The following is a 218,090-nucleotide window of genomic DNA, read 5'->3' on the forward strand; positions in this document are numbered from 1 at the left end:
GAAAGAACTAGTATGACCTACTGAATTAATTAGAAATACAATTCTTAAACACATGTAGATTACAACCTAAAAATTACACCTTTGCTACCAGGTTTCACAATATCTAGGGCACCTGCAAGTTACACATGCTGAAGCTGTGAGAATCTTGAAGTTGAAACTCTGGTCTGAAAGGTAACACTGAAGAGCCTGAACTTCAGGTCTAAAAGCTAAAACAAAATCAAAACAGAAAAAACTAAAGACCAAAACAAGCTTATCAGTTGCAGAACTATTATTTGTGGGCCTATATCATGACTTTTAGCACACTTATAGTACAATCCGGGGGGGGGGGGCAGAAAGTCTTTTGGGAGCAGACGAGCCACTATGTGGGCGCAGGAAGGGTTTGCACTGACGTACGACCAGCACCACCACAGTGGAAGGCAGTTACATGGGCAGGGGGGCTGCCCGAGTGCCGCTCCGCCCGAGGGCAGCGGTCCCTGAGGGCTGCACCTGAGCATGGGCAGAAGTGAGGCAGAGCGCAGCGTTCAGGCGGAGGAGGGGGTGGAGTTGGGGCGCAGCCAGGCTTAGGCAGCTTCCTGAGCAGTTTGGCCCATGACACGGCCCCCCCCCCCCCAAGAGGCGCAACGTTACGCCGGCAAAAATAGCAACGTGTCCCATGGGCACTCGTTGAAACCAAAAAGAAAGGTCACCTCCGCCGCTGCGGAAGCTCGCAAACCCCTTAGGGAGCGGCGTGATTGCCCCCTCCCCAGTGCCCAATCACAGCCTCCCCCTCCAAGAAATACTTCCGCTCTGCCTTGCACAACTCATTTGTTAGGGACAGGTTCGCGTGGCAGGAAGTTCTGCCGGCGAGCTCCCAGCCATACAGACTTAGAGAGATAGGCAGGCACATTGGTGATGGGTTTTGCACTGCGTGGTTGCTTTGACAGTATTTTTTACTTGCGAGGGGGAGAGGGAGGTCTCTCCCCTGGGGCTAACTGCTCTTGTTTCCAGGTCTCCACAGGTTCCGGGCTCCAGGAGGCTCTGCATGTGAGGACTGTCTCCCATGGCTGGGTAAGTTCCACTGTCCCCCCCCTCGCCGTCCTCCTCCTCTTGCTCTCAACTGCTCGGTGTGTGAGCGTTTCTGGCACTTGAACCTGGCAGTGGGATCCAGCAAGGGGCATTTGCTGAGCCTACTCCCCTGTACTGCTGCCTGCTCCCTTCCCTTGGTCTGCCCTCTGCCGCATTCCCAACCCTGGAAGGGCATGGGAGGGGGGGGTGTTGTGTGGCAGCTGCCCCGATGCAGGGAGGTGGGTCAGAGATGTCCCTTTAAGAGAGCGCCTGGCTGAAACACAGCTTGCTCTTCCAGCTGCCGCCCCTGCAGGTGCTCTTGATCTCGCCCTACAACTTGTAATCTGGACCCCTGCCCCTCCTGGCTTATTAAAGCTTGCCAGAGGGAGCTCAGATATCCTGTACGGGATATCATAAATAGATCCCTGATGGAAGGGCATTTTCCAGCACCTCTGAAAGAGGCTGTGGTCCGCCCTCTATTGAAGAAACCAACCTTAGACCCGGCCGAATTGACACACTATCGGCCTATTTCGAATTTACCCTTTTTGGGTAAACTCATTGAGAGGGCAGTGGCGTTGCAGTTGCAGAGTTTTCTGGAGGATGCTTCTGTTCTCGACCCCCATCAGTCCGGTTTCCGTCCGGGTCATGGGACGGAGACGGTGCTGGTTGCTCTGATGGATAACCTCCAACGGCATCTGGATCGAGGCAGCTCGGTGGTGCTGGTGCTGTTGGACCTATCGGCAGCGTTCGATACGGTCGACCACCGGCTGACTTGCCGTCTCGCCGACGTGGGGATTCAGGGGGTGGCCTTAAAGTGGCTCTCCTCGTTCTTTGATGGTCGGGGACAAAGGGTGGCAATTGGGGGTGAGCTGTCCCAGAGGCACGCACTGGATTGTGGGGTGCCTCAGGGGGCAGTTCTTTCCCCAATGTTATTTAATATTTACGTGCGCCCCCTTGCCCAGATTGCCCGGAGGCATGGGCTGGGTTGCCACCAGTACGCTGATGACACCCAGCTCTATCTACTCATGGACAGACGGCCCGACTGTGTCCCAGAAAACCTGGACCGGGCATTACAAGCCGCGGCTAGATGGCTCAGGCTGAGTAGGCTGAAACTAAATCCAGCAAAGACAGAGGTCCTTTGCTTGGGTCGCCATGGTCTGGGGGGGGGGGAATTCCCCTTTCAGCCCTTGACGGTGCGCCACTGACAATGGCGCACAGGGTCAAGAGCTTGGGGGTACTACTCGAACCTGCCTTAACTATGGAGGCCCAGGTAGCAGCCACTGCTAAGTCCGCATTTTTTCATCTTAGGCGGGCGAGGCAGTTGGCTCCCTTCCTGGAGCGGGACAATCTAGCAACAGCAATCCATGCAACGGTCACCTCAAGGTTGGATTATTGTAATACCCTCTACATGGGGCTGCCCCTGTGCCGAACCCAGAAGTTGCAGCTAGTGCAGAACGCCACCGCTCGGCTGCTATTAGGGCTCCCTAGACGGGAGCGCATTCAGCCGGGCCTTCGGGGACTGCACTGGCTGCCAATAATATACCGAGTCCGGTACAAGGTGCTGGTTATTACCTTTAAAGCCGTATATGGTCTAGGACCTGCCTACCTTAGGACCATCTCTTCCCATATGTTCCCCAGAGAGTACTGCAATCTGGCTCCCAAAATCTGCTCGTAATCCCTGGGCCAAAGGAGGCCCGGTTGAAGTCAACCAGGGACAGGGCCTTCTCAATAACAGCCCCTTGCTGGTGGAACCAGTTATTGGAAGAGGTCAGGGCCCTGCGGGATATTGGACAATTCTGCAGGGCCTGTAAGACAGTCCTCTTCCGGTTGGCCTTTAACTGACCGGCACCAAAACTACCAAAATACTGAGGGAAGTTTATACATTACACATTGTTGGATTGATGTACTGACTTAATGTTTTTTAATGTTTTTAATTTCTTAATTATGTAAATTGTTATTGTATTAAAATTTGAATTTTATTGTTAGAATCTCTGTGTTGTAAGCCGCCCTGAGCCCGCTTCGGTGGGGTAGGGCAGGATATAAATCAAATCAAATAAAAAATAAATAAATCTCCGTTTTGCAGGTGGGACTCCAACACAGAGGCTTCCGCGTGTGTTGCTCCACTGCCCTCCCCTCAGCTGTTTCTGCCTGCTGCTCGGAATGGCACCCCACCCACGGCGAGACTGCCCAGCGCGCTCCAGAGAGACTGTTGCACTCTGTTCCAGAAAAATTAAGTCTGAGCTGTGCCCTCTGTTGTCTCTCCTGTTTGGCATCTGCTGCACGTTCCCAGGGCAACCCCCCCCATCAGTGGCCTCTCCAAGGAAATGCTTGGGAGGGTGGCCTGACTTGGTTCTTGGGGGGGGGGTGAATGGGCTATGAGCCACCACGCTGCCCCCACGTGGCTGACAGGGGAGGAGGGGTGCTGCCCCTCAGCCAGCCTGGGCTGACGGCCTACCTGACTGCACAGGGCTGCTGTGCCCTGGGCACTCGGGGGGGGGGGCTGCTGAAGTGCATGCATGCCCAGCGGCTCACACTCTTGATTTCTGTGGTCCCCAGGGGAGGTGTTCCTTGTACATAGCAGGGGGCGGCAGCAGGGCAACACCGGGGGGGGGCGGATTTCAGGGGGTGTCTTTCGGACTTGGTCTGGCTGCTCTTAGACACACATGGTCCCATGTGAGCCTGGGCCTCCCCCACCCCCACCTCAGCAACGGGCCAATGGCGTGCGCCTGGGCGGAATCACCATGGCGATGGGTTCTCTCTTGCTCGTCGGGCCGCTCTTCCCTCTCCAAGCATGGCATAACATCTCCCTTTTGGAAGCCAACGAGTGGCGCCATAGATCCGCCGCCATGGATGTCTGGATTGGGCTGCCCGTTGATCAAACGTGCTATAAAAATATATTATGCAAATACAGTCAGCCAAGCAACGATAGCAAGTGGTACAGACAGATTTTGCCTAGTCATCTTAGCTTGTTCTAGTAGATCCTGATTGTTCTCTCAAAAGCCAGGAACAGAGGGCCTATTTGAAACTTCAAGGAATAGCTGCTAGTTGAAAGCAAGATGTATGTGAGAGTCCAGTCAGAAATAAAGCAACAAATGCAGTTACCACTAGGAGGAGGTAAGTACCCCAAAGTGACACCAAGTGAGTGAAGCTGTGGCTGCCCCCTGAGAATCGCTGGTGGATGAGGGACATGAGACAAAAAATACATAAGACAAAAGCTTGACAAAAATCCCCCCCCCCTCCCCACTCAGGACAAAACTTGTGGCACCTTTCCTCCATGCAAGCTGTTCCTGGGTGACACATCCTCCAGACAAACAATAATTATCTCTCCAAAATCATTTCTCCCAATCTGTTAACACTCAGGCAGGACTGACCTTGTGTGAATCTGATTTTACAGGACTGAGTTCAGACATACTTTAAAAAATAGATATTCTTGTTCAGATACTTTGCCTGAAATGAGGAGGAGACATTGTTCATTTTCTCAACCAATCCAACTGGTCAGAGTTAAGTTCTGGATCAAAGGACCAAAAGGGTATGTCACTAACAGTCTTTGACAAACATCACTCCACCCAGTGTGCTGGCCATGGTGGATTGATGAGCACTCTCCTTTGCCAAAGTCAGGCACAGCAAAAGTGGTTGATAATGAAATTTATTTTCACAGCCACTGAATAACTAATGTATCTCAAACAGCAGTTATTAAAGGATCAGTACAGGCACAAAAACTGCACAGTACCCTTAAAGAGGAGCAAGCCCAGAAAAACAAGACAGAAATCTTATCACCTTGCATAGCTGCGGTGAATAAACTCAGAAATTAAGGCATTTAGTTGCCTTTAGGTGTCTGCAGATACCTTAGCCAAAGCAAAGCTGATTCAGAAATGCTATAGTCCTTCCTTGAACAGTACTCAGTTGATCCACCAACCAAGAAGCATGACATTTCATTACAGCCCCTTAAATTATATTCTAAAAGGAAGCAAGATATCCCTTCTTCCATCACCTAGACCAAACAGAGTGCTCATATGTTTCATGGATAAGCAGACTGCAATGCCAATCATTTACTGGGAAGATCAAAGCTCTGCTGTTGGGAGGGTTTTACTCATAAAATTAATCTGAAGGATTTACAGAATGAGTTTATACAGAATTTATATGTGACTCTCAATATACATAGTGCCTTGCAGAACAAAAGAGTAGAAAAGATCCTGGCCCCAAGGAGTTTACAATCTACATTTCAACAGTATTGTGGGGAGGGAAAGGCAAAGGTAACAAACCAAACAGAAGGGACAGAACATCCAAATAATACTTTCAGTAGAAGATATTTTCCTTTTTATGACTGCATTAGGAGGAACATGGGTAGACCATTAGCAAAATCCAAGGTTAGCCTCACAAGAATTTCCTAAGAATCTGTGGATTCTGTCTTCCTGACAGGCAAAGACTTCCATAAAGGAATACTTTCCCATAACTATTCCCTCTTCTGTGTTCTCTTCCATGTGAATCACAATTTAGGCCATGTGCTTCACAACATACTTATATGCTATGTTTTCTGAAGATGCTAAATAGCCAAACTACAATGCTGTGCAATTGATACGGTGCTGTTAAAAAGGTAAATGCAGGATTGTATGGTATATTAATAACTCCATTACAATGAAAAAACATGCACTCATTCTTTCTGCAATCACAAGTCTTCAAATATGCAATGCATGTTTAATCAATGTCTGCTGAACATACAAGTAATGTGAAACAATTGTTCTAAGTGAGTTAAAATAGACCCCTTCTTTCAACCGAAGCTAATTCCTGGAGTCTGACACCAAATCTATTCATACTAATTAGCTCCATAACAAACCTCTAAGTTACATTCATTTCTTGATTGACATACAATGGAGTAAGCAGCAATCAGTTATGTGACCAAAGGATACTAGCTGAAGCTCAGAAAGTCAGCCTTTCATACACAGCAAAGCAACCTGCCAGCTGCAAATTATACTTCTGTCTGTTCCTACTGTTGACTCTTCTACAACTTTCTACTACCCCTGTCTTGGCCCTCTTTGCCATCACCATACACACCTTTCCTACCACCCTAGATTAACTTTGACACATCTCAGTTTCTAACTGAAACGAAATATAGCAGCACAGCAGCTGTGATTTAGCTCTTTCTATCACACTCAGACTCAGGCCCGTAGCTATGGGGGGCCCTGTGGGGGCACAGCCCCCCCCCGACTTCTGGACAAGGCCCCCTGACTCTGGGGCCCCAAAGGGCACCTGGGGCCTCAGCCATGTCAGTGGGAGCTGCCACCAGCTCCACGAACGATTTGCATTGTGGAGAGGTCACTCTCAGGGCCGGCACCGGAAGCAGCCTGGGCCCCCTGCCTGAGCTAAAGGCCTCACCAATCAGCTCATCAGTGGGCCCTTTAACTCACGTGGGGTGCTGGGAGCTCTTCTGCCCCCCACTGGCACAGTATTTTAGTGGTGGGGGAGGAAGGCTGGCGGCAAGAGCAATTCTCCCTGCTGCTCTCATCGCCGCCCTCCCTTCCCGCCGCTAAAATAGCACGTGGGGCCAGAGGCAGAAGCAGCCCCCAGCCCCAGTTAACGGGCTGCAGATCAGCTGGGGGGCAGGGGGCTGCTTCTGCCCCCGGCCCATGCTCTATTTTAGTGGCAGGAAGGGAGGGTGACGCCTGGAGAGAGTGGCTCTCGCTGCCACCCTCTATTCCCGCCACTAAAATAGAGAGCAGGGCCAGGGGCAAAAGCAGCCCCCAGCACCCGGTTTGAGTTAAAGGGTCCACTTCTGCCCCCAGCCCTGCGCACTATTTTAGCGGTGGGGAAGGAAGGCCAGTGGAGAGAGCCCTCCCTGCCATCACTGCCCTCCCTTCCTCGCCACTAAAAGAGTGAGTGGGGCCAAGGGCAGAAGTCCACGGCTTCTGAGATTACTACCACGCTAAAGCAATGGGATAAGTTGCAACTATCCTGGATGGAAAGAATCCATGTAATTAAATCCTTCATTTTTCCCAAGTTTTTATATCTTTTTCGGGCTCTTCCTATTGACATCTCTCAGCCTATCTTAAAATCCTGGCAACAAATACTGACCCCCTTTATCTGGAAATATAAAAAGCCTAGAATCAAAGTTTCAACTTTATGTAGATCAAGACAAAAAGGTGGCCTAGCAGTTCCCGACATTGCAAAGTATTATAAAGCTACTATTTTATCCCAGATGACCAAAATACTGTACCAACATCCCCCGCCGCCGTGGACACCTATAGAGGAAGCTCACTTTACCCCACTGAAATACTACGAACTACTATGGCTCAAGAAAAATGAACGTCCACTGTGGCAATTCATGAACCCATTCCTCAGGGCGCTCTTGTCAGTATGGGATTCGGAGCGTCATTTTCTGGCTCCAGGACTCTCTACTATCTCATCTTTTATAGGACAAAAATATTTCCTCCCTGCCCAACTACCCTTTTCTTTCAAGGTCTGGAGAGACTCCTCAAAAGTTTTTTTCTTTAATCTTCTTTCATCTTCTAAACAACTTCTACCTAAAAATGACCTAGACCAAGTTTTGACTAAGCCAGCACCTTGGTTTGAATACTTTCAAATCAGGCACTTTCTTCAGGACCCTAAAGTGATCTCTTCATTTTCTCGCCCTTCATCTGACTACGAACATCTGGTTCTTCATTTTCACGAAGAGAGAACGCCTAAAAGTCTCATTTCACGGCTGTATCGAATCCTATTGTCTAAACTCGAAGCAACCTTACCCTCTTACACCACTCAATGGCATAAAGACTGTGGCATCATCTTTTCCCCCGACCAATGGGACTCTATATGGGCTAGTGATGCCCTACAATCTACTATTATAAATATATCTCAACAAAACTTTAAATTGATTGCACGTTGGTACCTTACTCCTAACCAGTTCTCCCATATGACCCAGTTAGGCTCTTCAGACTGCTGGAGAAACTGTGGGCTCAAAGCCTCTTATTTTCACTGCTGGTGGGACTGCCCCAAAATCAGACCATTCTGGACCTGCCAGCTGCAAATTATACTTCTGTCTGTTCCTACTTAAAGTCTGGGAACACATTGTAATGGATAAAATTCAGGCAGCCATAGACCACAAAGACCCATACCAAGCCTACGCTAAATATCTGGCAACTTGGCTTCCCATTCTAGAAAAGCTTGACACCGATCCATTTTATGCTCTTATTCTAAAAATAAAATGTATAAGGATTTCCTTTTGCTCTAAAATTTTTTTTAACAAGTTAATTTCAAGTTATTTAAAGTGTATTATATCTCCCTTTTTCCTTTCCCTGATCTTATCTTAAAATACTGTGTTATAATAACTATAATTATTATTACCTTCAGTTTGTATTTTGTTTATTTTGTTTTTAAATGTTGTTTTTGCTCTGTATTATGTTTATTAAGCTTACGATGTTATCTCTGTTAATCTTCACGGTAAACTTCTTGCGTTATGGATTGTAAGCTACTTTTATGCCTCAATAAAATGTTTAAATGTAAAAAAAAAAAAAAGTAGCCTCCAGCTTCTGGTGCGTTAAAGGGCCCTTTAACTCATGCCAGAGGCTGGGGGCTGCTTCTTTCCCCGGCCCCGCTCACTAGAGGAAAGGTTGTGTGGGGTGCCAGGCGGCATGAGTGCCTCCTAAAAAAATTAAATGCCCCCCGACCTTCCAAATCCTGGCTACAGCCCTTCTCAGACTTGAAAGATTCACTGGCCGTTTAAACTGGAAAACATTGTGATGTGGAGAGGGAGAAACACAAGCAGCTGCTGTTGTACTATACTTCATTTCTTTACTAGAAATATGCTTCATTTCATTACTAGAAATAGCAGCTGAAGCAATATAGAAAAACAAGTGGGTGTCATAGTAGCTAAAAAGGAAGTGTAGGGGTAGCAACATGAGGTGACAACTGAGGAGAAAGTGTAGCGGTAAAGAGGATGGGGGAAAGGGTGAGTGCCACCTAAGTTTTTTTCATAGCTGCATCTTATAGATTTAGAGCAACACAAAATTGTTATTTAAATGTATTTGTGAGGAAGAAACTTGACTCTTGTTATGATATGCCTGAATCTCTAAGGCTCTTTCCTTTATATAGTATGTCATAGAAGTGAGTACACCCTCTCACGTTTTGTAAATATTTAAGTGTGTATATATATATATATATATATATATATATATATATATATATATATATATATATATTTAAGTACATCATCTTTAGAAAAGGCTTCCTTCTCAGATGACAGCCCTGCAGACAATTTGATGCAGCGTGCGGCGTATGGTCTGAGCACTGACAGGCTGACCCCCCACCCTTTCAACCTCTGTAGCAATGCTGGCAGCACTCATACGTCTATTTCCCAAAGCCAACCTCTGGGTATGCTGAGCATGGGCACTCAACTTCTTTGGTTGACCATGGTGAGGCCTGTTCTGAGTGGAACCTGGCCTGTTAAACCGCTGTATGGTCTTGGCCACCGTGCTGCAGCTCAGTTTCAGGGTCTTGGCAATCTTCTTATAGCCTAGGCCATCTTTATGTAGAGCAACAATTCGTTTTTTCAGATCCTCAGAGAGTTCATTGCCATGAGGTGCCGTGTGGAACTTCCAGTGACCAGTATGAGGGAGTGAGAGCGATAACCTGCTCCCCCTTCACATCTGATACCTTGTACCACTAACGAGTCACATGACACCAGGGAGGGAAAACGGCTGCTTGGGCCCCATTTGGACATTATCACTTAGGGGTGTACTCACTTTTGTTGCCAGCAGTTTAGACATTAATGGCTGTGTGTTGCATAATTCTGAGGGGACAGCACATTTACACTGTTATACAAGCTGTAGACTCACTACTTTACATTGTAGCCAAGTGTCATTTCTTCAGTGTTGTCACATGAAAAGATATACTTAAATATTTACAAAATAAGAGAGGGTGTACTCACTTCTGTGACACACAGTATGTGAGGTACGCAGAATGTGGCAATGTCACAAATCTAATATAGAAGCAAAGCTTTTGCAAAAGCATAAGAACATAAGAGAAGCCACATTGGATCAGACCAATGGCCCATCCAGTCCAACATTCTGTGTCACACAGTGGCCAAAAAACCCCCAAGTGCCATCAGGAGGTTCACAAGTGGGGCTAGAAGCCCTTCCATTTTGCCCCCCCCCCCAAGCACCAAGAATACAGAGCATCACTGCCCCAGACAGTTCCAATAATATACTGTGGCTAATAGGCACTGATGGACCTCTGCTCCATATTTTTATCCAATCCCTTCTTGAAGCTGGCTATGCTTGTAGCCGCCACCACCTCCTGTAGCAGTGAATTCCACATGTTAATCACCCTTTGGGTGAAGAAGTAGCTCCTTCTATCCGTTCTAACTCGACTGCTCAGCAATTTCATTGAATGCCCACGAGTTCGTGTATTGTGAGAAAGGGAGAAAAGTACTTCTTTCTCTACTTTCTCCATCCCATGCATAATCTTGTAAACCTCTATCCAGACACACACAAATACAGAAAATATCCCCCCCCCCCAAAGAAATGAGACCAGCTTGTTCGGCATCATGTGTGTGGGAATCTGAGGGCGTTGTCTCCACAAGAGAGACCTGCAGAGACACACATTTCCATGGAAGACCATGTGCAGAGTGGGAGAGGACAAAGGGAGAAGGGGTTAGAGGGCAGCTCCCAGGTTAAGACAAAGAGAGGTGTTACTGTTCAAGAAGATGACACTTATACACTGGCCTCCCCCCCCCCACTGTGTCCAGGCATGTAGAGTCGCTCACTCCAACCAGATGTGTGCAGATGCCTGGGCGCCCCGCCCCCATCATTTTTTTGGGGGGGGACTGCCTCCGCATTCTGTCCCACCCGCAGCACAGAGATGGCTTCTTTGACCAGTAGCCAGTCACCCTGTCGGGGGGAGGGGCAGCTGCTCTTGGCTTAGCCCCTCACCTCTCTTGTACAGCCCTTCTCTTCAGTTCTGCTCAGGTACCGATGGGGGTTGCAATCTTGCTGTGCTTGGCAGGACAGTGCCAAGAACCCAGGCAACCCCTGGCAAGGTGTGCAGTCTGACAAGTGAAAGTTTCTGGGGTAGGAGGGCCGGTGGAAAATTCCCCAGGAAGAAGTAGGTATTTGTGGGGTAGGAATTTGTGGGTTTCCTGCACTGTGCAGGGGGCTGGACTAGATGACCCTGGAGGTCTCCTCCAACTCTGGGATTCTAGGATTTTAAGCTCTACACTGAGAGGGAAACTGCTTCTCTGCAACTGCTAAATGGCTCTTAGTCAGGGATTTGCAGTTTGTGCCCTTGAGTGAGCCAGCCCAGCTGGAGCAGAACTGCCTTTGCTTGTTATCCTTGCTCGTGTGTGTGTTAGGGCTGCCAAGTCCCCGGGCTGGGTGGGGCATCTCCCACCCTGGAGGTTCCCAACTCACTGGCCCACATTGGGCCATAATCCTAGCACAATGAGGTTACACACACAGAGTTTAAGCCTAACATACCTGAAAACCAGGGCTGGTGGTAGGAGCAGGCCAGGTAGGCGACCTCCTTGGGCCGCCTCCTCTCCCTGCCCTACTGCTCTTGCCTTCCCAGGACTGTGCAGACTCAGGAAGGCGAGAGCGGCAGGGCGGCACATGCTCTCCACAGAGCCTTCCTTCCTTTGCACTCTCACCTTCCCAAGCAAAAGAGAAGGGGTGCCACATTGGCATGTGCTCTCCTTGAAGCCCATCTTCCCTTGCAAGGAGAGCATGCGCTGCCCCACCACTCTTGCCTTCCTGGGCGAGAGCGGCGGGGCGGCACGTTGGTGTGTGCTCTCCTTGGAGCCCACCTTCCCTTCCAAGGGAAGGCAGGCTCTGAGAAGATAATGCATCGCCCTGCCACTCTTGACTTGCCAGGTCTGCACAAACATGGGAAGGCAAGAGCAACAGGGCAGCTCCAGCAGAGTGGCTTATTTGCTCCTCGGAGCCCACTTTGGCGGACTTCAAGGAGCGCACAGGCCTCCACCCCACACTTGCCTTCCCAGATCTGCCTGGGGCGGGGCTTAGGGAACCAGAAACTCTGGCGCCAGCTCTGCTTTAAAACACTATCACCCAATTTCCAAATTCAGTACAATTCAGAGTTGCTGTTTTTCACACCACACACACACACACACACACACACACACACACCTTAAACACTCTCCATGTCAACATATTTGTAGGAAGTAACGAAATTAAATGAAAAGAATTCTGGTAGTTTAATCAACTTTATAGGCTATAGCTAGCTAGAGGTTTGAATATATTAACATATATTCTGAAAGTATACCAAGATAGACCATTAGTTCATATAGTTCTATACAGGGGTCATTTTGTAGAAAAATAGGTGATGGAGCTTATTAGCATAACTCATTATGTACCGAACCCGGAAACTGCAGCTGGTGCAGAACGCAGCGGCCAGGCTACTGTTGGGGCTCCCTAAATGGGAGCACATACAGCCTGGACTGCGCGAGCTGCACTGGCTGCCAGTTATATACCGGGTTCGTTACAAAGTGCTGGTCATTACCTTTAAAGCCCTATATGGTCGAGGACCTGGCTACCTTAGGGACCGTCTCTCCCCATATGAACCCCAGAGAGCACTGAGGTCAGCCGGGAAAAACTTGTTGACTACTCCCGGACCGAGAGAGGTGAAGCTGCAATGTACCCGTAACCGGGCCTTCTCCTCTGTAGCCCCGAGCCTATGGAACCAACTTCCAGAGGAAATGCGGGCCCTGCGGGATCTTGAACAATTCCGCAGGGCCTGCAAGACCTTCCTCTTCCGACTGGCTTTCTCGCTGATGAAGAAAGTAATTGCTAATGAGACCGCCATCATAATAAAGAACAAATAGCAATAGCATTAACATTTTTATTAAATTAATTAATTTTAAACCTATTAGAATTTTTAATGTTGAATGTAACCTGTCTCTGTATAATGGAATGTTACTGTTAGCCGCCCTGAGCCTGCCCCGGCGGGGAGGGCGGGATATAAATAAAATTATCTAATCTATCTAATTATCTAATCATTAGCATATGCTGCCCTCCCAGCAGCCAAAAGCAACCCAGTGCAAAAAAGGAGAGCCCTGGGTGAGCGAGGCCTGCTTGGGCTGGCTAGAGATCCATCCAGCCCAAGCAGGCCTCACTCATCTAGGGCTCTCCTTGGCTGCCCAGACCCGTCCAAGGTGAGTGGCAGGCAGTGAGTGCTCAGGGGGAGGGCAAAAGGACATATCCCCCATAGGCCATTGCCCAAGGGTGTTGGTGGTCCTTTGGTTGTCACCAGGGGTCATTTTGTAGAAAAATAGGTGGTGGAGTTTATTAGCATAACTCATTAGCATATGCTCCCCCCTCAGCAGCCAAAGCAACCTGATGCAAGAAAGGAGAGCCCTGGGCAAGCAAGGCCTGCTTGGGCTGGCCTCCAGCCCAAGCAGGCCTCACTCACCTGGTGCTCTCCTTGGCCACCTTTCCCTCACATTCAAAAGGCCAGCAAGCCACCCACCACCCAAAATCACATAAGAAGTGGAGAAAGGGCGGTGTAGGCTTCTCCAGGGGTTAATGAGGGCTGCTGGGGCTATGGCAAAGCTCCTGGTGGCTGGCTGGCTGGCTGCTCTCCTAATCCAGGAATTGATATGTAGTTGCACCTACTATTCAATGGACAGGGTAGGTGGGGGGGAGGAGGGGGAACCCTCAGAAAGGTTCAGGAGCTGTGCTCCTGTGAGCTCCTGCTGAATCTGAGGCTTGGTTCTATATTATCTACTCTGACTGACAGCTGTTCTCCAGGGTCTCAGGCAGAAAAAAATGGTATTTTCTTGGTCTGACAGTGCAATCCTAATAATACTTTCCTGGGAGTAAGTCCCAATGAATAAAATGAGATTTACTTCTGAGTAGACTAGCTTAGGATTGTTCTCTGAGTGTCTAGAGCCACTCTTCAGCCTTAAGTCCCCCAAAACTATTTAAGCACTGTTTCACATAAGTAATGGTTCTAAACAAGTGAAACACTATATTGCGAGCATATTATATAGATATATGTAGTTAATTGGCTACTTGAATAAATGGGTTTAGTTAAAATAATGTTCTAATTTATTTATATGAAACATTTTATATCATTTTTCCAGTACTCAAAGTAGTTAATCCTATACTATATGAATTAAAGAAGTCTCCTCTTACTGCACCTATACTATAGACTAAAATCAACAACACTTCAGCCCATCTTTCATGTTCACTGAATTCAACTTCCATTTCCATGATTCCCATTAACTAGTATATTTTTAACCTTCAGTATACACAGCAAGCCCTTTGGCATTTTTGGCACTAACTATTCTATGCCACCGTCAACAGCCTACTAGATACTTTCCAATGGAAAGTGTCAGTAGCTCAACACTGAACAACTTGCCATTGTTTAGCCATGCATCATAATGCATGTATCATAATGCCCCTGTATAAATCGATGGTGCGGTCTCATTTGGAGTACTGTGTGCAGTTCTGGTCGCCACACCTCAAAAAGGATATTATAGCATTGGAGAAAGTCCAGAAAAGGGCAACTAGAATGATTAAAGGGCTGGAACACTTTCCCTATGAAGAAAGGTTGAAACGCTTGGGACTCTTTAGCTTGGAGAAACGTCGACTGCGGGGTGACATGATAGAGGTTTACAACCTAATGCATGGGATGGAGAAAGTAGAGAAAGAAGTACTTTTCTCCCTTTCTCACAATACAAGAACTCGTGGGCATTCGATGAAATTGCTGAGCAGACAGGTTAAAACGGATAAAAGGAAGTACTTCTTCACCCAAAGGGTGATTAACATGTGGAATTCACTGCCACAGGAGGTGGTGGCAGCCACAAGAATAGCCACCTTCAAGAGGGGTTTAGATAAAAATATGGAGCAGAGGTCCATCAGTGGCTATTAGCCACAGTGTGTGTGTGTGTATATAAAATTTTGCCACTGTGTGACACAGAGCGTTGGACTGGATGGGCCATTGGCCTGATCTAACATGGCTTCTCTTATGTTCTTAACGATGACATATGTTCAATTCCTGACTTAACATTTATTTGGTTATTGTTAAAATGAGTGCAATACAAGGAACTTGAATAGAAAACACTTTCCACGTGTTATAATTAACTCTGACATGTCAAAGCATAAACTTATGGTAAGCTCAGACCAGTTCCAAAGTTGCACTAAGATTACTACAGTAATGGCAGCTATTTTCCAATTATCCAAACCTTGTCACTTGGTCCTAACCATGCTTACTCAGAAAAGCCCCATTATTTTCTACTGGTTTTTCTTTCAAGAAGACAAGTTAAGGATTCACTGTCCTAACATATCCCCTGACTAGTTATGTCACAAAGCCACCGGTAAATTGCCCAAGGGAAATCTCTCATCAACTGGACCTGCCAGTATTAATAATATTCACCTAAAGAGGAAGTTGTGTACAAAGGAGACCTGAAGACAAGCCATAGCCATAGTTCCTGTGGCTAGGTCAGGCTAAAACGATTGCTTGTTTCTTTTACATCAATAACTTTATGTACTGTATGTAGGAGCTATATTAGGATAAGGGCTGGTTGGCACAATCCAGTTAAACTCCCAGGGCAAGCAGGTAACAAGCAGCACATGCCTTCTTTCATCCACACTCTTTCCCTGTCCAGCCGGATCTACTACCTGAGTTGAAAGACCTCTGAGCACCTGTGCCCCCAGCCCAGCTTTTGCAAAGACAGCCAGCCTCCCTCCCTCCCTCCCTCCCTGTGGTCATTGCCATGCATGTCGTGTTCAGGTACCCATCACTTCAGGGGCAACTCTGGCCCGCTTGTCATTTGAAAGCCCTTCCCTGGACACGTCTGCTGCCTGCCCCGACCTCCTCCGTGCGCCCCAGGAGAAGCCTCCCTGAAGCCTGCCCCCCCCCCCCCCCCGAGCAAGGGAGGCCGGACCCGCCACCCGAGACGTGGCCTACCTCCCTCCTCATCTCCTTCCCTCTCCCGCCGCCTGTCACCGGCCTCCCTCCAGGCCCCGCCTCCGCCCCTCCGGCCAGGTCTCTCCGGGGCACTCACCGTCCTGGGGCGTCACTCGCCGCCCCCCGCCCCCCGGCTGGGCAGGGCAAGGCTGCGTCTCCCCGCCCGGCTCCGGTCTCTCCAGCAGCCGCCGAGGCCACTGCGCCGGGCGCGCGGCTCCTTTAAATGCCCCCCGCCCCCCCACCCCGCTATAGCGCGTCGCAATCGCAGAGCGTCTCTAGCAACGCGACGGCCGCGGCGCCATGTTGGGAGAGGCGAAGGCGGACCTCCCCCGCTAGCTTGCCGGCGGCGAGCGTCACGAGCCCTCGGGCACCAGGTCGGCCTCGGGAGAAGCGGCCGAGTCGCTGCTGACGCAACTCTTGCTCTGCAAAGGATGGCAATTTGCCGCCTCCTCATGACCGGCTAGGAAAGGAAGCTGCGGACGGAGCAATATTGTCCGTATAGCCATGAGGGACGGGGGAGATGCATTGACCCCTGGAGCAAGGGAGACTTGCAGCCGGAGGTGACTTCATTTCTGGCCTTGACGTCTAGGAAAACTAGCCTTACGACGTCTAGTGCTCAGTTCTTCGTGCTCCAGGGCATGCTGGAAACAGAGAGCACCCCTTATGGGAGAGTTTTGCTGCCACCCTAAAAGTCCCCCAATCGCATATACCTGGTAGGGGTTTTGTAAGAGGTCACAAAGTTTCTCAGAACGCTTTCCCTTTTCTCTAGTGCCATTAAGGTGGGTAGAAAAACTAACCTTAGTAATCTACCACCTTGAGAGGGTACCAACTGCACATGCTCATGTCAATGGGTGATGGGGCGTGAATGACTCCCAAGTGCATTCGTCCAGTATGGCCGTTTGGTGCCAAAATGGTGACAGGCAGGACATCGCTCATTCTGCAAATACCAGCCAACAACTGATGTTGAAATATATTTTCTTTTAAGTGGAAAGGAGCATAGTTTTTCTCTCAACCCGCTTCTTAGAAAGGCTCCGAGGCATTAAAAATATTTTGTGATGTAATGCATGCTTATTTGGAAGTAAATTCCACAGACTGTGATGAGATTCACTCACAAGTAATGGCATAAAATTGCCGCCATAATAATGAAAATCAGTTGGCTAGACTGAACTCATGAAGCGGCCTTATACTGAAAGTGGTCATTAGTCTACGCTACAATCAGTATTGTCCGCTCTGACTGGCAGAAACTACCCAGGAACTTAGGTGGAGAGCCTCCCTATCACCTGCTACCTGCTCTTTTTAACTACAGATGTCAGAGACTGAACCTGGGATTCTCTGTGTTAAGTAGGCCTTCCACCTCTGAGCCACAACTCCCTCCAAAACAGTTCTAATAGCCAAGAGGCAGAGTTTTGTAAAAATAACAGGCCAGTGGGCAGATTGGTCAAGTTCCCCAACATCTTTACAGCATCCAGCATTTTCAAAAACCTTGGCTTATGGCAGGGCCAGATCTCGGGCGGGGGGGGGGGGCAGAGGGGGTTGCTTGTCCCAGGCGCTGATGGAGGGGACGCGCCAAATTGGGTATGGAATCTATTGTATTCTATGGGACCATAAGATAGAATGGCCCATAAGGGGGCGTCATTTTTTAATTTTGTCCTCCCTCAGAAAACATGGCTTATGGTTCGGGTCTCACGTTCTGACCCTGTACAATCTACGGAGTACTGAATATTCTTAAAATTATGATTCCTTGAAGAGTAGGACTCTGATGGACTTACCTGATTCACTCACTTAATGTAAACTTCCCAGGCAGCGCAAAAGACCTCTGGCTCTGAGATCTTGGAAAACTACCAATCAGGGTAGACAACATTAAGCAAGTGGATGACCTGATTCAGTAAAAGGCAGCTTCATATATTTATCCATATAAAAATATAATATGTATTTGTGTGTGTGTGTATCTTCCACTTCCACATGCCACCCATCTTGCTTCTGTCATGGCAAGAAGTAGCCAATTTTCTTTTGCCCACAGTGAAGACATTTTTAGTATGGAAGGCCGATAGGCCACCCTGCAAAGCCTCCACAGCGGAATTAACAGCAATTAATTTGTAGTATTCTGAACAATTATAAAAGTGTGGCCTTAACTCTGGGAATTTGTTCCCGCTGTGGAAATCGATTATAGCCTTGATTATGTGTGATTTTGTACTTTCCGTATACATCTAGATTTACATGTAAACAATTGTTTTTCTTTGGTTTGTTGAAGACTGTGCTATAGTATTACTTCCAGAGATGAGTGATCTGTACTTAGTTAAATCCTAAATAATTGAACTACAAAGTTGTGTAGATATGTAAATAGTTAAATTCTGTTAACTGGCCAACCAATAAACTCATGAACAAAGCACACAGTTTCCAATAGTGGACTTAGAAATAATATTTCTTAATGTAGTTTTTTTCTTTACTTCCAGAATTCAACCTCAGAAAGCAAGAAAACTGAATAACAACCTTAATTAAACAGATGCATTGTCATTTAGTAATTTCTACATTCCACATCCACTTGTAATTTTCATTCCTTGAAGAGAAACTTGCTATTAGCAAAAGCACATTTGGAACTGGACAGATATCACATACTCGGCAAGAAAGTCAGGCTGTAAATGTAGTTAATAAATCATGTTATATGTATATTAATATCTCAAGCATGAACAAACCTTTCCAATGACCTATGCCACAATTTTTCTCAGAAAAAATGGGGTGTAAATGAAAACTCTTGCTGCCTGGATGTATTGCTCAGACTCTGGAACCTTCTCAAAATTAATGTCTGTCAGTAACTATCAGATAAGTATGGTTCCATATACCTCATTAAACATCAGTCCGGTGGCCAAGTGGATCAAATTAGCCTCTTGCAGGACAGCTCTTGCATGCACTAATCACATCCTTTAAACTTGCATAGTTCAAGTAGTGTGCCCCATGGTTGCAGTGAGACTTATAAAGCAGTTCTGCAAGCAGAAGAGGTTTTCCTCTCTGTTGGTCACATAAAGTTTAAAAAGCTTGTGAAAGGTGTTTACTGGAAACTGTTGCAGAAGAAACAAATACTGCAGGTAGTCATTCTAGCAATAACTAGTATTACCATGAAAGTACTATAGATAAGTTAGAAGGCATTTAGGGTTGCTAACCACCAGATGGGGCTTGGAGATCTCCCAGAATTACGATGGATCTCCAGTCAACAGAAATCAATTCCCTTGGAGAAAATGACTGCTTCAAAGGGTAGTCTCAGTTTTCCTGGGGTCAGGATGTCAAGTGATTCTGCTGTATCGGGGGTATTCACTCATTCAGTCAATTTCATTCCTTTGTATTATCTTGCACTGCATACCAATATTTACTAAGTATTCATTTTCCATTTTGCTCAAACATGTATCTAATTCTGCATACTTTGGCATTTCACTTGCGGTAACTTTTTCAAGATGAGAAGGAAAATGTTGGCAGTAGAACTGGTATCTGGTAGCCGTGGCAGCTTCTTACTTTGGTTAGATGACCTTGAGCGTTCAGTGAAGACTGTCTATGCTGACTAACCCTGGGAACCTAACTGACAGGGGCTGGCTTTAACTTGCAGACCTTTTTGCTTTCTTTCAAATATATTTTATTGCATTTAAATCATCAGATACAAAGGTCATACTTATTATGTAGTATGATCATGCATCAAACATAACATAGTAAGCTATAGTTTACTCATTAAAATTGATTATACAGTTTTAACCTTCATATGTACATATATTTACATGTACATATGTACATATATTTAATGTACATATATTTAAACTTATTAACTATGAACAAAAGGAAATCATAAGTGCTAACAGCAGAGATGAGATAAAATTCTACCTTAAAGAAAGATCATTAATTATATTAAGAATAAATTCTTGTCAAGTGCGATATTCTTATTTTAACAATTTATTAATAACATATGGTTACAATATTTAATTGTCTCTTTTCTATACTAACCCATATGATATTTCAACCCCCCCTTCCTCCAGTATTTGACTTCCCCGAAGTTATAAATTTAAATTCAATTATAAAGGTACCGCTAACCAATCAAAGTTCAATATTTTTCTTCTCTCATTAATACTAAAAAATTGTCCAATGTCTTTACACTCCACTCTTTCTCCATATATCCTTTAAATTTCTTCCACTCCTTTTTGAATATGTCTGAATCATAGTCTCTTAAAGTTTTAGTTAATTTGTCCATCTCACTCCACGATAAAACTTTCACAATCCAATCCCATTTCTCTGGTATTTTTCCCTGTTTCCACAGCTGTGCATACAATGTCCTAGCAGCTGAGAGCAAATACCAAATTAAAGTCCTGTCTTCCTTTGGAAATTTTTCTAATTGTAATCCAAGCAAAAAAGTCTCTGCAGTTTTCTTAAAGTCATAACCCAAAATTTTGGAGATTTCTTGTTGTATCATATTCCAAAATACTTTCGCTTTTTCACAAGTCCACCACATGTGAAAAAAGGAACCTTCGTGTTTTCTACATTTCCAACATCTATCCGACATCTTCTTACTCATCCTAGCCAGCTTTTTCAGAGTCGTATACCACCTATACATCATCTTAAAACAGTTCTCTTTAATACTCTGACAAGTTGAGATCTTCATCGAGTTCTTCCAAAGTGAAGTGCTATATTCTAAAATAGGAAACCAGATAGCAGAGAAAGTAGAAGATAAGAGAGGACATTCAAGTTGATTGATGTTATCAGAGATCTTAGCCATTATGTAAGAACTCCATAACTTTTTATGTCAGAGATTTAAATCAGGTGATTTATCTGATTTCCAGCGTGTAGTGACTGCTGTTCTAGCTTCTGAGAGAAGAGCAACAGTTTTTTATGAGGTGGACAATCTGGATCAATGCCTCTAAACTGGAGAGCCAGTTTGGTGTAGTGGTTAAGTGTGCGGACTCTTATCTGGGAGAACCGGGTTTGATTCCCCACTCCTCCACTTGCACCTGCTGGAATGGCCTTGGGTCAGCCACAGCTTTGGCAGAAGTTGTCCTTGAAAGGGCAGCTGCTGGGAGAGCCCTCTCCAGCCCCACCCACCTCACAGGGTGTCTGTTGTGGGGGAGGAAGGTAAAGGAGATTGTGAGCCGCTCTGAGACTCTTCAGAGTGGAGGGCGGGATATAAATCCAATATCTTCATCTACCTCACAGGGTGTCTGTTGTGGGGGAGGAAGGGAGAGGAGATTGTGAGCCGCTCTGAGACTCTTCAGAGTGGAGGGCGGGATATAAATCCAGTATCTTCATCTACCTCACAGGGTGTCTGTTGTGGGGGAGGAAGGTAAAGGAGATTGTGAGCCGCTCTGAGACTCTTCGGAGTGGAGGGCAGGATATAAATTCAATATCTTCATCTTCCATTCAAAAATAGGTGGGCGGGAGTAAATGCAATATGTAGATCAGTGATTTGTTGAATGCGCTCTAAGATTTTTTCCCAGGAGTCACGTACCTTGGGGCAAAAAGCCCAGCAATGTAAGTAATCACCTTGTTGACCACATTTCTTCCAACAGAGAGGTTTCACTGATGGTATTAGATGTGTTAGCTTATTTGGAGTCAGGTACCATAATAAAAATATTTTGAAGGACTGTATTTTTATTTCCACCACATTAGATTTGAATGGAGAAAACCAAATCTCCTCCCATTGTTCTATACTGATTTCATGACTACAGAGTTTAGCCCAGGAAGACTGATAAGTGAGTAAGTTTGATCTGTGCCTTGCATTAAGAGCCGAGTAGATTGAAGAGATCAGATGTTTTCTAGATGAATGGGTCTGTTTGATAATATATTCAAAATCTATCAAAGGCTGTTGAACTATGGTTGCAAGCTTAAGTTGTGCACACCTATTACTAATTTGAAGGTATTGCCACCATGGGATTGATATATTTAATTTCTTTTCAAGATCAGATTTGGTTAGCATTGAGTTAGTAGATATAAGATCTTGAAGAATGATTATTCCTGATTTTTTCCATGAGTCAAATTCGTTTATATGAAAGGCTGGAGGGAACCAAGACTGGTTTATATATGTTTGAAATCTGGAGAATGGTGGAAGTAGATGTGCTCTGATTCGGTCCCATATTGACAGAATAGAAGCTAAAAACGAATTGGAATAGATTGATTTAGGACGTTCTGAGATTTTCTGCTAAAGTACTTCTATAAGGTCAAGTTTTCTGCATCTCAGTCCAGTCAGTGTATTGAGATATGGTCAAGACTTTAACCACGTTGGGTAGATGTATTGCTGAGTAGAATGCAGATAGATCTGAGAAACTGAGACCACCCCATTGAGTATGACCTATATTGTCAGACCGTGGAGGTTCAAAGTAAATGGACTTCCATTTGTTGCAATGCTAAGACATTTATTTGATATCTCAAGGTTCTGAACAAGGGATAAATTGGAACTGATGCCAATTGGCGGGAAGTGCATTACTTTAAACAGTATACATCAAAGAACTTCTGAACAATCCTACATTCTCACACTTCTAGGATACAAGTAACACCTTCTCTCCTCCTTATCTCTTGTGGTTCCCTGTCAGAACTTGTAACTTTTCCTCTATCTGCCTTGGCCAAACCGACTCCATGCTGTAACTTAACACTAACACAGAGTCCATGGCCCGAGCAATTAACCCTGCCCTCAGAGCTATTCCAAATATTTAGGGCCGCAAGACGGGCGACAGATAGTCTCTGTTCAACATCCACAGGTGCCCTTTTGAAGACAGGCCGTTTGGCCTTCACCACAGGGAAGCATCCTCCCTTCTGATAACGAAGCCTGGGAATAGAGACACTTGTCTGTAACCCGTGTGAATGATAGCTTTATTGTACTTTACTGATGGCATAAAATGTAACCAACTGCCAGAACTCGGCATTACTGTTATCTCGTTGCTCTAGCACTGTAGTTCTTCAATAAAGATCCTAACTTTGTAACAAGTATTGGAATCGTCTGAAGTTTGTTCCAGTTCTGACACTATAACAGTAATCTCTATTTTGGGACTTATCTGGACTGGCAACCTGGCCCAATGGCGGCAAAGGCTCCAGACAACGGAGAGCCCAGCATCCCGCCGGAGGAGGAACCTTTAGACCCGAAGGTAACGGGGGCGAGACGCAAACTCAAAGTCCCCGCACCCTTCTCCGTCGACGCCTTCCCCCCGCGGACCTGGAGCCCGAGGAAATCCACGGCCGCTATGGACACCGCGGAGCAGTGATACCGGGTCCTAGCCACAGGCGGAGGGGAAGGAGAGGAGGACGAGGCCAGAGACGAGGGACTCGGCACCTACGGCGGTGGGGACCCGATCCAAACGCTGCGCAACGAGCTGTTCGATTGGGTGAAAGAGATCCACGACGAGGTCCACGCGTCCCGAGTGCTGATGGCCGAGGAGATGCAACAGAACATAGGCGCGATTCGCAACCAGATACACGCGCTCCAGGGCGCCGCGCCCGCAGCGCCGATTCCGCCGCCCCCGGGCCCTGCAGGCGGAGGAGGGGGTGGTCCCGCGGGGCCACCGCCGGCCGCCCCTCCAGCCCCGCTACCTGGCGGACCAGCACCCCCCGCGCCGCCCGCGGCTCCAGCAGCCCCGGCCGCCCCGGCAGCGCCGGTGCCACTCGCCCCCGCCGCCCTGGCAACCCCAGCCGCACCGGCGGCACCGGCTCCCGCCGCCCCGGCCGGGGTGGATGGCGGAGGGGCCAGAGAACTAAAGATTACGTTCTACGGGGACGAAGTCGAATACTTCACCATCCAGTGCAACACGTTTTTTACGCACTGGGGAGCGGGTTACCCCACTGAGGCGAGCCGGGTCGACCACATCGCCTCCAAGTTGAGGGGGCCGGCGCGGAAATGGTATGTGCGGCTATACACGGGGAGGAAGCCCGAGCTGGCCACGGTAGCCGACTTCCTGCAAGCGATGCTCCGTCAGTACGGGGATCCCTTGAGGGAGGAGAAAGCCATCGAGGCGCTGCAGAGGATCGAGCAAGGGAACCGTACAACGCGCAAGTACGCCACCGAGTTCATGGGCCACTGCGCGGCGGCCCGGGGCTGGAACAAGGTGATGAAGTACACCGCGTTCAAGAACGGACTGAACGCGAACATCCTTGACTGATGCTACCACCAAGGGAGGCCTGACACCCTAGTAGGATGGATCCAGCTGGCGGGGGAGGTGGAAACCGACCTCCAACACGTCGGGATGCGGCGTCAGCAGCAAGGCAAAAAAGGGGGGTAGCCGAGTCCTACGTCCAGCAAACCCGAAGGGAAGCGAGCTCCCGCAACCTCGACCCCTACCACCGCGGCTCGCAAGTGCTTTAGGTGCGAGGATCCGAACCATCTAGCCGCCAACTGTCCGGTGAGACAGACACCGACCCCTACTCAACCCAAGCCGGCAACCACCGCGCAGAAGAAGAAAGGCAGTCTTTCCAAGGAGCCCAGTCGGGGCGCTGTCGCCACCTCCTTGGCGATTGACGAGGATGTTACCACCATAGAGGAGTCCAGCGAGGAGTCCTGGGACCAGGAGTCGGCGGGAAACGACAGCGACCTGCTTTAATCAGTGCCGCAAAGCAGGTCCAGGAAACGCCGGCACTACTGATGGTGAGAGTTACCGGGGGGCTATTGTTCATGGCGGTCACCCTCCTGAACCCCAACCTTAAGCGGTTTATGCACGCCCGCGCCCTGATTGATTCAGGGTGCACTCGAGACATTATCACCCCGCGCCTAGTAGAGGCGTTAGGACTGGCCACGTCCCCCCTACCACACCCCATCCAATTCGAACAGATGGATGGGTCCACCATGAGGGGGGAGCCTTGCACCTTGGAGACCCAGGCGACCCCTGTAGGGATGGAGGATCACTGGGGGATAGAGACTTTCGTGATAGCCCCGTCATCGTCTTTGACGTGGTGGTGGGGGCAGGGTGGCTCGCCCGACACCAACCGGACATTCGATGGGCTGAACAGATTGTACGATTCCCTGATTGGCGGTGTGAGCACCACCACTGGAGGACTGAGTGGGGTCCTAAAGCCCCTCCCCAGAACGAAAGACTCTGCCTCACCCTTGAGGAAATAGGGGCGATCCCCAAGGAGTACAGAGACTTGAAAAAAGCTTTTAGTGAGCGGGAGGCGGACGAACTTCCTCCGCACCGCCCTACCGATTGTGCCATCGAACTAATCCCAGGGCAGGAGCTGCCCAAGGCAAAACTTTACTCGATGGGTTGGGCGGAGAAAGCAGAACTGAGAAAATTCATTGACAAAAACTTGAAACGGGGGTTCATCCGACCGGCCACGGCCCCCCACTCAGCCCCGGTCCTATTCCGCAAGAAAAAGGACGGGAGTTTGAGGCTTTGCACAGATTTTCGCGGGATAAACGGGATTTCTATGTCAAACGCCTACCCGATCCCGCTGATAAAAGATCTGTTGAGCACAGTGGCCGAGGGTAAAATCTTCACCAAACTCGACCTCCGCGACGCGTACTTTCGCGTGCGGATTAAAGAGGGGAATGAGTGGAAAACGGCATTCAACACGCCTATGGGTCAATTCGAATACTTAGTGATGCCCTTTGGGCTTCAGGGGGCGCCGGGGGTGTTCATGCATTTTATCAATGAGGTGTTGAGAGAATTTCTGTACAAGGGGGTGGTGGTGTACCTGGATGACATCATTATTTACTCAAAAGACCTTGAATCGCATGTACCATTGGTGAGAAAAGTGTTAGCAACCCTATGCCGAAACAAATTGTATGCTAAATTGTCTAAATGTGAGTTCCACAAGACGGAACTAGACTACCTGGGGTTCCGGGTGTCCGGGGAGGGACTAGCGATGGACCCCGCAAAAATTCAAGCGGTTCTAGACTGGGAACCCCCTCGAACCCGACGGCAGCTCCAATCATTTCTCGGGTTCGCAAATTTTTACCGCGGGCTCATTAAGGGGTTCGCCCGGGTGATGCTCCCCCTCACTGAGCTCCTCAAAACAAAGGGAAAAGGTGACGAGGCAAAAAAGCCCGGCGCGCGCCTAACGTGGACGCCGGAGTGCCACCAAGCTTTCAAGGAGCTCAAGCAACTTTTCACCTCCGAACCGATACTAGCTCACCCTAATGAATTGAAGCCCTTTGTGGTGCAATGTGACGCCTCCGACGTCGCCGTAGGAGCCATATTAATGCAGAGAAATGACGGGGGGAACTTCGTCCTTGCGCCTACATCTCCCACAAATTCTCCAATGAACAAAGGAACTGGTCGGTGTGGGACAAGGAGGCTTTTGCGGTCATGTTTGCTCTCAAAACATGGAGATCCTGGCTAGAGGGGGCTCGAGTCCCTTTCGAAATTTGGACCGATCACAAGAACCTGGAGGCCCTCACCGGCCGCCGCAAACTGACCGCAAAACAGATCAGGTGGGCGGGATTCTTCGCCAAATTCGACTTTGTGCTAAAGCACATCCCCGGCACCAAAAACTTTTTGGCCGACACGCTATCGCGCATGCCCCAGCACGAGAGCCAGAGGGAGGAAGTAATCGACTCTCTCATTCCCCCCTCTGCCATCGCGGGGGGGTGACCACCCATTCAGGGAAGCAAACCGGGGGCCCCGACCTGCAGCAGAAGGAATGCTTCGCGACAGAAGCAGAGCTAGAGGGACCGGAGCGACCCGATGGGCTCGAAAAGGGGAAAGGGGGGCTCTGGCTTCACAAAGGGAAAATTTATGTGCCCAAGTCTCTGAGAAAAGAAGTCCTTGAGCGGAGCCACTCCAGCCGCCTTGCTGGTCACTTCGGGTATGTAAAGACTCTCAGTTTAATTACCTGACAGTTTTGGTGGCCCAAACTAAAGAGGGATGTCTCTGAATTCGTGCTTGCCTGCCCCACATGCATCATGTCCAAGCGCAGAGGAGGGAAGCCACTGGGCCACTTGGTCCCCCTCCCCATGGCGAGCCGCCCCTGGGCAGTAGTTTCAATGGACTTCATTGTAGAACTCCCTCCTTCCCAAGGGAAAACAGTGATATTGGTGGTGGTAGATACATTCTCCAAACAAGCTCACTTCATCCCATGCAAAAAACTCCCCACTGCCAAAAAGTTAGCCCAGCTGTTCTTTAATCACGTGGTCCGCCTTCACTCGTTCCCCGACAAGGTCATTAGTGACCGCGGGCCACAGTTCGTTGCCAACTTCTGGCGGGAGTTTTGCAAAATAGCAGGAATTGAGCAGGGGCTTAGCTCCGCTTACCATCCACAAACGGACGGACAGACGGAGAGGGTGAACGGGCTTCTCGAGCAATACTTGAGATGCTACATTAATTACCAACAAACAAACTGGGTGGAATTGCTCCCGTTCGCAGAATATGGGTACAACAATAGCCTCCACAGCTCAACTAAAACCTCTCCCTTCCAAATAGTAAACGGCTACGAAGGGAAACCCTTCCCCAACCTCCCTTTACCGTCCGGGTCCCCGGAACCCACTTCATGCCAGCAATGGTGGGAAGGAGTACGGGAGGGGTGGAAAGTGATCCAGGAAAACCTAGAGGAGGCGAAAGAGGAGTATAAACGCCATTTTGACAAAAAGCACGCCCCCCAATGGGAACTGAAGGAGGGAGAGACGGTCTTTCTATCCACAAAGAACTTGCCCCTCCCGCAGGGGTGTCGCAAGCTCGCTCTGAAGTATCTGGGACCCTTTAAAATAAAGAAGGTTATCAATAAAGTAACCGTAGAGCTCGAGCTACCCAAATCGTTAAGTCAGATCCACCCTGTTTTTCATTGCAGCCTGCTTCGCAAAGACCCTGGAGCTACGTCCTTTCACCCTCGCCCTCTGGAACCGCCTCCGACGCTAGTGAGGGGTCAGAGTCACATGAGGTGCAGGAGATTCTGGATTCCAAAATCCAACGGGGTGTGTTGTACTACCTCATCAGGTGGAAATACTTCCCCCCGAGCTGTGATGAATGGGTAAAGGCTAGCGATGTATCCGCTCCGCAACTGCTTAAAAGGTTTCACCTACTGTACCCACACAAGCCCAAGGCGAAGAGCTAAGGGGGGGCAGTATGTCAGAACTTGTAACTTTTCCTCTATCTGCCTTGGCCAAACCGACTCCATGCTGTAACTTAACACTAACACAGAGTCCATGGCCCGAGCAATTAACCCTGCCCTCAGAGCTATTCCAAATATTTAGGGCCGCAAGACGGGCGACAGATAGTCTCTGTTCAACATCCACAGGTGCCCTTTTGAAGACAGGCCGTTTGGCCTTCACCACAGGGAAGCATCCTCCCCTCTGATAACGAAGCCTGGGAATAGAGACACTTGTCTGTAACCCGTGTGAATGATAGCTTTATTGTACTTTACTGATGGCATAAAAGGTAACCAACTGCCAGAACTCGGCATTACTGTTATCTCGTTGCTCTAGCACTGTAGTTCTTCAATAAAGATCCTAACTTTGTAACAAGTATTGGAATCGTCTGAAGTTCGTTCCAGTTCTGACACTCCCTTTCTCACGGAGGAGCCCTGCTGGCTCTCCTTGAGGCATGCTATCTTCAAAGGACTGTTGCTTTTTGTTAATACTATGCAGAGGAATTCACAGCATGGGTTAGTAACATCTCTGCCTCTTTGATATGTGAGGCCTCTATTCCCAGGGTTAGTAGCAAAGGTTTAAAATGGAGTTAGTTATGTCAAGTTATCTACGGCATTTCAGCAATATTCATCATAACACATTATCAAAACTCTCCAGTGTCTGACATATATAAGGTACTACTATGGATTCTGTGCCTTTTGTAAGACCAGAAAAAAAATCAAGAAATAAATTGTGCCACAAATATATACGTTTAGAAGGAATTGTTATTGGTATTGCTCTGAACAGAAAAATAAATTTTGAAAGAATGAAAGATTTGATGAGATTGAATCTGTCAATCCAGGTTATATTTAGTTTGTGCCAGTCTTGAAGTTGAATTTGAGTATCTTTAATAATTTTGTCATGATTAGACTTTTTAAAATTCTTTATATCTAAGGGTATGTTGATTTCCAAGTACAACATGTACTGTTTGACCCATTTATATGGAAAGTTAGACTGAGTATTGCGAATGGCATTTTGATCCAAATTAAGCGGAACCAAATATGACTTGGTAAGGTTGATATTTAGATATTTAGACCAGATATTAAACCAAATTCAGTACGTATTTTCTGTAGTTCTTGCAATGAAGAAGAAGGTTGAGTTAGGGTCAGAAGCATATCATCTGCAAAAAGAGAGTTTGTATGAATTTATTCTCCAATCTTAATATCTTTGATGTCTTCCTTTTGTCTAATTAAATTGGCTAGAGGCTCTAGAGTTATTGCAAATAACAAGGGTGATAGAGGACACCCCTGCCCTGTTCCACGTCTGATATTTATAGGTTGTGAGATGGTGTTATTGACCTTGATATTTGCTGAAGGTTTTTTTTATAAGGCTTTAATAGTTGTTTGCAATTTATGGCCAAAGCCCATGTTATTTAGTAAGTTTTTGAGATATAATATATCAGTGGAGTCAAAGACCTTTTTAACATCCAATGATAGTAGTATAACCTTCTGTTGGTACAGAGAATAGTATTGTAAAACGTTTAGTATTTTATAACTATTGTCAGTCAAGTCACGATTCAGCATAAAACTGACTTGATCAGGAGAGATGTATTGAGTTATGAATGAGTTGATGCATGATGCTAATATTGATGTAAATATTTTAAAATCTGCATTTAGCAACGAAATTGGGTCTATATGATGAGGCTAATGGTGCAAGAGGAAGGCAAATAATGAATAATTATTGAAATCAATTTAACATGAACCATTATTGCTTGGGGAACAAATTGATTTAGACTAGTTGGTAAGGGGATACTAAATCTCTGTATTGGTGTCTTCATTCTATATTAGTATAAGATAATTTGGAATTCTCCTGCTTAACTTAAAGATAGAGGGAATCATGTTGCCGCAGGATGCTCTCAAAATATTTCAGTCATCTTTTGAAGACTTTTTTATGGGGGCATTAAATCAGATGCAGAACAATTTAATGGAACAAATAGGGGGATTAAAATTTAAACTTGATGGATTAGAAAATGGATTGAAGGACATAAAAACGGATATGACAAAGTTGACGCAACCCAAAAATTTTATTGATGCAAAACAAATACTAAAGGAGCAAGGTATAGGAGACTTTGAAATTAAACAGGAAGAAACAGAGAATAGGATTACTAGATCAGACATGGATATGGTAAAATATACTTCAAGATTTTTAAGCATATCAGAAGAAATAAATGAAGATTTATCTTGTTCAGTAGCGGAAACATTGGCCCCTATGCTGGAGAAAGAACAACAAAAAGCCGAGAGGGAAATTGAATATATATATATAGGCTAAATTCTCTGAAGGTAACGGAGAACAATTTCATTGCACCACAACAAATTGGATTTAGGCAGGGCCATTCTACTCTCGATCACTGCCTTCTGTTACAACACCTTATAAATAAATATACAAGTAGACCTTCAAAAAAACTATTTGTGGCATTTATTGATCTTAAAGCTGCATTTGGCTCTATTTCAAGACACCACCTATGGAAATAATTGTGCAGCATGAATATTGATTGTAGGCTGCTTTAATGAATACAAGGTCTTTATACCGATACAAGTCTGAAGATCCGATTTGGTATCCATGGCCAATTGTCCAATCCAGTTAAGACCACAAAAAGTGTCCGACAGGGTTGTATTCTAGCCCCACTCCTTTTTAATCTATATTTGAATGATATTGTTGATCATCTCTCGGGTCTTCATTTTTTTTCAGTTAAAGTAGGCAAGAAATTTATCTCTACCCTACTTTATGCGGATGATACTCTGTTAATCTCCCACACTCAACTTGGCCTTCGGAGACTATTGAGACAGCTTAGTTCTTAATTGTAAAAGTAATCTATTACACATAAATTACGATAAATCGAAGGTCATGGTCTTTGCTAGAAGGGCTCGTCATTATAGATGGAAAATGGATGAGAGACCGTTAGAACAAGTATCTATCTTCAAATATCTTGGAGTGTCATTCCACCAATCTGGCTCTTTTCATATAGACAATGCTAAGAATAACCTTGAGAAGGCTATTGTCAGCCTATTGCGTTTTTATAGGAGGTGAGCTGTCTGTCTGATTCTTCCAACTAGAGAAATATATAAAATGAAATTATTACCTCAACTTTTGTATGGCGCACCGGTTTGGGCCTCAGGAAATTTCCATTCTGAGGTTTCTCAGAATAAATTCACACGCAAGTTACTCACTGTTCCATCATCAATGACATCTGTGATGACTAGATTAGAACTATCACCCCCAATAACAACTTTAGTTTATAAACTAACCATCAGTTATCGGCTGAAGATTATTTTCTGTATGTCTTCTGAACGATTCATAGAATTTACAAAATATATTGTTAATTTCTGTGGATTTAAAATGCAAGTTGGCTTGTGAGTCTTTTAATAATGTGACCAATTTGGAGTCTCTTTGTTGTTTAACTCTTCTCGCAAGAAATTTCAATGCTTTGGGAGAAGCTGACCATTTTTTTGCTTTAGGAGCAGTATATAATTTTGGATAGTATCTCTAGTTTTCTTTGTTCAGCCATGAGATTTTTGTATACCTTGTTGCTACCTGTTCTTTTGTGTGTGATTTCGAGATCATGTATTGTTTGTAGTAATTCTGATCTTTTTAATTGATTTTGTTTCTTTAGATATGCTGCCTTGGATATGAGGTGTCCTCTTATAACTGGGTTAAAGGCATCCCATATAATAGCTGGTGAAGCTGACCCTGGAGAGTTGATTGCAAAATAATCTCTTATGGACTGTGAAAGTTCTTCCATAATTAAATTATTGTTCAATAAAAAATTATTTGTTGCTCAGGTCCTATATTGGCAATACACTCAACCCAATTGTGATCAGACCAAATTTGGGTCTCGATTTGTGTGGATTGAACGCTGGGTATCAATGAAGGAGATACAAGCACATAGTCTATTCTGGTATAGACAGAATGACAAGAGGAGTAATAAGTGAAGTCTTTTTCAGAAGGATGAGTGTGCCTCCAAATGTTGATTAAGTTATATATCGTGAAAAGTTCTGCCAGTTCAGAAGTTTTTTGTTTTTTCATGTTTTTCTTAAAGATGGTTGTTGTTTTGTCTTTTGTATGGTCCACAATAAAGTTCAGATCCCCTCCTAATATTGTGTCCCCAGTTTGGAATGAGTCCAGTTTGATTAACATCTGCTTCAATGAAATTCATTTGGTCTGAATTAGGAGCATACATTGAAGCTAGTGTGACTGGGCGTTCATTTAGATGACTTTTAATGAGTAGGAACCTACCCTAAGGATCAGTGTCAGACAATGGAACTTCAGATCAACCAGACTTTGGTTTGATACAAAGTATAGGTTTTATTAGAGAACTCATGACATCTGAACGAAGAGAGATTGGAACTGATACATTTTTGCACATGAGCACATAACTTAAAGAATTCTACATCAAAGCTTTGCTATACAGAAACCCACACATCTAAACATTGCTAGGAGGGGGTGGTAACTTTCATACAGGTACTTCCTTTTATCTCTTTGTTTAGCTGCTTCACAAGGATGGCTGAATTGCCAGCCCTGAGGCCCTTATCTTCAAAGGAAAGTATCTTTTGTAAGTTTGCAGTGACAGGAATGTTCACAGCAATTGTTAGTAACATTCTGCGGCCTCTACTTTGATATGCAGCAAGCTCATGGTTAGTATCAACTCTAAGAAAAATGGAGTCAGTCATGCTAAGCAATACTGTAGTTACATTCCAGTGTCTGACATACTGCCCCCCCTAAGCTCTTGCTCGGGGTTTGTCTGGGTGCAGTAGGTAAAATTTTTTAAGAAGCAGGGGAGCCCGGAGGTCAGAGGATTTGACCCGCTCATCGCAGCTTTGCGGAAAATACTTCCAGCGCACCAAGTAGTGCAATACCCCTCTCTTTATTTTGGCGTCTAATAGCTCTTGCCCCTCATGGTGACTCTGGCCCTTCACTGGAATAGGTGGAGGCTCTGGAGGGCGGGGGTGCCAAGACGACCCGCCAGGGTCTCAACGAAGAAACACAGGGTGAACTTTACTAAACATTTTAGGGAGTTCCAATTCAACCGTTACTTTATTGATCATCCGTTTGATCTTGAAGGGCCCCAGATATTTGTAAGCCAGCTTCCGACAGCGCTGCGGCAAAGGCAGGTTCTTAGTTGATAGGAACACTGTCTCCCCTACTTTAAAGTCCCACTCGGGAGAGTGCTTCTTGTCAAAATGGCTGTCTCTAGATTTTCTTGGATGACTGCCCACCCTTTTTTTATTTCTTCCCACCATTGCTGACAAGAGGTAGGTGGCGCTGTTGGGTTTTGACTAGGCAGCAGTGGGAACGGTTTCCCTTCGTAGCCGTGAACTATCTGGAACGGTGTTGCTTTGGTTGAGCTATGCAAGCTATTGTATCCGTATTCGGCAAACGGCAGTAGCTCAACCCAGTTAGTTTGTTGATAGTTTACATAGCACCTTAGGTATTGTTCAAGAAGGGCGTTCATTCGTTCCGTCTGTCCGTCCGTCTGTGGGTGGTATGTGGAACGCAACCCTTGCTCTATGCCCACCAGCTTGCAAAACTCCCACCAAAAGTTGGCAACGAACTGCGGCCCGCGGTCGCTAATGACCTTGTCCGGGAATGAGTGTAGTCTAACAACGTGTTGGAAAAAACAGGTAGGCCAGTTTTTTGGAAGTGGGGAGTTGTTTGCAGGGGATGAAGTGCGCCTGCTTAGAGAAAGTGTCCACCACTACCAAGATTACAGTCTTGCCCTGGGATGGGCGGAGCTCTACTATAAAGTCCATGGAAACTATCGACCACGGCCTTGTTGCCGTGGGGGGTCGGCTGGAGGAGGCCAGATGGTTTGCCCCCTCTCCTTTTGGCCATGATACATGCCAGGCAGGAGTTCACAAACACAGAGATGTTCCTTTTCATTTTTGGCCACCAGAATTGCCGATTTACCAAGTTTTAATGTATTTTATTGTATTTTATGTATTTTATGTATTTTAGGAGGGGTTTTACATGATGTGTTATAATTTTTATATTGGTCTATGACCGTAATAAAAGTGCAGCATTTTCACATACCCAAAATGCCCTGCTATTTTGTTTCAGTGGCAGTGTTGCAAGACCTCAGAGCGGAGGGCTTTGGGCACGTACAGTCTTTCTTCGTGGTACCAAAAACCCCCTTCCCCCTTTACTAAACCCTCTGGTCTTTGATCGCCCTCTTTCTCAGTCTCTTCGATTAGTCTATTGTCCCCCCATGGCTCTGGGGATTTCGAGTTCTTCCCGGAGCGAGTGGTTACTGCCCCGACCACTGCCGAAGGAGGAATTAGGGAGTCTACGACTTCCTCCTTCCGACTTTCATGCTGGGGAAGCCAAGATAGGGCGTCGGTTAGAAAGTTTTTCACCCTTGGGATGTGTCTTAGGGTAAAGTCAAATTTGGCAAAGGAGGCGGCCCAGCGGATCAGCTTAGCGGTCAATTTCTGTCGGCCAGTCAGGGCTTCTAGGTTTTTATGGTCAGTCCATATTTCAAACGGCACTCTCGCCCCCTCCAACCACGACCTCCAAGTCTTTAAGGCAAAAGTTACAGCGAATGCCTCTTTGTCCCAGACCGACCAATTCCTTTGCTCTGGGGAGAATTTCAGGGAGATGTAGGTGCATGGGCTTAACCGCCCCTCCTCGTCTTTCTGCATTAATATTGCTCCGACGGCTACATCAGAAGCGTCGCACTGGACCACGAAGGGCGTAAGTTCGTTCGGGTGGGCCAGGATGGGTTCACTTGTGAATAGTCTCTTAAACTGCTCAAACGCCCCCTGGCACTCTGGCGACCATCGGAGTTTTACCCCGGGTTTCTTCGCTTCCGGCCCCCTCCCTTTAGTCTTAAGCAGGTCAGTCAGGGGCAACATTACTTGAGCGAACCCCTGGATGAACCCCCTATAGAAATTCATGAATCCGAGGAAAGATTGTAGCTGTCCACGAGGCCTCGGGGGCTCCCAGTCCAATACGGCTTGTATTTTGGCTGGGTCCATTGCCAATCCCTTCCCCGACACCCGGAACCCTAGATAGTCCAGTTCCGCTTGGTGAAATTCACATTTTGACAACTTTGCATACAGTTTGTGCTCATACAGTGTGGAAAGCACTTTTCTCACCAGCTGTACGTGGGAGGGTAGATCTTTGGAATAGATAATGACGTCATCCAGGTACACCACCACCCCCTTGTACAGGTATTCCCTGAGTACTTCGTTAATAAAGTTCATGAACACCCTGGGGGGCCCCTGAAAGCCAAACGGCATTACTAAGTACTCGAATAGCCCCATCGGTGTGTTGAATGCCGTTTTCTACTCTTCTCCCTCCTTAATCCTTACTCTGAAGTAGGCATCCCTTAGGTCCAGTTTAGTGAAAATGGACCCTTCTGATACTGTACTTAGTAAGTCTTTAATTAACGGGATGGGGTAGGCATTTGACATCGAGATCCCATTTATCCCGCGAAAGTCCGTGCAAAGTCTAAGGTTCCCGTCCTTCTTCTTCAGGAAGAGGACTGGGGCCACGTGAGGGGTCTCATGCTTCATCGCTTAGCTCCTCAGCAATTGTACTATCCTCGTCAATCGGCATCGACATGGCGGCGCTGCCCCGACTGGGCTCCTTGGGTTTTCCCGGGGTCTTCTTTGGTCCGGCTGCCGTTGGCTTCGGGTTCAGGGGGAGCGCACGAGGCTTTTCTGGGCAGTTTACAGCCAGGTGCCCCGGATCTCCACAATGGTAACATTTACGGCCCCCCGTTGGTTTGGGGGTCCCTCCCGGGGTTTGGGCTTTCTTTACCTCTGGTTGTGATCCCAGCTGAGCTTCTCTTCCCCCCCTTCGCCCCTTGCTGCTGTTTGCGTTGAAGGACTATGTGCTTCATGTTTGTCTCCACCTCCCCGGCCAGCTGCATCCACCCCACCAGCGTGGTGGAAGGCTCAATCCAGCAGGCTCGCGTTGAGGCCTCTCTGGTAGGCTTCGATCTTCATCAGTTCACTCCAGCCTCTGACACTCGCACAATGGGCTCTGAAGTCGGCTGTATATTCTCTCACTGTTTTCGACCCCTGTTGCATCTTGCGCAGCGCAGTCAGTGTGCGGGTTTCCTGGATGGGGTCTTCGTATTGGCGCAGCATCGCTTGCAGGAGCCCTCCTACACTTGTCAGCTCGGGGGCCCAACTTTCGTATAGGCTCACGTACCTTCTCCAGGCTGCTCCTTTCAGCTTCAAGGTGAGGTAGTCCACACGGCTGGGCTCGTCAGGAAAGGTGTTTCCCCAATAGTGCATTTAGCTGTTGCCCTGGATCGTGAAGAATTCCACTTCTTCGAGGTCTCCATCAAAAGTGATATCCAGCCCTCAACCTCTCCCCCCCTGTCCCAAGGCCCAGGCCCCACGGGTAGTGGGGTGGCTGGCACCACCGGCTGCCCCACTGGTGGCGTGGGCGGAGCTGGCGGTGCGGGGGTTGCTGCCGGTTCCCCAGGCGGCGTGTCCGGCACTCCGGGGCCTGGCGGTGGGTGAACGCGTAGCTGGTCAAGCTGCCGTTGCACCTCTCTAACGATGTGCACTGTGTTGGCCTGGATCTTGTTCCGGAGGTCTTTGGCCCACCTTTTCATCTTGTCTCGCATCCGTTCGAGGATTTCTTCTTCCTTCGAGGGGTTCCCATCTTCTCCATCCAGGTCGGCTCCCCGTTTCAGGTTGCCATCACCCCCCAGCTTCTCACCCTGGTCTGGTCTCGCGAGCAGCTTCTCATGTCGACCCGGTGCCTCGTCCATTAAGGTGGTTGAGGTGCGGGGTTTCCACTGCGTTGGAGTGAGGAAGATCATTTGAAATTGCAGCGGGGATCCCCCGTGCCCCTTGTCCCCGTAACATGTGGGGGAGTCTTCGGCTCTTCTGCTGGTTCGGTAGGTTCTCTGTTCTCCGGAAATTTTGCAGCCATCTGGCTTAAAAGTAGCCGGCACGGATAAACTCTTAAAAAGGGATCAGTTCCAAAATATCAGACAATGGAACTTCAGATCAACCAGACTTTGGTTTGATATAAAGTATAGGTTTTATTAGAGAACTCATGACATCTGAACAAAGAGAGATTGGAACTGATACATTTTTGCACATGAGCACATAACTTAAAGAATTCTACATCAAAGCTTTGCTATGCAGAAACCCACACATCTAAACATTGCTAAGTCTGGGTGCTTACTTTCACACGGGTACCTCCTCTTATCTCTTTGTTTAGCTGCTTCACAAGGATGGCCGAATTGCCAGCCCTGAGGCCCTTATTTTCAAAGGAAAGTATCTTTTGTTAGTTTGTAGTGACAGGAATGTTCACAGCAATTGTTAGTAACATTCTGCGGCCTCTACTTTGATATGCAGCAAGCTTTCTCATGGTTAGTATCAACTCTAAGAAAAATGGAGTCAGTCATGCTAAGCAATACTGTAGTTACATTCCAGTGTCTGACAATCAGTATACATGTCAGATTTTACAAAGTTCAATTTATTTGACAATAAGATAGCAGTACCTTGTGATTTGGATTTTCCTGTTGCCTGATATTGTAATGAAAATTGTCGAGTTTTGAAAATTGAAAACTTGGAATATTTTAAGTGAGTTTCTTGAAAAAAATAGTATGTCAGGCTTAAGCTTACATACCTGGTTTTGAATTCTCCAGGATTTGACTATGTTATTCAATCCTCTGACATTGTAAGTTATGATTTTAAGAACAGACTTCATGGTGGTTGTTTAAAAGCTAATAATATAATACATCCTGAAGTGTAACGGCTTGGAAAAAAAGACTCATTGCACTACAAGTTTAGACATAGAGAAATGTAATAGAGTTTAGGAATCAGTTTTAGATCGAATAGATAAAAAGAGAAATTTTTGGAGATAATAAGTTAATTTATACTGTATATAGTTAATAATTAAATGAATAATTTGCTACTGTAATATTTATGACCCAAGAACAATTAATTCCAATAATAATTTGCTACTGTAATAATTATGACACAAGTATAATTAATTCCAGTAATTAATTTAAATTGATCAAGAATGGATATCTATAATTCTATAATACAAGAATAGTTTTCTCTGTTGCATGCTGCACATTACAAATAAAAAAATGATATTGTGAACTGTGACTATATATTAATCTTTTTTTTCTTGTTAAAACAATTTTTATTTAGTAACATATGTTAATAATAGCCAATACTAATAACATAAAAAGAAAAACACTCTATACCTATCCCATACATTACTCAATTTTATCCTCCTCTCCCCCATATCCCGCCGGTGTCAGTTACTTAAAATACTAATTTAAAAGGTAACCTTATCACTTAAAGAATTTCCTTCAAAAATAAAACTACGTATCATCCTACAAGAGAGTAAACAAAACCTATATAAACCAACTCAGTTATTTTAGTCCATTTTCATTATTCAATTATTATCAAAAATCACCCAATGTCCTTTTATTTTCCATTCTTTTTCCACATATCTTCTGAACTTCTCCCACTCCATTTTAAAACTCTCCAACTCATAGTCTTATAAAATTTTTGTAACTTTATCCATTTCACTCCAGGGCATAACTTTTAAAATCCAGTCCCATTTTGCTGTTAATTTATCTTGCTTCCACAACTGTGCATATAATGTCCTAGCAGCTGCAAGTAAGTACCAAATTATTGTTCTGTCTTGTTTTGGAAAATTTTCAATTTGTAATCCCAATAAAAAAGTTTCTGGAATTTTCTTGAATGCATATCCCAAAATTTTTGAAATCTCTTGTTGAATCATTTGCCAAAACTGTTTTGCTTTTTCACAGGTCCACCACATATGGTAGAAAGAACCCTCATGTTTTTTACATTTCCAACATCTATCTGACACCTTATTGTTCATTTTTGCCAGTTTTTTGGGTGTCATATACCATCTGTACATCATTTTAAAACAATTTTCTTTAATATTATAGCACGTCGATATCTTCATAGAGTTCTTCCATAAGTTTTCCTATGATTCCATTTGTATTTCTTTATTTATATGAATTGCCCACTTATCATTTGTGATTTTACTACTTCATCTTCTGTAGACCATTTCAATAGTAATTTATATATTCTTGAAATTAACTTATCATTATCTCCAAGCAGAACTTTTTCCAGCTCAGTTTGCTCTTTTCTTATTCCTTCATTTTTAATATCTTTTTCCACCAAGCTCTTAATTTCTTGCATTTGAAACCAATCATATTTGTTATATAGTTCTTCAGCCATTTTTAATTCTATCTTACCACCTTTTATTTTTAACAGTTGACTATACGGTAACCACTTTTCTTCAACCATCGCAGGAGATAGTTTTATTACTTCTGTTGGCACGATCCACAACTGCTTCCTTTCATCTCCATATTTTTTATATTTTATCCACATATTTAACAAATGTCTTCATATATAGTGATGAGAGAACAAAACGTCCATCTTATTTTTTTCATAATACATATATGCGTGCCAACCAAATATATTTCCATGTCATTCCAATAATAAAAGTTTTTTATTTAATAATGTCACCCATTCTTTTATCCATACCAAACATACTGCTTCGTGGTATAACTTTTAATCTGGTAATTGAAATCCTGCTCTTTCTTTTGTATCTATTTAAATTTTCCTTTTGATTTTTGGTTTCTTCTTGGCCCATACAAATTCTGAAATTTTCCTTTGCCATTTATTAAATTGTTTACTGTCCTTCACTATCGGAATTGTTTGAAACAAATACATAATTCTTGGTAGAATGTTCATTTTGATTGCGGCTATTCTGCCTAACAATGATAGATTGAGCTTGTTCCACTTTAACATATCTTCATCAATTTTACACCAAAGTTTTTCATAGTTGTTTTTATATAAATCAATATTTTTCATTGTAATTTCCACACCTAGATATTTTACTTTAGAAGTAACTTCACATTCTGTTAGACTTTGTAATTCTTTTTGTTTAGCAATTTTTCATATTTTTACATAAGATTTTTGATTTGCCTTTATTTTTATAAAATCCCGCCAGTTCTCCATATTCTTGTATTTTACAAAGCAACAATGATGTTACTTGTATCGCATTTTCATTAATAAACATTGTATCATCTGCAAATGCTCTATATTTATAAGAAAAACCTCTCAATTTCAAACCTTCTATTTCTTTGTCTTCTTGAATTTGCATCAGCAAGATTTCTAAAGTCATTATGAATAACAATGGAGAAAGAGGGCAGGCTTGTCTTGTTCCTTTGCTAATTATCATATTTTCCGTTAAGTCTGCATTTATACAAAGTCCTGCACGTTGTTCAGTATATATCGCCTTCACCATTCTTATAAAATTTTCTCCCAATCTCAATTTTTCCATCACTGCAAACATAAAGTCCCAGTTCACATTATCAAAAGCTTTCTCTGCATCTGCAAAGAATAATGCAACCTATTTTTCTGGATGTCTTTCGTAGTACTCTACAATATCTACAACAGTTCTCATATTATCTCTTATTTGCCTCCTAGGAAGAAATCCTGCTTGCTCCTCTTTAATAAAATTAATCAAATATTGTTTAAGTCACTCTGCTAGTATTCGTGTATATATTTTATAGTCATTATTTAACAATGAAATTGGTCTATAATTTTTTACATTTGTGGCATCTCTGTCTTCTTTTGGAATCAATGAAATTACTACTTCCTTCCATGTATTTGGTATTTTCCCCTCCATTCTTATAATGTTTATCAATTTTTGAAGTTTGGGTACTAACTCCTCCTTGAGGACTTTAAAAAACTTTACTGTATATCCATCTGGACCGGGTGCCTTTCCCATTTTCATTGAATTTATTGCTGCTTCAATCTCACTTTTTTCTATTGGTTCATTCAGGACCTTCACCATATTTTCTGTAAGGGGATTTACATTAACTTTTTGTAAATATACTTCCACCTTTTCTTTATTTTTAAACCTTTAAACAATTTGGCGTAGTATTTAAAAATTCTCTTTTAATTCCTTCTTGATCCACAATCTCTTTTCCTCCAACTATTATTTTATTAATTTTGTTCTCCCTTTTTTTTCATTTGCCAAGCCAAATATTTTCCAGGTTTATTTGCTCCTTCAAAGGATTTCTGTTGCAATCTTTTCAAATTCCATTCCAATTCTTTATTTAACAAATGTCTCATTTGTGTTTGTAATATTGTAATCTCCCTCATGATTTTCTTCTTCCCAGGTCTCTTTTTAAATTCTGTTTCCTTTTTCTTTATTTCATTTTGAATGTCCAACATTTGTTTTTCTTTTGTTCGTTTATCTTTATTATTCAATGTAATCAAGATAACTCTCACCACTGCTTTATATGCATCCCATACCGTTTGAAATTCAATGTCCTCATTACCATTTACATTCCAAGATATTAATTTGTAATCCATCATGATTCTTTACTTTATTCTGTATCCCCAAATTCTTTATGCTCTTCAAAAAACCTTCATAGTTCTTGCGTGCTTGTAATTATAATTTTCTGTGCGTGCTTGTAATTGTAATTTTCCTTGACGTTCAAAACTTAGACCTTCTGGTGGTATCTATCTGTACCTTATTTCATTATCTCGTAGCTTGTCTGTTAATTTTTTGTATAGTCTTCTGTCAGTTATTACCTTCCTTGGCAGCTCTTTCATTATTCTTACTCTGCTGTCTTCAACCATTAGTGTTTTTTCAAAGTTTTTACTCACGATCTTTCTAACCATATCTCGTGTCACAAACCTTATCACCACATCTCTTGGTAATTTATTCTTCTTAGCATAGAATGAGTTAACCCTGTATACATAGTCATACAAGTGTTTAGAATCTTCTGGGTCTTCACCTAAAAATTCAGCAATGATTTTTATTATATATTCCTTCAGGTCATTTTGTTCATTTTCAGGTACCCCTCTCAAGCGTATCTGATTTTCCATCAGCTTGCAGTCGTGCATTACTACCTTCTCTTGCACTTTTTAAAATGTGGAATCATGTTCTTTCATGTTTTCCACCTCTTGTACTTTCTTAGATGTTACTAAAGTGTCATTTCTGAGATCCTCAATTTCTTTTTTTAGAGCTTCTTTACTGTATTCAGTGTCCTTCTTTATTTCTTTTTTACAGGCAGTTATTAGCTCTTTCATCCCTTTCATCATTCTTGCCTCCTTAGCATCAATTGCTCCTGCATCTTTTCAACTGAGCCAGCCCTTGTACATATTGGCTTATGGTCTGACATGTAAATAAGCTCCAAAAGTTGATCTCTCCAAATTAAATTTCAAGTACAAGATTTTAAAGACAGAGGCTTGCCTTTTTCAATGTGCCAAAAATTGCTGTTCCTGGAGCTTCCCAGGTCATGATATTAATTTTTAAAGTTTTAATTCTGTCCAAGATGGCGCCCGCTGTTTTTCTGCACTTCTTTTTAAAAATGTTCCTTTTTCTTCTAAAGGCTACCCAAATTAATTTTGTTGATATTGTCCAATATTTTTCACCTTATAATGTTCAAATATTCCAGCTCCACTAATTTTCCAAGTCCCAAATAGCTTTAAATAATTTTAATTTTTTTTTTACCTTATCTTAATGGCCGCCGATGTTTTTCTATGATTTCTTAGTCCTAGAGTAGGCTGGTTCACTTGCAATTTTACCTTCTTTCAATGGCCACTTCCTGCCTTGCTACCAAATCTTGTTCTCAGTGATCCAAAGATCTCTCGATACTTTAATGACGCACTTCCTGTGACGTTCAGTAGATCAGCAACTCTGTGACAATGGGGGTTTTCAGCAGAAACTGCAGGTATTCAAAACATTGTTTTTCTCATCTTTTAACACTGTTCTTTAATATCAAATAGTCTCAATTTCACCTCCTCCTCTTCTTCTTTATATTGACATAATATGTTTAACTTGCCACCTTTTAGTCTTCCTTTTAAAGCTCTTATTTTAGTCCCGGAATGATAGATAAAGATCAGTACCTTCCATTTTAGTTATCCAAGTAGACACCGTTCTGTTGTTAATTCAGCTGTTAAGTAGAACAAAGAAGCATTGGATCCTGCTGAGTTTAAGTCAATTGAATGACCCTGGGGGTTCTCTGTACATGTTGGGATGCAATTCATCGCTGGAGACTCTTCAAAGCTTCAAGGAGCCTCTCCGGAACTCCTTTTCAGCCAAAGTAAATCTCCTCAGAATATTTCAAGCATGTCTTGGACTAATCTCTGACTGAGAAAAGTAGGCAGTAGGCGTTGGGATTGCCTTTTCTACCCGGAACAGAGACCCCAGTCTGCTCCCCTTGTGAGAAGCAGTTAAGCTCTCAATTTTCCAACCCCGGAAGTCTCGTGACTATATTTTAATCTTAAAAATTGATTTAAGTAACAGATCTGAGCTAAAACTACCTTACACAGTTACTGTAAGTTATCCCTTATGTACTAAAAGGTAAATATGTAAAGATCTAGAACTTCAATTTATGATCTATAAATAGTAAGTTACTATAACTATTTAATGGAGTTATTAAACCAAAATGAAGGAATGAATTTTGCTTCACTAAAATAGTATTTGTTATAATCTCTACTTAATAGTTAATTAAAAAAAACGTTTAAAAGCCTATACCTTAGAATGCTCCCCTCCCCCCCCACCAAATACAATATGCCTTGTATATAAGAGGAATAATAGTATTTCAGCTTATTGTGTCTTTTAACTGAGTAGAAATGTATCCATAAAAACCAATGCTATAAAAGCTACTATAGTGGATGCAATCGCTCTTGTTCAGACAGACAAAGGAACTAGAGAGCAGGAACTGTGTGTTGTTTAAAGAGCCCTCACTACCATAAACTTGGGTCTTACACCAGAAGGACTAAGGTTAAAATCATTAACCCCCCCCCCCAAAAAAAATTCTAAATATTAATACTCAGACAAATTGTGCTATAGTTTATACAACCACAACTGAACTGTGGACATAACATGGAACATTTTGCTTTTACAACAATTTCTGAAACTTAAAGCTGTTAACGCAGGCATTACATTGAGAGTCTAGCTGCTGTGGTGCTTCCCGATGGTGGCGGTGCTACAAGATGAAATTTTCTTTTGGCATCCTTTTTATCTGGATCTGTGGGTGGAGGCAGACCTAAGAACTGGAGCAGTTGAAGTCCAGAGATCATATCTGAAGCCCACAAAGATGAACCATTGTTCCAAACTTGGATTCTGGCTAGGGCTACCCAATTGTAGCGTACATTGGCATCACAAAGTTGCTTCATTATTGGTTTCAGCTTGTTGCGGCAGGAAATGGCCTCCAAGGGGAGATCTGGGAATATTTCTGTCTTCAGATCTCTAAATGTAAAATGCTCTCTGGAATGTACTTCTGTCAAAATCTTCTGTTTAGTGCACTGATCTTGAAGAATTATGATGTCGCGTGGGTTTTTCCTGTTTGGATTGTTAATAGTCCCTACTTTGAATGCCTTAAGAATAATGGGAGCAACATTGTCAGTCTGTCAGAACTTGTAACTATTGCTGAGGCTTTACTGTAATGTAACCAGTGCCTGCTTTGTGCTTTCAGTATTGCTCATGCTCAGATTGTACTGAACCAAACTGACTCCATGTTGTAACCTCTTAACAACCCCAAGTGCCTATGTAGCAATTAACCTTGCCCTACTGGTATCCAAAATATTTAGGGCTGTAGATTGAATTATGGTGTGTCTCTGCACATTCTCACACTAGGGCCCTTTGAAGCCAAGCCGTGTGGCCTTCAGAACGAGGAGGTAACCTCCTGACTGATAGTGGATGGTGGGAAGACAGATGTGCCTGCACTGGTGTGAATTGTGGCTTTGTGATGTGTTTTCTTTAGTGCATAAAACTGTGCTAGTGCTGGCCCTGGCCATCACTGTTATCTCGTCTCTTCCAGTACTTAGTTCTCTCTAATAAAATCCTAGCTTTGAAACCAAGTATGGGATCCGTTTGAAGTTCTTAAGTTCTGACATTATAACAGTGATCCCATTGTTTCGTGGCTTATCTGAACTGGAAACCTGGTCCGATGGCGGCAAAAGTTCCAGACAGCGGAGAGCCCACCACCCCTACGGACGATCCACCGCTCGACCCGAAGGTGACGGGGGTCCGGCGCAAAATTAAGGTCCCGGCGCCTTTCTCGGTCGACGCGTTCCCTGCCCCGCGACCCTGGAGCCCGCGGAAGTCCACGGCCGCGATCGACGCCGCGGAGCAGCGCTACCGGAGTATGTTGGGCGAAGGAGGAACCGGAGACGACGACGAGGACCTGGGAGAAGGTCCCGGGCCGCGAGGTGGGGACGACCCGATCCGAACCCTCCGCAACGACTTATTCGACTGGGTGCGAGAAATTCACGACGACGTGCACAGGTCCCGCGTATCGATGGCGGAGGACATGCAGCAGAACCTGGGCGCGATCTACGACCAGCTTCGAACCCTGCAAACTGCGGTCCTGGGGGTCCCGCCGTTAGGAGGAGGTCTGCCGCTGGGGCTACCGCCCGCGGCTCCACCGGCCCCGCCGGCCCCAGCACCACCAGTGGCACCCGCCCCAGCTCCACCGGCGCCGCCACCACCCGCACCGCCGGCCCCGGCGCCACCGGCACCACCCGTTCCGGTGCAACCGGCGCCACCCGCCCCGGTGCTGCCGGCCCCGCCAGGCCCGGTGCCACCGCCGGCGGTACCCCAGGCCCCGCTCCCAGGAGGACCCCCGGCGATCCCAGGCCCTGCGGCTCCGGGGGGGGTGACGGCAGGGGCAGGGAGTTGAAGATTACATTCGACGGGAATCCGGAGGACGTGGAGTATTTTACGATACAATGCGACACGTTCTTCACCCATTGGGGTGCCGACTACCCGACAGAGGCCAGCCGAGTAAACCATATTTCGTCCCGCCTGAGGGGCCCGGCCCGCAAGTGGTACGTGGGGCTCTACACGGGGAGGAAGCCAGAGCTGGCAACGGTCGCAGGTTTCCTGCACGCGATGCTCCGCCAGTACGGCGACTCCCTTCGAGAGGAGAAAGCCATCGCCGCCCTCCAACGTATCGAGCAAGGCAACCGCACTACTCGCGAGTATGCTACTGAGTTCCTGGGATATTGTGCGGCGGCCCGGGGGTGGAACGAAGTCATGAAGTACACCGCGTTCCGCAACGGTTTGAACCCGAACATCCTCGACCGCTGCTACAGCCAAGGGAGACCCGACACCCTGGTCGGATGGATCCAGCTGGCCGGGGAGGTGGAAACCAACCTCCAGCATGTAGGGATGCGCCGGCAGCAGTTAGGGAAGAAGGGGGCCAAACCCACTCCGACTAAGGCAGAAGGGAGGAAGATCCCAGCGACCTCAACCCCCGCCGCCGCGCGCAAATGCTTTAGATGTGGAGACCCGGATCATCTCGCCGCCAACTGCCCCGTTAAAGCAGGAGCAACACCACCCTCGGCGAAACCGTCCGCCTCGGGGCCGAAGAAGAAAAAGAGTAGCCGCTCGAAGGAGCCCAGTCGGGGCTCCGTCGCCACTTCCTTGGCGACTGACGAGGATTTTACCACCGACCTGACGGCCGTGGAGGAGTCAACCGAAGAGTCGGACGACACCGAGTCGGCGGGAAACGACAGCGACCTGCTTTAATGGGTGCCGCAAAGCAGGTCCAACAACAGCCGGCACTCCTCACGGTGAGAGCCACTGGGGGTTTATTGTTTATGGCAGTCACCCTCCTTAATCCAAACTTAAAGCGGTTCATGCACGCCCGAGCGTTAATCGACTCAGGGTGTAACCGAGACCTAATCCCCCCCGCTTAGTAGAGGCACTGGGATTAGCCACCTCGCCTCTACCGCAACCGATGCAATTTCAACAGATGGACGGGGGACCCATGAGAGGGGAACCGTGTACTCTTGAGACCCAAGCGGTCCCGGTAGGAACCGAAGAGCACTGGGGGATTGAAACTTTCGTAATCGCCCCCTCTTGCTCGTTCGATGTGGTGGTGGGCTCGGCTTGGCTCGCCCGCCACCAACCCGACATAAGATGGGCGGAACAGATCGTCCGATTCCCCGATTGGAGGTGCGAACACCACCACTGGCGCCCCGAATGGGGGCCGCACGCTCCCCCCCAAAACGAACGGGCTTGCCTCACACTCGAGGAAGTCGCTTCGATCCCCAAGGAGTATCGGGACTTAAGGCTAGCTTTTAGCGAGAAAGAAGCAGATGAGCTACCACCCCATCGCCCCACAGATTGCGCCATTGAATTGATCCCGGGGCAACAGCTCCCCAAAGCGAAACTATACTCCATGGGTTGGGCGGAGAAAGAGGAACTCCGAAAGTTTTTGGACAAAAACCTTAAGCGTGGGTTCATACGACCGGCCACAGCCCCCCACGCCGCCCCCGTCCTCTTCCGAAAGAAGAAGGACGGGACGCTTAGGCTTTGCACAGATTTTCGTGCGATAAACGGGATTTCAATGTCCAACGCCTACCCGATCCCGTTGATAAAAGACTTGTTGAACACTGTAGCTAAAGGAAAGATATTCACCAAGCTTGACCTTCGGGACACGTACTTCCGCGTCCGCATCAAGGAGGGGGATGAGTGGAAAACGGCTTTCAACACCCCTCTGGGACAATTCGAGTACCTAGTCATGCCCTTCGGACTACAGGGGGCCCCCGGGGTATTCATGAACTTTATCAATGAAGTGCTACGGGACTTCCTCTTTAAGGGGGTGGTGGTGTACCTTGATGACATCATTATCTATTCGCAAGATCTCAAATCTCATGTGCCGCTAGTCAGGAAAGTGTTAAGCACCCTCTGTAAACACAAATTGTACGCCAAATTGGCAAAGTGTGAATTTCACAAAACTGAGCTTGACTATTTGGGTTTCCGAGTGTTGGGGGAGGGACTGTCAGTGGACCCAGCAAAGGTCCAAGCGGTGCTGGATTGGGAACCCCCCAAAACCCGCAAACAGCTCCAAAGTTTTATCGGGTTCGCAAATTTCTACCACGAGTTCATCAAAGGGTTTGCCACAGTCATGCTTCCCCTAACCGAACTCCTAAAAACCAAAGGCAAAAGTGAAGAGGCGAAAAAGCCAGGCGCACGCTTAACGTGGACGCCAGACTGCCAAAAGGCTTTCACCGAATTAAAGCGCCTCTTCACCTCAGAACCCGTGTTAGCACATCCTGACGAGTTGAAACCCTTCGTGGTTCAATGCGACGCCTCCGACGCCGCAATCGGGGCCATATTAATGCAAAAGGGGGAGAACGGGGTACTTCGTCCATGTGCCTACATTTCTAGAAACTTTTCTAACGAACAAAGAAATTGGTCTGTCTGGGACAAGGAAGCGTTTGCCGTCATGTTTGCCCTAAAAACCTGGCGCTCCTGGCTTGAAGGAGCGAGGGTACCTTTTGAAATTTGGACCGATCACAAAAACCTCGAGGCCCTCACCGGGCGCCGCAAAATGACTGCAAAACAAATCCGGTGGGCGGGCTTCTTCGCAAAATTTGACTTTGTGTTGAAACACATCCCAGGCTCAAAAAATTTTTTGGCAGACGCCCTCTCACGCATGCCCCAGCACGACAGTCTCCGAGAGGAAATTGTAGATTCACTCATTCCCCCGTCAGCCATTTCGGGCGGAGTCACCACCCGCTCAGGGAAACAAACCTCCCCTCTGGACGGAGACCTTCTACCCCGGTTTATTACTGAATCAAACCTAGAAACTGACCGTCCACCTCACCTAACTAAGAGTGAAAACGGTCTCTGGTTGCACAACGACAAAATCTATGTGCCCAGCCCCCTCCGGAAAGAAGTTCTCGAGCGCTGCCATTCTAGTCGCCTGGCAGGCCATTTTGGCTATGTAAAAACGCTCAACTTACTCACCCGACAGTTTTGGTGGCCAAAAATCAAAAAAGACGTCTCCGAATTCGTTCTCGCCTGCCCCACTTGCCTCATGGCGAAACGAAGGGGGGGTAAACCCCCGGGCCATCTGGTCCCCCTCCCCACGGCCAACCGGCCTTGGTCAGTAATCTCCATGGATTTCATTGTGGAGCTCCCTCCCTCACAGGGAAAAACAGTCATTCTCGTTGTGGTCGACACTTTTTCTAAACAAGCTCACTTCATCCCCTGTAAGCAACTCCCCACAGCAAAAAAGCTCGCTCAACTCTTTTTCACCCACATTGTACGCCTACACTCATTCCCAGACAAGGTCATTAGTGACCGCGGAACACAGTTCGTTGCCAACTTCTGGCGGGAGTTCTGCAAACTTGCTGGCATTGAACAGGGCCTCAGCTCCGCCTACCATCCCCAGTCGGACGGACAGACTGAAAGGGTCATTGGCCTTCTAGAACAATATCTCCGATGTTTTATTAATTTCCAACAGTCTAACTGGGTGGACCTCCTCCCTTTCGCTGAATATGGCTATAACAACAGCCTTCACAGCTCGACCAAAACTTCTCCCTTCCAGATCATTAACGGCTACGAAGGCAAGCCGTTTCCCACGCTCGCCCTCCCCGCCAGCCCATCCGAACCCACTTCTTGCCAGCAATGGTGGGAGGGCCTTCGTGAAGGCTGGAAGGGTATTCAGGAAAACCTGGAGGCAGCGAAAAACGCATACAAAAAGCAGTTCGACAAAAAACATTCCCCTGAGTGGGAATTGAGGGTGGGGGATACGGTCTTCCTGTCTACAAAGAACCTCCCCCTCCCACAAACGTGCCGCAAGCTTGCTCTAAAGTTCCTGGGGCCCTTTAAAATCAAAAGGGTCATAAACAAGGTAACTGTAGAACTCGACCTGCCCAAGTCCCTAAGTAAGATCCATCCTGTTTTTCATTGCAGCCTTCGTCGGAAAGACCCTGGTGCTACGTCATTCCATCCCAGGGCCCCGCCGCCCCCTCCGACGACAGTGAGGGGTCAGAGTCACCATGAGGTCCAGGAAATTCTGGATTCCAGAATAAAGAGGGGCCAGTTGTATTACTTGGTCAGATGGAAACACTTCCCTCCGAGCTGTGACGAGTGGGTCAAGTCACAGGATGTATCCGCTCCGCAACTGCTGAAAAAGTTTCACCTACTGTACCCACACAAGCCCAAGTTGGTCCCCCGTGGGGGGGGCGCTTAGGGGGGGCAGTCTGTCAGAACTTGTAACTATTGCTGAGGCTTTACTGTAATGTAACCAGTGCCTGCTTTGTGCTTTCAGTATTGCTCATGCTCAGATTGTACTGAACCAAACTGACTCCATGTTGTAACCTCTTAACAACCCCAAGTGCCTATGTAGCAATTAACCTTGCCCTACTGGTATCCAAAATATTTAGGGCTGTAGATTGAATTATGGTGTGTCTCTGCACATTCTCACACTGGTGCCCCTTTGAAGCCAAGCCGTGTGGCCTTCAGAACGAGGAGGTAACCTCCTGACTGATAGTGGATGGTGGGAAGACAGATGTGCCTGCACTGGTGTGAATTGTGGCTTTGTGATGTGTTTTCTTTAGTGTATAAAACTGTGCTAGTGCTGGCCCTGGCCATCACTGTTATCTCGTCTCTTCCAGTACTTAGTTCTCTCTAATAAAATCCTAGCTTTGAAACCAAGTATGGGATCCGTTTGAAGTTCTTAAGTTCTGACACAGTCAGATGAAGTTCTGTAGAAAGCCAGCGGGTAAGGAATGTTGTGAGTTCTATGTTTTCTTCAGTGTTATGTGGGAAACCCCTTAGTTTAATATTGAATTGTTTAGAGTCCATTTCAAGTCTCAACAGTCTATTTTTTATATCAGATTCTTCTGATTGGATCTGCTGTATATTGTCTTTAAGTTTGTGAAACACTATGCATTGGACCTGAACTGGCGTAGGCGTTCATCAGTGGGCCGTGCTGTGCTTCAAGAGGCTTCTCGCTGATGGACCGTTGCACCCTCCTCCAGGTAGGACTCTGGCTTGCTAGTCTCCCATCACTGTGATGCACAGAGACCACGAAGAAGATAAACAGGTTTCCTACCTGTAACTGATGATCTTCGAGTGGTCATCTGTGCAGTCACACTACCCGCCCTCCTTCCCCTCCGCTGCCGGTCCATCTCTAAGGGCTTACGCAGCGGTCAGAAGGAACTGGCGGGATGTCCGCTCCGGTCCCTGTGAGCATGCATGGTGGGGCTTTTGCGCATGTGCACTGGGTCCTGGGCGCGGAAATCCGCAGCTTTCAAGAATACCGATCGAGATCGGCGCGGGCGCCTATATCCCATCAGTGTGACTGCACAGATGACCACTCGAAGATCATCAGTTACAGGTAGGAAACCTGTTTTTGTATACATTAGAGCAGAACAGCTTCTAAAATGAAAGGGAAAATAACAGCTAAACAGTGACATCTTGTGGCTGAAAAGCAGAAAGCACAAATATTAAGTTATACGTTAGCAATGCAAAGTCAATACACAGCTTTTAGCCAAGAATTCAGACACGATACAGTAAGCAAAGATCATACTTGTGGAAGCAATTGAGAGCCAGTTTGGTGTAGTGGTTAAGTGTGCAGACTCTTATCTGGGAGAACCGGGTTTGATTCCCCACTCCTCCACTTGCACCTGCTAGAATGGCCTTGGGTCAGCCATAGCTCTGGCAGAGGTTGTCCTTGAAAGGGCAGCTGCTGTGAGAGTCCTCTCCAGCCCCACCCACCTCACAGGGTGTCTGTTGTGGGGGAGGAAGGTAAAGGAGATTGTGAGCCGCTCTGAGACTCTTCGGAGTGGAGGGCGGGATATAAATCCAATATCTTCTTCTTCTTCTTCTTCTTCTTCTAAAAGCTAATTAAGGCAAGAATAAAGTGAAATGTGAGTTATGTAACAGCAAAGAAAAACCAAAAGGTAGTCTCACGTAGCCCCAGAGGTATACAGAAGCGATTCCTCCAGTGACTACAGGAAACAAAAATCCTTGAGAAGAGACTACTTGTGTCACATAGGCAACTTTAGAAGAGCCCCCCACCCCAAACCCCGATAATAAAAGCCCTGTTAACTATTCAACAAGAAGTAATGAGACTCAATGCAAAGATTAAGGCAAACAATAGAACAACTTAATGGGCTAAATGACATAGCAAGCTTTAACTCATGAGAAGCAAACAGTCCCCTGACTCATTCTTCGATGGAGGAGGAAGTAGATGGGCGCCGTCTTTTCTGAGATTTGGAGGCTTCAGGTGGGGTCTTTATATGAAGAGACTTAAGCAATGCAAAACCCTCAGATGGATTATCGATTAGGTACAGTTTGTCTTTGAAAGAAATTTGAATCTTGGGTAAGTTTTTCCACTTTTAACGAATGTGTGCCTGTTGCAGGGCTTCGGTGACTGGTTTAAGATTCTGGCAGCAGCTGAGGGCTTCAGGGGGGAGGTCAGGGTAAACTGATATCGGATCGCTCTTGTGTTTTATGTGACCATTAGAGTGGGCTGCATCAAAAATTATTTTATACACTCTGGCATCTGGGATGACTGCAATTATGTCGCGTGGCCCCCTACACGACGGGTTGATGAGTTGCCCTAAACGATAGACATTGGAGATAATCGGAGTTGAAACAACAGATAAATCTAATTTGCCTTCCAGCCACTTAGAGATGAATTGCACAGTATTTACATTCACAGTCAACTGCTCATTAAAGCCTCAAATTTGATATGATTTTGATGCGCGTTAGATTCCAGCAACAAAACTCTGTCCCTGAGGGCACCATTTTCTGCCTGTAGAGAGTTAACGTCTTCCTTTAATGTGAGCCCCAGCTTTCTCACCCCCTCAGCCACTTGATTTACTGTGTTTAGAGCCTGCTTGAAGTCATTAAACTGATTAGAGGTTGAATTAAAGCAGTCATAGTGCCTTTTAGATGCAATTCCATAGCAGCCAACAGAGAAGTTAAAACAGGATCAGGAGAGGGAAGAGGGGGCCCATTGTTCCTTCCTCAACCGCCATGTCAGGCTCGTCGAAACTGGCTGGCTTCGGATTTTTGTCAGAGGATTGCTTTGGGAAAAGATGGAAATCACCTTACCACCAGCCAGTTTAGATGATACCCTATCGAAAGTGCTTTTACTCATAATTTTGGAGTCTCAGATCTTCAATTAAACCGATATAAAAGAGGTTTAAGGAGGGTCAGGGAGGAGAGCGCCTCTATTAAGCAGCCATCAACCCTGGCACCGACGCCATGCCTCCCAGTATGCATACATGTTGATGCTGTTCAGGTTGACCTACACTCCTGCTGTCTTCTGGAGGCTGATGAACAACATCTTTCAAGACCTGCTCGGCCACTTTATTTTTACTTTTCATTTACTTGGATAACATTTTTATTATCCAACGCATCGAGCACGTTCTCCAGGTTTTGCAGCACTTATAAGCCCATGATCTCTACACCAAGCTTGAGAAGTGTGACTTTTATCTGCACTCCATCAAGTTCCTCAGTCACATTATGTCACCTCAAGGTATCCTCATGGATCAAAAGAAAGTGGAAGTTGTCCAGACAAGGCATACCGCTCAAAACTGCAAAGACCATTTCCTTGACTTTTCCAATTACTACAGACAATTGATCCCACGTACATGGCTCTGACCACTCCGCTGACCCAGCTTCTCCGGCCCAAGGAGCCCTTCCACTGGACCCAGAGGCTGACCAGGCCTTCACACTCCTGAAAACCTACTTTGCCATGGGCCCACTACTGTACTATCTGGATCCACTACTGCCCTTCACCATCAAGGCAGATGCTTCTAGCATCAGCCTTGTAGTAGTGTTGTTCCAATGGGATGACCCATCCCAGCCTCTACAGCCCTGTGCCTACTACTCGCGTCAGCTGACAGCAGCTGAGAGAAACTACATCATCTGGAAAAGGGAGCTACTTGTCATAAGGACTGCCTTCAAGGTTTGGAGGCACTGCCTTGGAGTGGCTTGCCACCCATTCCTGGTGCTCACAGACCATCGTAACCTTGAGCACCTCCAGACAGCTCATCGTCTCAACCAATGGCAGATCTGGTGGTCCCTCTTCTTGTCATGCTTCGACTTCTCGATCACCTATATTCCACTGGAAAGCCAATGTGCTCTTGTGGGAGCCTGAATACACATCTGCTGCAACTGAGGAGGCCCCAGCCATCTCCATCCTTCCACCCTCCATCTTTGCAGGCACCTCAACCCAACCAACTCTAATGGAAGACATCTGTGCTAGCCAGGCCTGTGACCGCTGGGTCCAACTGCACCTCCAGGAACTCCAAAATGGCCCAACAGGAGAGATCTTTACCCAAGATGGCCTCCTACTGCATTGAGAGAGCCTCTACGTGCTGCCTGGACCTCAATGGACAGGCATGCTACACTTGTCCCATAATTCCCCACCAAACGGGCACATTGGCTAGCACAAGAAGATACGTTTACTTACACAAGAGTTCTGGTAGCCCTGCGTCCATACCAATGTTACTCAGTACTTTGGCTCCTGCATACTTTGCCAATGAGCCAAGGATTTCCTGGCCAAGCCCTTGGGACTCTTGCACCCCTTGCCCATGCCTTCAGGACCCTGGGACACTCTCTCTTGACTTCATTACAGAGCTTGCCCGGTCCAAAGGCCACACTTGCATCTTGATAGTCATGGACCTCTTCACCAAGATGGCTCACTTTGTCCCTTGCTCTAAGCTCCCCATAGCCCAAGAAATGGCCCAGTTCTTCCTGCAGCACATCTGATCGCACAGACTCCTTGCCCACCTGATATCTGACGGGGCCCACAGTTCTTCTCTCAGTTCTGACAGGCTGTCCACTTGTGTCTGGGTTTCTGAGTCCACCTATCCTCAGTTTACCATCTGCAGATGGATGGCCAGATGGAGTGCATGAATGCCACACTAGAACAGTACCTCTGCTGCTATACCTGCTACCCATAGGACAACTGGGCTACCCTGCTGCCTCTGGCCAAGTTCACCTACAACAATGCTGTGCACTTGTCCATGCAACTGACTCCATTTGCCGCGACCTATGGGTACCACTCCTGATTCTTTCCATCAGTCATCCCGTTCACGAACGTCCCAGCTGCCATTGCCCATCTGCAGGAAATTTGTGCTCTCCAAGACTTGCTCAGAGAGCAGTTGCAGTGGGCCAAGGAGGTGTACAAGACTGTGGCTGACTGAAAATGACAGGAAGGCCTGCTACTCAAACCACATTTGGCTCTCTACCCGATACTTATGCTGTCCCAGCCATTTTTGCTAACTGGATGCTCGCTTCGTCAGACCTTTCCCGATAGCAGAATAAATCAACCCTGTTGCCTTCCGTCTCCAGTTGCCGCCAATCCTCCATAGTCACCTTCCATCCGTCCCTTCTGACTCCAGCTGCGCATCCCAACACACTTGACCACCACCTCCATCAACGACAAGGAAGAATATGAGGTCCACCAGATCCTGGACTCCCGGTACCAACGTGGCAACCTCCAGTACCTTGTCAACTGGTAGGGCTTTGGCCCCTAGAACTGGTCCTGGGAAACTGCTGACTGTCAGGAACCCTGACGAGGGGGACTGAAAGAGTTAACAGACCTGGAAGAGTTGCCTACCAGCTCCTCAGCCAAACAACCAGCAGCTGACCCATCAATCACTCTCCCCACATTCCAGGCACCAGTGTCGGCTGTGGACAATCAATCTCCTCCATGCTCTTCCTCTCCCATCTCAAAATTTTGGAGCTAGCTCCAGAAGGAACTTTCAGAGCAGAGACATGAGGCACGCCGATGCTTCAGATCTCTCAGCCTTGAGTTCTAGCAGAGTCACGGTCACCCAGGGAGCAGGCTGACTAAGGCTTCCATATAACTCACACCCAGGACCGGGCAACCTTGTGGAAGCAACACGTTGATTCTCTGGCTTGCATCCGCGCTCCTTCCTGATTCCAGATCCTGACCTGCTTGAATTCCTTGGCACTCTGACCCTTTGACTTTCGGACACTGACTTCAGATTCCGGTTTGTGATTTTGCTTTGGTGACTTGACTCCTACTTGACCTCCTGGACTTTGACCTTGGACTGGCTTTGGACTCCCACCTGCCTGCGCCCTAGGAATGTTGACAGATTGCTTCCACCTACACGCTCACTCCACAAGATTGATGAGGAGGTAAGCGGAGGCTCTGGGCAGCTAGCAGCCTTGCTCACCCAGGTAAAGCACCTCACCCAAATGGTGGCTTACCTGCAACAGCAGCAGCAGCAGCAACCCCCCCCCCCCGCAAGTGCTCAGTGCTTGTTCAAGAGAAGTTTGCCAGGAAGGCGGAGGAGTTTCCAGCATTTCTGGCACAATGCAAACTGTACATCCAGCTACGTGCCAGAGACTTCCCCAATGACAAGACCAAGGTATGCTTTATTGTCAGCCTCTTAAAGAGGCAGGCAGCTAAATGGTCTACCCCCCTGCTCCTAGCCACATCGCCCCTGCTGAGAGATTACCAGGGCTTCCTGGATCACATGTCGGTAGCTTTTGCTAACCCCCAGCAAGCCGCTACAGCCAATCAGAAGATCCGGACCCTGAAACAGGGTAGAGACTCGGTTTCCCAGTACTCCACTGAGTTCAAGGTCCTGGCCCAAGACCTGGCCTGGAATGAGCTTGCCCTCATGGACCAGTATATGGAGGGGCTGACTGACGAAGTCCTTGATGAGCTGACACAAGTAGACTGACCGGCCACGCTGCAAGGCCTAGTCACGCTGTGTCTCCGCATCAATGGCCGCCTGGAAAGCTGTCGCCAAGTGCCAAGCTGCACCCATCCCTCTGAGCTGCTCCGCCACTCAGTGACGATGACACCCCTGGTGCCCACCAGCCCTGGGACTGATGACCCCGAGCCGATGTAACTAGCGGCTGCACGGCTGCACCTCAGCCCCGAGGAAAAAGTACGGTGCCACTCACAGAATCTCTGCCTGTATTGAGGAAGGACGGGGCACTTCTCCTCTGGCTGCCCCACCAAGCGCACCTAGGCCAGTACCGCACCACTGCTGCCAGCAAAAGACCAGCCCCAAGTCTGATTGGAGCCTCCCAACTTGGGGCACCTAGCCAGGTTCCCCGAACCCTATGCCAGGGTCTGTTCCTCATACCGCTCACACTTGGCTTGCCGGATGCTGCACACTCGGCTTGCTCACCCTCGACTTGTACTTGGCAACAGCTTTCCAGGCGGCCATCGATGCAGAGACACAGCATGATTAAGCCTTGCAGCGTGGCCGGTCAGTCTACTCATGCCAGCTCATCAAGGACTTTGTCAGCAAGCCCCTCCATATACTGGTCCATGAGGGCAGCCTGATTCCAGGCCAGGTCTTGGGCCAGGAGCTTGAACTCAGTGGAGTACTGGGAAACTGAGTCTCTACCCTGTTTCAGGGTCCGAATCTTCCGATTGGATGTAGCAGCTTGCTGGGGGTTAGCAAAAGCTACCAACATGTGGTAAGCCAGGGTTTTCCAGGACTGTTTGTCTACGCCATGGTTGACTCCAGGATCGCCTGCTGTTTTGTCAATGGGGCCTTTGTGAAACAACACCAGATCCCGGTGCAGGACAAAGAAACCCCAACCCTGGTCGAAGCCATTGACTGATGAACGACATCTTCTGCAACTTGCTCGATTACTTTGTGATTATTTACTTAGATGACATTTTAATCTACTCCCAAAGCCCTGCCCAGCATGCAGGGCACGTCCGCCAGGTCCTGCAACACCTGCGAGACCATGGTCTCTACGCAAAGCTGGAGAAGTGTGCCTTCGACCTGAAGGCAGTCAAGTTTCTTGGCCACATTGTCTCACCCCAGGGGACTCGGATGGATCCAAATAAGGTTGGGGTTGCGGTTTCATGGCAGATGCCATGAAACCACAAGGACGTACAGCGGTTCCTCAGCTTTTCCAATTACCGCGAATTCATTCCTGCCTATGCTGATTTGACCACACCTCTGACCTGGCTCCTCCGGACCCAAAGAGCCATTTCCTGAGGCAGACCATGCCTTCACCACCCCGAAAACCTGCTTCACCATCAAGCCGCCCCTGTGTTACCCAGACTCGCAGCTGCCGTTCACAGTAGAGACTGATGCCGCCAGCATGGCCCTAGGCACAGTGCTGTCCCAGTGTGAGGACCCCTCCCAGCTGCTGCAACCCTGTGCTTACTATTCACTTCAGCTGACACCCGCGGAATGCAACTATACCAGTGGGAACTCCTGGCAATCAAGACCGCCTTCAAGGTTTGGAGACATCACCTCAAAAAGGGCGCACCACCCTGTCCAAGTCCTGACTGATCACTGAAACCTGGAACATCTGCAAACTGCCCGATGCCTCACCAAGTGTCAGATCCGGTGGTTCCTCTTCTTTTCCTGGTTTGACTTCCGGATCACCTACAGCCCGCAGAACCAAAACTGGAAAGCGGATGCCCTCTCCCGAAAACCAGAGTACGCCGCACCTCTGACTGAAGAGACCCCAGCTGCGCTCATCCTTGCACCCTCAGTCTTCGCTGCCACCTCAGCCTGCCCGACCTTGGCTACAGACATCCAGGCCAGCCAGGCCCAAGACCCCTGGGCCCAGCAACACCTCCAGGAGGTGCAAGATTGCCCAGCCCGGGACCTCTCTACCCGCCAAGGTCTCCCACTGCAGTGTGGGTGCCTATACGTGCCTCCGGGACCCCCTCGGGCCGATGAGCTTTGCTTGACCCATGACTCCCCCCCCCCCCCGTGGGGCACTTCGGCCAACACAAGACCCTGCATCTGCTCACATGGGAGTTTTGGTGGCCCTGCATCGCGCCGACATGTCCCACTATGTCAATTCCTGTGAAGTCTGTTATTAGGCCAAGGACATACCGGCCAAGCTCCCGTGGCTTCTGCATCCCCTACCCATGCCTACAGGACCCTGGAACACCATCTCCCTGGACTTTATTACTGAGCTCCCCCAGTCCAATGGGCATACTTGCATCCTTGTATTGGTGGACCTCTTCACCAAAATGGCTCACTTTGTTCCGTATCCCAGGCTTCCTACGGCTCCAGAAACAGCCGAGCTCTACCTCCATTACATCTTTAGCCTGCTCAGGCTCCCGGTACAATTGATCTCGGACCGCGGTCCCCAGTTCACCTCCCGATTCTGGCAAGCCCTGCACTCCAGTTTAGGCACCCAGGTGCATTTGTCTTCAGCATACCATCCCCAAACAGATGGGCAGACCGAACACATCAACGCCATGCTGGAACAATACCTGCGTTGCTACACCTGCTACCAGCAGGATGACTGGCCCACCCTGCTACACCTGGCCAAGTTTTCATACAACAATGCTGTGCACTCGTCCATGTAACAGATCCCATTTGCAGCCACCTATGTGTACGACCCTCAATTCTTCCCAGTGGTCCTGCCCCCACAGCAGTCCCTGCCGCTGATGCTCACTTGCAGGAACTCAGGGTCCTTCAAGACTTGCTCTGAGAGCAACTCCAACAGGCCAAAGAAGCCTACAACATAGCCGCTGACCAAAAGCGACAGGTAGGGCCACCACTGAAGCCCTGGGACCACGTCTGACTCTCCATCTGCTACCTGCATTGGTCTGGCTGGTCTCACAAGCTGGACCCTCACTTCGTAGGGCCTTACCTAATCACAGACGAAATCAACTTCATTGCTTTCCAGCTACAGCTCCCGGCCACCCTCCACATCCACCTGGTCTTCCACCGGTCCCTCCTTGTTCCTGCTACACCACCAGATTCCATCCAACCACCACCTCCAGCACCACCTCCATCTGTCCTAGTCGATGGTGAAGAGGAATACAAGGTCCACCAGCTCCTGGACTCCTGAATCCATTGCGGGGACCTCCAGTACCTCGTGGACTGGGAAGGCTATGGCCCTGAGGTCCATTCATGGGAACCCATGGACAACCTTCATGCCCCCGACCTCATGCAGCAGATTCACACAGCCTACCCTGACCGGCCTGGCCCATCTGTGAGGGGTGTGTCTTGCAGGGGCGGACGGTGTCAGGAGCACTGATGAGGGGGAGCTGGAAGGGTTAACAGAACTGGAAGAGTTGCCTATCAGCTCCTCATCCAAGCAACCAGCAGCTGGCCCATCAATCACTCTCCCCACATTCCAGGCACCAGCGTCACTGTGAATAATCAATCTCCTCCAAGTTCTCCCCCTCCCATTTCAAGAGTTTGAAGCCAGCTCTGGAAGGAACTTTCAGAGCAGAGACATGAGGCACGCCGATGCTTCAGATCTCTGAGCCCTGAGTTCTAGCAGAGTCATGGGCACCCAGGGAGCAGGCTGATTAAGGCTCTCATATAACACACCCAGGACCGGGCAACCTCGTGGAAGCAACAAGTCAATTCTCTGATTTGCATCCATGCTCCTTCCTGATTCCAGATCCTGACCTGCTTGAATTCCTTGGCACCCTGACCCTTTGACTTTCGGACACAGACTTCGGATTCCAGTTTGTGATTTTGCTTTGGTGACTTGGCTCATGCTTGACCTCCTGGACTTTGACTTTGGACTCCCACCTGCCTGGACCATGGGAATGTGACACTGACATTCTCCATGCCCTGGATCTGGTATGACAGTTCCATGACATCTACCTGGACAAGCCCAGCCCTTCTGACGGGGAGCACTGAGGGGTGATAGTGACAATAATTGTGCTGGGCCCCCACTCATACTGACAGCACCAACAGAGCCTGCAGCTGAACCCTCTGATGTTCTGGCAGCTGACAGCTCATTGCTGCTGCCCGAGTCCGCATTCGCGATACATGACCCGGCAGCAGTTGATGAGGTGCAGCTACAAGCTGAAAGCCTGCCTGACTCACCTCTGTGGGTAACTTGGCCGAGTGACTCCATCAGGACTTAGCAACCTGCACGCCTGGTGCTAGGGGTTCTTCTGCCCCAGACAGAAACCCGCCCCCCACCTCCCCATATAAACCAAATCGGAACGTAGGAAGAAGCACATGGGCGGCCATTGCCCAGACAGCTCCTTCTGAAGGGGGGAGAGGGCTTGGCAATGGGTGGGCCTGAATAAGGAAAGAGCATGCGGGTGGCCGCTGCCCAATCAGCTCCCTCTGAAGAGGCAGAGGGTGGGTGGCCCGCACATCACCAATCCCTCTTCCCCCCTTCAGAAGGAACTGGTTGGGCAGCAGCCGCCCATGCGCTTTTTCCTGTGTTCTGATTTGGAACACAGGAAGAAGCGCACGGGTGACCGCTGCCTAGCTGCCCCTCGCTCACCAAGCCCTCTGTCTCTTCAGAGGGAGTTGCCTGGGCAGTGGTTGCCCGCATGCTTTTTCCTGCATTCCAATTTGAAACTGAAGTGAGCTCCCTTGGTGCAAGTGGGGATAGGGAGGGGATGCCTGCCCCTGCTCTCACCCTTGCAGTGAGGTGGCACCCCACGTGGCTGCCTACCTCGCTGACTCCCAGGTGCCGGCTTTGGCGACTCATCACAACTGCAAGGAAGATGGTTGCTGAGACCTGAGTACTAACAGGAGCTTCCCCACTTGTTAATTGATGTATAACTGGAGGCCCATTTAGCCCCCTGCTTGGGGCTGGGCTCTTCATGGAAGCAACAAGTCGCATCTGTGATGACTTCACTTCCACCTCGGCTCTTGATCAGATTTCTCAGCTTCCTGACTCCCTGCTCCGAACAACCTCGCTCTAAGACCCTTGACTTGACTTTCTGACTCAGCTTTTGTTCAGACTCTCCTGGCTTGACCTCAGAGCGTACCTGGACTTTGCTTCCCAATCATGCCCAGCCCATGACACACTCATCCCATCCGTGGGCTTTGGTCACGTTAGCCCAAGACTTGGCAACATACTATTATACCAACCTGGCCACTTGCCATAGGTTCTGTAGGATGGTGCATGCCCACATCTCCTTCAGTGGATCTTCAAATTGCACCATTAGCACATGCAGAATGAAGTTGAGGGGCTTGTGCTTCATGGAGGGTTACATATCAATTGGCAGTGGCCCCCTCCAATTTTGACCCCCCAAAATTCACTTGGCTGGCTTCAGATGGGAATAGGTGACCCCATTCCAGCAGCTAGCTATGGGCTTGAATGACAAAATACCCCAACTTCTTGTGGTCTCCATCAAATTTGTCTTCTTGCCCCCCGCTCCCTGGTGGGTCCCTAGGGCCATGCAGTAGGGGCCCAGCACCCGGAGCAAGTGGCAGCTGTGCCCATCTGGAAGAGCACCAGATTGCTGTCTTCCATCTGGCTGTCGAACCACAGGGACAACCGGACACCGTTGCATCTCATGGAGCAGGAACTCTCCCATAGCCCTCATCTCATCATGCAGTTGCAGAAACAGGTCATGTGCCTCCATTCACATCAGTCCCAGAGTGACAGTGTTGTCCCCCATTACTCCAGCAGTTCTTCGGCTGGCTCTTCTTCCTTTTTGTCAGGGTGGGGTTCCCCGCTATCTTCATCTAGGACAGGTCCTCCACTGGCAGCACCTTGCACAGAGCTTGCATCTTTTTTGCGAAGCAGTAGCAGCTGTCGCACTTTCGGGCCTTGGCAAGGTCCGACCATCTGGGATGCCATGCTTTCAGGGTAACAAATAGCCTCTAATCCCACAGTGTGGTCCCTCTGCCTTTTCTGTGGCATTGCTCCAGTATACCTTTCATGGTTGGTGGGAAATTGCTGGAGATTCTGCGGTGGAGTTTGAGGAGGGCATATGAGTTAGAGCTTCAGAGTGGGGTCTACCAAACCCAGGTTCTTGCTGTGGGTGATTTTGGACTAGTCACAGACTTCCAGCCTAACCTGCCTCACAGGGTTGTTGTTCAGATCACATGGGGGGTGGGGCGGAGAGGAGAATGATGTAAGCTGCTTTGGTTCCCCCTGTACTGTGGGAAAAGACTGTCTTTTTCCTATGTGTAGGCTGCAGGGATGGGGAAGGTGATGGAAAGCTGAAGTCAAAGTGGCAGATAAAGGGAAGGAGATAGGGTTGCCAACTCCAAGTTAAGAAATTCCTGGAGATTTTAGGGGTGGGGTCTGGAGAGGATGGGGTTTGAAAAAGGATGGGACCTCAGACAGCTACAATGCCATTTTCTCCTGGGGAACCACTGTTGCCAATCTCTAGATGAGGGCTGGAGATTACTCAGAATTACAACTGCTCTCCAAGTGGCACAGATCAGCTCCCCGAGGTCTGGGGGACGGGGGAGTGAATGCCTTCACTAGGATGGGTGAGAAAACAACATGGGTTGGGGGGCACTTGCCCAGTGTCAAGCATGAGATTTCAAAATAACCAGTCCTTGGATTTTTGAAACAAAGTTTGGTTTATTGATAATCCATGTGGCTCAGCCGAGCTGGGTATTGGAACTGATATAGTATAACACTGAGATGCATACTTAAAGATGGCACATCAAAGGCTTCTATAAAGAATTCTACATTCTCTAAACCATTCTACATTCACGTGTGAAACTTCACACTGCAACTTTCTTATCTCTATTATGGCTGGCGCTTCCTGGGTCCAAGCCTGGCTGGCCTGGGAATTGGTCCCAGGAGGTTTTATCTTCAAAGAGTACATTCCTGCATTTGTTAGTAAAAGCGAAAGAGTTCTCTACTTTGATGCGCCTGAGTCTTATTCATGATTAGTAACATTTCTATATTTTGATAGCCACCATCAGAAAGAAATAAACAATGCTCGACATACTGCCCCCCCTAAGCTCTTACTCGGGGTTTGTCTGAGTGCAGTAAGTTAAATCTTTTCAGAAGGAGGGGGGCTCGGAGGTCAGAAGACTTTACCCATTCATCACAACTGGGGGGAAAATACTTCCAACGCACTAGGTAATACAGCACCTCCCTTTTTTCTTTAACGTCCAGTATCTCCTGCACCTCATGGTGACTCTGACTCTTCACCTGAATAGGTGTGGGCTCTGGTGGGTGGGGGTGCCAACTCGTAGCCTCCGGATCTCTCCGAAGAAGGCTGCAATGGAAAACAGGGTGGATTTTACTAAACAGTTTTGATAGTTCCAGCTCCACTGTCACTTTGTTTATTACCCTCTTTATTTTGAATGGCCCCAAGTATTTGTAAGCGAGCTTTCTGGAAGTCTGGGGTAATGGTATGTTCTTTGTAGATAGGAACACAGTCTCTCCTACTTTGAAATCCCATTCTGGGGTGTGCTTTTTGTCATACTGAGCCTTATAGTCCCGTTTGGCCATTTCCAGGTTTTCTTGGATTATGGCCCACCCTTTTCCCAAAGTTTTCCACCACTGTTGACAAGAAGTGGGTGTGGTGTGGTTCCATTATTACTAGGTAACAGGGGGAAGGGTTTTCCTTCATAGCCATTTACAATCTTAAAAGGGGTTGCTTTGGTTGAGCTATAAAGGCTGTTGTACCCATATTCTGCAAATGGCAGTAGCTCCACCCAGTTGGTCTGTTGGTAGTTTACATAGCACCGTAAATATTGCTCTAGAAGCGCGTTCACGTGTTCCGCCTGTCTGTCCGTCTGCGGGTGGTAGGCAGAGCTTAAGCCTTGCTCCTGTCAGAACTTGTAACTTTCCTATATGCTAAGCAATATATTGTTAGCCTAACCGACTCCATATTGGAAATGTACTAACCCTGTAACTTTGCATTTCAAACAAATACTAACCACTGAAGGGTGACTGATAGCCCCTGGGAATCATCCGCAGGTGGCCTTTGAAGCTGGCATGCCGGAGAAGAACAGCGGGGTTCCTTCCTCCGCGTTCGGAGATAAGGGGCCTGGGAACAGACAACTGTCTCTCTGGGTGTGAGAAAGAGTTTTATTGTTTCTGTTACCACTGCATAAGAATGTGCAGATAGCCTTGAAAACTATCAGAGTCAACCTGCTTCTTCCCTGGTCACAAAGTTCTCAATAAACGTCTTAACTTTTGAAACAAAGTAATGCGTCTTTCTTGAAGTTCCCAGTTCTGACAGCTCCATGCCTGTTAATTTACAAAATTCCCTCCATAAGTTGGCAACGAACTGTGGCCTGCGGTTGCTAATGACCTTATCTGGGAATGAGTGGACTTTAACAACATGCTGGAAAAACAGATAGGCTAGCTTTTTTGCGGTGGGCAATTTCTTACAAGGGATAAAATGTGCTTGCTTTGAAAAAGTATCTACTACCACCAATATTACAGTTCGCCCCTCGGTGTCAGCTTGTATACATTGAAGCTTTGGTGTATGGCTTGAATTGTTTATTTACTGTGAACTAACCCTTAGCCTTTTTGCTACACTAACCATAGAACTGTAGAATGCCTGTTAGAAGGGGGGAGGCTAGAACACCCGTCGGCTTTTGAAATGTAAAACATCTTGCCATTCCCAGGCGCCTGGAACAGACAGGCAAGGCCATCCGGGTGTAGGAGAGGCGGCCCTGCAAAGGGAGATAACAGATTACTGCCCTGGTTCTTCTCACCCTAAAAGTCCCAGGTCTGTGGTGGGAAATGATTTAAACCCCCTAGCCTTTGATGTGTATCCTTATATACCCATGCTTGCACCCCTTTCGTTATTAGTATCAACAAACCTGCGTTCTGGTATGCATTGTTGTATTCAATAAACAGAAACTTTGTTTTCAACAAAGCTAGCCTGTCTTCTATTGAAATCTTCAATGTCCCTACGCTGACACTGGGAGGTTGGCAGTTTTACTATAAAATCCATTGAAACCACAGACCATGGGCGTTCTGCCGTGGGGGTGGGTTGGAGAAGACCAGGGGGTTTCCCACCTAGTTTCTTGGCCATTATGCACACTGGGCAAATAGTCAGAAATTTGGAGATGTCTTTTTTCATTTGAGGCCACCAAAATTGTCTAGTGACCAAATGCAGTGTCTTCACATATCCGAAGTGCCCAGACAGTTTGTTACAATGGCAGTGTTGCAGGACTTCCTGCCTTAGCGCCTTTGGCACATATAGTTTCCCATCATGATACCAAAACCCCCTGTCCCCTTAACCAACCCCTCTGGTCTCTCTTCTTCGCGTTCTGCTTCCTCGATCAGTCTATTCTCCCCCCCATGGTTCCTCCGTTCCTTTCTTTTTCCCCGAATGGGTGGTCACTGCTCCTGCTACCGTACTGGGAGGGATGATAGAGTCTACTATCTCCTCTTTTTGGCTCTCGTGTCGGGGCATTCTGGAGAGGGCGTCAGCTAAGAAATGTCTTGACCCGGGAATGTGTTTCAGGGTGAAATCGAATTTCAAAAGAACCCTGCCCACCGAATTTGTTTCTCGGTCAATTTCCTGCACCCCGTCAGGGCTTCTACATTTCTGTGGTCTGTCCAGATCTCAAATGGCACTCTTGCTCCCTCTAGCCGCCATGTCTTTAGTGTAAAAGTCACTGCAAACGCCTCTTTATCCCACACCGACCAGTTGCGCTGCTCTTGTGAAATTTTTTTGGAAATATATGCGCAGGGACATAACCTCCCCTCTGAATCTCTATGCATTAATATGGCTCTGACGGCCACGTCGGAGGCGTTGCACTGGACCACTAAGGGTTTAAGCTCGTCGGGGTGGGTTCGTACTGGCTTGCTTGTGAACAACCGCTTGAGCTTCTTTAACGCCTTTTGGCAGGCGGGAGTCCAGGCGAGCTTCGCTCCCGGCTTTTTCGCCTTGGGACCCTTCCCTTTAGTTTTAAGTAAGTCCATTAGGGGTAACATCACCTGGGCAAACCCCTGAATGAAATTTCGATAAAAATTTGCGAATCCGAGGAAAGATTGTAAGTGTCCACGTGTCCTCTGGGTTGCCCAGTCTAATACTGCTTGGATTTTGGCAGGGTCCATAGCTTGCCCTTTCCCGGACACTCTGAACACCAAATAGTCTAATTCAGTTTGATGGAACTCGCATTTGGACAGTTTGGCGTACAACTTGTGCTCATATAAGTTAGTGAGCACCTTCCTCATTAACTGGACATGGGACGCCATGTTTTTCGAATAAATAATGATGTCATCCAGGTACACCACCACCCCCTTATACAAGTACTCTCTCAGCACTTCATTTATAAAGCTCATAAACACTCCCGGAGCTCCTTGTAATCCAAAAGGCATCACCAGGTATTCAAATTGTCCCATTGGGGTGTTGAAAATTGTTTTCCACTTGTCCCCCTCTCTGATCCGCACTCTAAAGTAGGCGTCCCTCAGATCCAGCTTGGTGAAAATGGACACTTCGGACACTGTGCTTACTAGATCTTTGATCAGGGGGATGTGATAGGCGTTGGACATACAAATCCCATTTATCCTGCGAAAGTCAGTGCAAAGACGGAGGCTCCCATCCTTCTTGTTCTGGAATAACACCAGTGCCGCATGTGGGGCGGTGGCTGGTCTAATAAAACCTCTTTTGAGGTGTTTGTCTTTGAATTTTCTCAGTTCAGGTTTCTCCGCCCACCCCATGGAGTATAATTTGGCTTTAGGTAGTTCCTGCCTGGGAATTAGCTCAATGGCGCAGTTGGTGTTCCGATGCGGGGGAAGTTCATTCGCATCCTCCTCACTGAACACCCTCCGCAGGATCGACTGAATTTCCTCTACCGACACACACATTTTTTCCTTTCTGGGGGGAGGATCAGGACCCATTCCCCTAGCCAGTGGTGGTGTTTGTCCTTTTGGTAAATTCTATGGTTTGATCCCCCCATTGTATGTCTGGTTGGTGTTTGGCTAACCATCTGACTCCTAATACTATGTCGAAAGACGAGGAGGGGGCGATCATGAACATCTCTATGTTCCAATGGTTTTCTACCCCCACCGGTACTCCCTGAGTTTCCTCTACACATGGCTCCCCCCTCATTATTGTCCCATCCATTTGTTCAAATTGGATTGGGTGGGGGAGGGGTTTCCGCACCAACCCCAGTGCGTCCACCAGCTTTGGGGTGATAATCTCCCGCATGCACCCTGAGTCTATTAGGGCCCATGGATAAAGCGTTTCTAGGTCGAAAATAAAAGTTGTAATCCCAAATTCTGTTCGGTCCCAGAGTTATTTGGCAAAGCAGATCTTGAAGATTTCAGTAAGCTGGAACAAGACCATTATGAGATTGAAGAAGATTCTATGCACATTGACCAGATTTATTAAATTCTACATTTGTGACCACAAAGAAACTTCCACATGGCATTTTGGCGAAATTCACACACACACAAACTAGGGATCTCATCTTAAACCGAAACAGAACAGATATTTCAAGACCTGCCTTCCACCCTTTTAAAAAACAGAAGAAATTTTGACTCTTTAAGACAGAAATTTTGACTTTCTACAGTAGAAAGAAATGAAGTATAATTGGAAGGTGCTGTTTGCATTGGAGGTATACCTACCAAATCAGACTTTTCCCTGCAGCCACTGTGGCCGGACCTGCCTGTCCCGCATTGGTCTTGTCAGCCACCAGCGAGCCTGCAGCAGACGTGGACTACTGCACCTTTCTTAAATCTTCGTTCGCGAAGTCAAGCCAAGAGAGAGAGATACCTAACAAAAAGAATGAAGAACCATTATTACAATAGAACAAGCAAAACAACTCACAGAAGAACTAAGGTGAGGAAGAAGGGAAATTACACCAAGCAGCCAACTCCTGACTCTTGACAGAGTGCCCCTATCACTGGTATTAATTGTGAGGAGCCTCTGCATAATCATGGATGCCACCTTGTGTATGGAGGTACAGGTTGCAAAGGTTTGTAAACTGACATTTCTCCATGCCAGGATAAGCAACTGGTCCCCTACCTTTCTCTCCTTAACCTAGCCATGGTAATCCATGGAACAGTTACTTCCAGGACAGACTACTGTAACTTGCTTCATGCCCTTGATGCTGACCCAGAAGTTTCAACTGATCTAGAATGTGTTCATGTGAGTCCTTAAGGGATTTGCTACTTTTCCTCAGGGCATACAAGGTAGAGATGTTCCTCCTGACCTTTGGTTGAGGACAGTGACGAAACAACATGTAGTCTGTCACTCTCATCCCCTTCACACTCCGGAACCCTCTTGGAGGCTTGTGGAAGCTGACATTTTCTTTCCATCTTGGAATGGATTATTTTATTGCTGATATATCTATTATAAGAACATAAGAGAAGCCATGTTAGATCAGGCCAATGGCTCATCCAGTCCAACACTCTGTGTCACACAGTGGCCAAAAAATTTATACACACACACACATACACTGTGGCTAATAGCCACTGATGGACATCTGCTCCATGTTTTTATCTAGCCCCCTCTTGAAGGTGGCTATGCTTGTGACTGCCACCACCACCTGTGGCAGTGAATTCCACATGTTAATCACCCTTTGGGTGAAGAAGTACTTCCTTTTATCCGTTTTAACCTGTCTGCTCAGCAATTTCATCGAATGCCCACGAGTTCTTGTATTGTGAGAAAGGGAGAAAAGTACTTCTTTCTCTACTTTCTCCATCCCATGCATTATCTTGTAAACCTCTATCATGTCACCCCGCAGTCAACATTTCTCCAAGCTAAAGAGCACCAAGCATTTCAACTTTTCTTCATAGGGAAAGTGCTCCAGCCCTTTAATCATCCTAGTTGCCCTTTTCTGGACTTTCTTCAATGCTATAATATCCTTTTTGAGGTGCGGCGACCAGAACTACACACAGTACTCCAAATGAGACCGCACCATCGATTTATACAGGGGCATTATGATACTGGCTGATTTGTTTTCAATTCCCTTCCTAATAATTCCCAGCATGGCGTTGGCCTTTTTTATTGCAAATGCACACTGTCTTGACATTTTCAGTGAGTTATCCACCACGACCCAAGATCACTCTCTTGGTCAGTCTCTGCCAGTTCACACCCCATCAACTTGTAGTTGTAGCTGGGATTCTTGGCCCCAATGTGCATTACTTTGCACTTGGCCACGATGAACCGCATCTGCCACGTTGACGCCCACTCATCCAGCCTCAACAGATCCCTTTGGAGTTCCTCACAATCCTCTCTAGTTCTTACCACCCTTAACAATTTAGTCCTTTATCAAAAAGCTTTCTGGAAGTCAAGGTATGCAACATTTATTGGGTCCCCTTTGTCCACGTGTTTGTTCACCCCCTGAAAGAACTGTAACAGGTTAGTGAGGCAATCCAGAATCCACGCTGAGTATTCCTCAATAACTTGTGATCATCAATGTGCCTAGTCATTCTGTCCTTGAGAATGCTTTCTACCAACTTTCCTGGTATTGAAGACTGACTGGCCTGTGATTTCCCGGATCTCCTCTGGAACCCTTTTTAAAGATGGGGGTGACATTTGCTACCTTCTAGTCCTCAGGAACGGAGGCAGATGCCAATGAAAGATTACATATTTTTGTCAGGAGATCCACAAGTTCAACTTTGAGTTCTTTCAGAACTCTTGGATGTATGCCATCCGGACCTGGTGACTTATTAGTTTTTAATTCATCAATCAGTTGTAGGACCTCCTCTCTTGTCACCTCAATTTGACTCAGGTCTCCCAACAACCCTTCCAAAATTAGTGGTTCTGGAGCTGGCAAACACTTCTCGTCTTCCACAGTGAAGACTGAGGCAAAAATGCATTCAGCTTCTCAGCCATTTCCCTATCCTCCTTCAGTAATCCTTTTACCCCATGGTCATCCAAGGGCCCCACTGCCTCCCTGGCTGGTTTCCTGCTTCTAATATATTTGAAGAAATTTTTATTGTCGGTCTTTATGTTTTTTGCAATATGCTCCTCATAGTCCCTTTTTGCCTGCCTGATCACAATCTTGCAGTTGATTTGCCACAGCCTATGTTCTCTTTTATTAATCTCACGTGGACTAGCATTCCATCGCTTAAAGGAGTCCTTCTTACCTTTTACAGCTTCCATTACTTTGTTTGTTAACCATGCAGGCCTTTTCTTATACTGTTTGTACCTTTCCTAACTTGTGGTATATATTTTATCTGAGCTGGATATCTCTTCTGGGTATCTCTTCTCCCCTTTGCTGAGTATGCTTACAACAACAGCATGCAAGCTCAACGAATGCCAACCTCTTCCTCATTGCGAATGGCTATGGTAGAAAACCATTATACAAACTACCATGGTGCTCTAGTGCCATGGACTCCCCCAAATTCAGGGAATGGTGGGAAACCCTGTCCCGTGGATGGAAAACCATCCAAACTGAACTAAAGAAAGCCAAAGAGGAGGCAATATGATAAAAATCTCTCCAAACTCTAGGATCTTAAAGCTGAGGACACAGTATACATCTCCACCAAGAACTTACTGAACGCCCAACCATCCATAATGTATGGCTCTGTTCACTGTGCCAGATTCCTAGTCTGATAAAGTATGCTTAGAAAGCATATGAAAGCTTACATTCTGAATAAAACTAAGTTGGTCTTAAAGGTGCAATCAACTCCTATTTTGTTCTACTACTTCAGACCAACACGGCTGCCTCCTTGGATCTTTCTTCATAGGGAAAGTATTCCAACCCTTTAATCATTCTCATTGGCCTTTTCTGGATTTTTCCCAGTGTTATAATATCTTTTTTGAGGTGTGGAGATCAGAATTGTAAACAGTACTTTAAATGAGGCCGCACCATCGATTTATACAGGAGCGTTATGATACTGACTGATTTATTTTCAATTCCCTTCCTAATAATTCCCAGCATAGCATTGGCCTTTTCTATTGCACACCGTCTCAACATTTTCAGTGAGTTATCTACCACAACCCAAGATCCCTCTATTGGTCAGTCTCCGCCAGTTCACGCTCCATCAATGTGTATTTATAGTTAGAATTTTTGGCTCCAATGTGCATTACTTTGCACTTGGCCACATTGAACCTCATTTGCCTTGTTGATACCCACTCACCCAGCCTTGACAGATCCGTTTGGAGTTCCACACAATCCTCTCTGGTTCTCACCACCCTGAACAATTTAGTGTCATCTGCAAACTTAGCCACTTCACTGCTTACTCCCAACTCCAAATAATTCATGAACAAGTTAAAACACATCAGACTCAGTACTGAGCCCTGCGGCACTCCACTGCTTATCACCCTCCACTGTGAAAATTGTCCATTTATACTCACTCTCTGTTTCCTATTAATTAGCCAGTTTTTGATCCACAAGAGAACTTGTCCTTTTACCCCATGAGTCTTGAGCTTACTTAGGAGTCTTTAATGAGGACGTTTGTCACGTTCTCAGGGCGCAGGCAGGCCAAAAGCCAAAGAGCCAGGGTTCCAAGGAATTCAAGCAGGTCAGGATCAGGAATCAGGAAGGAGCGTGGATGCAAGCCAGACTTGTTGCTTCCACAGGGGAATCTGCGCAGAGCTAAGGAGCTAAATGGCTGACTGCTGTTGTTTCCAATTAGCCAGCAGTGGCCCAGCTTAGCGTCTTCTAATACTCAGGGCTCATAGATCTCCTTGCTTTCAGTCTTGTCTGTTTTCACCTCATCTCTAAGCCTTGTCTAAGTTTCTGTCTGATGAAGTCCAGACACGGAGGTGAACTTGGATATGTCTCAGCCTCATTGGCTGCATTGCTGCTGGCGGCAATAAATCAATTATGCAGTGCTCTCGGCTCTTCTGGGTCTGCGTCTGTTAACCCTGTCAGCTCTTCCTGGACAGGCTCCTCGGCAGAGCCCCTGTCAAAGTTTATCAAAAAGCTTTCTGGAAGTCAAGGTAAACAACATCTGTTGGGTCCCCTTTGTCCACATTTGTTCACCCCCTCAAAGAACTCTAATGGGTTAGTGAGACAAGATCGTCCCTTACAGCACCCATGCTGAGTCTTCCTCAATAAATTTTGTTCATTAATGTGCCTACTAATTCTCTCTTTAATAACGATTTCCATCAACTTTTCTGGTATTGAAGTCAGACTGACTGGCCTGTAATTTCCCAGATCTTCTCTGGAACCCTTTTTAAAGATGGGGATGACATTAGCTACCTTCCAGTCCTCAGGAATGGAGGCTGATTTTAATGAAAGATTACATATTTTTATCAAGAGATCAACAAGTTCACCTTTGAGTTCTTTCAGAACTCTTGGATGCATGCCATCTGGGTCTGGTGACATCAGTTTTTAAATAGTCTATCAGTCTTAAGACCTCCTCTCTTGTCACCTCAATCTGACTCAGGTCTTTCAACACCTCTCCTGAAATCAGCAGTTCTGGAGGAGGCAAACACTTCTCATCTTCCACAGTGAAGATGGAGGCAAAAAATGCATTCAGCTTCTCAACCATTTCCCTATCCTCCTTCAGCAGTCCTTTTACCCCTTGGTCATCCAAGGGCCCCACTGCCTCCCTGGCTGGTTTTCTGCTTCTAATGTATTTGACATTTCTTGTATGAGAGACTGAGTAGAAGAAGGGCATCAAAACTGCCTTAAGTTCCGGAAGAGGTGAATTCTCTTTCTCTCTTTTTGTGGGCTTCCATTGAATTTCCTCCAAGTGCAAACAGCTCTGGAACGACATTAACTGAAACGCATTTGTGGACATTTTTATTGAAGCTGAAAAAGCAGTGGCATAGCACAAGGACTTAAGGAGACGTTGCCTATACAGATTGTAGAAATGTGGCTATTGTAATTTATATTATTTGTTATAAATTTTGTGCAATATATTTACTGTATGAAGAATTGAGAAACAGACATTACATATAGGATACATTGCTGTATTTAGAAAGTAAACAAGCTATAAATTTTGTATTTGTTGCCTATACAGATTGTAGAAATGTGGCTATTGTAATTTATATTATTTGTTATAAATTTTGTGCAATATATTTACTGTATGAAGAATTGAGAAACAGACATTACATATAGGATATATTGCTGTATTTAGAAAGTAAACAAGCTATAAATTTTGTATTTGTTTGGTGCATAGTTTGTTCCTGCATTTTCTCCAGGGCAGCTGATCTCTGCCAGCTGAAGATCAGTTGTAAAAGTGGGAGATCTCCAGGGCCCACATGGAAGCTGGCAACCCTAGGACCAATAGGGCAAGGCTGCTGCAATAACAACATGCAGATGCTCCACCACAGTATCCAACATTTAAACAAACAAACGAACAAACAAACAAACACACATGTACATTTCCTTATAATAATATGGAAGTGTGGCTTATTGTTCAAAGCAAAACAAATGAAAATACCAGCCAGAGTTATGTAAATTAGGTAATTTAGTAACAGGGAAGAGATAGTGACCAAAACGGAGGAAATGTCGCAGTTTTTCTATAGTGGGGTTGCTGATTTTTGTCAACTTCAATTAGGGAAGTTTCTGCAGAACAGAGGGCTCAGCTATAGTTCCAGTTAACATGAAAGATGCGTGTTTGGAATGGATGGTGATGATCGGCTGAAATCTTTCAGAGGACTCAGTATTAACCTAATAGTGCCTCTGTCAGTAATTAGGTGGACTACAACTAGGAAATACACGTCCTTTTGTGATTCACCTAGATTTACAGAAACATCAATTGGCAGAGGACTTTTATTACCTTTTATGGCTATCTAGAGCAAATGGCCAAGCCACACTGGTTTACCAGGTGATCAGTCTGCATACTTAATCAACAAACGGCTTGTATTTCAGCCCACAATCCCTGATCCCCTCCTCTGATGACGTGTGCTTAGAGAGTACACAAAAGCCTACGTTCTGAATAAAACTTGGTTGGTCTTAAAGGTGCAACTTGACTCCTGCTCTGTCAGTAATGTTATTCTTTACACCTTAAAAATCAAGATACACTATTTTAAATATTGCTTTCTTTTTAATTCTTAGTTATACTTTGGAATACTTGTAATTTCAACATTAATCGAGGGGGGGGGTAGCATGTGAGGTTACTTTGAGCAATTACTTTAAATTGCCTAGATTTCAACCTGAGACTGTTCTTTAATCTGCCCTTGTCTGTTGTATCACGTGACTTCTTGCCTTTGAAACATTCAAATTTGATAACAGCCTATTCTAACCTTTGAAACAGTCTCCACAGTGATTGTAGGCAGCAGTCCGTCAATTTCACTGCCTTATGCTCCAGTACCGATTGTTCTGCCTGCCCCACCCCCAAGTGACTCTTCTGTATTTACAAACACACTCTGCCTAGGTCACTGCCCAGACACTGAGGAGGATGATGTCATCTAGAAAGCACATGTCTTGATGCAGCGCGGAGGTCTGTGAATTCTTCTCGCAAAGGGGGCTTTCAGAGGTGCAGATTTAACTGGAAACAATGGAGGTGGTGCTCCAACTACTGAAGATGCTTCACCTTATATTATTGCAAGCATCAAGACGACATAATTTAGTTAATCAGAGATTATTCCTCCGCACGTTGCAAACTCCATAATCAGCTTGATGCCCAAAGCATTATGGGTAGCATGGTTTGTAAACCAAATGCAGACATTTGTGTTGGACGCAATTCCAGGAAAGGAGTTTTTTAGACTACTGAACTGGAATTAGTACAATCGCTGGAATATGGAAGAATCTTTCTGTTTCTCTTTAGACACATAACACTATATACAATCCATTTGACTTGAAATATAATAAAAATATCAATACATTTTGAGTGTTAATCTAAAATTTCCCAATTTATTGTAACATAAATGTATGCAACGTTGACAGGAACTTTGTGTTATGTTCCACTGTATTTTGAATCCAATTTTAAATACAAGGACTTTGTTAATAAATATTCCTATTTAATGGCATATTTGGTCTCTCAGATAGTTTTGCATTCAAATGCAGTAACTCCACGCAAGGAATCCATATGGCATAAACACTGGAGTGTCAAATCTTTTAAGTGACAATATAGCAAAATATAAGGAAATATTCAATACAACTTCTAATACCTTCTGCTTAATTAATAACAAATTGGCATCCTATACAGAAGCAGAATGAGGACAAGCTGCAAAATTACAACAGATATACAGAAACACATGAGTGCACATTTCTATAAGTGACCTGTGAATTAATCCATTAATATAATACAGACTTATGTCTTTTCGCTTATATTTTAGTCATGCTCCAGCAGCTTTTCAGAAGGCTTATGAAGAGATGCAAAACAATGTAATTTCTGGATTCTTCCAATGATTGATTGTAGTTTGCAAATGATAAGTATGATAATGGTGTGCACTTGTCATATCCTAACAGTTCATTGTAAACACTGGCATCCCTCTGAGGTTGTGCAAAGGTAACTGTTAAGAGAAGAGGCATTCTGGATTTCATATTCAAAACCATGGTTCCCTCCAGACTGAATGAAGCACTGGATATAAAGTATATGCTTTTCCTTGTCAGACTCTGACCATATTGGTGTTTGGCATTTTTCTGTCAAATTTAATTGATCACCAATTGCTGTTTGAGGCTTTGGCATATCCAGAAGCTGCTCGGAAGAGGTGCCACCTTAGATCATCAAATTCTGCCCACTGCTCTGCCTCAAGCAGCTAACACCTAGGTTTGCCAAGTCCAATTCAAGAAATATCTGGGGACTTTGGAGGTGGAGCCAGGAGACATTGGGGGTGAACAAGATTGTGACAAGCATAACTGAACTCCAAAGAGAGTTCTGGCCATCACATTTAAAGAAGAAGAAGAAGAAGAAGAAGAAGAAGAAGAAGAAGAAGAAGAAGAAGAAGAAGAAGAAGAAGAAGAAGAAGAAGAAGAAGAAGAAGATGATATTGGATTTATATCCCGCCCTTCACTCTGAAGAGTCTCAGAGCGGCTCACAATCTCCTTTACCTTCCTCCCCCACAACAGACACCCTGTGAGGTGGGTGGGGCTGGAGAGCGCTCTCACAGCAGCTGCCCTTTCAAGGACAACCTCTGCCAGAGCTATGGCTGACCCAAGGCCATGCTAGCAGGTGCAGGTGGAGGAGTGGGGAATCAAACCCGGTTCTCCCAGATAAGAGTCCACACACTTAACCACTACACCAAACTGGCTCTCCACACACCTTTTAAATGCCTTCCTTCCATTGGAAATAATAGATAGGGGTACCTTCTTCTGGGGCTCATAGAATTGGACCCCCTGGTCCAATCTTTTTGAAACATGGAGGGTATTTTGGGGAGAGGCACTGGATGCTATGCTACAAGTTTGGTGCCTCTACCTCAAAAAAGTAGCCTCCCCAGAGCCCCAGATACCCGCAGATCAATTCTCCATTATACCCTATGGGAATCGATCTTAATAGGGAATGGCGTGCCCAGCAGACATTCCCCTCCCCCCCAGCTTTCTGATGAACCTGAAGCGGGGGGAGGGCCTCCAATCTGGGGGACCCCCTGTCCCCACCTGGGGATTGGCAACCCTACTAACACCCCTTCCTTCCATATTTTCCAGGCATCTTTAAATGAAGCATGGCAAGCTGCACATTCCAACAGGGCTTTGTGAATTCTAGCAAAGCACTATTGGGCATATGCAGAGTTTAAATTTACCAGTGAAAATAAGGAGGGAAGAAATGTTAGGTGCTTTGACTCTAGGGTAAGACAAAGAGCAGAAGGAAGTGGTAAGGGGGGGGGAGGAGACAGGGGCAGTGGTGGAGGTGGCCTTTATCCGTTAAAATCCACCACCCAAGGCCACTGCTTCCCCTTTCCTCATCAAGATGTCACTGGGCATGCAGCCTTGCCCCTACTTGCCCCTTTTATTTTCAAGCAGTGCTTGTTTTTTTGTTTGTAAATGGAACAGTCTAGGTCAGGAGGACACCTTCAGATGGCAAAAGGTCAGTAGTCCACTGCAATGATATTATCTGGTTTTTGCTACATTGACTTGTACTTTACAATCCTACATTCTGCACTGCTCACATGATTAGGCAATCTGACATCATTGTCATGGAATTTTGAAGTCTTATTGCATTGTTCACCGGCTGTCTTCTGTTGTATTATTACATTTCCCCCCTCTCTTTCGTTTTGCTGTAATCAACCTTGAATAGTGATGAGACAGGTGGGCTATAAGAAAGCTAAATAACTAAATTTAAAAAGTTTTTAAAATTCCACTTTCAATATAGTTTTAGCCAAATAATTCAAATAGTAGATCTCTGAATCATAGCTTTTTTTTTTTAAGTAGCTCATTAATTTTTAACGCTTTGCAACTGTGGTTTTAAATGGGTACTAATGTTTCTGCCTCAATAGCTGTGCAGCAAGGCTCCACATATGTCAAGGGACACTTCTGTAAGTATGAGCCCGTGTGGTAACTCTGCTCAGCACTCGTCCCCACACACCAAGGGTGAATTTTGTTGCAGCCTGTTTATGTGGTTACTCCAGCACTTTGAAATTGTCTTTTGGAGAACTCTTGAGAGCTTCTGCCCTGATACCATGTTATAAAAGTGAAGAAGGTTGTTTGAAGAAGGCTGTTGGGACCCCTTTTTATTTATTTACTTTAAATTTCTATCCTGCCCTCTCCGCAAGCGGACTCAGGGTGGCTAACGATAATTTAAAACAACAATTTTAAGTTACAGAACTAAAACGATAAAACTTAAACAATTAAAATTACATTTATGGTGCTCCTCAGAGTTTTGATATAGGTGAGATTACAGCTTTCGGCAGTCTAATTAATAATGGTGTCATAATTTCTTCTTTTCCTGAGAGTGGTCCATATGATGGTTCCTGTATGATGGTCCTCAGCAGTATTACAGTGGCAGTCCTCTCCCATTTAGATATTACAGGCCTTGGCACTAGGTATCCTTTGCACATCTGTCATATGGATTTATTGAGCAGTGGGCATTAAAATGTGTAGTTTTTGCTGGCTGTTTGTTTGTTTTAATGCTTTTAATAGTTATTTATTCTTTGAATATTTTTACGTTTGGGTTCCCTGCCTTGGGTTGCAGCGGCAACTGAATGGAGAGAGTTGTTTTGAACTAAATAAGAGATCTGGAGAATTGGACTCTGATCCCAAGCAAGCTCTTTGTACGGGCATCTCTTTGTGCAAGGATACAGAACTGGCCAAGTAGGCTGGGAACCGGCCGTGTTGGTGAACGGTCTTGTCCACGGAGGACAAGATTTGCAGGATGAAAGACATAACTTCTGATTCTTTCTCCTAGTTCCCACTTATTCCAGAATGAAGGTGACCCTCGGCAGCGGCCTCTGCACATGAAGAGTCGTCTGCTTGCCTATGCCCCTGTCAGACCCTTTAGTCTGATGCACCCGAAACTGCCCCTCCAGGAGCGTCCCCCCCCCATCTGCACAGGGCTGTCTTCGGAACCGCCAGCAGCCGCTCATTCCCCTCGCTGCGGAATCCCAGCCCGCGTTTTGCCGCCGCCAGGCCGCCCGCCTCGCTGTTGTGCGGCACGCTCGATCTCGTTCCGCTCGTGGTTGGCGGGCGCGGAAGAGGTCCCGGGCGTGCCGCGCGCCTATTGGGCGAGGGCGCCGCCCGTCCAGTGCGTCGGCGCGCGTGGTGCGGCTGCGGCGTGTGGGCCGGGCCGGCGGCGGCGGCGGAGGGCTGAGGAGCCGTGCGCTGTCTCGGCCAAGATGGCGGCGGGCACGGCAGCGGCGGCGGCGGCGGTGGCTCGGCTGGAGGGCCGCGAGTTCGAGTACCTCATGAAGAAGCGCTCGGTGACCATCGGGCGCAACTCGTCGCAGGGCTCGGTGGACGTGAGCATGGGCCACTCCAGCTTCATCTCGCGCCGCCACCTCGAGATCTTCACCGCCCCGCCCGCCGCCGCCGCCGCCGCCGAGGCCCAGCCGCAGCCCGACGGCGACTTCTACCTGCGCTGCCTCGGCAAGAACGGCGTCTTCGTGGACGGCGTCTTCCAGCGCCGGGGGGCGCCGCCGCTGCAGCTGCCGCGAGTGTGAGTGGGCGCGACCTGCCTTTGTGCCGAGGGGGCAGCGGGCTTGCACTCCGCCGCTTTGCATTGCTCTGGCGGCTGCAGGAGGCCTTCAAGGGGGGCTTCCAGGGAAGGGGAGGTAGCCGGAGGGTTGCAACAGAGCCTCTCACGACCAAAGTGTTATGCTGTCTTCAATTTCCACAAGCGTGGCATGGTTGAGAACTGTACTGATGTAAAGGTGTGCTGCTGATGCGAAAATCCTAATAACCAAGCAGGTTTTCAAAGATCTTTTCTTTAGTTACAATCCGCTTTTACTCACGTTTTAAAGGTCTGCATTAAGCCAGTGCTCCATGCACATTATGCACACTATAGGCTGGCTTCATAGCATCTATTTATAGCACAGTATTGATACTATAGATGAGTGATCTCTTAACAACTTTAACTTCATTTGTAGTGTTGTCAGTCACAGTTTTTTACAAAAGAAGGGGAACTAAAGTTTTTAACCTTTATTTATTTATTAGACATCAAAAGTCATTTCAGAGGAGTAAACGTTTTCTAACAATAGATCCAGCTGGGCAGCCCTGTTTGTCTAAAGCAGTAGGGCAGATTTTGAGTCCCAACTGCATATGCTGTCAGAAGTGTGCCTGCACACAAAAAAAGATCATATCTTTAATCAATGTTTGTTGGTCTTAAAAGTGCTACTGGGCTCAGAATTTGTTTTCTAACAATGTGTTTTATATCATGCTTTATGTATTCTAATATAAAAGAAGATGAAAATAATCCTGATAGTAGGATGGCATCTTTATTTTAAGACTTGGTTGATTTGTGACAGTGAATGTGAATAGTTGTGAGGGAAACGCATTATTTTGATACTTTGCTAGGAGGAATCTATAGAGATAATATAGAGAAAAACTTATTTTAATTTTGGCAGATTATTTATACAGTGGCACCAGTGTACAAAACTCTTTACCTACATGTGTATTCCTTGGCCCAAAGAGTTTATAGTCTGACTTATTTGTTGTTGTTCAGTCGCACAGTTGAGTCTGGCTCGTTGCAACCCATGGACAAAATCACGCCAGGCCCTCCTGTCTTCCACCATCCTCCAAAGTCTGCTCAAATTCGTGTTTGTCACATCCGTAACACTGTCCAGCCATCTCATCTTTTGCTGTCTCCTTCTTCTTTTGCCTTCTGTCTTTCCTAACATCAGGATCTTCTCCAGGAGTGCTCCCTTCTCATTTGGTGGCCAAAGTATTTGAGCTTCAGCTTCAGCATCTGACCTTCCAGTGAACAGTCTGGGTTGATTTCCCTTAGGACTGACTGATTTGATCTTCTTGCAGTCCAAAGGACTCTCAAGATTCTTCTCCAGCACCACATCTCAAAATCATCTATTCTTCTGCGCTCGGCCTTCCTTATAGTTCAGCTCTCACAGCCATACATTACTACTGGGAATACCATCACCTTGACTATATGGACTTTTGGCAGGGTGGTGTCTCTACTTGTTATTATACTGCTCAGGTTCACCACAGCTGTCCTCCCAAAGAGCAAACGTCTTTTAATTTAATGGCTACAGTCACCATCTGCAGTGATCTTGGATCACAGAAATGTGAAGTCTGTCACTACTTCCATGTCTTCCCCTTCTATTTGCCAAGGTGTGATGGAGCCGGATGCCATGATCTTAGTTGTTTTGATGTTGCGTTTCAAGCCTACTTTTGTGCTCTCCTCTTTCACCCTCAACAAGAGGTTCTTTAGGCCCTCCTCACTTTCTGCCATTAGAGTTGTATCATCTGCATATCTGAGGTTGTTGATGTTTTTCCTGGCAATCTTAATTGAGGCCAGCATTCTGCATAGGGCTGCCAACCCTTCGATCTGGATGGGGAATCTCGCGCCCGGGAGGTTCTCAAGCCGCCACCCCAACCTCCCTCCGCGTCTCTGGCACAGTGACGTCACCCAGAAGTGACGTCATCAAAATGGCGGCGCCCCATGCGGGGCTGCTCTAGGCATTTCCAGGAAACCTCTGTGGTTTCCCCGGATGCTCTAGCCATCTAGGAGGTAAAACTCTATGGTGCAATAGGTGCCATAGAGTTTTAACCTCCCAAATGGCTAGAGCGTCTGGGAAAACCATAAGAGTTTTCCCAGAAACACCTAGAACAGCCCCGCATGGGCACCGCCATTTTGATGATGTCACTTCCAGGTGACATCATTTCAGCGCACGGCACGTGTATGACTGTCCCCTGCTGTGGGATGAAGAGGACTTGGCAACCCTAATTCCGCATGATGTACTTTGTATATAAATTAAATAAGCAGGGTGACAATATACATCCTTGTTGAACTCCTTTTCCTATTCTAACCCAATCAGTTGTTCCAAATCCCGTTCTGACAGTTGCTTCTTGACCCTTATACAGGTTTCTCAGGAGACATGTGAGGTGGTCTGGTACTCCCATCTCTTTAAGGACTTGCCACAGTTAGTTGTGATCCACACAATCAAAGGCTTTAGCGTAGTCAATGAAGCAGAAATAGACGTTTTTCTGATACTCCTGTACTTTCTCCATAATCCATCGAATGTTGGCAATTTGATCTCTAGTTCCTCTACCTCTCCAAAACCCAGCTTGAACTTCTGGTAGTTCCCGATCGACATACTGCTGAAGCCTAGCTTGTAGAATCTTTAATATGGCCTTGCTGGCATGTGAAATGAGTGTAATGGTGCGATAGTTTGAACATTCTTTGGCATTACCCTTCTTTGGGATTGGAATATAAACCGATCTTTTCCAATCATGTGGCCATTGTTGTGTTTTCCAAATTTGTTGACATAATGTGTGCATCACTTTAGTAGCATTATCTTTTAGGACTTTGAATAGCTGAACTGGGATACCATCATCTCTGCTCGCTTTGTTGTTAGTAATGCTTTCTAAAGCCCATTTGACTTCACTCTCCAGGATATCTGGCTCAGGGTCATCGATTTCACTGTCATGGTTGTCAGGGACATTGAGATCCTTCTTGTATAATTCTTCTGTGTATTCTTGCCAGCTCTTCCCGATCTCTTCTGCTTCTGTTAGGTCCCTACCTTTATTATGGCCATCTTTGCACGAAACGTTCCTGCCACGTTCTCAGGGTGCAGGCAGGCAAGAGTCCAAAGCCAGTCCAAGGTCAGAGTCCAGGAAGTCAAGCAGGAGCCAAGTCACCAATGCAGAATCACAGACCGGAATCAGAAGTCAATGTCCAAAAGCCAAAAGGTCAGGGTGCCAAGGAAATCAAGCAAGTCAGAATTGGGAATCAGGAAGGAGCGTGGATGCAAGCTAGAGAATAGACTTGTTGCTTCCACAAGGTTAACAGGTCCTGGGTGAGAGCTATATGGGAGTCTCAGTCAGCCTGCTCCCTGGGTGGCAATGGCTCTGCTAGAACTCAGGGCTGAGAGATCTGAAGCATCATGTCTTCACTCTGAAAGTTCTTTCCGGAGCCTGCTTCGAACTCTTGAGATGGGAGGAGGAGAGCTTGGAGGAGATTGATCGTCAACAACTGACACTGGTGCCTGGAGAGTGATTGATGGGCCAGCTACTGTTTGTTCAGCTGAGGAACTGGTTGGCAGCTCTTCCAGGTCTGTTAACCCTTCCAGCTCCTCCTCGTCGGGGCTCATGACACTATCCCCCCCTGCAGGACCCCCCCCCCCCACAGACGGGTCAGGGTAGGCCATGTGGAACTGCTGCACGAGGTCAGGGGCGTGTAGGTTGTCCACGAGTTCCCAGGAATGGTCATCGGGGTCATAGCCTTCCCAGTCCATGAGATAGTGGAGGTCCCCGCGATGGATTCAGGAGTCCAGGAGCTGGTGGACCTCGTATTCCTCCTCGTCATCGACCAGGATAGGAGGAGGCAGTGCTGGAGGTGGCGGTTGGATGGGATTCGGTGGTGTAGCTGGAACAAGGAGGGACCTATGGAAGCCTGGGTGGATGCGGAGGGTGGACGGCAGCTGTAGCCAGAAAGCAACGGGGTTGATTTCGTCCGTGATCAGGCAAGGCCCCACGAAGCGAGGGTCCAGCTTGCGAGACTGGCCAGGCCGACGCAGCTAACGGGGTCTTGGGCCTGGCTGGCTTGGATGTCTGCAGCCAAGGTCGGGCGAGTCGTGGTGACAGCGAAGACCGAGGATGCAAGGATGAGCCCAGTTGGGGTCTCCTCCATTAGAGACACAGTGTACTTCGTTTTTTGGGAGAGGGCGTCTGTGTTCTGGTTCTGCGGGATGTCAGTGATCCGGAAATCAAACTGGGAAAAGAAGAGGGACCACTAGCTTTGACGCTGGGTGAGGCGTCGAGCAGTGTGTAGACACTCCAGGTTCTGGTGGTCAGTCAGGACCTGGATGGGGTGGTGGGCCCCTTCAAGGTGATGCCTCCAAACCTTGAAGGCGGTCTTGATGGCCAGGAGTTCCCACTCCCAGATGGTGTAGTTGCGCTCTGCGGGTGTCAGCTGTCACAAGTAGTATGCGCAGGGTTGTAGTGGTTGGGAGGGGTCCTCCCACTGGGATAGCACTGCACCAAGGGCCACGCTGGAGGCGTCGGTCTCTACTGTGAACGGCAGCTGTGGGTCTGGGTAATGCAGGAGTGGCTCGGTGGTGAAGCAGGTTTTCAGGGTGGTGAAGCCATGGTCTGCCTCTGGAGTCCAGTGAAATGGCTCTTTGGGCCAGAGGAGTTGGGTCAGAGGCGTGGTTACGTTGGCATAGGCAGGGATGAACTGGCGGTAATAATTGGAGAAGCCAAGGAACTGCTGTATGTCCTTGCGGTTTCGCAGCGCCTGCCAGGTCAGGACTGCCTTGACTTTGTTCTGGTCCATCTGAGGCGCATGGGGTGAGACGATGTGGCCAAGGAACTCGACCGCTGTCAAGTCGGAGGCACACTTCTCTTGCTTGGCGTAGAGACCATGCTCGCGCAGGTGTTGCAGGACCTGGCAGACGTGCCAAGGCAGGTCTTGGGCCAGAAGCTTCAACTCGGTGGAGTACTGGGAAACCGAGTCCCTACCCTGCTTCAGGGTCCGGATCTTCTGATTGGCAGTGGCTGCTTGCTGGGGGTTAGCAAAGGCTACCGCCATATGATCCAGAAAGCCTTGGTAGTCATTCAGCAGGGGTGATGGGGCTAGAAGCAAGGGTAGCCCATTTCGCTGCCTGCTCCTTTAAGAAGCTGACAATGAAGCATACCTTGGTCTTGTCATTGGGGAAGTCTCTGGCATGTAATTCAATATACAGTTTGCACTGTGCCAGGAATGCAGGAAACTCCTCCACCTTCCCAGTGAACTTCTCTGGGGGAAGCACCAGGCACTTGGGTGGGGCAGCGACAGTGGCTTGCTGCTGCTGCTGCAGATGAGCCACCATTTGAGTGAGGTGCTGTACCCGAGTGAGCTAGGCTGCTAGCTGCCCAGAGCCTCCGCTTGCCTCCTTATCCATCTTGTGGAGTGAGTGTGTGGGTGGAAGCAATCTGTCACGTTCTCAGGGAGCAGGCAGGCAGGAGTCCAAAGCCAGTCCAAGGCAAAAGTCCAGGCAGTCAAGCAGGAGCCAAGTCACCAATGCAGAATCACAAACCGGAATCAGAAGTCAATGTTCAAAAGCCAAAAGGTCAGGGTGCCAAGGTAATCAAGCAGGTCAGGATCAGGAAGGAGCGTGGATGCAAGCCAGAGAATAGACTTGTTGCTTCCACAAGGTTAACAGGTCCTGGGTGGGAGCTATATAGGAGTCTCAATCAGCCTGATCCCTGGGTGGCAGTGACTCTGCTAGAACTCAGGGCTGAGAGATCTGAAGCATCGGCGTGCCTCGTGTCTTCACTCTGAAAGTTCTTTCCGGAGCCTGCTTTGAACTCTTGAGATAGGAGGAGGAGATTGATCGTCAACAGCTGACACTGGTGCCTGGAGCGTGATTGATGGGCCAGCTACTGTTTGTTCAGCTGAGGAACTGGTTGGCAACTCTTCCAGGACTGTTAACCCTTCCAGCTCCTCCTCGTCAGGGCTCATGACAGTTTCCATGATTTCTCAAATTTTCTTGAATAGATCTCTTGTCCTTTCCATTCTATTATTTTCCTCTATTGCTTTGCATTGTTCCTTCAGGAAGGTCTCCTTATCCTTGCTGTTCTCTGGAAATCTGCATTCAGTTGGGTGAATCTTTCCTTTTCACCTTTGCCTTTCACGTTCCTTTTTTCCTCAGCTATTTGTAAAGCCTCATCAGACAACCACTTTGCTTTCTTGCATTTCTTTTTTCTTTGGGATGGTGCTGATTGCTGCCCTCTGTGCTATGTCAGGAACCTCCGTCCATAGTTCTTCAGGCACTCTATCAACTCTAGTTCCTTAAACCTATTCTTCACCACTGTATGTTCATAAGGGATGTGATCAAGGTCAAACCTGAATGGCCTAATGGCTTCCCCAGTTTTCTTCAGTTTAAGCCTTAATTTTGCAATGAGTAGCTCATGATCTGAGCTGCAGTCAGCTCCAGGTCTTGTTTTTGCTGACTGGAAGGAGCTTCTCCATCTTTGACTGCAGAATATATAATTAATCTGATTTCTGTGTTGCCCATCAGGTGATGTCCACGTATAGAGTCGCCTCTTAGGTTGTTGGAAGAGGGTGTTTGCTATGACCAGCTTGACAAAACTCTATTAGCCTTTGCCGGTTTTTTTCAGTTTGGTGTAGTGGTTTGGTGAGCCAGTTTGGTGTAGTGGTTAAATGTGCGGACTCTTATCTGGGAGAACTGGGTTTGATTCCCCACTCCTCCACTTGCACCTGCTAGCATGGCCTTGGGTCAGCCATAGCTCTGGCAGAGGTTGTCCTTGAAAGGGTAGCCGCTGTGAGAGCCCTCTCCAGCCCCACCCACCTCACAGGGTGTCTGTTGTGGGGGAGGAAGGTAAAGGAGATTGTGAGCCGCTCTGAGACTCTTCGGAGTGGAGGGCGGGATATAAATCCAATATCTTCTTCTTCTAAAGAATTACAGTGAATTTGCTTTCAGTTGTATGTGCAGTCCAAGAGCATTTTAAAAATGTGAGTTGTGTCACCTGTTAAAATACTAACAGAGTTCTGCAGCTCTGGTTGTGAGCAATTGAGTAGTGTATCTTCAGTCTCTCTGAGTAGTGTCAAAAATATAAATAGCTTCTTATATTAATTTTAAAATGACTAAATCCCTCCTTCCTTCTGTCACTGTAGGAGGCTTAGTGGAGCAAATTTTACACCCCCACAAGAGTGAGTGGAGCAGTCTTGCTTAGTTCCTCCTGATTGCAACCCCTTTGTTGTATGGCGTTATGCCCACAAGGTTCATTTGATCCCCAGTCTCAACTTTTGTGGGGGTGGCGATTCATGGTGCTATTAGAAGAAAGGGAAAGCAGGAAGATCTGCTTCCATAAGCATATTTCAGTCACAGTTTCCAGCTGTTTATGGACAGGTTAGGAAAGGCTTCATTTATTGATGGATTTGTAGCTGTAGAGTGACTTTTATGCAGTTGGATTGGAAACTGGTTTTTAATGCTGGGTGTTAGTGGTTAATTTTATATTGTTACCTTTTATCTTGTATTGGTTTACTGTTATAAGTTGCCTGAAGAGTTCTCAATTGAGAATGTTGGATGTAAATATTTTATATATTTATTTATTTACAGTTGGATAGAAGTAGGGTTAGAAAGAGCTCCACTGGCCTGACTAAAGCCCTGGATGGGTTGGTTCTGGCCCATGGGCCAGACATTTGATACCCCTGCATATTAGAGGCTAGAGAGAGAGGCTGATTAGGAGCTAGAGAGCCAAAACTGAGGAATAGTATTTGTGAGAGACAGAAGCTGTCAGAAAGTTGAGTTAAGAAGAGAGAGGATTTGAGAGTGAGAAGTGAAAGAGTGATACCTCAGTCAGAAATTGTTGTTATTCACTGAAGAAGTAAGTTATAAACATCTTGAAACCAGTATGCTTATTATACTAATAAAGTTTTATGTTGTTTTATATTAATTCGGAGTTCTGTGATTTTAAAATATAAGAGTCTCATCCTTATCTCATCAGTGCTTAGTTCTTGTGGCCCTTTCTTAAATGCCCAGGGAAATCCTGATTGCCACTTAGGGTTTGGTCAGCAGTTTTTCTCCAGGCCAGTTTGGCAAGGTGTCCTGGAGGTTTTTGCCATCTTTCGGACATTGAGTAGAGGTCACTGGGGATGTGTGCTTGTGGGGGGGGGGGTATTTGTGAAGTTCCTGCACTGTTCAGGGGGTTGGACTAGATGACCCTGGAGGTTCCTTCCAGCTGAATGAAAACTAAAACTCAGTATGAGCTGAGGCTAGCAAGAGATGCTAAAACAACAAAACTGGTTCTTTTCTTATATACAAAGTAAGAAAAAGAGCATGGACATAGTAGGCTCTTGTGGGGACAGGAAAGTGAAATTTTAATAGGTGATAAAGAGAGAGGGCAGAACTGCTCAATACCTACTATTCCTCAGTTTCTCTTCTGAGGGAAAAGGTGCCCAACATGGCAAATACAGACTACATGAAGAGGGAAGGGAGTTGCAGCCTAGGATCAGCATAGGAGTAGCACATAAACACCTCAGTTCTTTAAATGAAACTAAGTTTTCAGGACCAAATGAATTGCATCCAACAGAACTAAAAGAACTTGTGGACTTAATTTCTGAGCCTGTGTCCATTATTTTTGAGAATTCTTGGAGAACAGATGGGGTGCCAGAAGATTGGAGGTGGACAAATATTGTCCCCATCTTCAAGAAGGAGAAAAAGGATCTAAGTAACTACCAACCTGTCAGGTTGGCATCTATTCCAGGAAAAGTTTTAGACCAAATAATCAACAGTCAGTCTTTGAGTTTAGGAAGGGTGGCTGTGATTACTAAGAGCAGCATGGGTTTCTCAAGAACAAGTCATGTCAGACTAATTGGATCTCTTTTTGAAATGGGTTGCTACCTTGCTGGATCGGGGAGTGCTGTAGACATAGTTTATCTCTATTTCAGTAAGTTTCCACATAGTATTCTTGTTTACAGACTGGTAAAATGTGGCTTGGATCCTGTTACTGTGAAGTGGATCTGTAATGGTTGACAGATTGCATCCAAAGAGTGCTTGTGAATGGTTCCTCATCCTCTTGGAGAGGAGTGACAAGTGGAGTCCCCTCGTGGATCTGTCCTGGGACCTGTTTTGTTCAACATCTTTATAAGTGATTTGGATGAAGGAAAAGAGGGGATGCTTATTAAATGATACTAATTTGGGAGATGGTACTAATTTGGGAGGGGTAGCAAATATGGAAGACAGAATCAGGATTAGGGATGGATACAAACCAGGAAAATGGTGGTTCATTTCATTGTTCATTGGAGCGCCTGAATAAATGACTTGGTTCATGTTTTTTCTGGAGAGCCAGTTTGGTGTGGAGAGCCAGTTTGGTGTAGTGGTTAAGTGAGCGGACTCTTATCTGGGTGAACCGGGTTTGATTCCCCACTCCTCCACTTGCACCTGCTAACGTGGCCTTGGGTCAGCCATAGCCATGGCAGAGGTTGTCCTTGAAAGGGCAGCTGCTGTGAGAGCCCTCTCCAGCCCCACCCACCTCACAGGGAGGAAGGTTGTTGTGGGGGAGGAAGGTAAAGGAGATTGTGAGTCGCTCTGAGACTCTTCAGAGTGGAGGGCGGGATATAAATCCAATATCTTCTTCTTCATCTTATATCTTTCTGATTTTCTGAACAATTTGTCGTTCATTGGTTTGTTTGTTTTGGAAAGGCATAGAACAGCTCTCAAGTGGTCTAGAGATGCTAAACTTGTGGCAGAGTCTTCAGTGAACTCTCCTCTATGTGCTTTCCAAGTTTCATGTGAATTGGATTTTGGGAAGCTGAGCCACAGCTCCCCAAAAAGGTGTCCCTGGTAAATTGCTGTCCTAGGAGCTGGGGAAAGAAAGAGAAGCTACCCTGCAGCTTCCCATTGTTTTCACTCCCAAGAAGCTTGGAAACTGACTAGATTGCGGCAACTCCACTCTCCTGGCTCCTGTGCTTCTGTTCAGTTTCCTGTGAAACTGACTAGAAGCCACCATGGGTAGGGGAGAGCGGAGCTGTTGCATTTTGTCGGTTTCACTGGAAACTGACTACAAGTGCAGGGGGCAGTGGAGAGTGGAGCTGCTGCATCTAGTCAGTTCCAGTGGAAACTGACCCAAAGCACATGCCTCTGGGGAAAGCAGAGCTGCTCCTTTTAGTCAGTTTCACTGGAAACTGACCAGAAGTACACATGCTACGCCAGGCTGTCTGGAAAAACGAACCAAACAACACACATGGTTCGTTTGTGTTCTGTTTCAGTGGAATCAGCAAAACCAGTTTGGAACGAACCACAAATAGGACATTTTTAATACAAATCATGATTCATGGTTTGGCTCTTGCCCATCTGTAGTCAGGATACAGGATGATCTTGACAGGCTGGAAAACTGGGCTGAAACAAATAAAATGAATGTTAGCAGGCATAAATATAAAGTTCTGCAGGAAAAATCCAGTGTATCATTGTAGGATGGGGGAGACTTGTCTTGGCAGTAGTATGTATGAAAAGGACTTTGTATGATGTGATAGCTAATGAGGCAAATGAGAGTTTGGGCTGTATCAGCAGAAGTATAGTGTCCATATCCCATGAAGTAATAGTTTTGCTTTGCTCTGCTCTAGTTAGATCTCACCTATTTTGTTCAGTTTTGGGCACCACAATTTAAGAAGGATATGGACAAGCTGGAACATGACCATATGAGGGAAACAGAGATTATGAGGGGTCTGGAGACCATCCTATGAGAAAAGGCTGAATGAGCTGGATATGTTTAGTTTGGAGAGGAGATAACAGAGAGGTGATATGATCACAATCTTCAAGTTCTTGAAGGGCTGTCATATAGAGGATGGTGGGGAGTTGTTTTCTGTGGCCCTAGGTGGTCAGACCAGAACCAATGGGTTGAAATTAAATCAAAAGAATTTTCAATTTAACATTAGGAAGGGCTTCCTGAGAGTTAGAGTGGTTCCCCCAGTGGAATAGTCTCCCTCAGGAGGTAGTGAGCTCTCCTTCTTTGGAGTTTCTGAGCAAAGGCTAAATGGCCATCTGACAGCAATGCTGATGCTGTGAACTTAGGTAGATCATGAGTAGGAAGGAAGGATTTCATTAGTGCATAATTCTCATGGCCCCCTCCTACATGCCCAGAGGAATGCTGTTTGCCAGTTTGGGGTCAGTCAGCAATTTTTCTCTAGGCCACTTTGGCAAGGTATCCTGGAGGTTTTTTTCCATTTTTCTGGGCTTTGAACATGGGTCACTGGGGATGTATGACAGCACCCGCCTCATGGTCCCACTGGACCGCTTCTATGTGCTGTGGGGTATATGGCTACCCCAGCCCCTCAGTTCACCCTCAGTTCTTGCTTTTCAAAACTTTCACCTCAGGACTATAGAACTCAAAGGGGGGTGGGTATGATATGGATTTCACTCTTCTAGTCTCTTCAGGGTTTTTACTTTCAGATGGATATATAATACAATTTGTAGGGGACCACAGCAGCTTGGATAGTTATCCCAAAATATAGGCTCCAGAGAACTTTAACGTAAACCACAGATATTTATTCAAATACAAAGTCTTCAACTGGGGATATGGGTGATATATACACGGGCTATAAAGTATCTCATGCAGTTAACAAGTTGCTCAGTTGTTTCAGGCTTTCTAATATATCTTTCTTCTTTGGTCTCTCAGGTTCACAGTTCCTAAATAAACACTCTCCAACTCTAGCATAGGCTGGCCTCTTGGGTATGATGTGCCAAGTCTCTCCAGTCAACTGGAGCCTCTACTCCCAGCCCTTCAGACTCTTAGACCCACATCTGTTCCCTCAACCATCTCTCTAGCTCTTAAGAGATGTAAATATGTGTCTGTGACCGCTCAGGTCTTCACAGTGACTCTCCTTTTAGTCACACACAGCCCCTTGCTGTTTTTATAGAGCTAGCAGTCAGCTTTTCTTCTCACGAAGACTCTTCTTAGCTACTGCCCCAGCTCCCTCAAAGACCAACTCTCTCAGACTCTGTCAGGCACCAACTCTCTCCGGCTCTGTCAATCTCACTGAGAGTTCTGAGCACTCTGGCCCCCACCCTCAGGTCACCTGACGCAGGCTCTGTGCGTCTTTGGTTTTCCTTGGTTTTTCTGTTAACCCATACCTTACTGTCACAGTGGGGGAAGTATTTGTGAAGTTCCTGCCTTGTGCAGGGGGTTGGACTAGATGACCCTGGAGGACCTTCCAGTTATGTGATTCTGTGATTCTATTGCCTGTAGTTGACAAGTGGATATTCTTACTAACAGTGACTTTTGTATGCTTGTATCTGTGTTCTTACTATGCTAACTATAGAGAGGCCTTAAAGCAAGGGTGTCAAACTCATTTGTTATGAGGGCCAGATCTGATATAAATGAGACCTTGTCGGGCCAGGCCATGTGTGTCATAAAATGTAATGCCAGGCAGCAGAGATATACACAAACACAAAGATTTTTAAAATAGCTTTAAATAAAACATGCTTAAAGCATTAGCACTCATTGGTCTTAAAGGTGCTTTCTTTGTATCTCTCTCCTGTGATCCAGGGAATTGGGCAAAGGAAACTCTGGCTCTCTCCTCCCTTCTCCAGGGGACCAGAAGGGGGAGGAGCCTGCGAAAGCAAGCTATTCCTGCTCCCTCCCGAATGGTGGCGCTTCAGCCAATGGAGAAAACAGTCTTTGCTCTGTAGCTCCTGTATGATTGAGCAAGCCTGGCAAAGCAAGCTGTGATGCAGAAAGAAGCAAGAGAGAGGGAGAAGGAAGCAGATGACAGTCAGTTGATTGGAGGCCTGATTTGGCCCCTGGGCGGCATGTTTAACACCCCTGCTTTAAAGTGTGCAGGTATGTGTGTATTAGGGCCCAACATGTCCTAACGGAGTTCAGGCTTATACATAGGAATGATACTAAGAAGAATTTGAAAGATTTCCCCTGAGGAAGCAACATGAGAAATTAAATATTTCTTTTCCCTTTGCACCATTTTTTCTTCTTCTTTAACTTGGTGTGGCCCCCTTTCTTTGGAATGAATTTGTTAAGAGTTTTGAATGCCCAATGAAAAGCGTCTGCCCAAATTTAATGTTTTGCACCTTCAAGGTCTCAACTTTGTTTTTTGTAGATGCGCCTCTTTTCGGTCCTTTTCCCTCAGTCTGCCTGAAGGATAAACTATAAAATATCACCGTAACAAAGTTTTGAGGATGGAAAGATCTTCTCTCTCTCTCCCTGACAGGTTTTTGGAAAGTCTTTTCAGTTCTAATGTTTGCTTCTGCTGTGTGCTTTGGGGCTGTAGCTGTTGTCTTTAGCTGGAGCTAATAGGACTTTCTGCTTCTATTGTTTTATTGTTTTCATTTTATGATGCCTGAAAAATGATTTCTCATGCTTAATTTTGTTTAGTGAAAGGGGAAAAATAGAATAATGTTTTTAAAAATGAAATTCTGAAATACTGATTTTTTGTTGTTATTGTTGTTCAGTCACACAGTCGAGTCTGACTCTTTGCGACCTCATGGACAAAGTCATGCCAGCCCCTCCTGTCTTCCACCATCCTCCGAAATCTGTTCAAATTCATGTTAGTTACATCAGTAACGCTGTCCAGCCATCTCATCTTTTGCCATCTTTCTTTTTTTGCCTTCTGTCTTTCTCAGCATCGGGGTCTTCTCCAGGGAGTGCTCCCTTCTCGTTTGGTGGACAAAGTATTTCAGCTTCAGCTTCAGCATTTGACCTTCCAGGGAACAGTCAGGGTTGATCTTCCTTAGGACTGACTGATTTGATCTTCTTGCAGTCCAAGGGACTCTCAAGAGTCTTCTCCAGCACCACAACTCGAAAGCATCCATTCTTCTGCATTCAACCTTCCTATGGTCCAACTCTCACAGCCATACATTACTACTAGGAATAGCATAGCTTTGATATATGGACTTTTGTTGGCAGGGTGATGTCTCTACTTTTTATTATACTGCCTAGATTCGCCATAACTGTCCTCCCAAGGATCAAACGCCTTTTAATTTAATGGCTACAGCCACCATCTGCAGTGATATTGGATCCCAGAAATGTGAAGTCTGTCACTAATTCCATGTCTTCCCCTTCTGTTTGCCAAGGTGTGATGGGGCCGGAGGCCATAATCTTAGTTTTTTTTGATGTTGCGTTTCAAGCCTACTTTTGTGCTCTCCTCTTTCACCCTCAACAAGAGGTTCTTTAGGTCCTCCTCACTTTCTGCCATTAGAGTGGCGTCATTTGCATATCTGAGGTTGTTGATGTTTTTTCTGGCAGTCTTAATTCCAGGCTGGCATTCGGCATGATGTACTCTGCATCGAAATTAAATAATCAGGATGACAATATACATCCTTGTCCAAACTCCTTTTCCTATTCTAAATCAATCAGTTGTTCCATATCCTGTTCTGACAGTTGCTTCTTGACCCTTATATAGGTTTCTCAGGAGACATGTGAGGTGGTCTGGTACTCCTATCTCTTTAAGGACTTGCCACAGTTTGTTGTGATCCACACAATTAGCGTAGTCAACGAAGCAGAAATAGACGTTTTTCTGATACTCCTGTGCTTTCTCCATAATCCAGCAAATGTTGGCAATTTGATGCCTAGCTTGTAGGATCTTTAACATGATCTTGCTGGCATGTGAAATGAGTGCAGTGGTGCGATAGTTTGAACATTACTTGGCATTACCCTTCTTTGGGATTAAATATAAACTGACCTCTTCCAATCCTGTGGCCACTGTTGTGTTTTCCAAATTTGCTGACATAATATGTGCATTACTTTGTCTTTTTTGGACTTTGAATAGCTGAACTGGGATACCATCATCTCTGCTCGCTTTGTTGTTAGTAATGCTTTCTAAGGCCCATTTGACTTCACACTCCAACATGTCTGGCTCAAGGTCAGCGATTTCACTGTCATGGTTGTCAAGGACATTGAGCTCTTTCTTGTATAATTCTTCTGTGTATTCTTGCCACCTCTTCCTAATCTCTTCTGTTTCTGCTAGGTCACTACTGTTTTTGTCCTTTATCATGGCCATCTTTGCACGAAACGTTCCCTTGATTTCTCCAATTTTCTTGAAGAGATCTTTTGTCCTTCCCATTCTATTATTTTCGTCTATTGCTTTGCATTGTTTTTTCAGGAAGGCCTTTTTACCTCTCCTTGCTGTTCTCTGGAAATATGTATTCAGTTGGGTGAATCTTTCCTTTTCACCTTTGCCTTTTGCTTTCCTTCTTTCTTCAGGTATTTGTAAAACCTCATCAGACAGCCACTTTGCTTTCTTGCATTTCTTTTTCTTTGGGATGGTGCTGATTGCTGCCTTCTGTTCAATGTCAAGAACCTCTATCCATAGTTCTTTAGGCACTCTTTCAACTCTAGTTCCTTAAACCTATTCTTCACCTCTATTGTATATTCATGAGGGATGTGATCAAGGTCAAGCCTGAATGGCCTAATGTCTTCTCTGGTTTTCTTCAGTTTAAGTTTGAGTTTTCGATGAGTAGCTCATGATCTGAGCCGCAGTCAGCTCCAGGTCTTGTTTTTGCTGACTGGAAGGAGCTTCTCCCTCTTTGACTGCAGATTATATAATCAATCTGATTTCTGTGTTGCCCATCAGGTGATGTCCACGTGTAGAGTCACCTTTTAGGTTGGAAGAGGATGTTCGCTATGACCAGCTTGACAAAACTCTATTAGTTTTTGCCTGGCTTCATTTTGTTCTCCAAGGCCAGACTTGTCAGTTGTTCCAGTTACTGTTTGACTTCCTACTTTGGCATTCCAGTCCAGGACATCTTTTTTTTGGTGTTAATTCTAGAAGGTGTTGTAGATCTTCATAGAACTGGTCCACTTCAGCCTGTGTCAGTGTTTGGGGCATAGACTTGGGTTACTGTGATATTGAATGGTTTGCCTTGGATCCGGACTGAGATTATTCTGCCATTTTTGAGATTGTATCCTATTACTGCCTTCCTCACTTTCTTGTTAACTATAAAGGCCACACCATTTCTTCTACGGGACTCTTGCCCACAGTAATAGATGTAGTGATCCTCTGAGTTAAATTCACCCATTCCTGTCCATTTTAGTTCACTGATTCCAAAGATGTTAATGTTCAGTCTTGCCATCTCTTGTTCGACCACATCTAGCTTACCTTGATTCATTGATCTTACATTCCACGTTCCAATGCAGTATTGTTCTTTGCAGCATCGGACTTTTCTTTCACCATCTTTTCACTGTCACTTTTTGATTTTTTACGAAACCAGAAATAAAATTCTACCTTTGAGGCAGAGAACATATTGATGGGTGACTTCCATTCTCTGTTCAGGGAGGCAGGAACTAATTATTTTCTACTTCCTGTCTCCTGGTGGGAGGCATCCTTATTTTCAGTTGTTTTCCTGCCTCGAAACGGAGAGTAGCACAGGATAGACCAGGGGTGTCAAATACGTGGCCCACAGGCCTAATTCCATCCCCAGAGAGTTCCAATCGGGCCTGCTGGCAAATAGCCATCATCTCTTCCCTTCTCCCTCTCCAGCTTCCTTTGGTTTCCATTTTTATGTTTCTCCCTGCGATGCAGCCAATCCAAGCAGCCTCTTGCTCTTTTCCTCTTCCCTTTTCCTTAAGGGAGAAGGATGGAGGAGGAACCTCAGCCAATGGACGGGTTTGGCTCTGTAGCTCTGCTTTGCGATTGATACAGCCTGGCTCAAACAGCAGAGCTACAGAGCCAAGCCCCTCCATTGGCTGAGGCTTCTTCTTCCTCCCTTGGAGAAGTGGGAGGGGTAGGAGGGAAAGAGCAGAGGCTGCTTTGCTGGGCTGCCTCAGTCCCACTGGAGAAATGCAAAAAACACCTCTAAGTCCTTTAACATAGTTTTATTCAAGGTATGAGCATTTTGCTTTGCTCTTCTCTCTCAGCTCATTTTGTGAGAGCTCTCCTGGGTGCAACTGGGTTCCCTCCTTCATTTCAATGTATTCATGCTCTGATCCAGTCTTTTTCAATAAGAAAGTAATGGGGACAGTTTAGATGAGGAATAACCACAATCCACAATTAGGTGGATTAGGCTGAGTGTGTGTCCAGCTCATTGCCTGTGTTGATTTTGAACCCAGGTTTCCCAGATAAAAGGCAGATAGTGACCACTATATTGGCTGTCTCTCTATTCTTGCACTGCCACATAGGAGTTGCAGTTATTTTTCTGGATAAGAATATAGTTTCATAGATAGTTTAAACAAAAAAAAATATAATTTCATAGATAAACACATAGTCCTCAGTCTATGATGTCTTTACATGTTCTTGACCAGCATACAAAGCACTTACGTACAAAAGCTCACATTGCCCAACCAGTTCATGTTTTCCCGTGAGTCCTACTAGGGCACAGTGCATTGACCGTGAGATTTCTATTGTGAACATCAATACATCAAAAGTAGGCTTGCAATTTACAGAAACACACCTTAACAGCATAGTCAAGATAACTACGGCACAGACATTGTTTCCAGATATTAATGCAATAATTCAGAGCAAGAGATGTCAGTTATCAGAGACAATTAAACAAAATATTGCAAACATGGTGATGTTTTAAGCATGTTTTATTTTAAGTTAAAAAAATCTTTAGTTATGTTTGTGTCCTATAACGTCCTATAACCCAAGATTGCTCTGTATGGCGAACTTTCCACCAGCCATCGAAATAGAGGGGCACCAAAGAAGAGGTACAAGGACTCCTTGAAGAAATCCCTTGGCACCTGTCGCATCAACCATCACCAGTGGTCTGACCTAGCCTCAGATCGCAATGCATGGAGGCACACCATCCACCAGGCTGTCTCTTCCTTTGAGAACGCACGCATAGCTGGTCTTGAGGACAAAAGGAGATTGAGGAAGAATCGCACTGCTACAGCACCAACCCCAAATCAGACTTTTCCCTGCAGCCACTGTGGCTGGATCTGCCTGTCCCGCATTGGTCTTGTCAGCCACCAGCGAGCCTGCAGCAGACGTGGACTACTGCACCCTTCTTAAATCTTCGTTCGCGAAGTCAAGCCGAGAGAGATAACGTTTATATCTCTGCTACCTGGCATTACATTTTATGATACACATGGCCCAGCCCAGCAAGGTCTCATTTATATCAGATCTGGCCCTCATAACAAATGAGTTTGACACCCCTAGAATAGACTGTGTCTTACCTATTTGTCTATTTCCCCTCTTATATGCCTTTTTCTTTCCCCCCCTCATTTTACTGTATCTCCTGGGGTTTCTTAGCTCCTTCTGGCTTTTTAAACTTTCCCTCTCCCTCTTCTTGTTTCTCCACAAAGAGAGCTGAGGACTCTAATCATACAGAAGAGAGAAAACAGCAACAGCTGCAGTAGCCACTTTCCTAACTCTGCAGAGTCTCTAAACTGTGACAAATGGATCCTCTTAAGGACAATGATGGCCTTGTCTCAGAAGGAGAGCTAGAAGCTCCTCTACCCTTTGGTCCTAGTCTGAATACTGATGAGACCGCTGAGGAACGATCAGGAACTGCTTTAACAGGTGCTCCTGAGAAGAAGAGAAGTGAAAGAGAAAAATGTCCCAAAAAAGAGACGTCATTCATCCCCATCTCGGGAGCAAGCATTGACTATATCTGAGCCTGCCACTCATTACAGACTTGCCAGCCAACTGGGAGATGGATGTGGGGTGGACCCTCCCTTACCCATAAGCCAGGCAAAGGGCACAGGATTGAGGAACTCAGAGTCAGGCAGCAGTGGTGACAGGGTCCTGTTGTGACAGCAGGTCTACTCATGAGTAACATGCAGGGGTCAGTTTCAACAGCACTTTCACTAGATAAACCATGCAGGAGGAGATTGCTAACTTCTGCCAGGGTGGAGATGATAGACATAGATCTCATTCTAGTTGTTCCTCCAGCCTCCCCTGCTCCCAGCCAAAAGGAGGTGGACAGAAACAATATCCTATACGACAGGGAGACCTAGCAGGCCCACTAAGGCAGCTAGGAAGGGTAATTATGGCAGATACAGTAAGGGAGGCAACATTCAGTGGGATCCAGACATAGATTCACATAGTGAAGTTAGAAGCAAGAGAAGAAGGTGTGTTTCTTTTAGATGAGGAGGAGGATGAGATAGAAATCCCAGAAGAGTCCTCAAGGTTTTTAAAATCAGAGGACTAACACTTTTTACTGTCCAAGACCATGGCAACCTTAAAACTACATGAGAATCCTTCAGTAGAGGAACCAGGTCCTCCCAGAATAGACGGTAAGGGCAGACTTAAGGGGAACAAAGAGTTCTTCTCTAAATCCAGTGAGGTAGAGAAGATATTTCCTTTTATATGACTTTTCGAAAAGCAGCTTAAAGGCAGAAAGTCCTAAGCAAAGCCCATAAAGCCATCAGAATGCCTATAAAGGCTTCTGTGGTAGTTTTGAGAACAGGTATTGTATGGACTAGGAAATCTCTACATCTCATCCCAGCCAGCAGCTGGCCTTTAATGGAAGGAACTAACAGAGTTCTCAAAGTCACAAACTTTACAGCAGATGCAATGTTAGATTCCTTAATTTTTTTCTTCCAGTACTCTGACATTTGTAACAGCTGCCAGAAGAATCCTGTGGTTCTTATTTATTTATCACATTTATTATTTATTTATTGCATTTATTTACTTATTGCATCCTAGGTAAATCATATGCCACCCATTTGTTAGAGAAATTACAAAGTTGGCTAACAGAAGAAATTTTTTTAAGAGTTGAACAGGCAGGCTTTAGGGAAGAATGCTCCACTTTGGGACACAATTTAATTTTAGCCCACTTGATAAATATGCTTCCAATAAGACTGCTGCTCTTTATGCAGCATTTATCGGCTTTAAATCAGCTTTTGATTCTATTTCTAGGGAAATTCTCTGGGAAAAGTTAAGTGAGGCCTCCATTGACAAGAGACTTGAGGTGACAAGAGAGGAGGTCCTACAACTGATTGACGAATTAAAAACTAATAAGTCACCAGGTCCAGATGGCATACATCCAAGAGTTCTGAAAGAACTCAAAGTTGAACTTGTGGATCTCCTGACAAAAATCTGTAATCTTTCATTGACATCTGCCTCTGTTCCTGAGGACTGGAAGGTAGCAAATGTCACCCCCCTCTTTAAAAAGGGTTCCAGAGGAGATCCGGGAAATCACAGGCCAGTCAGTCTTCATTACCGGGAAAGTTGGTAGAAACCATTATGAAGGACAGAATGAGTAGGCACATTGATGAACACGGGTTATTGAGGAAGACTCAGCATGGGTTCTGTAAGGGAAGATCTTGCCTCACTAAACTATTACAGTTCTTTGAGGGGGTGAACAAACATGTGGACAAAGGGGACCCAATAGATGTTGCTTACCTTGACTTCCAGAAAGCTTTTGATAAAGTTCCTCATCAAAGGCTCCTTAGTAAGCTCGATAGTCATGGAGTAAAAGGTCTTGGATCCTCTTGGATCAAAAACTGGCTGATTAATAGGAAGCAGAGAGTGAGTATAAATGGGCAGTCTTCACAGTGGAGGACGGTAAACAGTGGGGTGCCGCAGGGCTCAGTACTGGGTCCCATGCTCTTTAACTTGTTCATTAATGATCTGGAGTTGGGAGTAAGCAGTGAAGTGATCAAGTTTGCAGATGACACTAAATTGTTCAGGGTGGTGAGAACCAGAGAGGATTGTCAGGCACTCCAAAGGGATCTGTTGAGGCTGGGTGAGTGGGCGTACACGTGGCAGATGAGGTTCAATGTGGCCAAGTGCAAAGTAATTCACATTGGGGCCAAGAATCCCAGCTACAAATACAAGTTGATGGGTTGTGAACTGGCAGAGACTGACCAAGAGAGTGATCTTGGGGTCGTGGTAGATAACTCACTGAAAATGTCAAGACAGTGTGCGATTGCAATAAAAAAGGCCAACACCATACTGGGAATTATTAGGAAGGGAATTGAAAACAAATCAGCCAGTATCATAATGCCCCTGTATAAATCGATGGTGCGGTCTCATTTGGAGTACTGTGTGTAATTCTGGTCACCGCACCTCAAAAAGGATATTATAGCACTGGAAAAAGTGCAGAAAATGGCAACTAGAATGATTAAAGGTTTGGAACACTTTCCCTATGAAGAAAGGTTAAAACGCTTGGGGCTCTTTAGCTTGGAGAAACGTCAACTGCGAGGTGACATGATAGAGGTTTACAAGATTGTGCATGGGATGGAGAAAGTAGAGAAAGACGACAAGTGAGGGAGAGGGGAGGAAGCAAAGTTGGGGGGGATGAAATACCTGTTCCCATATTTTTTTGTGAATCCCCACTTGTATATTCTAATATTGAAGTTGAGGAAATCTGGAGATGCTTAAATCTGGTGATTGGAGCCATGAACAGACAGGACAGATGTTTCTGTCTCTGAGGAGGAGAGCATCTTGACATGGGTGATTCTCATCAAGAAGAGGAGATTGGATTTATACCCCTTCCTTCACTTGACGTCTCAAAGTGGCTTACAGTCTCCTTTCCCTTTCTCTCCTCACAACAAATAACCTGAGGGAGCTGTGACTGATCAAGGTCACTCAGCAGCTGCATATGGAGGCTTGGGGACTCAAATCCAGTTCTCCCAGATTAGAGTCCATGCTCTTAACCATTACAAACTGCCTCTCAAGGAGGCTGGACTAAATTTCTTCCAGGCCTGTCTCCTGGGCAAAGTCACTCACTTTCCTCAGTTTGTTTCCTGCCTTGTTAAGGAGAGCAGGCTTTTGTAGGAGCTGCTTAGTAAGGCCCCTAACGACTCAGCAGAAGGTGCCTAATATTCCTGTTTCTTCGCTTTTAAAACCTAATTCCCATTTCTTTATTCTATACTTCAATCATTTCTATAATTCTGGTATGTCCCTGGGAGAGCTTTATGTTCCTTGGATAGCAGTCTGCTTGTGGTCTCCAGCCCCAAAGATATTTGGCTATTCTTAGCCAGGGTTAGGCCCTTTTTGGTCCTAGCCCTGACCTGGTGGATCTCTCTGCCAAATAGCATTAGGACCCAGCAGGATCTTACATAATTCCACAGGGAATGAAAGGCGGAGATGTTTCTCCAGGCTTTCAATTGAGGACAGCAATAGTTTCCATTCTGACTGGCATCGTCGTCTTGCTCCTTCTGCTCACCTGCCCATGAGTAGGCCAGGCAGGTTGGAATGGGAAGTAATATGTAGCTGCTTATCTGAATTCTTTCAAATCTGTTGTACTAGTTCTGTCTGTGTATTTTATTTTTATGGTTTTCTGTGTTTTTATCCATTGTTGCACATCACCCAAAGCCATGCAGTAGCAAGGATTGGACAATTCAGAAATATAATAATAATAATAGGCCTACTTCTTGCCTTCCCCTCCCTTGAGAGTGGAGTGGCTGAGGTGATGGAGAACACGGAGAACTTCTACAAAGCCTAGGATGGCTTCATTTCCATGGAGGATGGGGACCAATGTTCCCTCTAAGCTGTAGAGTCTTGTGAACAAAAATTCTGCTTCATGAGCTACTGGCATCAAAGCTGGGAGCTACTACATAAATTCTCTTACTCTAGGGCCATTTTCCTGAGCTGAGACAAAAATGTGTGAGCTGGAGGCTAAAAAATTATGAGCTAGCTCACACAAATTCAGCTTAGAGGAAACACTGATGGGAACCCTGTTGTCCACTCAGAAATGGGAGGAAGGAACTACTCCTTGGTGTGGTCGAGCAGGTGTAGACCTGAAGAAGAGCAGTCGATGGCAGACAAGCAGAAGCAGAGAGACAACCATGCCACACAATTTGACTATGCCTTAGAGAACACCTCAATGGCAGTGCCAGTTCAGATGGGGAGATTCTCTGTACCAGTGGTGGACTCAGCATATATGGCTGCAATGGAGCAGGGAGATGGAACACCACCACAGAGCAAGGTAGAGATGCCTCCCCTGTTTCCTAACCCCCATTTCCCAAATGCCTCCCAGAGATAGCAAGCTGGCTTTATCATGCAATGATGGAGGAAGTCTGGTCCATGCAAAAGCAAGCTATATCTTCCCCATGAGTGAGCTAGAAAACAAAGAGTTCATGGTCCTCTTCTAGATCACATTTCCTCCTCCCCCTTTCTTGTGGATTGTTTAGGTGAGGAAGTGGGATGTATCCATCAGGCCAGGGGCAGAGTGCAGGGCACTAGCCCTGGCTGACCAAGGCATCACAAAAAAGGCAGTGCAGAAACCCAGCCCTTCTCAAGGCAACCCAGGCCCCTCATACCAGGACTCAGGGGAATCAAACAGTTCTTCTGATAGAGAAGAATGGGAAATGACTGAGGAGGAGATAATAGTGGCAGAGCAATCCAAATGTCTCTTTAATCAAGAGGACTATCAGGGACTATTAGCCCAAGCATTACCTCTTTCAGAGCCTCAAAGAACTTGGGAAGACAAGACCAATCCTAAAGCCAAATTCAAGAGGAAAAAGGAATCCCCCCGAAATGATTGTCTTGAGTGGGGAAAAGTAGTACTGTTCTCAGAATTCTTTGAGAACCAAATGAAAAAGGATTGGGCAAACCCTATGTCTAATAAAAAGAACTGGGTTTAGCAAAAAAAAAAAAAGAGTGTTATTCTTTGCCTAACCACACTTTGGATCTCTTACAGCAGGGGTGGGGAACCCCCGTCCCGAGGGCCGTATACGGCCCTCGAGGTCACTTGGTGTGGCCCTCGGGAATTGCTGGGCCGAACCGAGCCATGTGGCAGCCTTCCTGGGGCCTGGCTGGCCAGTGAGGATTGTGGGGCCCAGCGGTGCTGTGCAGCAGCCTCCTCAGGGCCAGGCAGGGATCACAGGGCCCAGATGTACTGTGCTGCAGCCTCCCTGGGGCCTGGCCGGCCAGAATTGCTGCAGGGCCTGGAAAAGTTACTGTCACAGTTCAGGTATGTTTCCCCCTCATTTCTTTATTTCCCTTTCTTTCCATCCCCCCCCCCCCCATTTCTTTGTTTCCCTTTATTCCCCGCTGTTCCCATTTCTTTATTTCTCATTCTTTCAGTTTCTTCATTTCTTTATTTCCCTTTCTTCTCCCCTTTATTTCCCTTTCTTACCCCCTTTGTTTACCTTTATTACCCTTTCTTCCCTCCATGTCATTTCCCTTTCTTCCACCTATTTATTTATTTCCCTTTCTACCTCCTTTCTCCCTTTCTCTCTCTCTCTCTCTCTCTCTCTCTCTCTCTCTCTGTGGAGCCTTAGTGGTGGGCATTGTGAAGGACTGCTGCTGGGGTATGTGGGTGCCTTTAAAGGTCTGCTGGGAGCAGCTGCAGTTTCTGCATGAAGAGAGGGAGGGTTGGCAGGGATGGGGGGTGGGAGCCAGCTACCACCAGTTCAATTTGCACTTGATTATCCCAGATGGTGTGGCCTAGTATGCTAATGAGTGTGTGACCTAATATGCTAATATTAGGGGATGTGGTCTGATATGCTACTGAGTTCCTGCTGGGCTTTTTCTACAAAAAGCCCTGGACCTATGCCTTTGCTTAGGGCGGAGGACAGTGTGTGTGCGCGCGCCGGATTAGGCTCTCCCCACATGACTTCAAATAGAAAAACAATTATTTGCATTAATTTTGCGGGCCTGAATCATTCTCCCTCGGCAGAGCACTGTCTTTTAAGTTGATAATTTTTTTATGGCCCACGAATGATGTTATAAATATCCATATGGCCCTTGGCAGAAAGAAGGTTCCCCACCCCTGATTTATGGCATCAGCCACATCTCTGTTTGCAAGGTTTTCATTGTCTGGGCTAGGAACTAGTTCAGCTGACTATGGAGGAGAGCAAAAAGACCAGGAAAGGTGCCAGTAGGCTCCTTACAGCAGTCACATTTATGGCTGATGCCACTCTGGACACATTCTGCAGTTCCTCCTATGCTATGGTGGTGGCAGTAGTGCCACATAGAAGCTTGTGGCTCAAAGCCTGGCAAGCTGTCATTTCAGCAAATATTAATGTCCTTTCCATTTCCACAGAAATAATCTTTTGGAAACAACATGGATAACATCCTGTAGAAACTAATAATAAGGAAGCCATGCTTAGAGCACACAGGAGAGAAGATAGAAGGTAGAATCCTTCACATGCTTTTCAAAGCCAGCATACTCTGCTGTGCTTCAGGGATGAACAAAGAAGATGACGACATTGGATGTGTATACCTCCCTGCACTCTGAATCTCAGAGTCTCAGAGCAGTTCACAATCTTTATCTTCCTCCCCCACAACAGATACCTTGTGAGGTAGGTAGGGCTGAGAGGGCTCTCACAGAAGTTGCCCTTTCAAGGACAAGTTCTGTAAGAGCTATGGCTAACTCAAGGCCATTCTAGCAGCTGCAAGTAGAGGAGTGGGGAATCAAACTCAGTTCTCCCAGATAATCTCTCTCTCTCTTTGCTTGACTTCGCGAACGAAATTTTAAGAAAGGTGCAGTAGTCCACGTATGCTGCAGGCTCACTGGTGGCTGACAAGACCAATGCGGGACAGGCAGGTCCGGCCACAGTGGCTGCAGGGAAAAGTCTGATTTGGGGTTGGTGCTGTAGCAGTACGATTCTTCCTCAATCTCCTTTTGTCCTTAAGACCAGCTATGCGTGCGTTCTCAAAGGAAGAGACAGCCTGGTGGATGGTGTGCCTCCATGCTTTGCGATCTGAGGCTAGGTCAGACCACTGGTGATGGTTAATGCAACAGGTATCAAGGGATTTCTTCAAGGAGTCCTTGTACCTCTTCTTTGGTGCCCCTCTATTTCGATGGCCGGTGGAAAGTTCGCCATACAGGGCAATCTTGGGAAGGCGGTGGTTTTCCATCCTGGAGATATGCCCTGCCCAGTGCAGCTGCGTCTTCAGCAGCAATGCCTCGATGCTTGTAACCTCCGCCCGCTTGAGGACTTCAGTGTTGGTCACAAAGTCACTCCAGTGGATGTTGAGGATGGTGCGAAGGCAGCGCTGATGAAAGCGCTCAAGGAGTCGCAGGTGATGACGGTATAATACCCACGATTCGGAGCCGTAGATGAGGGTTGTCATCACAACCGCTTTGTAAACATTGATCTTTGTTCCTTTTTTCAGATGCTTGTTGCTCCACACACTTTTATGCAGTCGGCCAAATGCACAGTTTGCCTTTGCCAGTCTATTGTCAATCTCCTTGTCGATCTTGGCGTCTGAGGAGATGATGCTGGACTGTCTTCAAAACTGATTCACCCACAGTGATGCAAGGAGGGTGATAATCTTCCTGGGGTGCAGGCTGGTGGAGAACTTCTGTCTTCTTCAGACTAACTTCTAGGCCGAATAGCTTGGCAGCCTCTGCAAAGCAGGACGTCATATGCTGCAGAGCTGATACCGAGTGGGAGACAAGTGCAGCATCATCAGCAAACAGTAGCTCTCGGATAAGTTTTTCCATTGTCTTGGAGTGGGCCTTTAGTCGCCTCAGGTTGAACAGGCTGCCATCGGTGCGATAGCGGATGTAGACACCATCGTCATCATCTAAATCTACTGCGGCTCTTTGAAGCATCATACTTAAGAAGATCGTAAAGAGAGTTGGCGCGAGAACACAGCCTTGCTTTACACCTGTGCCTATTGGGAAGGGCTCCGAGAGATCATTGCAGTGTCTGACTTGGCCTCGCTGGTCTTCATGTAGCTGGATGACCATACTGAGGAACCTTGGGGGACATCCTAAACGTTCCAAGATTTGCCACAGGCCGTTCCTGCTAACGGTATCGAAAGCTTTGGTAAAGTCGACAAAAGTCACATATAGACCCTTGTTCTGTTCCCTGCATTTCTCTTGGAGCTGCCTGAGAACAAATACCATGTCTGTGGTGCTCCTGTTAGCTCTGAAACCACACTGGCTCTCTGGGAGGAGTTCTTCTGCAATGGTGGGCACCAGTCTGTTCAGGAGTATTCTGGCAAGGATTTTGCCTGCGATGGAGAGCAGGGTTATCCCCCGGTAGTTGGAGCAGTCTGACTTTTCCCCTTTGTTCTTATGTAGAGTAATGATGATTGCATTGGAAAAGTCCTGTGGTAGTTTGCCTTGTTCCCAGCAGGTGACAAGTACTTTGTGAAGTGTGCTATGTAGTACTATGCCCCCATGCTTCCAGATCTCTGGTGGGATTCCATCAACTCCCGCTGCCTTGCCACTTTTCAGTTGCTTGATGGCTTTAACAGTCTCTTCTAGGGTGGGGATCTCATCCAACTCTGTTTTCACTGGTTGAAGTGGGGTGAGGTGGATTGCTGAATCTTGAACTACGCGATTGGCACTGAAGAGAACCTGAAAATACTCCGACCACCGGTTCAGTATGGATGCCTTGTCTGTGAGGAGCACTTGGCCGTCTGCACTACGCAAGGGACTCTGAGCCTGATATGATGGACCATATACTGCCTTCAGGGCTTCGTAGAACCCTCTTAAATCACCAGTGTCTGCACACAGCTGGGTTCTCTCTGCAAGCTTGGTCCACCACTCGTTCTGAATGTCTCGAAGCTTGCGCTGGAGGTTGCTACATATAGCATGAAAGGTTGCTTTTTTCCCAGGACAGGAGGGCTGAGCAAGATGTGCTTGGTAGGCAGATCTTTTTTTCGTCAGTAATTCTTGGATCTCTTGATTGTTCTCGTCAAACCAGTCCTTGTTCTTCCTTGTGGAGAACCCGAGGACTTCTTCAGAGGTCAACAGGATGGTAGTTTTTAGGTGTTTCCAGGGTGCTTCTGGAGAAGGATCTGTGAGGCAACTGGGGTCCTCAATTCTTGACTGGAGTTTTGCCTGGAAGGCAGCTTTAACTTCGGCTGACTGAAGGCTGCCAACCTGAAACTTCCTCCGGGGGATACCGCCTCTCCCGGGTGTAGATTTAAAATGAAGACGGAGATTGCAGCGTACAAGATGATGATCCGTATGACCTTCTGCACTGGGCATTACTCGGGTGTGTCTCGGGCGCACCAGAATGTAGTCAATAAGGTGCCAATGCTTGGACTGTGGGTGCATCCAGGGTGCTTCCAGAGTGTCTGGCAGACACTCTCTACTTCAAAGCAGGCCTGGCAACCTTTGATATTCCTGGGAAGCTACTCTCTATACTGCTTCCCCCCCTACTGTTCTAGGGCTACAAGTTAGTTGGCATATATGCATATTGATCAATAGGGTTAGTAGTCAGCATTTAGCAATAACATCAATGAACAGAGCTTGGCAGCCATGGGGAAGACGCGGAGCCAGTTTGGTGTAGTGGTTAAGTGTGCAGACTCTTATCTGGGAGAACCGGGTTTGATTCCCCACTCCTCCACTTGCACCTGCTGGCATGGCCTTGGGTCAGCCATAGCTCTGGCAGAGGTTGTCCTTGAAAGGGCAGCTGCTGTGAGAGCCCTCTCCAGCCCCACCCACCTCACAGGGTGTCTGTTGTGGGGGAGGAAGGTAAAGGAGATTGTGAGCCGCTCAGAGACTCTTCGGAGTGGAGGGCGGGATATAAATCCAATATCTTCTTCTTCTTCATCTTCTTGTACCACTGAACCTCGAGGGTGGAGTGGTGAAAGGCCCCTTTGGAGCAGTCCCACACACAGGCGTGGGGGTCGTCCCCCTTCCCTCCCCCTCCGCCCCTCTGGTCTTCTCCTTCGCTTTGCCCCCAGGGCCCCTCTGAGTTCTCTTCATGCCACTTATCTCTCCCCTTGGCAAAGCTCTGTCTAGACTGAGGGATAGTGTTTGGGGTGTTTGGATCACCTAACTACTTGCTAGACTATGCAACCTGACCAATTAGAACCTGAGTCCTTTTTAATTACCCTCCTCCCAACAAATTTCCTTTTTTTAAAAGAGGTTCCTAACGTATCCTGCTAAAAATTTCTTTTTTTGTGTTTGACCTGGTGGTGGTTTAAGCTAGGGAAACCTGACTGTACCTGGCTGAATGTTTTAAAAGACTTCCTCGAGGGGGACAAGTAAACCTTTTTAGTGGTACTTTAAAGCTTCCCCGAACTGGAATCTACTAAGACAAACCTGATTTCCATTTAAGCAAAATTGCAAGTGTCTCCTAAATGAAGGAAAATCTGTTGTAACTCTGACTAAATCAAGTAGGCTGGCACTGACCTTCAGTCACTGAAGGCAAAGTGCTCAGTTTTTCTATGTGATTTTTTTTTTAGTACAACCCCCCCCCCCTTGCCTAGATAAGCTGCCTTTAAGGTAAAACCTTTGCTCTTTTTAGATTCCTGACACTTCCTATTAAAATGCCAAACTGCAGCCCTACACTAAGTTAAGTGAAAGGTAAAAAACGTATCAGACAGTCCCTCCTAACACTAGCCTAACAGATGTTGATCCTATTTAAATGTCCTACCAAAAAAACCAAAACCTCCATGAGTACCAGAAGACCAAAAAACAGGCAAACCAAGTCCCCCCCCCAAAAAAAACCCCCCCTCAGGCCGCAGAAAAATGTCCTTTGCCAAGAGACCAAACCAGGCTACCAGCAGAGCAGAGCAGGCCAGGAAGGGTTACCAGCCCTCCCCCCGCAACCCACCCTCAAGCCCAAAGCACAATAACCAGACCAGGTGGGCTAGGCACTGAGGCCACAGGAAGATGGCAGGGAACAATGGCCTTTGCCAAGGGACCAGACTAGGCTACCAGCAGAGCAGAGCAGACCAGGAAAGGTTACCAGGCATCCCCCCGCAACCCACCCTCAAGCCCAAAGCACAATAACCAGACCAGGTGGGCTAGGCACTGAGGCCACAGGAAGATGGCAGGGAACAATGGCCTTTGCCAAGGGACCAGACTAGGCTACCAGCAGAGCAGAGCAGACCAGGAAGGGTTACCAGCCCTCCCCCCGCAACCCACCCTCAAGCCCAAAGCACAATAACCAGACCAGGTGGGCTAGGCACTGAGGCCACAGGAAGATGGCAGGGAACAATGGCCTTTGCCAAGGGACCAGACTAGGCTACCAGCAGAGCAGAGCAGACCAGGAAAGGTTACCAGGCATCCCCCCGCAACCCACCCTCAAGCCCAAAGCACAATAACCAGACCAGGTGGGCTAGGCACTGAGGCCACAGGAAGATGGCAGGGAACAATGGCCTTTGCCAAGGGACCAGACTAGGCTACCAGCAGAGCAGAGCAGACCAGGAAGGGTTACCAGCCCTCCCCCCGCAACCCACCCTCAAGCCCAAAGCACAATAACCAGACCAGGTGGGCTAGGCACTGAGGCCACAGGAAGATGGCAGGGAACAATGGCCTTTGCCAAGGGACCAGACTGGGCTACCAGCAGAGCAGAGCAGACCAGGAAAGGTTACCAGGCATCCCCCCACAACCTAGCCACAAGCCCAAAGCACAATAACCATACTAGAAAAATGGCCTGTGCCAAGGAACCAAAGAAGACTACTGGAGACCCAAAACAGCAGAGCAGAGCAAAAATAATTTTAACAAACCAGGCAATGCAATAAAATTATAAAGTCATTAAAACAATCCCAGCCAGGCCAGACCAGAGCCACCCCCAATCCCCCCCAGCAACCCCCCCCCCAAAAAAAAAACACAAAACCACCCAGACACCTACCCAAAGCAGGAGGAAAACAGAAAGTTTTCTAAAGGAACCAAAACCTGCTTATAAAAATTCCCCAATCCTCTTCCCCACAATAAGGGAAAAAAGGAAGGATCTCACCCAGTCAGATGTTGAAGTCCAGGTCCAGGATTCAGGAACAGGATCACCACCAGGCCACAGAGAGCAGAGCAGCAGAACACTTTGCCAAAGCAGCAGAGGCTCAACACCAGCTCACAGTCTCTCTATGGCAACAGGAACAGCAATGGAGTCCAGGGGGCAAGATATGGTAAATAAATACCCTTTCTCTGCCCATGGACAGAACAGAACAGTTTGAAAATAAATTGTTCTGTTCTCTGATTGGCTTGAGGGGGAAAACACGCAATTCCATTGGAGAATTGCAGTTTCTCTCTTCCCCCTGCTGTGCACAACAGAAACAGCCCTGCAAGGTCCTGCAAAGCCACAAAGTAGCACTTTGCAGAAATGCATGCCTCTGATTGTTCAGAGGCCTCCTTCCCCCCCTCCCCCCAGTCAGAGGCGGGAAAAGGCCAGGGAAAGGTGGGAAAGGCAATCACAGACTGCCTTTTGCCTTTCCCTATTGTCTTCAATCAATCAGTATATTTATTACGATCATAGATCAGAATAAAACAAAACGGTATTAATTAAGGGAAATAATATAAGACAAGATAAAAATTCAATTTTCCCCTGTAATAAAACAAATCGACTTGTCACTGTAGATCTCTGCCGTATTCTATAAGCAGCTGTAAAGAACTTTGCACAATTAATAGTTGTTCGAGAGTTAGTCCCTTTCAGAAGACTCGCTCTGATTTCTTTATCAGAACGTCCTGGGTAAGATTGAAGCAGAGGGACAATGAACTTCACACGGATATCCACATACGTATTGCAGTGTAGTAGGATATGCTCAACTGATTCAATCTCATTAGATCCACAGATACTTAGTCTTTGATCTAAGGGAATCTTAGTTCATATAAAATTTTCCATCAAGAACTATAGAAGGAAGAGCCTGCTATCTAGCCAGTGTGTAGGCTCTTCTATGTTTGGGTACCACCAGTAATGAGACATATGGAGCCAGTGTAGTTAAGTACTTGTGGTTCTCTGGAATTAAAGAATGAGGTACATTGGTGTTATCTTCCTGCCTCTCAATATCAAGTATCCTTTGTTGAATCAATGTTTTGGCATGAGAGCTGTCAAGTCGGAGGACACTGTCTTCTGTCAGTCCAATAGATTGGAGATTCTGAAGGACCGCTTTTGCCCAGGATTAATAAAATCCATCTTTTAAAAATAAAATCATAAGACCCTGTGGATTTCGTCTTAATCTCAACCAGTGAAGAATGGAACTAAGTTTCACCTTAGCTTCAACTTTAACCAAGTCCGATTCTAGATGTAAACTTCCATTTGACACACACTTGGGTACTTGGAAGATAGATCTTAAAAATTTGGATTGCACTTTTTCCAGAGAGGTGTAGTTAGTAGGTGGAGCTCCTAACATAGAGCCATAGAGCAATTGTGGCAGAACTTTTGCCTGATAAAGGTGAAGGGCTGCAGGAAGGAAGTGGTCACCATTAGTGTGGTAAAATTTGAGGATTTCTTGAGTAGATTTCTGTCCTACTGTGGCCACATACTCATGGTGTGTTGTACTCTTTCCAGAGGCATGAAACAATAACCCCTAGGTACTTGGTACAGGAAACTTGCTCTAATGTGTGGCCCTCTAGTTTCCAAGACCTAATTTTCCTGTTGTAGCCAAAGAAAATAATTGGTTTTGTCAAAGTTGATCACAAGACTATTAGTAACACAATATTGACCAAAAGTCCTAAGAGCCCTCTTCAGGCCCAATGGAGTCCTAGACAGCAATACTGTGTCATCAGCAAATAGAAGAGCTGGAATACACCTATTGGCCAATTGAGGTGGATGAAGATCTGTGGCGCTTAGATGTTCAATCAAGTAATTGACATAAAGATTAAAAGGAGTCAGAACACAACCCTGTTTGACTCCTTTGATTGATTGATTAAACTGCAATTACTAGAGTTATTGAATGGTTATGAAAATATACTACTAAAAAGAGCCATTGTTTTCAATGGAAGGAATAGCTGTACCTAATCTTTCCGAATAGTACCGCAAATATTCGGAAATCAGGTATTCTGGAGCTTCTGCTCCCCAATATAGGAAGAGGAAGGTGGTGGTGATTGGAGACTCCTTGCTCAGAGGGGTGGAGCCCAAAGTGTGCCGGCTGGACTTATCATCCCGAGAGGTCTGCTGTCTGCCGGGTGCACGCATCCAGCATGTGACAGAAAGGATTGGAAGATTTATCAAGCCCACGGATTACTATCCTTTCTTGTTGATCCACGTGGGAGTGAATGATACTGCCCGTCATAGCCCTGAACATATTAGAAAAGACTATGTGGCTCTGGGTCAGAAGGTGAAGGAGCTGGGCGCACAGGTTGTGTTCTCATCAGTTCTTCCTGTTGAAGGCCGTGGCTTAGGGCAAGAAAGAAGAATACTCCAAATACGTCGATGGTGTTGTCAGGAAACATTCGGATTTTTGGACCATGGCTTACGCTTTCGAGATGGTGGTCTTCTATTGGGGGATGGTTTGTACCTTACGGTGGTAGGGAAAAGTGTGTTTGGTAACAGCCTTGCTAACCTAATGAACAGGGTGTTAAACTAAATTGTATGGGGGAGCGAGACAATAATTAAAATGCCAGAAACCAGGGATAAGAAGAAGAAGAAGAAGAATTGCAGATTTATATCCCGCCCTTCTCCCTGAATCAGAGACTCAGAGCGGCTTACAATCTCCTATGTCTTCTCCCCTCACAACAGACACCCTGTGAGGTGGGTGGGGCTGGAGAGGGCTCTCACAGCAGCTGCCCTTTCAAGGACAACCTCTGCCAGAGCTATGGCTGACCCAAGGCCATTCCAGCAGGTGCAAGTGGAGGAGTGGGGAATCAAACCTGGTTCTCCCAGATAAGAGTCCGCACACTTAACCACTACAGCAAACTGGCTCTCTTAAGAACATTAAAGAGTTGCAAAGAGTGGCGCATACGCTAGGTAATGTTAACTTGCAGTCTTGTACGGAAACTAAACCCTTGGGATGCATAAAACATGGATTCCGATGTCTTTACACTAATGCACAGAGTATGGGAAACAAACAGGAGGAATTGGCAGTCCTAATAAAGGAAGGAGACTATGACATAATAGGCCTTCCTGAAACTTGGTGGGATGACACTCACAACTGGAATATTAGAATTCAGTGGTACAACTTATTTAAAAGGGACAGGCAAATGAGAAAAGGCGGAGGCGTAGCAGTATATGTGAAGGAGGTATATACTTGTATATACTTGTGAGGAAGTATATACTTGTGAGGAAGTATGTGAATCGGAGCATGGCAGCTCAGTTGAGAGTCTCTGGGTAAAAATAAAAGGAGTAAGAAATAATAGTGATATTATTGTGGGGGTCTTCTATAGACCATGAAGCCAGGCAGAGGACTTGGAAGAGATACTCCTACAACAGATCGCAAAGTTCTCCAAGAGAAGGGATACAGTGATCAACTTCCTTTTCCAGAAAGTAAAGAAGGAAACAAGGAGATCTGCTATCTTGGATTTGATTCTTACCAACAAGGAAAAATTGATGGAAGAAGTGGAAATAGTGGGCACCCTGGCAGTAGTGACCATGTTATTTTGGAATTTACAGTCTTAGGAAAGGGGAAAGCTATATGTAGTCAGACTTATAGGTTGGACTTCAGAAAGGCAGACTTCGATAAACTTAGAACTATGCTGGGTAAAATCCCATGGTTAGAAATACTTAGGAGGAAGGGGGTTCAGGAGGGGTGGAGTTTCTTAAAAGTGTAATACTGAAAACACAATCGCAGACGATTCCTGTGAGAAGAAAAAATGGAAAAAGCCTAAAGAAGCCGAAGTGGCTCCATAAAAAGCTCTCTAAAGACTTGAGAAATAAAAAAGACTCCTTTAGTGATTGGAAGGAGGGCCTTATAACCAAGGATGAATTTAAACAAATCACCAGTGCTTGTAGAGAAAAAGGAAAGCTAAAGCTCAGAATGAGCTTAGGCTGGCCAAAGATGCTAAAAACAACAACAAAAAAGGGTTCTTTTCTTATGTTCATAGTAAGAAAAAGAGCAAGGACATGGTAGGCCCATTGGGAGGGCAGGAAAGTGAAATTGTAACAGGTCATGAAGAGAGGGCGGAACTGCTCAATTCCTACTTTTCCTCCTCTTCTGAGGGGAACTGTGCTCAACATGGCAAAACAGAACATATAATGCCCAAGGATAAACTTCCAAATCCATACTTGAAGGAAAGACATAAAATCCTATGGCTGGAATTTCTTAAACATCCACTCCCGGCAGTAAATGGGTGGCTGCTAATTGTTTCCTCGTTAGTGAAACAAGATAAGATAAAACTTGTCCACCCTTGCCAAGAAGGAAGAACAAAGTTGAAGCAGCAGTAGATGAATTTAAAACATCAGTAAAAAGTTTTAAAACTTTGAAAACTTAGCTTTTTAATCAGAGACGAAGTCGCCGCCGTCCTTAAGCTGGGCGTGCCGGAACCAAAGGGGTCTTGAAACTGTCTGTTTTTTTTAGTTATTTTTGAATATTCCCAAAGTTGTATTCTACAGCACCAACCCCAAATCAGACTTTTCCCTGCAGCCGCTGTGGCCGGACCTGCCTGTCCCACATTGGTCTTGTCAGCCACCAGCGAGCCTGCAGCAAACGTGGACTATTGCACCCTTCTTAAATCTTCGTTCGCGAAGCCAAGCCGAGAGAGAGAGAAAATCCCTGAGTACTCTGTGTACTACCATAAATGCTATTGAAACTGAAACAAATGTTAATCAGTGTATTTTAGTTAATATTTTACTGGAGCTGTATAATCTTTTAATTTTTTATCTCTATTTTTTATATCATGTTTTACCTTTTTAGGTCCCTCTAGATTTTTACAGTTTTTCTGGGGGTGTTGTTGGTCTGCATTATACTGTGTATTTGGTGATAGATTGAATTGAACATATAATGAGGGTATGACGTTCCAACCTAGGATCAGCATAGAGATAGTACATAAACACTTAGAACAGGAGGGGTTCTGGAAGACTGGAGGCAGGAGAATGTTGTCCCCATCTTCAAGAAGGGGAAACAAGATCTGGGTAACGTCAGCTTGACGTCTATACCTGGAAAAGTTTTAGAACAAATCATCAGTTGGTCCTGGAACATTTAGAAAGAATGGATGTGATTACTAAGAGCCAGCATGGGTTTCTCAAGAACAAGTCATGTCAGACTAACCTGATCTCTTTTTTTGAGAAAGTGACTACATTGCTGGATCAGGGGAATGCCGTAGACATTTATCTTGATTTCAGTAAGGCTTTTGATAAGGTTCCACATACTATCCTTGTTGATAAGTTGGTAAAATGTGGTTTGGATCCTGTAACCGTTGGGGGGATCTGTAACTGGTTGACAGATCGCACCCAAAGAATGCTTGTGAATGGTTCCTCATCCTCTTGGAGGGAAGTGACAAGTGGAGTGCCTCAAGGATCTGTCCCAGGACCTGTTTTGTTCAACATCTTTATCAATGATTTGGATGAAGGAATAGAGGGAATGCTTATTAAATTTGCAGATGATGCTAAATTGGGAGGGGTTGGAAACACAATAGAAGACAGAGACACGATACAGGATGACCTTGACAGGCTGGAAAACCGAGCTAAAATCAATAGAATGAATTTTAACAGGGATAAATGTAAACTTCTGCATTTAGGTAGGAAAAATCCAATGCATGGTTATAGGATGGGGGAGACTTGTCTTAGCAGTAGTATGTGCAAAAAAGGATCTAGGGATCTTAGTGGATCATATGGTGAACATGAGTCAACAGTGTGATGTGGTGGCTAAAATGGCAAATGCAATTTTGGGCTGTATTAACAGAAGTATAGTTTCCAGATCACGTGAAGTGATGGTATAGTTTTGTTCTGCTCTGGTGAGACGTCGCCTGGAGTATTGTGTTCAGTTTTGTGCACCACATTTTAAGAAGGATATAGACAAGCTGGCATGGGTCCAGAAGGCAACGAAGATTATGAGGGGTCTGGAGACCATGTCCTATAAAGAAAGGTTGAAGGAGCTGGGCATGCCTGGAGAGGAGGCGGCTGAGAGGTGATCACTATGTTCAGGTACTTGAAGGGCTGTCATCTAGAGGGTGGTGTGGAATTGTTTTCTGTGGCCCCAGAAGGTAGGACCAGAACCAGTGGGTTGAAATTAAATCAAAAGAGTTTCTGGCTCAACATTTGGAAGAACTTCCTGACAGAGCGATTCCTCAGTGGAACAGGCTTTCTCTGGAGGTGGTGGGCTCTCCTTCCTTGGAGGTTTTTAAACAGAGGCTAGATGGCCATCTGACAGAAATGAAGATCCTGTGAATTTAGGGGGAGGTGTTTGTGAGTTTCCTGCATTGTGCAGGGGGTTGGACTAGATGACCCTGGAGGTCCCTTCCAACTCTATGATTCTATGATCATCCCAAGAACTTTTTAAAAGTAGGGAAATGTGATATTTTTAAAAAACAACAAAGTTCACCAAGAGAGGGTATGTCTTCTTTCACCTGATATGGTGAAATGGCACCATCCAGTATGTACCCATGATGACTACACTGCACTTAAAAATGCAGTGTGGACTTAAACATGCAGTTAAAATGCAACATCTGTGATTATGTACGTTTAGCTCATTTTTGGGAGAGAAGGCAGCATGGTAAAGTCTGATCTCATCAGATCTTGGAAACTAAGCAGATATAAGTATTTGGAAGGGAGATTACCAAGGATGGTGTCAAATCCCTCCCCCGATTCCCCAAAATAAAAAGTCTGTATTCTTTATAAGGTTCCTTTTATTATAAGTTCCAGGTTAATAGGTACAGACATCCTGTCCGAGTCAGATCTAGGGTGCCCCAGATCTTCCTCCAGTATTATAGGGTAAATTACTAAGCAATTGCCCCCTTTTCCCAGCAGGGAAAAGATACATGAGCATATTTTCCCAAGCATTCTTTGAGTAGAGTACAAACCACTCAAGGCTACCACGTTAGATACATAGTTGTTACTTTTGCGACAGAAGTCTAAAGAACAGGTGGGTTGCCATGGAATCTAAAGGGTGGGAAGTGAAGGGAGAAGGAAGACACAGGAAGGACGAAAAGAGTTAAGAGAGTGTGAGACCGAGATCATAAGCTTTCAGTGTAAGCAATGTTTAACTCTTCATGGCACATTTATTTGACAGATGGCTTTGCAGAGATAGGCACTTGCAAATGATCTCTGCTTCTCACTTCACTAGAGGATGGTGTGGAATTGTTTTCTGTGGCCCCGGAAGGTAGGACCAGAACCAATGGGTTGAAATTAAATCAAAAGAAGCTCAACATTAGGAAGAACTTCCTGACTGTTAGAGCGATTCCTCAGTGGAACAGGCTTCCTCGGGAGGTGGTGGGCTCTCCTTCCTTGGAGGTTTTTAAACAGAGACTAGATGACCATCTGACAGCAATGAATATCCTGTGAATTTAGGGGGAAATGTTTGTGAATTTCCTGCATTGTGCAGGGGGTTGGACTAGATGACCCTGGAGGTTCCTTCCAACTCTATGATTCTATGATTCTAAGCTTTCTTCCTTATCTTAATCAATACAATCAATATATTTCTTCCATCTCCCCCCCTCCCTGGTAAAACCTTGTCACCCTATTCGTTTTCACTTTCCTGATTTCCACACATTCCTGGAGAGAGAAATTGTGTGTTCAAAACCTAAAGTCATTTATTGTTACAGCTACCAATTTAAGATGATAGAACTATGTGAAAGAGAAATTAAGGGAAGCCAAGTAGGAAAGGAGAGTTGTTATTGACTGAAGACCTCTTCGTGATGTCAGTAGTATCTTTACATTGAATACTTCCAAACAGATGGTTTTGTTGATACCATTGGTTTTCATATTCGATAACTTTGATTCCTAACTAGTTTAGCTTTGTAATCCTTCTTTCGGTACACATGGTATACTTCCTTTTCAGTAGAGTATTATGTATTATGACAGTAATAGATTTTGTACATGTGGCCCTGTATGTGCAATACTAAATAAAATGGATCTCTTGAAAAAATAACACTTTGAACTCCATGCTGTGGTCCCTATTTAGCTTTTTTAGCCTATAAGCCAATTGGAGAGGAAGACAGTGGCTGGACTTTGCATGTCAGACCCTTGTAATCTTTCTTAAACAAGCAGCCCTTCCAGCCAAATCTGTTTGCTGTCCTTAGCAACAACAGTACAGTATATTTGGGGAGGGACAGTAGCTCAGTGGTAGAGCATCTGCTTGGTTGGCAGAAGGTCCCAGGTTCAATCCCTGGCATCTCCAAAAAAGTGTCCAGGCAAATAGGTGTGAAAAACCTCAGCTTGAGACCTTGGAGAGCTGCTGCCAGTCTGAGTAGACAAGACTGACTTTGATGGACCAAGGGTCTGATTCAGTATAAGGCGGCTTCATATGTCCGTATGAATATTTGAACCATTCTGGGTTTTTTTTTTAGTGAAATTGTTCACATTTCCTATTCAAATGCTGGACGATTCCCAGAGATTTGTCATAGCATTGCAGGATTAATCTTTATATTATATCCAGCACTCTAGGAGCTGCTTCAGTGGTACAGTCCCACGTTGCAAGTGTGTGTGATAGGCAGGGCTAGTTGGGTGACTCTTTCACCTCTTTACCTCTGCCACAGGAGGTGGCGGCAGCGGCAAGCATAGACAGCTTCAAGAGGGGATTGGATAAACATGTGGAGCAGAGGTCCATCAGTGGCTACTCAGCATATGCCTCAGCATATTGTTGGAACTCATTCTCTGGGGCAAGTGATGCTCTGTATTCTTGGTGCTTGGGGGGGCACAGTGGGACGGCTTCTAGTGTCCTGGCCCCACTGATGGACCTCCTGATGGCACCTGTGTTTTTTTTTTTGTCACTATGTGACAGAGGCATTGACCTGATCTAACATGGCTTCTTTTATGTTCTTATGTTCATAAATATTTTGTACTTTCAAGGTAATTTTCCCCATTCATGTGTTGTGTATGCTTCCCAAACACCATACTGAAGCGACTGTCATGCTTCTGGGAATGCATGTGAAGGGCTCTGCAGTGATCGGAATATATAATGCAATGTTGACGATTTAGCTCTTTGAATATTATATCCAGCCTTGTATCATGTATTTTCATAACAACAGGAAAATCACAGTGTATAGGCAGGGTGGATTTGATTTAAAACAAATTGAATTAAATCACTAGTCAGTAAGATCTGATTTAAATAATAGTTTTCTACATAAAGACTCATTTTTGCTGTTATAACCTTAATATTCACAATTAGATGAAGATTTCATTTTTAGAATAACAGCTGGTCATATTAGTTTTACAGTTATATGAAAATATTGATTTTTAATACTATTAGAAACATAGAAATTATGAAATTATTATTAGAAATTATGAAATTATTGTGAGGTGAATTATCTCCAGTTTAATAGATTAATCATTCATATTTGGATAACTTTTCTGCTGTACTTTATTGGAAGGAGAAAAATAATAATTGCCTTAATAATAATAATTTAAATATTTTTATTCAACTAAAACAAAAACATTATAGCATATGTTTGTTTAAATATCCATGTTTGTTAACTGATGTGGTTAAACAAAAAATATATATTTTAAAGAACTTAAACTGTTAGCCCAGCCTACACATGGAAACAGTAAATACTGCCCTCGTTAGCTCACTCGTCACCTTCATCTTCTTTGTTCATAATCTGGAAAAGAAAAAGAAGCTTCCCTGCTTTGTCGGGTCCCAAATGATTTCTCAGTTTAGAATGAATGAGCCCAAAGGAAGAGACAATTCTCGCTATGCCTGCAGAAGAAGCTACTGCTGTTAAAAGCGAAATCCTTATTTGAATAGTCTCTAAATCCAAGTGCTTAAGTGACTTCCACCAGTCCACTGGTGTGACTTTCTTTAAAACATCTTCAGCAAACATATATTTCTTGGCTCTGAAGTTTATTAAAGCTGACATTACAGATGGATGATTGTTGGATACCCATGTCATAGCTAACTCCTCTTCCTCAGTACTTAAGTTTTGACCCTGGTACCAGATATTGACAGTGTTTGCCAGAAAATGAGCTGGAGACAGTGCTTGTCCCATTCATCTTTTTAATGCTTGTAATTTAATTCTGTCAATGTGTAGTTCTCTTTTTAAGTGTTCGCTCAGTTCCTTCCAAATTTCAACAGCATCAGCAATAAAACAGCTGTTTTTCTGTATTTTGTTTAAAGCTTCAGAAATGCATTTCTTTGTTGCAGTGTTTGCATTTTGCACGCATGCCTGCCTTACCAATAGGCAGAGGAACTTCATTAAATTATTCCCAAACTGAGTCTCTTTTACAGCCTGATGCCATTATAGGTTTTCTCCTCCAGGGAAAGGATAATGTGATAAACCTCGGATTATACACACAAAATATCCAAAGTCTTGCGTTGTATTCTGCTCAAAAAGTTTCACTTTCATTTTTACTGCTTGCCCCTCCCTCCTCACACTTAAGTTTCTTCTTGTGTAGATCTATTCCACTCCAAGCAGTCTTTTTCTATTCATTGAACTTTTTGAAATTTAGCACTTAAGGGGTTGTACATAGGTTTGTAGAACAATGAGATTTAGGTCTTCTTCTCAACTCTGTTCATTTTATAACATTTTTGTTGTGTAGAAGAGGCATGTGATCTCTGCAGACACAAATTACAGTTTTGAGAACTACAAAACCAAGCATCTGTGTTCTGTGATAATATCTTGTAGACAGAGAAATACCCAGTAATCCTACAGAAACCTCTGGAGAGCATGACATTGTGAATGGATTAATAGAATTTATTACAAAAAAAAATTTAAACATTGCATGAATATACAGCCTTATGATTCAGAATTAAAAACTAATCCTTATTTCATGATGGAATAACCTTTGGATGATAATATATTTTCCTCAAAAAGCATTTAATTTAAAAATCCAATTTAAATTTAAAAAATCCATTTTTTTTATTTTTTTAAAATAATTTATTTTTATCCACCTTGTGTACAGGTTGGTAAAACACTAATAAACACCATGTGGGCAATAATTCACGATAATAATAAATATTCAATACACACTGTCTTCTTTTTAGTAGTATATTTTCATAACCATTCAGTAACTCTAGTAATTGCAGTTTAACAATATATGAAAACAGCCCCGTGCTGGGGTCAGAATCAATATATAAACAGTTTCTAGTGTATTTTTGTAGCAAGTTGGAAGTGTGGGGTATAACTGCTTGTCTTGCAGGTACTGTTACAGCAAGAAATAGTCAGCCCAGAGGCCTCTCACTGGAAAGTGAGAGGGGTGGTCATTAATTATTCAGTGACTGTCTTTATCAAACAATATAGTTACAAAGTGTTAGAGGTAGCAACATTTTGGGAAGGAGAAGGAATGCCCCCCCCCATTTGAAAGAGTAGGTGCCTGACTAGTACAAGGTGGTGATAGCTGACTTGTCTCATCCATTGTCCATAGCTCTGTTTCATTTACTGGTTTCTTGTCAATTGATGTATAAAAATAGCCAGTTGGTGACAGATTACTTTACAGAATTAATCTGAAATTCAGATTATTTAACATCTGGCAGAACATTTCCACTGTCAGAAGGGATTTGCCTTTTACTGCAGCCCAAATGTGGCTCCTGAGGGGCTGGTGATGCCAGGAGCAGCATGAGGGCGAAGTCCCTGCTCCCCCATTTATGGAAATCCTCTGTGGGATCCAGTTCTTAGTCCACTTCTTGTCACAGGGCAAAGTGAAGCCTGAGTGCAAAGAATGTTAATGTTCTGTTTATATCATGTCAAAGACCATGATGATGTGGGGTGCCGCAGGGGTGCCGCAGGGCTCGGTACTGGGTCCCATCCTCTTTAACTTGTTCATAAATGATTTAGAGTTGGGAGTGAGCAGTGAAGTGGCCAAGTTTGCGGATGACACTAAATTGTTCAGGGTGGTGAGAACCAGAGAGGATTGTGAGGAACTCCAAAGGGATCTGTTGAGGCTGGGTGAGTGGGCGTCAACGTGGCAGATGCGGTTCAATGTGGCCAAGTGCAAAGTAATGCATATTGGGGCCAAGAATCCCAGCTACAAATACAAGTTGATGGGGTGTGAACTGGCAGAGACAGACCAAGAGAGAGATCTTGGGGTCATGGTAGATAATTCACTGAAAATGTCAAGACAGTGTGCGTTTGCAATAAAAAAGGCCAACGCCATGCTGGGAATTATTAGGAAGGGAATTGAAAACAAATCAGCCAGTATCATAATGCCTCTGTATAAATCGATGGTGCGGTCTCATTTGGAGTACTGTGTGCAGTTCTGGTCGCCGCACCTCAAAAAGGATATTATAGCATTGGAGAAAGTTCAGAAAAGGGCAACTAAAATGATTAAAGGGCTGGAACACCTTCCCTATGAAGAAAGGTTGAAACGCTTAGGGCTCTTTAGCTTGGAGAAACGTCGACTGAGGGGTGACATGATGGAAGTTTACAAGATAATGCATGGGATGGAGAAAGTAGAGAAAGAAGTACTTTTCTCCCTTTCTCACAATACAAGAACTCGTGGGCATTCGATGAAATTGCTGAGCAGACAGGTTAAAACGGATAAAAGGAAGTACTTCTTCACCCAAAGGGTGATTAACATGTGGAATTCACTGCCACAGGAGGTGGTGGCGTCCACAAGCATAGCCACCTTCAAGAAGAGGTTAGATAAAAATATGGAGCAGAGGTCCATCAGTGGCTATTAGCCACAGTGTGTGTGTGTGTGTGTGTGTGTGTGTGTGTATATATATATATATATATATATATATATATATATATATATATATATTTGGCCGCTGTGTGACACAGAATGTTGGACTGGATGGGCCATTGGCCTGATCTAACATGGCTTCTCTTATGTTCTTATGTTCTTATGTATGTACAAAAAGGATCTAGGGGTCTTAGTGGATCATATGCTGAACATGAGTCAACAATGTGATGTGGTGAGTAAAAAGGCAAATGCAATTTTGAGCTGTATCAACAGAAGTATAGTGTCCAGATCACGTGATGCGATGATATCGCTTTACTCTGCTCTGGTAAGACTTCACCTGGAGTATTGTGTTTAGTTTTGGGCACCACATTTTAAGAAGGATATAGACAAGCTGGAACAGGTCCACAGGAGGGCGACGAAGATGGTGAGGGGTCTGGAGACCAAGTCCTATGAGGAAAGGTTGAAGGAGCTGGGGATGTTTAGCCTGGAGAAGAGACGGCTGAGAGGTGATATGATCACCACCTTCAAGTACTTGAAGGGCTGTCATCTAGAGGATGGTTTGGAATTATTTTCTGTGGCCCCAGAAGGCCACATGGGTTGAAATTAAATCAAAAGAGTTTCCGGCTCAACATTAGGAAGAACTTCCTGACAATTAGAGTGATTCCTCAGTGGAACAGGCTTCCTCGGGAGGTGGTGGGCTCTCCTTCCTTGGAGGTTTTGACAGATCGCACCCAAAGAATGCTTGTGAATGGTTCTTCATCCTCTTAGAGAGGAGTGACAAGTGGAGTGCCTCAAGGATCTGTCCTGGGACCTGCTTTGTTCAACATCTTTATCAATGATTTGGTTGAAGAAATAGAGGGAATGCTTATTACATTTGCAGATGATACGAAATTGGAAGGGGCTGCAAATACAGTAGTAGAAGACAGAAACAGGATACAGGATGACCTTGACAGGCTGGAAAGCTGGGGTAAAATCAATGAAATGAATTTTAACAGGGATAAATGTAAAGTTCTGCATTTAGGTAGGAAAAATCCAATGCATGGTTATAGGATGGGGGGGACTTGTCTTAGCAGTAGTATGTGCAAAAAAGGATCTAGGGATCTTAGTGGATCATATGGTGAACATGAGTCAACAGTGTGATGTGGTGGCTAAAATGGCAAATGCAATTTTGGGCTGTATTAACAGAAGTATAGTTTCCAGATCATGTGAAGTGATGGTATAATTTTGTTCTGCTCTGGTGAGACGTCGCCTGGAGTATTGTGTTCAGTTTTGTGCACCACATTTTAAGAAGGATATAGACAAGCTGGCATGGGTCCAGAAGGCAACGAAGATGATGAGGGGTCTGGAGACCATGTCCTATAAAGAAAGGTTGAAGGAGCTGGACATGCCTGGAGAGGAGGCGGCTGAGAGGTGATCACTATCTTCAGGTACTTGAAGGGCTGTTATTTAGAGGATGGTGTGGAATTGTTTTCTGTGGCCCTAGAAGGTAGGACCAGAACCAGTGGGTTGAAATTAAATCAAAAGTGTTTCTGTCTCAACATTAGGAAGAACTTCCTAACCATTAGAGCGGTTCCTCAGTGGAACAGGCTTCCTCGGGAGCTGGTGGGCTCTCCTTCCTTAGAGGTTTTTAAAAAGGCTAGATGGCCATCTGACAGCAATGAGGATTCTGTGAATTTAGGGGGAGGTATTTGTGAGTTTTCTGCATTGTGCAGGGGGTTGGACTAAATGACCCTGGAGGTCCCTTCCAACTCTATGATTCTTAATTCTTTTTTTCTGCAAAAGAAGTTAGACTTGATGAGTGATACTCGCCAATATCCCTATCCCACCCGAATGGGTGGGAACCTTTCTCGAACCTCACACCCTATCCACCGTCGTATGAAAAAACTTTGGGGGTGTTTTAAACGCTGCAAAAAGTGCAGCAGCAAGCTGTCGCCACCTGACAGCCACAGCCTCTGTCTCTTCTGCCTTTGGGAAGCCCATACACTATGCAAAATTCTCTCAGCAAACCCGAAAAAACCCGGGCAACTAGGCTCCGCACAGCCTTACTAGAAGCCGCACTTATCACACCTACCATGGCATCCCAGCTCGACTAGGGACATGCCTCCGTGTCAATAACTATGGTGCCTATTCAGTCCGTTGCTGAATGATCAGTGCCAAAACACCCAGTCTCAGCTACTGACTCTGAAATCTCCATTCTTGCCAAAAAACACAGGGAGGGCAAAGAGCATAAGCAGCAGGAAGAGAGGAGCCACAAAAAGGACTTCACTAAAAGCACTCATGGCCATCAAGATGAGCAATCTACTCCATTCCAACTCATGGAACTGGGCACCATTCTACCACTCAGACTTCTAGACTCACCAGTTCAACAACTGACATAGTCAGAGCTTTAGACCCAAGAGGTGGGCACCTCTGACTTCAGTCTTATCCAGCAGACCTCCAACTCCACATTGGGAACGGAAGGCAGTTCGCAGGTCAAAACGTCTAAACCTTGGAACTCACCCAAAGACTTTCCACCTTGACAACCTCAGAAGTCACTAAAGTCTCCAACGCTGAAGCCCCTGGAGGATCGTCCCCCTCCACTGCCTCCACCCCCCCAGTTGGGATCAGTGATAATGGCAATACCTCTATGGAGCTTACCCGATGCTATCCGCTTCCCCGTGGCTTCCACACCCACCACCAGACTGGAATACCTGGTCTGTAGCATCCTGCCACTCTTGCCACCGCGATGCCCATTGCGCCCCATTGCCCTTGGCACCCAAAACCCCTACTGAGGAACCGAAAAAGGCTCAATCTCAACCACTGAAGCCAAAGTTTCCACTTTGATGCCTGCTGGAACTCTTGGAGGGCAAAGATTCTTCATCCCACTTAGAAGAAGAATCGGATAACGGCCAGTGAGAGACTCCTGACTTGGATGTGGAACCCTCTCCTCCGCAACAGCTTTCCGAGGACGCCCCTGTTTCTTCTTCAGAAGATCTCTGGGCCTATGGAGATTTCATGAAACGCATGGCACAAACACTCTCCTTACTGGTAACGCAACCTCAACCCGTCGTCACTGACATGGTCTTTTGACATCATTCAACAGGATGCATTGACACCAGTGGCCCTATCAATGATGTCTGTACTCCTTCAAGCAGCTAAGGCCCTCTGGGTGAAACCGTCGTCCACATCGATTTCAGCTAGATGCACAGACAACATATATATGATACAGGAATTGGATACGTCCTTCTTTTTCAATCATCCCAAGTCAAAGTCGGTGGTTGTATCCTCATCATCAAAGAGCAAATGTACACACTCTTCCTCCCCCAGACAAAGGAGGAAGCTTGACTCCATTGGCCGGAAAGTTTATTCGGCTGAAGCTCTAGGTATCAATACGAGCAATTATGAGACCTGCATGGCAAGATACCAATACGCCCTGTGGAAGAAAATATCTTATGTCTTAACTTCCTTACTGGAAGACAAAAGACAAGATCTCAAGCGCCTCCAAAAAGAAGGGATGCTTGTGGCCAAACAACAGGTCAACACTGCTAAATGTTCCCTGGATGTTTTCGCTAAGACACTCACCACAGCTGTCACTCTACAATGGCACGCTTGGCTGAGGATTACTGCTTTACCGCAAGACACTAGAGCCTGGGTGGAAGACCTTCCTTTAGACGGGGAAGGCCTCTTCAGTTCTGCAATAGACTCGGTGCTCCAGGACCTAGACAAGAGCATCAGAACCTCCAGAAACCTGGGTTTCTTCTTCATCTCGACCCATGACCAAGATCTGGAACAAACCCTGGGCTCAAAAGTCCTACAATAAGTCACCACCAGAGCACAGCAGTTCCACACTGAGACCCCAGCAGAGCCACTCCAGAACATCCTATAGCTCTAAATCTAAATTCTCTCCCCAACAACAACAACAAAGAGAAAAGGGAAGCAAGGCACCCAAACAGGTCTTTGACTTCCCCCTCCACCAACAGCCAGGAACCCTAAACCCACCCACCCCAGCCTCCATCCACACTTAGAGGGGAGGGGCAGTGGCTCAGTGGTAGAGCATCTGCTTGGTAAGCAGAAGGTCCCAGGTTCAATCCCTGGCATCTCCAAAGAAGGGTCCAGGCAAATAGGTGTGAAAAACCTCAGCTTGAGACCCTGGAGAGCCGCTGCCAGTCTGAGTAGACAATACTGACTTTGATGGACTAAGGGTCTGATTCAGTATAAGGCAGCTTCATATGTTCATGTTCATCTGCCTGGGAGACAGTCACCTCAGACCTCTGGGTCTTATCCATCATAGCAGAAGGCTATCAGATCGAATTCCTACAACCACCACCTCCATCCGGACTTGTTGTCACTCCTCCATCAGACGTCCTCCTACAAGAGGGTGAGAATCTGCTGTTAAAACAAGGCACAGAACCAGTTCCTCTGGATATCCTTCTATCTGGTTTCTACTCCTATACTTCACAGTCCCTCAAAAAGATGGTGGCATTCGCCCCATTATGGATCTCAGAAATTTAAACAAATTCACAAACTACAAGAAGTATTGCATGGTATCTCTGCAGCACATTCTTCCTCTTCTCTGGGAGGGAGCCTGGATGGCGACACTGGACTTGACTATTTTCACCTGACCATCACCCACTCTCCTGAACTTGCCTCCGCTTTGCCATTTGGAACAAACAGTTTCAATACAAATCGCTCCCCTTTTGGCATCTCCACAGCCCCCAGGTCTTCACTAAAATAATGATGGTAATTGCAGCCCATCTTCATCTCAAAGGCACCCTTCTTTTCCCCTACATAGACGATTTACTGGTAGTGACGAACTCTCCCACTTCTCTTCAACATCACCTGGAAGTGACAATGACCCTCCTACGAGATCTGGGGTTACAGATCAACACCAAGAAGTCCTGCCTAACTCCATCCATGAAGGTACAGTTCATAGGGGTTATCTTGGACTCCATCAGGTGCAGAGCTTTCCTCCTCGCCGATAGGACACAAAGCATTGCGTCACTTATTGGGATGATTCATCATCATGGGGATGCATCGGCTCACCAAATTCAACGGTTACTAGGAATGATGGCTGCAACCACAGCAGACCTCCTACACGCAAGACTACGCATTCAACCACTACAATTGTGGTTTGCCAGAATATTCAAACCTGCACTGCATACCGAGAGCCGGAGACTCAAACTACCACAGGAGATCCTAGCCTCACTTTTATGGAGGGAAGTAACCAAGAACCTCATGCAAGGTACTCCCATTTCATATTCCCTCCCCATCTTGAACAGATGCATCCCTCTGAGGATGGGGAGCACACCTTTGTGTCAGAGCCTCCTGGGAACGTCACCTTCAGGCCTGCCACAGAAATTTCTTAGAACTTTTGGCAGTCAAGTATGCCCTACACTCCTTCCAATATCTCCTGAAGGGCCGTGTGGTCTCGATCCTCACAGACAATACCACAGCTCTCTACTATATAAACAAACAGGGAGGGACAGTATCTCACAGACCGGGATACTAGATCTCTGGGAGAACTGTCTCAGATGGAAGATACACCCAATAGCCACACATCTACTGGGTGCTCAAAATGTCACAGCAGATGCCCTGAGCAGGGGAGGAGCTTCGTTTCATGAGTGGGAACTCAACTGGAAGTACCTACAACCCCTGTTTCAGGAATGGGGCCATCCAGACCGACATTTTTGCCACTAGGCACAACAGGAAATGTCAAACGTTCTGCACCAGAGCAGGAACTGACCCTCAATCATTCGTAGATGGACTCTTCCTGCTGTGGGGGAGGAAGCATCTCTTTCTGTTACCCCCTTTACCTCTTACCACCAGAGTGATACACAAAGCGAGGGTGCAGAAGCCTAAGGGAATCTTGGTCACCCCCTAGTGGCCAAAACAACACTGGTTTCTGTCTCTACTGCACCTATCAGAGAAGATTTTACCAGTTCCCCCTGGAACTGGATCTTCTCATAGGCCACGGAGGCAGACTCCTTCACCACAATGTCCCTCACTCGAAACTGATGGCCTGGAAACTGCACTAATGTCAGTAAAGAACTGGCTTGACTATGCCCTGCTTAACAGTAGAAAACCATCTACAAGCAGATCATACTGCTACAAATGGAAGGCCTTTTTGGATTACACAAATTCTGTACATAGTTTCCCTAATGATTTAACACTAGTGATCATTTTTGGATTTTTGTTGTCCCTTATAGACAAGGACCTTAGCTACACCTCAGTCAGAGTGTACCTTGCCACTTTCTGCATTTCACCCCCCAGTAGATGGCGTCTCAATTTTCACACATCCTTCTACCAAGCATTTTCTAAAGGGCCTTCCCTTCTAAAGGGCTGTTCCCATCCGCGTGACGCCCGGTCCCACCTTGGGATCTTCCGTTGATGCTGAATCGTCTCACACTGCGTCCTTTTGAACCCATGGCAACATGTTCCCCATCCCTCTTGGCCTGGAAGACTACCTTCCTAGTTGTGATTACATCTTCTCGCAGAGTCAGAAAGCTAAGAGACCTCCAGTGTGATGCTCTGTACATTTCCTTTTCAAAGGCAGGAGTTTCATTAGCCCCAGACCTGAACTTTTTACTGAAGGTCATTTTTGAGTTCCACTTATCTGCGGATGTCATGTTACCTACATTTTATCTGGATCCATTTTCAGCTGAGGAGGGACACCTCCAAATACTGGATGTTAAGAGAGCTTTGCCTTTCTACCTACACAGAACACAGGACACCCAGAAGACTTCCACTTTGTTTGTTTCCTATGCCACATGCTCACTGGGAGCAGCAATCTCATCACGCCTGTACAAATGGATAGTAGAGTCTATCAAACATTGTTATCTGTTAGAAAATAGACCCCCTCCCTGGCTCAATTTGCGCCCACTCAACCAGGGCACTTGCGGCCTCTACTACTTTCCTTAGAAGTGTTCCCTTAACAGATATCTGGAGGGCTGCCACATGAGCGACTCCCCATATGTTTGTTCACCACTACGCCCTAGATGTTCATCGCACGCAAGGAGCTCCAGTGGACAGGAGCTCCAGTCTTACAAGCAGTATGCGTCTGAGCATCTCCAGCAACCTCCTCCAGGTAGGCCTCTGACTTGCTTGCTAATCTCCCATCAGTGTGAAGCACAGAGACCATGAAGAAGATAAACAGGTTGCTTTACCTGTAACTGATGATCTTTGAGTAGTCATCTGTGCATTCACACTACCCGCCCTCCTGTTGTTTTACATAGTGGGCATCAAAGGTGTGCCTAGTACATTTACTTAGAACAAACATTTCCCATAACTTATTCTGCCGCATTGAAAGTGAAGGTAATCTATTCTCTTTCCACTTATGGGCCAGAGTTATTCTCGCTGCTGCTAAAAGCAAGGAGGCCTGCTTAATTTGGATCTCTAACAATAAATCAGCCGGAAAGAGATCTAGGAGAAATACTTCAGGTAGAAAAGGTAAGTCTGTATCCACAATTTTATCTCCTTTGCGATTTGTTGCCAAAATGATATAACATGGGGGCATGACCACCAACAATGAAAAAAAATTGCTTTCTGTCCACAGAGTTTCCAACAAAGTCCATTCATCTTTGGGTTTATTGTAGCTAGTCTCTGAGGCGATAGGTACCATCTTGTCGTTATTTTGAAAAATTGAAAGCTTATTGAAAAGATCTTTGTCGTATTACTAAATGAGTGCCAGCTTTGTTACCAGTGATCACTCTTGAATCTGTTTTCACAGTCCATCTGACAACAGGTCTGAAATTTTAATAACTGTTTTTTTCCCTATATCTACTGAAAGTAGAAGTTTGTACAATTTCAAAATTAGGCCTTCCATTTGTAATTCACTTTGTTTGATTAGGAGTTCCAAGTCTGATAAAGGTCTTTTCAAGGATTGTTTAATCAAAAAGGAATCAAACATATGCTGCGTCTGGAGATATTGGAGCCATGGGATTTTATGACCAGTTTTACCCTCCAGTTGGGTTTTAGAACAAAGATGATATTTATCAACTACATCATAGAGTCTGGTAGCTCCAGCCTGTTTCTAGTGTTGAAATATGACCAAGTCCTTCCCTGGTTCAAGAATGGAGAAAGGACTGAGATTCCAGGTATAAAAGCCGCTTTACATTTAGCCCAAATCTTCAAAGTAGATTTTAAAAAGTTGTGATTAATTTTGGTATAAGCCCTGTTAGGAGATGGTTTCCATAAAAATTCTTCCATAGAGTATAGAGCAGTATATAATTCCTCTATTTGAAGCCAATGGGTTTTTGTTTCCCTAGTCAGTGCACGCACTATCTGAGCCAGTTATGACGCTTTGTAATAAAGGTTCAGATCTGGGATTTTCAGACCCCCTTTTATTATGTCTCTCAACATTTCAAATGCCACTCTATGCTTTTTATTGTCCCAGAATAAGTTCAGAATTTTAGATCGCCAATTCCTTATATCACTGAGTGGGATTTCAATTGGGAGGGATCGAAATAAATATAAAAATTTGGGCAAAATAAAGCTTTTAATCAAACTTATTTTATCAGCCCAAGAAAAGTTATGAGGTGCCCATTTTTTTCAATTGCTCTTGTACCTCCTTAAATACTTTTTAAAACTTTGCTTCATATATTTTTTCCAGCTGGCCAGAAATTTCAGGCCAGAAATTTCTTGGAATTCTTTGAAGAGCTCTTGAATCTTTATTCAAGACTGTGCCAGGTGTGCCATGTATATTACCAAATCATCAGCATATAGACTGACTTTATGCTTTTTATCTCCTATCTGTAATAATGATGATGATAGTAATAATAATAATAATAATAATAAATTTTTATTTATACCCCACCCTCCCCGCCAAGGCAGGCTCAGGGCGGCTGTATCCCCTGAATTCCTTTAGTAGATCTAATTTGTTCTGTGAGTGGCTCCATGGCCAATGCAGATAGTAACGGAGATGTGGGCAACCTTGCCTCATACCTTGCTCAGGAAAATCAGTTCTGAGATGGTATCTTTGGCTTTGATGTACGCTGATGGTTGTTTATAAATGGCCTGTATTGCAGTTATAAAATTCTTTCCAAATCTCATTTCCCTCAAAAGTGCTTGCAAATAACTAATTTCCAGACTGTCAAAGGCCTTCTCAATGTCCACAGCCAAGAGAATTGATTCTCTATGTGATTCTTTTGAGTTGGCAATGATGTTCAGTGTCCGTCAGATGTTATCTGTAATAGCTTGATTGGGAATATACCCCATTTGATCAGGGTTTACATACTCTGCGATAATTCTCTGCAGTCTATTTGCTAAAACTTTAGAGTATATTTTAGAGTCCAAGTTTAGTAATTTAATGGGTCTATATGAGGCCGGATTAGATGAGTCTTTGCCATCTTTGGGAATAGTTACAATGAAGGCTTTTGACCACGAATCGGGAATTACCAGTCTCCATCACGAAATTTATCAAACGTACTAGATTTGTAATACTAATTTTAAAGATCTTATAAAATTCAGTAGTAAAACCATCCATCCCTGGAGCTGTGTTGAATGGCATCCTTAATTTCTTGTTCCGATACCTGTCTATACAGCGCTGCCCTATGGATATCTGAAAGGTATTTGCATGTTTTATATTCTTTTAGGAAGTTCTTGATCTTCTGTTTGGAGGGTTTCGTGGATGAATACAAAGATCCATAGAAATGGGCTAGACACTGAGTAATGCTCTGTGATGTTGTATCCATGTTTCCTTGGTTGTTCCTAGGTTGATTAATTTGTCTTGCCATTTTCTTTTTTTTAACCCTCCACGACATGATCTTATGATTTTTGGCATTTTTCTGCCAATATTGTTGTTTCATACAGAGTAGTTTGTTCTGTATTTTATTCTTATTGTGTCTCTGCTATTTTCTGTTCAGCAAGAAGCTGCTTATACACTTTTTTTGCTACCATTCTTCTTGTGGAGTAGTTCCAAATGCTTTATTTTATCAAGATGAATTTTACTGATCCTATTTCTTTCCTTTTGTAGGTGCGATGTAATGGCAATAATCTTATCTTGTAGGAAGGCTTTAAAAGCATTCCTAACTATGGGAAGTTCAGTTCCTTTATCAATGTTGTCCTCAAAAATTTTTTTAATGACCTGTTCAATTTCTTCTCTTACTTTATTATTTAGTAGAATGAAATTATTCAAAGACCAATGTTTTCTTGTCTCATTATTAGTAGGGCTTTTCAATTGGCAGTGCACCGGCGAGTGATCTGTCCAGACCTTTGGGCCAATGTCAATGTCCATGATGTTATCTAAAAGTTCAGGTGATACCAAGATGCAATCAATTCTCGTATAAGTATTAAAGTGTGGCGAATAGTAAGTGTAGTTGCAACCCTTCTGATGGCAATGTCTCCAACCATCACATAGACCATTTTTTGCAGAAGGTCAGCTAATCTAGTTTTATTGTTTTTAGACTTCATTTTCTTTCCCCTGGAATTTGATTTATCCAGGGTGTAATTGACAATTAAATTCAGGTCACCACCTAAAATAATACTACCTGTTTTAAAGGTTTGGAGTTTTAAAAATGTTTTCTCTATAAAATTAATCTGGTGGTCGTTGGGTACATATATTGAACCGATAGTAATTTTTTGTCCATCTAAGGTACCTTTGATAAATATAAAACGACCTTGTGGGTTCTGTAGTTTGTCCTCTAAAATAAAGTTTAAAGATTTTGCAAGCAAGATGGCCACACCTCTAGCCTTGGAGGAGCCAGGTGCTTGAAACTGGTGTACGTATCTAGATTTTGGTAGCACCTGTGGAAAGTCTTGCCATAAGTGTGTTTCTTGCAGGCATAAAATAACTGACCTTGTCTTCATAATCACTGAAGTAATACGTTAACGTTTTATAGGGTTATTTAAGCCTCTAACATTTAATGTTGTAATTGAGTAAGTTGTCAATTTTGATGTCATATTTTTCTTATTCCTCCAACCCATCCTCATTCGAGAAGTTGTTTTCGTATCCAGGGAAGGAGGAGAATTTACCAGTCATTCATTCATCATTAGTTGGTCCAAGGAGTTATTGGCATCATAATAAATATATCCATTGTCTGTACCGCTGGAAATTTCCTTTGTTGTTTGTCGAACACTCTGTCTTTTTCCTTCAACATTTCTAACAGGTGCAGGGTTGTCGATAGATGCAAGAATATCAATAACTGTAGGAAGCGAATGAACCTCAACTTGCACAGGAATCTCTGAAACTCTATTAGAGTTTTGTTGGAGATTAGGAGAGGGATTAGGTTAATATAATGGCAGAGGTGTTTTGAGCTGGCAACAATCTGAAATATTTTCATGTAGCTTTGCACTCATTGCATCTAATCTGTCCACAATCACAGTTTGTTCAGGGGCAGGGAGATTATTAAAGGATTCCAGAACCTCCTTCTCCAAGATGTCATTGTCAAAAAGGTTTGTGTTAGATGGCATTGACTTCTGATATGGCTCCTTGTTCCATTGTGGTTTCTCCCTACCCCGTCTTTAAAAATAAGTGGCTCTATAAATGAATTTGTAAAAACAAAAATCCCCTTAGTTCTCAAAAAAATTTTTTTGGCTAAGTAGTAATTTTGAAATACGGGAGCTATTAAAGGTCAATAGGACTTTTTGAGCCTGATAGGAGTTGTTTAAAAGTTCCACAGCCTTTACATCCATTAAACCCATCTGGTAACCAAATAAATATATTTTAACAAGAAATTTAGTTTTCCGGGGGGAACAGCCCCTTTAAATCTGCAAATTGTCAAGCAAATTTTGTGTGATTGCCAGCTCAGCTGCCAGGAATCACTCCACTTTTGACTAAGTTGCTGATCAACTGTTTTACCACATGCTCTTGAGATAACACTTTCTTGTTGAATATCAGGATGGGTTTGTTGTAAATCAGCTGGTGAGACTTTTGGAGGCTCTGCTGTTGAAGCTAATTTAAGCAAGTTCCTTACTCTCAGACTTTCCTTATCATCAGTTAATTTAGCATCCCAGAGATTCTCTTCTTTTAGATGTATTTCTGAAGACCAATAAAATCCATTGATTTTGCAACTAAAGGGAGTAAGTCCACAGTAGTTTCAGTTGCTCCATTAACTGATTCTTTTGAAGATGCTGGCACTATATCTTCTATTTTGTTATTTAGTTCATAGATACCATCTTCAAGTGGAGTAGCAAAGGAGCGTTCTAATATACTCTCAGTGGCACTTGCCAATGGTGAATATCGGTTGGATGTGGGGATATGAAAATCTTGTTGGGGCTCAGGGTTGATTGATGAAAAAAAAGTCCCCAATTTTTAATTGCTTAGATGCAGGAGATAACACCTCCTCCATTTCTCTTTCTCATTTATGCGATCTCATACAGAGAAATTGTGTGTGTGCCAATATGCTATGGAATAGGAATGTTTCACATAAGTGCAAAGTCCAATATATTCCACATCAGGATTGTTTTCAAAACATTCAAGGACTTCAGAAACATCAAAGACTTCACTTGGCAGCTGGCCGTAATAACAAGCAAAAAACAAACAAATGACAACTGATTATCCAATTAGATAAGTAAAGTTCTTACTTGTACTACAGTGGAACTGATTCAAAAGTAAATAACTCCCATTTAAAGTTTAAAAACAATAAGGCTGTTCAGAGGAAATAGATTAAAAATAAGTTTAAAACTACTTAACGTCTTAGCATCTTGGAGTAATAAAATCAGCTGTCTGCAGCCTCTGCCATCCCAACCGGAAGTTCAGAACCTGGAAATCTGACAGATATGTTCTGAACCTTGTTGGTCTCCTGTGAATGTATTGTAAAGATTGGGTTCCAGTGGTAAATAAGCCTCCAAACTGGAGAAAGACGGATTGGATGATTCTATTCACTTACCGTGAAGTCTTCCTTCTCTGTGGTCCTGGAGTGGGCCAGTCCTCACTCTTGGGATCACAGCTCCTCCTCTTCTATTGCAGGGCTTAACAAACTTGACCCGAAGGGGAGGTGCTTGATCCTCAGAAGTCAGTTCTTCTGTCAGCTATCCTACCTCCCTAATAATAACTCCCAGAACAATAGGAGAGAACATCTCTCGGGAAAACAAAAACAGTCCCCTCCCTCCAGAGTTTATCCTAAACCCTTACTCAAGGGGCTCTAGTGAGGGACCCAGTAACCAACACAGTGCCCACCTCCAACTCTGCAGTCCCAGGACAAAGCTGATAACACCACCCCCCCCCCGACACAACTGGGTTGGTAGGACTGGACCACTCCGGGACCACAGAGAAGAAAGACTTCATGGTAAGTGAATAGAATCTTCCGTTCTCCAGTGGTCCCAGGAGTGGGCCAGTCCTCACTCTTGGGACATAAAAAAGCTGAGTCCCTGGGTGAGCACTTCAGCTTTGTCCCAAGACCACGTGTTGGAGCACCTTCCTACCAAATGCAGTCTCAGCCGAGGCCGCCTTATCAATCCTATAGTGCTTAGTGAAGGAGTGAACTGACTTCCAAGTTGTCGCCTTACACACTACCTCCAGAGAAGGAAAAGCCCTATAGGCCACTGAAGTGGCTGTTCCCCTGAGGGAATGAGCCGTCACTCCCACTGGGGGCTCCAAACCTTTTGCCTTGTAGGCCTCACAGATGCACCCCCTAATCCACCTACTAATTGTGGAGGCTGACACCTTGCGTCCATTGTTTGAAACCCTAAAGGAGACAAACAAAGAGTCAGATTGACGGAACCCCTTAGTCCTGTCCAAATAAAAACTAAGGGCTCTACGGACACCCAAACAGTGCCACAACTTCTCTGTCTCATGGACTGGATTAGGGCAGAAAGAAGGAAGCACAATGTGCTCCGCCCTATGAAAGCATGAATTTACCTTCGGAATGAATGCAGGATCGGTGCGAAGCACTACTTTGTCCTAATGGAAAATGCAGAGATCCTTATGAATCGAAAGAGCCTGAAGCTCCGACACTCTGCGCGCCGAGGTGATGCCCACTAAGAACGCCACCTTAAAGGTCAGCAACTTAAGGCTACATGATGCCATAGGCTCAAAAGGCTTGCCACATAGTGCCTTCAGCACCGTGTTTAGATTCCAAGACGGGAACCTATGCACCTGCTATGGATTAACCAAGGTCACCCCCTTTAGGAACCTCCTGATATGCGGGTGTGTGGAAATAGACTTGCCCTTCCTAGACCCTCTAACCGCTGCTATGGCTGCCACTTGTCTACGCAGCGTGCTAGTGCTAAGGCCTTTTTCTAGCCCCTCCTGCAGAAAAGACAGTATGACAGCAACTGAGGCATGTAAAGGGTCTTGCCCCTTATTTGCACACCAGGTATGAAAAACCTGCCAGGTAACATTATAGCTCCTGTTAGTGGAGCTCTTCCTCGAAGACAACATGGTGTCTACCACCTTAGTAGAATAACCCATACTAATCAACTGCTGCCGCTCAATCTCCAAGCAGTGAGCTGCAGCATATCTGGTCGTGGATGATGCAGTTTGCTTTGCACTAGTAGATTCCCCCTCAACGGAATTTGCCACGGTTCCAATATTGACAGACTTTGAAGTTCCTGGAACCAGGCTCTCCAAAAGGCCACCACCAAAAGGGGGCCACCACAATCACTTCCGCTTTCTGCTCCCGAACCCTCTGCAGAAATCTCTGGATGATCTGGAATGGAGGAAAAGAGTATAATAGAGTTCTCGGCCCGTCTGAGTTCAGAGCGTCGACCGCCGTTGCCCCTCTGCTTCTTGTTCTTGAGAAATACTGAGGCACTTGGTGATTGTCGTCTGAAGCAAAGAGATCCACTCCCGGCGTCCCGAATCTTTGGCAGATCTCTCGAAACGTCTTGCGATGAAGAGACCATTCCGACTGGTCCAGTGATTGCTGACTCAGCCGGTCCGCTACCACATTGTCCTTTCCTGCCACATGGATGGCTCTGATGGATCGAAGATGGACTTCCGCCCATCTGAACAGGACCTGAGCTTCGTCCTGAAGCTTCCGGTACCTGGTGCCTCCTTGACGATTCACGTAGGCCTTTGCCGTCATGTTGTCTGTTTGGATCAGGACATGAGTCCCTGTCAGTCTTTTTTCCATCTGAAGCATGGCCAGTCGTATGGCTCTCAATTCCAGAAGATTTATACTTTCTTCGGCCTCTTGGATGTTCCACTGACCCTGTGTTACTGCTCTGGCCATGTGCGCTCCCCAGCCAAAAAGGCTTGCATCCGTGGTCAACACCACCCTTTAGGGTTCCTGCAATTCCTGTCCCAAGGAAAAACGATCGGGAGTCTGCCATCACTCGAGATCTTTCAACAGATTGGCTGGTAATGTCAGTGAAATCGGGCTTCTGGTACTTATCTGCTTCTGGAAGGGTAAAAGGAATTTCTGGAGTGGCCTCGTGTGGAACCGTGCCCACTGAACTATGTCCTGGCACGAAACCATAATTCCCAACAACTTTGCCAGTAGCATCAGCTTGACTCGCTTTTGTTGCTGGACTTCCAAAATCAGCTGCAAGATCTTTGACTGTCTTTCTGGGGTCAGAAAAACCCTGTCCAAACTGGAGTTGATCTGAACCCCTAGGTGTGTCAGAGACTGGGAAGTTTGAAGCCAGCTCTTCTGAACGTTTATCATGAACCCGTGCAATCTGAGGGTTTTTATGGTCAAATCTAGGTCTTGTTTCGTCTGCTCCGCCAACGGGGCCTTGACCAGAATGTCGTCCAGATACGGAAACAGAGAGACCCCCTGTAACCGGAGGACCACCACGTGTGTGACTAAGACTTTCGTGAACACTCTCGGTGAAGACTTTAAGCCAAAAGGCAGAGCGCTGTACTGGTAATGACGCCTGTCGTAGGAGAAGCGAAGAAACCTGCGGTGTCCCTTGGTGATAGGGATATGAAGGTAGGCCTCCGACAGATCTATGGAGGCCATGAAGTCTCCCCTTTGAACAGCCAGTAGTATGGACCTCAGAGTCTCCATTCGAAACTTCTTTGTAACTACCGACTTGTTCACCCACTTCAAATCCAGTATAGCCCGAATGTCTCCGTTCTTTTTGGGGACTACAAAGAAGACTGAATATGTGCCTTGAAATTTTTCTGTCACCGGGACCGATTCGATGGCTCCTATCTGAACCAGATGGTCGATGTCCATCAGCAATGTACGATGTTTCTCGAGGGATTGAGATCTCTGTACTTCCAGGAAACGGTGTCGTGGAGGCGAATAAAATTCTAGGGAGTAACCGTTGGTAACTGTGTCCAAAACCCATCTGTCTGAAACCGTTTGATGCCACACGTGGGAGAATCTTTGAAGCCGTCCCCCTATCCGACTGAGGTCCAATGGACCCGCCCAGTCATGCTGAGGTAGACTTCTTCTGTCCTTTGATTGGTTGACTTTGTTTCCCACCGAAGGAAGCTCTGCCGTCTCTGGGCTTTGGTTGCCACTTTGTTCTGTGTTGCTTGAAGGAGGTTTGTCTTGAGTCTCTCCTATTTCCACAAAAGGACTGGAACCTCTGCCTCGTTCTGTTATCACGTCTCTTGGAGGGCAGGACTTTTTTTCTTATTTCTGTCCTCTATGAGATATCTGTCTAGGCCTTCCCCAAAGAGCGAGGCCCCTTTAAAAGGAACTGCAGCCACTTTTGCTCTAGCTGAGGAATCTGCATCCCAATTACGTAGCCAGGTATTCTGTCTGGCCGTAACGCTGGAGGCCATAGCCCTAGCAGAGAGTTGAACTGCTTCAAGGGTCGAATCTGATGCAAAGGCAGTGGCTAGCGTAATTTTTTTAAGTGAGTCCTTAACATCCCTAGGCAGATCCTCCCTCTTAGCTAGGTCAGAGAGCCACATGTATGAAGCCCTACAGAAAAGAGACGTGGTAGCTGACACTTTTAAAGCACTAGCAGAGGCTTCAAAATCGCGACGTAAGGCCTGCTCTATGTGCTTGTCTGTCGGATCCCTTAGCATCCCATCCGTATCCATCGGTAGTATGGAATTAGAGGCCAAACTGTTGACCGGGTTATCTACCACTGGTAACTTCAGTCTCTTGGACGCCTCTGGGATGAAGGAGAAGAACTTAGAGAAGTTTGACGACACTGTCTTAGGCTTGGCTGGATGTTCCCACTCAGATCTGATTATCGAGAAAAACCCTGAGGGCAAGGGGACCTGTAGGGGTTTTGAACCCGACTTGGGGATAATATCCTCCATTGCAACAGGAAACTCAGCAGCCTCCTCATCCTTAGATTTTGGAGTATACTGTATCTGCAATGTCCTAATCACTTTTGGAAGCAGGCGTGGATACACGTCTGCTGGAAACAGTTTGGAATGGGTAGAGGCCGCCCCCCCCCCTCTTCCTCAAAGAGTTCTCCTGTGTCAGGTGACGAAGAGCCATCAGACAAGTCAGAATCCTCTTCTTCTTGATCAGAGGGAACTGAATGCAGATCTAACCTACTGCGCTTAAGAGGCCTTGAAGGAAAACTTTCCTTTTCCTTATCTACCTCTCTGTGTTTTTGTTTGGCTGCCCTCTTAAGTGGAGGGGTTGGGGTGGCTACAGAGGCTGCTTGAACCTCTTTTTTGACCAGCTCTTGAATCCAAGAAAGAAGATTAGACTTAGCTTCATCTGCTGAAATATCAGCCTGATGATCTCCTGTCTCTTCTTCCTGTGCTTGTGAATCAGCCAACTCCAACTCACATATGCCCTCCTCCAACATTGCTCCCATAGGAAATCTAGTGGAAGCAGCCATCTTAGAATGAGTGGCCCTATAGAAACACAAGAAGCATAGGTAAAATGGTTGCCATTCCCGCCAAAAACCTCCCCCCCCCCTTCACCAGCATTAACTGGTTTTAACTCCCTTTTCGTTTCCAGGGGGCCCTATCCGCCAGGGCCACCCCTCCCGAGTGCAGAAGCAAACAGGGGAGACAGAGGGAAGAAGGGAATGAGGGGAGGGGGGGGGCTGAATAAAGGCGTCTGGATCCCAGAGTCCTTCAACGCCCTGTGGGCTTGTGCCGCCGGGAAAAAAGGGGCTCTGGGAAGGTCTGCAGACCTTCTCTCCCCCTGGGAACTTCACAGAAAGCTTACCGCCGCTTCTTATTCCCTTCCTGGGAACTACAGCATCGACCGCGCTGCCTTTGGCGTTTTGGGAGGGCAGCGTGAAGTTCACGAGTCCTCTCCCTTTTGCCCAGTTCCTCTTTGCGTCTTCCCTTTGACTTGCTGCTCCACAGGCTGCCGGGATTGCCGGGGTGCCTTTGCAGGGAGCTGATGGGGGAAGACGAATCCACAGCCTTCGGCACGTTCGTCAGACCAGGAAGAGGCCGGCAGAACAAACAGGCGCGTATGCGTGCCTCACCAGGGAGGCTACTCCAGCGCTTTGATCTAGCGCGGGAGGGATTCCCCCCTCCCTTTTCCCCCAGAGAAGAAAAACAGCGGCTTGTCTTTTCTCCCTGCCAGGAGATTTCTTTTGCCACTGACTCCAGGTACTCTTCCTTTCCTTTCCTTGCAACTTTCGGGTCAAGAGCCTCAAAGGGGCTCTAAAGCACGTCCTGCTTAGATGGCAGGGCTAAACAAACTGACTTCTGAGGATCAAGCACCTCCCCTTCGGGTCAAGTTTGTTAAGCCCTGCAGTAGAAGAGGAGGAGCTGTGATCCCAAGAGTGAGGACTGGCCCACTCCTGGGACCACTGGAGAAGAAACAGATGTCTTTGGAAGAGCTTATTTTAGTTCCACAAACTAAATACTGGAATATTGTTACTCCTTGGAAAGACTGTTTTTGAACTGTCTTCTGTGATTGTCTTTTTGCTACATGCTCTTGTCTATTTGAAGTTCTACGTGCAAGCTTTGTCAGAACACCACTGACCTCTACATTACACTGTTTTGTTGTTTAAAATTTATGGTGTCTCTTAGCGGTTTTTTATTTACATAAATAGAAGGAAGAGAAGTTTGTCTCAGGAGCTCTGCTGTGCAATTGAGAGAGCCTGGCAAAGCAAGCTATCCCTCCCCCCTTCCTCCCAAAGGGAGGATTCTCAGTCAATGGAGAAAATAGAGGATTTGCTCTGTAGCTTCTGTGTGATTGAGCAAGCCTTGCAAAGCAAGCTGTGATACAGAAGAAGCAACGGAGAGGGAGAAGCCAGTTGTTTGGGGGCCTGATAGGAGTCCTCCAGGGGCCTAATTCAGTCCCCGGGCTGCATGTTTGACAACCCTGATCTAGAGTCTTCTTGACATTGATGGCCGTTTGGGAGAGTGGTTTTCTAATTGTAGGGCATGTCGGAAAGATGGGGGAGCAAAGTTTCAGTTAGGGACATTTAATGACTCAACTCACCAGTTCTCATAGTAGAAGAACAGTAGAGGGACAGGATTCTTAAGATGTGAAGCCTTCCTCCTCCAGCAGCCAATACATGGATTGAATACTCATGGGGGTGTATCGTACTAGCTTTTCTACTTAATCTTGCTGAATTTTCTTCCTCATTGTTCCCTCAGTCCCATAAGGTTTTTATGCATGTCGGTCCTTTGATCCCAGAATAACCTTTTCAGTAGTCAAAGGCTGCCTTCTTCCCTCTTTCATCACCATGCTTCACTGATGGTTAATCAGGGTCCTTTATAGTTATGTGCTTTGCTTCTTGTGATGCTGAACTTAAGTGATACGTTAAACTTGTTGAACTGCATGTAGACTGGCTGGTGTGAAACTAAAAGGTTAGAGATTAACTATGCTTTAACTTGTTTACAAGTCAAGGATTTGGCACTGCAAAACTGGTTTTGTGTTCCGTTGGGAATCACAGCAGCTTATGTATTTCATATATACTTTTCTAGTCTCTTGATGTAAGATTCTGCCAGTTAATGACCCAACTCACCAGTTCTCATAGTAGAAGAATAAAAGGTTTATTGAGTTCAGATACAAAGTATGAGTCCTTGTGCTGCAAGCAGCCAAACCCAGGACTAATGAAAGCAAGAACAAAACATACAGTTATAGTCAAATAACACACACAAAATGTCTCCCACCAGCCTAGGACTAATTCCCATGGATGGCACTGCATAGAATTATTTGGAGGATCAAGGTCAACAGCCAAGTCCTCTTTATGGGTTACCAGTTTACTCTTGTTTTCATTTCCTCCCTACTCCACCTGCACAGTTCTTAACAGTTACAATAGTTCTGTTACCAGGCTGTAAGTCAAAGTGAGAAACTCCGAGTTCCAAAGCATAATACCCTGAATCAGGATGCCTAGTATAGAATATCATGTTACAGAATACATATGGAATGACATGTAACAGAAATAGCATGTCAGGCCCATCCTGGCACTTGAAGTAAAAACTCATATAATAAATTACCCCAAAAGTAATTGTATTTAAAAATGTATCTCACTTTTAATAGAAGCCACTGTATATATTGCCTATATGAAACATTGGGGCTGGCTGGAGATAGCCTTGTGAGTAAGAATGAAACAGACTTCTTGTTCATTCCATTCAGGAAATGAATTGATGAGGATGAAAACATATTTTTACATTGTGATAGCTAGGTATTAATAGGAAGACTACAAATATCACTTCCGATTACAAAGCATAACTTCTCTGTTTTGATGGTTTGGGTCAATAAGTTATGAAATGTTAGGAAGCATAAAGTGATTCAGTTACTCCCATTTTGCATGATTGTGATTTCAGGTATGGAATCCGATGTACAGCTTTTCCCATTATTCCATTTTTTTGCTGTAGTGTATGCGTTTACATGGGATGTTGGATTAATCTTTGTAGTGTAAAATTCCATTATAGGGAGATAAACTGGATAGTAAAGTTATCACAGAATGGACCTTCTGACATTCTCCTGTTTTCTGAATCTATGTGCTGCTCACAGAAAGCTACTTGTAGGGATTGTGACCCTAAGGAATAGCATGGGATGCATTGTGGAGGACTATGTCTCAAGTGAGGTCTGTGAAACCTCCCCTTCCACTACTCTCTCAAGGGGGACCTATGAGTCCAACTCACAGTGCCCAAAACCTTTGTAGAAGAAACTGAGTTAACAGCAGGAAAGCCTGAAGTGGAGGAGGAAAATTGGCTTGATTTTAGAAGAAACTTTTGTATTACACTGAAGTAAAACAGGCTGTTTATGTTGCTGAAACAGCTGTTTGTAAATCTGTAACAAGTGTCGCCTTGCCATTTTCTTGCAAAAAATCTTATTAATGCATTTACTTAAAATTGAAGGGTAGAAGGACCACCCAACCTGCTTGTGCTTAGTATTTGTGTTTAAAAATGTCAAATACCTAAGGGAAAAAACAGTGAAGTGTTTGTTTTGTCCTTCAGACTGTGGAGCCTCAAATTCCAGAAGCATTACATGGGCAGTTTTAATGAATTCATGTCTGGTTTTCCTGCAGCTGATGTGACAAGCAGCTTTATAAGCTGCTTCCCATCAATCCCTGCTTTCTAGCTCTTTTGTGTCATCTGCTTGGAGAAAATGGTAAAGAGCTTGGTTTCTACAATAACTGTTGCATGCAGGCAGATTTCTTTCGGCATTCCTTTTACTCTCTGCAAGGATGTGTTGGGTTTCCTTAGGCTGTCTTCTGTATTAGTTGTGGAGGTTTAAATTTTACAAGGTTTAATGCTGCAAAGATTGGTGAGATTTGTGCTTCTGAGTGCAGTGTGTTCCCCAGAATGGGCTAAAGCTGGTGCTATTAGCCAGTGATTCTTATTTTGCTGATAGGAAAAAAACAGTGCAAGCTAGTGATAGGATAGTATGCTTGGAAGAGTAGATATTTGTCAAGAAAAAGTGTGAAGATGAAATTTGTAGTGATCAGGGAAGAAGAAGATATTGAAGAAGATATTGAATTTATATCCCGCCCTCCACTCCAAAGAGTCTCAGAGCGGCTCACAATCTCCTTTCCCTTCCTCCCCCACAACAGACACCCTGTGAAGTGGGTGGGGCTGGAGAGGGCTCTCACAGCAGCTGCCCTTTCAAGGACAACCTCTGCCAGAGCTATGGCTGACCCAAGGCCATTCCAGCAGCTGCAAGTGGAGAAGTGGGGAATCAAACCCGGTTCTCCCAGATAAGAGTCTGCACACTTAACCACTACACCAAACTGGCTCTCCTGAACTAGTGGCTATTTTGTTTTCAGCTTAAGTAAAAACTACCTTTCTAGATGAGATGGAAGGTTCATCCAATCCAACATTCTGCTTCTGATAGTGGTCAGTCATTATTCTAGTGTGCTCACAGGCAGGTCAGGAAGGCAGCAACCCTGTCCCCAGCCTCTGGAATTTGCACATATACATTTCCCCTGAACCTTGAGAGTCTTAGGTATCATGCTGTGTAGTACTGAAATTGGTGATCCATGCTGATGATTAGGGCACCAAAATGGAGCCATAAATAAAAAGGATGGAGACCTCCTTAGAAAACAGAAAAATATTGACTTTCTCCCCTTCACCACAAATTATGGGGACCCTCCCAGCCCTGACAGAATGAGGGCTGACGTCTATCTCATGCTGCCATGGAACTTTGGCGGCATGAAGAGAATTGCGGTGCACACCCTATTGACAGACTGGGTAACAGTGAGTAGCTTGGAGAATAAATATCCTGTAATGGTGCTTTGGGGGGCTGCAGTTAGGTAGAGACATGAAGAGCAAACTAGTTGTATGCTCTTCCAGGCTTTCCAACAAGAGCTTTTTATGTATATTGCCAAATGTAATTTCAAAGCTGGGGACTGGAATTATTGAAAGCTCTGAAGCAGGGTATCAAACATGCGGACCATGAGCCGGATCAGACCCCCGGATGGCTCCTATCCAGCTTGTGAGCAAGTCTGCTTCCTTCTCCTTCTCTTTTGCTTCCTTCTGTGCCACACAGATTTCTCATTTGCACAGGACCTACAGAGCAAAGCCTCTATTTTCTCTATTGGCTGAGGCTCCTCCCTTGGGAAGGAGGGGGTGGAGAGAGCTTGCTTTGATACTGACCACCATATTGCAAGAGTGCATGTTTTATTTTAGATTTTTTGAAAAATCTTTAATTATGTTTGTCTGTGTCCTTTATAAAGTTTGTATCTCTGCTATCTGGCATTACATTTCATGACACACATGACCGGGCCCAACAAAGTCTCATTTATGTCAGATATGCCCTCATAACAAATTAGTTTGACACCCCTTGGTCTTACAACTTTGTGATCTTAAAGGAGTACTTTCTGATTACTCTTTTGGGAAGTTAGTTAAGGAACAAATTGAGTTCATTACTTGTTCTCCTCCTGTAATGGAAAATGTCACTTTCAGATTACAAAACATAGTATCTAGACCTGTAGGGAAGCTGCTTTCTCAAAGTCATGATATTTGCAGTCTTAAGTTAAGAGATGCTTCCCAGTAAATTGTTTTCTCTTTACCTATCTCTTGGACCTTTACAGAAGTGCTATAGGAAAATTTCCCTATAAGGCTTTAAACAAGAGGTTTAGGGCTTGGAAGCAAAAGCTGCCTCCACATACACTGACACTGAACAGTGTACAGCTATTGGGGAGATTTCCCTTGAACACTATTGAGCGTGCTTCTCATCTGTTCCCCTGATATTAGAGAGCACTTTTCATACAGGAGAGTTCCTAGCTTTGTTGCTGTGGAGTTCAGCTTTCTGTTTCAAGCTTTCCATTACAAGGGCTGCAGACCTCCATGTACTTTCCAGTTAATGTTTATTGATTGCATGACAGAATTAGTGCAAGAGGGAAATTGGCCTCTAGATTGTGGGTTGGGTGAGGTGGAGAGCTTGTTCCACTAGGAAGCTTAGAACTGCACCAGTGTATAACCTTTCACCATAACCCATACTAGTGAACAAACGTGGACACAGGAGACCCGATAGATATTGTTTACCTTAGAACATAAGAGAAGCCATGTTAGATCAGGCCAATGGCCCATCCAGTCCAACATTCTGTGCCACACAGTGGCCAAATACACACACACACACACACACACACACACACACACACACACACTGTGGCTAATAGCCACTGATGGACCTCTGCTCCATATTTTTATCTAACCCCCTCTTGAAGGTGGCCATGCTTGTGGCCGCCACCACCTCCTGTGGCAGTGAATTACACATGTTAATCACCCTTTGGGTGAAGAAGTACTTCCTTTTATCCGTTTTAACCTGTCTGCTCAGCAATTTCATCGAATGCCCACGAGTTCTTGTATTGTGAGAAAGGGAGAAAAATACTTCTTTCTCTACTTTCTCCATCCCATGCATTATCTTGTAAACCTCTATCATGTCACCCCTCAGTCGACGTTTCTCCAAGCTAAAGAGCCCTAAGCGTTTCAACCTTTCTTCATAGGGAAGGTGTTCCAGCCCTTTAATCATTCTAGTTGCCCTTTTCCGAACTTTCTCCAATGCTATAATATCCTTTTTGAGGTGCGGTGACCAGAACTGCACACAGTACTCCAAATGAGACCGCACCATCGATTTATACAGGGGCATTATGATACTGGCTGATTTGTTTTCAATTCCCTTCCTAATAACACCCAGCATGGCGTTGGCCTTTTTTATTGCAAACACACACTGTCTTGACATTTTCAGTGAATTATCTACCATGACCCCAAGATCTCTCTCATGGTCAGTCTCTGCCCTTTCAACCCCATCAACTTGTATTTGTAGCTGGGATTCTTGGCCCCAATGTGCATTATTTTGCACTTGGCCACATTGAACCGCATGTTGATTAGAGGCCTGGCGGCCTGGGCACTCTCAGGCTTCCTGTCTCCCCCGGGCCTGAGCTGAGAAGGCTCAGATAAGACTTTTCACACATCACCATTTCAAAGCAAAGGAATCTTCTAAAGGAAGGAGGGGGGGAACAGGAAAGAGTTGGCTAGCAGCATTTGGTTATACCTTAGTTCTACCCAGCATGCTCTTGGTATGAGCCAGAGTTAAAGCCAGACTTGACACCCTGAAATCCAAGTAATCTAGTTCAGTCTGATGGAACTCACATTTAGACAATTTAGCATACAGTTTGTGCTTTTGCAACGTGCTGAGGACCTCTCGCACCAATTTCACATGAGATTTGAGATCCTCGAAATAGATAATGATGTCATCCAGGTACACCACCACCCCCTTATACAAATACTCTCTCAACACTTCATTTATAAAGTTCATAAAAACTCCCGGGGCCCCTTGGAGGCCAAATGGCATCACCAGCTATTCAAATTGTCCCATGGGGGTATTGAAGGCTGTTTTCCATTCGTCCCCCTCTTTTATGCGCACTCTGAAGTACGCATCTCTTATGTCCAATTTGGTAAAAATCTTCCCCTCCGACACCGTACTGAGTAAGTCCTTGATGAGTGGTATCGGGTATGCATTAGAGGTTGAAATCCCATTAATCCCGCGAAAATCAGTACATAGCTTGAGCAAGCCGTCCTTCTTTTTCGCTAACACCACATCGTATGAGGAAGAGGGGGCTATCACGAAGGCCTCTTGGTCCCAGTGACTCTCAATGCCCACCGGGACCAACTGAGTTTCCAAAATACAAGGCTCCATCTTCATCACTGTCCCGTCCATCTGTTCAAACTGAATAGGGTGGGGCAAGGAGGCTGTGGGGAGCCCCAAAGCGTCCACTAACTTAGGGGTGATTATGTCCCTCATATACCCCGAGTCAATCATGGCCTTCACATGAATAAATCGCCTAAGCTTGAAGTTTAGCAAAGTCACTGGAACAAAATATAATGACCCCGTTATTCTCACCTTGACTGCTGCCAGTGATTCCGCGACCTGCTGGTTGGCACCATTTAGAGCAGGTCGGTCTCGTTTCCCGCTGGCTCATCATCCCAGGACATCTCACTCAGCTCGTCAATGATGATGGTCTCCTCCTCCAGGATCCAGGGGGAGGGACGGTGGCTCAGTGGTAGAGCATCTGCTTGGGAAGCAGAAGGTCCCAGGTTCAGTCCCTGGCATCTCCAAAAAAGGGTCCAGGCAAATAGGGGTGAAAAGCCTCAGCTTGAGACCTTGGAGAGCCGCTGCCAGTCTGAGAAGACAATGCTGACTTTGATGGACCAAAGGTCTGATTCAGTATAAGGCAGCTTCATACGTTCATATGAACTTGCCGCCGTGCTGCTCTTCGCCGCATCCTTAGGCCGGCTGGTTGACTTCTTCGGTGTTGGGGTGCTCGCCTTCGTAATGGTCGACGCCGGGTGTGGGGGGTTAGTACAGTTGACTGCCAGGTGGTTCGGGTCCCCATAGCGAAAGCACTTGCGGGCAGACTGGGGTTTTCCCACTCCTCCTCCCACCTGGGTCTTCACCCTGTTTTTATGGTCAAGGTCTCCCTTGCTGCTCTGCTGCTGGCACTGGAGGGCCACTCTTTTTGTATTGGTTTCTACTTCGCCCGCCAGTTGTATCCACCCTATCAGAGTAGTCGGCCTCGCTTGTTGCAGGGCCCGAGTTCAGACCTTTAGTGAAGTGCTCGCTCTTCATCAGCTCGCTCCATCCCCTCACCTTAGCTGCGTTGGAACAGAACTCGGATGCATACTCATGGATCGACTTGGACCCTTGCTGCATGTCCCTCAGGGTGGCCAGCGTGCGAGTCTCTTGCAGAGGATCTTCGTACTGAGTCAGTAGCGCCTTGAGGAAGGTGGCCACATCGTCCAGTTGTGGGCTCATTGCCTCATATAAGCTCACGTACCAGCTTCTAGCCGCCCCCTTAAGCTTCGACCCGAGGTAGTCAACCTGGCTGAATTCGTCGGGGAAGGTGTTCCCCCAGTAGTGCATGTAGCTGTTGGCTTGTATGGTGAAGTATTCCACTTCCTCTCGGTCCCCATCAAATGTGGTGTCCAGCTCTCTTCCTCGGGCCCCCTCTCGAGGAAGGGGCGCCCTCGCCGGTTGCGCCCTGGGTGGGATCGCTGAGGGTCTAGCCGCGGGTGGTTGCGGGATTCCCCTTGGGTCTGCCGGTCTCAGGATGTGATCAACTGGCTTCTTAAATTCTCTGGCCATGAGTGTGGCCGTCGCTTGCATCTCGTCCTGCAACCCCTTGGCGACCTCTTCAACCTCCCTTCTCACCATCAGGCGAAACTCTCGGGCTCCTTCGTCTTCCTCTTCACCAGGGCCCGACAGCTCTTGGGATCCTTCTCCCTCTGCCTCCAATAGGGGTGCTTCCACCTCCACCAGTGTGGTAGTGGTGGCTCCGCATTCCTCCCCCGGCTTGTACTCCTCGTCCGCTCCCATCGCCATTCTCACCTTATGCATGTGTCTGGTCAAAATAGCGTCCCTGCTCCCCAGCGCCTCGTCTATCGTAGTTGCGGCTGCCACTGACGGGTGACCCGAGAGTTGTTGGATGTGGAGAGGGGATCCTCTTCCTGCAACTCTCTGGGCGTCCAGCACATGCCATGGTGGTGTCGGTGTTCTCGCCCCTTCTTCAGGTTCTAGAAGTTCACTGCTCTCTGGAATGTTTTCAGCCATCTGTTTACAAAGTTGCCAGGGCCGTTAAACTTCTGCCAGGATCACTCTCAAAATGCCAAGCATGCGATTTTCAAAAGAACGAGTCAAGTGGATACAAAACTACGTTTATTGCTAAATCGAGATGCTCTCTTGGTTCAGGACCTTGAGAGTGATAGCAACAATACACTTTTTGATACACTTCTTTTAAGACACACTTCAAAGGGTTCTCATGGGAGGGGGTAAGGAATGCCAGCTAGCGCATACACTATCATAAAAGTCTACATTCCCACTACGTTATCAGCATCTCATCCTTGCTTTCCCAGATGGCCTACACTCCCCTGTAGGAATGTATGGGAAATTGTTACTTCTTCTCATCTCACTACTAGTTTCATTTTTCCTATTCCACTACACAAAGCAATATAGCAAGAAGGGGAGGGGGGAAGAATAACAGAGCCATGCTACACCGATCCTCCATGATGTTTCACAGACCAGCTTTATGGACGGCCCTAAAACTATAGCTCAACATTGAGTTTTACCATGCTTGACACTGGGTCCCATGCTCTTTAACTTGTTCATAAATGATTTGGAGTTCAGAGTAAGCAGTGAAGTGGCCAAGTTTGCAGATGACACTAAATTGTTCAGGGTGGTGAGAACCAGAGAGGATTGTGAGGAACTCCAAAGGGATCTGTTGAGGCTGGGTGAGTGGGCATCAACGTGGCAGATGAGGTTCAGTGTGGCCAAGTGCAAAGTAATGCACATTGGGGCCAAGAATCCCAGCTACAAATACAAGTTGATGGGGTGTGAACTGGCAGAGACTGATCAAGAGAAAGATCTTGGGGTCGTGGTCGATAACTCACTGAAAATGTCAAGACAGTGTGTGATTGCAATAAGAAAGGCCAACGCCATGCTGGGAATTATTAGGAAGGGAATTGAAAACAAATCAGCCAGTATCATAATGCCCCTGTATAAATCGATGGTGCGGTCTCATTTGGAATACTGTGTGCAATTCTGGTCATTGCACCTCAAAAAGGATATAGCATTGGAAAAAGTGCAGGAAAGGGCAACTAGAATGATTACAGGTTTGGAACACTTTCCCTATGAAGAAAGGTTAAAACACTTGGGGCTCTTTAGCTTGGAGAAACGTTGACTGCGGGGTGACATGATAGAGGTTTACAAGATTATGCATGGGATGGAGAAGGTAGAGAAAGAAGTACTTTTCTCCCTTTCTCACAATACAAGAACTTGTGGGCATTCGATGAAATTGCTGAGCAGTTGAGTTAAAACGGATAAAAGGAAGTACTTATTCACCCAAATTGTGATTAACATGTGGAATTCACTGCCACAGGAGGTGGTAGCAGCTACAAGCATAGCCAGCTTCACGAGGGGGTTAGATAAAAATATGGAGCAGAGGCCCATCAGTGGCTATTAGCCAAAGTGTGTATATATATGTATATAAGAACATAAGAGAAGCCTTGTTGGATCAGGCCAATGGCCCATCCAGTCCAACACTCTGTGTTACACAGTGGCCAAAAATTTATATATACTGTGTAACACAGAGTGTTGGACTGGATGGGCCATTGGCCTGATCCATCATGGCTTCTCTTATGTTAAGTCCATATGCTGTTTCTACATTGTGTGAATAAGCATTTTCTTTGGTCTATCTTGAATGTACTGCTCATCAGCTTCACTGGGTGATCTTGAGTTCTTGGAGATAAATTTCTCTGCATTGTTCTCCCCAGGAGTCGTTTTGTACAAAAAAAGGTGCAGGAGGTCTGTAGCATATCTCATTTGCTTATGCCGCGGGCTCTGTGTGCAGCGGGGAGCTCCTGTGAGCTCCTGCTAAATTAAAGTCCTGGTCCTCCTTGAACTATCTCTCTTCTTTTCCTTTCTAGAAAGCTCCTAATGTTGTAGCGTTTTTTGCCAGGAAGCGATTCAGTTCTTTGATCATCTTATCTTGGTTCACCCTTTCTCATAAATTCAGATATACTTTTAGAGATACTCTGATCACTATGTATTTATTAATTTAATCGTTAATGTAGAATTGCTAAGTTTGCTTCCTTGGAAAGTGTAAATATTGCAAAGTGGCACGAATTAAAGAGTAGACTTTTCTGGGCAACTTGTATTGCTTTTCTCAGTCATTCAGCCATTGATCTTTCTTGTTGCCACAGATACTACAGTTGGTGGTTGGATATTGCCAAACTGGCTATCTTATAAAAAGTTGTTTAGATTGAACTCAGTTTTTGAGATTGAGGTACCTGGATTTTAGTTGTTAATATAAATGGATTCTGTATAGATTATTTTATGTGCATGGAACCATGTTTCCAGCTCATTCACACATAGACCTTCATGAAAGTATGTCACTGCAGTTGTAGTGTGATGATTCTTGGTCTTAAAATTTGGTTCACTTTTTATTATATAATAAAGCAGTGTTTATGAAATTATACAAATATTATTACATGCCTTTCCAGTTAATGTATGCTTTTTTTTCAGGTGTACATTCAGGTTTCCGAGCACAAACATCAAGATAACATTTACAGCTTTATCCAATGAAAAAAGAGAAAAACAGGAGTCCCCACAGTCCCCAGTGAAACCTGTGCAGCCCCAGATCTCTCCCCTGACAATAAACATTCCAGACAACATGGGTCACCTGATCAGCCCTCTGCCTTCTCCCACAGGAACCATCAGGTATTTAGACCATAATTCTTTTTACAGTATTAATGTAGGACTGTTGAATTTCATCTGTAAGTGCTTCACTTTTGTGGCTCAGCTTTTCCTCAGAGTAAAGTACAGCCTTGTGTAGTGGTTACCTGATCACACTAGAGCTTTGTTTTTGTCTCAGTGGCCATCTGATCATGCTAGAGTTAGTCTTAAACTTAAAATAGGATCATTCAGAAGTAAGCTAGATGTGATAGTGACAAGACTTGTCTATAAGTACACTAGTGAAGTGGCTCTGTTTTTTTATGTGCAAAAGGGTAACTTGGTGAAGGGATCTTGATCTTCCCCATAATCACCAGATACCTGTCCAGATACCCCGTCCTATGCAATTGCTTTTCTCTCAGCCAGCTTCAATTCTTAGACTCTGAGGAAAAGACAACTTTGAGAGATAGTGAAGAGGTAAATACTAGATGAGTTAGCACAGGTGTGTTGAACTCATTTGTTATGAGGGCCAGTTCTGATATAAATGGGACTTTATGGGGCCAAGCCATGCATGTCATAAAATGAATTGCCAGGTAGCAGCGATATAAACTTTATAAAGGAGACAAGCACAATTTAAAAAGTTTTTTAACTTAAAATACAAACATAGTTAAAATGCTTGCAATATTTTGTTTAAAATTGAAAGATGGGGGAATAGTGGGATTTGACAATGCAATTTTTAAAATAAAACATCAAGTAAAAGCACAAGGATCATAGCAGAAACTAAAAAATAAAATGCTCTGAGCCTAGGAAAACATGAAATGGCTGGGCATGGCAAACTTCTTCTCCCCCCCCCTCATTTACTCAGATCGGCAGTGGCCCTCTAGTGTAGTATCTCCCTTTGGCTGTAAGTTCCTAGATTAGAGTACCCACTAGACACCAGTTACCAGGTCCATTCAGCAGAAATAAGCTGGCTCAAAAGCACCAATTATTTATTTGTAAGGCCACAACTCCAGGAAGCAACAGCTTCAGCTAGTCATAAGGATGCTGGAAAGTGAAACTGAGCTCCACTCCATTGAAACACATTGCAGCACAGACAAAGTTGCAAGGAAAACGTGGAGTGGATTTTTCATTAAGGTCTCTGGGCCCAGGTAGACTATCTGGGCACAGAGTTCTTAATGGAAAACCCATTCTGCATTTTGTTTGCAGCTTTGCAAGCCTAGAAGAGCTTCCTGCTGCAGCCAGCAAAGACAAAAAAAATATAAAATGCTCTGAACCAGCGCTCTCGACAAGGAGACAAAATTGTCGAGCTAAAGGTTCCTGCATCCCAATTATGGGAGGAGAGTCTTCAGGTCCAGAGAAGCCAGCAAGCATCTAACAATGGAGTGCTTGGGACTTATTTTTTGAGACTGTTTCTTTCTACGTGTAAGATGGTGAAGTGTTGCTGCATTATATAACACTCCTATGTGTATGTATTAAGTGTTCACTTGATATATGTTGTATTTGTTAATGTTATTCTACTTTAAATGTTGTATTGCTTTTAGAGGGTTAGTGTTTTTGTCATGGTCTAGTTTTCTAGCTGGCTTGGGGCCAGCAAAGACAAGGCAGAAGGTGCTGTGAATTTCAGCAGCCTTAGAGCATCCAAGGGCGAGGACAGAAGGGGGAGGGGGGAGAAAAGAACCATGGGCCCGATTCTGACTCTCAGGCTGGACATTTGATACCCCTGAGTTAGTGGGTTTAACAGCTCCTATCAGTATGCCCATTTGCTTCAGAAATCAGACTCCCTCACCAGCAATGTGTTTGGGACAGACTAGGCAGCTAAATGGATGGAGCTGCTGCAGCACACAGGAGTGTGAATATTATAAGCCTTGAATTTTGGGTGAATTGAGACCCTAAAAGGTTAAATGAAATCCAAATTAACGGGCCCAATGTTAAAGGAAATGAATATGATATATTTGCCCTTCCCATGTTTCTCCTGCAAATTATTGAGTGGCACATTCTCAGTTCATCGCTTCCCCCTCAGCCCCCCCCCCCCGATTGCATCATCCATCTTGATGATTTCATCATCCCCTAGCCTGGCAAATAAGCAATATGTTGCTTGATACTTTGCACAATACATTACTATGCCATATTGATTTCATGCTGCACTTTTAATTGAATTCCTTGGACCAAAATCAGGAAGGTAATTTTTATCAATTTGGCACTGATTAATAGAACTCATTTATGGGATTTTAAAAAAAATATTCTCTATGGAAATGCCGTTACCATTACACTTTTGTAAAAATATTTTCAGATACACATTTGAATTACCATTCAGGAAACGTGTACCTGACTTGGGCAGAAGGTGAATTCAGTTGAGGCTTCCCAAATATATCTCTGCCTTAAGCCATGGATATTGATTAATAGTAAGTTTTTTCAAATAGGTTTTTTATTTCTATGTAATAATCCAAATATTATACTAAATCAATAATGATTTTTTCTCTCTCCCTTCTTTCAGCACAATTCCAGCTTGGTCATATATTGATTTATTATTGTACTATTTTTGCAGTGTCTGAAGCCATTGTGTAATTATTATGCTTGACCACTGAAGAAGGCCATAGGGCCAAAACACATCTGGTCAGGCTCCCAGAAGGTCTTTGTTTGAGTGTACTGTGTGTTTTTAAGTTGAGGCTGTATTGGGGTCTTTAATTGATTTTTAAAAATATTTTGTATATACTGGTATTTTTGTATAAATGTTCTATATGTATACAGTACATTCATTTCCCTCAACGTTGGGCCCATTAATTTGGATTCATTTAACCTTTTAGGTTCTTAATTAATCTTCTTGGGTGAAGTTCCTTCCCCTCCTCCCCTTTTTGTTCTTGAGCTCTGAGTGAGCCAACTTGCTAGGATTCTTGGACACATTAGAATGGGTTTAGGAATAGTTCAACTTGTAGACTCATTTTTGGTTCTCCCATCCATAATGTAGACTCAAAAATAGTACTATAAATAAGAAATACAATAGATAGTTTTGATCTTATTTGCTTCTAAGGAGAAAAAGATTTGAATCACCAGGCTTGAACCTGTGGAAAGCTTTTTGATAGGAAGTCACCTGCCTGAAGATCACTGGTGAGCCTTATGAGTCACACCTGCCTCTAGAGGTGGTAGAAACAAAATATGATAATGTTGCTTGAAGTACTGGGATTTGAGCTCCTTTTTATGTGTACAAGATTTGGCAAGCAGCTTTTCTGTTCATGATTCTTACCCTAAAATACATTTGAAACAAAGGCATGAGTTTTTCTAAAAATGCTGCATGGGTGTCCTTAAAAGGAAAGTTGCCCCTGTATTTGTGGACAAGCAATTTAAACTGACAAGTTTGCTAATTACAGTTCACTGAAGTCACTTTTCTACTGTATGAAAACCACTGGATAGCAATTTCAAGATAACTAAAGTGGCCAGGATAGTCACGCTCAAAATCAAATTGCTTCCTAGCTGCATTTAAAAGAATGTAAAGCTATTAATTGAGCTAAGGTTTTGTTTGAAGTCATGCAGATCTTGCACTTGCTCAATAAAGTGATGTTTAAACCACAAATTGAAACTTTTGCAAAAGAAATGACATCTCAGTAATTTTATTACTATTGTTTTGTCATCTCCGATATGGCAACTTATGATGACCCCTCACACTTCCCTCCTGTAGAGGTAGACGCTTGTTCTCTTCTGTGACAGAGCTGCTCCAAGTAATGTGCTTTTGCATCTTCTTCGTGGTCTCTGTGCATCACACTGATGGGATATAGGCGCCTGCGCCGATCTCGATCGGTATTCTTGAAAGCTGCGGATTTCCGCGCCCCAGGCCCAGTGCGCATGCGCAGAAGCCCCACTGCGCATGCCCACAGGGACCGGAGCGGACATCCCGCCAGTTCTCTTCTGACCGCCGCTTGGATCGGTCGATCTCTCGCACGGTCGGTAGAAATCCTTTTCTTGGAAGTTGCTAGTTGTTGGATTTTGAACGTTATAGAACTTTAATTGGCATAGACCACACAACAGTCTTTTTAAAGACTAGGGAGGGAGAAGGCGAAAGATTTTTCCGAAACTTTTCCCTCAGTTTTTCCCCCTTTTTTCCCGCCTTTCCCTCACCCCCCCCCCCCCCGTATGGAAAAACGGTGGGGATTTTTCAAAAGGTGTAAGAACTGCGGTAGCAAGATCTCCCCCACAGACGGACACCTTCTTTGCCTTTTTTGTTTGGGAGAAACGCATATCCCCGACGCGTGTGTCCACTGCGCAAAATTTTCCCGCCAGACGAAAAAGAACCGCGCGGGTCGTTTAGCAGCGGCACTGATGGAGAAAGCACTGTCGCCTAAACGAAAGTCGGCAGCGACGCACACCCCGTCGACATCGGAGTCGCTCGGCGCCGACAAGAGCACCTCCGACGCCGACCGCCCCACAAAGTCGGGCTCGGCATCAAAGTCCGCCTCCTCCACTCCTGCAAAACGGCCAAGGGAGGAGAAGGGACTGCAGCCGGAAGCGAAGAAAAAGAAAAAGTCGGACAAACATCGATCGTCCGCGACTTCGCTACCGACGTCACCATCGGGATCGACGGCGAAAGTACCACCACTGAAGCTGTTCGCTTCCCCACGCCGCCGGTTAAGCCCCCCGGTGTTGGCATCGATGTCGACGCAGATCGCCATTTCATCCGACTCGGATCGCGACTTAGAGCTATCCCAGAGATCGGGAGCGGAGAGCAGCCCACTGGAGATACACACAGTGGAGGACACCGCTCAACCCCGAACGCCGATCAGGGAACCATCAGTCAGCCCCGATCGTCGGCAAACCCAGCACCCCAAAGAAGATCGATCTACCACGCCGAGGGAGGACCGCGGGCGCGACCGTTCAAGAAGCCCTCGGCACGCTCCCCGGCATCGGCATCGATCCAGAGATTCAGAGGAGAGATCTCGCAACAGGGATCATTCCCCACCGAAACCACCGCCTACAATGTCGTGGGATCAAAGACAGTGGCAGTACCTCTACGGGTCCTGCCCCATGCCTTCTATGTTCCCCTGGTTCCCTCCCAGACATCTGGATTGGGACCAACAATCGGAAGCATCTGTCAGATCCCGAACGTCATACCGACCTCGACACACACCGTCGGCGTCGGTGTCGAAACCACCGGACACAACGCCACCGAAAGAGCCGAAAACTACCCCACGATCTCGGAGCCCCGAGCGGAAGACTCCCGAGTCACCAAGGGTCCAAGAAACACCCAAGCATTCCTCGGAGCACTCAGAATCCAGAGAAGGCTCCCCAACATCCGGGGAAGACTCTCCCCGAGAGGAAATTTCTTCGCCGGAAGAGCCAGCTCCATCCAGCAAGGTAGGCGAAGAGTTGCCCATATCTCCATCAGAGGACTTAAAATCATATGGAGATTTAATTAAAAGGATGGCACACACTCTATCGCTACCGACGGTCCAACCCAAGCCGGTGGTTACCGATAACGTGTTCGATGTCGTGCAATTGGATACCTCGACGGCCATAGCTTTACCACTTACTACGGTGATGCTACACACGACAAAAGCATCGTGGGACAAGCCAGCCTCAACACCAATAAGCTCCCGAAGACTCGACCACATGTATCGAGTCCAGGAATCCACAGCCGAGTTTTTGTTTACCCACCCGAAGCCAAACTCGGTGGTGGTGGCGTCCTCGTCAAAGGCCAGAAAGACACATGCTTCTCCTCCAGACAAGGAAGGAAAGAAGTTAGACAATTTAGGCAGAAAAATTTATACGGCAGGCTCGCTGGGAGTAAAGGTGGCAAATTATGGCGCGTGCATGGGCCGCTACCAATACGCCCTATGGGATCAGTTATCAACACTTCCGGACCTGTCAGAACAAGCCAAACAGGCACTCAAGAAAATTCAAAGGGAAGGCATAGCACTAGCTAAGCAGCAAATTAATTCGGCTAAACATGCAGGTGACATCGCAGCAAAAACACTCACCTCAGCTATCACCTTAAGACGCCACTCTTGGTTGAGGTCGACGGCACTCCAGCCGGATACACAATCCTGCATCGAAGATCTTCCCTTTGACGGAAGTGGGCTATTCAGCTCCACCACAGACACCATATTGCAAGAGATGGACAAAAGCATCAAAACATCTCGCAATTTGGGGGTTCCCATGTCATCTAGAACCCAGGGGAAACGCTCCTGGAACAAACCTTGGAGTAAGAAGCCATTCTCCAAGCAACCCACCGAGCAACAATGGAGGCCCAAAGGTTCCTCAACCTACTCCAAGCCGCCGTACAACCCGAAAACGAAGTACTCACCCAATTCGTCACAGCCATCCAGACAAAAGGGGAATAGACCGTCCAAACAGGGTCTTTGACTGCCCTTCCCCCTGTTTTGCCCCCTACCTTTCGGACTCACACCATACCAGACTTTTCCCATACTCTCCGGCATGGTCCACAATCACTACGGACAAATGGGTTCTGTCGATAATCCGCGAGGGTTATCAAATAGAATTCAGAGAAAACCCCACAGTTCCCACTGTCATTCACACCAGAGCATCTCTCACTCTACAGGAAGAGGTCCAATCGCTTCTCCAAAAAGATGCGATAGAGAAGGTGCCAACCAACCAAGAGGGGCGAGGGTTTTACTCACGTTATTTCACCATCCCCAAAAAGGATGGAGGCCTTCGACCCATCATGGACTTACGAGGCCTAAACAATTTCATACAAAACCACAAATTCAGAATGGTCTCCCTACAGAACATCCTACCCCTACTGAACCAAGGGGATTGGATGGCCACACTAGACCTGCAAGATGCCTACTTCCATGTGACCATACATCAGGGCCACAGAAAGTTCCTCAGATTCACAATTGGAGACTCCCACTACCAATACAAAGCTTTGCCCTTTGGCCTCTCTACGGCACCGAGAGTTTTTACAAAGATCATGGTGGTGGTGGCTGCTCATCTGCGTCTACAGGGGATCACTGTCTTTCCCTATATAGACGACTGGCTGCTGGTAGCGAGTTCGGAAATACTTTTAACACGGCACGTAGAACTCACCTTAGCCCTTCTGCAAAAATTAGGCCTACAGGTCAACCTAAAGAAATCGGCGTTACAGCCCTCCCAGAGAGCGCAATTCATAGGGGCCATATTGGACTCAAAAGCCTGCAGGGCTTTCCTGCCGACACAAAGAGCGGAAGACATCATATCTCTAATACACGTGTTCCTGACCAACCCTACAGTCACGGCGTTCCAAATTCAACGCCTCCTGGGCTTAATGGCAGCGACCACGGCAGTACTGAGTTTCACCAGATTCCACATGAGGACACTGCAACTGTGGTTCCTACGTGTGTTCAACTGCCAAACAGACCCCCCTTCACGCCAACTGACGGTCCCACCGTCGGTGCTCTGGACCCTGCCCTGGTGGCAGGAGAGACAGAACCTCCTCCAGGGAGCCCCGTTCCACAGGCAGACTCCCACGCTGACTATAACCACGGATGCATCCCTGTGGGGCTGGGGTGCACACGCGAACGACATGTGTGTGGGGGGCAAATGGCCTCAGGATCTTCTGCGTTACCACATCAACTTCCTGGAGCTGCTGGCCATACATCATGCCGTCCTCTCCTTCAAACACCTGATTACGGGGAGAACGGTAGCGATCTTGACAGACAACACCACTGCCCTCTCTTATGTGAACAGACAAGGCGGCACGGTTTCAAGGAAACTGTGCTTTCTAGCCCTAAGGATTTGGGAAATCTGCAGAGAATTGGACACAACTCTAGTAGCCACACATCTGCCAGGCAATCTGAACACCTGTGCGGATTACCTCAGTCGAGGGGGGGCCTCTCTCCACGAATGGGAACTCAATTGGGAGTTCCTTCGGCCGGTGTTCCAGAAATGGGGCACACCGGAAGTGGACGTGTTTGCCACACGCAGCACCTCAAAATGCAAAAAATTTTGCTGCAGAGGGGGGGCGGACCCCCTATCGTTGGGAGACGGGTTACTGATCCCATGGTCCGGCCGGCACGTGTACCTCTTCCCACCGATCCCACTGATCACGAGGGTGGTTCACAAGATTCATTTAGAACGCCCCAAGGGGATTCTCATCACACCATGGTGGCCCAGACAACAGTGGTTCTCCCCGATACTGCGGCTGTCTCACGGGAGGTTCCACCAATTTCCAGTGAGCTCAGACCTTCTACTATCTCACGACGGCAGGGTGATTCACCACGATGTACCCCACCTGAAACTCACAGCTTGGCGGCTGGAGTAACGAGATTGTCGGACAGAGCCCTTGACGTCATGCTGAATAGTAGAAAGTTATCCACGAGAAAATCGTATCAGTATAAATGGACAAGGTTTGCCCAATTTGTTAACAAGACTAATAAAGAACCTAGGACGGCAGGCCTGCCACTAATATTAGACTTTTTGCTTTCACTAATGGACAAGGGACTAACGGTGTCATCGGTGAGGGTATACCTGGCAGCTATATCGGCTAACCATGAACAATTGGGAGGCCATTCGGTATTTTCTCACCCTGATACTAAACGGTTCTTAAAGGGCTTAGCAAGATTGTACCCTACGGTACGTGACCCAGCCCCGGCCTGGGACCTTCCAGCAGTGTTGCAGGCGTTAACGGGAAAACCCTTCGAACCAATGGCGACATGTTCCTTGCAATTACTGTCTTGGAAAACAGCCTTTCTAGTGGCCGTTACCTCAGCCCGCAGGGTCGGTGAACTGGCAGCGTTGCGCTGCGATGACCCATACTTGAAATTCAGCGCGGAAGGAGTGAGGCTGCGCCCGGATGTAACCTTCCTTCCGAAAGTGACATCTGCCTTTCACCTGAATGCAGAAATATGCTTACCCGTGTACTTTCCAAACCCAAGTTCAGACTGGGAGAGGAAACTTCACACTCTAGATGTAAAAAGGGCACTCTCGTTCTACTTACATAGAGTGAGGCCTGGACGTAAGGACACTAGACTTTTTGTCTCATATTCCACAACATCACAAGGTGTAAGAGTATCGTCACAGCGAATCTCCAAATGGATAACTGAGACGATAAAACTATGCTACTTGTTAAGCAAGAGGCCCCTGCCAAGACAGATTAGAGCTCATTCCACTAGAGCCCTAGCGACATCGGCAGCCTTTATGAGAGGAATCCCACTGAAGGACATTTGTGATGCGGCCACTTGGTCCTCCCCGCATACGTTTGTAAACCATTATGCATTGGACCTGGACTGGCGTAGACGCTCATCAGTGGGCCGTGCGGTGCTTCAAGAGGCTTCTCGATGATGGACCGTTGCACCCTCCTCCAGGTAGGACTCTGCTTGCTAATCTCCCATCAGTGTGATGCACAGAGACCACGAAGAAGATGAACAGGTTGCTTACCTGTAACTGATGATCTTCGAGTGGTCATCTGTGCGGTCACACTACCCGCCCTCCTTCCCCTCCGCTGCCGGTCCATCTCTAAGGGCTTACGCAGCGGTCAGAAGGAACTGGCGGGATGTCCGCTCCGGTCCCTGTGGGCATGCGCAGTGGGGCTTCTGCGCATGCGCACTGGGCCTGGGGCGCGGAAATCCGCAGCTTTCAAGAATACCGATCGAGATCGGCGCAGGCGCCTATATCCCATCAGTGTGACTGCACAGATGACCACTCGAAGATCATCAGTTACAGGTAAGCAACCTGTTCTTCTTTGTCTTTAAAAGACTGTCTGTGCCACCCTGTTACAGAGATATAATTTGGCTTTTAACCCAGCCCTGGAACCATAGGGAAGAATAAAGAGCCCTTGAGTTGAACCCCTTCAAATGACACTTGAGAAGATGTAAAAGTCAAACAAAACAAATGATTTTATTTAAAAGATAAGGGAAGGTCAGGTGTAATCAGGAGTTGTTAACTTGTAGGCAAATAGCAGTGGTTTTGCAGATTGTAATTATATAGGGAAATGAGAGTTATTGAAGATAACTCATTTCCCCTCTCCCCACAACAGGCACCTTGTGAAGTGGGTGGGACTGAGAGAGTTCTGAGAGAACTGTGACTGACCCAAGGTCACTCAAGAGTTATTGAGGTCTTAATATTGAGAAGCTTTTCCCTTGTGTCTTCCAAACACTACAATGCTTCTTAATAGTTTCTTATTTCTCCTCTTAATTCCTTGAGGCTGGTACCTTTCACTACCTAACTCCCTTCCTTTTAATCCTTAATTTCTATCTAGCTCCTGAGTTGTCTCAAAGCAATTTCTGTTCACAACAGACCAGGGATCTCCTCAGAGATCGCTCTTCCTGTTTTACTGGGCAGGAATTCTTATTCCCCTAAATTCAGGTCAAAGGAAAGAGGATATATCTTTTTATTTCCTTAGAACAGGGATGTTGAACTCATTTGTTATAAGGGCCAGATCTGACATAAATGAGACCTTGTTGGGCTGGGCCACGTGTGTCATAAAACATAATGCCAGATAGCGGAGATATAAAACTTATAAAGGACACCGACAAACACAGAGAGAAGAACATAAGAGAAGCCATGTTGGATCAGGCCAACGGCCCATCCAGTCCAACACTCTGTGTCACACAGTGACCAAAAATTTATATATATATATATATATATATATATACACACACACATACACATACATACACATATATATACACACACTGTGGCTAATAGCCACTGACTTCTACTCCATATTTTTATCTAACCCCCTCTTGAAGCTGGCTATGCTTGTAGCCGCCACCACCTCCTGTGGCAGTGAATTCCACATGTTAATCACCCTTTGGGTGAAGAAGTACCCCCTTTTATCTGTTTGAACCCGACTGCTCAGCAATTTCATCGAATGCCTACGAGTTCTTGTATTGTGAGAAAGGGAGAAAAGTACTTCTTTCTCTGCCTTCTCCATCCCATGCATAATCTTGTAAACCTCTATCATATCACCCTGAGTCGACGTTTCTCCAAGCTAAAGAGCCCCAAGCATTTTAACCTTTCTTCATAGGGAAAGTGTTCCAAACCTGTAATCATTCTAGTTGCCCTTTTTCTGCACTTTTTCCAGTGCTATAATATCCTTTTTGAGGTGTGGTGACCAGAATTGCACACAGTATTCTAAATGAGACCGCCTCATCGATTTATACAGGGGCATTATGATACTGGCTGATTTGTTTTCAATTCCCTTCCTAATAATTCCCAGCATGGCGTTGGCCTTTTTTATTGCAATCACACACTGTCTTGACATTTTCAGTGAGTTATCTACTACGACCCCAAGATCTTTCTCTTGGTCAGTCTCTGCCAGTTCACACCCCATCAACTTGTATTTGTAGCTGGGATTCTTGGCCCCAATGTGTATTACTTTGCACTTGGCCACATTGAACCTCATCTGCCTTGTTGACGCCCACTCACCCAGCCTCAACAGATCCCTTTGGAGTTCCTCACAATCCTCTCTAGTTCTTACCACCCTGAACAATTTAGTGTCATTTGCAAACTTGGCCACTTCACTGCTTACTCTCAACTCCAAATCATTTATGAACAAGTTAAAGAGCATGGGACGCAGTACTGAGCCCTGCGGCACTCCACTGTTTACTGTCCTCCACTGTGATGACTGCCCATTTATACTCACTCTCTGCTTCCTATTAATTAGCCAGTTTTTGATCCACAAGAGGACCTGTCCTTTTACTCCATGGCTCCCGAGCTTACTAAGGAGCCTTTGATGAGGAACTTTATCAAAAGCTTTCTGGAAGTCAAGGTAAACAATATTTATCGGGTCTCTTTTGTCTACACGTTTGTTCACCCCCTCAAAGAAATGTAACAGGTTAGTGAGGCAAGATCTTCCCTTACAGAACCCATGCTGAGTCTTCCTCAATAACTTGTGTTCATCAATGTGCCTACTCATTCTGTCCTTGATAATGGTTTCTACCAACTTTCCCGGTATTGAAGTCAGACTGACTGGCCTGTAGTTACCCGGATCTCCTCTGGAACCCTTTTTAAAGATGGGGTTGACATTTGCTACCTTCCAGTCCTCAGGAACGGAGGCAGATGTCAATATTTTTGTCAGAAGATCCACAAGTTCAACTTTGAGTTCTTTCAGAACTCTTCTATGTATGCCATCCGGACCCGGTGACTTATTAGTTTTTAATTCGTCCTTCAGTTGTAGGACCTCCTCTCTTGTCACCTCAATCTGGCTCAGGTCTTTCAACACCCCTTCCAATAGAAGTGGTTCTGGAGCAGGCAAACACTTCTCATCTTCCACAGTGAAGACGGAGGCAAAAAATTCATTTAGCTTCTCAGCCATTTCCCTATCCTCCTTCAGTAATCCTTTGACCCCTTGGTCATCCAAGGGCCCCACTGCCTCCCTGGCTGGTTTCCTGCTTCTAATATATTTGAAGAAATTTTTATTGTTGGTCTTTATGTTTTTTGCAATATGCTCCTAATATCCTTATGTTCTTATGTTAACTTGTAGGCAAATATCAGTGGTTGTGCAGACTGTAATTATACAGGCAAATGAGAGTTATTGAAGATAACTCATTTCCCCTCTCCCCACAACAGGCACCTTGTGAAGTGGGTGGGACTGAGAGAGTTCTGAGAGAACTGTGACTGACCCAAGGTCACTTGAGGTTATTGAGGGCTTTCCCCCTGTGTCTTCCAAACACTACAATGCTTCTTAATAGAGTTTCTTATTTCTCCTCTTAATTCCTTGAGGCTGGTACCTTCTTTCAGTACCTAACTCCCTTCCTTTTAATCCCTAATTTCTATAAATCAGTACCTAACTCCCTTCCTTTTAATCCCTAATTTCTATAAATCATGCTTAAAACATTAGCACTCTTTTGCAATATTTTGTCTAACAATCTCTTGACACCTCTTGCTCAGAATTATTTCATCAATTTCTGGAGACAATGTCTGTGCTGTAGCAATCTTGAGTATGCTGTTCAGGTGTGTGTATAGGTTGCAAACCTACTTTTGATTTATTTACATTCACTACAGAAATCTCATGGTCAATACTTTGAGCCTAAGACCCATGGGAAATGGCTGGGCACTGAGAGATTTCGTACATATTGCCTCATGTGTCAGTCAGTCACTAGAAAACAGAGGCTTTGCTCTGTAACTCCTGTGCGATTGAGCAAGCCTGGCAAAGCAAGCTGATATGCAGAAGAAGCAAGAGAGAGAGAAGGAAGCAGATGACAGTGAGTTGCTTGCAGTCCTGGTAGGAGCCCTCTGGGGGCTTGATCTGGCCCTCAGGCCACATGTTTGACACCCCTGCCCTAGAAGATATATCCCTTTCCTTTGACCTGAATTGGAGTCTCATCTCACTACCCAGCAACCTTGCCAAATTTCATTCCCGGTCCATGTGTTTGTGTAAAACTGCTTTTAGCATAGGCTGAAACTCAGACATTCTCCCTCAGAAGCCATCTTGGGTGCTTCCCACCATCCAATCAGGGAGGCAGGAACTTGAAACTCTTCCTCTTCCTGTGAGATGTGGGAACCACTCCTTGCTCAGTTCATTTCCTGCCTTGACAGGGAGAGCATCTTCTAGGATAGGCTCCTATCCTTTTTTTCCTTCTATCTTATTGCTTGCCTTAAAAAGCAACAACACCTTTCTTCCTCTTCTAATTCTTTATCTTGCCTTGCCCTTTTTCTTTAATCTACTAACCCCCTCTTCTCTGCTGCTTGTTCCTTGTTCCTTTCTCCTCCTTACCCCCTTGCTTTTCCTCCTTCCCTCTTTCCCCTTGAGGGGACTGCGTTGCGGTGGCTTAGTGGTCTTTGGAGATAGCTGTGGCATGAAGAGGAGCTCAAATGTCGAACCGACTGAGAGACGACTTCATGGAGGACAGTTCCTACTCTGGCGCCCAGAACGGAGCCGTGAGTGAAAGACCATTTGGAGCCGGCATGACCTCTAGGCTAGCAGTGGCTACTGGCAACATGCCCTTGAGGAGCAGCCACCCAACCCCTAATACCACATCAAAGGAGAAGGAGGGGGCGATCACGAACATTTCTATGTCCCAATGGTCCTCTATCCCAACTGGTACTCGCTGAGCCTCTTCTACGCAAGGCTCCCCCCTCATTATGGATCTGTCCATTTGCTCGAATTGAATCGGGTGGGGTAGGGGCTTCCGCACCAGTCCTAAAGCGTCTACTAATTTTGGGGTGATAATCTCCCTCGTGCACCCGGAGTCGACTAGGGCTCGGACATGGATAAAGCGTTTAAGCTTTTGGTTCAACAATGTCAATGGTACAAAAAATAAGGATCCAGTCACTCTCATCTTCAATGGTGCCGTTAGATCCACGACCTGCCTCCCGGCTCCTCTCAGTGCAGGTCGCTCTCATTTTCCGCCGGCTCTGTTCCCCAAGACTTCTCATTGGATGCGTCCATAATTATAGTATCCTTGTCTAGTGCCGTCGACACTGTGGTGCTTCCCCGAACCGACTCCTTGGGTCTGGTCGAAGTCTTCGGTCCCGGCGCCGTGGGTTTCAGGGTAAAGGGGGGGCTCGAGGTTTCTCCGGGCAGTTGGCCGCGAAATGATTTGGATCACCACATCGGAAGCACTTGCGTCCTTCGGGAGGTTTTGGCGTTCCCCCCTGAGCTGCGTTCTTCTTCCCGTCTGACTTGGCCCCCGACTGAGCCTCATGTCACCCCTTTCCCCCTTGCTGCAGTTGGCGTTGGAGGGCCACCCGCTGCATGTTGGTCTCTACCTCACCTGCCAGTTTTACCCACCCCACTAGGGTGGTAGGGTGGGCTTGCTGCAGGGCTCGGTCCAGCAGGCTCACGTTTAGCTCTCTCTGGAACTCCTCGATCTTCATCATCTCACTCCATCCTCGTACTTCGGCCAAGTGGGCCCTGAAATCGGCCGTGTACTCCCGCACCGACTTCACCCCTTGCTGCATCTTGCACAGGGCCATAATGGCCCGGGTCTCCTGAAGTGGGTCTTCGTACTGAGTTAGCAGTCCCTGCAGGAACTCGCCCAAGGTGTCGAGCTTGGGGCCCCTCGTCTCGTACAGGCTTCCATACCACCTTCTTGCTGCTCCCTTCAGTTTTGACCCGAGGTAATCCACTCGGATGAACTCATCAGGGAACGTGTTCCCCCAATAGTGCATGTAACTATTGGCTTGAATGGTGAAGTACTCCATGTCTTTGGGGTTGCCGTTGAAAGTGGCATCCAGTTCTCGCCCCCTCCCGTAGTCTCGAGGGGCCGGGGGTCCTGCTGGCGGCGCGGGGCCTCCTGGTTGCCCAGCGGCCGCTGGGGGTGCTGGCCTGGCTGGTGGTGCCGGTGGTACTGGCGCTGGCGCAGCTGGTGGAGCTAGCGGATGATTTCGTGGCGTGCTGGCGCCTCGTCCATTAGGGCTGTAGAGGTGCGTGGCTCCCACTTCTGCGGGGTGATGAATAGCTCTTGTATGTGTAGCGCGGATCCGCAGCCCCTAACTCTCCCGAGTCCCAATGATGTGCCAGGGGGGAGTCCGTACTTCTACTCCTTCGAACGGATCAGTAGGTTCTCTGTTATCTGGTGCTGTTTCAGCCATCCGGCTTAAAAGTTGCCAGGTCAGATGAACTCTTAATAAAGGATCAATCCCAAAATGTCAAGCATGAGATTTTAAAAATAACCAGTCCTTGGATTTTGAAACAAAGTTAGGTTTATTGATAATCCATGTGGCTCATTCGAGCTGAAGATTGGGACAGATACTTTGTAACACTAGAATCTCTCTCTCTCTTGGCTTGACTTCGCGAACGAAGATTTAAGAAAGGTGCAGTAGTCCACGTCTGCTGCAGGCTCGCTGGTGGCTGACAAGACCAATGCGGGACAGGCAGATCCGGCCACAGTGGCTGCAGGGAAAAATCTGATTTGGGGTTGGTGCTGTAGCAGTGCGATTCTTCCTCAATCTCCTTTTGTCCTCAAGACCAGCTATGTGTGCGTTCTCAAAGGAAGAGACAGCCTGGTGGATAGTGTGCCTCCATTCTTTGCGATCTGAGGCTAGGTCAGACCACTGGTGATGGTTGATGCGACAGGTGCCAAGGGATTTCTTCAAGGAATCCTTGTACCTCTTCTTTGGTGCCCCTCTATTTCGATGGCCGATGGAAAGTTTGCCATACAGGGCAATCTTGGGAAGGCGGTGGTTTTCCATCCTGGAGATATGCCCTGCCCAGCGCAGCTGCGTCTTCAACAACAATGCCTCGATGCTTGTAACCTCCGCCCGCTTGAGGACTTCAGTGTTGGTCACAAAGTCACTCCAGTGGATGTTGAGGATGGTGCGAAGGCAGTGCTGATGAAAGCGCTCAAGGAGTCGCAGGTCTCTCTCTCTCGGCTTGACTTCGCGAACGAAGATTTAAGAATGGTGCAGTAGTCCACGTATGCTGCAGGCTCGTTGGTGGCTGACAAGACCAATGCGGGACAGGCAGATCTGGCCACAGTGGCTGCAGGGAAAAATCTGATTTGGGGTTGGTGCTGTAGCAGTGCGATTCTTCCTCAATCTCCTTTTGTCCTCAAGACCCAGCTATGTGTGCGTTCTCAAAGGAAGAGACAGCCTGGTGGATAGTGTGCCTCCATGCTTTGCGATCTGAGGCTAGGTCAGACCACTGGTGATGGTTGATGCGACAGGTGCCAAGGGATTTCTTCAAGGAGACCTTGTGCCTCTTCTTTGGTGCCCCTCTATTTCGATGGCCGGTGGAAAGTTCGCCATACAGAGCGATCTTGGGAAGGCGGTGGTTTTCCATCCTAGAAATATGCCCTGCCCAGCGCAGCTGCGTCTTCAACAGCAGTGCCTCGATGCTTGTAACCTCCGCCCTCTTGAGGTCTTCAGTGTTGGTCACAAAGTCATTCCAGTGGATGTTGAGGATGGTGCGAAGGCAGCGCTGATGAAAGCACTCAAGGAGTCGCAGGTGATGATGGTATAAAACCCACGATTCGGAGCCGTATATGAGGGTTGTCATCACAACCGCTTTGTAAACATTGATCTTTGTGCCTTTTTTCAGATGCTTGTTGCTCCACACTCTTTTATGCAGTCGGCCAAATGCACGGTTTGCCTTTGCCAGCCTGTTAATAATAATAATAATAAATTTATTTTTGTATCCCGCCCTCCCCCGCCAAAGGCGGGCTCAGGGCGGCTCACAGACATGGAATACCATGATTTGAATAAAACAATGTAAACAACAATTTTAAATACAATTCAGTTACATAAATTAATTAAATAGATAAAACAGGTGCTATAAGATGCTATAAGTCACAATCATACATAAGATGGCTAGATGGCTACAGGTCAGTTTAGCCAGGTTCTGTCTTAAAAGCAAGCTGAAAAAGAAATGTTTTGCAAGCCCTGCGGAATTGGTTCAGGTCCCGCAGCGCTCGCACCATCTCTGGAAGTTGATTCCACCATCGAGGGGCCATTGCTGAAAAGGCTTGCTCCCTGGTTGTCTTCAATCTAGCCTCTCTTGGCCCAGGGATTATTAAAAGATTTTGAGAGCTAGATCTCAGTGCTCTCTGGGGAACATATGGGGAGAGGCGGTCCCTAAGGTAGGCAGGTCCTCGGCCATATAGGGCTTTAAAGGTGATAACCAGCACCTTATAGCGAACACGGTACACAACCGGTAGCCAGTGCAGATCCCGCAGCCCAGGCCGCACGTGTTCCCACCGAGGTAGTCCCATTAGCAGCCTGGCCGCCGCATTCTGCACTATCTGAAGTTTCCATGTTCGGTATAAGGGCAGCCCCATGTAGAGGGCATTGCAGTAGTCTAGTCTCGAGGTGACCATTGCGTGGATCACAGTTGCCAAGTCGCTGCGTTCCAAGAAGGGAGCCAACTGCCTCGCCCTTTTGAGGTGAAAGAAGGCGGATCTAGCAGTGGCAGCTATCTGGGCCTCCATTGATAAAGAGGATTCCAGTAGTACTCCCAGGCTCTTGACCCTGCACACTGGTGTCAGTGGCGCACCGTCAAAAGCCGGTAGGGTAATGTCCCCTCCTGGTCCGCCGCGGCCCACGCAAAGGACCTCAGTCTTCGCCGGATTCAACTTCAGCCCGCTCAGCCTGAGCTAGTCAGCCTGTTGTGAATCTCCTTGTCGATCTTGGCATCTGAGGAGATGATGCACCCCAGGTAGCTGAACTGCTGGACTGTCTTCAGAACTGATTCACCCACAGTGATGCAGGGAGGGTGATAATCTTCCTGGGGTGCAGGCTGGTGGAGAACTTCTGTCTTCTTCAGACTAACTTCTAGGCCGAATAGCTTGGCAGCCTCTGCAAAGCAGGACATCATATGCTGCAGAGCTGATACCAAGTGGGAGACGAATGCAGCATCATCAGCAAACAGTAGCTCGCGGATAAGTTTTTCCATTGTCTTGGAGTGAGCCTTTAGTTGCCTCAGGTTGAACAGGCTGCCATCGGTGCGATAGCGGATGTAGACACCATCGTCATCATCTAGATCTACTGCTGTTCTTTGAAGCATCATGCTAAAGAAGATAGTAAAGAGAGTTGGTGCGAGAACGCAGCCTTGCTTTACACCTGTGCCTATTGGGAAGGGCTCCGAGAGGTCGTTGCAGTGCCTGACTTGGCCTCGCAGGTCTTCATGTAGCTGGATGATCATGCTGAGGAACCTTGGGGGACATCCTAAACGTTCCAAGATCTGCCACAGGCCTTTCCTGCTAACGGTATCGAAAGCTTTGGTAAGGTCGACAAAAGTCACATATAGACCCTTGTTCTGTTCCCTGCATTTCTCTTGGAGCTGCCTGAGAACAAATACCATGTCTGTGGTGCTGCTGTTAGCTCTGAAGCCACACTGGCTCTCTGGGAGGAGTTCTTCTGCAATGGTGGGCACCAGTCTGTTCAGGAGTATTCTAGCAAGGATTTTGCCTGCGATGGAGAGCAGGGTTATCCCCCGGTAGTTGGAGCAGTCTGACTTTTCCCCTTTGTTCTTATGTAGAGTAAAGATGATTGCATCGCGAAAGTCCTGTGGTAGTTTGCCTTGTTCCCAGCAGGTGACAAGTACTTTGTGAAGTGTGCTATGTAGTACTATGCCCCCATGCTTCCAGATCTCTGGTGGAATTCCATCAACTCCCGCTGCCTTGCCACTTTTCAGTTGCTTGATGGCTTTAATAGTCTCTTCTAGGGTGGGGATCTCATCCAACTCTGTTTTCACTGGTTGAAGTGGGGTGAGGTGGATTGCTGAATCTTGAACTACGCGATTGGCACTGAAGAGAACCTGAAAATACTCCAACCACCGGTTCTGTATGGATGCCTTGTCTGTGAGGAGCACTTGGCCGTCTGCACTACGCAAGGGACTCTGAGCCTGATATGATGGACCATGTACTGCCTTCAGGGCTTCGTAGAACCCTCTTAAATCACCAGTGTCTGCACACAGCTGGGTTCTCTCTTCAAGCTTGGTCCACCACTCGTTCTGAATGTCTCAAAGCTTGTGCTGGAGATTGCTACATATAGTGCGAAAGGTTGCTTTTTTCCCGGGACAGGAGGGCTGAGCAAGATGTGCTTGGTAGGCAGATCTCTTTTTTGCCAGTAGTTCTTGGATTTCTTGATTGTTCTCGTCAAACCAGTCCTTGTTCTTCCTTGTGGAGAACCCGAGGACTTCTTCAGAGGTCAACAGGATGGTAGTTTTTAGGTGTTCCCAGAGTGCTTCTGGAGAAGGATCTGTGAGGCAACTGGGGTCCTCAATTCTTGACTGGAGTTTTGCCTGGAAGGCAGCTTTAACTTCGGCTGACTGAAGGCTGTCAACCTGAAACTTCCTCCGGGGGATACCGCCTCTCCTGGGTGTAGATTTAAAGTGAAGACAGAGATTGCAGCGTACAAGACGATGATCCGTATGACATTCTGCACTGGGTATTACTCGGGTGTGTAAGACATCTCGAAGGTCTCTCTGGCGCACCAGAATGCAGTCAATAAGGTGCCAATGCTTGGACCGTGGGTGCATCCAGGTTGTCTTCAGACTGTTCTTCTGCTGGAAGATACTGTTGGTGATGGTGAGCTGATGCTCCGTGCAGAATTTTAGCAGGAGGCGCCCGTTATCATTGCAGTTGCCAGTGCCATGTTTGCCAAGTACTCCTTTCCAGGCTTCCGAGTCTTTACCTACTCTGGCATTGAAGTCGCCAAGGATGATCACCTCGTCCTCTGTCGGAGTCTTCTATACGAGGTTACGTAGATCAGTATAGAACTTGTTCTTTTCTGCAGGATCTGCTTGAAGGGTTGGGGCATACACATTAAAGAGGGTTGCATGCTGCTTGTTTTGAAGTGGGAGGCGCATAGACATGATGCGATCTGAGTGAGCTGTTGGCAGGTTTTCGAGTTTAGAGGCAATGGAGTTCCTGACCATGAAGCCAACGCCAGAAAGGCGGCTCTCAGCCTTTGACTTACCCGACCAGTAGAGGGTATAGCCAGCACCGTGTTCTTGAAGACTACCTTCCTCAGGGAAATGGACCTCACTGAGAGCTGCTATGTCGATATTCAACCTGAGAAGTTCATGGGCAACTAGAGCAGAGTGTCGTTCAGGGCGACCACTTTCTACTGTGTCAAGCATGGTTCTGATGTTCCAACACGCAAGCTTTCGTCTTTGCACACTTTTTGAGGCAGGTGCATGCCTTTTCTTTGTTGTTATTTTTCGATCGCAAGTAAGGATGCCCGTTGACCGCGGCTAGCCAACGGGGGGGGGGGGGGGAGACGAGCTTTGTTTAGGCCACCTTTTCTAGGCCCCTCTCCATATGGAGCAAGCAGTGCTGTCCCTAAATAGGGCTGCTTGGTCATTCAGGGTGCTGCCGAAAAATGCTTTCGTCTCCGGGTCAGCATCAGGCGACCAATACCCTGAACCGCCTACATGCAGGATCGGGACTGCGGCTTCCTGTGGCATCTTCCACCTGCCGTTTCGCCCCTTGCCCATCGCTGCAGGACTTGGTATGTTGTGGGTTGTGGATGTGGATACCCTTCAGGCCTGCGCAGAGGAATTTTTAGGTGAAGTGCAGTGTGCGCAGTACTGGCTCCACCCTTTCACCATGGGGTCATCTGCCATGGCCCAGTAAGCCGGGATGCCGGCAGCGAGTCCTCCAGGTGGTAGGTGTTGCATTAATGAGCTCTGTCTGCCCAGGCTTGATGTTAGAGTTTTCCTTCTCTTGGCTGGCGAGGTTGGTGAGCCCAACCTGGTTATACCGTCGGACATTCGGTCGTACCATGACGTGGCAAACTGTGAAAACGGGGGGGAACAGCAAGAAGGTTTTGCCATGGATGCAGTAATGTAGGAGAGGCCATTGCAGTGACCATCTGCCAGGCATAGCCAGACAGTGACCACGCAGCGTTCACTACACCGGGAAAGGAGAGGCGATGTATTGCGCATGCACTTTCCCTGGGGGGGCAGGACACCCAGAGGGAGCCCACCCCCCCAACAACACTAGAATACAAAGTTTAAAATGGCACATCCAAGGTTCTTTAAACAATTCTACGTTCACATGTGAAATTCACACTCTGGGTTCCTTATCTCTATTGCGGCTATCGCATCTTGGGTTCAGGCCTTGCTAGGCCTGGGAACAAGTCCCAGGAGATTTTATCTTCAAAGTGGACATTCCTGCATCTGTTAGTAGAAGCGAAAGAAGAAAGGTGGGGTTTGCTACTTTGATGTGCTCACATTTTCACTTCGGGTTAGTAACATATCTACCATCTAAGTTCTCTAACATATGAACAAGAATTCTAAGGTCTGACTTCAGCAATATAGAAGGGGTATACAATGCTTGACAGGTACCCTCCCCAGGAGTTGCCGGAATGGGATCAGCAGTCAGAAGCCTCTTTCTCGAGGTTTTCGCATCGATTGGCCACTCGACAAGCACCTTCAGCATCGGTGTCGATTCCACCCGAGAGACACAGAGAGCAATCTGGGGACCGGCAAGCTCATCCGTTGGTAACGCTTTGTTCTCCCGAATGTGCTTCGACTCCAGTGTTATCCAAACACTCTACGAGAAGAGAATCTTCAACATCGGACTCCAAGGTCGGTACCGATGATCCGGACAGAGCAGTGAACCTTCTCCAGATTCTCATATTGCTGAGAACCTTCCCATATCACCCTCGGAAGATCTCAAGTCTTATGGGGACCTTGTGAAGCGAATGGCACAGTCTCTCTCCCTTCCAGTAGTCCAACCAGAGCCAATTGCTGATGACACTGTGTTTGACATAAGGCAGAGGGATACATCGACGGCTATGGGCTTTCCTGTAACTAAAGTCATTCTGCAGGCAGTGAAGGAGCCCTGGGCAAAGCCAGCATCCACTCCAATCTCTACGCGTCGCCTGGACCACATGTACCGTGTTCAGGAGGCTGGTGCTGAGTTCCTGTTCTCCCACCCCAAGCCTAATTCGGTGGTGGTTTTGTCATCTTCAAAGGCACGTAAGACCCACTCTTCTCCACCTGACAAAGAGGGCAAGAAAATCGACAATGCTGGTAGACGATTCTGCTCAGCGGGAGCTCTGGGAGTAAAAACCTCAAACTACGCTGCATGTATGGCTCGCTACCAGTATTCGATTTGGGCGCAGCTCAAACTGTTGATGTCATCTCTGAGTGAGGAGAAGCAGGCTTTGTTTAAGAAGCTACAAAGAGAGGGTTTTGCCATGGCCAAACAACAGCTGGCTGTGTCAAAACACATGGTGGGTGTATCTGCCAAGACCCTCACTTCTGCCGTCTCCCTGCGCCGTCATTCTTGGCTACGGTCCACAGCTCTTCAGCCTGACACCAGGGCTTATGTCGAAGATCTTCCTTCTGAGGGTGAAGGCCTTTTCAGTTTCATCACCGATAGTGTCCTTCAAGAAATGGACAAAAGTATCAAGACCTCAAGGAAACTCCCGACGGCTCTGTGCACTAGCAATAGAACTGTGGAAGGAGTGCCTGGAGCACGGCATCTATCTGAAGGCTGCACACCTTCCAGGAGTACTCAATCTGCAGGCGGATTCATTGAGCAGAGGAGCAGCTTCTCCACACAAATGGGAGATGATGCAGTGGTGCTTCCTTCAACCTGTGTTCCAGCTCTGGGGGTATCCTCAGGTGGATGTTTTTGCCATAGCCCGGAATTGGAAGTGTCCCCTGTTCTGCACCAGGGAAGGAACGGATCCAGAGTTCTTGGGAGATGGCCTAATGTTCCCATGGAACGGTTGGTTCCTGTATCTATTTCCGCCTCTTCCGCTGCTGACAAAAGTTGTCAAAAAAATAGCGAGAGAGAAACTGAGTTGCATTCTAGTCACACCTTGGTGGCCTCGGCAGAACTGGTTCCTGATTTTGCTTCATTTAGCGAGGGTTTTTTTTTTATTAGTTCCCGGCAGAACTGGACCTTCTGTTGGCCCAGGAAGGACACGTGTTTCATCACAACGTACCTCACCTGAAGCTGACGGCATGGTTCATTGACCCTGAGTCCAGCACGTCTAAATAGTAGAAAGTTGTCTACCCATGCTTCCTATGACAGGAAGTGGGGGAAGTTTCTTCGGTTTTTTGGCAGACCCTACAGTCTCACCCCAACGGGTGGACCTACTGGTGATATCACGTCGGCACGCCGTGTAGGGAAGCTCATGGCTACGCGTTGTGACCACCCATACTTAATTTTTCATGAGTCTGGAGTGTCATTGGCTCCTGATGTTTCATTTCTCCCCAAAGTGGTTTCCCAGTTTCACCTTAAGGTGGACGTTTGGTTACCTATGTTTTATCCCATGCCTTCCTTGGATGAGGAATGTTGGTGTCACGCTTTGGACGTTAAGCGTGCGTTACTTTTTTACTTGAGTCGTTCTAAGAGTTTTTGTCAGGACCAGCATCTTTTTGTTTCCTATGCTTCTCCTAGATTGGGTTCAAAAATTTCATCTCAGCGACTTTCAAAGTGGCTTACTGAGACTATTAAACTGTGCTACTTGCTGGCAAAGAAGCCGTTGCCTGGACCCATTCGTGGACACTCTACTAGAGCGATGGCGACGTCGGTGGCGTTCCTGAAGGGTGTTTCCTTGACAGACGTGTGTAAGGCCGCCACCTGGTCCTCTCCACATGCTTTCATGAAGCATTATGCTCTGAACGTACATGCTCAGCAGAGGACTCATCTGGGAGCTGTGGTGCTGCAAGCTGTCTCTTCTGGTTGACCATCTTTCTGCCTCCAGGTATGTCTTGCTTGCTAATCTCCCATGAGTGTGAAGCACAGAGACCGCGAAGAAGATAGACAGGTTGCTTACCTGTAATTGTAGATCTTCGAGTGGTCATCTGTGCATTCACACTACCGGCCCTCCTTCCCCACTGCTGATGGTCTCCCGATGGTAGGGGCTTCCAGTGGTCAGGAAGGAACTGGCGGGATCCTCGCACTGGCTCTGGTGAGCATGCGTACTGAGACGCCTGCGCATGCCCACTGGTGCCGAGTGCTAAAAAATCCCGGGCTTTTTAGGTACCGATTTGGGGATTGGCGCGGGCGCTCTATCCCATGAGTGTGAATGCATAGATGACCACTCGATGATCTACAGTTACAGGTAAGCAACCTGTCTTTATGTTGGCCTGCCACAGGGGAACAGCTGGTTATTATGCTCCTAGTTCCCATTCCTCCTCCAGGTCCCTGTCCCCTAAGAGACCCAGAGATAGCGCTTGGCTCACCAAGGCTCAAACAAAGAAGGTGGCAAACGATTGGCTACACAGAGAGGGGTCCTTGGATAGGGACCAGTCCTTGGGGTCCCAGAGGGGGGACAGGGAGAAGGGAAAGCCCATTTTTGATGAAGAAATTGAGAATGTCACAGTGCCAGAACCCTCGGTATGCTTTTTTAAGGCAGAGGAATACCAGCCCCTTCTGGCAAAGGTTTTAGCAGCATTAGATCTCTATGACACTACTGAAAAGCAGGAGATCACTAGTCTGCTCACCAGCCCCAGGAATACTGAATACTGAAGGGGAATACTGAATTTTCCAGTGTTACCATTCCTTTGACAAGGTGTTCCCTTTTCCTGAGTTCTTTGAATGCCAATTAAACCTGAATGGGCCAAGCCAAATTCCAATTGGCAATACCCTAACTTTTTTAAAAAGTTGTATGCCTTACCACCTTTGCTAATGAGATGCTACAGGTGCCATTGGTTGAAGACCCAGCTACAGTTCTACAATCGCAGGGGCTCCTATCCAAAGATGGACATTCGTGACATTAGGGATAGGAAGATCGACCTACCCCTAAAAAGGAACCATGAGGCCACAGCCATGACTATCAAGGCAGCAGCCACAAATTCCATCGTATCCAGAGCAGCTATGGATGAAACATTTCATTCAGCTGTTGCCAGATGCTAATAAGAAGGCACCAACAGACTCCTGAGAATGGCTGAATTCTCTGCAGACACCTCTCTGGTCATCCTTACCTTCTGCACCAGAGCAATGGCTTTGGCCACGGTCACTAGAAGAGGCATTTGGCTCCGCGCCTGGCCAGAAGACCTTCACTCTTCTATTGTATCCTCCTACCCTTTTCAAGGTAAGAAGTTGTTTGGAGAGTCCTTGGACAAGATTATGGTAGAGATTTGGGGCAAGAAGAAGGCCATGCCCAAGAACATTCAGAGTTCTAACAGGAGGGGCTTCGGATCTGGTTCCTTTCATGCCTCCGCCAACACCTCCCGATCCAGTCAGGATTCTAGGAAATCTTCATGGGGGCAATCCAAACAGTCCTTTTTGAAGAATTTCTCCAGCACCCGATTCCAGAGACAGCAGTACCGACTCAACAAACAGAACAGAGGTACAAAGCCTTGCCAGTGAGGAGCCACCTTGTTCACTTCGATTCGGCATGGGTAGCTTCACAAGCTGATTCCTGGAAATTAGAAATCATCACCTGGGGTTACGTGATAGAATTCAAAAGAACACCCCTGGTTCATTTTCTAGTTTCACCCCTACGCTCAAACCCAGTCAAGAGGGACATCACATTCAAGGCAGTTTGTCATCTTCTGAAAATTGCTGCAATAGAGCCAGTATCTTGGAAGCAGAGATATCAAGGTGTTTATTCCATCTTCTTTATGATCCCCAAGAAAAATAGGGATTGGAGGGTGATTTTGGACTTGAGGTTTCTGAACAGGGCCATCAAACTCCAACATTTCCGGATGGAATCTATCAAGACCATTATAGAAGCCCTTCAACTACAATATTTCCTGGCATCTCTGGATCTGACAGAGGCCTATCTGCATGTTCCAATCCTTCTCCTACATCACAGATTTCTCCATTTTTGTGTGGATGGCTCTCATTTCCAGTTCAAAGCTTTGCCCTTCAGGCTGGCCACAGCACTGAGGGTATTCACAAAGGTGCTTGTAAAGCTTGTGCCATGTCTCAGATAGCAGGGGATCCATGTGCCAGATCTCATTCCCAGTTCTTGTGTTTGTGTAAAACTGCTTTCAGCATAGGCTGAGACTCAGACACTTTCCGTTCTTTAAGTGAATTCTTCCTCAGAGCATATGTTCAACAGAAGGACCTGACCAATTAGGGTGCTTGGAGTAGCCTGTTACTTAAAATTCTCCATTCTTGAGGAGATTTAACTCTTCCCCTTCTGGTATTCTTATAGTGCAGCATTTTGAAGCCTATTTTAAGGGCTCTCTGTCACACAACTCCTTTGCAAGGTTATAAAACCGGTGGTAGTTATTACTTTCTAAAAGAATTAGAGATGAGAGAGTCTTGCAGTCTTTTAGCTCTGCTCCTTTCTTTTGTAGTTGGCCCACCCCCACTGTAAAGCCATTTCTGAGAACGCTCTGGACTGGTGCACAGAATGACATTAGGAAGGAAAATAAACCTTACAGTGCTCTGGAGTTTTTCTTTAAATTACCCTTTTGTGCATTTTTAATCAACTATTGGAAATTTTAATACAGTAATAAAATTGCAGAATTAATTACTGGGGCAAGCATACCCAGCATTTTCTGGTGGTTTTTTTGTTTTTTTTTAAACTGCATTTGTGATTCTTGGTATCAGAACATTCTACCATTTTATCAGTGTCCCTTCCTACCTGAACAAAAGATAAACAGCATATCCCAAGAGAAGCAACTGTAACCATATGCAGCTCTCTCCTGGGAGAAGTGAGCGGAACTACTGCATATTATCCTGTAGGCTTATATGAATAAAGCAGAGAATGATTTAGAGATACTATTTTTTCCATTGCATTTTTACTTCATGTAAGTATTTATACTCCACTTTATCTCCCAAAAGGGGCTCAAAGCACTTAAGGCTACTGAACTTCTTCTGTCTGAGCCATAAAACTAATTAGTTACAATTTCTTACTTGTATATAAGTCAGATGTTTACAGTTCTTCCTGAAAGCTTTTTTCTCAGTGCTAGTTGTGAATGGAACTGCATGTTATTGAATCTCTGTAACTTGACTGAATTTATTTCGGTCAACCAAAAAAGTTCTTCCAAGCACTGGGGAACATTAACCCCCCCCCCCACAGATATTTAAAGTAAGTACTTTGAAACTGTAGCCTCCTGCTGTCAATGGCAAAGAGGCATCACCTGCTCTTCTAGGGAGGGATGCCTTGTTCTTGCTGTCTTGTGCAACATCTTGATGTCTTCAAAAATAGTATGTTTGTTCTTTCAGAACTGTTGTTTTAGTTGTATACAGTTAAAACTATATTATTAAAACTCATACAAAGAATTCTTTTAATTGGGCAACAGCCTTACTGACCACCCTTTTTTGTTGTTGTTGAAAACCAGAGAGCAAATGGAACAAGAGAATAAACAAACTCTGGCCACACTCTCTCATCTTTAATTCTTTTAAAGAGGAATGGCTGCCACCAGTTTTATAACCTTGCAAAGGAGTTGTGTGACGGAGAGCCCTTAAAACAGGCTTTAAAACACTGCAGGTTTATTACTAAATCAGAAAAAAGTTTCATTAACCTCGTAAGGTTAACAGTGATGTTTTGAGAACTTCACATTTGTTATCTAGCTGTTTAGCTTGGTAAATAACTTCATAATTTTTCCCTTTTATAAAGTTGTTGCAGTACATTTCAGAAGCTTTAACTCCAACATTTTGAACAGTATTTCAAATTGGTAACTTTGAACTGAAAACTTTAACTTGATTTTGATAGGCTTTATGTACAAGTGATCCAGCTCTGCTAAAAATATGCAGTTGCATCTGAAGATGCCTTCCACCCACAGAAGAGAAAAGCATAATTTTTCCAATTTCCTCTTACTGTATTCTTCAGCCCCCCAGGAGCACAGTGAGTGGGGGGTAGGAGTGGAGTGGGAGAGCCATCATACAAACAGTGTGTTTCTCATGATCCTTTCGATCCAGTTCATGCTATGGACAGGTTAACTATCTGTATAGTAAAAGCTTTGTTATCCTGCAGTCATGGGGAACTGAGACTGCTGGCAATCACATCTGTTAGATACTTATTGCTATGCCTTGCATCCTATCCACAGCAGCCAAGCCCAGCCCCATTGGGAATGCCATCTGACTGTCCCCATACCTGGTGCCCTCTTCTTTTCCCTGAGCTACAGAGCTATCCTGTGCAGCAGGCAGGCAACCAGACCAGCGATCCAAAAGTCCTCTGATAGAACTGGCTCCCAAGAGCTTAAAGCAGGCTGAGGGAGAAGGAGATTCCCAAGGATGACGCTGCCTGTCAGAGAAGCCCAGCAGTGGCTGGGAGGCATCAGGAGTAGTCGGAGCAGTGGGAATTGACTGAGAGGGAGAAGTTCTCCCTCTGTGCGAAGCCAGTTAATTGCCATAGAACAACGTTTTTACTATATAATCTTGCCTGATGTTAAATTGGTTAGGAGTTCATTGTTCATATCCTGATCCATTATGTTACTGATAAGGAGCAGGGTACAAACTTCAGCCTTCATTCTTTTCAGCTACATAGACTTAGCATCAGCAGCATTACAATTTATTTGGCCTCAAAGCCATTGTAGCTGAGTTTGTCATCATTCAGTGCATAGTATAAAAACATCCTTTGTGTCTGTTACTTGGATAACTTGTCTTTTTTTAAATAGGCTTTCAGGATTGATCTGTGGCTCTTACTATCCTAGCTTTTTAACTGAAAAGAATTTAAGGCTACCCTTTTGTTAATAATGTGTACAGCATTGGTGACTCCCCTGATACCTGTATCTCTAGATCTTTTAAACAAATCCTAGCTTTTCTAGGGATGCAGTCATATGCCCTATTAAACACATTTGGCGTCCTTGTAGTCAGTGTATTAATTAATTGCAGTGGAATACAACATTAGTGTCAATTTCTGCCTGTATTACCAGTACTTATTCCACTAAAGTCAGCTTATGTGTTGAACCCAAATTGCAACATCAAAATAAAACATACTGCAAAAAGCACACCCATGTTTGATAAGTCAAATCATTTACAACCTGGAAGCCCTGATTCTTAATAGTCATGCTGCTATGAAAGAAGATGCACACAAGGCAATTAAAATGAGTATATAGAATTTCCTTCCCTTCCTATTCAACCTGTGTTTTACCCTTTGAGAGCTTCTCGGGGGTTTTGCAAAGACTTCTTTCATTTTCAGGATCAGCTGCAGCCTTCTGCTTGCATATGTCTACCCAACCAGTCTATTCCCAGTTTTACTACCTTGCATTTTAAAGTTCCATCATAGATCCAAATATTTTGTTTTGAACTGTTTGTTCCTTCTTGATTTTGAGAAAGGTCTCTTAGTTATAAGAGTGCATGAGACCATGTATATATTCTATGTGGTATCATACCTCTTTCAACATGCCATTCACCATTATCTACATTGGTCCTTAATGTTGCCTCACTCCACTCCCCTTAACGTTGCCTCACTCAAGTTTTTATTTGCCCCCACCTTCCTTTTGGCTTCTTGTCTGGAATACAAGTATCTCTTCAGTGAGGCAGCACTTTCAATCTCTAGATCTTATTCCAAGTGTTTTGTTGTAGTATACAGAACTGATTCAGCAAATAGTCTTTTGGTTCCCTAATTTGTTTAAGCTTCCTCAGCCGGCCAAATCAAATGAGCCAGTTTTTTGCTGCTTAAAACAGACTGAGCTTTATCTACTTTTTAATTCATAAGGTCAGTTGTTCCACTTTTCCTCACTCCTAACTCTTACCCCATTCTGTTGTAAATTTTGATGTAGAACAGTGCTTTCTACATTGGCTCAAGGCACCGTCCCCAGAAATATTACCACGTTTTGAAGAAAACAGACTTTAATGGAAGTGTGTTCTAACATTTTTTTTATATGGAAGTTTTTAGAGTAGTTTCAGTCAGTGGACATAATATTTATTATTTGTTTTAGTATATTTCTCTGCCACCTCTTCAGCATCCTATTTAAGGCGGCTTACAGTTAAAACTATGTTGCAGTAAACCAGCCGTTGGACATAAACAGCTTAAAAGCTATCTATAAAGCAAAATTGGATGTTAATATTGCGGGTAAGATACAAGCCCTAATTAAAAGCCTGCATAAAAGATGTATTTTGACCTGGCATATAAAGAAATTAAAGTAGGTGTTGGGTGAGCCTCATGGGAGACAGTGTCCTAGAGACAAGGTGCCATCAGAAAACTTGCCACCTGCCTTACCTCAAAGCAGGGCTTGAGAGTCAGATCTTTACCAGCAGGCTGGATAATATGAGAGGAGACGGTCCTTATGTCCTGGCCCCAAAAGTCTTCAGAGTAAGATCCAGCACTTTGAATTATGCCAGGAAATAGATGGGTAACCAGTGCAGATCTTTCCACACAAAGGTGATACAGTATAGTCCAGAGATTAGCTAATAATTCTCTTTGGAAGAAAGAGGGGAACATCCATGTGCGAGGATATTTCAGCTATGCTGAAAGATCAAAACACTGAATGATTTTGTTGTACAAAAGTTACACTGGAAGTCGTTGTGGATATTTTAATTGTATGCTGTTGAATTTGGAATTTTTTCTAACAAGTGCTGTTTGATGTACAATGTGATGGTGATGTATGCTGTAATAGAACAGCAAGTTTCTCTGGTTCTGTTCCACAGTGCTGCAAATTCTTGCCCATCTAGCCCCCGTGGTGCAGGTTCTTCAGGGTACAAAATGGGTCGTGTAATACCATCGGACCTGCATCTAATGGCTGACAATTCACAGTCAGAAAATGACAAAGAAGCATCAGGGGGAGATAGCCCAAAGGTAAAATTTTTACTAGAATCCAGGCTACGCAATAAATCTGTGATGTATCCAGTATTATAATGGAAATTTATTTTTTGAAAAATGTGAGAGAGAGCAGGAAAGGGTGCTACTGAAGGGGTGAGTCTTTGCCTTTTCTTAACTGCCTTTTCTTAACAGCTGAGGAGAATTAGCTGAATGCTGCTGTGTGCAAGGAGAGGGTGAGTTTGTGTGGTTGCTGGGTGGGAAGAACTACTGTTTGTATTGTCTGTTTTGCCTGGGCTGTAGCTGAATGTAGCTAATTGTACCAGATGATTGTTGCTGATTGGAAGTGTCTATGTAGTCTGGGGCTGATTGCTGGCCCCACCCTCTTTGCATTTGTCAGGCTGCACCTTGCCAGAGACACGAGCCTTTGGCTCAAGCCAAAGAGCGAGAGCTAAAGGGGTGTTGGCCTAGGGGCTCTGAAAAAAGACCAAGAAGCCAGGCCCTTAGTCTCCTTGTGTGCCCAATAAGGTAAGTAGACTTTCCACAAGGAGAGCCACATAAACATGAAGGGTATTAAAAGGGGGATTGTATATATTTATTTCTTTAAAAATAATAAATTAAAAAAGCAATTATGAAGGCAGAATGCCAGCAGGGGATTGGGTCTATCCATTGTTTTGCACTGAGTGTCACATGAACAACTATCTGCCTGCTGGACAGAAATCTTGGGTGTGTGCTCGGTGCAAGGAGCTCTTGGTTCTCAGGGAACAAGTTCACACCCTTGAGGCTGAGGTGGAGAAGCAGAGACAGTCAGGCACATGGAAAAGAGTCTCAGGGACTTGTTAGATGTGTCCCACTCTGAAAATGGCAGCCTTGCCACTGTCAGGGAGCATGAGGGTTGAGAGGGCATCGTGCTGAGGATAAGGGGAATGTGCCCTCAGAAGGGACCTCTTCTTCAGTTGGTGAACAAACAGGTATCCTTTCGCACCAAGGAACCATCCCTGGGCAGGGAGAGAGGGGGGCTCTTGGTAGTTGGAAATTTGATCCTTAGGTAGGTAAACAACTGGGTGGCAAACCCTTGTATTGACTGTATGGTGACTTGTCTGCCTGGTGCAATGGACATTACACGTGTTCTAGGTAGGCTGATAGACAGTGCTGGGGAAGAGCCAGTTTGAATGTTTGCATCAACGATGTGGGGAAATGCAGTCGTGAGGTCCTGGAGGAAGAATTTAGGCTGCTAGGCAGGAGGCCCAAGGCCAGAACCTTCAGGGTGGCCTTCTCAGAAGTGCTACCTGTTCCACGTGCAGGCCCGGAGAGACAGGCACCAATTTGGAGTCTCAATGCATGGATGGGAGGAAGGGTTCAAGGGATGTTGTAGGGAGGAAGGGTATAAGTTTGTTAGGCACTGGGATGCTTTTTGGAACAAGTGGAAGCTGTACAAAAGGGACAGTCACCACTTTTCCCGAGAGAGACCCAGAGGCTGCTGGTGCTTAAAATCAAAAAGGTGGCAGAGCAGTTTTTAAACTGAATCTTGGGAAAAGCCAACAGGAGATGAAATATCTCCAAGAGACGAATGGTTAGTTGTTGCTTTCCTACAGGGCAGGGGATTAGCATTGTCCACTGCGACAGTGACAGACGATAGGTACTGCCTGGCAGGGTTTCAATGTGCAACAAGGGTGAGGCTAACAGATAGAAACGACGGGGAAAGAAGCAGCGCTTCCGTGTAAAACAGACCATTTCTTAAAGATATACACTCACAATAATTGAAAAACTTATAATAATTATTTCTATCACATCACAATATACATATAAAACAGAACCAAAACAATGAGAAAGGGACAGTTCACAATTTCAACAGTTAAGTCTTTCTTTTCTTGGTGAACATCCACAATTCCCATGGGCTGAACAACAAGCAAGACTGGCTGAAGAACGCAGCAAACAGACAGACTTCAAATTGAAGGCCGATTCTCCTACGTGGAGTATAATTTTCAAGGCTCTAAATCATAGCTAAACAAGTGGTCCTGGAATATTCTTACTTCATTTTCACCAGAGCTTTATCTAAGCTTTCAATCACGACAGGGCACTTCAAATGATCCAACACTTACTGCTCCCAAATGGTTCCAAGTTACTTACCTGTCGAAATTGTGAATTGTCCCTTTCTCATCATTTTGGTTCTGTTTTGTATGAAGTATATATTGTGATGTGATAGAAATAATGTCTAAATTTTTCAATTATTGTGAGTGTATATCTTTAAGAAACGGTCTGTAGACGTCTTACATGGAAGTGCTGCTATCTCTCTCTGGCAAGGTTTCAGGCAGCAGGAGGAAGGTTGCGGGTCTAATGTGCTTGAGAAATTATAGATGTTTATACACAAATGCTAGAAGTGTGCTAGGTGAAATCGGGGAGTCGGAATGTTTAGTGTTGGAGCAAAACATAGACATTGTGGGCATTTCAGAAACTTGGTGGGATGAGGATAATCCCTGCATATCCCTGGATATTATAAATATATCATAAGGATAGGGAGGGAAGGGTTGGAGGTGGGGTGGCTCTGTATGTCAGAGAGGGTATACAGTCCAGTAAGATTAAGATGGTAAGTGAATTAGATTCGCTTCTGGAAATGCTATGGGCTGAAATAGTCGGCCCAAAAGGAAGCTTAACTGCAGGAGCTTGCTATTGCCCACCAGATCAGAAGATAGAGGATAACTGCAAAATGATGGAAGAATTAAAGATAGCAGCTAGATGAAAAAACTGTCGTAATAGGTGGTTTTAACTACCCACACGTTGATTGGGTCAATATGTGTTCAAGTTGAGTGAAAGAGATTGTGTTTCTAGACACTCTCAATGACTGTGCTATGGAGCAGATGGTCATAGAACCTACCAGGAGAGAGGCGATCCTGGACTTGGTCCTAAGTAATGCCCAAGACCTGGTAAGAGATGTAAGAGTTATTGCACCACTTGGGAACAGTGACCATAATGTTGATTTCACCATTTTATAAATAGGGAGTTGCCCAAAAAGACCAACACAACCACTTTTAAAAGGGGTAATTTCTCTGAGATGAGGGGGCATGTGAAGAGGAAACTGAAAGAAAAGATTAAAAGAGTCAAAACCATTGGGGGAGCTTCAAGACTATTAAAACTACAGTCCTAGAGACTCAGATAAAATATATACCACAGATTAGGAAAGATACAAATAGGTATAGAAAAAGACCTGCATGGTTAACAAACAAAGTAATGGAAGCTGTAAAATGTAAGAAGGATTCCTTTAAGTGTTGGAAAGCTAGTCCCAGTGAAGTTAATAAATGGGAACATAGGCTGTGACAAATCTGAAAGAACTCAAAGGTGAACTTGTGAATCTGCTTACAAAAATATGTAATCTTTCATTAAAATCTGCCTCTATTCCTGAGGACTGGAAGGTAGCTCATGCCACCCCAATCTTTAAAAAAGGTTCCAGAGGAGATCCAGGAAATTACAGGCCAGCCAGTCTAACATCAATACCAGATAAGTTGGTGGAAACCATTATTAAAGAGAATTAGTAGGCACATTGATGAACAAAAGCTATTGAGGAAGACTCAGCATGGGTTCAGTAAGGGAAGATCTTGTCTCACTAACCTGTTAAGAGTTCTTTGAGGGTGTGAGCAAACATGTAGACCAGGGGGACCCAATAGATGTTGTTTACCTTGACTTCCAGAAAGCTCCCTCATCAAAGGCTCCTAAGTAAGCTCAATTGTCATGGGGTAAAAGGACAAGTTCTCTTGTGGATGAAAATCTGGGAAACAGAATGAGTATAAATGGGCAATTTTCACAGTGGAGAGTGGTAAGCAATGGAGTACCAAAGGGTTCAATACTGGGTCTGATGCTTTTTAAATTGTTCATTTATGATTGGGAGTTGTGAGTAAGCAGCAGAGTGGCTAAGTTTACAGATGACACTAAATTGTTCAGAGTGGTGAGAACCAAGGAGGATTGTGAGGCATTTCAAAGGAATCTGTCAAGACTGGGCAAGTGGGCGTCAATGTGGCGAATGAGGTTCAACATGGCCAAGTGCAAAGTAATGTGCATTGGGGCCAAAATCCTAACTATAAATACACATTAATGAGGTCCGAACTGGTGGAGACTGACCAAGAGAGAGATCTTGGAGTCGTGGTAGATAACTCACTGAAAATTTCAAGACAGTGTGCGACTGCAATAAAAAAGGCCAACACTTTGCTGGGGATAAGAAAACAAATCAGCTGGTATCATAATGCCTCTGTATAAATCAGGGGTCCTCAAACTACGGCCCGTGGGCCAGATGCGGCCCACTGAGGACGTTTATGCGGCCCGCCGGGTTATGGCAAAATCAAACCGGAAGTGACATTCGACCTAAACTCGCGTTAGCAATGCACACTTCCGGCACTGGGCTGAGGCGGCGGAGACAGAGTGTGAGGTGATACCGAGGTGAGGTGAGGGGAAGGGAGAGAGATGCAGAAGACAGAGAAATGACGGCCCGCGGCCTTGTACAGTAATGGCAGTCCAGCCCTCCAACAGTCTGAGGGACAGTGAACTGGCCCTCTATTTAAAAAGTTTGAGGACCCCTGGTATAAATCAATGATGCGGCCTCATTTGAAGTACTGTGTACAGTTCTGGTCACCGCACCGCAAAAAAGATATGATAACATTGGAAAAAGTCCAGAAAAGGACAACTAGAATGATTCAAGGGTTGGAACACTCTTTAGCTTGGAGAAACATCAACTGAGGGGTGACATGATAGACGTTTACAAGATTATGCATGGGATAAAGAAGGTAGAGAAAGAAGTATTTTTCTTCCTTTCTCACAATACAAGAACTCGTGGAGACTCAATGAAATTGCTGAGCAGTCGGGTTAAAATGGATAAAAGGGAGTACTTCTTCACCCAAAGGGTGATTAACACTACCACAGGAGGTAATGGCAGCACAAGTATAGCCAGCTTCAAGAGGGGATCGGATAAACATATGGAGCAGAGGTCCATCAGTGGTTATTAGCCACAGCGTATTGTTGGAACGTTCTGTCTGAAGTAGTGATGCTCTGTATTCTTGGTGCTTGGAGGGCTTCTAGTGTCTTGGCCCCACTGGTGGATCTCCTGATGGCAGCTGGTTTTTTAGTGCCATTAGTGTGACGGACTGGATGGGCCATTGGTGTGATCCAAGATGACTCTTATGATCTTATGGCTTAGCAGGAATGGAAGGCTTCACTTAATTGTTACAATGCACAATTGATGTTGAGGAGAACTTTTATTATGCAAATAATGTAATCTCTCTCTCTTTTTTTTAAATAGGATGACTCAAAGCCCCCTTATTCCTATGCACAACTAATCGTACAAGCAATTACAATGGCACCTGATAAGCAACTCACACTAAATGGAATTTATATGCACATAACTAAAAACTATCCTTACTACAGAACAGCAGATAAGGGCTGGCAGGTAATTGTTTTAAACAGATGTTCAAAAAACCATGGTAGAGTACCTGAAGAAGCCTCCTCCCCTCCTCTCCCCTCTCCCGTTACAGTTATATTGCATTGCTTGTAAAATAGGTTTTAGATATTCTTTTAGAATCAAATATCACTATTGTCACTGCATAGAACTGATCTTTCCCCCTGGAATCTTTCAGCTAAACAAATGTTACTCTTTACAGCAGGGGTGGGGAATGTCTGGCCCGCGGGATGTTTTCAGCTTGCAAGATCACTTGGTCTGGCCCGTGGGGATTGCTGGGTCGGGCTGTGGCCTCCCCAAGGGCCAGCTGACCAGCAGGGATCATGGGGCCCAGCCGTACTGTATGGTGGCCTCCCCAGGGCCAGCAGGGATTGAGGGGGCCAGCTGCACTGCACAGCAGCCTCCCCAGGGCCTGGCTGTCTGGCTGGCCAGGATCTCTGCAGGGCCTGGAAGAGTCCCTGTCACAATTCAGGCAAGTTTCCCCCTCGTTTCTTTATTTCCCTTTCTTTCCATTTCATCCCCCCATTTCTTTATTTCTTTCCCCCCATATCTTCCCCCTTTTTTATTTCTGTTTATTTTTTTTCTTTCCCCCATTTCTTTATTTCCCTTTCTTTCAATTTCTTTCCTCCCTTTCTTTATTTCCATTTCTTTCCCTTTCGTCCCCTCATTTCTTTATTTCCCTTTCTTCCCCTTTCTTCCCTTAATTTCTTTCTTTCCATTTCTTCCCCCCTCTCTCTGTGGAGCCTGAGTGGTGAACGTTGTGAAAGTCTCCTGCTGGGGTATGTGGATGCCTTTAAAGGTCCAGTGGGAGCAGCTGCAGTTTCTGCTTGAAGGGAGGAAGAGAGGGGTGGCAGGTGTGGAGGCTGGGAGCCAGCTACCACCAGTTCAACTTGGACTTGATTATCCCAGATGGTGTGGCCTAATAAGCTGAGTGTGTGACCTGATATGCTAATGAGTTAATATGCTAATATTAGGGGGTGTGGTATAATATGCTAATGAATCCTTGCTGGGTTTTTTCTATAAATAGGCATTTGCCTCGGGCGGCAGGCCGGGGCTTGCCAAATTAAGTTCCTCCCACATGACTTCAAATAGAAAAACTATTATTTGCATTAATTTTGCTGGCCTGAATCGTTCTCCCTTAGTGGAGTTCTGTTTTTTAAGTTGATAATTTTGTATGGCCCACATGATGTTATAAATATCCAAATGGCCCTTGGCAGAAAAAAGGTTCCCCACCCCTGTAAAGTGTTAGTAACTTCACAAAAGAATGACCTCCATAACTTGTACAAAATGGTGGTGGTGGCTGCAGATAATGGGGAAAGAAGTGTGAACAGGAAGTAATAAAGTGCTAGATATTTAGTAGATGAATAAGTTGCATCACAATGAAGATTAAGCAGAACTATCTGCACTATGTATGGATAAAAAGCTCTGTGCTAACTTCCATCTAAACAGTTTTGCTCCTTATACAGTAAAACCAGTTGAATGTTTTGTGACCTCTTAAATGTAGCCTGTAAACTGGAATGTTTCAGAAAATAGAACTTCACAGCCAGAGTAAAGGGATGCAGGGATGGGGGAAGAAATGAGGCATTTCTGGCAGGCAAGAAAAAACTGTGGGAAAGAACATTTCAGTGAATAATTCCCCACTACTAAGTGGTTGTTCTTTCATACTGATGTTAAAACGGGTGTCGAACTTATTTGTTATGAGGGCCAGATCTGATATAAATGAGGATTTGTTGGGCTGGGTCATGTCGGGCCAGGCCATGTGTATATCTGTTTAAGATTAGGTAGCAGAGATATGTTATATATATGATATACTATATATATATATGATACATATAGTTGGTATTAAAGGTGCTTTCTTTGTATCTCTCCCATAGGATTCAGGGAACTGGGCAAAGAAAGCTCTCCCTCCCTCCCTCCCTCCCTCCCTCCCTCCCTCCCTCCCTTCCTTCCTTCCTTCCTTCCTTCCTTCCTTCCTTCCTTCCTTCCTTCCTTCCTTCCTTCCTTCCTTCCCCAGGGGACCAGGAGGGGGAAGGAAGAGAGACTTGACTCAGTAGCTCTGCTGTGTGATTGAGAGCCTGGAAAAGCAAGCTCTGCCTTCCCGCCTTCCTCCCCAAGGGGGAAGCCTCAGCCAATGGAGAAAATAGAGGTTTTGCTCTGTAGCTGCTGTGCGATTGAACAAGCCTTGCAAAGCAAGCTGTTATGCAGAAGGAAGCAAGAGATAGAGAGAAATAAGCAGATGACAGCCAGTTGCTCGGGGGCCTGATAGGAGCCCTCCGGGGGCCTTATTTGACCCCCAGGCCACATGTTTTACATCTCTGTGTTAATTCCTGTAGCAGATATTGTCTGTAGTTTCAGGTTTTTTCTCTGGTAATTATACTAGAAGTTTAGTCAGTAAGAACCTCTTTTTATTTTTGATTCTGAAAAAAAAAATACAAAGGCATCAGTACATCTGTGCCAGGATTGTAATATGAAATTAACAATAAAGCAGGACTTTGAAAGTATATATAGGAATAGATGCCTTTAGTGAAGAGGAGAAGGTTTAATGGTGGTGAAAACACTGAGCAAGATGAATGTTGTTCTGTCATATAAATCTGGGGGGCAAAGGGGAAGGGAGACAACATTTTGAAGTATTCTAACCAAGAGATAATTGGAGCAGGAATGAAATCTAGACCTAAAAGTGTCTATGCGTGCTGAAATGTTGAGACATGACGGCAATGCATGTTCGCGGGGCAATATTTTTTTGGTTTGGTTTGGTTTTTTGTACACTTATATATCCCCCCCCCCCCCCGGAAAATATGATATGATTGGCCTATATTGTCAAATGAGCCTGTGCTAACTGGAGTCTGATCTCATAAGAGGTCATTCTAGTTTGGTGCGAAAGAGACTAATAATTGCTATATTATTTCTTACATCCCATAGAATTCAATACGTCACAACCTCTCTCTGAATCGTTATTTCATCAAAGTACCACGTTCCCAGGAAGAACCAGGCAAAGGGTCCTTCTGGAGGATAGACCCGGCCTCTGAAAGCAAACTGATAGAACAGGCTTTTAGAAAAAGACGGCCAAGGGGAGTACCTTGCTTTAGAACTCCACTGGGACCTCTATCTTCTAGGTAAGGAAAAAAATTGGGGGCTACACTTTTAGATACTTCAGCTTAAGTGTATGACAAGTTTTGCTGGGCCTAGGGTAAACAGGGTTTTAAATACTTTGGCTTAAGTGTGTGACAGGTTGTGCTGGGCCTAGGATAAGCACGGTTTTAGATACTTTGGCTTAAGTGTATGACAAGTTTTGCTGGAACTTGGATAAACCAGAGTACTTTTTAAAAATTAATAGCAGTATTTATAATGTAACGTTTGTTGTGATGCTGAAGGCAGTTTCCCAAATCGAGAAAGGGTATTGAAGGTGATTAGTTTGCACTAAAGCACCATTAAAATTTCCTTTTGAGGTCATTTATGTTTTCTGCTTCATACTCAGGATCTTACTGCCATATTTGAGGACATGAAATCCTTCCCCAAGAGAGATTGGCTTCTTTTCTAGTTGTGATCCTTTTGGAGGAGGGGATGCACTGCATCTCTTATTTGTAATTTAGTTATTTATGAAAACATATCCCACCTTTCCTCTTGGTTCAAGGTGGCTTGCAATAATAATTAAGACATCCCCAGCTAAAACTGAGGTTAAAATAACAAGCCCTGAATTCCTCCCCCCTCCCCTGCTTCAGTGATGACTGCTGTGCACAGCCTCTCCGATCTCCCAGTAAACAGGCAGGTCTTGCAGCACCTTCGGAATATCTCCAGGGAGGGGTCCCCTCTCACAACTTCAGACAGCCCATTCCACAGAGCTGGAGCCACAGTAAAAAGGCTGGGCTCTGGTCGATGCCAGACGGGCCACCCTAAGTGGTGGGATAGCCAGCAGATGGCTGCCTGATGACTGCAGTTAGTGCACAGGAACAAATGGTGGGAGGAGACGGTTCTTCAAATATTGATGTTCCAAGCGGGGTGTGGAGGGTAGGGCCTTCTCCCTCCACAGTTTCTGCTCAGCAGTTATGTACTGGTTCCCTTTATCCTAGTTTGGTCACCAGTAAGTGGCATTTAGTGAGTGCAGTACACAACAAGCTTTTTGGGTGGTTTTTAGAAAGTTTCTTCTTCTTCTGTAACTTGAGCTATGTCTTATGTTTTCATATATGTATTCTGTCTGTACATATGGATCTAATGAACCAGCTTCAGGAATGAAGTGATTAGGAGCAGAGGAGGAAGGAATGCTTAACCCTTTTTCCACATAGATAGATCCCAGTAGGCAGCCGTGTTGGTCTGAAGCAATAGAACAAAGAAGTAGACAAGTGCACCTTTAAGACCAACTAAGTTTTATTTAGAATGTAAGCTTTCGTATGCTCTTAAGCAGACTTCATCAGACAAAACGGGAATGGCAAGCAGCAATACTTAATATAAGTGGGCAGTGTGGAATCATGGGAATGTTTTTAGCAGATTAATGTTTTTAGCAGCTGTGCATCCACAGTGTTCCAATGTATTTCTCTTTTAGAACAGTGTATCAGAATATTTGGGGGGTTTTGTTTTGTTTTTTGTCTTTTTGTATTGACATACGCAAATGGGGGAGATTGGCTGTTTGTCTTATTGCATATACCAACCCATCTTATGGCAAACTATATGGATGTTATAATCTCTTGAGAAACCATGCCTTCTATTTAAACTAACAAAGCCAGAATGTTACCTAGATTTATGGCACCCGCACCTAGGACAGCAGTCTGCTTCTTATCATGCTCCGATGTTTTTTAACCCTGTTTTGTCCTACACTAACAAACCCAGATCCCTATTTGTGATTCTTTTAATCTGCTAAAAACATACCCATGATTTCACACTGCCCACTTATATTAAGTATTGCTGCTTGCCATTCCCATTTTGTCTGATGAAGTCTGCTTGGTCTTAAGGGTGCACTTGTCTACTGCTTTGTTCCTTTTTCCACATGTCATTTCTCCATATCACTCTTCCTGTGCTGGTGGATTTGGAGCAGAGAAGCAACAAGCCAAAAAAGATTATGCATCCTGCTTCCTCTACTCCCTTTTGTGCTGTTGTGAAACTGCTGTTTTCTCGCCTGGTCATGTGTTTTTTGTTCCTTTACAGTGTAATCTGGTTGATTTACAGCACAATCCTGAGCCAGCCACTGTGCCACTAGCTTGGCTCTCTAAGGGGTTAGTTATGTAGTGGCCAAGCAGGGGGAAAGGTGCCCCAACAGCACTGCTGGCATGGCAGTATTCATGGCAATTCTGCCCCAGCATGCCTTTGTGGTGTTGCAGGGTAGGGGTGGCATGAGAGGCAGGGCAGCGTGGACCATTGGGAAACTCAAGTCAAGGAGGAGGAGTCTGGTTCCCATCACTGCTAGGGGGTGGAGAGAGGCAGCTCAAAAGGACACAGGACACAGGCTTTAAAACACAGGACATACAGCTTCCCACTGGAGGGGGAATGGACAGTGAAGAAGGTCGGCTGCGGATTGCAAAAGTATCAAATTGCATTATTTATTAATCATGATCTTGTGAACCGGGGGCATTGGACAAATAAAAGAGCAATTCTCTACTCCCTAAGTCAACTTCTGCTTGTAGAGAATAAATTACGCAAATGGAGGAAAAGAGATAGTGCCAGCAGAAGTAATAAGAATAACAGCTGAGACAAGAGAGGAAAAAGGGATGTCATATAATCAATTATTAAAAATACAAAGCGGTAAAATAGAATTGAAAACTGCTGAAGAGTTGAATAATAAGTATGATTGGTTTCAAATGCAACAAATAAAAAGTTTGGTGGAAAGCGAAGTTAAAACTGAAGGAATAAGACGAGAACAACAGAAATGGAAAAAGTTCTGTTTGGAGATAATGAAAAATTAATTTCAAAAATCTATGTTACTTTTAAAATGGTCTACGGAAGATGAAGTAGTGAAATCTCAAATGATTAAGTGGGCAATTAATGTAAATAAATACAAATGGACACATGGGAATATTTGTGGAAGAACTCTATGAAACTCTCAACATGTCAGTATTAAAGAAAACTGTTTTAAGATGATGTACAGATGATATATGATTCCTAAAAAGTTGGCAAAGATGAACAGTAAGATGCTAGATAGATGTTGGAAATGTAAAAAACATGAAGGTTCTTTCTACCATATGTGGTGGACTTGTGAAAGAGCGAAAAAGTACTGGCAGATGATTCAACAAGAGATTTCTAAGATCTTGGGATACGAATTTAACAAAGTTGTAGAGACTTTTCTGTTGGGATTACAAATGGAAAAATTTCCAAAAGAAGATAGAACTTTAATGTGGTACTTGCTCTCATTTGCTAGGACATTGTATGCGCAGTTGTGGAAGCAAGAAAAAATACCAGAGAAATGGGATTGGATTGTAAAAGTTATGACATAGAGTGAAATTGACAAGTTAACAAGGACCTTAAGAGACTATGATTTAGAAGTATTTAAGATGGAGTGGAAAAAGTTCAGAAGATATGTAGAAAAAGAGTGGAAAATAAAAGGACATTGGACAATTTTTGATAATGACTAAGTACAAGAGGGAGGAGGATATTAATTTTGGTTCTTATTAATTAAGGGTACCTTTAATATTTTTAAGTATATAACACTGGCGGGGGTCAAGTAACGGGGGGAGAGTGGGTAGAAAGTAATTTATGGGATAGATTAAAAAAAAAGTAATTATTAATGAAGTAAGAAATTAAAATTTATTACCATGTGTTACTAATAAAATTGTTTGAAAACTTCTGCATGTAAAAATCCGTCATATTGACTCCAGACACACCTTCTGGGAGTTCTCCTAACAGTCAACCAGCCAATAATTCCCTCAATAGTTTTGAAAATGCAGACGCTTTTATCCTCCTTTGAAATCTTAACAACCAGAGTCATAGAACCATAGAGTTGGAAGGGACCTCCAGGGTCATCTAGTCCAACCTCTTGCACAATGCAGGAAACCCACAAATACCTACCCCAAATTCACAGGATTTTCATCGCTGTCAGTTGGCCATCTAGCCTCTGTTTAAAAACCTCCAAGGAAGGAGAGCCCACCACCTCCCGAGGAAGCCTGTTCCACTGAGGAATCGCTCTGGCAGGAAGTTCTTCCTAATGTTGAGCCGGAAACTCTTCTGATTTAATTTCAACCCATTGGTTCTGGTCCTACCTTCTGGGGCCACAGAAAACAATTCCACACCATCCTCTATATGACAGCCCTTCAGGTAATTGAAGATGGTGATCACATCACCTCTCAGCCGCCTCCTCTCCAGGCTAAACATCCCCAGCTCCTTCAACCGTTCCTCATAGGACTTGGCCTTCAGACCCCTCACCATCTTCGTCGCCCTCCTCTGGACCTATTCCAGCTTGTCTATATCCTTCTTAAAATGTGGTGCCCAAAACTGAACACAGTACTCCAGGCGAGGTCTTACCCGAGCAGAGTAAAGCGATACCATCACATCACGTGATCTCAACACTATACTTCTGTTGTTACAGCCCAAAATTGCATTTGCCTTTTTAGCCACTGCATCACACTGTTGACTCCTGTTCAGCATATGATCCACTAAGACCCCTAGATCCTTTTCGCACATACTACTGCTATGACAAGTCTCTCCCATCCTATAACTATGCACGGGTTTTTTCCTACGGAATTGCAGAACTTTACATTTATCCCCGTTAAAATTCATTTTATTGGTTTTAGCCCAGTTTTCCAGCCTGTCTCTTGAGTCCTCAGAGATAAAACTGTTCAGAGATTAATTCCTGGAAGTACAAGTAGGAAATCACTGATTTATGGCCTTGAATCTGGAGCCCTTCTTAACTCAATTGGTAATGACCCAAGCCTACTCCAGAATGTGGGCGAGAGATTGCATATCAGCTCAAGCAAGATCAAGATGCCAGATAAAATAGAACAACTATATCCTGCAAACTCTCCAAGAATATCTCTTTTGGGGGAACAAACGTTTTTTCTACATTGGAGAAACTTCAGTTCCTTCATACTTCAATTGAGCCTCTTAATTTATTTCTTCCTGTAAGACAACTGTCTAACTATAAGCCTATAGGGCTGATTTAACCTCCCCTATCCACAACATTGATAACAGTTTGCAGCTCTCTCATGACCTTGTTGTCCACCTCTACCCCATCAAAGGTGCTAGCTCCAATTTTACCAAAGTTGATGCATCAAAGGGGGAACCAATGGTTGTCAGCAGAACATCTCAAGTAAAGACCAGCAAGCTCTCTCAGAAGCCTCCTATTCTACAAAGTAAAGACCAGTGCATCTCTGTGGAAGTCCCAGAGGGACAGCTGAGCCCTGAAAGCTCTAGCATAGTGGAGTGTGACTGTAAATCGGAGTCTGGGAAGAAAGCGCAGAGAAAGAAGCAGCTCAGGGAAATATTGGAGAGATTTTCTGCAATTTGTGAGGAAGAACCCAACAAGATTCATTGGATCTTTCATGTGAAGAAACATGTAAAGAATTGGAATCTAAGGAGGGTTGAGCAAACTTAAAATGATAATGTAAAAGCAGAAATGGCCCAGGGCATCTAAAGATACAGAAGTATATTGTAACAACTTGGCCTGATGGAATTATCAAGGCTCTATGTCTAGATTTGTGATACATGCCTCTTCCTGTAGGAAAAGTGAGAAGTTGGGAGAGGGGTAGCCATGAATATAGTTAGACAATAGATTTCTCATATTATTTCCAAAATAGGAGATAAGGAAGAGTTCTTGTTTGCTCTCCCCACCCCCCTGCACTGTAGGGACTCATCTTGCAGTGTTACTAATTCTATATTGTCACTGCTATCTTATGAAAGAATTTTGAGATGCTGTGTCCTGTATTTCTTTTCCCCCAGTATGTATGTGAACTTTAAACTTTTTGATTTTTTTTTAAAGAAAGAGAGCTGCCGCCATGGCAAGCCTCCGACAGGGAAGGGGGGCTTCTTGGATTGTCATCCTCTAGGTGGGACCCAGGGTTCCCATGGAATTGCAGCTCCCCTCCAGAATGAAGAGATCATTGTCACGGGTGGGAAAGGATGCTGGGGAGGGAGGACTTCTTTGGTCTGCTCCTCATGGAGGTCCATGTGCTTCCCAGGGCCCATCCCTGAATCTCCAGGATTCTTCCAACTGGGATCTGACAGTTCTCCCCGCCCCCCCCCCATGGGAGGCCAAGGTAGGTCTGTCCACCCTAGGGGTGACAGCTATGAGCCCAACACCACCTTAAGCTGGCATCCTGTAGATGGAGCTCTGAGGCCACCAGAGGCGGGCAGCATGCCTGTCTGGATACCCTGCACTCACCACCATCCACGGTACTCAGAAGCCTTCACACAGCACTGTAGTAATCTGACGCTCCTGATGGGTCATAGAATCATAGAGTTGAAAGGAACCTCCAGGGTCATCTAGTCCAACCCCCACCCCCGCACAATGGAGGAATTTCACAAATATGTCCCCCTCCACGCGCACATACATTCCCAGTGACTCTTGTTCCATGCCCAGAAGATGGCAAAAACTCCAGGATCCCTTGCCAAATTGGCCTGCAGAAAAATTGCTGATTGACCCCAGAGTAGCAATCAGCATTTCTGTGGGTGTGTAAGAGTGAGTCACCTGGCCAGCCACAATGAAGCAGGGAATTAGTGGCTAAATGATGACCTCCACTTCTTGCAGACCCTCCTCCACTGCCTGCTCATATGGGACACCTTTTGCCATGAGGGCAAGGATACATTTCTAAGTGGGGACAAAGGAGTTGTTCCACCGCTTCAGGGTGGATATTTCCTTTTGGGTGGCTTGTCCCAAAGCCAGCATCTAATCTGCCGCCATGCAGCAGAAGATGATCTGTGCTTGATGTGTTTGATTAAAGTATTGAAGTGGTTTGGAACTTGGCAGTTGTGGACTGCTTTTTGCCCCTCTTAAGCTATGTCGGAGGTGGGCTGAGATGTCCTGTACAAGATTCCATTTTTGGCACTAATATTCTAAGTCTTTAAAGAAGACCAGAGACTTTGCACAAGCACTTTATTGGATTATCGTGCATCCAGCTCCCAGCCCTGGACGGGGCCACATTGGTACTGGCCCAGCAGGTGAAAAGTCTGGGAGTGATTCTGGATGCCTCCCTTTCCATGGAGGTCCAGGTCACAACAGCTGCGCAGTCTGTCTTCTTCCACCTATGGCAGATCAGGCAACTAGCACCATACCTATCCTCCCAAGATAGGCTACAGTGATCCATGCAATGGTCACTTCCAGGCTGGATTACTGTAACTCGCTCTATGCTGGCTTGTCCCTGAAACTGATACGGAAACTGTAGTGGGTGCAGAATGTGGCAACTCGCCTGCTGACTGCATCACTTATACGGGTGAGCATACGGCCGGCGCTCCATGACCTGCACTGGCTGCCTATAGAGTACGGGATCCATTTCAAGGTGTTCCTTTTGACTTTTAAAGCCTTACGTGGCCTGGACCCAACATATCTATGGGACCATCTCCTTCCATATACGCCCTGGAGATCGCTTCGTTTGGCCTCCCAGGATCTTCTGACAGTCCCCTGACTTTCTCGGTCCTGGCCCCGACCTGGTGGAATCAGCTCCCAATAGAGATCCAGACCCTACCTGGCCTACTGGCCTTTTGTAGGCCCTGTAAAACGAGCTGTTCCGCCAGGTCTTCAGATGAGGCAGTAGGCATCCATCTGTTAGATCGGTTGGCCTCCCCCTATGCCTTTACGGCCCACTGCATCACTGTATTGTGGAGCTATACCATCCTGCTCATATCACCTTGCTGAACTAACTTCCTGCACTTACTGAATGTTGAATTTGTTTTTTATTGTGATTTTAATTTAAATTGTTGTCCTCCGCTCTGAGCCCCCCAAAAGAGGGAAGGGGCGGAATAGAAATAAACTAATAATAATAATAATGTATCACAGCATTTGAAATTGCAAACGTTGTGTGTTGATTGGACTTACCTTTCATTGAATTGTACTATTGAAGTTTGTAATAGAAATATTTATGAGTTCTTAGTAATTTACCACAGTTTATTGATTTATATTGGAATGTGGAGGCAGGCAGGCCAGCCATGGGAAGCTGTGCATCCTCGCGGCCTGTTCCGCTCCCGTTTCCCATGGCATGGCCATCACTGTCCAGGAGGTCTTCAACTAGGGGCTGATGGGGCATGTGCACTGCTAGTAGGTTGGGCCCTGCCTGTCTGCTGGGGGAAAACGCTGCCTCTGATTCCCTTTTGCCTTCTTCATCACTGCTCCCTTTCCCCGCTGGCTCTGTCCTGGCACCTCCAGGATAGTAGCCCCTCCTGCCCCTTCCTCAGATGCTGGGAGTGTGCCACATTCACTTGCTCCCAGCTCTGTACGTCTGGTCAGTGCAGTGATGGTGGAGGGGGTGCCATGTGCGGTGTTACCAGGAGCAAATCAGCATCCTTCAACTTGCAGATGGCGTCTGCCTGGATCAGTTCCACCTGGACCAGGCAGCCATTGAGGCCTTCTGCGAGGAACTCAGTCCAGCCCTTGAGGGGCAGGTCACCACTCTCTGTACCATCCCCATATTGCAAAAAGCCCTGTCATGATCCTAGGCCTAGTGAGGCTTACAGGCTACAGAGAAGCCTGTGTAGAAGCGGCTCATGGCCTACATTTCCCAGGATCCCTTCTGTGCTCCCCTGATTCGGTGAAAGCAGTTTTGGAGGGAAATCTGACCAGAGGAATTTGGGACCTGGAAGGGCAGCATAAAAGGCCATGCTACAGACAGGGTGTGATCTTCTTCGTGGTCTCTCTGCTTCACACTCATGGGATAGAGCGTCTGCGCCGATCAGTACCTAAAAAGCCCGGGATTTTTTCGCGCTCAGCGCCAACGGGCATGTGCAGGCGTCCCAATGCGCATGCTCGCCAGCGCCAGAGCGAGGATCCCGCCAGTTCCTTTCTGACCGCTGCGCTGAGAGGATCTCCTTTCGTGTCCCCAGTCGGTAAAGTAATTTTGGATTGCTTCTGCCTATTGTATATAACCCGTTTGTTGTTTTCTTAGTGTAGTTAGTTAGTTAGTAGTTTATATATTAAGTGTTGTTTAAAAAAAAAAGAGTTTATTGGACTTGCCCTTCGGGGCTTAGTTTTTCCCTGTTTTTCCCCTCAGAGACTTTCCTGGGTGGGTTTTTTCCTGGGCGTCTATGGAAAGACACTGGAGTTTTTTTAATAGGTGCCGCTCCTGTAGGAAAAAGATTCCCCCCCCCCCCCCCGCCGACGGCCATTCCCTCTGTCTTCTCTGTCTGGGCAAGGAACACCGTGTGGATTCTTGCACCCACTGCCTGAGTTTCTCTAGACAAACTCTGAAGAATCGAGCAGCGAGGCTTTCAGCGGCGCTAGTCGAGTCGACACTTCGTCCTCAGAAGATGGCATTGGCCCCGTCGGTACCGATGGGAGAGGCCGCGGCTCCGACGGTCATATCGGCTGAGGCTTCGCCGATCAGTACCGAGATGCCGGTTGAGTGCGGGCATTCCACTAAACAGCCTTCTGAAGGTCTGTGGACACCCCGGCTAAGAGGCGTCGGGATGATTCGGGGACCTGATCATCCGCACCGAAGGTGAAATCAAAGGAGAAGCGGAAGAAGAGACCATCCCGCACTCCTTCGCCTTCGCACGACGCTTCAGCATTGACAGCTCCACCGAGGAAGATCTTGGCGTCCCCGCGTCGTAGCCCTTCGGTGTCGAGAGGCAGTGCTTCGCAGCTACGCCTATCGGCATCGGAGCACGAGATCGACCTGACTCAGCGCTCCCACTCCTCAGGGTCCAGGCAGCGTAGCGAAAGCGACTCAGTCTCGGAGGTGGAGATGTTGGTGCCGATGGATCAGGCGAGAGGTCGGGGAGAACTAGAACCGACTGCGATACCTCGTCGCTTCCCATTGCTTCCACCATGGGAACAGCGTCAATGGCCTCCATATGCCTATCCCTATCCACCGTACCAATGGCACCCTCCACGGGAGTTTGCAGACTGAGACCAGCAGTCCGAGGCGTCTCACATGTCACGACTCTCTCAGCAGTCCAGAAGACATCCATCGGCATCGATTTCCGTTCCGCCCGACAGGCATGGATGGATTGGTGGTGGAAGAAGTCCAATCTCGATCGTCGGGGTTGATTCGGTTGCCTGTGAGAGAGTCAACGCCGGTGCTTTCGGAACACTCCCTGCGCAGAGAGTCTTCATCATCGGACTCTGAGGGTGGTACCAATGAGTCGGATCAGGCTTTGGAGCCTTTGCCTGTGTCTCATACGGCTGAGGATCTTCCTATCTCACCTTCAGAGGATCTGAAGTCGTATGGGGACCTGGGAGTGCAGGTGTCATCTGGAGCTGCAAAGCAGAAGCAGTGGCACAAGCCTTGGTCAAAGAAACAGTACCAGAAGTTCTCCCCGGATCAACAATGGAGACTTCACTCGAATCAACCTAAGAGTAGGTCCCCATACAGGGGGAACAACAGAAATCGTTTTGCTTCGGCTCAAACCACTGGCAAGTCCAAGGGCACGCACCCTCAAAAGCAGGGCCTTTGACTTTCTCGTAGCACGCGTCATCGTCCCCACTTCTCTCTCTATCCGCCTCTGCCCCTTCCTGTCGGCCTGGGAGTCCATCACTACCAACAGGTGGGCACTTTTCATCGTAGCGGGAGGCTACAAAATAGATTTTGTTCAGATTCCGAACCAATCCGTGGTAATTACCATACCCCCTTCCCCACCTCTGCTGGCGGAGGTGAACAACCTCCTACAGAAACAAGCCAGGACGAGAGGTTTCTACTCTCGTTACTTCCTGGTTCCCAAGCGGGACGGGGGTTTAAGACCTATCATGGATCTTCGGAGTCTAAACAAATTTATTCTGTACCAGAAGTTCAGAATGTCCACTCTGCAAATGATCCTGTCCCTCATCAACCAAGGGGACTGGATGGCAACTCTGGATCTCAAGGATGCATACGTCCATGTCAGCATCCATCCTGCATTCAGACGTTTCCTTCGGTTTGCAGTAGGTTCTCAACACTTCCAGTTCAAAGCCCTTCCGTTCGGCCTGTCCACTGCACCTCGGGTGTTCACGAAGATGATGAGCGTTGTGGCTGCCCATCTCCGTCTTCAAGGGATAGTCGTCTTTCCATACATTGATGACTGGCTCCTTGTGGCGGAGTTGAAAGAGACTCTGTCATTCCACATTGCCGTCACTCTTCGTCTTCTCAACACCTTGGGTCTGCAGGTCAATTTGGAGAAATCACACCTTACTCCATCGAGGACAGTTCAGTTCATAGGGGCTTGGCTGGATACGAACCTGCATTGTGCATTCCTGCCTCAGCAGAGAGCGGTGGACATTATCAACCTTGTGCAACTTCTGCAAAATCGAAAGTGGGGCACAGCGCAGCCCCACTTGGTGGCAACGACAAGCGTGCTACTCTTTGCGAAGCTGAGGATGAGAGGCCTACAACTCTGGTTTCATCGTCAGTTTCGACCATTGAGAGACTCACCTCGAAAGAGGTTTGTCATTCCACCTGTGACTCTTCAAACTCTGCAACGGTGGAAATCAAAGCACAACATTTGTCAGGTAGCTCCCTTTCATCTCCCTGCACCTTCTGTGACTATCACAACAGATGCATCTTTGTGGGGTTGGGAGGCCCACATGGATGGTCTGTGTGTGGGGGACCCTTGGCCTCTGAAATTGACTCACTGCAACATAAAGTATTTAGAACTGCTGGCAGTTCATTTTGTTCTTCGCTCTTTCTGCCCCTTGGTGGCGGGGAAGATTGTTGCTCTGCTAACAGACAATATCACTGCCCTGTGCTACATCAACAGGCAGGGGGGGACAGTCTCTCGACGGCTCTGTGCATTGGCACTGGACCTGTGGTTGGAGTGCCTGGACTACGACATCTTCGTGAAGGCTGCACATCTCCCTGGGGTCCTCAACTTGAAAGCAGACTCCCTCAGCAGGGGCGCAGCTTCCCCGCACGAGTGGGAACTGCATTGGTGCTTCCTCCAACCTGTTTTTCAGCTTTGGGGGTATCCTCAGGTGGATGTCTTTGCCACAGCCGAAAACAGGAAGTGCCCTCTGTTTTGTTCCAGAGGGGGGTGTGGATCCAGAGTCATTGGGAGACGGTCTGCTGTTTCCGTGGGAAGGTCGGTTCCTTTACCTGTTTCCGCCTCTGCCGTTGTTGACGAAGGTGGTCAACAAAATCGCAAGAGAGAGACCATGCTGCATCCTGGTGACTCCCTGGTGGCCTCGCCAGAACTGGTTCCCGATCCTGCTCCAACTGGCGAGAGGGGGTCTTCTACCAGTTCCCGGCGGAGCCGGACCTTCTGTCAACTCAGGGAGGTCATGTACTCCATCACAACGTGCCCCACCTGAAGCTGACAGCATGGCTTATCGACCCTGTGGGTTCTCTAGCAGAGTCCAGCATGTCTTCCTGAATAGCAGGAAACTTTCCACCCGCACTACCTATGATAGGAAGTGGCGGAAGTTCCTTTAGTTCCAAGTTGATCCCTCAGTTTCTCCCCAAAGGGTGGGATTGTCGTTAATTTTTGAGTTTTTATTATCTCTTGTGGATGCTGGCCTTGTTTTTTCCTCCATCAAGGTTTACTTGGCAGCAATATCTGCATTCCATGAACCAGTGGAGGGACATTCTGTTTTTGCACACCCTCATTCTAAGAGGTTTTTGAAGGGTCTGCTTAGTCTTCATCCCCCATCCAGATCGCCCCCACAGTTGTGGGATTTGACTTTGGTGTTGGACAGACTGACTCGTCATCCCTTTGAGCCGATGGCCATGTGTTCGTTACAGCTTCTCTCATGGACTGCGTTTTTGGTAGCCATTGTATCAGCACGTCGTGTGGGGGAGTTCATGGCGATGCGTTGTGACTACCCGTATCTTGTTTTTCAGGAAGCTGGAGTTTCATTAGCTCCTGATATTTCTTTTCTCCCCAAGGTGGTTTCTCAGTTCCACCTCAACCTAGAAGTTTGGTTGCCCACTTTTCATCCTACGCCTTCCTCGGATGAGGAACGTAGGTTGCATGCTTTAGATGTAAAGCATGCTTTATTGTTTTATTTAAGTCATTCCAAGAGTTTTTGCAAGGACAAGCAGCTTTTTGTTTCATACGCTGCCCCTGTTAGGTTCCAGGATTTCGTCTCAGAGGCTTTCAAAATGGCTCACTGAGACTATTAAACTGTTATTTGTTGGCTAAGAAGCCGTTACCTGGGCCTATTCGTGGCCACTCTACAAGGGCGGTGGCGACGTCAGTGGCGTTCCTGAAAGGTGTGTTCCTGACGGATGTTTGCAAGGCTGCCACCTGGTCCTCTCCACATGCCTTTATGAAGCACTACGCGCTGGACGTGCATGCTCAACAGAGGACTCGTTTGGGAACTGCGGTACTGCAAGCTGTTTCTTCCAGTTGACCGTCTTCCCACCTCCAGGTATGTCTTGCTTGCTAATCTTCCATGAGTGTGAAGCACAGAGACTACGAAGAAGACAGGTTGCTTACCTGTAACTGTAGATCTTCGAGTGGTCATCTGTGCATTCACACTACCTGCCCTCCTTCCCCGCAGCTGACTGTCTCCCTCCAGTAGGGGCTTCCAGCGGTCAGGAAGGAACTGGCGGGATCCTCGCTCTGGTGCTGGCGAGCATGCGCATTGGGACGCCTGCGCATGCCCGTTGGCACCAAGCGCGAAAAAATTCCCGGGCTTTTTAGGTACCGATTTGGGGATCAGCGCAGGCACTCTATCCCATGAGTGTGAATGCACAGATGACCACTCGAAGATGTACAGTTACAGGTAAGCAACCTGTTTTTCTCTCTGGAGAGGCTGCAGAAACAGAGAAGGTAGTTTTCTCGGGAGCTAGAGGCAGGTTGCAGCCAGAGAGGGAACCCTCATCCAAGGAGGGTGAGTTGGCTTGAAGTTAAAAGAAGGGAATGTCTAGTTAGTTGGGCCAGGGCTGTTTATTTCTTTTTACCAACCTTTACTGTGTTTCTTTATTCACTGTTACACTAAAAGGTTTTACAACTGACTTATTGTTTTTGAGCACTTATAATAAACCGTTATTGTTCAACTGCCTGGGTCCTCATGTCTCTTCGGTCCTTGCTAATAAGGAAGATACAGGGGTTGAGTGGATGCTCTGGGCCCTCTCATGGTGGCAGCCAGTAGAAGGCCCTTACTGGCCCCCTGCTGGGTGACACATGGTCTCCTTCCAGGGAGTCATCGCTGAGATTTTGGAGGTATTCCAGTCCTCAGCCAGCTGTTGGATACCATGCTTGCTTACCTCCTTGAACATGTCTGTTTCCTCATGGAAGAAGATGAGCTCACAGCCATCAGGGCAGAGTTTGTGACATTTGGTGGCTTCCCCAATGTGGTCAGGGCAGTGGATTGCACACACATCACTCTGATAGCCCCTCGGGAGGAGCCCCAAGTCTACCGTAACTGCCACCACTTCTACACCCTGAGTGGCCAGGCCTCCTGTGAACACCTCGGCATCTTCATGGACCTCATGACCATGTTCCTGGGCAGTGGTCAGTGACGTACACATCTTTGCCACCTCTAGCCTTAACTGACTTGTAACAGAACAGGCCTACTTTGACTTGCAGACCCTGCTTTGACTTGGTGTAGCCAGCTTCCTTTCACTAGGGTACTCACTGCCACCTCTTGTTTGTTTTAGAGATTTCCCACTGGGATGAACAGGAATCCCAGTTCCCCTTCCTGGTTCTGAGGCCTGGCTTTGGTGTCTCACGCTGCTCAGGGACTGGTTACCATGGGGACCTATGACACCTTCGGAGCCATGTGCACACCATGCAGATTGCTTTCCTCCCAACCCAGGAGCTTGTTTTGCACTAGTGTGGCCAAACGCTGGGGATTCTGGGTGGTACAGAGACTGAGAGCCAGCCTCTGAAGTGAAAAAACACATTGAAAAGAAGATATTTTCGAGCATACTTAGTACAGCACTAGATCAGCAGACAGATTCCAAAGGAAAATTGGTTGTAAACCTGCTTTCCATGTTCTAGGCATACCCTAACTGATGTTAAGTTAGGGCAGGTACTAAAAAAGTCTTCAAAGGTTGTAATGTTCCTCTCTCTGTCCCATTACCTGGGAGCCCGCATGGTCAGAAAAATTTCTGCCTGCTTGCAGACAGCATCCTTCTCCTCAGCCAAGTATCCCAAGGAAGAAGAGCCTTCCCCCTTTCAGGGAGGTTTTCTTAACCCTGTCTCCACCCACATTACGTCACTCCCTCTACTCACTTGACCTGGTCTGCTCAGGTCACAGGTGCATCCTTGGGGCCCTCCTGGAAGGAATTCTGGGATATTTTCAGGAATCACCTAGGGACTTCCTAGTACCAAATTCCTTGTTTTCCTTCCAGGGCTATTAGCATACGCATAGTTGTAATCTAGCAGACAACTACACTAGCTGCTTGCCACTTCCAGAGAGGCAAAAAACCCCATGCTTTTAAAACTCAGAGGAGGGGTGGTTCTCCACACAGATCATGGCTGGCCAGAGGGCACAAGCTGGCTCCTGGGGGAGTATACCTGGCATGGCTCGGGTGGGACACAGCATGGATCTGGCTCCCCTGACTTCCCTGTAGGTGACCATGGGTATCCCTTGCTGCCCTGTCTGATGACACACACACACACACACACACCAGACTGTGTAGCCTACAACTGGGCACACCGCCAAATGCACATGCTCATTGAGTGGGCATTCTGTTGCCTTCACCACATGGGGGAGTCATCAAGCACTGCAGCCCCTGGCAGTAGGGAAGCTTTTCCTGTGCTAGCACCTCCTACCACCCCCTCTGGTGACCAAGATGGAGGGCCTTTGGGCTGAAGGGGAGGAACCCATAGTGCCACTGTGGGCTTCTGCACATGAAGATCTCGGGGGACATCTGCTGCATGAGTGTGTGGCAATACCTCTGGCAGCACTGACATCCTGAGGGAAGCATCCAGGACTGGGGGGCTTTCTCCCCTTGGCTGGCAGAGAGTGACAGGCCTGCAAGTGGGGCTCCCCAGGTGGCCTACCCCACCTTAGAGCTTGCTTCTCCCCCACCACCCAGTCAGCTAGGGTGCCTGCCAGAGGGTGCCCCCCATGGCTGGTGCTGCAAGGCCCCAGGGAGCCATGGCAAAGCCCAGGCTAAGGAGGGGTAGCAGAAGGATGCGGTGCTTACTTATAGAGGGGAAGATACTTGGAGGAGTTCTATATCTAATGAATCTACAGGGAACACATCTCTGTAACTGAAGAAATGATACATTTTCACTGACTCCCTCTCCCCTCCATTTCTCACCTGCTTCTCCTTGTGGGAAGCTCATCTGCATAATTTTTGAGGTTGGTTGTTTGGCTAACCCGTCAGTTCCGTCTTAACAATGTCTTCTTTTGTTCTTTGCTTGCAGAAGTGCTCCAGCTTCCCCTAACCATTCAGGAGTGCTGTCTGCTCATTCAAGTGGTGTGCAGACCCCAGAGAGCCTGTCAAGGGAAGGCTCCCCTGTTCCATTGGAGCCTGAGCCAAGCACTCTCCAGCCAAAGCTAGCTGTGATACAGGAGGCACGATTTGCACAGAGTGCACCAGGTGACATTTTCATCTATTGAATACAACATATCTAATAATGAAGTCTGGCCCCCAGCTGCGGATAGCTCAATCCATGGGTTAGGGCGACATTGACACGAAGCAGATTTTTCTGTAAACTTGGAATGTCTCCTAGGTTTGCAGAAAATCTGAAATATTAAGAAAATATTTAAAAATGTTAAAAAAAACTACATTGGGGAGTTTGAATCCCGCCCCCCCAAACTAAAACAGTCACCCTCAGCAGGGAGTCGGGAGTTGGGTGGGGAGATGCAGCAGTCCTCACTTGCCCCCCTCGACGCTTAGCTGACTGCAGCACCCCCCACCCCCCATGAGTATCATGGGTTCTCCACTTGGGGTATATACAGTTTATGTTAAAAATTGAAATAGATTGTCTGAAAGGCTAATAACCTTCTGGTGGTGGTTCAAGTTAAATTGCATTTATAGAAGATGAGGGTGAAATGGACTTGTCATTTGGAAATTGTAAAGGACCTATTCTGAAATTTCCTGAGTGGTCAGAATAGTTCCTGCAGTTGTCTGCTTCCCAGTTCTGCAGTCCTGCTGGAAACTTTGAGCCATGCAGGATGGGTTGGCAAGGCGTCAGCCTTGCCCCAGCACTGGGAGCAGCTGCAGGGAGCCTCATTATGAACGTCAGAGTCTGCTGCTTTTTATTTTACACCATCAAGTAAGCGAGCCATTCAATCCGTGGCAGAGAATGTTTTTTCAGAAATGTTCAGGGTTTACAGAATACCAAACTGTGCCAACTTTTAAAAACAACTTGCAGCTCATGAAGCTTAGATATGGATAGATGAAGGATCAGGCTGAATTTTTTTTGTTTTGTGTTCTGCAAGGCAACTGTTAGCATTAGATAGCCTGTTGTCTGGGGTCTGAAACGGGGTTTCCTTTATATTTCAAAGACTGAGAAGGGGACAAGATTCATGAAAGGTTTCAATACTGAATCTTCTCAGTATTCAAGCTCAGTATTACAAAAAGTGTTTACATACTCTGTAATAATAAGAAATACTGATAACACAGGGAGCACAAAGGAAAACTGCCCCCTGTTAGTGCTAATCCTGATGAGAATTAATTAATATAGTGCCTAAAAACAACCACCTGCCACAGTTTCCTCATTAATATCTCTGCCTAGTTAGTAAGCCAGTGCTTGCAGCATGGAGACATGGAACATGGACTGTTTCAGCATGGAGACATGGAGCAGCAGTTTCTCCCAAGTATACATCCTTTTTCTATAGCACCACCTCTTTCTCCAAGAAAAGGGGCTGCAGGATAGTAGCTGGGGTGACTAGGCAAGCTGACAGGGAATTGGACTGCATCTAGGATGGATACATGAGTGTCAGGGAGGTAACAAATAACTATTATAGTGATGCTGAGTCTGTTAGCTAGCTGTATGTTTGAAAACAGAAGGGATTGAATCCCCATTCTGCTATGGAAGTTCACTGAGTGACCTTGGGCCAGTCACACACTCTTAGCCTGACTTACCTCACAGGTTGTTGTGAGGATAAAAGAGAGAACAATGTAAATCACTTTGGGTTCCCATTGGGGAATAAGGTTGGGTATAAATAAACATGTCTGTTCTCCAATCAACATAGCTTCTCTTATTGATACAGTTCCTTTCTGATGTCAGAATGCTGTTGGATGCTAGCACCTGTTGTATGGCTTCTCTGTTCCTGCTTCTCTGAATCATGGGTTGTCCACTGCTTCTAGGAAACAATCTAAGACTTGGGAGCAGCAGTGTAACTGCCAGGACCAAGTGTCATCTCTCCTGTTAGCTATGAAACAGCCATGCTGGAGGAAGTCAGAACTCAGGGAATAGAATTGATTGCTGCAACTAGTGGCATCAAGACCTTCTTCTCTTTGAGTTCTGGCAGTCACAGCAAACCATATAATTCTAGCTTACCCTAAAATAGCTGTTCCAATGCTGGAAGGAGGGAATAACTAGTAGTGCAGCATGATTTGGCTGGCAGTTGACCGAGGACCGTGATTTATAATTGTGCCTACTTTTGCAGTAAAGCAGGGTTGAGGAAAAGCTAGGTGATTCTCTGTTGTTGTTATTAAAATGTAGGGATCGCTCAAATCCTTGCATAGCAGGGCTCTGGGTGATGTACAACATATTTGAAACAATTTCAACAAGGTAACTATAGAAAAAACAGTTAAAACATGCAAAAGATTAGAACACTATAAAAACACAGATGGCAAATGATACATCTATTTGAATTGCAGATTGCCAGCTACTCCACAGGTGGAGGGGGGGGATGGGTAAGCAAACCAGCAGGATGCTGCTTGAGATGAAACTGTCCTCAGTTGAAGGCCTGGTGGAACATCTCTGCCTTACAGGGCCTGTGGAATTGCATAAGATCCTGCAGGGTCCTGGTGGAATTTGGCAGAGAGTTCCACCAGGTTGGGGCCAAGGACTGAAAAGGCCCTGACCATTATTGAGGACAGCTGAATATCTTTGGGGTTGGGTACCACTAACAGGCTACTGTCCTGAGAGGGCAGTGTCCTCCTGGGGACTTACCAGAGGAGACGGTCTCACAGATACATTGGTCCCTCACCGCTCAAGGCCATGTAGGTCAGTATGAGAACCTTGAACTTGATTTGGTACTACACTGGGAGCCAGTGCATCTGGTGCAGTGCAAGTCATCTATGATTTTCCTGTCAGGACTCGTGCTGCTGAATTCTGGGTCAGTCTCAAGGGCAAGTCAGTGTAGAGTGAGTTACAGTAGTCTAATCTGGAGGTAACCGTTGCATGGATTACTGCAGCGATGTTAGAGCACAATAAGATAGGAGCCAGCTGCCAAGTCTGGCACAGATGAAAAAAATGCCAGTTTGGCAATATAGTGACTAGGAGATATCCAAAAACCACACCCAAACTCTTCCTGGATGGTGCCAGTGTTAGTGGTGCCCCGTCAAGAGTGGTCATCACTTGATTAATAAATAAAGCAGCATGAAGTAGAAAGGGCTGAAGAGGGGAAAGCAAATGTAGTCACTTGTTTCAATATTTATATTGTGTGCGTAGTTTTAATTTTTTCCTAATTTGTATCCATGTTTGTAATTGTAATCCTCTGTGTAATTTTTTTTTGCCTATAATGCATGCTTAAGAGTGCCATAATAACGTTGAACAAAATCTGAGTTCAGTGGCACCTTTAAGACCAACGAACGATTGTTTGGTATGTTTCGGATGGTAGCAGGAGACATGCAGGTGTGTTTCTTGGCTGCCCACTTGGGTCTACAATAATGCTCAGTCTAACTGGATTGACCTTAGTGTCCTTGCACAAATTGTAGAAGGGAAGGAGCGTTGTTGTTGTTTTCCCCTTTCAAGGGGACAAGGTATTAATGTTCCTGGGACAGGTGGATAAGGTAACCCTTTTTTCCCCTCTGTTTTGGTAGGATCACCCTTATCTAGCCAGCCTGTTTTAATTACTGTACAGAGGCAGCTACCACAAACTATGAAACCTGTCACGTACACTGTTGCAACTCCTGTGACAACATCGACTTCCCAGCAACCTGTAGTACAAACAGTTCATGTTGTCCATCAAATACCAGCTGTTTCTGTCACAAATGTGACTGGATTAGCACCAGCAAATACTTACACTGTAGCTGGTCAAGCAGTGGTCACACAGGCAGCAGTGGTGGCCCAGCCGAAGGGAGAACCTCAAGAGAATGGAGACCACAATGAATTGAAAGGTAAGAATTTTGTTCCATTTCCCATTGACCCTTTTATTATTTTTCTTCATTGTTTACAAGCAGAGAGAACAGCTTTTTTTGTTCTTCATTGATTTCTCTTACTAAGTGCTGAGGGTAAGAACTTTTCCCACTAATTGGTACTCACATTCAGCTGTTTCCTTAACAGATTTTTATTCTTTCCCCCTCAGTTAAAGTGGAAACTTTACCTGCAGTTAGCCATACGACCATAGGAGCTGCTAGTCGGATCATTCAGACCTCTCAGACTGCTCCCCTACAGACAGTTACCATAGTGCAACAAACGCCTCTAGGTCAACACCAGCTGCCAATAAAAACTGTAACACAGAATGGAACACACGTCGTCCCCATCACCACAGCAATTCAAGGTCAGGCCAACTCTGGTAAGCATTTGAAATAGTAATTTTAGTACCACAGATTTCTTGTGTAGAAGAGTGATGTCCAGATTTCAGTAGATATTCGTTTCTCTAGATATTTAGATCCCTTCCTTACTGAAGGCTGCTGTCTGGCACATTAAGCTTCAGTCTACAGTCCTTGCCCTTTCATGGTAAGTTAGGAACTTGAATAGGGATCCGAAGAGCCACACAAATAATTTACTTTCCCCAGGAGGCCTTTGGGCTTGAAGAGCAGCACTCGTTTCCATGTAGCACCTTGTTTTGAAACTGAACTAATAATGTTTTCAAAGAAAAATGTTCAACCTATTTGATATATTCAAAGTCTTTTATGTGCCTAAAGCTGTTTTCTATAACCTATAGTTAGTTCTTAAACTTTCCCAACATCTATTAAACACTTCCTAAATCTAGCTTCACATTTTTTTCAGAGCCTTGAACATAAAGTTCTTTAAAACATTGTAGCTATTTATCTGACTCTCAAAACAGCGCATATTGTTTATATTTACAGAGGTGGTGTGGTGTATTGGGTAGGATGGCAGTCTGAGACCTGATTCCCTGCTCGGCTAGGGAATTGGCTTGGGTGATCCTGGACCCAGCAGTCTCTCAGTCCTAATCTACCTCAGAAGGTTGCAGTTTACCTGCCTGCCACACCTCCCTGATGTCCTTTCCCCCCAAGCTGGCTCAGGCAGTGACTTCCCCTCACTCAAAATGGCATCCAAGTCATGAGGTGTTTTTTTGACCTGTAATTTAAAATCATCACTCTTTTTAAAAAAAAACTTTTGTGCATACCTGGGGGCTGACCTATGTTTGTACATAGTTCCCCCCTACTCTGTACCTGATCCCAGTGTGAAAATTTAATGATCTGTGGACTGAGATTATGGCTCAGAATTAGATATAGGATAGCATAACAACTGCTACAAGATGTAGTTGTCTGCTTATTTTACACCTTTGCTGAGAAAAACAGCATGTTGCATAATGTTTTAGCCCATTTCTGCAAAATTTCTGAATTTGCATGTGTCTGTACTCAGTGCTGGTTTTCTAATATAAATGCAAATTCTCAGTCAGAGTTTGAAAGAGTGTACAGTGTTTGGAATTCTAGTCTGCTTTTTCTCTCTAATGAGTATTCCCTTTAAGATGAGTTAGTGTGAATTGGCTCACAGTTTCTTAGCTTCCAGCTCACACATTTTTGTTTTAGTTTGCGCTAAATTGTTCACTTACAACTTTAATGCCAGTAGCTCAGAGAGTAGAATATTTGCTCACAAGGCTCCACAGCTTAAAGGGAGCATTGGTGCTGAGCATAAATTTTTAATCATGTTTACACAGTATGAGTATTGGACAGAACTTTTAATAAATGGAGCTTGGGAATGCTGAGACACTCAGCCTCATTGGTATGCTCTGTGGAACTGCCTTCCTTCAACCAATTGAGGACCATAACAATCACAGTTGGGATTTCTTGACTAAGTTGAACATTAATGTGACACCATATACCTATTACACAACTGTGCTTTATCAAAGCGAGAAAATAATGCCTTTAAAAGGTAGTACAAATATAAAAGTATACAGAATCAGATGGATTAATTGTACAGTAGAGGCATGACGACCTTTGAAGTGATGTTCTGCAAGTAGTCTTCCTGTAGGGACAGGTCACTGGAGGTAAAAATAGCAGTGGGTTCCTAATCAGAGGTGGGCATGGACAAAAAAAAAAGGTTCATTATTCATTGTTCCTGGGGTTTATGAGCCACACACCTCCATGGACATTCCTGTTTAACAGAACGGGTCATGGTTCGTTAGGTTCATGAAGGGAAGGCATTCAAAATGCCTTCCCTTCACTTGCTGAGACATGCACACCACTGGTGCTTGCATCACACATCAGCGAGTGGAGAGGCCATTTTGAATCCCTTCACTCCTTGAGTTGTGTCAGAGTCGCACAATTCAGGGTGTGAAGGGAAAGCATTCAAAAAGCCCTCACTTGCTGAGTTCTGCCACTGCAGCAGCACACCTCAATGATTGAAGGCATTTTAAATGCCTTCCTTTAATTCCTTGAGTCATGTTGTAGTAGCACAACTTCAAGTGTTAAGGGAAGGCAATTCCCCCATTGCCTTGGCAGTCCTCAGTACCAGTTTTCTGGCTCACAGACTGCTCCCATGGACCTCACAAACTTCTATGGAAAACATGGTGGTCATGAGTGTTCTGTGAGAGACTTGATTGAACAGACTGGGCTCATGGACCAGTAACCAGTCCATAATTAAATTTGGTCTGTGAGCCAGTCTGTACCCATCCCTATTCCGAATATTAATTGGAGAAGGAGGCAGGGAGAAGTCAAACAATTACTTCTCCATTGTGTCTGGACATAGCTCAGCTTAGCGTTTCTCTTTGGTCCCACTGCCAGCTACCATCAGGTCATCAGGAGGCTGGGTCCAGCTTAAGCAAAGATTTAACAGCCTTCTCCCGCCCCCCTTTTCTTTCCTCCCCGTTTGAGCCAGTTTGGGAGTCTGGACTGGAGATGTACTGAATATGAAATCAAAACCATGTTCCTTGTGAGTTCTGTGTGCTCTCACTTATGGGAATTGAGTGTCAGATTCTTCACATATTCAGTCTCTACATCTCTGGGTTTTAAATGCTGCTTTTCTGGTTCTGTCAGGGGCACTGTGAGGAAACTGTTGAAGTCATGTGACAAAATGGAAGCATTTTTCACTGTGGATCTCTCATGGGGAACAGCATTCCAGGTTCAGCCCTGCTGGGGCTTGACATTTATGACTGAAGTTTTCTTAAGGATTCTAGCTTTTTGTGATGTTAGAAGTATTTCCATTGTGGATATCTGCAGAACAGCCAGCCAGACATTGCCACTTACCATCAAGTAAACTGTTATGCCCTCGATTCACAGATGTTCAGGAGAATTATACTTGATTCTGTTGTCATATGATCTCATTTACTCCTGCCTTGTGAATAAGAGCTCATTGATCTCTCATGGGACTACACACAACCCTTGCCAAAACAGAACTGCCCTCCATACTTGCAAGAAGAAACTGTCCATCTTTATGGTTGGGTTTCTTATTAGCTGTACTCTCTCCAGAGTCCGTGGATGGAACTGAGCAGGAAGATGCAGACCCTGCTTGTGGAGGGGAGGTGGGGCGGTCTTCTAGAGGGTTCTGCATTTGGTTTGTGTAGTTACATTTCCTTGTATGACTATAGTGAACAGCTGCAGATAAACACATTGCTTCCCCAGTGATTTGTGCCACCGGTGTTTCTGCTTCTGCATCTTCATCTTTTGCCATTTTGTTATGGTTAACTCTACAGGTACTCATGAAACCTGAAACAGGCTAGTGTAGTACTGATTTTTAAGGCATTTTTGTACTTCTAATGTTTTGTCATGGAACAAGGTTTATTTTTCCTTTGCCTGTGTTTACCATGTGCTTTTAAAAACTCTTTTACAGCTGCTGCAAGTCCCTTACACATGCTAGCTACCCATGCATCTGCTTCAGCTTCTCTTCCAACAAAACGGCAGAATGGAGACCATTCTGAACAGCAAGAATTGAAACGTATCAAAACAGAGGATGGGGAAAGCATAGTCATTGCTGTGAATATTGACGCCCCACCTGTGGCAGTGAGTGAACAAAGCAGCCAGAACTAGGAATATTTCTTCTTAAAATAATGCTCCATGGTGCCAAAAGGAGACATATAAACACATAAAACATTGAACATGTTCTCACACAGTGGGGAAAGGGGCCCTGTGATCAGACGTCAATTTTCAGCACTGAGAAAAACACAGGTGGCCTTACAACTTCTAATTTAAGCAAAGAAATGAAGCAAAACTAGGCTGTGACCCCTCCCCCCTACTCCTCCTTGCCATTCTGAAGTGACTCTGCATACCTGGAGAGACACAAGTTGGGGAAGGCTGCAACTTTAAAAAAACCCTCTATCAGATTATTTTAAGGATTGAGTATCTTGGTATATCACACAGCATGATAAGTGCTTCATATGACTGGATTTCAAATGATTGTATATTCCTCAAAGGGAACAGAGGCAAGGAGCCATTCCTACATCCTGGCAGCTAGCCTTTCATAACGACCTACATGATGCAGTTGTTGGTAGATATGCCGTATTTTGTTCAGATGTGGAATTAGAAATTTTTGACGTGTACTTTCAGTTTTTTTTTCAAAATAATGGGGTCTCTGACATTTCAACTCACTCCATTTTTACTCCAGAAACTTTGGAATCACACAATACTTTTCATGTGAAACTTTGTTTGGTAAAACTGAATGTAGGGTTTTTTAACCAATGGAATGATTTAATTTTGTCCTGTTAAAAGTTCAGATAAAGCTACTTTGTTACATCTGCAAATTTTCATATTTTAGCAGTTGCCTGATAAATTTAATCAAATTTTATTATCTTGTGTAGTGATCAAATGCTTCTTTGGGCTTGCATGTAACTGATTAGAAATTACAGTGTAAATGAACCGTTAACTGACGTAAAGAACTGCTATGAATTTGACCAGAGCTGCACTTAACCTGTTTCTCTTTCTTGCTACCTTTTGCTGTTTGTTATTTTGTGTTGGCTTTGACTGTCCCTGGCATATTTTTCCAGTCTAAAGTAAAATAAGAGTCTCGCTTAACATTGTGTATGTTTAAAATGACAACTGATCATTTAGCAAAGAGAAAATTCTTTATCATGTCCTTTTTAAAAAAAAATCTTGTCAGAGGTATATTCAGTATTTTTAAGTGTAAACACCCCACCAGTAGAAATTAATCTGATGAATTTATTCTTAACTTTTGAAGTCATATACAGACCTTCTGAGTAGCTATTGTGGTTTTCTAACAATGGCTACTGTGCTATAATAAATGTGGTTTTTTTTTAAGTGTGTGTTCTGCAGTTGAACAATTAAAAGCTACTTCTCAAGAGTTGTGATAGTAGAATACACCTTGCATTTCAGAAGTGAACTGAATAAAAAGCTAAGGCTGCTGTTATATCCTTAATTTGCACACTGTCTTGTCACATACTAAGGTGAGTTAAAGATGCAGTCTGGGCTTTAACCCCCTCCCCTTCACCTCCTTTTTTTTTGCTATATCATTATTTATGGCTTTTTCTACTTTTACTTCAAAAACCACCTGTATTTTCATGATGGACTTAAATAGCTTGGAATGGCTTATATTTAGACAGTTTTTAGAAATTGTTTTATCTGAAGACCAAATACAAGAAATCTGTACCAAGTATCATGTTAACCCACACAAAACAGCTGTCAAGGTGTCATTACAGATAATGCATATTAAACTATTATGAAAAATTGCTGTACACTAGCTGAATTTATAACAGTCGCAATAAGGGATAAAAACCTAATTTCTCTTAACTGCAATATTCTACTTTTTGCACTGTGGTCACCTCATTTAGAAGCAACTGTATTGAATAATTGGGAAAGACTTGGATACAAACCTACTGATTCATGAATACTAGGCACACTGATGCAAGTTTTTGAATAAAAAAAATCTGGTGAAATACTTCCAGTCAATCAAAATTATTCTTGTTGAAGTTCTTGTACATTTTATGTTCAGGGTAGTTTATAAACGAAGTAGAGGGAACGTAGAAAACGATGTAATAAGTAATTGCAGAAGCTAAAGTGCTGTAAATCCTCAGTTGAGTCAACAATTAGGCTTAGGACATTGCACGAATTTGGGGTTTACTGTTACAAAATGAATGGGTTTATGTACATATTTCTTTCCAGGCACTG

The 218,090-nt window shown here is 45.8% G+C and overlaps 1 protein-coding gene across 2 annotated transcripts; it reads left to right on the forward strand.

Annotated features, from left to right (window-relative positions):
- The first annotated feature begins 78,998 nt into the window (after positions 1-78,998).
- On the forward strand, positions 78,999-217,880 carry FOXK2 (forkhead box K2). 2 transcript variants are annotated; one of them, XM_060240741.1, is made up of 9 exons: positions 78,999-79,333; positions 152,205-152,399; positions 183,182-183,329; positions 188,575-188,721; positions 191,650-191,843; positions 208,090-208,265; positions 211,665-211,961; positions 212,150-212,359; positions 215,803-217,880. In XM_060240741.1, the coding sequence occupies exons 1-9, from the start codon at positions 79,014-79,016 to the stop codon at positions 215,997-215,999; spliced, it is 1,884 nt and encodes a 627-aa protein (XP_060096724.1). In that variant the 5' UTR covers positions 78,999-79,013; the 3' UTR covers positions 216,000-217,880. The 2 variants fall into 2 exon arrangements, with proteins under 2 accessions (XP_060096724.1, XP_060096725.1); XM_060240742.1 differs by having other exon boundaries at positions 212,150-212,344.
- The last annotated feature ends 210 nt before the right edge of the window (positions 217,881-218,090 follow it).

The sequence above is a fragment of the Heteronotia binoei genome, chromosome 5 (genome assembly GCF_032191835.1).
Source record: "Heteronotia binoei isolate CCM8104 ecotype False Entrance Well chromosome 5, APGP_CSIRO_Hbin_v1, whole genome shotgun sequence".
In the NCBI taxonomy this organism is placed as follows: Eukaryota; Metazoa; Chordata; class Lepidosauria; order Squamata; family Gekkonidae; genus Heteronotia; species Heteronotia binoei.

Coding starts and splice junctions, on each gene's coding strand:
- FOXK2 (XM_060240741.1), top strand. CDS start 79,014: ATGGCGGCGGGCACGGCAGCGGCGGCGGCGGCGGTGGCTCGGCTGGAG. Junction 152,400..183,181: donor TCTCCCACAGGAACCATCAG/GTATTTAGACCA, acceptor TCTGTTCCACAG/TGCTGCAAATTCTTGCCCAT. Junction 188,722..191,649: donor CAGCAGATAAGGGCTGGCAG/GTAATTGTTTTA, acceptor TACATCCCATAG/AATTCAATACGTCACAACCT.